The following is a 288,358-nucleotide window of genomic DNA, read 5'->3' as shown; positions in this document are numbered from 1 at the left end:
CCCATTTTACCCCTCCGGTACTACTGGCTAAGCTGACTGCCTATCCAAATGCAAAACCACAGCCTGTGACTTAATCGAACACCCTCCACAATCACCCCTCCTCGAAGTAAAACCCAAGGATGGGCAACCAGCCTGGAACAAAGTTTCACAACATTAAGTTTAATGATTTGCCAGAAACATGGCAGAAAAACAGGGAACTGTGTGTGTTAAACAACAATCGTGTTTTAAGCTGTCCTGTCACTAATACGTAAGCACACAGGCACAGATGAGACCCAAGAGATGACTTATAAAAATGACTCATGTACGTGTAGAAGACCTCTCTATCAAAGTTCAAAAACAAAGATGCAGAAATCATGAAGTAATGTTTGGTGCTCTCCTGCACATGGAGAGAATTACGAAATTAAATTAAAGTCACAAACTGTGGTTGTGCCAGGAAGGGTTTTGCCAAAGTCTGGCATCACTGTGAGATTAAAAAAATGGGATTAAAAGTGAGTTTGAGTTTACAACTTCTGGAACCTTCGACAATTTCTGACCCAGACACTATTAATAGGCACAGCATATTCAACATGGGCAGCAACATAATAAAGAGCCAATGAAATCAAAATGAAAATTTGTGAGTTTTTAGTCATCTATATGCTAGTAAACTAATAAACATTAGAAAAATTTTATATTTAAAGACAACCCTAATTCTCTTTCAAATTTGCAAAACAATGCAATGTGTCCAGCTTGAGCTCAACGGAATTCATAGCATTTTACTATGAATTCATAGCATTTTACTTGAATTAGTACGGTGAAAATGTAAAAAAATATGTAAATTTTTAGACAAAAACAATACCCTTACCACCCCTAACCCCATACAGCATAGGGGCAAAAGCTAATTTTACACAAACATACAAATGCGGTCGTTCGAATGAATATAAATTAACCGCCTTCTCAAAAAATATGGCACAGGGCTGAAAGCAAGTCGTACACAAACGTACAAATGTCGTTGTATGAATTCATACAAATTAGCTGCCAAATCATAAAATACGTCCTATGGCTGAAAGCAAATTGTACACAAACATACAAATGTGGTAAATAAAATACAGCACAGGGCCGAAAGCAAATCATACACAAATGTACAAATTAATAGGAATTTGCCGCCTCCTCATAAAATACGGCACAGGGCTGAAAGCAAATCGGATACAAGTGTAAAACTGTGGCAAATAAAAGATGGCACAGGGCTGAAAGCAAATCGTACACAAACATACAAATGTGGTCGTACAAATTAATATGAATTTGCTGCTGCCTCATAAAATACGGCACAAGGCCGAAAGCAAATCGTATACAAACGTACAAAATCTACAAATGTGGTCGTACTAATTAATATGAATTAGCTGCCTCATAAAATACGGCACAGGACCGAAAGCCAATCATATACAAACGTACAAATGTGGTTGTACGAATTAAAACTAATTTGCTGCCGCCTCAAAAAATATGGCACAGGGCCGAAAGCATATCGTATACAAACGTACAAATGTGACAAATAAAATATGGCACAGGGCCGAAAGCAAATCATATACAAACGTACAAATGTGGTTGTACGAATTAATACGAATTTTCTGCCGCCTCATAAAATACGGCACAGGGCCGAAAGCATATCGTATACAAACGTATAAATGTGACAAATAAAATATGGCACAGGGCCGAAAGCAAATCGTATACAAACGTACAAATGTGGTCGTACTAATTAATATGAATTAGCTGCCTCATATACGGCACAGGGCCGAAAGCAAATCATATACAAACGTACAAATGTGGTTGTACGAATTAATATGAATTTGCTGCCGCCTCAAAAAATATGGCACAGGGCCGAAAGCATATCGTATACAAACGTACAAATGTGACAAATAAAATATGGCACAGGGCCGAAAGCAAATCATATACAAACGTACAAATGTGGTTGTACGAATTAATACGAATTTTCTGCCGCCTCATAAAATACGGCACAGGGCCGAAAGCATATCATATACAAACGTATAAATGTGACAAATAAAATATGGCACAGGGCCGAAAGCAAATCGTATACAAACGTACAAATGTGGTCGTACTAATTAATATGAATTAGCTGCCTCATATAATATGGCACAGGGCCGAAAGCAAATCATATACAAACGTACAAATGTGGTTGTACGAATTAATACGAATTTGCTGCCGCCTCATAAAATACGGTACAGGGCTGAAAGCATATCGTATACAAACGTACAAATGTGACAAATAAAATATGGCACAGGGCCGAAAGCAAATCGTATACAAACAAACAAATGTGGTCGTACTAATAAATACGAATTAGCTGCCTCATAAAATACAGCACAGGGCCAAAGGACAAATCGTATACAAACGTACAAATTAATACGAATTTGCCGCCGCCTAAAAAAATACGGCACAGGGCCAAAAGCAAATCGTACAGAAACGTACAAATGTGGTCATACGAATTAATACGAATTTGCTGAAAAGGGCCAAAAACAAATCGTACACAAACATACAAATGTGGTCGTATGAAATAATACGAATTAGCTGCCTCCTCATAAAATACGTCACAGGGCCGAAAGCAAAACGTATACAAACGTACAAATGTGGGCGTACAAATGAATACGAATTAGCCACCTCCTCATAAAATACGGCACAGGGCCGAAAACAAATCGTACACAAACGTACAAATGTGGTCGTACAAATTAATATGAATTAGCCACCTCCTCATAAAATACGCCACAGGGCTGAAAATAATTCATATACAAACGTACAAATGTGGTTGTACGAATTAATACGAATTAGCTGCCTCCTCATAAAATACAGCACAGGGCCGAAAGCAAATCGTATACAAATGTCCAAATAAAGTTGTACGAATTAATATGAATTAGCCACCTCCTCATAAAATACGGCACAGGGCCGAAAACAAATTATATACAAACGTACAAATGTGGTCGTACAAATGAATACGAATTAGCTGCCTCCTCATAAAATACGGCAGAGTGCTGAAAACAAATCGTACACAAACGTACAAATGTGGTCGTACAAATGAATACGAATTTGCGACCGCCTCATAAAATACGGCACAGGGCCGAAAAGCAAATCGTACACAAACGTACAAATGTGGTCGTACGAATTAATAAAAATTAGCCTCCTAATAAAATACGTACGAGCTGCATTGAGATTGTTTTGGTCTCTTGTATCTCTTAATCTGCTTCAGAACTGTTACAGTGACTCTCTGAATGAATCTGTATAGGAACACATTCATCTAAATGTCTTATACTGTATAACATACTGTATACATAACTGTATAACATTTTATTTACATTTCACACAAAGTTTTATATGTATATAACTGAGACAAAATAATATATATTACTACTGGATTTGTTCCAGTACCAAGCTGCCAAACGGCTCAGTTAAAATCCAAACAGCACAACAACCTGTCAAACTGTAAAGTTTTTTTAAGTACATTTCAATTTAAAATGCCCCTCACATAAAATCAGATATATTGCCGTTCAGATAAACAGTAATGAAATGTCGGTGTGGTAATTCAGAGCTGTACTGCAGTAAATAATTGACAGAGACTGAATGTGATTTGTGGGTGAGGCCTGCTTTTCCTTTTTATACTGTGGTCTATTTCACAGCACCCACGTCCAGGAAAATCTTCAGTCCATTAGTGAGTTTTCACACTCCAGAGGCTTTTCCACAATGTGCCATCATCCGCTGTAATAATGAACAGGAATTAAGCGATGCCAGAATGTAATGGAGCAGAATGTATGATGTCACAGATATATCCTGTTAGTATTAATCTAAAATAACGAAATAGGACTACAGAGCTCTGGGTTTGTTTCAGCGACATTAAAAGGGGCACAGTCTTTTTCCATCAAATATTAAAGCTTGAAAATAGTCCCCTGCTATTGAAAGTTACCAAGGGGACTATTTTTGGTCAGTGCGTAATATCACTACGCCTGCTGCAGCCATGGTATAGCAGCAAAGTCCTTGATTATTACGCCCAAATGAGAGTATAGTTCCTCGTCATATCGGCCTAGAAAATTGCAACTTTTAATTTTCCGTCGGTCTTAGAACACGATGTACAGTAACTAAAGAAGAGTCAAGTTTTAAATAGGAAAAATATCAAAACTCTTTGGTCGATTTGAGCACGATGCTAATGGTCTAATCAGATTCAATGGATTATGCTAAGCTATGCTAAAAGTGGTACCGCCAGACCCGGAGATTGGCTGAATGCATCCCAAAATGTAAAACAGGGGAGCTGGAAAATGAGCCTACTTAAAAAAAAAAGTGGAGTGTCCCTTTAATGCATTTTAAGAGTTGTTTCATTTATTTCTATTGCTCCTAAGCAATTTTAGGTTAAACATCTGAGACTAACTCCATCAAATCTGCTGAAAGAGAAACTTCAATAAAATGTTCAGCTGGGTGGGTATTCAATTAATATTTTCTATATTGCTAAATATTGCATAATGCTCTACAGATTTTAATACTTGGAAAAACTATATGTAAATCATAAAGTGCACATACTGCATTATAAGTTTCCTTTAAAGATGCAGTGTGTAAATTTTAGAGGCATCTAGTGGTAAGGTTTCGAATTGCAACCAACGGCTTAGTCCACAGCTCACCCCTCGCTTTTGAAACACATAGAGCAGTGGCTCTCAAACTTTTTCAGCATGGGGCCCCCCTTGTGTACGGTGGATTCTTTCGCGACCCCCCGAAAGAAAATTTATGACAAAAACAGTTCTAAAATGTAATATTTTAATTAAACAAAACATATTGAATTATACCTAGTAGTGCTGTTGGTTAGTTGGCTTATTATTTTTTAGGTTTAATTACACAGAATTCATGATAAATTAATGTATTTCATAAAATGTCATAAAACTGGGGCCCCCCTGGCACCATCTCGCGGCCCCCCTGGGGGTCCCGGCCCCCAGTTTGAGAACCACTCACATAGAGAAGCTACAGTAGCCGCCACCGGACAAACATGTCATCGTCTGAGACAACTTAGTAAAAAAAATTGTCCGTTAAGGGCTTCTGTAGAAAAATGGCAGCACAAAATGGTGACTTCCGTGTAAGGGGACCCTTGGTGTATGTAGATGAAAAGGTCTTGTTCTAAGGTAATAAACACATAATGGTTCATTATGAAAGGTCTTTAATATAGTTTTGTATATTATTTTGCATTTCTGTCAAGAGATCCTTCTAAAAATTACACACTGCACCTTTAACAGTAAATAATGCAAATGAAATTTAATATTTGAACAGGGATGAGAACTGAACCTCTGGTGTGTGAAATGGTGCGTGTTAAACAGATTCCTGCAAAAGGTTCACGATAACTCTGTTACACATGTGGGTGGCCATCAGCCCTTACTGTGAGACAGTCCAGAATAAACAGAAACTGATCTCAGGTCATCTCAGAGCTACCTTAAATCAAACTACAAACTTCTGATCTCAACCTTCTTCTTACTTTTGAATCGAGCTGAGGCTATAAAATATATATATGAATGACATCCTACCACACAAACAAACATACATAATGACATGGCGTAAGCATCTGCAGAATGCACAAGTAAATAAGTATTTTCTTTGATTAACAGATACAAAGCATTTCACTGCAATAACAGCAGAAACACAGGGTTTAACTTAAAATGAAGGCCAAAAATGACTACAGATCAGATACAACCATTGTTTCCCTTTTGTTACACAAAGAAACTAAGTCATAGATTTAATGTTGTATTGTATTTTCTGCTCTTTTTAAAATGTTTCTTTTCAAACTTTTTTTTATCTTTGTAGTAGATTGGATTTGGGAAAGATACATTAAGATATCACCCGACCCTTAGGGTAAAAAGCACAAACTCCTTACTTTTTGATTTCAAAGGTCAGTTTACCAGTTAAGAAGTTCATAACTTTACTGCAAAAACAGAGCACGTGATCGTGGCATAGAATGGTAACCGATATTTATTTACATTTTGTACATTGTGGTCTTATAAATTAAAGGATATATATGTGCAAATTACAATACATTACAAACTAGATTTTTAGTTTGCTGAGCAATAGACAGACAGAGTACTGAGTGGAACAACATAATGACATTTATTTTGAGTCTGCTGGCATTATTAAAACTCCCCACCACACCCCATTAGTCCCTTTTAGGTGACGTGATGGGAACGTTTGCTCACTCTAGGCAAACGGGCAGAAGATGAATGAAAATCATGAAGGTCTATACTTTAGTGACGTCTTGCATGCCAAAAATAGTCACTGAATGCAGACGGGTGGAGTTTAAGAGCACAAAATAGAGCACAGCACAGGAACAGTGGCAATCCTGTGCTGTGAAACACCTACAGTCACTTTCCAGCTTATGTCACCACCAAGCTTATTGTAAGCAAACTTATTTTTCAGCCCGTCCTAAAGTACCCGTCATATCAGAGACCACTTTTCACAAATGAAGTAAGTTTTAGATGAAAGAAACGTCTGGCCCTACAGTTTTGCTCACAGGTTTACTCACAATTGTCACATTAATTCAATTCCATTTTGTATTACAAAGTAGCTTATAGTACATTGTGTAACAGAAATGCTATATAATATACATACTGTAATTATACAACAGTTCTTTCTGGTTCTTGAATCTGATTGGCTAAGAGCTATACGATATTGTACTGATAACGGCACAGTAACCGCCTCACCTTTCGTATCACTCTCCGTGTGTGTGTATATATATATATATATATATATATATATATATATATATATATATATATATATATATATATATATATATATATATATATATATATATATATATATATATATATATATATATATTGCATTTTTGTCAAGAGATCCTTTTAAAAATTACACACTGCACCTTTAAACTTTAAGAACTGTTACACTGTCAGAAAAAAAGGTTTAAAACTGTACCTTTTCTGTCACTGGGGTGGTACCCTCAAAGGATCAGTTTTGTACCTTTTATACAACACATTGGAATATTGTACTTTTTGGGGTACAATATTATACCTTAAGGACCTATTCTGTACCTTTAAGGACCACTTTTGTACCAGATAAATGTTAGTGGAACAAAACATTTAACTGTACCTTTAATAGGTGCTTAGGGTATAATATTGTACCCTAAAAGGTACAATATTTCAATGTGTTGTATACCCATAAAGGGAACAAAACTGATCCTTTGAGGGTACCACCCCAGTGACAGAAAAGGTACAGTTTTAAACCTTTTTTTTTTGACAGTGTATGCTATTTTAAGAAAACACCTTTTTATTATTTTCTTAAACTTAAGTACTATTATGATATAATATATTGCTTCATGTGTCCACAGTCTGTAATTCTCTCTCTCTTCTCACTTCTGGTGAGTGTAAGCATTGCCTTTGCAGTTGAGAATGCTAAAGCTCCGCCCATTTTATTCCCCAGCCACGCCTGACAAGATGCTGAGCCCCACCACGCACATGCTAACACACAAACACATGAGCACATACAGTATTTACCCCACTTTGTCTTGCTCTCTCTTTGTCTGCCTCTCGTAAAGTTTTTCAACATCACTTAGAAACCAAAATAAGTGGTTTGATAGGAACACAACAGCAATTACGTGTTAAACAGTTAGATAAAGAAAATTGGCGAAAGTAGCAATCACATCACTTTTAAAGTATGCTTTGCTGCAGAGAGGAAAGGGGGCATGGTAAACGTTGTCAGATGGAGGGCAATCGAGTATTAGCAAAGAAAACAATTACAATAACTGGAGTATTTTATTACAATCACGCACCCTTTGACCCCTCAATGTAGTCGCTGGATATGCAGGTGTAAATAATGTTTGATGCCTTGGTGTAAAAAGCTTTTATAGTAAAAAAAACTGCTTTCCTTTTCTTGATGATGGGTAGGGTAGGCTTCAAAGAAATGGCCATTACTAAGCTAGGAAGTGCAAAGATATTATTTAACACTAAAAGATATTACTTAACACAAAAATGTGTTTAGCCGAAAAGAAAGTCATATACACCTGACATTAAGGTGAGTAAATGATTTGTAATTTTAACTGTTCAGTAACTATTCATTAAAAAAAATAATGCTGGCTGTTTTTAATTCATGGTTGTGTAAAATATGGACAAACCAAATCGCTAAGTTAAATTAACTTAGAAAATGACCCAACATAGGTTAAAACAAGCCAGAATAGGTTAAATTAAACCCAACAGGTGGGTTTGTCCCAACCATAGGTTGAAACAAAGTCAGCCAATCCTCTCTGAGGCAAACAAACTGTGTGTGTATGTATTCAAAGTGTTCTTAGCTCAAAACAGCTGTTTCTTTTATCACAAGTTCAAACAGGACTATAGCTGTAGAAATTTTCGTAACAATACAAGACTTCGTGCTTGGCACTCCATTGATTTGATCATATAGCTTATATGTGTGAAATTCTGGCAAATACCTTAAAGAAGAAAATCATCTAGACATGCATCTGTTCATCATATGGAGAAGCAAACCATCTGAAATGCATATCCCAGGTAGAACAATCACAGCCTCCCTGCTTTTACAATACTACCAGCTCTATTAAAGAGAAAAACAAGCCAGGTCAAAGAAACAATTATTTGGAAGGTCTTTAAGGAGACAACACCTTGTTTCTTCCTAGAGTTCTTTATGTATAGCACAAACTGAAATGCAGCTCTTAAACTTCAGTTTAATGCTCTAACTTTCATAAATTGTTATATTTCAAAACATATATGCGTGCAATCACAACATAGCACTTCATGTTTTCTGTTTTAATATTTATAAAATATATAGGCTATAAATCGCCTTTCCACTGTACATGAAATTCAGATACATCATATGAAATTTCAATTTAAACGTAAATCCGTGCCAAAATGGGAGAGAAGCTAATTTCAGCACAAGAGCATTCAAATTTACGAATATTCAACATAGTGGAATAAATAAATTAATACAAATAAATGAAACAATAAACATCTATGCATATATGCCAAGTGTTACTAATAAAGTTAAACAAAAAAGTATTCATAATTTATCATTTTCACCTCGCACAGTGTTTTGATTGGAACACACTGAAATACATCACTGCCGTTTGGCGTGTCTCGCATGTGGTGTAGTCTAACAAGTTCATTTTAATGCGAAAAATTATGCACTCACAGATCGTTGGCACCCCACGCAGCCCCTTTGTGACTCTCTTTCCAGTTTATTGGCCATTATTTGTCATGTACAGAGGAAAGGCAGCTTTAAAATGACCACACTGATTTTAAATCAGACAAAGATGACTGGCAGCCACTATAGCCCTGCTGTAAAGAATCAACAATGCACTATTGTGAAAGGCGCTATAGAAATACATTTGAATTAAACAATTAAAACGGTATACATTTCTTTGCCATTATGTAATAAAAATGATTTATAAAAAGGTGCAAGTATCACTTATTATAAAGTGGCTATTTTCCAGCACAGATATATGGGAAAAATGGTTTGTGCGCCGAGCGCACCGTCAAAAAGGGTTGTTGAAATTCTCCTAATGAGTAATGGGTGTGTTTTGGCCGTAACGTTCAATAAACCAATAAAAGAGTCTTATCTCTCATCCCCTTTAAAAGCCAGTTGCGCTGGCACTATGTCTAATCCCTATTTAGATGACAGACTTTGTAAACTGAAAAACTAAGCGGAGGAAGAAGACCCCCAGTTTAAGAATAATGTTAAAAAAGTGTTGTTTTCATTTTTATTGTATTATGATTTTTTTAATTAAAACCTTTAAAAGCCTTTTTCTTTCAGTCATACAAATACCAGGCTTTTAATTAGTGTAAATGTATTGATATCCTACATAATCATTGTAATCTCATAAAATAATTAGCAAATCTGCAAGAAAAGGTTTGTACTTTAAAAATACAAACAAGAGATAAAGAATTTACAAATGTGCGGGAGCTGAAGCGTTTCAGCACTCGGACAGCGCCATGAGATTTTTAAAAAGCATTACTTAAAATGTTTCTCATCTCACCATATCCACAGGTACAGAGTCATCATATACAATAAATCCATAGTGTAGCATTTAAAAAACATTTAAAAGTAGATGCATTTTTTTAAAGCAAAGCAACAAGCTACAGGTAAAGCAGCTCTTTATGCTTCTTCTAGCGTCTCATAATCGGTCCTCATTTATGGCAAAGAGACTCGATAATAATCTTTTACATTTCAATCCTTTAATCTGTCATATTTAAAAGCGTTTTTGTGCTGCTGCGCATTCATGTATGTGATAAGCAAACCGTGTTCTCGGCCCGTTTATATGCACATATTACTAACGCGCTCTTTAAATAACAAAAGCAATATTGCGCCATTGACTTTAGACTTTAGACCAGGTTTTTGTTGGTCAATGACGTAGTCTATTTTAGTTGCCTCAAAATAGCAACGCACCAACAATGCGCCTGAACACACATCGTTTTCAGACCAGAAAGCCCATGGGCGCAAAATGATGTTTTATTAACGTACTTCCAGCTGTCTATATTTAGTAATCAACAAATAATCTAGTACCACCAGCTGTCTATAATCAGTAATCACCATATCTACCCAATCAGCACAAAGGCAAGCCATATATATAAGTCACAGTTTAACCCTCCAAAGATCCTCTGCAGTCTTCAGAATCCCTCCACCACCCCGTCTCCTCTCATTCACCAGGTTATTTCCTAAACCTGGGGGGGGGGCTCTGCATTCGAGCCCATTTCCGAGCTCAGAGCCCTCTCCCCGGACAGCACGCCAAATACGTTTACTAATTTAATCTATCCAACTTATTTGTAAGTGTGAACTCATGAAATTTAAACAACGTGGCTAAAACGTGAAAATGATAATTGAAACTAGCAAAAGACACTTGCGTCGCGCATTGCGCCGGGTGTATGATAGAGCCCTATATGTGTATATGCACCCTAAAAATGGCTGTTTTTTTACCCATAATGGATAAATATTGGACAAAACACACCACTGGGTTAAAATTGACTGACCAAACAACTGACAACTTATTATACCCCATGGTTGCATAACAACAACCCAACATTGGCTCATTTTTGACCCAGCATATGTTCTGTCCAATATTTACCCTTTATGGGTCAAACATAACCCAGCCATCTTTAGTGTGTTATCAATTCCATGGACATTTTAAAGGTGACATAGAATGATTGAAGGGAGTATTTATCCTTGTTCTGTGATGTGACATGTAGACAAAAAAATTTGTGTTTGGGTCTGTAATGCCTTAGAAGCTTCCTAAAAACCTCTCTCAGAAAGCTCTATTAGGGTGGGGGATTTTTAACAATTGGTTTTGCACCTATTTGGCTCCCCCTACTGGCTTAACTTGCAATCTCATTACTGATTGGCTGACTTTGCTGCCACTCAAAAAATGTAGCCAATTATTTTAAAGTGGAGGGGCAGTTAGATGCCTGTGATGTCATAAGCATCAGTTTTTCAGATTGGGCTGTTTTCTGGCTGACATTTCTAAAAGAGGAATTTCTATGAGACTGAGATGTTTAGCATGTTTAGCACTTTTTGTATGTGTGTGAATGTGGGTAGACTACCATTATTCAACAAAGACAACGTAAAAATGTTTTTTCATTCTCTGTCCCCTTTAATAAAAAAAACAACCCACAAATCCTGTATCTCTTGACTGCACAGTTCTGCATAAATCTTAAATTATTAACCGTAGATCCTATAAACAATTTGCACTTTTGGGTCTCCCTATGGCATAGTTCATGTTTTGTACACATCCGTTGAATGCTTACATCAGAGTGTAAAGTTTTGTGAGTAGATCCTTCTGCAGCGGTTTACAAATGCTGTGATTCTTAAAACACTCTGAAGCTCCTTTTACTAATATTTGTTAAAGCTGCCAAATTTAGACTGTCACTATATAGACAAGAAAGTTCTGTTTTAGTGTACAGTATGTAAACATTTATGTGTGCATGAGTATTTACATATATTTGTCTGTTTCCAGTTTGTTGTTTCATCTAAACTAATCTTAAATAAATAAACTGTACCCCTCTTTAATGTTTTGTACATATGTACAAATGTGTAAATGTATGTATATACATTATGTGCATTAAATATGCATTAAAGTCAAGGCTGTCTGGTTTGTGGTAGGTGCGAAACTTCATGTCAGGGTTTAAACACCTAGATGATGTTACTTTGCAGCTGCTGTGTCTCAAAAAAGACACTAAAGAGGTTGTTAACATCAGCCAAAGCCACTCAAAAGCGGACAGCGGTTCAGATGGGTTTATTGAGGTTATAATATAGACCCTCCGCCGGTCTTTTACTGACATATAGTCAAACTTTCCATTCCAGTCTTATATTTCCAGTAACGGAGGTGTATTTCCTTTGTGAACGTTTTAAACTACAGGTGGGAGCCACTGGTGAATTGAGCTTGACCAGTCACCCACGTCCAGGGTAATTTCTAAACAAAACATCTGAGTGCACTCAGAAGAGAAGGATGTTTTTGCACGTAAGTGTTATTTTAGTTTCACAATCCAGAGAGTAAACAACAGTCTGCTGGAAAATCCAGTTTAAACCGGTAAATGAGATGAAGATGGTTGACCATCTAATACCAGCAACAAATCAGCAGCCTTCTGGAAATGTCAGCATTAGATGGTCAAGTTTGTAGGAACTGTGACCAAAAACGAGAACCGTGATATTTTTAGTAGCTTTCTCCATTCACGAAAACACCCAAAAGGGGCACATTTCTTTGCACAGCATGAGAACGCTTGCATATTTCTGCAAGCTTACTCTGGTGCATATGTCAGTGTCATGATCCGAACTGTGGGGTTAATTGAGCCAAGGATGTTGTGGGAAAGAACCGAGCCGACAGATACACAGGGAGAGGCAAACCAACATAAAGTCAAAACCACTGTGAGGGCGGTGTGGTCGAGATCGTCTAAACCGCAGAGTGACGACAACATTTAAATCCTCCAATCTGAGCTCGACTGTTTCTGGGCCGATTTAACTTGAGGCTCAGGTCCTGTGGTCATCTCGCAAGATGAGATTTGTAAGGTCACTTCCTTTGGCAAAGGAATCACTGTCTGACCGAACCTAACCATAAATCGTCGACTTCGGCATGTGTACGCGCCTTATAAACGGTTAACCTCGGAGAAAAGTGGCTGATGTCATCGAGTGCAATCTTGAAATGCTCAACGGATGACAGAACGTGAATTTACTGCCAATTTACTTGTCCGAGCATGTTCCTAATAAACCACGACCTGCCACGGCTGCTGTCGTAAAATTTGTCATGTCGCATTGCCCCGTCTTCGGTGTGAAGAGGTTAGCGCTCCTCTATAAAACATGCCATGATCGTGTCAGTCTCGTGTTGCCTGCTGACCGGCTAGTGAAAACCAAGACCTCAGGAAACACAGATGTCACTTTTTTACAATCTTGATAAATGATTTTGCAAATGAAATGTTGATATCACTCTTACAAAGAAAAGCCAGTTTTCCGCCAAAGCTGAATTCCCACCCACAAATGGATCATTATGGTATGAGTGGTTTTCTCTATGGGTAAGCTCATATGACAACATATACACAGATCTTGATTAATCGTCCTTAAGGAGCACAGTCCTTAAGTATGTGTGTCCACTCTGTTTCACCAAAAATCGAAATGTTGTCATCATTTCTCAAATACAGTGAAGGCTCGTGACTGCTCATCTGAGGGGCGCAAATTCAAAATATGTGTTCTGAGTGTCATATGTGTTGCTTGCGTTTTCAAAATATTTGTTTGTTGCGTCATGTGAACCATGTGCATCACGTGTTGTCAAAATAAGGGCCTGCTGCCCACGCGTCAAAACCGTTTATGATAAAAGAGACGCTCACGTTCACAAAATACACGCAAGACATGCAAGAGTATCTGGCAAATGCGAGCGCCTCCTTTATCACAAACCCTTTAGACGTATCTGCAGCAGGCACATATTTGGACATGACATGTGATGGGAACACATCAAAAGATTTTTTACATCTTAAGGCTGGTTCAGACGGGACGAATTAAAAATCGTCGGCTGATTTTCCAACCCTGAAAGACCCCACACACACGGCGATAAAACATCATGGTCTAACAGTTTTGGTCGTACAGTGAGTGGTGCGCAGCCACATGGCAAAATCAACTCATCACACACGAACCGTTTTGACTCCCAAGCATTCCCAGGTCAGACGGGAATTCTCGCAAAATCTCTCGAGATCAAACGTGATTTCAGAGTAAACAATCATGGCGGACGAAGAGGATGCAGTGGCGATAGTTTGTAGTTTGTTTTTAACCGGAAAAAAACGCTATCAAAAGAAAAGGCAATGGTCATAGAATTGGAGACAATGCGAGCATGGACTATATTTGCTACATCATGATATGGAGGCGAGTTGTTGTTTTTTCTCATAGAAATGTCATTATGTACTACACAGATTTTATGGTAGCTATGCCGATCGACTTTGACGTTACTTGTATTATTATTAGGGCTGTCAAAATTAACGCGTTAACGCAAATTCGTTTTAACGACATCCACCGAACTTTCTGGTGCACCATGTCGCCGGCTGTTTTGATTTTGTTTCCCGGTGCTTCCTCGCTGCCTCGTCACCGCTCGTCGGGCTAAAATCAGCCTAATTATCCTGCTGTGTGAACCAGGATTTATAAGATTTTCAAAATGTCAAAGACAGCACACCACACACGAACAGATTTTCAACCAGAGTCTCGACTGTGATTACAGATAATCTCGCAAAATCTCGCGAGACTTCAGAATAAGCATGGGGACGATATGAAGAAATTTAATGATAGTGTTTGGAATGATTTTCATAGAGAATTCAAAGGAAAAAAGAAAAGGGTTTGGGAAAAGTCGTGGAGAAAGCAGGTCCATCATTGTCCATCTCTGCTATCTACATCAACTTCACTTTGTGCTGCGCCATGACTGCTTTCATCATCTTGCTTTCTGATTGGATATTGTTTTGTTTCACGTGATAATCTCAAGAGCGTGCGCACGTTTGTCCTCGGGGTTCCCCGCACACATCAGGATTTCTGATCGTAAATATTAAACATGTTTAAAAATCTCACGAAATTCGCGATCGGGGCGGCTCCGACGGTCTTCCGATCAGGTTCGGACACTCTTAACACATCTTACACCAAGGGAAAATCTGATAAGATAATCTGTAGAACCATCAAGATAATCGGGACGTAGCTAGGTTTGTCGGTCGACCCAAAATCAGCCCGATTATCTTTTGGTGTGTACCCAGCATAAGTAGTGTTTACATGAATAATACCATTGCTAAAAAGCCGTATCACCTGCTTTCAGATGGAGCAGCATTTATTACTTCACAGAGCTGAATTTCACAGAGAGGATCGCAAAATTGCGTTCATATCGCAGCTCTACATTGACATTCTTCTTTTTCCATGGTTTGTAGATGTTAATCATAAGTACTCTCACATTTAAATTTTACCTGACGACCAGATGAAATCTGTAGCTATCATGGTGAGATCTGTAGAGAGATAAAAACATTAATATGAAAATTATATAATAGAAAATGGCTATTCCTATTTGAAAAATTTATGTGTACTTACTTATTAGATTAACATAAAAAAGTAATATCAGTTTTTGAGAATATACACCATATTGTATTTGATCATATTATTGTTTAACATTACAAGAAGCATGCGCATAACTACATAAAGTAAAGTAGCTCAGTTGTGTTTGCATACTGATATTGTTTTTATGGTGATGCACTGTAAATCGCTTTGCATTAAAGCCTAATGTGATAATAATCTAATATTTTATCAGGTTTTGTGTAGCAGATTACCACAATGACAAACATTATTTACACTGTGACGTCTGGAGAGGACTTAACACGAATAAACAGAGATATAAATCATTTTGGCAGCTACAGCATTTTGTAGAAATGATCTCAAACCGACGGCAAACTGCTCACAACGGGATCTAACTGTTGCAAAACCTCAGTATACTACAAATCCTCTGACTGCCCTTGAAACAGTCTGTTTTCATCCCTGGTGAAAATGTACTACTCTGGGAAAATCTGGAATTGCTGCACAATGGAAGAAAGTTCAGCCAAAAGGGGAAAACTGTTTTTTCTCTTCACTTTGCTGCCCTGCAGTCAGACTCCGCTGTTAAACTCCTTTTCTGGTGATGAAATTCAAACCCTGGCACGTCCCGCTTTCCAATCCCCCACCTCGCTCTCTCCTCCACGCCCATCTGTATTCAACACCCTTACCTCATCTCCACCCTCTCTTAACCTATTTCTATACGAACATTAGTATTGTGGAAAGGGTTAACACACTGAGCGCTAATCCTGGACATGAACTCCATGACCCCAGACTCTCATTCTCCATCTGCAATAGACCCCCTTTCTTTACTGTATGTAGCCAAACGAAAATAAACGTTTTTTACTTTTTCTCCAAGGAAAGAGAAAAATGGAAAGAAAAAAGCAATCTTCCTAGATTGAATCATTTATTTAAAAAATACATATACGTGAATAGGTAATTTTCTAAAAATGTGCAAGTTAATTATTTACACACCAACTTGATAGTATCCACTATGCACCATGGTTATACAAGCCACCTAGTGTAAAAACTGTGGTATAACACCTACTGCACCTGAACTAAAAAATTTAAAAACTTGTAATGTAACACTCAATATACTTTATGGTGCTCATGTCCTTTAATAATGTAAATAATTTTTTTTGTGTGGAAAACAGCATCTCACACCTGCCACATTTGTGCTTTACAGAGCCCAAAAATAACATCGGGTTAGAATGACGCAAGTGTGGGTAAATAATAATAACATTTTGGGAAGTGCCAAGTCTTTAAATCTTAAATTAACTTATTTCTGTTTCAAACTAGGTTTATTGTTACCATCACAGATGATTAAACCATCCACATGCACCTTTTAGCTGGTGTGAAGATGATATAAACATCCCAGAATTCGTTTAAGGTACAACTACTAAGTGTTTAAATACTGAGTTCTTTGTAACGTGTGTCTGGTCTGTTAAACACAAACCAGAAGTAAAGTGACGTCCGCTGTTGCCAAATTGTCCACTTTTTACATAAGTTTGAGCAACATCTGTAATACATACTGCATACTAGACTTAAGTTTACATCCAGTGTCATATTGTCTGCTATAAAGATCTCTTCTCCAGATGTCGCTTCCTGTTTCTGCATCTGCTGAAGGACTTCATATCTCATGTATATTATAACGCCACTTATATGATTGATATGACGGGATAAAAGTGAAATATGAATAAACTATATCACCAAAATAGAATAAGAGGTTGAAAAATGGTCTGCGATATTTAAACTTCCCTTCACTAAGTCCACTTAAACGTTGGTAATAACTTTTAAAACATGATCGTATGGCTTATGTTTTCTTTAAAAGACGTACTGTGATTAAAAGTTGAACTTTTAATAAATTATTGTTTAAAATAATATGATTTTAGATCCAAATTTGTGCACATAAGTGCATACAAGCATGTGGTTGGTTCTGACGAATATACAAGCAACCAAAACAATCCAAACTTTTTTAGAGAATGGCACACAAAGAGTTAAACAAAGACTGCAAGAGGTCTTTAAAAACAATTCCCTCTACTTTCATATGCAGGCACATGTGGCCAAAGCTGCTTTTGATTAAACGGGCTGCAGTTTCACAATGTGCTGAGCCTTCCATTTATCATGACTGTGACAAAACCAATGAGTCTGACACTATGCACGGACCAAGCTGTGTTGCAAGAACAAATGTTGTAAAGAAACGATAAGCGACAACAATTTGGGATGATTCTGGTTTATTCCTAGAATCACCATTAGTTTTGCATTAAAATGTATTTAACTTGCAGGCTGAATTGTATGATGTGATTTCCTATTTAATAAAGAATGCACACTATTAAAATTTAACGCAAATAACAGATCTTGTGCTGATACGTGCTTTTAATGAATCAAAAGAATCCAGATAAAATTAACCATTTCATATCCGTTACATACTTAGTTACTTCGTCCCAGCACCACCTACACTGTTAAACCAGATAATGTCTTAAAGGGGCCATGTCACAAGACTTTTCACTAAAGGGGACATTTCACTAAACTTTTTTTAAGATGTCAAACAAATCTTTGGTGTCCCCGGAGCACATATGTGAAGTTTAAGCTCAAAATACCATATAAATAATTTATTATAACATGTTAAAATTTCCACTTTGTAGGTGTGTGCAAAAATGTGCCGTTTTGGGTGTGTCCTTTAGAATGCAAATGAGCGGATGAAGTGCAAACACTGATCACAGTGATGGTGGTTTGTTGAAATTGAAACTTAATTGTGCTGTGAATTATTTTCTCTGTCTCTTCCTCTCTGCACAAAATGGCAGTGCTGTGGTTGGATAATGCAGATTAAGGGGCAGTATTATTATAAAAAGAGCTCCTTATGACATCATAAGGAGAGCCAAATTTCAACAACCTATTTTTTCACATGCTTGCAGAGAATGGTTTACCAAAACTAAGTTACTGGGTTGATCTTTTTACATTTTCTAGGTTGACAAAAGCACTGGGGACCCAATTATAACACTTAAACATGAAAAAAGTCAGATTTTCGTGCCATGACCCCTTTAAACAATGAAGTAAACACATTATTTAATTATTTGTGTTTTGGACCTATGCTTTAAAAATTTAGTTCATTAAACTTTTAAGCGTATAAAATTCATTAAACTAAAACATTTAAGTACACTAATTGTTGTAAGGAATACCCACAAGCCTTTGCCCCTGAAAATTTAAATTATTTTTGCTTTAACACAGAATAAGAACTGATAAGAACTTTAAAGGGGACATATCATGAAAATCTGAAGTGCTATAATTCAGAGTTGTATAGTACTTAAGTATTTTTACTTTCTACATAAAAGTAAATTTTCAATTATTCGTATTTTATTAGTGTTTTTCTTTGGAAAACAAACATTCCAAAACATATTATCATAATTTTTACTCCACTACATTTCATAATTTCAAGTTTTTGGTTTATATTTAATATTTAAGTACATTAAACATCTAGTAATTTTTTGTACTTTTACTTAAGTAAAAAATGTTTTCGTACTTTTACTCAAGAAAGTAAAAGTACGCAATTTTTATGTAATTAGGCATTAAATCAATTTTAATATGCAATATATAATGAATACACAGTATGATTCTATGCTTTAGAATGTAGTGAACATTTTTTAGTAAAGAAAAGTACATTTTTTCCCAAGACAAACACTCTGATAAATCATAGATGCTTGGAAAATGTAACTAAAATACTTAAGTATTATACACCTCTGCTATAATTGGGTCCCCAATGCTTGTATCAACCTAGAAAATGTGAAAAAGATCAACCCAGTAACTTAGTTTAGGTAAACCATCTCTGCAAGCATGTGAAAAAATAGGTCATTGAAATTTGGCTCCCCTTGTGATGTCAGAAGGGGATAATACCACCCCTTAATCTGCACTTTCCAACCACGACATTGCATTTAGTGCAGAGATCAACTCATTTGCATTTTAAAGGACACACCCAAAAACGGCACATTCACATCTACAAAGTGTCAATTTTAACATGTTATAATAAATTATCTATATGGTATTTTAAGCTAAAACTTCACATACATACTCTGGGGACACAAAAGATTTATTTGACATAAAAAAGTCTTGTGAAATGTCCCCTTTAAATACTTAAATATTTGTTTATAAAATGTTATAGAGGTTTAAGGTCTTATATTATTGATGTTGTTTTGTTTTAATGATAATTTTGTGAAGTCACCATTCAGGTGATCATTGTTTACTTACATGAACCCTGTTTAGCACATTTTATTGTATTTCTCCCCACAGTACTGACAATGCATGTCAAAAATGCAGTTTTTGTATGTGTTTCTGTGGAGAATAAAGTTAATTCAGTGATCACTGACTTATAGTCAGTTATGAATTTTGTGTCATAATACCAAAAGTAATATAAATGAATAAAAAAATCTTTGAACTTAATTTGGTAAATGCAATTGATATTACAAATTAAATCAACTTAAAATTACGTTTAATAAACTAGAAATTAAAAAAAATCATAATGTGAACTAATGCTTTTAAGTAAAAAGTAGTGCTGGGCAGAGATTAATCGCATACAAAATAGTGAGTTTTTGCATAAAATATGTGTAATTATTATGTATATTTTAAAACACACATATATACATGTATTTAGGATTTTTTTAATTTATAGGCTACATCCATTGCTTTATTTATATATAATATAGAATATATAAAAATATAAATAAATATATAAACACACATGTAAATGTTTCTTAAATACATAAATGAATGTTTGTGTATTTATATATACATAATAATTACACACAGCACATACTCATATATTATGCAAAAACTCACTTTTATTTTGTATGCGATTAATCTAGATTAATCTTTGCCCAGCACTAGTAAAAATGACAACTTGATTTGTTTGCTACACTTAACCAGTTTAGTTTCTCCCTGCAAAAACTAAAATGATTTTGTGCAATGGGTATTCACGCAATTTTTAAGTTAAGTCAAACCCTAATTCGGGTTAAGATTGTACATATGGCTACCGAGAGACAAGGCATCACTCTTCGCTTTTACCGCGGGCACTGGCACGTTTTCGTGAGTGCTTTAAGCTTGAGATTATGTAGATAGTTTGGCCAGAAAGAAAATAAATATAGCTTGTCCTTTTTTTGACCTCCACCAATGGGCAGCATAGGATTTCCACCGCTCATAAACAATGAGGCAAGCATGGAGGTCTGCTGACATCATCACTCAAAACAGGAAGCGTAGAGGAAATCTTTGCCGTGCAAACAAACAATAATGGAATTATCACTTTAGATTGTTTTAGATTAAAGCATTGAGTAAGAGTGCTGCTGATAAAGTTTGATTAATGCTATATTCTACTTTCGCTTGCTTGCTGCTGCAGATATACAGCATGTTTTTTCTGTAAAGGAAGCAATTCGCCATTACTAGGTTAAGTGGCTTGCTTAAGGGTACAGCTCAGTGGTGGCAGGTCATCAATAACATGTTTGAACTTACAACCTTTGGGTCTTCAACCCACCTTTTTAACAGCTAAGCTACACTCTAAAAAATTTGCTGTAATTTTGCAGCTGGTTGCCAGTAACTTACTGTAGAAGATAAAGTAAAAAAATGTTTCATGTTCATTTAACTTTGAACAAATTGTTGCCAGTAAATAACATAAATGTAAAATCTACAGTAAGTTACTGGCAGCTACACTGTAAAAAATAATATGCCCCATCTACTCAATAAAATTGTGGCAACAGATTACAAGCAATATCATTAATTACATTCAACAAATCAAAATTGATTTAGATTTACTCTATAAACTCCTCAATATTTACATATTCAAAAAGCCAAACTGCAATTTGCAATTAAAATTTTTATTAAAATTTAAACAAAAATATTGTGTATACTAGACAAAGATCTAGCACTATACAATAAAAAATATTATTCCATATCTACTCAATAAAAGTGTGGCAACAGATTACAAGCAATATCATTAATTAAATTCAACAAATAAAAATTGAGTTAGAATCACTCCATAAACTCCTTAATAGTAACCCATTCAAAAAGGTAATCTGCAATTTGCAATTAGAAATTAATTTAAATTTAAACAAAATATTGGGTATACAGGACAAAGACCTAGCACTATACAATAAATTCTATTCAATTATACTATTTTAATTTAACATCAACCATTAATATTTTTATTAGTAATGAGTATTATATCTGATTTCAGAATGACAGACAAAGATGAATCAATTCTTATTTTATTGCAGTCAAAAGAACAGGAAAGCATCTCATTTTAATGATGTATTTGTAACAGTGTAAACTTCAAAAAGTATTTTACAGTCTTTAAAGAAAACCGTCCACATTTCCCGTCCACAAGGTTCCATGTTTGTGTTCTGTTACATTGATTCACACCCAGAAAATCAGACAGCAGTAGACTTACTGTACTGTAATCAGTTCATAAACTTTGAAGAATCCAGCTCCAAGAAAAGTTTCTGAAACACCTGAAAAGATGCCTGGGATACTGGAGATTCAATGCATAGATCCAATCCAAGGAGGATAAAGCATGCCCTGTGAACACCTTTAAGGCCTCAATAACAATTCCAGCATCCTTTGGGCTTCCACTCCTAGAAGATCCATTCTTTACAATTACAGCCATCACAAGCTGCTCAAGTCCCGCATCTTCATCTTTATCCTGCAACATTAAACAGCAAATATGTCTTAAAACCTTTATAAATGTATACAGCTTTAATATTGAAATAATCCACACATTAAACTTGTATATTAAAATGTTTTAAAGAAAACTGGAAGATATGTGCAATGGAGTTCATCTGAGTTTGTGGCTTATTAGGTGTGTTTGAAATGTGCAATAATATTGAAAACTGATAAAAAAATTATCATTGGAATTACAAATAATATCAAAAAATGTTTGAAAAGATATATAATCTATATTTATAATTAGGGCAAATCTTTTCCCTACATTTTTTTCTGTCACACGACAGTCACATATTTATTTGTTAGCCAAGTTACTCACATGTGTATATACACACACACATACACTATATACACAATATAATATGTACAATATTCATTTAATAATATTCCTCACCTTTTGTTGTGAATAAAGTTCTCCCTCAGCAATGTTTCACGTTGCCTGCAGGAAGCTGCAGTACGTTACAGGCCTTCATGAACACACAATTTAGATAATAGGTCGCGAAATTAATAATAATAATAAAATGTTCAATTTACATTATGTAGAAAGCTTAAACATTTTAAAAAGACAACTTATACATTTAATATCTTACTCACCTTTTGTGGAATTAAATGAATAATGTTATATTTCCCCTCAGTAATGATACTGTACTCGCGGGAAAATTCAACACAGGGCGTCGCAATTGAGCACACAATTAATTTACAGCGAAGAATAGTTTTACATTACCAATTTATTCGAATACTTTGTGAATATAGTTAACACAAAACACGAACCAAGCGAGCGAGCGAGCAGAATTTGTCATAATAGATACATACATGATACATATCTATGAGAGTTAGTGATAAGAGAACCCACCCATTCAGAGGAACAGTATGATTGGTCAGTTTTTCTGTCACTCAAAATGAGTTGCATCTGGACCACCAATCGCAGCATGCGAATCGACGAATGCATCCTAGATATGCGACCTCCTGGGTCCTAAAGCTGAAGTTACGTACAAACCCAGTTCATATTAATCCTTATTGTAATTAATATTTACAAATTACAAACAAATTATACAAAGAAACACTGCTTATAGACTTATAAGACTAAAGATTGCCCGTTAAATTTACCCGAAATGAATTTTATCCACAGTTTAAACACTACATTGACGTCACAGCCACCGGAGATTTTCAGAGACTGGCCGAGGTGAGGCGACGTTGACCGGTATATTTACGCGCGGAGCGCCGGCTGATTATCTGGAGCTCCCATCGCCACAAAACTCGAAGGAAATGTTTAAATAGGCGATATCTTTATGAACCTACTGCAGATTCTTGTTTAAAAAACATACATTCTCGACTGAAATGCTTTCAAAACTTTGAATGTTGGCACAATAACAGAAATATTTCCTAAATCCGTCTGCTCAGCGCTCACGACCTGCAATACAACCCGGAATGGTTTTTGATTTAAAACAGCTGATTAATATTATGTTGGATTTATTCAGTATTCGCTACATGCGCAGATACACAATAAGAATAGCTAAATCCTTCACAAAAACAATTAGTTGTTTTTATTCCAGTCATTTTTAAAGAATTTTAACACAAAAAAATAACAAACTACATGAAATTAATTTGATTAAATAAAGTTTACATATTCAATTTCATAAAATCTACAAGCCTGCAGAATGACTTTTTACAGTGTAGTTGCCAGTACACTGAAAAAATGATTCATTGAATTTAATCAATTTTTTTAAGGTAAGTGGTTGCATTCAATTTATTTAAGCTATATTTAAACAAAAAAAGATTAGTAACGTAAAATAAAATATAAAACTTTTGTTTAAATGTAGCTTAAATAAATTGAATGCAACCACTTACCTTAAAAAAATTGATTAAATTCAATGAATCATTTTTTCAGTGTACTGGCAACTACACTGTAAAAAGTCATTCTGCAGGCTTGTAGATTTTATGAAATCGTGCAAATTGTAGCCTTGTAGCCTTTTTCGTATTTGTAGTGGAGATGAGTGGTACCTGGTGGGGTCTTCTGCTGTTGTAGCCCATCTGCCTCAAGGTTGTGCGTGTTGTGGCTTCACAAATGCTTTGCTGCATACCTCGGTTGTAACGAGTGGTTATTTCAGTCAAAGTTGCTCTTTTCTTGCTTGAATCATTCGTCTCATTCTCCTCTGACCTCTAGCATCAACAGGCATTTTCGCCCACAGGATTGCTGCATACTGGATGTTTTTCCCTTTTTTCACACCATTCTTTGTAAACCCTAGAAATAGTTATGCGTGAAAATCCCAGTAACTGAGCAGACCTGGTTGGTCTGGCACCAACTACCATGCCACACTCCAAATTGCTTAAATCACCTTTCTTTCCCATTCTGACATTCAGTTTGCAGTTCAGGAGATTGTCTTGACCAGGACCACACCCCTAAATGCATTGAAGCAACTGCCATGTGATTGGTTGATTAGATTTTTTGCATTAATGAGAAATTGACAGGTGTTCCTAATAATCCTTTAGGTGAGTGTATACTATACTGTGCATATGACAGAATTTAGATGTTTGGGTAAACCATGCCTTTAACGTTCTAATGGCAACGTTTGAAATTCGCCCAACTTTACGCGTATACCCTGGTACTGACACTATATGGCACTGGTGGGCATTCCTGGTCCTGGAGGGCAGAGATTAGCTCCATAATTAAACACACCTGCATGGTATTTCCAGGTAATCCTGATGACTTCAGTTAGATATTGCAGGTGTGTTTGATTTCGGTTGGAGCTAAACTCACAGGGGCCCTCCAGGACCAGGAATGCCCACCCACATGGGATGTACTACTCCTGCAAGAACAAAGACAGCTTTTAAACAGTTAAGAAATTTCAAATCATCTGTCATTCAGGAAATGAAGACTAACATGCAATTGCAAACGTCTTTGATAAATCTGTCTGATAGCAGAATTTTTGACAGCTAAAGATGCATAATGCCGGGAAGTACGGTAAATGACACTACGCCCACAATGACTTGGAAGATAGTATTTTACTATGAATGCAATCGCATGAAATCAATTCTGGGTCATGTGAATGCTCAAAAAATGATTCCTTCCAGACAAACAGGAAGTGCTGTGCAATACCTCACACAACTTTAATTTGGTTATCGGAGCATGTTGCAAAACTGGAAGTAACCCCCAAGACTTCTGGAGGACATCCTTTGACGTTTTTCACAACCCCTGTGACTTTATATCCATTTATATCCAATGTTTTTATCCAAGGACACACTGGATCCCGAATGGGTAAACGTATGAGAGCATCTGCTGACCTGAGCATCTTTTCCCACCATAGGTGTGGTCCTGGTTCTGATTGAGGAGGATGTCTTACATTTCAGCAACTATTGTTCTCCTCCTGGCACCCTTTCCTCTGTCATTTCCACACACTTCCTAACACCGAGTTAACTTGACATGGGAATTACTGGTTGTCAGTTCACAGAGCTTTGTGCTTTCTTTTTTAGTAGATCGCAGATTTTTTATAATGATTGAGGCACTAAAGCAACCGTTCAGCTAAATAGTCATTTCAAACCAGTTTGATGTTATTTTTATGTGTTAAGGCTTGACAAATGTGAACACTATTAAGTATTGTGTTAAAGAGATGAAAAGGCCATGTAAAATTGAGGTCTTATATTAAAAGTTCCCCTTTTATGTTCACCCTCAAACATAAATGTGCCTAAAAGGCTCTTCACGGTGATGCCATGGAAGAACCATTTTGGTTCCTCAAAAACCTTTCAGTCAAAGTTTCTTATTTAGCATTTCTTGTATACCTTTTAATAATGAACCTTTTCACTACAGAGGATGATAAGGGACCATTCTGTCAAAAATGGATCTTCTATGGCATCAGGAAGCACCCTTTATTTTTTTTTTTTCAACAGGTGTTCAACAGGAAAAAAATAATGCCATACAGATCTGGGATGACATTACAGATGGAGTAAATAATGGCAATGTTGGATGAACTATTCCTTTAAGAGAATGTAGAGACACGGAGAGGCTTAAATAACTAAAACAATAACTGATCAGGATAACTACAGATAAAACTTAACCACGACCACGACTCATCCACCTTTCAATGGTTCAATGTTTGACAGATGTGTTCTGGACTACAATAATAAAATTTTTCTGCAATGGAGCCTCATGTAAAAGCAAGGAAAGCTTTGGAAACATATTCACGAATAGGTTACAATAGGGTCCAATTTTCCAGCCCTCCCTAACTGAGAAACTGCGATACGAGAAACCCTTGAGACGGTAAATGAGGGAAATCTCCATGAAAACATCTCTTTCGCTCAACTTCATTTACTGTAATGCTAAACACGAGAAGAGCAAAGCGAGGTGAGTTTGCTGTTTATCTTTTGTTAAAGTCTCACTGCAGCAGCTGCGAGGAAATTCCCTGTTATTAACAAAAGGCCGTCTCGTATAAAGTTTTCGCATTATAAATTCTCATCTCTGCCTCGCCATCTGTTGAGACGGTGTTGAGTGCTTCCTGTCTGCGATCGAGCTGAATGCTGAAGAGGTTGAGAAGGTGTTGTAATCGAGGAAGTAAAACGGGCTCTGTTGAAAGGTGTGCGGCTTCTCTTTAACACACCGTTTCCTACCCATATACTGTATCACCTGAGGTCAAAAGATTTACTGAAAGCCGCTTGTAAATATCCTGTTTGATCAAAGGTTAAGTGTATAAAGAGAATGAATTACAATTTCCTATCCTGTACATAACATGCTTGAAATAACAGAGGATACAGATACTATGCGGACGATCATAAACGTGTCATCATTACTGTCTATAACTTTATTATTTCAGATGAATATGCTAACAATACAATAAAAACTTTCAGTCAGTCATAAACCAAAATGATAAATGATTACTGGCACATGTAGACTGAATGCCAAAAGTAAAGGGGGTCGCACACCGGACGCGCCGCCCAGCGCCCTTCTAAAAAAAATCGAACACATTGTTTTCTATGAGTATACATACACCGGCGCCGACAGGTGGCGCCTGTCCGCGGCACCCAGCTTTGACTCAGGAAGTTGATCAAATTTCTGTCAGGCCACAGAGTGCCACTTACATAGTTTAACATTAAATAACATCATATTTGTCCCGAATCATTAACAATTAGGATTGGCTGATAACGTATTTTTTGCATTTTGAAGTAGACGCTATCTGACTAAGCTTGCGCTATTTAATGTGCACTTCCGGTTTATGATACCTCCAAGTTATTCTAGACGTGACCCCCTTAAAAGTGAACTTTAAATAGGAAAACACCACAGTTTTTCGATATTTTACTATGTTCTTACCTCAACAAAGACAAATTAATACATACCTATCTTTTTTAAATGCCTGCACTTAATCTTTGTACAGCGCAACGTGAATGTGTTAGCATTTAGCCTAGCCCCATTCATTCTTTAGGATCCAAACAGAGATGAATTTAGAGGCCAGCAAACACTTCCATGTTTTCCCTATTTAAAGACTGTTACATGAGTAGTTACACAAGTGACCCTCAATTTCCACCGACTGCGGAAAACGCTGCGGATCCGCTGCGGAACGGCGGCGGAGTCAATCGGTTTCCATTCAAGTCAATGTGTGTATTTCCACTGACTGTGTTCCGAATGCGTCACAGCTCCGGCCATCCGCAGCCCTCCGGCACAAATACGCAGAGCTTCTATTTTTGACGGATGCCGGACAGCTCCGCAGGGCGGAGCCATGACTTTATCGCGTGATCATACCTGAATTCGCGAGATCTCGTGTTGTGATCTGGGCTGGTTTGTAATAACGTCATAATTCAACGTCATAATAGGCGGAGACAGAACTAGATATCGCGCGATCTTCATGTGAATTTGCGAAAACTCACGGGTCCTCCTCAATTCAGCACGCAGCCGCTCTGCAACAAATACGGAACCGGTGGGTATTGGCGGACGGCGGAGTGCAGAGCCGTAACGCAGCGGAGCCGATCTGCAGCCGCTCCGCAGTCGGTGGAAATCCGGGGTAAGTATGGTGGCACAAAATAAACATGGCAATTTTTTTAACGGATAAAAAATGAGAACTATATTGTATGGCGAAAGAGCACTTAGTTTGCACTCCTTCGACCTACTTTGACAACTTCGAATGCTAACACATTCACGACGCCTGTACAAAGATTAAGTGCACGCATTGAAAAAAGATAGGTGTGTATTAATTTGTCTAAGTTGAGGTAAGAACATAGTAAAATATTGAAAAACGGTGGTGTAATAAATTAAGCGTGTAATGCAGGACACTTCATGCACTCAATGGTCGCAATTTTGGTTTTAGTTTATGGTACTTTATAGCATATTAAAAACAGTACTAGTGTACTGAACCCTACCTGATTAAAAGTAATTTCATCAGAGATCTGCAAACATGTCGATAGCTGAGTTTCCATTAAAGATTTGCGCAAAAGTTTAGCATTATTTTCTAAATGTTGACAAAGAAAGGCTACATCCAAAATTGCATACTTTGACAGTATGTACTGAATTAGATGAAGTACCTTCTCATCGACCATTAAAGCCAGGGGTGCCAAAACTCGGTCCTGAAGGCCCGGTGTTAGACATAGTTTATCAGACACACCTAAACAGGCTAAGGCAAGTTAAAGCTAAACTTTGCAGGACTCCGGCCCTCCAAGACCGAGTTTGGACACCCCTGGTTAAAACAGTAGGTACTATATAGTATGAATATGGATAGTATGAATGAATTCGGACATACTGCATCCGCCATGTTAATACATCACGTGACATACGTCGTCATAACAAGTTAGTCGTTAACTGAAATGACGTTAAACTAGTGCAATTAAGCACAGGGGACAGCTGACAGCTGCTTTTGAATAGAGCCGTGTTACCCCTTTCAGACATTTTTCTTAATAAAACAACTTCTTCTTCGTACTCTAAAAACAAACGGTGCTACAAGTGGTTCTTGGCTCGTAATCATAGAGGAACCATTTTAAGTGCCATACAGCACTCATGAAGTACCTGTGTAGCACCGGTGTAGAACCATATTGTGCTATGTAGAACCATATGTGGTGCTACAGTATATGATCCCCTTATGGTTCTTCATAGGTGCTCAATAGGTGCTATATAGCACTTAAAATTGTTCCTCTATGATTACGAGCCAAGAACCACTTTTAGTGCTATTAAGCACCATTTGTTTTTATCTTGGGGGCTCATGGGATAGTAAAGTGTCCATCAAATTAAGTAGTATGACAAACTACATAGGGTGACTTTTTCCATTGCAGTTTTGGGATGTTTTTTTTTTTCGAATAGACTGAAAAACCACCTCACCCGAGTGTAAAAACTTTTTGTGAACATTATGCGAAATTGACATGTTCCCATTGGGTGCATTTTAAATTTGCTATTTCAATGTGCGCTAATTGACGGCTAATATTACTTGTTCAAATAGTGTTACGTGTTCTCAGAACCGCTGTCAAATATCAGCAAGTTAGTGGTCCACAACAATGAAACTTATTATTTTCAAGAAGTACTTGGAAAAACTGGTATATTGTAATATATTTTACTTGACCCTTTCCATAGTCATATCATCCAGTGGATTAAGACCTTTAATGCTCTAAAAGACATTATCTTATAACTGCTTTTGAATACAAAAACTACATTTATAAATATTAATAAAGAAGGTTTCTCAAGAACTTGACACCTTATCTTCCATGAATGAGTGCCTTCCACCATTAAATAAATAATATTTTAATATTTAAATGTATTTAACCATATTGAAAGTATTATATCAAATCATACATAGCAATTACAAATTTTTTTGCTGTGATGTCTCAAAACCTCCCTACGCCATCAGATTTCATTTCAATGCATTGTTCTGTTACAGTTGCGTCTGGCTGTTAGCCGACTATGACTTCATTGCTTCCATCATTGCTGGCAAAGAAGCCGTGCTCAAAAATAAGTATGAACTTGTTTTAATACAGCATATTTAAGGTCGTAATGATGGGTGTTATCTGTACCTTCTATCGGTCTTGCCCCTCTTACGTCATTATTGGGTGATTCCCAATGAGCTAACAATTTCATCACAGCAGGAAATAATAAAACATTGTTTTTGGATGCACTTATGCTACACAATTTAATAATGTCAATCATCTGCATACAAAACAGCAGTGATATCGCATTGTAGGTGATTTTTACAAGTCAAAAGAGTCCAATGCAAGTTTCGATATTTTGGTTTTAACATTTGGTCCTTCTTTCAATGAAATATGGGATTTTTTTCTGCTTGGTGGTCCGCAAAACAGACTTAACAATAACAGTTCAATGTTCTGCATTGTTCACGTCTATATGCAGAAAATCAATAATAAAATCTGAGATTTGTTTAAAGTATAAGATCTTGTGTTAGATGCCAATGTTGTTTTTATTACCCACCTTTAACCCCACTGGTCACTAGCTGTTTGATCTCAGACTAACAGCATCTCTAAGGGACTCCTCTTGATGCTCAAAAGGTCATGATGGTTTAATCTGGTTTTGGAGACAGCGAAGGCAAACATGGTGTCCAGTGAAGAGTCTGAGGGAAAATTAAAAGCTTCTGACAGTGACCTTTAATCCAAGATCACAGAAGAATCTCAACAGGGTTCAGCTAAAGCTGACTTTATGTCAACTAAAGACATTTATCAACATGACACCTTTAAAGGAGCATTTCACCCATAGAAACATTAATCTTTATTAAAAGTGCGACATATTTGTGTAGTCGAACTAATTTGGTGCCTATTTGACCGAGAAATGGGGTGTTTGTAGTCTCACCCCCTCAACAAAGATATTGGACTTCCTTCTTTCAATGATGCAAAATTATGATTTTTACATCATTGAAAGAAGGAAGTGCAACACTGAAACTGTATTTCTCATGTCTCAGCGGCAACTGAGGAAATTATGCACGACCATTCAAAAACATGACTGGGGTTCTAACTATTCAAAGCTTAAAGGAATAGTCAACTCATTTTCAATATTAAAATATGTTATTTCCTTAACTAAGAATTGTTGATACATCTCTCTATCATCTGTGTGCGTGCACGTAAGCGCTGGAGCGCGCTGCGACGCTTCGATAGCATTTAGCTTAGCCCCATTCATTCAATGGTACCATTTAGAGATAAAGTTAGAAGTGACCAAACACATCAACGTTTTTCCTATTTAAGACGAGTAGTTATACGAGCAAGTTTGGTGGTACAAAATAAAACGTAGCACTTTTCTAAACGGATTTAAAAGAGGAACTATATTCCATGGCGCAACAGCACTTCTGGGAGTACTTCGACCCGGCGCAGTAACACCCCCCCTCTCCCATTATGAGAGTGAGAAGGGGAGCAGACTTTTCAGGCGAGTCGAAGTACTCCCAAAAGTGCTATTACGCCATACAATATAGTTACTGTTTTAAATCCGCTTAGAAAAGCGCTACGTTTTATTTTGTACCACCAAACTTGCTCGTATAATTCACAAACAACAAATCAACAAAACATCCCAGCTTCAGGTGGGCACAACTCTTCTAACAGGGATCCTCTTTCAAACTCGGCCAGAATGAATCGAAACCACATGCAGTTTGATTTTTTCCATTACTCATAGCATTACAGATGAGCCTGGATACTAGAGGGGTCTCTGAAAGGACCCATCAGTATCTATCTGTCTGTCTGTAATTGCATGCATCTGTAATGCACATGGTTGCAAATAAACTTTTCAACAAAGCAACTGAAGCACTAACTTTAAATGTGAAAATGGGTCGTTTCAAGCCATTGTTGGGAAAATATGGACATTTTATAGGTTAATTTAAATCAAGGATTGGGTTTGTCCATATTTTAGCCAACCATGGATTAAAAGTGTATTGATACTTCACCCAAAAATAAAACTTGTGTCATCGTGCTCACCCTTATGTTGTTTTAAACCTGTATGAGTTTCTTAATACAAAAGAAGATATTTTGATAAATGATGGTAAGCACACACACACAGTTGACAGTACCTATTGATTTTCTTAGTATTTGCTTGTCCTATTATGGAACTCAATGGGTACCCTCAACAGTGTGCTTACCATCATTAATCAAAACATCAAAATATTAGTTAAAACAAAATGAGGGGTAAGACTGATGATATTTTTCGGTGAACTATCCCCCTGGGAATCAAACCCATATCATCTGTACTACAGGAACATTCACATTATCTTTACAAAAATGTGTGTGTTTTCTGGGTTTCCTGACCTTTTGCAAAACAGTCAGAAAAAAATATTGTTTGCTTACATATGTTCATTTCCTTTTGAATGGTTCAAGGTAACTTTATCTGGGTGTTATGTACAGTACAATATGAGGATAGTGAACCTTATCCAATCTTTCTTCACCAAACAATGCACTTCATCTTCAAAAACAATGTACAATGAATGAAACATATCTGTTTGAGGAAGGCCATGTCATTTTTGGACAAATGCTAAATGCTGACCAATAAATACGTATGGGTTTAAAGAGAGTTTAACATTGAAACTGGTACCGAATAGATTTTTGATCTAGTATTAGCGACGAAACATCTTTGACTCGTGACAACTCTCGCTTTCGTGAAAGATGGAAAAGTAAATAATAATAACTCTGTCATCAAAAACCACCATGGAAAACCTACTAAGGAAACAGCTGGAATGTGAGTAAAGTCTGTCTGTCAGTCAATGGATGTTTAACAGAACACCTGAACTAAACACTGGAATGTGTGATTGTTATAGCTCACTTTCTGTTTTCTAGGAAGTATTTCTGTTTGGTTGGTTTCCAATTTGTTTTGCTCCACTGAAAAACCAATATGAATTCTAATGGTCTTCATTACAAATACCACCATTAAAACTATTACGGAATTCCTTTATGTAGCATGCTGGGCCTTATTCCAGTAGGATTTAATGGTGTTCTATTGGTTTCCTCCCTAACCCAATATGTTAGTAGAGACTATTACAGTTTTGATTAAACCCAATACAATTCCCATTATAACCATTCAATCCATTAGAAGTTTTGTACTAGTTTATTTTGTTTTAGCTACACTAATGGTAGTACACTTACTTTTGCATGGGAGACCATACTGTAACGTGTGCAAAAAAATACCATTGAAGGCAAAAAATGTGAAGTTGAACATTATAAGGAATTAAAATAGTTCTAAAATTTGGGCCATCCACAAACTCTCACTCACCTCATAGAAACTACATGACAACAACCCAAAACACCGCAACTAGTAGGATACTCTGATAACAACCTGACTAAAAACACCCTAACGAACGAAAAACAATGCACTTAAACGACCTATCTACGTAGCAAGCACATTATTTGTAGAAAATATAAACATTTAATTGTTTTTGTGATGTTGGTAAACATTATTTACCTGATTTTATCCGACATTCATTAGAAAACTTTGCATACTCCGGTGGCTTGTTCGAATTCGTGCCGCGCCGCAAGGCCCGACCGCCGGATTACGTTAAATACCGCGAGAACGGTTAGAGAAATAATACGAAGGGTAATTTCGTCTCGCTCTCGCGGTACTTTGACGTCATCCGGCTGTCGGTTCTTGCCGCACGTCTCATACGGCGTGGCCACGTATTGCAATGGGCGTGGTCTACGCAAAATTCTAATTTTACAATTTAAAATAAAAAACATAGTTATACATTTAATTATAATATGTTCATAAACTGACTATATATCTTACACACTTTGAGATTTGTTTATATAATATATATAAAACTAAAATGCTTTCTAAAAGTAGAATATTATCATGCCGTCACCAGAAAAAATTATTCCCAAATGTTATGCTAGTGCACAGTTTACGAAACCCTTACAAATGAATGAATTGTGATGAAGGGGCCTTGGAGCTTTTGGTATGTTTTTGGGAGGCCTAACCCCCTAAAATCTGGGGAACTCTGTGTTAAATTATACATAGACTGTGGCCCCCGAATGCAGCTCTGGTCTTTAGAAGAATGTGTAGTGTAAACCATCTGAAGGCCTTGACTGGCTGCTGTTTGCTCTCATACAATCGTTAATGGAGAACTGGCGTAAATCCTTATGGGAACAACAGAGAAACCCCAGGTTTTTGCTGATAAATACAAGATGTATAAGGGCTATACATAATAAGTGTAAATATCGTATAGCATGTTTTTATTCATTACTTATTATGTGTAAAGTCTACACAAGGTAGATGTTTAAAGTGTTTTAATATGCAATTGTCACATTAAATGTCGAACAAAAAGCACTGCTGCCATCTAACGACCATACGTATTATCACACAAAAGTCCGGATGAATGTTCACGTCGTTTTACGACAGTACAAATCGTTTGCGGCAACTGTCCGATAGTCAAAGCAGCATGGCGACTGCAGCATCAGGTAGCAGTGATGAAGCTTTACATGAAAGTGAAGATGCTGGATGTTCTCAGTCAACCTCGGGTTCATCTGAGGAACAAAATACTGATCATAAACCAGTTTGTCTCATAGTTCTTGGTATGGCGGGTTCAGGTAAAACGACATTTGTGCAGGTGAGACATTCAAAGCAGAATCCCTGTAACATAAGATTAAACTATATAATCATTTATATTTATTTATAATGTAAGTAATTATATAAATACTAATTTTAATAAAGGAATATGAAGTGTTTTTTTTTTTTGTAAAATGTGTTCAGTATAACGTCAATGTATTTTCTCCTGACTTTATTATGTAATTTAGACGCATATTGATAAATATATATAAGTTGTTAATACAGTATTGAGTTATTATTATCAGTGATAATCTATTACATTTATAAATGTTTTTCCAGAGGCTCACAGGATATCTACACACTAAGAAATCTCCTCCATATGTCATAAATCTTGATCCTGCAGTTCATGAAGTTCCATTTCCAGCAAATATTGGTAAGTTACTTCATCTCCATTAACGTTACTTATGGTTATTTCAGTGTGTTATTATGATTTTGTTAAAAAAATATGCATTTGAATGATTTTTAACAGCTTGTTGATGTTTTGTATACAAAACTCAAAGTCTGATTTCATTCTTTTTTTCTTATAGATATCAGAGACACCGTCAACTACAAGGAAGTTATGAAACAGTATCCTTTATGAATACACTCCACAACTCATGTTTATACAGGACTTTGAGTGTTGTGTTGATGTTCTTTGGTCATGCTTTCCAAAAAATAGGAATGTTTTTTTTTTTTAAACAAGCCACAACAAAAATGTTTATGTCATGCATCTCAGTATATAGTCTTTAAGTCTAAGACAGATATGGTTTAGGTCCAAATGGAGGAATTGTTACATCTTTAAACTTATTTGCCACAAGATTTGATCAGGTAGATTTTCATTTATAGGATCCACTAGATGTCACTGTGTGGCACACGCCAGAACCACTATCTTACAGTATATCATTGTATTGTATCTTTGTAGGTAATGAAGTTTATTGAGAAAAAGCAGAGTTGTCATGAGTAAGTTTGTTCTTTGTGATTTGCTATATGCAGTATGTAAGTTAAGTTTGTCAACACACCTTACACATGAAATGCTTTGTTTACAGGTATGTTTTGATTGACACCCCTGGACAGATAGAAGTGTTTACCTGGTCGGCATCTGGAACCATCATAACTGAAGCTCTGGTATGTTGCTTTTTGGACTGTTTTGGATTATTTTTGCATCTTGCTACCACTTTTTTCCAAAGCAGTTTGTGTGTTGCATCAACATTGAATGAAATGATTCATGCAATGATTATTACTTTTGCATTGAATGAGCTTAATGCGCAGTAGTACTCAAACTGGTGGGCCCTTCTTAGGAGGGGGTGCAAGATGGTGCCATTTTATAAAATACATTAATTTATCATAAATTCTGTAATTAAACCTAAGAAAATTAAGGCTACTTACCATGGGGGTGCAAAAAAATGCACCCTACATGGAGGGGGTGCGGCGCACTCCGAAAACTTTGAGACCCACTGGCTTAATGTTATAGTGGCATGACTTAATTTGTAGTATAAAACATAACAAGATTTTCTTTTTAGGCATCTTCCTTTCCATGTGTGGTGATCTATGTGATGGACACATCTCGAAGTGTTAACCCGGTCACCTTCATGTCAAACATGCTGTATGCTTGCAGGTCAGTGCTTTGGTTAGAATATTAAGATCATAATTCATCACATTATATAATACAAAATAATTGTGTGTGTAAAATACCTTGTTTTCGCCTTTTTTCTATATTATGCAATGTTAATATTAGCAGGAAGTGATGTCGTGATTTCAATATATTTTAATAAAATTCCTCATGTTCCTCCAGCATTCTTTACAAGACCAAACTGCCTTTCATAGTTGCCATGAATAAGGTATAACAAAAAAGCTCTGTAACTTTTTGCATACATATATCAGAAAATAATCACTAAAATGAACCATTCTGCATTGTTAACTTGTCCGTGATGTATTTTTTTGTGCGTCTCCATCAGACTGACATCATTGACCACAGTTTTGCAGTGGAGTGGATGCAGGACTTCGAGGTGTTTCAGGACGCTTTGAACCAGGAGACGTCATACGTTAGTAACCTCACCCGCTCGATGAGTCTCGTCCTGGATGAGTTCTACACCAACCTGCGGGTAAGTCCAAAAAGTTGATCTGAATTCACTGTCAAATGCAGTGCTGTGCATGGAGAAATCCCATTAAACTAAATTTAATTTAATTGGATTTTGGGGCTTTTATTCTATGTCTGGTAGCTTTGGAGTCATTTATATGCAAGTGCACTCCTGAAAGTTAACAAGCTTAACTTGTACCAGATATACAAAATTGAAAGTACAGTCTGTTCCAGGAAAATAGACCATAATATTAATGACTTAGAACCATCCTATTTTAGTAGGAAACTGTATATCCCGGTGATGGAATGTAATGTAGGATTTTAAGGTCACCTTTGCAATCACTTGTAAGTGGATATGCAAATGCAATAAAAATCTGTATGTTTATTCTTTTCAGGTTGTTGGGGTGTCAGCGGTCACAGGTTCTGGACTCGATGAATTGTTTGTACAAGTGGCAGATGCTGCTAAAGAATATGAAACGTATGCATCTGTAAAAAAATTAAAATCAACATTTCTTTAGAGTTTTTATTTTAGATGAATTAATCTGCTTTTTTCTGTTTTGCAGTGAGTATCGTCCAGAATATGAACGCCTGCACAGAGAGCTGGTGAGTAATTGTCAGTTGTGGGCTGATATATTTAGTCATACATGAACTAACCATGCCTTGCAAAACTCATTCATCACTAATTAAACTACATTTCTTTTATGTTTTTCTGTTTAAATGTAATTTATGTTCAAGTGTTAAAGGTATATTTGGCTGTTATTAATATTTCCATCTTACTCTTAGGCTAAAGCTCAGAGCCAGAAACAAGAGGAACAGTTGGAACGCCTTCGGAAAGACATGGGAGCAGTTTCTATGGAAACCACAGCTCCAAGCGGTACATTCATTCAGTACAGTCACGTCTCTTTTCATTCAAAAAAGATACTTGAGACTTATTAAAGTCTGTGTGAAGTCATTTCAGAGAATTGTTTCTGAAAGCATTAGAAATGTATTGCTGAAACACGTTGTAAAGACTGAATTGTGGAGTTATACTGTTAAACGGTGTTTGAGAGCTAACATCATACTAGTTTCATGTTAAATCATGTTAGCTTCATGCTATATCATGTTAGCTTCATGTTAAATCATCTTAGCATCATCTTAGCTTCAAGCTAAATAATGCTAGCTTCATGCTAAATCATGTTAATATCATATTAACTTCATGTTAATTCATGTTAAATCATGCTAGCTTCATGTTTGCTTCACTCCAACCATGGGTTCACATCAGCCGTGTTTGAGGCGTCTACTGCGTCTAGTTTGCCGCTTGAACATTTTGAGTTCACTCGCGTGTGAAATTCTAGTCATCGAGACATTCGCGCATGAAATTCGCTTCATGGGAGGGGCTTCTGCGACTCCGCTCGCTTCCTGTAATCACGTCACTACTAGAGCAAGCTCCTGGTTGGTTAACGCGGCGTGTTTTTCCGCTAACGTTCACATTTTTCATTCGCGAATTAGGCAGAATCGCGTCTACCGCACCGCACTAAACACCTCATTCGCGCGTCTTCAGATTGACCTTACATTGAAATCACTTGCGCTTGACGCCTCTATCGTGGCTGGTGTGAACGCAGCATAAATCATGCTAGCATCAAAATAGCTTTTTTGCTATGTCATGCTAGCTTTATGCTAAATTATGTTAGCTTCATGTTAACATCCTGTTAACTTCATGTTAAATCATGCTAGCTTCACTCTTAATCATACTAGCTTTATGCTAAATCACGTTACCTTCATGTTAAATCATGCTAACATCCTGGTAACGTCATGATAAATCATGTTCAGTTTAGGTTAAATCATGCTAGCTTTGTTAAATCATGCTAGCTTCGTGATAAATCATGTTAACATCATGTTTCCTGGTATTCGTCCTTAGAAGCTTCAGATCTTGGTGGTCCCAGTGACCTCATTTTTAATCGTGGCAATCCAGATGAAGAGGAAGAAGAAGACAGTGACACTGATGATATCGATCACACAGGTGAACTTAATACTTCAAATGGTACTTTGGTATTTAATCACTCTGTAGCTCGACTGGTAGAGCATGACTCTGTAAGGCCAAAGTTGTGGGTTCAGTTCCCAAGGATTGCATGTACTTGATAACACATTTCTGTAGCTTAATTTATTGTGCATTGTGTTAGCAGCACAAAAGGTCACGGGATCGATCCATGTGCAACATAAGGTTGTCAGTCTCATCTTTTGTGAATGATTTGTGCTTGTTTGATATTAATAACTTTTTCCTTTTTCTTTCTACAGTCACAGAGGAAAGTAAAGAAGCCACTTCATTTGGGAAGTTCCTAAAGGAGAGAAGAGAGATTGTGCAGGTACGCAACCGGAAGTCTGAAGGCTGAATACATTTATGTATTTGAGACGTCCCATCACGTTTGAGCTGAACTTTGAACTTTGACCTCTCCACTGTGCCAACACTGGGAAAGCTCCGGAAAAAGTTGTGACGGTCCATTTAAACAGTTCAAATCTGTTTGCATGCTACACTTGTAGCAACCCGCATGTCTACATTTTACTGCATAGGTAGTCTGCACTTAGACATTCCTTGGGATGTAATTTGGCAAATTCAGATTAGGAACTGCATTAGTGCAAAAATCTGCGCTTTTAAAAGCAATCTTCTTTATGTCAGCCAATCACTTTTGTTTATCTTAGAATATTTTATTTATCTACACTGATGTGTCTGTTTAATAAGTGTTCATAAAAACCTGCAACATAAGTTAAATGTATGCAAATGCTTTCCTGAATATGTGCTCGATGGACCTATTCAGTTCAGAATGTTATAAGGTTTCTTTAAAGGGAAGTAAAATATTTTTATATATTATATAAGATAAAGTTTCCCACAAGGTTGTTCTTTTTAAGTGTTTTTTTTACCTAATGTATGCAGTCGTGTGTGGAGATGGTCTGTGGGCACTTGTGGTATTGCAGCCATATGGCCGAGTCATCCAGTGGGTGTAGTGGGATTGGGAATTCAGATTTACCGCCTTCAGTCGCTCTGTTTCATGAATTAAGGTTGTTGTAAACCTTTACATGTGTGAAATACCACTCAATAAGATCTTCATCTTACAGTCTTTTGAATGTGAATGTTTGTGGTATGATTTTCTGAACACATATAATGATTTCGGTCTCATTTGTGACCCAGACTGTGAAGTCATTTTTAGTTATTTACTGTTTTCTGCATAAAATCATCCTACATAATGTAAACAATATTTAATTTTAATATCTTTATATTGACTGAGTGGGTGATTCTCACGAAAACTTGGTTTTAAACATGTCAAGCATGTAAAATGTAAAAATTGCTTAAATTTACTTTTTTCCCACCAGACATTGAAAAACAAAGTCTGGAGTAAATGGGAACATTAATTTAAAAACTTTTACTTATCATTTAACACTTTTTGTAACATAATTAAAAAAATTAGTCCTAAAAAATCTCATTACCGCAACAGTCAGAAAACATCAACAGACATATTTTCAAAATGACATGACAAACCTGAAAGAACATAATTTGGAGATTCTGCACATGCATTTAAAATCAAAGTATTATGCTTCTATTAATTAAATTAACATTTAATAAGCATCTGTTGCGGTAATGATAATCAAAATGTCGTGTAAGCATTCTGACAAGACAATATTTCAAATTAACTGTAAAAAAATGATCTTACCTGGTAGCCATCTTGAAGAAACTGAAAAATCAAACTTTATTAAAATTCTGTATGTGTGCTTAAACTGTTCTCAAAAATTGTTGCGGAGGATGAGAACATCAGGCATGGACACATAATTTTCCTCATTTTTCTTCATTATTATTATTATACATGAATATTCAGTAAATATGTTTTCTGTCATCTAAAGTAGTCTAGCAAAACATCCTTTTTTTTCTTAATATTTTTGTGTTAATTTGATTAAATTACAACATAACGCATGTTCAAACACAGCCGGACACATTGCGGTAATGAGAATTTCAGCAGAAAATGAGATAAAATTTACAATTATAAATTCTTATGTTGAAATCACACATTGCGCAAGGTAGAACACAGAATTGTGTTAATTCTGATGCTTTTTAATGTTACTATATTACACATTTTAAAGCTAAAATCATTAGTGCCGTGGTGTTTCAATGGTTTCGTGAGAATCACCAGAGTAAGGTCATTTTAAAGATTAAAATCAATATTAAATCAATAAATGACATTCGCACCAAACTGATCAGAAGCCCCATTGACTTTGCTTACTATGGAAGTCAATGGGGCTTCTGATTGGTTTGGTTATAAACATTCCTCAAATATCTTCCTTTGAGTTCATCAGAACAAAGACGTTTATGCAGGTTTGAAACAACATGAAGGCGAATAAATGCCAAATTTTTCATTTTTGGTTTAAACTTAAACTCCACTACATACAGCAAACAGCAATATTTACAGCATCCTGGTTTTGCAGACTCTTAACTTTAGCAATGAAGTTTCTCACTGAGACTCGAGCACATGCACACACGCTTTTAGTGTGGGTGATTCATCATTTTGAATCTGATGCGTGTAGGTCGTGTGGCGAGCCCAACAATGGCAGATGCCTTTGGATTTTCAGCGTGTGAGTCACTGTGTGGTTGAATTTACCCAGCGCTCCATTTTAAACACCCTGATCTGATGCTGGCACACATACACACACAATGCTCTTTAAATTTGAACAGGATGAGTTGAATTGAAGCGGGAAGTGTCAGAACGCCTACTATAATTGCATGTCTGGGAGGAAGAACATTGCCTGGCGAGATGCAAAAGTCAGTCATAACTGGTTGTTACTAGTTTTCTTCGGTTCATTGTGTAACTGTTTATCCTTAGATTAGGACACTATCACACAGTTGATAAATGCTTAGGAATATTAGTCTTAAAAATAAGTTTGACCTAACTGCTATAAGCATTTTCACCATTTAAATAGCAGTATTACACCCCAAACATTATGGCTTAACAAATTAATACATTTCCAGCGAGGGGGAGCATTTAGAATGGCATACTTCAATAATACCTTATTTTAGCATGCAGTGTTTATAAAATTGACATTGTACCCTGTTTTCTGTATGCAAGTAATGGCTGGCTGGCTGAGTTATTCATCTAGTACATTTAACTAATGTGCAGTACAAAACCAGACCATACTGCACTGTCCCATAATGTAGTGCAAGAAATTAGTCGTACTATATATTTACGATTAGAATACTAGCATACTGCATACTTTGTAGCTCAACTGGTGTTTACATTTTGTCAAATATTGTATTAATATGTCAGCTATTTACTGATTTAACAACAATTTTTTGTAAATTCCTAATAAAAACCTGTTAATTGGTTAACTCTAAAAAAACCTTGACATGTACAGTAAGGGGTCATGCACACCAAAGCTTTTACACCCGCGGCCAGCGTATGTTTTCAATTGGCTCCAATGGAAGCGTGCAGAGAGATCGAAAATATTCAGCTTTGGGTGGGAGGCTCAGCTTGTCAATGTCAGCTCTTCTGCTTTGTTTATCAGTTGTTGTACAATGCGCTGGTTGGTTGTTTGGATATTTGTTCCACCCCTCCTCCACTGTGATTGGACGGTCGTGTGAGAGCTGACATTGACGAGCTGAGCTTTTCATCCAAAGTTTAATATTTTTAAACTCTCGGCGCTGAGCGCAAAAAAAGCTAAGCGCCGGCTTTCAGCACGAAAAAAATTCTAGCTGCTAGCTTTTTGAAGAACGTTGCGCATCCATTGGAAACAATTGAAAACATCCGCCGGCCACCGGCGTAAAGCTTTGGTGTGCACCAGTGATGGATAAACAATATATAAACAACCCGCACCCGACAGACGTTATCAACTAAACCGCCTGCAACTCAGACAGCAAAAATATATATATACCCAACCTGCTTCCTGGCCCGCATTTTTTTAAAGTAATTATTGTTTAAAATAGTTAATTGGCATCTTTATTTCAAACAATCCGACTGACCGCGACCCAAATATCATAAAAAATATTTTTGGATGACTCAAAACCGCTGGTGACCGCAGGCACCCACTCATTTTGGATCAACCCGCGCATCACTGGTGTGCACACCCCCTTAAAAGCTGTAATAGATTTAACAAAACATTACATTTAATTTTACAGTAAAATGTATGTTTTTTCTTTAAGTTAAATGTGTAAATTATCATAAATTTTATGGTGAAAATGGATTATGCATCAGCAGAGTTATACATGTACTTTTATGGTAAAATATTGTTAAAATAGTTTAAGTAAAATTTACGGTTTTGAAAAACATGTCACCATATTTTTCACTGCTTTTAACTTCAAAGTTGTTTACATGTTTTTTGTCTTTTTTCAGAAGTTTTCTGGCAACCACAGCTGCCATTTTTTTTTACTGCGTTCTGCGTTTGAAACTCTTATCATTATATCCAGCATAAATACTTTTTACAAAAATCGCTAGTATATAACACTCTAGTACGCCATTGTCTTTGTTCACTCCAGATCTGTTTTTTGCACGTGACATAATCATCATCTTTTACTCTGCATGCTTTCAATCAGTGAGTGACCCGAATGTCTAAAGATGTTAAAAGCTCAAATGTCTAAACATGAGTCATACACCATGTGCTCCATTAGAATGATGTCATGCTCTGAGTTCTGAGTATGCAGGTTTAATCCTCTCACTTTCTCTCTCTTAAATCACATTATATCACACCTACAGTATAGATTACAGTTAGAGCTGATGCCTAATGGATCTAAACATTTGGTCTTATGCACAAACGCTTTCAGTTAGGGCTGTTTCAAATGAGGTTAAATCGTAGAACTGAACAGAATTTAAGTTGTGACTTTTGACTATTTTGCACAGAATTTTTTTCAAATTTAGATTTATACATCATCTGAAAGCGGAATAAAAACGCTTTCCAGTGATGTATAGATAATACAATGGCTGAGATACAATTATTTTAAAATGTGGAATCTGAGGGTGCAAAAAATCTTTAAAGTTGTTAAAATTAAGTCCTGAGCAACACATATTACTAATGATAAATACATTTTGATATTTTTTATTAAAATTGTAGACTTTTTAAGCACACATGCTAAACTGTTCGCTTTAAATGCTTATATCTTCTGTATGCGAATGTTGATTCATACCAAAATGCTTTTTTGCATAGTTGTGTTTGACACATGAAAACGTCTCGGGTTATGTATGTAACTGTTGTTCCCTGAGAAGGGAACGAGACGCTGCGTCTCTTTTGCCATACTTCCTGCGTCCCTGTAACGCCGTCTTTGGCAATATTTCAGACAGCGATATACTTCCTGGCGTCACCCTGTCTTTGTCGTTAAGCCTCACCATTGGTTGAATTTGATATACACATTCAGACGCCCACTTACCCCTGGAGGGTCCCCAAAGTGTCACCGGGGGACTCAAAAGGGGACTGTAACAATGTACTTTAAAAGGTAACACAATGTAACCTTGCTCTCACTTGAAATGTGTCCCCATATTTAGTCCTTGAATTTGAGGGTATTGTTCCTGGAAAGTCCTTGAAAGGTCCTTGAATTTGAAATTAACTAAGGTGTAGGAACCCCGAATATAGCTTCCTAGCAGGCCATGTTGTTTAAAAAAAAAACTAAATATTTATTTCAAGCATAAAATACTAGCTAGTAGTGTTGTAGTCAAGACCACCTAAACCAAGACCAAGTTATGACCAAGACAAACAGAGACAAGACCAAGACTTTAAAGGGTCGAGACCAAGTCAAGACCAAGACAGGCCGAGACCAAGTCAAGACCAAGACCAGTGCAAGTCACTGTATTAAAACACTTATGATGAAATTAGAAAAATTGTCATTAGGAGAAACTTAAGCAATGCTTAAACAATGCCAACATCATATGCCAAACCTGAAAAAACTGTATAAAATTAATGATAAAAAATTAATTTGTGAAGTGCCATCACTTGTGGTCTTGACCGGTCCTGAAATAAAATTTTGAGTCCTTTTTGTCTGAGACCGAGACGAGACATGACCAAGACAAGACAAGACCAAGACCTTTAAAAAGTGTCTTGAGACCGGTCTCGAGACAAAGACCGGTTTCGAGAGCTACAACACTACTAGCTAGTTCACAATACAATTTTTTAGGAGATGATAACAAAAACATAACCATCTATTATTTTGATTTTTTTTATAATTTATCCCAAACATTCCCTATTACAAATGCAATTTGTTTATGTATTGCACAGCTTGATACTGAATTGTTCATTGTATCCCATTGTATTATTCAGGAGGGGTGTGTCGGTATGAGGTCATCACAATATGTTTTACTATAATGTTTTACTAGCTTGCCTCTTAAGCAAAGTGTGCACATCAATCATTCTATCACAAGAATCACAAGCCATGATGCAGATGTTACAGAAGTAAGATTTTTATCATTGACCCACAACCATGGTTTAAATTTATGTTTATAAAGAACACAATGTACTTGACTGAAAATGAAAGACTTGGCACGATGAAATAGGTCATTTAAATAATGAATATCCAAGTTTTAGGTAATAAGTGTTGCTAATTCTTACTTTTAAGGATTTGAAGTTAAGGCCTAAGACATTTCAAAGCAAGAAAATATCAGCAAGATTTAGAGGTGTGCTCTTTTTGCATTTATTTATAGCAGATGCTTTTATCCTTAGTGACTTACAAATGAGAGAGTGTTTAACATTTTGTCTAACATTTGGATCAGTAACCACCTAGCAACCACTCAAAGCAGCCTAGCAACCGCACAGCAATGCACAAAAAAATTCCTGACCCCTTAGAAACTGCATAGGAATGTCCTAGCCCTTATATTTTTTAAAGTATAAAATATATTAAATAAAACTAAAAATATGGATTACGATGGCTGGTGCTTAAATGCGTAATCAGCCTCATCATCATTGCTGATGTCTTTTAGGTCAGATGTGGACTGGAAACCGCATCATTCTGACTAGAGAATCCAGAGTGTCGTTTCTGATTGGCTGGAAATGACATCATTGCAATGTTACCAGCGATGATCAGGCTTTCCTTGAAGGCTCATTGCCCCCCCCTTCCAATCCTTACAGGCTGTGGTTTTTACTCCGAATTGGATTTTCAACACACAATTCCCAGAATGCATCTGTTCTTTGTTATCGTATACGGGTGCCTCGCTTGCTGCATTTTCTGCTCTGTTGCCATGTGAGACCCTGTGTGCATGCACACCACTCTCCATCTCGCAGACAGCTGGATGACATCATCGGCAAAGTGCGAGTCGAATAACAGATGAGAGCCGAGTCCCGCTGTCTCCCCTCCCCCCGCAGCCCCTTTTCAACGATCACACGCAGCATACAAACCCAGTGTGGATGGGTGGGGGATCCTTTCTGTGGTCTTGCACGATTTATCTGCTTATACATCATTCGAGTGCATTACATCAGCTGCAATAGGTGTTTGGTGATCTTTTGTTTTGCATGCATCTATATATGGAGACGTGTGACAGGTATAGGGTATGTCAGAGGCTCGTTGTGCCGTCGAGAAATAAAGCGGGTACAGTATGTTCTGTTCTGCCATATTCAACTTCCATATCAGACCACTGGGAGCATTTCCATCTTTACCATACCTGAGAGAGTTCACATGCGCTTGCAGCCTACACGGCAAACAGGTGAAGATAAACACATTCGGATGCCAAAATCTACCAGAATTGCTTCTCCAGATCATTTCTCTCTATGATGTCATGGCTCACATATTTATGAATCCAATCATTTTAAATGCCATAAAATTAAGCCTTTATTTGCTTCAAATGATGAAATTGGCATAAATGTGGTAGTAAAATTAGGTTTATCCCCCAAAATGAACATTTTTGTTAAACAAACCTTCTTTTAAAATGTGAAAACTTCAATAGTTGAGTTGGCACAGAACCAAAGCAACAGATGAACTGACGGGCTGTTTAAACAGGCCCGGTCTTACTGCATCCAGACAAGCATGTTGGCAAGGTTACTGTGTCACAGTCATCAAATATCCATCCATGAGTGAGAAAATGACACACAGCTATCTGTCCTTTTCCGTTTTTAGACATGACATTTCAAACGGCTCCAAAACCAGACAGAACTGGCTTAGCGCACGATTTAATCGCTTTCTAAACTAAAATGAACCAAAAAAGAAACGCATTTGCATGCAGAAAAGCCAAATTTTAGCTTTTATATTTAGGCTGCATCTGGCAAACACTATCCGAAGCGACTTGCTTTGCATTCAAGCTATACATTTTATGTATAATTGACCTTTGCACTGCTAATGCACTGCTCTACCAACTAAGCCACAGGGACAACCTGTATTTGCTTGTTAATGTAGAAATATGAAATCATTAACGTAAATGTAATAAAATAATCTCTGTGTTAATTTAGTGGGCATTTTTAAATGCTGCATTTAACTAAATTTAAAATATAATATAGCATTACGTTTGCATAAACCTGCATAATTCCCACCCTTTGAAATCTGTATTCATTTCACAACAAAGAGTTAACCACCCCCTATCTGCACTCCCAACCATCCCAGCCCATCAGAAGCCTGCATCCCTCTCGACCAATCACAGAGCTGGAAGGTGATGTCATGCTTTATCTAGCAGAGGTGGTGCTGATGCTGCCAGGTTGAGCATCCAAACAGCAGCAGACGGTCAGACTGAACGCAGCGTAAAGACTCAAGCAGAAGATTACGACACTTAGCCGGTGAGTTATGATAAATGTCTTATAATTGTGATGAATGCTGTTTTATGCTTTTGCAGGAGACAATGGCTAACAAATGTTTGCATTTATAAAATTTGACAGTTCATTTTATTCTGTTTATGCACTTCTGTGCATCTGTTTTGCATTTAAGAATAATGCATGAATTGCAATATGTTTTTATTTGTACATACTTAAGTTGTTTTCCATGCATGATGGGCGTGCATTATTAAATTTGTTTAACTTTTAAGTATAAGCAGAACATAAAGTAGTTATTGTCAAACAAGATTGCAGTTATGCTATGCATACATTTTCTACTTATGTAAACTGCACTGCATAGTGCAAAATTAAGGTGGGAGGTGTTAGGTAAAGTTGTGCATTTGAATATATGTGGTGGTCCCGCAGTGAGCGTGCTCTGGTCGGTAATGTGGGTGGTATTGAGAGATGTAATTACATGTTGATGGTGCTAAAGGCCACAGCCCCTCATAGCGCTGCACCCCTCTGCGTTTTAAAAACAGCAAGCTCTTATTTCACCCACAAACAAGTGGGAGGTGATGAAAATGGCATGGTGTGAATCATAACCGAAAACAAAAGTGTGCATGTACACCTCTTAGTACTAATTTCATTTGGCATATCTGAGGTAAAAATCTGTAGTATTTTGAATGCTTTTTTTATTGGGTTGTATACCAAAATATTTAGTATTAATTAAACTTGCAGCAATAAAATTCACTTTTTAAATATATGCAAAATTGGTGAACATCACAGTGTGTTAGATATCCAGTGACTCTTACGAAAGTTAAAATGCTGAAGTTAAACTTACGGAATAAAATGCCCTTCATTTTAATGTCACAAGATGGTAAAGTTTCACGATGTGTAGCTGTTTCAAGCGTGGGAAATGAGGGGGCACGGGGACGCAGAGGCACAGCAGAATAGAGAAAGCCTTAAAGTAAAGGTCGCGTAGGATGATAGACAACCCTCAGCCCTTAACAAGTCAGATTATTTCCAAATCTTCTTGGGAACGACTACAATCGAGTACGTTACTCTTGGCTTCATTCGCTGGTTTTAGATCCATAAGGTTTTGAGGTTATAGCTTATTTTGTGTGCTTCAATATAGGTGTGATGTGCACTTGTTAAGTGTAATGATCCCTCTGCACCTGCTATAGGCAAAATGCTGCGATGGCTAAACTATAGTGAGACCTTTATTTGAGGACAATGGCATATCAAGAGAAATCGATTGAATGGTTTCTGATGACATCATCTTTTTTGTCTCCTTTAGGAGGTGACTTTGAAACGCTATAGCTGTGGAACGGAAAGATGACTCTGGCAGGTAAGTGTGCTGCACAGATCCACTTGTGAACTTGTGTTTTGATGTATAAGCAAATTGTATTACATCAATGGCGTTAACTCAAAATATCTCTCTTTTTCTCTGCCCTCTGGCAGCATACAGAGAGAAGATGAGAGAGCTCCCTCTGGTGTCTCTCTTCTGCTCTTGCATCCTACCAGAACCTCGAGAAAAGCCCGCCAAGAAAACACAAGGTGACTTCATCTAAAAGCATCTAAGATTTTCAATGTACATACATATTTTGCATTGACTTTTTTAGACATTATAATTTTGTGACTTATGTTATCTGTTTGCACTCTTCAGATGTTGTGGACCTCAACCTGGGCATCATTAAAGATATGGAGGTCATTGAGCTTAACAAGCGAACATCAGGCCAGGCGTTTGAGGTCATCCTCAGACCACCATCCTTCGATGGACAGAGGGAATTTCACCCGACCTTCCCACCCCGCAGGGACCCCTCACTGGAAGAGATCCAGAAGAAACTTGAAGCGGCTGAGGAGAGGAGAAAAGTGAGAAAAAGTGCCTTCTGTGGAAGATATTCTTAGCAAAGATGCATATTTAGCTTGATTTTTTTGCATTTACTTATATATTCATATCTTATATTGTTCTCCCGCCCCATCAAATCTCTCAGTGTCAAGAAGCAGAGCTTCTGAAACATCTGGCTGAGAAGAGAGAGCATGAACGCGAGGTGGCCCAGAAAGCCATCGAGGAACACAACAACTTCATCAAGATGGCCAAAGAAAAACTGGAGCAAAGGATGGAGATGAACAAAGAAAACAGGGAGGCGCACATTGCTGCCATGCTGGAGCGTCTTCAGGAGAAGGACAGCCAATATTGACATCATAACCTGATTACATTTTTAAGGGCGCAGTGTGTAATTTTTGTACATTTGGTGATATCAAATGTAATTGCAGTCTGCTTATTTGAGTATACCAACATAGCAACATTAGCCTAAACCAGTGGTTATCAAACTTTTCGGAGTGTACCCCCCTTTGTGTATCCCTTCGCGGCCCCCAAAAGAAAATAAATGAAATTAACTGAAATTAATCTCAAACTTAAAATCTGAATTAAATAGGGCTGTCAAAAGATTAATCACAATTAATTTGAATACAAAATAAAAGCTTGCTTTTGCATAAGAAACATTTACTATATATTTTTTTATTTTATATATATATATATATATATATATATATATATATATATATTAAAAATAAAAAATATATAGTAAATATTTATTTATTTATTTATTTATTTTTACAATTTTTATTTTTACACACAAATATATTATGCAAACACAAACTATATATATTTTTTAATTATTATTTATTTATTTATTTATATTTTGATATTGTTTTATATTTTATATACATTTAAAAAATATCTACGTAAATAAAAATGTCTTAAATGTATACATGTATGTATGTATTTATATATACATACATATTACACACAAATATATTAGGCAAACACCAACTTTTATTTTGTATGTGATTAATCGCGATACAATGTAGTGCTGTTGGTTGGTAGCTATATTTGATTATACAGTTTGGAACCACTGGCCTTAGTAATGGCTCAGATTTGGGGTGTTACTAGTTACACCCCAAATCTGAGCCTTTGGTAAGGCCTGTTTGTCCTAACCATGTAAGACAAAGTTTTGAAAGACTTTTTGGAAAGAAGTATGTTTGCTCCATCTAGTGGTACAGAAATTGTGCACTGTATCTTTAAATACCCAATGAAATGCAATTTATTTCTGTATCTTTGCTGGTGCGTTCATTGGTTTTGTCCAAAATGGCATCATAAGCCTTTGTGGCCTTCCTCTAAATCCACACTATAAGCACACTTATGAAACCTAAATGAAAAATTGGACATCCTAAAATCTTGTTGACTTTCTAAGTTTGTTTGTGCCATTTGGGACACGCCAACTATTTAGACTTCTTTATTAAAGTGTGCCTTTACAAAATGAGCTATTATTTAATAGTCTTTCCTCTTTTTGTTTTGTTTTAACAGGACAAGCATGCTGAGGAGGTGAGGAAAAACAAAGAACAATTGGATCTGGACTGGCAGTAGAATGACAAGAACGTTTATATTGTGCAAATACAACAGATCCTTATCATAAGCAAATCATTACAAGGCCAATCTTAAGATATTTTGCAACCCAAGCAACATTTGCTGCCACACAAAACGCTTTGTGTATCTTTGATCTCGAATTGGACATCAAGATTTTAAAGCCATCATTGATTTGTTTACCGTCAAACTGTGTTTGAAAAACCACACACTGTACTTATAGTGAGTCATTTATGTACAAGTCACCATCCTAGTAGTTTTGCATGTACTAAACAATGGTAAAAGCAAGACATGGTGAAACTAAAATGTGCATTAAGTGTTATACGATGTGTGTACTGTTGTTTCATGTATACGTACTTAGAGGTGATGTGTACTTAGCACGCTAGTTTTGCTTTGTATTTGCACAAGCGTACCCTTAGCTAAAATGATCATCGAAATGTTAGTGTATGTTTGCATGCTATTATGACACAGTTGATAAAACATATGAGAAGCCATTTGGTGTGTGACCGTGTGGTTTTTGGCCTGTCCCTAATTGCTATATCTCTGAACTTTATGTTCCAGGTGCCTTGAGGTCTTCTCACAACACACGCTGATCATACAGGAGACCTTTCGCCAAAGGACTGAATATCATGCTGAGCTTGTTAGCTTGGAACATAAGAGATTACCAGATTATGATATAATATCATTGTAAGGTACGGCGGCCGCGTTGTCAGACGAATAGTGTATCGGCCAGCTAGCAAAGACTTTAATCCGAACGATACAGAGATGTTTGTGGTCTCTGTGTTGAGCTTACACGCCAACAGTGCCAAAAATGAGTGTTTGTGAGTGATGTTTGCACAGACAGTTTTTGCTCATGTGTCTTTTGTTTTGTCCTTAAGGGTCTATTTTTGGTAAACTGCTCAAGCTTTTGCCACTGTATATATATGTTCACTTGCCTCACGATCAGCTGGCATCTGATTTGGCTATATATTGCAAATGTACAGAAATTGTGAGATATATTTTAGAGGCAGATGGAATTAAAGAACTGCTGGTACAGTTTTGTCCGTGTGACTTCCTCGGGGTCATTGAATTGTACCCGAATAATGTTTTGAAGATCAAGTCATACAAGCAAATGTTTGTAGTTTATAAATAATTTAATGCATTAGCCACAGTTTTAAAAACAAGCTAACAGCAATAAATAAATAATTTATACAAAATTATTTTAATGTCAAACTTAATGTAAAATTAAACAAAAAACAGTGATAATAAATAAATAGCCCACATATGCAAACACATTTATGATGTCATTATAAATAAATTAATTCATTTAATACTAATATTCGTGAGTAGAAAACACTAAGTCACAAACAGCACGAAATTTAGCATAAATGTAAAATAAAATAAAAGTTTAGTGATAATAAATAAATAGCCCACATATGCAAACACATTTATGATGTCATTATGAATAAATTAAGTCTTGTAATACCGATATTTGTGAGTAGAATACACAAAATCTAAGTCACAAACAGCACAAAATGTATCTCCAGGTTCAAGCATATTCAACATGCGGCCGAACACATGTGCAGCCCACCGAGACGGTTTTATACTCGGGTCTGAAGGAGTAGCTCTGCTTGTCACCATGAATTCTCCTCAGGACCAGGATTTGACTGATAATGGGTTTGGATTGATAATCGTGGACCTCGACGCCATTGATCAAACATCCGGTCAGCAAACATCTGGCCTGTGCAATGTGCTGAGGGTACAAGTTCTCATCATTCGTGAACCTAAAACAAAATGAATCATGGGATATTCTAGGTTAGTGTTGGTAACAGTCACACCATAACACTTGCAGCCTATCTGTAGACACAGTTAGTGACTTTGTGAAACATTACTAGCCTTCCAGATATTGCTGAGCTATTTTCAACCCAGCGTTGGGTCAAAAAGGGATAAACCCAACCTATTGGGTTGTAATTTGTTTAAATGCAATATAAACCTTTTCTGAGTTAATTTAACCCAATGACCAGTGCTCGAATTGATTGGGGGGTCCCCACCATGACATAGCAGCAAACCTAAAATGGCAACACATTACTACCTTTGAATGCAAATGTATGATTTATGTAACATCGATACAAGGAAAAGCAATCCAAAATTTACAGACTTAAACTAGATCAGAATTTACCTTCATAAAAAGCCCCCAGGTTTGTCAACATTATCTTTACTAAAATAAAAATATCTGAGGGGACCCCTCCCAAGTATAATTTTGACTTATAGGGGGTCGCTAATGCCTTATGGGGGGTTCCGGATCCCCCCAGCCCCTCCTCAATTCGAGCACTGCAAACGACTATCCCTTTTTGAAAACAACCAAGCATTTTGAAGAGTTCTCGAAACTTAAAGACTTACGTGTAAGTCCATGGAGAGATGGAGTCATTATTTATTGGACGAATCGGGTCGGATGAATGTCTGACATCTGGATCCAAGACCAGTCGATATGATGATGGATTTGATGGCCTAATTTTGAAAGGTGCCGCCTCGGCCCCAAATGATATTAAAAGTCCCATCATGCAAGCTACCTGTGAAACACAGACACACATTTATTTTATGATATACAGTAGTTTTAAGTAGTCCATAATCGTTTTTAGAAATACTTACTGTGAGGAACTGGATGCTGAAAGTTGTAAACATGGTTGCACTCTGTGTTGGTATTAAATATCGCCTGTACTGATGAACTTCTGATCTACATGGTAGTTGCAGGTTATATATAGGGGCCTGTTCGTGCATTCGCTGTGGTGTAGGTGCACTTCCTGTGATGAATTCTTTGATGGGACATTTTCTGCCGTGTCATATCATTGTGTCAGCAGAAATGTTTGGTGTATTGCGTCGCCACAGTACAATCCCGCACCACAATATAGCTTCTCAATCACGTTTAAATCTGATAAGATCTTGATTTATGAATTAAAGACATAACCAATATGATTTCAGCAGTTGAGTTTATTTAGATGCACTTACATACTGTACAAATAATGTTTTTGTAAAAAACAAGAAAAATGAACTTTCCATTTCTATTAACCAAACCGTCCTAAGGTCATTTATTGTATAAAAAAAAGAAAAATGTCCTTGCAAAAAAGATGGGTGTAGTTTATCATGTGTGTGAAACCCAGCTAAAGTCATTGTTTTGTCTTTTACTGTTTGAAATCCTCCTACATAATGCAATCTCATCATTAGATCATTAAAGACTTTAACCTGGATTTTGCAGACAGGATGAAATGTTTTGCATTGTGCTGTCTTTGCAATAAACAACTCTTGGTTTGAGGTTTTATTATGTATTGCAATGACATTTATACCTTTGTAAATGTTGCTGAAGTATCCAAATACTTTATAGGCCACAGTGCACCTATAAGCATGCACACTAACCTACTTTACATCTAACATGCACTCAAATCAGACGGTATGAATTAATTTCCTATTGATTGTGATTCGGTTTATTATACTCATTCGCCCTTGCTTAATTCTGGTGACCTCAATTGACGCGTTTTTCAGAAAGTCATCACGACATGGAGATTTCCGTCTCATGACTACAATTGCTTGTAACTTACAGATGCATACTTCCCCACCTGAGGTGGAGGTTTCATTACGTTAAATGCGGTGAAACTCGGTGGTCTTCCTTACTTTTCTTAATGTGAATCAGAAATTAGGGGCTTTCATAGGCAAAAATACAGTAAACGGTTTCCCCAGTGATGATGGGACAGTTTATCCTTTTTTCCAAAAAATTTAGCTCCAAACTATATGACTTCAAGTGACCTTACCATCTGTGGTCAACATTTAACTTCAATGTATGGAAAAGAGCAACATACAGTATGTCCCAAACAAGAAAAAGTGCATATTTGCACCTAAAAAGTTCATATTAGTACCTCAAAGGTTACATTTAGTACACACATCTGTACCTAAGTGAAACATACCAAAACAAATTTTCGTTTTAAAGGAAAACACCACAGTTTTTCAATATTTTACTATGTTCTTACCTCAACTTAGACGAATTAATACATACCTATCTTTTTTCAATGCGTGCACTTAATCTTTGTACAGCGCGTCTTAAATGTGTTAGCATTTAGCCTAGCCCCATTCATTCCTTAGGATCCAAACAGGGATGAATTTAGAAGCAACCAAACACTTTCATGTTTTCCCTATTTAAAAACTGTTACATGAGTAGTTACATGAGTAAGTATGGTGGCACAAAATAAAACGTGGCTATTTTTAGCGGATAAAAATGAGAACTATATTGCATGGTGGATAAGCACTACGACGTTGGCGCGCAGTCTCATCATCACTCCTGATTTCTCCCCCTCTCGCTCAAACTTTCGAGGTCCAAGTGCTGCAAACTAAGTGCTCTTCCACTTTACAATATAGTTCTCATTTTTTCCGCTTAAAAAATCACCACGTTTTGGATCCTAAGGAATGAATGGGGCTAGGCTAAATGCTAACACATTTATGACACGCTGTACAAAGTACAAAATGCATGCATTGAAAAAGGATAGGTATGTATTAATTTGTCTAAGTTGAGGTCAGTGGTGGTGTTTTCCTTTGAAGGGTGCTGCCCCAGTGACAGCTAGGGACCATGTGTGATCATAAAACCAGATTACGCCAAACACCTTTTGTAAATGTGACACATGCTAGTGACCCAGATTTGGGACTTCAAACGGTCGAGGAATCCTACGAAAAGCATTTCAGTTGGTCTAACTAACATTCAGGACCGTTCGTGGTGACCCAGATTTAACCACATATTGGGAGAATCTTGAAATAATAGAAATTACCAACCTTCGTTACTAACTTCCGTTACTAATTTCCACCCATCGTAATTGGTTACGTCATGTTCATAGTTTTACAACAATTGAAAGCACATTATGATCTTTTATACACTGTACCATATCTGTCACTGGGTGGGGTGGTACTAGGGTTGCCAACTTTTTCACTTTGAAATACGTCACAAAAGGTGACCTGTCGCAGCAGTGCGGATATGGTTTTGTGTATACATTGTATTTAAGCCATTTGTCGAAATGATAGCTAATCTCCTAACTAAATACTCATTTATAACTTTTATGCCTTGGCAACATACGGTAGGTTTATTAATAGTTTGTTAATTTAACGTTACAGCACATACTTTTAACACAGTCCTTTAATTAAACCATTACCTTTAATATCTGTCTCAAACAAAACACTTGTGACTTTCGCACTAAGTGGACATTGGATGACATCAAAGTACCGCAATAGTGGCTCTTCTGTATGACTTCTTGAATCCCTCTCGTTGGATTTTGATGTGATCTGCCTCTCGGTTGTGGTACCACATGAAGTCGAACAAGCCTGTTAGTCACTGGTTAGATCATTGTAGCAGTCGAAAAACGGCACGTGGGACGTCCTGTATGAGGAAAATTAATTAGGCTCAACATACGGGATGTCCCGGCTTATCCAGGACAGTTGGCAACCCTAGGTGTTCATGCAACAAATTAAAATAATGTACCTTTCGGGGTATAATATTATACCCTTAAGACCTATTGTGTACATATATGGACCAATTTTGTACCAGTTAAAATGTTAGGGGTACACAATAGGTCCCCAATTCACGGGCACCAATAGTAATGTACAAAAAAGGTTCAACATTGTATTATGTTTTGTATACCTGTAAAGCTCCTAACAGCAGAAAATTTCAGTTTCGTTCCTTTATTCCCTGACAGTGTATTGTTGTGTGCTAATACAGTCTCTATTCTTGCATTAGTTTTTCTACATATGACACTTCATTTTTGGAGGGGTCAATTCTTAATGTTATACTTAAGAATATAATTAAATATACTCTTAAAAATTAAGGTGTTAATCCATTCAGAACACTTTCAAGGTTCAAGTTTTTTTCTTAATTTTTTTAAGTTTCTCATTCCACAATGCAACACTGATAACAAAAACAAATAATATTTATATATAATACACTCAAAAAAAAAAAAAAATGCAACCCAGGATTGGGTCAAATTAACCCAGAAAATGTTTAGATTTGACCCAACAATGGGTTAAAGGGATAGTTTGTTTTAAAATGAAAATCCTGTCATCATTTACTCACCCTCATGTTGTTCTAAACCTGTATGAATTTATTTTTTCTGATGAACACAAAATAAGATATTTTGAGAAATGATGGTGAACACACAGCAGATAGTGACCATTGACTTCCATAGTAGGAATAAAAAAATATGATGGAATTTAATGGGTACTGTCAACTGTTACCATCATTTATCAAAATATTTTCTTCATTATTTATCACAATACTTCCAAAATATTTTTCCTATGGAAGTCAATGGTCCCCATATCTGCTGTGTGTTTACCATCATTTATCAAAATATTTATTTTATTTTTATCAGAAAAAAGAAATTCATACAGGTTTAGAACAACACTAGGATGAGTAAATAATGACAGAATTTTCATTTTTAAAACAACCCAGCATGGGTTAAATTACAAGCCACAAGGCTGGGCTCGCCCCTTTTGACCCAACGCTGGGTTGAAAATAACCTCACATATTTTTGAGTGTACAATTATGAATATAAAATGTAATAGGTATATATTAATGGGTTAAAAATAAAGGTTCAAGAACCATTTCAGCTAAATGGTTTCAATCCTTCACATCTTAAGAACCTTTCTGTTTTATTCACCACCCAGGTCAGGACTAACTAATGCTATAATAAATCTTTCTTAGAATTAATTTTCCTTTCATCTAAAAAAAAATAAATGAGGTCAGTGAGCTGCTGAGTGGCTTCCGTCGCTGACTGTGTAAATGGTTTGTCGTCAGTCATCTTGAAAGCAAACAACAAACAGTATATAAGGAGGATTCCCGGATTAAGGCCCGCCACATCAAAGACCGGCATAATGATGACATAACGCAGGGTTAAGCCATAATACACCTGTACATTAATGAAAGCCACATGCTCTTTGCAAAAATCTTTGTGTTTTTTGTTTTTGTTTTAAAAAGCCAATTTAGTTAAGCACTTATTTGAGACTCACTCATGAAGAGCTAGATAAATGCCTTTGACCATGCTGCTGAAATGTCTGGTGACATGCATGCTGCTTTTAAGATGCATTGACAAGTTTAGAGACCTACAGTACATGAATCTACAATAACGCCACTCTCATTGAATGATGTTTTGGTTTGTCTTTTTTTTTCAGATTTCTTCCAGCTATTTTTGGGTTAGGAAGAACCAATAAATATAATAATCAAACATTTTTCTTTGAACATGAAGCAGTGTCATTGTCCACGTTTGTGTACAACAGGATCTAGTTACACAGAATTAAGTATTATGGTGCAAACAACAACAAAATTTGGTGGTTAAAAATGAAATAGTAATCATTTTATAAAAAGGAAATAATCTAATTTAGTATATTGACCAAAAAAGGAGCTGATTTCTAAGCGGTCTTTGAACCAGTTATGTGGGTGGTGAAAATAGGACGACTTGCACTGTAGCGTTCATGTGCTACTGTTACCACAGAATGAGAGTATCAGTGAAACAGATCTTTCAAGAGCGCTTCTCACTATGATGTTAGGATAAGCCTCCATTCTTACCAGTCTACCACAATGCCTGTATAAGCATAATGATACAACGTTTCACCTTAGTGCCTTGTATTATATCTTGAGGTACAGTGGAATTTACCGTGAGAATCTCGAGATGGCAAACGGTTTGGAGATGGTTGTTCAGATAATCGACTTTCATTATTGATATTCAGCGTTCTAACCAGTGCATGCCTTTATTTTTTTGTTTACTCATGCAACTTATTTCATGCAATTTATTGTGGGATTTTTTTGGTCCAATTGTAGGGATGTACAGTAAGGTATGTTCAGTGTTCAGATTTACTGCTTTACTAAGATAATTATCTTACCCATCTAGCTTGTTTAATTTCTAGTGAGATGGATAAGAAATTAAATCTTGTTACATATTTCAAGCACAGGCTTTTATGTTGCTTTCTCTATTAAAAAGACGATTATAAACCAGTATGAATGACTCCAAGTTGGTTTATGCTGATTATTACTGGTTTAGCTGCTGTGCTGAACAGACATTCTGTTTAGTGAAACTTAGCAGGTAAACCTATGTCACCAGCATTGTCTTGTTGGTGAAATTGGTTGACCAAGGTGGTCTTGCTGGCTTAGAAGACCATTACTTGTGGTTAAGGTGCCTGGTGAAGATAACATCACTGGTATAGCAAAAAAATATATATGCTAAATGCTATGTTGAGAAATGTAAAAAAAAAGTTTGAAAGGTCAAAATGCATGTTTGTTGGTAAAATTGAGTAAAATCTTCAGTGTAAAATGTAAGTAGTTGACTTTACTTTTACTAGAAAAAGTGATGAATACCATAAAAGTGAAGTGACGTATTTATTTGTATTTGGCAAAACATAAGAACATTTGTAAACTTGCAACACTTTATTTCAATAGTCTACTAGACATTTTACTAACTATAACTAACTTTGCAACTTCTCAACTGCCATTCATTAGTGTAGCCTATTAGTAGACTGCTTAAAGGGGATATATCATGAAAATCTGACTTTTTTCATGTTTAAGTGTTATAATTGGGTCGCCAGTGCTTTTATCAACCTAGAAAATGTGAAAAGATTAACCCAGTAACTTAGTTTTGGTAAACCATTCTCTGCAAGCACGTGAAAAAATAGGTCATTGAACTTGTGATGTCAGAAGGGGATAATATCGCCCCCTAAATCTGCACTATCCAACCATAGCACTGTCATTTCGTGCAGAGATCAACTCATTTGCATATAAAAAGATTTTTGCTCACACCTACAAAGTGGAAATTTTAACATGTTATAATATATTATCTATATCGTATTTTGATGTAGAAGTTCACATATGTACTCTGGAGACACCAAAGATTTATTTAACATCTTAAAAAAGTCTTATGAAATGTCCCCTTTAATATCTACTAGCACATTATTGTAGTTATCCCTCAACAGCCATTCTACTGACTGAAAGTAACTTTGCAACTTCATTCAACTAACCTAACCCTGTCTCTAAGAGTGAGAGTTCAATGAGTTGGCATGTAGAGAAAGTTAGCTGATGTAGTTGCAAATTGTGAGAGTTAGTTGTCATGCTGCAGCCTAAAAGAAAATGAGGACATAAACCACCAAAGTAGGCAATACTAAGTTGCAAATCTGTAAATGTGTGCATATTGAAAGTAGACATGTATTGAGATGTACTGTATGTAGTGTAAACATAAGGGTACAGTATAAAGAGTGTATACATGTAACATGATTAGAATCTTCTACTGTAAAAAAGCTAAAGTGACATAACAAACGTATGGTAACCCATATTTGAATGTGACCTCTGCATTTAACCCATCCAGTAAGTAGTACAAACACGCACTGCAGTCATGATAGGGTGGCCATTCGTGCCAGTTCCGCCGGACACGTCCCGAACATGTTTTCGGGTTCGTTCTCCGGAAGTCGCGTTGGTCGACCGCATACGTCATCAAGGTTTAATATTTTGGGTTTCATTTCAGAAAAGTAACCTTTACATTTCAAGGTAAGAATGAAACTACAATGATTGTATGTCTTAAAAGAAATAAATCTTAATTTTCTAATGTATTTTAACTGAAAGGTGAGAACCTCGATGACGTATGCGGTCGAGCAACGCAACTTCCGGAGAACGAACCCGAAAACATGTTCGGGACGTGTCCGGCGGAACTGGCACGAATGGCCACCCTAAGTCATGAACACACACAATCCCTGCAGTGACCTTACTCTTTCCGGCAGTTTTATTGAAACTTACCCCCGGTTTCACAGACAAGGCTTGAGGCTAGTCCTAAACTAAAACACATGTTTGACCTGTCTTAACTGAAAATAACCTGCACTGCCAAACCTTAATACAGTACATGCCAGTGCCATTATTTGTCTCAACACTGTAAAAAAATTTGCTGTAATTATGCAGCTGGTTGCCAGTAACTTACTGTAGAAGATAAAGATTGAAAATGTTTCATGTTCATTTAACTTTGAACAAACTGTTTTTCTTAGATATAAATAGACAGAATTTATGATAAATTAATGTTTTTTATAAAATGTCATTAAACAGGGGGGGCTGCGAGATGGGCCCCAGTTTATAATGAATTCTGTGTAATTTAACCTAAAGAAATAAGGCTACTAACCAAAAAGCACTACTATTTTGTATAATTTAATGTTTTTTATTACTGAAATGGTGAGTTTTATAACAGTTTTTTGTCACAAATTTTATTTGGGGGGCCGCGAAGGAATGCACCGTACACAAGGGGGACCACAAGCTGAAAAAGTTTGTGAACCACTGCTCTAAGGCATGTTTAACTAAGACCTAGTCCTGGCTTTAGCTAAGCATTGACTGGGAAACCAGGCCTTAGACTTTGTATTGTAGACTTAACTTAAATGTCAAGTTCACTTACTTTGGTGTTCATATTGTGTTCTTGATGATATTATTACAAAGTTCATTAATCACATGCATTTTTATTATTGTGTAGAAAAATGAAAGGTATTAACCCTGGTCCATGCATACCAATGCAAAGTCATCACTCATCATCTGAATGGTGATTTCACAGGAAACGTTCATTTACAACCGTGGTCTTCAACATGGTGCCCGCATGGAGTCTGTGAGTTGCCCACCAAAGCATTTTCTATTAATAGCCTAAATTTTCATATTTATTTATTTCATTTTTTATGTTAGCTTGGCTTCTTTTATGTATGTCAATGATAAAACATATCAAAAAGTAAAATCAAATCAAATTACAAAAGTTACAAAAGTTGTACCTTTCACTGAGACTGTGCCTTTTAAAAAGGTCCTTATATGTACCATTTAGGCACAGATATGTACCTTTGATGTACCAGTGACAGTTTTTGTACCCTTATTTACCTTTTTTCTGAGAGTGTACTAAGAGCTTAAACCTTTAGCTTTTTTTAACTATTTGAAATCCCCATCACTTTTTATCTTTTGACCAAGCACAAATGATCTATTCAGGTGCAAAGGCTTACAGGTATTCCTCACAGCATTTTGTACTGATAATTTTAAGTTTGTTACACTTGAATTTTTAAAATTGATGGATTATGTAGGTTTAAAAGTTTTATGAAACTAGGATTTTTTTAGTTATATAAGTTATATACTTGATTGTAAACCATTAAAGACAACATTTGGGTTTGACATGAGCGTTAATTTGGCAACTGAAGTTGCCCACCCACAAAACCATCCATCCCTTAAATTCATTCTTACAAGAAAAAAACACCTAAATATATTTTTCTGACCCAAAATTTACAATAAGTGAACATTCAAGTTTGTCTAAATGATATCTGATCAAACCAGATACCACCCAAGTGATTTTCCATGACTTAAATCCAAAATGATGATAACGTACCCCCAAAAGAATCATCAATCATCATTTTTTCCAACCGAAATTTGATAAAATTAATCTGCAACACATCAAAATTAAACTGAATTTTCAGATCCGCAGATCGGATTACCGGAAGATAGATAGCAAGATGTAGGTCTTAACAAAACACCTCTCAACTATCAATTGATCTGATGAGAAAATCCAGGTCAGAGGTTGGCCATATTATCTAACAATCACGATAAAGTGTTACATAAATAGAGATCAAGTGAAAGAGAGCCATCTTCACATTGGAAGAGAATAAGAAGAGGACATTAAAGATGTTTCTGAGCTCCTTCGATGCTAAATCTATGGTGAGATGACCGAAACAAGAACAGATTTTAAATGAATCGTCTTTAAATGACCGAAACAAGAACAGATTTTAAATGAACCGTCTTTAAATGACCGAAACAAGAACAGATTTTGAATTAATCGTCTTAGCTTATAACAATCTCAGACCTTCATCTTAAACCAAGATTACATTTAAATGTAATATGTTGGGACGAACAAACGTCTCTTTTTGGAAGACAGCACAAAGTTTGTTTTCCAAATTCGGTTTAATCCTTTTCAAAGAGGGACCCATGAACTGATAGCAATCCTAAGCGATAAACTTATCATGATTTTTTTTCTCGCAGGTTTTGCTGGGCTGTATGCTGGTGAACCTTGTGTATGCCAAACAGGGACAGAAGCGAATATGTGAGACCAGTTTGACCATTTCCACTGACTTTCAAGCAATGGCAGAAAACATAGATGGGAATGGCAACATCCATAACCGCTCCCTATCGCCATGGACCTGGATGTGAGTTGCCAGTATACTTTTACCAAATCACTGAAATGAATCAAATTGTCTTTAGACAAATAAGTAAGCTAATTAGATGAATTTGATTAACATTAAACAACAGGAAGTTGTTGACGTTATACATGTAATCCATAAAAGTAAAAGTATTAGGCGCATAGCCTATGATATGTTTATATTGTCATGAAAGAAAGTGAGAGATGTATCAAGTTGTGATGTTATTGTGAAACATCAGTGATTTTTGAATTCTGTTGGTTTTGTCTTTTCTGCTTTCAGACCAAAGTTTTCCTCAAACAGAATACCACAAGTCATCTTTGAAGCCCAGTGCAATACAGAGTATTGCAAATATCCCAACAGTGATGTGGATGAGAGACTTAACTCTGTGCCCGTATATCAGGAAAGACTGGTGTTGATACAAGATACTCAAGACAGAAAATGTTTCAGGGCGACTTTTGAGAGTGTTATAGTAGGCTGTACATGTGTATGGGCCAAAACATCCTAAAATCACTCTGTTTGTTGGATTGAATTTATTTATTTGATGTGACAAAACTGAGACTACTTTGTTTCACGTATTTCTAAACAAAGAGTAAAGTTATGTGTTTTGTAATTCATTTAGCAAGCACTTGCCTTTACTAAAGTATGTATATGATTGAAATATGTAAATATGATTTTTGTCATAGTTGTATTTTAGCCAATCAAATAGCCAATTTCTATTAATGATCCTCTTTTATGTAGGCTAAGTACCCAAACACATTTGTGTTATATACATACAATACAGATAATTACAAGATATTGCAGATATACGTGCATGACAATGCTCGTGCCTTAGACAATAAAGTGTTTTAAAGTGTATAATGTTAAAGGCTTTCATTTGCACCACTCCACCTGCAGAGACAGTAGAAATTGAGTAAGCCTATCTGAAGTTTGGGGAATGTAAAAGAAACTTGCTATAATTGCATGTTGTACGACGTGCATGTAGGGATGTGGTCTTTGCAAATCATAGTGTCTGCAAAACTACCATAACAACTAAAGTTGTTGTTAAAAACAAACCGTAAAACTTGGCAAACAAAGTTTCCTGCATTCTGGAGGTCTCCTAATGAGGGCGGGAAACTCCAAAACGAGGTGGGACCTTCAAATGGGCGTGGTTTCCTCCCAATAGACGTGCATTTTCCTAACCCGCCCCTTTTGGAGGCTTGGCATCCGCTGTCATCAAAAAAGTAAATAAAAACAAATTAAACAAAATGATTATACATAGTAACAATAACTAGGAACTATCGTATTTGGTTGAAGCAATGGTAACCATGGTAAACTCATGGCAAATTCATTATTAATTTATGATAAACTGTAGCTGCAGTCAGATCGGAGATCTTCAAAAGGGCACGTGAACTCCAAAACAGGGCGTGGCTTCCTTCCAAACGACAGCCACGCCCTATTTTTGGAACTCCTGTATCTGGTTACACTTTGCAGAATAGGTTAAACTTTTCAGGAAACACCAATTCTAATTAGGCCTATGTGTGAACCTGAATGTGCACTGTAAATCGCTTTGGAAACATCTGCCAAATGCATAAATATCATTAAATATATTATATATACAGGGCTCTACAATTTTATCAGTAGTTTGGATGAGATTAGAGCAGGGCCAATAAGGTATTTGCAGCAGTGGCTCCTCATCCCCACCGAATTCTTTCACGTTTGTGTTAGCAATTCAATTTTGACATATTGTTCATAACTGACAAGCACAAATAGAAATTCTAACAATTGGTAAGTCTAATAAAAGACAGACAAATTCATCCGAATAAAATATTTGTATATAGCCTATTTAAAAAGGTATCCAAATTAAAATGAAATATGGCCCCAAACAAAACTGAACAGCGCTGCTCAATATACTGTACATACTAGCAGAACTTGCCGTGTGTATGTGTGACATCAGAGTAGCGCGAGAGCGATTTGACATCAGCTCCTCTGTATAATTTCTCACATAGTTCTCGCGGTACTTTGATGTCATAGTGTGTCTCGGTTCTTGTAGCGCTGCGTAAAGTTGAGCACATATAAAAACTCCTATATATAAAAATTAGTTATATATAGGAGGATAAGTTAGAAATACAAGGTGAGAAATACAAGGTGTGGCGTGACACTTGAGAGCCCTGTTTATATCATATGTAAACAAATTTAGATAATAATTTGACGCATTGTACATCCACACCACTAGGTGGCGACATGATATTTATATATAGAATATGATGCGGAAGTTCTGTTGATCTGTTACTGCCACCCAGTGTTGAGCAGGTAACATTACACTCAGCCACTGTTTCAGTCGACTGTTTTTAAATCTGGGAGTGGACGAAGCTGCTTAGATAAACTTTAATCCACCATTATTGTACTGCTTTATTAGTTGTGTATTAACCGCTCACCGTTAACGTTTTCAACCTACACAACGTTATTGTTTATAAACTGTTTCTTCCTTAAGGTTATTAGTAATATACTGTGTGGATTAACAGCTAGCATATCTGGCTAAGGTACAGTATTATTGCATTATTTGTCTGAACGATATACATTTCGGTTGTTATTGTGAATGCAAGATGCAGATGTTTGAATGACAGGATATTGACAATGCTGACGGATTATGTTTATTCATGCATGAGTAGTTCACTTGTTTGTTTAGCACAGAGATGATGTAATTGCCATATGGTTAAGCTTATTTACCACCCTTTTACTATGGTAACAGTAGTTGTAGACTCATACTAAATGCTTGATTAAGAGTTTATGACATTTACATGACACGAGTTTATTATGACTTATGTTTAGGTAGTGTCTGTGTTTATGTTTTTAACAAATACTAAAGGTTTAAATCAACAAGAAACCTATGGCTGTGGTTACCATGATTCATTGTACTACTAAAACTGTCACAAAACAATTTCCATGGCACAATTTTCACATTAAAAATACTGTAGTATACTTTAATATTTACTATAGTAAACTGTAGTAAAATTGGTGCATGTTATAGCTAGGGCTGTCAAAAGATTAATCGCGATAAACGTTTATTTACATAATAAAAGTTTGTTTTTCCATAATATATGTGTGTGCACTGTTGGTAATTATTTTGTAGTTATTTTGTGCATGTATGTATTTAATAAACATTAACACATCTATACATTAGATACATAAAAAAAAAAAAATATATATATATATATATATATATATATAAACTTTTATTTTGTATGTGATTAATTCCGATACATATTTTGACAGCCCTGTTGTAAGTAACGGTATAAATCTGCTAAATATAAATGTATGTTCTAATGGTATATTAAATATAGAAAGAGTTGTGTCTATAGTGAGCACCAAACACCAACTGTACCTTCATCTAATGATGTGGTTATAAGAGATCTCTTTATGTTCCTTCCAGTGTATTGCCTGATATTATATTCAACAGAAGAGCTTTGCTTCAATTCTATCCTGTAAATGGGGAACAGTGCTCTGAAAGCTCACTTAGAAACATCACAGAAGACTGGAGTCTTTCAGCTGACTGGAAAGGGTTTGACCGAGGTACTAATGGGCTTGTTGCAATCATACTCATCACTCGCATCCACTTAGCTGGAATCTTTTCATGGATTATTGACAGGCTGTATATTTTTGCTTGTATAGTTCCCAGAAGACCTACAGAAGCTCACTGGAAATCTGCGCACGGTCGATCTGTCCAACAACAAAATCGAGGTGCTTCCTGACTTCATAGGAGGCTTCCAGCAGCTCAAGAGTCTCACCATAAGCAGCAATAAGCTTAGTAGGTGTTAACAAATAGATTAACTGGTTTTTATAGGATTTGGAGGGATGGTTCACCCAAAAATGAAAATTCTGTCAACATTTACTCATTTTGAGGAATGTTCGTAATCAAACTGTTCGTAAGTCCCATTTACTTCCATAGTATTCTTTTTTCCTACTATGGGAGTGAGTAAATGATGACAGAATTTTCATTTTTGGGTGAACTATCCCTTTAACCTGATAAGGAACACTGTGCCGTACACGGTACACCCCCTCCCTTGCACGTGAGGCTGCATAAACGTCATTGTAACTTTTAAAGCATTAAATCTTCAAAAAATACGGTCATGTGGCACATCGTTGAAAAGCTTAGACTTTCGGAATTTCATTAAGCGCACACACAAAGCATAATATGATTTTAGTAGTCATAAACTGTAATCTAGTTGTTAGTTTCCTGAACCGGCGTCGCCGATTTAGGATATTTACTTACATTCAAAATCTTCCCTTTATCCGCTTCGGTGAAATTGTCCAAAACAAATCGTTCATAAATCCCCAAAAGTCCAAGGAAATGGAATATCCAAACCTTTTAATCCAAAACGATTTGTTCATCTCACAATCGTGACGTTTCTGACCGAATCACGATATAAATAGTATATACAATTAGTTCACTAACGGACATTCGTTCGAATATCACTTTTCATTCACGATTTATAATGAATATATTCGGATGTCACGTTTATTGTGCAACTTCTGAGGAACAAATACGCCCCCTTGTGGAATTTCAGCCGCTCCATAAGGGGCTACTGTCCCACACATTTTAGCATTTTATTTGTTATTACTAATGCTAATAATGTTGTAGGGTTGTTTCTGACCATTTAAACTAATTACATTGTTTATTTTTTGACCTGTACCTTTTATTCTTGACCTGTTTTGTGATTAGTTGACCTTCTTGCATGTTAAATAAGACCTCAGTTTCTAAACATTGGATAGGTTTTGATATATGGGTGGACATATGTTAAAGGTGCTGCGTGTAGATTTTAGTGCCATCTAGTGGTGAGATTGCAACCCTTTACCCTCCCTTTCGAAGCACATAGAGAAGCTACGGTAGCCACCACAGGACAAACACGTCATCGTCTGAGACAATATAGTAACGAAACACACTTCATAGAGCAGTTTGTCGGTTTAGGGCTACTGTAGAAACATGGACGTGCAAAATGGCGGCTTCCATGTAAGCGGACCCACTGTGTATGTAGATAAAAACATCTCATTCTAAGGTAAAAAACATAATAGTTCATTATGTAAGGTCTTTATAAACCACTAAAAATGGAGTTATGTATGTTGCATTTCTGTCAGAAGATCCTATTCCAATCTTAAGATTTACACACGGCACCTTTAATTTGGTAATGGTTCTGAGATGATTTAAATAAAGTGTATTTGGGGGTCCAGAAAGTGTTTTCATAGATCTGGCTGGACAGGAAAAGGGAGTTTTGCATTTGAGTTGTTAGTCAGAGATCTCTGTTTTTGGCCGTATGTTACCTTTAGCACTGTTAATTGTGTGATTTATACGTGCACAGCTAGTATACCAAATGAGATCGGAAAACTCAAGAAGCTGGAAACTCTCATTTTAAATGGGAACCAGTTGAAGCAGCTGCCTGCAGGTGTTGGTCAGCTGAAGGCCCTGCGCACCCTCAGCTTGTCGGGCAATTGCTTTAAAGAGTTTCCCAATGGACTCGGCACCCTTCGCCACCTTGATGTCCTGGACCTGTCAAAAAACAAAATCCAGATTGTTCCTGCAGAGGTGGCCGAACTGCAGGCCATTGAAATCAACCTCAACCAGAACCAGGTGAGTTTCAATTGTTCAGAGTTTATCGAGACCACCAACAACAACCTTATGTATTTATTTTTCATTCTATTTCTTAGATACAAAGAGAGAATATAGGAAATATGTACACAAAATGCCAAAAGTTTAGGTTTGAGAGATCCTGCAGTCCTGCTAGTGCTCAAGTGCGAGAGGAGGTCACACTAAATGATTGACAATGTTTTTTTTAATACTGCATATATTTTTCTGGTTGTATTTTAATAAAGAGACTGAGAAATAATTATATATGGTCATTATAGTATTGCAAAGACAACAAATCTACTGGTGGTGGCAAACCATGGCGGTCTTTTGCACAGTAACGTACTTATATATTTACTGATTTTGTAGATGCTTTTATTAACTGGATGTACTGCAGATGAATGTGCGGTTTGGGTGTTAAACTTTAAGTTGTGTTCTGCTTCAGATTTCGACCGTGTCTCCAGAGGCGTCTCGTGCTCCCAGACTGAAGGTTTTGCGTCTGGAGGAGAACTGCCTGGAGCTTTCCTCCATCCCTCTCACTATCCTCATAGACTCCCAAGTGTCCCTGCTCTCTGTTGAGGGCAACCTGTTCGAAGTTAAAATGTTGCGTGACCTGGAAGGGTATGATAAGGTAAGAATTTTATTGATGGTAAAATAGGCTAATTAAGATAATTTGCCTAAAGATAAGAAACATCATAATTTTTTATAGGGCTGTCAAAAGATTAATTGCGATTAATCACATACAAAATAAAAGTTTGTTTTTGCATAATATATGTGTGTGCACTGTGTGTTATTATTTTTATATATATAAATAATAACACACACAGTGCATATATATATTTAAGAAAAAAAATATATATATATATAGAGAGAGAGAGAGATTTTTTTATATAATCTACATTATATATAGATTAAAAAATATAAACATACGTAACATTTTTCTTAAATGTAGACATGTGTGTGTGTATTTATATATACAAAATAATTACACACTATAAACACACAAATATATCATGCAAATACAAACTTTTATGTTGTATGCGATTAATCGCGATTAATCTATTCTGATCCTTAATTTTTTATTATATCTCCACCCTCATTTTAAACCTGTTTAATGGCATTCTTTCCTGAATACAAATGTGACTCTGGACCAAAAAAAAAAAAACAGTAATGAGGGTAATCTGAAAGCTGGATAAATCAGCTTTCCATTGATGTCTGGTTGTGATAGGACAATATTTGGTCGATATACAACTATTTGAAAATCTGAAATCTGAGGGTGCCCAAAAAAATATTGAGAAAATCGCCTTTAAAGTTGTCCAAATTGTTCTTAGCAACACATATTACTAACGATGTATCAGTTTTGATATATTTATGGTAGATAATCTTTATGAAACATAATCTTTACTTAATATCCTAGTGATTTTTGATATAAATAATCATTAATTTTGACCCATACAATGTATTGTTTTCTATTGCTACAAATATACTGGTGAGACTTATGACTGGTTTTGTGGTCCAGGGTCACAAATAAGGAATTTACGATTTTTTATACACTGAAAAAAATGATTCATTGAATTTAATCAATTTTTTAAGGTAAGTGGTTGCAATCAATTTATTTAAGCTACATTTAAACAAAAGTTTTATATTTTATTTTACATTACTAATCTTTTTTTGTTTAAATGTAGCTTAAATAAATTGATTGCAACCACTTACCTTAAAAATGTATTAAATTCAATGAATCATTTTTTTTCCGTGTATGATGACAGTTTGTCACAGCCAAAATGATGAAGTTTTAGTGCTGGGCAAAGATTAATCGCGATTAATCGCATACAAAATAAAAGTGATTTTTAGCATAGTGTGTGTGTGTGTGATTATTATGTATTTATAAATACACACACATTCATGTATGTATTTAAGAAACATTTACATGTGTATATATATTTATTTATATTTTTATATATTCTATATTATATATACATTAAATATTATAAATAAAAATTTTCTGAAATGTGTATGTATGTGAGTGTGTTTAAATATACATAATAATTACACACAGCACACACACACACATATTATACAAAAATGTACTTTTATTTTGTATGCGATTAATCGCGCTTAATCTTTGCCATCTAAATATGAGAGAATCAAAGTTTAATTTAAATCTTTGACCTTATTGAGTTAATATTAAAGATATCAGCGTTATATTTTAATATAACGCTCTTTATCTATGTAGGATGATTTTTATGAAAATCATAAATCACAAAAAAATGACTTTGGTTTAGTTGTGTTTTCACAGTTAGGTTCACTTTTTGAAACACTGGCTGTCTGGGTCAGTTTCTTTTATTGAACTGTCGTAAGATTGTAGGAGTGGGGAAGTTTCAGGATTAAACCGATTTTTATACCAATGGATTTGCCTCAGTTCTCCTATGTTCATGTACATTTAACCTTTTCTTCAGTACATGGAACGTTTTACTGCAACCAAGAAGAAATTTGCCTGAAGTGTAAAAGTTTTCCTCCGGTGCCTGGGTGCCCTCTTCGTCTTCGCTGGACTCCATGGGGCGAGACAGGAATGAAAACTATGGAGGAAGAGTCTGGAAACTCAAAGCGCTGCAGAACGACAGCTCGGAGATCTTAGACCTGCTGGCAATAATGCAACCGTATGAATTATTCTGCAGACTGTGCACGGTTTCCTTTGCAAAGATTATATGAACACAAATGCAGTGCTGAAGATATTTACACTGAACAGTGGTTTATTGTATATTCAAACACACTAATACCAGGTCTATTTATAGAAGATGTTGCCTTTCGAGAGGCAAGTATTCCAACTAACACATAATTACTGAACCATTTAAAGTATGTGCTACTGCATAGTATTTCATTATCCATTTATTTTAATGCTTTCTAGTTATTTTTGACTATAGTGAACAGATGGCTTTTTATTTATTTGCACGTTCATGTTTCTGTAACTTTCTCTACATCAATGAGAAAAGAAAATATTTGTGGAGATTATTACAAGTTTAATATGTTGGGTAATCTCAAAATTTCCGTTACAAATAATTATGTGCTTTTATGTTTTAATACATGTTTGAATGCAGTTAATATATATCTATACCTATAAATAACATTTAAATTGTGTTACATGCATAATTCAAAATGCATTTTGGTGAAAGATTGTTTTCAAATTTGAGACGCCAAATTGAATTGTAGTTTCTAAAGTTGCTGGCTACAACTTTGAATGTCTGAATATATGTGGTTTTCTGTGTTACTTTCTGATTCATGCAGTCGATCTATGCAACTTTTAAACATTCAGGGGCGGGTTCTCAGACAGGGTTTAGGTTAATCCATGACTAGGCGTCTATTTATATTAGTTCATTTACAAACATACCTTACAAAAAACACTACAGGTGTGCATCTTGAGACAAAACAAGGTCATCGATATATGTTAAAATTAGTCAGGACAAAGTGTTTATAAATTAAAGTAGCTCACACAATCATTTCATTAGTCTGGGACTATGATAAGCCCTGTCCGGGAAACTGCCCCATTAAGATTTAGTATGTTTTGGTGTGTTGCGTGATCAACATCAGTAACATTTTACCCAAAAGCAGTTGTAAGCGTCTGTAACTATATCATACCAATCTGGCATTTGTAAAATACACTAATGATAAAAGTAAATGTTTTTGCTTCTCACCGCACTGTATATCTAAATTACTGTTCTGTGCTACAGCATCTATACATACAAAATAAAGCTTACTTTGTATTAAAACCGTCAGTTGTCCACAAGCACTTCGGTTTTCCTGATAATAAAGTATGTAAATGCATGCATTCCTAGTTATTAACAAACCAAGACACAAAGCAGTTTTGCATGGTGCATAAATGTAATTGCTGAACCAAGTAAACTGTTCGGTTTTACAGTAATGCTGGGCCTGTTTTGTATTGCTTTTTATGTTAATCTCCAGGGAAGGTGTTCTTCTGTGTTGTCTCTTACTGACTTAAATTGCAGAGTTCGAAATTTTTGCGATAGAAATATGCAATTTCGAAATGAAGGACTTCTCAGTCATAAAAAAACACCTGCAAGGCCTGAAAGAGATCAAACATCAGGCAAGTAAGAAAAAGTAACACACAAGTAACTTTAAAGGGGCAGTACATTTTAGCAGCATCTAGTGGTGAGGTTGCGAATTGCAACCAACAGCTTAGTCCGCTGCTCACCCCTCATTTTTAAAACGCAGAATTTAAAAGAATTATTAGAATTTATGTGTAATTTTAAAGCTGTTTTACACTTATGGACAGCACTTTGGTCCATTTTTATGGTTTTGAAAGTGCTTTATAAATAAAAGTTGAGTTGAGTTAAGTGAGACGCATAGAGAAGCTACGGTAGCCGCCACCGGAAAAACATGTCATCGTCGGACACATCTTAGTAAAAAAAGTTTGTATGTTAAGGACTTCTGTAGAAACATGGCGGCACAAAATGGCGACTTCCACGTAAGGGGACCCTCTGTGCATGTAGATAAAATCATCCTATTCTATGGTAATTAAAACATTACAGTTCATTATAAAAAGGTCTTTATACTCCCCTGATAATATATCTTTGTATATTATTTTGCATTTCTGTCAAGAGATCTTCTAAAAATTACACACTGCACCTTTAAAGTAATGTAAGCATTACTTTCCATGAAAAGTAGCGCAATTACCGTAGTTACTTTTGGGGGAGTAACTTAATATTGCAATTCATTACTTTTAAAAGTAACTTTCCCCCAACACTGCTCATGAGAATGTGTACATATTTTATGATTGGCTAATCCATATGAATTCATACAAAGTGAATCGTACAAAAACATAGGGTTATAATAATAAAAGAAGGATAATAAAATCCCACCCCCAATATTGTGGGGCAAATCTTATGAATTAATGCCAATTAGCCACCTTAAATATGCCACGATACTTTTTATAACACTTTATTATTAAAGGTGCAGTGTGTTTATTTTAGCAGCCTGTAGTGGTTTGGTTGAAAATTGCAACAAACAGCTCTGTCCACTGCTCAACCGTTGGTTTTGAAACGCATAGAGAAGCTACGGTAGCCAACACAGGACAAACATTTCATCACTGGAGACAACTTAATTAAAAAGTTTGTCCGTTAAGGGCTTCTGTAGAAACATTGCGGCACAAAATGGCGACTTCCATGTAAGGGGACCCTCTGTGTATATAGATAAAAATTTCTCATTCTAAGGTAATAAAAACATAACAGTTTGTTATGAAAGGTCTTTATTCATTCCTGATAATATAGGTTTGTATATTATTTTGCATTTCTGTCAAGAGATCCTTCTTCAAAAAAACCTACTACATAACCAATTCAATACTGTGAGTTTAAAAAATCCAAAATAAATCAAAACAAAAACATTTTTTGGTGGCAAAAATGTAGGCTAATAGTTCATAAATGTATTCAGGAATTGAATTTGTTAGTGCAAGGTTTTATTAGAAAAAGTTTAAGAGAAGGTTAAGAAAAGAGTTACCTACTGTTATAAAAAAAAAATTGTGGAGAAATTTGCAGCAGTATTTTATTTATTCTTTTTTATTTAATATATTATATTTTAATAAAAAGTGTTTAAAAAAAGTGTAAACAAATTGTTAAAAAAAAAGTTTATAGTAATACAACCTGCAGTTTAATGTTTGCATTTTCCCCTTAGTGTATCGGAAATAAACCGAACCGTGGCTTCAAAACCGAGGGATGCACCGAACCATTAATGTTGCGTACCGTCACACCCCTACTATTTACTGAAACCATTTTGGATTTTTGTGATCCATGTGGAAAACAGCACTTTCCAAGAACTTTGTTCAATGTCATTTTATAAGAAATAAAACACATACAGCACAGAATTATCAAAAATATTGAAAATCTGAGGAAAATATAAAACAATGATCACAATACAACAACAACAAAAATCTGAGGGTGGTGCTATAACTCCAATAAACAAGAACACTGAACCAGAACTGAAATGCACACTACATAATGAATTACATAAAGTATTAACCACATTAATGGCTTGTTTTAAACTGTAAACAGAGCAGCAAGATCATCTTCAAACATAGTGGACATTAATAACTAGTGTCCTGCATAACAGCTTAGATTTTTTATAAATACTGTGGTAAAGTCTTGTTTATTCGCTCCTAAAGTGTCTTGCTCCTAAAAAAATGCTGCACAAACAAGTCAGATTAATTTTGTTGTGACATCAAAATGTAATGTGTGTATGAAAACAGTAATGAGTTATGTAAAAAAAACACTGGTGGCCGGATGTTGTACAGTATTAAAGTAAACATTGAATTGAAAATTCATTCATTGATCTTGTTAACTAGCAAGATTTAAACCCTATAGCAAAATACAAAAGTATCACATTTCAGGGTAGTAACTAAGTCTGTAACCATATTACATTTTTGACATTGTTCATACAAGTAATAATCTTACAAATGGCATTTCATTGAACAAAGTACAAGACAACACATCAACTAATCTCTTTTTACACACCCAAAAAAGTATTTAAACGTGATATACTGTACAATAAATGACACTATTAAACATTCCCGACTGCCGCAGTGAAAAGCAATCAGGTCTCAGGCATGTTTTATGGTGTATTTGCCTTTTTGAAGTTGTGAGATGTAGAGTTTTGACTTGCTGCCATCGACCCGTTTAAACCAAACCTCATCCTGATTGATTGTAGTTATTACGGCGCTGTTTGAAAGAGAAGATAGCAGAGAAAAATAACTTGCCAAAATGCTGCAGAGCGATCAATACCGGCTCGGGTGTATTTTTGAGATCGTTACTTAAATCCCTCACCTCGTGGGATATTCATCTTTCTTGTCGATACATATGGCTTGACCGCGGCCAAACCACTCGCCGTCGTAAAACAGGCGTCCATCCTCCGAGCGTGCGGTGTGTTGGTGTTTATCACTCTTTGAGCATGCGACTACAAAAGCAGGGTGTTCAAACACTTATTTTCCTCACTGTATACCATATTTTTAAAGCAGCTGTACAAAAATGTAAAGTATGCACTGCCCTATAATATAAATATGATCTTACCATCAGTCTTAACTCTGTGAGGTCCTAATGTTGCCATGGCCTGTAAGACAAACATGATGCATTGCTTGTATATCAAGACAAAGCCATTTATTCTTTACATAGGAGGTATTGATTGTTTTACAGTGCTAACCTTTCTGATAGCAGTCCAGTCCTCCAGTATATCCAGGTCTTGCAGCATATATACAATATATGGGCGTGTCCATGTTAAGAAACTCACAAATTATAATGTTGTTTACATAAGCAAATATAAGATTATAGGTATATTCAGCAAGGTGTGGTAAAGGATATCTGATACAACGACAGGCTTTTTCTTCTTTTCTGGACTGAATGGATCTTTCTTCTTGTTTTTCCTTGACTGTAACTCATCATTCCAGAGCTCTGTGGATGGAATACAACAAAGACAGAATAAATAACACCACATTAGTAGTAAACAGCAGTAAGTGAGCACACTGGTTAGCCTGTGTTAACAATTCCAGCACCTGAGGTAATGTCAATGCTATGTCTGTCTTCCTCCAATCGCCTTATCTTCTCCTCTAATTCACTTTGCACTGTATCAAATAATAGCAGTTTCTCACTCTGGAAGACAAAATGGGATTTAGTGAATTTTTAAAGAAAGCATATGAATAGATGGAATTTTAAAGGGACATTCCACTTTCCTCTGAAAATATGCTCATTTTCCAGCTCCCCCAGTGTCAAACATTCGATTTTTACCGTTTTGGAATCCTTTCAGCTGATCCCCGGGTCCGGCGACAGCACCCCCAGCACAGCTCAGCACAATCCACCGAATCCGATTAGCATCGCGCTAAAAAATAACCAAAGAGTTTCAATATTTTTCCTATTTGAAACTTGACTCTTCTGTAGTTACATCGTGTACTAAGACTGACAGAAAATTAAAAGTTGCAATTTTCTAGGCAGATATGGCTTGGAACTTTTTAGCGTGATGCTAATGGTCTAATCAGATTCAATAGATTGTGCCAAGCCACGCCAAAAGTGCCAGTGCCAGACCCGTAGACAAAAAAAGAATCAAATGTTTAACTCTCGGGGAGCTGGAAAATAAGCACACTGTCAAAAAAAAGTAGAACGTCCCCCCAAAGCATCATCTTTGGCAAGCATTTGGTGATACTGGTGAAAAACACTAGGGATGCATCGATATTTCTGTGCCAAAATTTGATAACTTGACTCCTTATGTAGTTACATCGTGTACTAAGACCGACAGAAAATTAAAAGTTGCGAGTAGGGTTAGGGTTACTCTCATTCTGGCGTAATAATCAAGGGCTTTGCTGCCATAACATGGCTGCAGAAGGCGCAATATTATTACGCAATGCTTGAAAAATAGTCCCCTGCTATTGAAAGTAACCAAGGGGACTATTTACAGGCGCCGCATAAAATCATTGTGCCTCACAATGTCACTACAAAAGAGTCAAGAAAAATATCGAAACTCTTTGGTTATTTTTAAGCGCGATGCTAATGGTCTAATCAGATTCAATGGATTATGCTAAGCTATGTTAAAAGTGGTACCGCCAGACCCGGAGATCGGCTGAATGGATTCCAAAACAGTAAAAATCTAATGTTAAACTCTAGGGGAGCTGAAAAATGAGCAAATTTTTAAAAAAGTGTCCCTTAAAAGTCACAATGAATTTGAAATGAAAAACTGTAATTGTTTTGAAATATTGTGGGTTTTTCTTTTTCAAATGACTTATCTGTAAGCTTTTTAAAATGAATGTGTTCTCATAGTCTTTAATCAAAAAACGCAAATCTCCTCCCCTCCTCAAAACAATCTCTCTTCCGGTCATATGGTATAGAGATAGAGCACAGTTATCCAAATTTGAAAACCACGCCCACCGGGGGGGAAACAATCCAACCGTCTCCATTGACCATGCATTGCGAGAGGCCGCCTCCCCGTCATCTCCGGCCCAAAACAAAAACCAGAATAATGCCTAAAAGCTGCTGTGCGACAACATGCACAGCCAACAAGCCAAAAAACCCAGAAATAAGTTTTTGTAAGCTGTCGAGCCGTAAAACCCAGTCTTTAAGGAGAAAAAAGTGGGTTGCCGACTACGTTTCCCCCTAGTGGGCGCAGTTCTACTAATAGGAGCACTATGAAAAGTTGCCTGTTCTCACTTTTGTGTCTTTAAACGCTCGTTTCTTGGGGTCGACAGCTTTTAAAAACGTATTTTGGGGTTTTTTGGCTTGTTAGCTGTACATCATGTCACACAGCAGCTTATGGGCATTATTCTGTTTTTGTTACAAGCCAGAAATGACAAGGAGGGAGCATCTCACAATACAAAGTCAATGAGACGAATTGATTGCCCCCCCCCCCCCGGTGGGCGTGGTTTTTAGGTTTTCAGCTTTGTCTCTATGGCAGGTGGGCATGGTCCGGAATAAGATTGCAGCGATTAGCAATTAAGAACATGACCCAACTTCAAACGGTCCAATCAGTTCTCGATGGACAAATTAAAGTCCACCCCTACTTTTTTGCATTTCAGAAGCGGTTTCACCCGGATATACGTCACCACAGGAAAAAAATAAGACAACTGCTACTTCCGTTTCATGGCAACTTTAAGTGCTTACCTCCCAATGCTGAAAAGCTGCTTGCATTTCACAGTCATATTTATTCTTCACAGAATCCAAGCACAGCTCTCTGTAGATGCCTATAAATGCATACATTTAGGAATACGGCACATTGTTTTCTTAATCGTGCCACATTAAAATGAAATTATGTTTACCGCACATATTTGGTGTGCACATCATACTGACCTGCAACTTTTGTTCTAATTTGCATATTCTCCTGTAGTGTTGCAAGAGGCTCCAAGTACTCAGGGGCCTTTCCTGACATCACTTCCTGAAGTTTGGCATCAACTTGATTCAGACGCTCTTTGTATAACCTGATAAGGATGATGCACAAGTTACCAATTGAAAAATACATATTTTTTTAATGTAAAGTAGCTTATGTGTAAAAAATTATAATGAATAGTTAATATACACACTGGTCTTTGAGGTCAGTGAACTGTTTTTCAAGATTAGTCATTTCATCAATGCATTCAATTCTTCTCCTTTCACAGTCTTCATCGTCCATTTCTGCATTGACAAATATAATGAATGAATGAAAGGTAGCATGTTGTGACGTGTGACTTTAATTAACATTGCACATAATGCAATGTGGAAAAAAACAGCAATCCATCTGTATCTGTGTAGTTTAGGGAAGTAAATACATATTTATCAAAGTTGTGATCTGCACCTGAACTTTCTCCATCCTCTGAGACAGATGAGCTCTCGGTTTCCTCGTCATCTGAACTGCTCCCATCTTGCTCTGCGAAATCCACCTCCATCTCTTCATGATTGCTTTCTTTCTTTTCTCTCGCGTGTACTGGCATTACTTGCGCAAAAATAACGATAACCAACAAATCTATCGACCTACTTTATTCGAAAGGACTTAAAGGTGTATGTCAAATGTGTTGGTTAGCTTGATATTGCTAAAAACAAAACAAACACTGATGTCTACCTAACATGTACATTATCGTGCTAACGCACGTTCAAATCCATAACATTATGTGATATTTGTTCTCGATATTGTAAAAACAAAATAAAGCAATGCTTCTTAAATAAAGCAATCGTTTACCTGTTTTTGAATTTTGACACAAATATATCTATGGTTTACTACGTTAACCAAGGCATGCTATCCTGTGAAATGCTGGGGCTCTGGCGCGGAATGCGCGCTGTTGTATCGCTCTGGGGTTTGTAGTTTTTATTGTGACTTAGCTCCGTAAACCACAAGTGTTTCTAGCTGACAAATTAACTACATTTCCCAGTCGTCACTCGACTGCGTTTAGGGCTTTTAAAATAGGCTGTATAAATCGATCGTCGAAAGTGTGAAATGATTCTGTTATTCTCTTTGAGGCACTGAGAAAACATATTTAATTATAGTTTAAATATTTAGTTATATTTTGATTTAATTTTAATCACATGCTTATAGTTATTGTTGATCCATTCAAATATTACAAAAATGTCTGCTGCTGTTGAATAAAAGTAAAATATTTGCTGTACCATACATTTTAAAACATTTTTTAAACACTCTTTTGTCAGGTTCTTCAAACATTTTTAATATTAAATAAAAGTATTTCGCATGTATATATTTCGAACCTCGTCTTATTACATACGACAGCAACATAATTTTTAGAAATAAAAGCCCTTAATATAATTGGCCTGTAAATACAAATTTAATAATGAAATAATTAATGGTGGAATTTCATATTATTTTAACCTATTATTGTACTACATTATATAAAACATTTCAAATGTATTATTATTATTATTTTATTATGGAATAAATCATTAGGTCTATTACATGTATTATGTTGTATTCCTATTAAAGTCGAGTTTTTCTTGTTTTTACTACTTCCAATTTATTGAGAAATAGTAAGATATTTTCCCATGTACATTATATAGTACAAACATAAATAAAAAATGATATATGATATAGTGCACAATTCCTTACAGTGATTGGTCTCATATGACGTGTGAGCGTTGAATGTCTCTGGCATCGATTAAGGTGTTTTCTCATGTCGCGTCCTCCGCCATGTTTTTAGATCTTCAGAGAGGTGTGTAGTTCTTAGAGGAGGGCTGGCTGCAGTTTTTCTTTTGTCTGACCACCTCTGCAAAAATGCACCCCTCGCCACTAATTTATCACGTTTCCTCACGACCCATAACACCTTCCGCTCCTTGAATCTGTCAGAGCCGTCCATGACTGAGGGAATTAACTGAAGATTAACATTAGCTCTTCAAAACATCTCGGGATGTTCTCTAAAAAACCTCATGGAGATGTCAAGAAATCGACGCAGAAAGTGCTGGACCCTAAAAAGGACGTGCTGACAAGATTGAAACACCTGAGAATCGTTATTGGTGAGAAATTCATTTCATTGGGTTAGTGCTAACTTGTGTTAAGCTAGCATGCTAGATATGGATATATGAGATTGCAGCAGTCGTGGGGTGTCAAATTATTTTGTTGCTTTCTAGCATACTAATAATTATTTAAGAGTTGTTCTGCAAACTATGGCAAACATGCAATGATTTTACAGGGTCCCGTGTCTTGCATGTCTTGGTGTTTGTGTCTTCGCAGTGGGTGTCATGTTATGACATGCATTGGTTTTACCCCAAAGCCTTTACGATGGGAACTCTTTAGATTTCAATGTTATGCTAAATAGATTTGACAGTTTACAAACGTAGTGCATTGACATTAAACATTTGCATGAAGTCCAGATATATTTATAAGTTTGATTAATTGATGGTTGTTCTGTGTGCAAGTGATTGCCTGGATATCTTTTCTTGAAGTTTATAAAGTATTTATTTAATTGGGTGCCGTTTTTTGGGGGGTGGGGGGGGTGTCTCAATGTCAACAAGGAGTATGATCAGTTGAATCATGTAATGTATGATGTGTCATACCTAGCCAGCCACAGATGGATTTATGCAATACAAGGGGAAATACAGGTCTTTAAGTGACTAAAGATTAATTTGAGCCTTTTGTTTGGGTGGGGACAGCATTTAAAGATTTGATTCTCCAGGACTGGGTGTAACATAACTGAATACCAGAAATAAACTCAGCGCTTCCTCTGGGATTAGTATAGGAAGTCACAAGCATTGCGTCTTAGGATTGTTTCTTGACTCAGGCTCCACAGACTTCCCGGTTAATGTTGGACAAAAACATTTTATGTAACACCTCTGATTTCACTCAGTAAATGTGCAGTTGCTTTTGTCTTTGGTGTGAATTGAAAGTGTCATTTGAAATGTTGGCTTCTGCAGTTAGTGATTAATCATGACCCCTTTTCCTGTAGTGTTCTGTGCGACCATTTACTGGCTTCCTGGTACTATTGTGTTGCTCTACTTTGATGGTTGTTTTGAAACCCAACACTGTAAGCCAAGGAATCTGCAAGAAAAAGTTGAACTGGCACTGTAGGGTACAGCTCTGTCTAGGGTAGCAGGTGAAGTTGTATGCATTAATAGTTAGGGAAACTCATAACACTTCTTATTTGAAGAGTGCATAATTGTAAGTCTATTTAAAGTTGCGTAGCCATGGTGCATTTCGTTGCAGTTGGTCACTGTGCTTTGTATGATGATAGACTCATTGTTCACATAAAAGCCAATTCACTTATCTAGTTCGAGAAAAAAAACTTGTTGGGCGTGCAGAAGTGGGAAAGGTGGGAAAAATAGCAGACTTTTGAAATTTGACTTAAGAACAAGATATAATTAATATGCATTTTTAACTACAACCGTTTCATACAATTGCTTTTGATATAACAACATAAAGTTTATTATTTAGTATGCAGTATATAATGTGCATTGTTTTAGCAGTGCAAAGGTTATGGGTTCGAATCTAGGAGCACACATAATGATAAAATGTTTAGCTTGTAATGCATTAAATCGCTTTGGATAAAAGCGTCTGCCAATGCATGAATTTAAAGGTGAAGTTGATTCTAGTGTGTAACATTGCTGTTTGAGCATAAACAACATCTGCAAAGTTAGGGGGATATTTCTTTTAACAGAAATCACTTCTAAAAAACTACAGTGAATAGCTGGATTTCCTCTAACTAAAGCCTAGTTTATAGTCGCCGCGTCCGCAAGAGCGCGTTGGTGCGCGCGGCAAAAATGACGTCAACGCGGAGTGGGCGGTCGCGCGCGTTGGGTGCGCGAGACCGCATTTCGCGTGGCGCTGTGCACGGCATTTTTTGTAACTTTCCGCGCGGCTCCGCATCCGAAAATGACCGAACTCGAGGCGATTCTGCCCGAGCAGGCAAGCCTGTGACGTATCTCTTTGATAAATCCAAGCAAAACAATGTATATATTTATCTGACACTCTGGAAGTAAAGTATGGAAACTTTGCAGTTTAAAACACGAATTATTTTACATGAATCAGAATGTTTGGCTTATATTTGTATTGAATGAACCACTGGATGAGGAATAAAATATAAACCTTAAAATGTCTGTACTGTTTGTTTAGTAAAAACGTTAATGAAATGATAATGTTTAATAAAGACATATTTAAAAGATTGTTGTTTTATTCATGTTCTCATATTTATATATATCAAACTCTAATGTTAAAAGCACTAGGGTTGTTCCAGCAGACGACTTCTTCTATCCTCTTCTTTGTGTTTGTTTTTGACTTTATTGCTCGCGTCGCCGCCTGGTGGTTAAAAAAACAGTGCAACTGCGAGCGCGTTAACTATAAACGCCTCGTCCGTTTGGTGAGACGCGCGCGCGATCCGCGGAGGCTTGCGTTGCGGACCAAAGCGCGAGTATAACCAGCCCTTAAGGGTGAACTCACACCATCCAAACCAAACCACGCCCAGCTCATTTGACCCCCAAAGCCTGGTTCGTTTGACTAGTGTGATCGCTGTATACCGCGCGCCCTGGCTGGCTTGCAGAGGTGTGCTGAAGCGCGGTTCACTTGAGGAAGTAGGGCGGCATAACAACTAATTGCAACTAATCGTTTGCAGAATAAAAGTTTTTCTTTACATCATAAATGTGTGTATACTGTGTATAATAATTATGTATATATAAATTCACACACATGTATACATTTAAGAAATATTTACATGTGTATATACATTTTTATATTTATATATCATTTATATTTTAATTTATAAATTAAAAACACAGACTTGACATTACGATACTTCATGTTTTGTTCAAAACAATCGCATCTTAATGACAAAAGCGCGCCCGGGCTCGGATCGATAAAAGTACAGTGTAAGTGCGTGCTTCTGGGGGAGTATTGAGAGGGGTCAGTCACGCTGGGGCATGGTTCGGTTTGGATAGTGTGAGTGCGCCCTAAGCCTCTTCCTGGGTAAGTGACATCACAAACCCCAAAATAACATAAAATTTGCCAATGGGAACAAACCGCTAAGGGGGCTTTTTTGAAACAACACACTGGGACAACTAACCAATCTGAGCATATTGAGTATTTCTGATGGAGGGACTTCATAGACCCAGGTACTAAACAGACTGTTTTTATGGGCATGGAAACAGTGGTGCAGAATTAAGGTAAAATGTAAATGAAATGAAAAATAATGTTTTTTTAAACGAAGCATAAACACGTTACAATACAGTGTACCCCATAAACACATTTAAACCTTAGAACCCCCCCTCCCCTAAATGTTTTGAGTTCAAACTTGGTAGGATGAAGGCCTACATTACTACACTAGCATTCCTGTTGTAGTCTATCTCCATCTTTAGTATGTTACACTTGAGAAATGCTGATGTGTTTAATGGTAATATTTTCTGTGAAGTCAATTATTAAATTGGTTCTCAGGGGATTCCTACATCCTTTGTCGTAATTTATGAGATAGCCCAGATTTTAACTGAGGTTCAGATCGAAATAGTCTTTAGGCATTAGCAATAGAGATGTGTGTCTTTGTAAATTACATTTTAAGTTGAATTTGTAAATTTGACTTAGACAAGCATCACTTTGTTAGCATATTAACAAACCTAAGTAATAAACTTAGCAGAATTAGCCATACTGCACCTGCTGTTTTTGTGAATTATTAAAAACATGTCATTTTAATGTTTTGTTGGAGGAATACAAGCCATATATTTTCTTGAATACCTCAGAGGAAGTATGACAAACACACTTGGTTGATTCTCACGAAACCCAGACTTAGAAAGTGTCTAGCATCAATCAGATTTGTTTTGCACATATAAGATAAAGGTTTGAACTTACTATAACCATTATTTGTAGAGGATTTAAAAAATATTTCCTATAGAATTATTATTTTTTAGATTATTATTATCAAAAATTATCATTACCGCAACATGATATTACATTAAATATATGCATTTACAAACTCATGTTTCGGTAATGAGAACGAAAAAGTTGTCTAGGTACTATGACAAAGAAAATTTCTCCTTTTATCTGAAGAGAAAAAATAAGAACTACTTACCTGGTAGCCATCTTGAGTGTCACAGTCAATTATGTCCCTTCCAACTATTTTTTTTTAAATGTTAGTTTATTGAGGGCTTAAACAATGATTGAAAATTGTTGCGGAGGATGAGAAAAATTTTCTCGTTTATATTCCTTCCTATTGTCACTACATTTCCAATGATCACTAAATACCATGTTTCTTTACTGTAAATGTTTATAGTATTACATGCACTGAAGATTTTTATTTTGTAGATTTTTTAATTATAAATATTTCCATGTCAAAGAACCCAAATCCAGTTATTGACACGTTGCGGTAATGAAAATTTTCTCCTTTAATGTGGAAAAAACAACAAAATTGGTTTGTATGATGTCATTTGAAATCATGTGCAAAATAGTATGTGAAGAGATGTTTGTAACTGTATGCTTCTTATTTTGATACTTTGCATTTACTTTTTTTATCAAAATGTTTCATGACACCTCATAAGTCTAATTTCGCGAGAATCACCCAGTTGTATATTGGCCCCAGTCTGAGACTAGTAATGCATCTTTGAACAGTTAGAAATCAATTCCCTGTAACTGATTTAAGAGCTTTTATTTTATTCTTCTTTTTGTGGTTTTAAGTTTATTTTTAAAGATGCGGGGCGGGCCATTATCTTAATACTTTTCATTTACCCATCAAGCACAAGCAGTGTTCTATTTGAGTTTCCTATTTTATGTCACAAATATTTCTGACAGCCAATGTAAGCACCGTCCATCTGCCCGTTCTCTTCCCTGCACTGTAAAAAGTAATACCTAGATCTAACTTATAAAAAGTGAGGCAAGTGACTGCATGGGAAGTTTTAGGTTGAGTCAACTTTCAACCTTTTTTAAGTATATTGAACACACTAACATTACTTAATATGAATGCAATAAAATTGAGTTGAGTTAACTAATTGTGCTAGTATTACTCAGTTAGATAAACCTTCTTTTCTTGGTACAGGTAGCATATTTATGGTTAGTTGTTGTTTTTTATGCCGTCAGATGAGGGCTAGAAACGTTTATTCAAACAACACACCCACTCAGTTTCGTTTTGGGCAGCTGTAAAGCTCGACATACTTCAGTATGCAGTCTATGCACAAGCACCAGTCTTCTGAACAATGGTAACTACAAAACTCAAAGAAGAAACAGAAACTCTTCCAAATATCGAAGATAAATGAACACTAAACACTAACAAGTCTTTCTTTTTAGTTAAAAACAAAACAAAAAAAGTTTCAATTCAAATTTCACTCTCCAAATGCAGTCCCATGCAAAGCATGCTGGGAACTGCAAGTCCACTGCCTAGTTAGTTGTGTTTAGTCAAATAATTCATGTAGTTTTAACACAAAATTAATAAGTTAATTTCTTTCTTACAAATTTAAATCGATTATAGATAATAAAATTAAGTTGAATTTACTCAATAATGTGCTCATTTAGAATTAATCAATTTATTCCAATTTTTATTTTATTTTAACTCATATTTTGATTAAAAAAACAAGAATTAAATTTTTTTTAATACAGTTTACTCAATTTATTTTTTTAAAATCTACTAAGGCACAGAAACACTTTTTACAGTGTGCACTGTATATTCAGCCAATTTTTTCCTCGTTTTGAGTTTTGACTGTTTATAGAGATACAGCCAGTTAGTCTATGATGAAGGGCAGAGGTACCTGTTGAACAAGCAGAACTCCTCCGCTGCTTATACCATCTCTCTCGTGACAAATGTTACCCTTGGCCCAAATGTTTATCAGTGTTTATCTGAAACAGGTCTTTTATCAAGCTCAGTGTTGGCTCGCATACTACAGGCTCACAGCTCTGGTAACATACTTGGTACAGCCACTTGACTAATGTCACTAGACACCATGGGAACGTTTGATCAGGGCTGGAGATGATGAGTGCTGCTGGATCGAGTTTTGGCCAGATCTGAGCTTATGCCCAAATATTGACTTACATAAATGTTTCCATAGGTAAAAAAAAACTGACTCACATGTGTGCCCTGTATAATATTTAGTGAAATTTAATAAATACACCTGTTTGTATAAACCTCTTGCTCCTTTAATAGTTGGCTTAAAAACACCTTTAAACAAGTAATTTATTTGTGTGTTGTTGATAAAAAAATAATTATAATAGAAGTGTCAGTATTTATTTTTCATTTAGTAGATTTACGAGGCATTCTGTGCCACAGTGCTGATGAAGGGGATGGGGTTGATACCCTGTTTGCTCTCACCCTGAATGCATTTCTGTCATTGTAAAATGTAATTAGTGACTCTTTGAAAATGCGTCACACTCATGGCCACACTAACCTGTTATGGCTAACAGAACATATTTACATTTTTCGTTTAGCAGACACATCTATCTAAAGTGATTTAAAAATGAGAAAACATTTAATTTTATGTCTAAAGAGCCAAGAGTGCACTAATGCAAAAATTACTGATGAGCCGGAGGATGAATAAATGAAGAGTTTCGTTGCAAAACGAGATAAATCAATTTTTTTAACATTTTTGTCAAAACATGTTTATTATTATGTTATCATGTTATTATTTTGTTTTATGGTGCTACTTAGCTGTATTTGTTAAAGCAACACTATGTAGTTTCCATGTAAAAATGACTTACAGCTCCCCCATGTGATTGAAAAGCGCAACAGTGCCTGGTATCAGACACTCTTCTGCAGGCAGGGGGAGGGGCGGGGCTGTGTTTCCTACCCTCCACCGCCACTTTCAGAGTGTGCTTGTAGCAGCTAGGAGGCTGCTCAGGTGGCAGCAACAGTACAGTTTGTCCAGTTAAAAGTTGTTCTATCACTGAAATAATTTTAGAGACATTATTTAAAGGTTAAAAAACTACATAGTGTTGCTTTAAGTTGTGAAGGTTTAAATCGAAACAAACCAACTGCAGTTGAATTGAAATTAATAGGAATGCACAACCAAAAAACGAGATTTCTGAACAATTATAAAAACGGTGCACTGTAAAAAAATACTTTGCTGCCTTAAATTTTTTTGTTAAATCAACTCAGATTTCAACAAAAGTCATGTCAACAAAGATGAGTTGTCACAACTTATAAAATATAGTTGAGAAAAGTCAACTTAATTTTATAAGTTATAACAACTCACCTCTAGTTATAACAACTCGTCTCTAGTCAAGATAAATAATAGTAAGTTGAAATGACTTGTAAATCCGAGTTGATTCAACAAAAAATTTTAAGGCAGCAAAGTATTTTTTACAGTGTGGTTATCTCGTTTTGCAACGAAACTCTTCAAATGCATTTTTGGTTTTATATATATTAGTAGGTAAAAATAAACCTAAAACCACAAAAAGAAGAATAAAATTTATATAAATAAATATAATTAATAATATAAATAAATAAATATATAAATATTTGTTGAGTTTGGGGAGGGCGGCAGAACCAGAGCTATTAATGAAATATAAATAAAAGCATTCATATTTTAGTTGTCTAATCTTAATATTTGTAGTTTTGTAGAAGAGTAACTTGAGGCTAAAATTGTTTTAATTCATTTAAACCATATGTAAAAACCACAAAGCCTTACGTTCTCGCAAATATCAAGTATTGCAGTACCCTTGTTTCCTGGTAGGGGCCCCCCAAACACAGACGCGAAACTCCGCCTATAGTATTATTATACATTTATCAAATACTTTAGCTTCAAATCTGCTCCATCCTGGCCTCAGCTCATTCAGAATACCGGTTTATACTAGTGCTGCACAATTAATCGCATCGCAATCGTGATGTCAGCCTGTGCGATTATATGACAGCAAAATGTTGCAATTATATTAAATAAATAAATGTGTGGACTTGTTAACACAAACTTTCTGATAACAGTTTGATGATTTTCCTTGCTGTTTAAAAAAAAGAAAGAAAAACGAATAAAAAAGGCAGTGCACGTGTTGCATTCCTGTGTGTGGTGTGCGTCGTCACTTGTGTTTGCACAGCGCGGAAATACCAGAGCGGAGATGGATGCAGAAGAGGTTGACAGTGATCTGGTAGCTAAAAATACGTCTGTTGTATGGCGGTATTTTGGATTTAGGATTACTGACACTGAGCAGTTGCTACATCACGTGGCAATACGAAAACATTTCTAGATTTACAAATACACATTTTAGCATTATCACTAAACTGTGTGTGGATTTTCCTTAAAACCCATCAAGTTGACTCATGATACCATTTATTATAATCGCAATCGCACATTGCAATATTAGTATCAATAACCGCAATGGGAAAAATTACCCAAATCGTGCAGCCCTAGTTTATACCAGAGGGTTTTGCATATCTTAATATATTAATTATAATTCTTCATTAAATAGTAAATTATGATATTATGTTTTGTTATCTAATGCAGTGACACTGATGTACTTTAAGTGTGGCTTAAATGTCAAATACGTTTTGTGGGATCATGCTAAATGCTCATTCTGTGGTGCTGGCATAGTCTGGTGCTCAACTTGGTAACCAGAGGGTTGTTGGTTCAAATCCAGCAGGACTTGATTCATGAACCATTCTGCTTTTGAGCAAGACACTTAGCCTGAGGTTTTTCCAGAGAGACTTTCCCTAATTGTTCATTAAGTTGTTTTGGAAAAAAGCTTTAGCTCACTGACTAATTAGTAATCTATCTATTGTTGTGTTTTTGCAGAAAATGCAGAGCCGAATGAACTCAGGCACCTTTTCGAACAGAATTACTCACACATCTACTATGTGTTCTTTGAAAACTTTGTCACCATTGAGGTTAACCTGAAACAGAAAGGTAAGAACCTGGTATTTTCATCTCATTTCTTATCTGTTGTTGTGGAATGTCTCGATACCTTCATACCCTAATGTATGACTGTATCATTTTTGTTGCATGGCCGTGTGTATGCTGAGAGCAAACACAGAGTTAACCAGAAGTCAGAATTTTAATGAGCAAGTTTCCATGAAATGGTTTGTTATGGCAGAAATAAGGCAGCCTCCAGTCACCCGTGCCCAGTCACACAGGCTCATTATGTCTTGGAACACTGCACAGTTGCTTATTGAGTATTCAAAGAACTGCTTGCTGCTTTCGAACTGTCATTTGATCCCTAAGGGCTGTGTGTTTTAAAATATAGTATGCATTTTTGACCATTATGAATGCTCGAATGTTGCGGTATAATAGCAGATAAAGTTGAGTAAGATGAAATTGACCTTGGACCACAAACCAGTCATAAGTAGTAAAATCCAAAAATACATTATATGGGTCAAAATTATAGATTTTTCTTGAAAGATGTATGTAGTAAATTTCCTACAGTAAATATATCAAAACTTTATTTTTGTGAGTGTATTCAGTTTCTAAGGAATTTATTTGGACAACTTTAAAGGCGATGTTCTGAATTATAATTTTTTTGCACCCTCAGACTTTTAAATAGTTTCTCTGCCAAATACCGTCATATACTAACAAACCATACATCAATGGAAGGTTTATTTATTCAGCTTTCAGATGATGTATAAATCTCAATTTCAAAAAATTGACCCTTATTACTGGTCTTTCGGTCCAGGGTCACTAATTGTCACAATGATTCTGCTGCCGATATAAAATGTAAATTTGTGTATAGTCAATTATATTATATGTAGGGGCTAGAAAAAAGTATGTGAACCTTTTGGAATTTCTTACGATGTTAATGCCAGGTGTAAACGGTGTTCAAAGCGTTTTGAGCTCGTCCACTTTCGACCACTTTCAACCACATCCAGATGTGGTCAAAACCACTTTCGATCGGATCGCTTTGGAGTTGCGGAACGCACATGTGGTTGAATGCGTTCGAACAGCCACAAGCGACCGCCTTCTCTCCGCCCGTTTATCTAATCTGAGGTATTAAACACAAGTTTTACGTATTTTTTGACTTCTGGCGTGAACATTCGGTGAACAGCGCTATTTTTAGCCTTTCATTGATAAAACTAAGCGGCTGATCTCCGTAGTTTCGTTTTGAAAGCGTGTGAAAGTTGTGCGATCCTATTACATCAATTGCGCTGAAAATTCAAAGAAAGCTCTTACATACTCATGTACAAAACATTGTGCAGCATGTTTACTTGCTAAACAAGCAGTGCACTCCGACATAATATTAGTTTGCGTCCATATAAACTCATAATTACTCCCGCTCGGGTTTGAATGACAGCAGAGAGACTCGCCCACCGTCTCACAGACCACCCCCTCATAGTATTCAGCACAGAAGCGGTCGAAAGTGGACAAAAGAGACGGATTTAAATACCAGGTGTAAACGTAATGTGTCTCTCTCGTCCACTTGTGATCCGATCGATGAAAACACATCTTAATACCAAGTGTAAACAGCCCCTTAGTTTTCCGAAGAAATTTGTCATAAAATGTGATCTGAACTTCATCTATGTCAAGGGTGTTGACAAACATAATGGGGCGGTTTCCCGGACAGGGATTAGACTAGTCCTAGACTAATGTAAGGGCTGTCCAAACTGAAAACGACTTGCACTGACATATTTCAAAATATATCAGTGTGCTCTTTGTTTTGCCTCAAAATGCACACAACAGACACTTAACAGATACCTCTAATGGGAATAGCTGCGTGATGAAGTGAAACTAAAGGGTTAATAAAGACAAACTGAAGCAGATTTGTAGAACGTCTGGGGAACGATGATAGATAGCGCGATTGTAAAAACCGATTATTTCCCACTATAAATTACATTATCTTAAAGGAGTGTAACTACTGTAGCATGTAAATAATGCACATAAATAACATGAGCAAGAGCCCTCAACAATTATATTGAATCAACAGGCACGTGCAACCTATCTAGCAGGTTGCTCAAACAACAAAAATCACCAGCTAACTTGCTTTAAATTTGCAAGAACTATAGACTAATACAATAACAGGCTTAAATAAACCCAAAACTTAAGTACACTTACAGTTCTCATGGACACGCGTTTCATCAACTGGCTATCCTCCAGACAGTTGACGGACCATTTCGGCCGTATGGCGCGCGTGCACGCTCGCGGTGTGAGGCGCCTCCGCGCTATCCTATGAGATGCACTTCACAAATTTTTTTTATTTATTTTTTTAGACGGCCCAGTTAATGCGGTAGGGAGCTTTAAGAGGAGCTACGATCAAGAATTGTTGCTTTAGGAATTGAAGAATTCTGATGCAAAACTGACATGTTTTCTTGTATTCCTTATATCATACTCTTAATAGATTTAGCCAATAAAGCTGTATTTCTGAATGACTTGAATGATTAAGCTTATTTGAAGCAAAAGTATTTGATGAACGTGCCGAGAGCGTTCTGTTTATATCATAATCTCATTTTTGACAGAGGTGGCATTTAGCTGCTTTTGCATCTGAGCTCCTCAATTCTAATTCCTAATTCTTCTATTGCATCTAAACAGACGAAAAACGATACTAACAAATCTGCATGCCTAACAGACAGGAAATTGCTTCGTGCATTGTTTTTTACATCAATATAAGCAATGATGATAATCATATGTCTTTCTGTCAAAATGCCCTGAGCTTGTTTTGAAGCAACCCATGTTTCCATTTACTACAGACCAGATGCGTAATCCTTGTTTGTTGTGCTATTAATAGCAGTCCTGTGGCTTTCTGTGATCCCTTGCTGATATTCTCTGTGTTTTGTTCTTTTCCTTTTAGGTCACAAGTCACAGCGAGAGGAACTTGATTCTATTCTCTTCATTTTTGAGGTAAGCAATGTAGATAAAACACATTATCTTACACAGACATGTACAGTGCATTTCAACACTGTCATTTCTGGAATGTAAACAGCATCGGAAAGGAGATCATTCATTCAATGATGATTGATGTGCACTTGATGGATTATGAATTGTGAAACACTCAAAGACACATGGCTATTATAACACATTAATAAAACAGGTGTTTCTTGCCGCACCCAACAGTAGGCTGAACATATTGAGTCATGCATTAGCCTCATCTTACCTCATGCCCCATGAGTTTGTTTTAAAGACGGTATGGGTGCCTATTTAAATCCAGTATTAGACAAGTGTGGTGTCTGTTTGTGGGAAAACTATTGCAACATTCTAGGCTGTTGTATTGTCATATAAACGCAAGCGCATGCTCATCAGTTTTGTAAATGTTAATGCGTATTACACTCTCATTGGGTCAGCTGGGCAAGGTCTTGGGTTCAAATCCCTTGGAACACATGCAATGATAAAATGTAAAGCAAAATGTGTTCTAGGCCACTTTGGGTATAAGCATCTGCTAAATGCATGAATGTAAATGATATAACACACATTTTAATATCCACTACTAGTTTCTTATGCTGTGTTCACACCAGCCACGGTAGAGGTGTCAAGCGCCAGTGATTTCAATGTTAAAGGAATATTCCATTTTCTTAAAAGAAAAATCCAGATAATTTACTCACCACCATGTCATCAAAAATGTTGATGTCTTTCTTTGTTCAGTCGAGAAGAAATTATGTTTTTTGAGGAAAACATTGCAGGATTTTTCTCATTTTAATGGACTTTAATAGACACCAACAATTAATACTTAACTCAACACTTTGAGTTTTTTTCAACCGGATTTTCAAAGGACTATAAACGATCTCAAACGAGGCATAAGGGTCTTATCAAGCAAAACGATTGCCATTTTTGACAATAAAAATAACAAATATACACTTTTAAAGCACAACTTCTCGTCTTAATCCGGTCGTAATGCGCCAGCGTGACCCCACATAATACGTCATGACGTCACTGAGGACAAACGCGAAACTCCGCCCCAGTGTTTACAAGTGTTGAGAAAGAGGACTGTTCCTACGTTGTTGTATGTCAACTGATACTAATTAATGTCTTTGTGTCAGTTTATTGTTTGCAATGGTCCGCAAATGTGCGTTTTATACGTCACTACACATTTACGTTAGGTCGCGCTGGACCAGACCTAGACGAAACATTGTGGTTTAAAAGAGCATATTTTTTATTTTTCTTGTCAAAAATGACAATCGTTTTGCTAGATAAGACCCTTATGCCTCATTTGGGATTGTTTATAGTCCTTTGAAACTCTGTTGAAAAAAACTGTTAAGTGTTGAGTTAAGTATTAATTGTTGGTGTCTATTAAAGTCCATTAAAATGAGAAAAATCCTGCAATGTTTTCTTCAAAAAACATAATTTCTTCTCGACTGAACAAAGAAAGACATCAACATTTTGGATGACATGGTGGTGAGTAAATTATCTGGATTTTTCTTTTAAGAAAATGGAATATTCCTTTAAGTCAATGTGAAGACGCATTGACGCACGTCTGGAGGTTTTGCTGCGCGAATGAGGCATTTAGCTTGGCATTGTAGCGCGTCTAGTTCGAGTTGAAAAATTTGAACTTTGGCTAAAAACGCACCGCGTTAACCAATCAGGAGCTTGCTCTAGTAGTAACGTGATTACAGGAAGCAAGCGGAGTCGCAGAAGCCTCTCCCATGACGCGAATTTCTGTGTGAATGTCTCGATGACTAGAATTTCACGCGCGAATGAAGCAAGTAAACTCAAAATGTTCAAGCAGCAAACTAGACGCGATAGACTCGAATTTGACGCCTCAAACGCTGCTGGTGTGAGCACACCGTCATGATTCATATTACAATGATTGACATGCAGTTATCATATATGAACATGTTGCATAATGTCTGTTTCCCTTGAGAAAATCTTACAGCTGTTACCCGAGCGCATACAAGGAAGATGGCAGTTCCACAGCATAGGTAAACATTTCTGTTTCCCTTATCTATTTTTCTTATATTTTATTCAGTGTCTACTAATATGATACACAGTAGACAATGAGGCGATACTAGTCCTAGATGTGTGAGAAGTGTTTGTGCTACCAGTTGAGCAATAGAGACACATTTGGCCTGGGGAAAAAGTGGCCCATCCTTAAATATTTTCGGAAATTCCAGGACCCATGAAATTATATATTTTCCCTGGTTTGGAAAGAAACAGGGTTTTTATTGAAAGGTGGTCTTTCCTTTTCCTCTGCTCTAAAGCCTTGTAGCAGTAGGGTACACAGATCACCGAGAGAAACAGAGAATGCCAAGGACCTGGGGACCAGACATACCCAGATCTGACCGAGAACTCTGACATTACATTACAATAAAAAATATGTAGAGAGTATTTAACTTACAAACATATATTGGCAGAATATGTCATAATATGTATAATGCAATATACTTTACTATAACCATAGGCAGTAAGCTACCCCTGCTCAATTCTAGCCCTGCTAAAAAGCTAATATTTTTGTTTATTCATAGGTCTCATTTTGAAGAAACTGCTACACACTGGAAACTCCCTAAAGGTAAAAAAAAATGCATGCAAAAGTGCTAAATGTGAATTGCTGTTAGTGTAGCATTTATTACACATCCCATTGTGTTTTTCACAAACATGCAAAAGTAGATGTTTAGCCTGACGTTGTCATACTCAATTCTAGTCAGAATTTGAGTCTGATACCGCTCCATTGGGCTATAATTATGGGGCGTGTCTCAACCGAAAAATGCCTCTGCACTCAATTGGATAGACCTACGACCAATCAGAGCAACGGAGTGTGTGACGTATGTTGAAATGGCGTCTTTTGCAGCCTGACCGAACTGCTAGTTATTTCGCTACAATGACACATTGAGATTATACTAAGTCTGAGTTAGCGAACGTACATCAACACCCACTATGTTTACAACATTTCATTTATATCACAACATTAAGTATTACTAAGTCATACAGTAAGACTGTCTCTTACCATTTGTACATTAGGTAAACATCATCCACGCCGATACCCATTACGTTGGCTTGAAAAATATCGGAGCCTAACATGTCCCTCCACTTATTCAGCAGCCACGCATCCGGGCTTTCAAAAAGAAGCTGGCAACAACCGATAATTATATCCATCTCGTCGTGCACGCCGAATTGCATCACCGTGATACCCATTTCGGTTGTTTCTTTAACTTGGTGCTTCATAAGTGCGACCAAAGGAGAAACAACAATGACAATAGGGTTTTCATGTCCCGTCTTCATAACAACCATCGGAGCTAGCTGATAAATGAAACGTTTGCCGAATGCCGTAGGAAGGACGGCAAAAACATCTTTCCAATCAACAAATGCCTTGCCCCCGTTTCTCTATTCCTCTTTTAAAATCAATGCTCTGCTGATATCTATTAGAACAGACTCAATGTCAGAATCCACATACACATCTAAATTCTACAGCGGCAGCCATTTCGTTGTAAACAGATTCAACACATGCACTCTTTGGTGACGTGGTTGGTTACGTTACTGTTGATCATCTGTCCATCATCCTATAAAGCCCGCCCTGACAATTTGATTGGTTCGACCACTTTTGGGTCTAGCATAGAAGCTCCTCAACGGAAAAACCCCAGACTGATCTTCCCGTCGTCAAAATGTTGTGGGCGGGGCGAAGATCAGCTGGCACCCAGGCTAGTAGATGTTTGTAAAGTCACTGATGTTTAATTATTATCTATTGCATGGTTTTGTGTTGTATAGATTCGGAGGGAAGGAGTGCGGCTGTTCCTGCTGTGGATGCAGGCTCTACAACACAACGCTCTAAAAGAGCAGCTCTGGATCTTTGCCTGTCTGATCCCAGGATTCCCGGCACCGCAGTCCGAGTTGGGCCCTCGGACCCTGGATAATCTCATCAGTCCTCCGCTTAACCTTCAGGAGGGTTAGTGTTCATTCTGCAAGCTCTCTGCTGTTTTCAACTCCTTGTAGCTTGCTGGAAGCTATTTAGCGTACCAATCTGCAAGCCTCTTATAATTTGTATGTACAAAAAAGTAGGCATTAATTTTAAAATAAGTGTTGCATCATGTATTAAATATATTTAAGCATAGCTTTATTACACCCTATAAAAATGCAGCTCCAGAATGTTTTGCGTTTTATCCTATAGGGACACTCCACTTTTTTTGAAAATTTGCTCATTTTCCAGCTCCCATAGAGTTAAACATTTGATTTTTACCGTTTTGGAATCCATTTAGCCGATCTACGGGCCTGCTGGTTCCACTTTTAGCATAGCTTAGCATGATCCATTGAATCTGATTAGACCATTAGCATCGCGCAATAAAATAACCAAAGAGTTTCGATATTTTTCCTATTTAAAACTTGACTCTTCTGTAGTTAGATCGTGTACTAAGACGACGGAAAATTAAAAGTTGGGATTTTCTATGCAGATATGGCTAGGAACTATACTCTCATTCTGGTGTAATAATCAAGGACTTTGCTGAAATAACATGGCTGCAGGAGGCGCAATGATATTACACAGCAGCCGAAAAGTCCCCTAAGTAATGATGGCCGTTTTCGAAGCACTGCTTCATGAGGCTTCGAAACATTTAAGAATCTTTTGTTTCGAATCAGTGGTTTGGAGCTTGTTTCAAACTGGCCCAAGTCACGTGATTTTAGCAAACGAGGCTTCATTACGTCATAACTGTTTCGAAACGTTTCGAAAATCTGTTCACCACTAGGGGGAGTTGATCACATGACCAGTGTCTAGTATGTTTAGATGAACTCGGGTCAGTTTTATTATGACAGTTCATAAAACATTTATCCTTCTGACTAATAACACTGCCATTTTGTCTACTTTTTGTTTATAGACAGATTTAATGACAAAAATATGCATAATTAAAAGGGTAGTTAGTTTTATTCATTTGTTTGCCCTAAATAAAACTAAAAACACATAATACACTTTTAACTATGTCTTAAGTTAAATCATTTTTTGTTACATATTTTAATAAAAATCTTGCTATTATTTTGTAAAAAAAAAAGTAAAATGTTTGGACACATCTGCTTTTACACTATTTGACCAGCAGGGGTCGCCAGCGTGTGTGGGTTTCGAACTGCTTCGAAAAACTGAATCAATTTTCAAAGCAATTGGTTCAATTGATTTGAAGTTTCGAAAAGCTTAGTTTCTCCCATCACTACCCCTTAGTAACTTTCAATAGCAGGGGACTATTTTCGGGCACTGCGTAATATCATTGCGCCTGCTGCAGCCATGCTACGGCAGAGAAGTCCTTGATTATTACGCCAGAATGAGAGTGTAGTTCCTAGCCATATCTGCCTAGAAAATCCCAACTTTTAATTTTCCCTCGGTCTTGGTACACAATGTAACTACAGAAGAGTCAAGTTTTAAATAGGAAAAATATCAAAACTCTTTGGTCATTTTTGTGTGCAATGCTAATGGTCTAATTTGATTCAATGTATTATGCTAAGCTATGCTAAAAGTGGTAGCGCCAGACCCAGAGATCCCTGAATAGATTCCAAAACGGTAAAAATCAAATGTTTAACGCTAAATGTTTAGAGACAGCAATATTTCTTTAAAAATTTACTTTGCTTGCTACACCATTTAATAGGGATAACAATCTTGTCTTTTTTAACAATCAGTTTTGTCCTCTACTGCAGGTCAAGTGACTCCAGAGGAGATCAGCCCCCTGGTGCCACCCCAATCTGGAGATAAGTCCCAGGAGGATCTAACTGGTTACTTCCTAGAGGCTCTTCTCAAATACATGGTAAACCAGGTACTCTTCCCCTACTACTAACCCTGCTAATGCAAACATGGCTAATATTGACTTGGCGCTAATGCTGCCGAAACCTGCTGAAGGGAGCTTACGAGGCACTTACTCCAGATCTGCATGCAGCTCTTCAAAGATACCCTTTCACCGCAGAGGTCTGGACACTCGCGCGCCCTTGTGATGCTTCGGCTGCACTGCTTGAGACCTTCCTCAATGCACACAACAGTACCACGCGCTGCCTGCCTCCACCAACCCGCTTGTCTTTAACAAAACACAAACTCGCTGCTGTTTCCCGCTGCAGTGCATGTGCTCAGCTTTGTCGTTTGCTCTTTGCCCCACAGGCCAAAAGTCTGGAGTGGAAATGTAAGGAGAATCACGAAAAGGGGTTCGCTTTCCTTTTTGCCAATTTCAAAAAGTATTACCTGCCCCATATCTTCCCCAACTTCTCCAAGGAGACCAGTTTGTACAATCCTATTCTGGGTAAGACTCTTATGACAATGCCATGACCATTCATTTGAAAATATATACTTGAAGATTTTGGTTCCAAAACGCAATAAATCCATTTTGACTAATTTTGGTAAAAACTTGTTTTCTATACCAAGAAAGTGACAAGATGAAAACCACTATTTTCTGTTACATACTTTCACATAGCATCTTTAGGTTATAATAACATTCAAATCCATAATCTGATTTTCAAAGATTTATTATAAAAACTGATAATTTTTTCCACCAAATGCAATAAATCCATGTTTTTTTCTGCAAAATGTTATAAATCTATTGACTAAATATATAAATGTGCATTCATCTTTACCATGTTATATTTATTTAGTTGACTAGTGGTATACACTGATTAAAAAAATAAGCATTAATGGCATTAATCAAAACACTTTAAGAACATATTAAGAACACTGTCATTGCTGCTGTCATCCTTGGGACGTCGTCGCTGAACTTTTTTCACAGCAATCAGCTGTAAAATGTTTTGGTCCTGCTCGATTTTTGTTGGCTTCGAGTAAAATAATGGAAAGTTTTTCATAAGATCCCTGGGGTCAATGTGTTAGCATGACAGAAGCTTGATGATGTCGTGTGAGAACAAGCAACAGCCGGCATTTTCCGTCTCCCGAGTGCCTCTCGCGTAAATTATTAGATTTTGATGGCTTACGTTTCTTCTCCGTCACAGAAAACCACCACAAGTTTATCAATGCCATCAAACAATTATTTTGTTTTTGTTTGTTTGTTGATCACGAAGTACAAAGTAGATGAGGAAAACTAGGATTCTGTGTGTATTCCTCGCTGCCATTGTTGTTAACAATGCGTGGAATGGTGTGCTGTGATTTGTTGAGCAGATTTATTGCATTCTGCAAAGAAGGAGGACTGGCGTTTATTGCGTTTTGGGAAAAAAGGGAGAAAAGATGACAAAACAACACAGCGAATTTTGGATTTTGCGTAAAATTAAGAATTTACTGTTTAATACTGACCTGATACAATACTGATTTTGCCTGTAACTTGTTTTTTTTATGCCGTTTATCGCGTTTTGGAACCAAACACTTCACTTTTGTCCTAAAGATATTGATATTAAGTCGGGTAACTCGGAGGTCTAATTTGGATTTGTGTCCTGCTTTACAATAGACATCCCGCCCATGAGACCAAAGCCTTACTACATAGTTGTAAAAAGAGACCCAGAGACCAATGAAGCCCTTTACTGCACTAAAGAGAGCTTCCTCAATGCCAGAGTCATATTAATCCGTTGGCTGGTGTCCTTCTGGCTGGAGCCCAAGTCAAACACGGGAACACACATCCCTGGCATGGAAGGAGAAAATGTGCCAAAGAATATCCAGGTAACAGATCCTACAAACCTCAGTGATGTTTTAATAGGTGTAATACACATTTGAAGGTGGTGTAGCCTTAAGACCAGGAACTGGAAAGTTGTAGCATTGACCCTGCAATGATTGTTCCATAAAGAAATGGTGTCTTTTGGCGCTTTTCCATTGCGTAGTACCCCACAGGTCAGGTCGTGCCAGCTCACCTTACTTTGGCTTGGTAGCTTTTCCATTGAGTTTAGTACCATTTTAGAGTGGGAGGGATTATAGGCGTGTCGTTATGTTTGCGCTGCCTACTGCTGTGACATCATACAAAAAGTGGGAGCGAGCAACAGAGGGAGTATTGTTGGAATGCTGTGTTTCCCATACATTCATTTATTTGTCAATCCACCACAAAATCAAACTTGACCACCACAAATAGATGTTTGCACATCACGTTTATCACTACCTCTGTCTCACATGAGTTTCTGTACAAACACTTGTGGCGTCAGTCGATGTGCTGCAAGGAAAACACTGGTATGATTCTCAGCCTGTGGATGTTTTTCACTGCTAAAAGGTAAAGCTAATCTTGCTTTTAGCAAGTAATGACGCGGGTAGTGATTATTCTCTCGGACCAATCAGTGATCTACAGTGTTTTCACGTCACATTTTAGTATCAGCTCAGCTTGCTTGTAACCCTAACCGAGGTGGTAAAAAAAAGTGTTGGGTACTACCTATTGTACCCAGAGGAATAGCCCTAAAAAGTAAGCTGACCCAACCCGTGGAGTGCTATGCAATGGAAAGGCGCCATTTGATCACCTTTTAAAAAAAAAGTCAAGATACACATGGGAAGGCAATAAACACAAATGTTAGGGCTTTTCACAGTATACTTGTAACCAGCTGTAATGTAAAATAACCTGATACATTTTAAACCCTGAGAAATGACCCTAGTTATGTGGTTTCACTACCCACTTGAAATATACACTCACCTAAAGGATTATTAGGAACACCTGTCTAATTTCTCATTAATGCAATGGTGTAATGGTGTGGGGGATGTTTTCTTGGCACACTTTAGGCCCCTTGGTGCCAGTTGGGCGTCGTTTAAATGCCACGGCCTTCCTGAGCCTTGTTTCTGACCATGTCCAACCCTTTATGATGACTACTTCCAGCAGGATAATGCACCATGTTACAAAGCTCGAATCATTTCAAATTGTTTTCTTGAACATGACAATGAGTTCACTGTACTAAAATGGCCCCCACAGTAACCAGATCTCAACCCAATTGAGCATCTTTGGGATGTGGTGGAACGGGAGCTTTGTGCCCTGGATGTGCATCCCACAAATCTCCATCAACTGCAAGATGCTGTCCTATCAATATGGGCCAACATTTCTAAAGAATGCTTTCAGCACCTTGTTGAATCAATGCCACGTAGAATTAAGGCAGTTCTGAAGGCGAAAGGGGGCCAAACACTGTATTAGTATGGTGTTCCTAAAAACCCTTATGTTGAGTGTATAATCAACAAATCGGTTTGTGACTTTTTACCACAAATACGCTAATAACATACATTTTTCTAATATTCTTCCTGTTGCAGAGAGCGGCGGCAGGCTTAGCTGCCCGAGGAGAAGACGGAGGTCCGAGACAGGACTCTCTGGATGGCGGAGGGCCTGGTGAGCCGGAGCAGTCGCATTCCAACACCAGCACCCTCACCGAAAGAGAGCCCAGCACTTCCAGCCTCTGCAGCATGGATGAGGAGCATCTCACCGACATCGAGGTGGTCAGACGAGTTCTCTGCTCTTCCAGAACCAACGTCAACTTCATTACAGAGATCTTTCGACAGGTAATTCCTCTATGAGGACAAAGAGCTTTTTATAAGAGGAACCGAGAGCTTCAACAAACCTAAACGGTCAACAAAGAGAAATGAGAAGTGTAAGCTGTATTGAAGAAGTAATGATAAGAGATCTTTGTTCTTATGTAAGAAACATTGTTGAAGAGGAACCCCACAACCGTGTCTGATCATGTCATACATGAAGACTTACTGTTACAGATTATGTTTTTAATATATGAATTATCCAGGGTTAAGAATCAAGTTTCTTATTTAGGTTTAGGTAAAGAAGCATACAGTCTAATCTGTCATGTCCTTGATCTCTAAAAAAATACTAAGTTAACTGTTGAATATAAAGAGTGTTTTTATTGCACAGGCGTTTCTGCTGCCCATGTGTGAAGCCGCGGCCATGCGTAAGGTGGTACGGGTGTATCAGGAGTGGATCTCTCAGCAGGATAAGCCTGTGTTTATGAGAGAGCCAGAAGAAGACCGGTTCTCAGACCAGCTGGACTCGGTCCATGAACGAGGAGCCGATGACGAGAAAGAGGTAAGAAATGAGAGCATCTCTCAGGATGTTACTACATAGTATGCCTGCCCAACATAACGTTTCAGCATTGGCGTTGCAATGTGCGCCTCTGCAATAGTTACATCGCAGAACATTTATTTTAAAAGGAAAACTATTTTGGATGCCTTTGCCAGTGTTACACTATATAAGAACGGATTCAAAATTGTCTGTAAAAAAATCTATGAAAAATGCAATGCAGAAGTTAAACCCTTTAATGTCATCCGGTGATGTTATTTGCTCATATCGCAATTTCACACCGCAGAAAAACAAAACATTGCAATATCATGCAGACCTACTACCGGCCCAGATCAACACAACCAGATCAAGACATTTATTCTCATCTAAATACATTTTTTATGACCCCGCACCTTCTCGCGGTTTTGAGTGAGATGTTTTTATGGCGCTTTACCAATGCATGGTACCCCACGGTTTAGGTCGGGTCAGCTAACCTCACTTTGGCTTGGTTAGCTTTTCCATCGAGTTTAGTAACATTTCGGATCCTACTGCTGTGACGTCATACAAGTGAGAGCATTGTTGGAATGCTATACCTTCCCATACATTCATTTATTTCTCAGTCCACCACACAATTAAAATTGACCACCACAAATAAAAATTTGCACATCACGTTTATCACTACCTCTGTCTCACATGACAGTTTCTGTACAAACACTTGTGACGTCAGTCGAAGCGCTCCGGTGAACCTCATTTTAGTTGCATTTAAGCATATATGCGGGCTTGCGCATTGCGAATGTGCCGCCACAAACTGCAAGTCTGAAAAAAAAACTTTTATGGTGTTCCTGATTCTCAACCTGTGGATGTTTTTCATTGCTAAAAGGGAGTTTGGGAACTTACAGCAAAGCACAAATGACAACATGTTTGCCTGACACAGCACAAGCTAGCATGAAGGTAAAGCTAATCTTTTACATCACAGTGATGACGCTGGTAGTGACGATTCTCTCAGACAATCAGTGATCTACAGTGTTTTACCGTCACGTTTTGGTATCAGCTTGGGTCGCCGAGGAGATTTTTTTTATGATTGCTTATGTTAGGTGGTAGATTTTTTTGTAGCCATCAATGTGTAATGTGTTTGTTTTATAGGATATGGGGCTGCCGGTATCCGTTCACAACAGAAACTCTAATTGGTGCAGGAGTAAATCATCTGACACTGATATGCTGGAGTACAATGTTCATGCTGGCGTTCAAGCTACACTACAGGTGACCACAGTACTATCCTTGGATGTCAGGATTAACTCTGTGTAAGGATGCTGTACTGCTTTTGTCTGCTCTTCTTTACACAATCTCTCTTTTTGCAGGTTTTCGTCACCAATTCCTCTAATGTCTTCCTCCTCGAGTCCGCCAATGAGTTGAAAACTCTTCTGGAAGAACACGTTGACATGTGCAAGCGTGTGCTTAACATATACCGCAGTCTGGTCATGCATGAAACCATGAACCAAAAGACCTGGTACAAACATGCACTTATTTTAAAAGTTATTTTACTGAACCTATTAAAAATTAAAAACTAACCAGTTAGTCCTGTGTATGTTTTTTGTTTTAGGGAGCAGATTTTGTTGGTGTTGCTAAGGGTAGCTGAATGTGTAATGAAAAGGCCTCCGTCCATCATGCCTTTTGGGAAAAAGGCTAACACGTTATCAGGCCGACTGTCTGGGGCAATTTTTCAGGTACTGCCTACTAACACGCAATGGCAAACAACAAGAAATGTGTTGAATTTTTTAGGGTTTTTCACAGACAAGGCTTAAGGCTAGTCCTGGACTAATACATGTGCTGTCTCAACTGAAAATAACTTACACTGACAGATGTTAAAATATGCCTTAATTTGTCTTAAAATACAGTAACGTCTTGGTGACAGTCACAGTTTAGTGCTATTTTGATATACTTCCTACTGTTTCCGTTCAGACTCTGATTGTGGCCTGGATCAAAGCCAATCTGAACGTGTACATCTCTCGTGAGCTGTGGGACGACCTGTTATCTGTGCTCTCCTCTCTGACCTGCTGGGAGGAGCTGGTTACAGAATGGTCCCTCACCATGGAGACCCTTACAAAGGTGCTTGCACGAAATCTTTACAACCTTGACCTGAACGAGCTGCCCTTGGACAAACTCAGTGAGCAGAAACAAAAGAAACACAAAGGCAAAGGTGAGCTTGTATTTTATGTAAAATTGTATTAACGCTGCTCTCAATGTCAGATTTATACATCAATATATTTCTTTTTTGGTGACCTCTAGGTGGTGTCCACGAGGGGCATAAAATTGCAGTGGATCGCTCGTTCTCTAAAGGCTGGAGTCGAGATCCGCCGGGCCAGGCAGCTGCAATGAGACAGCGCAGCGCCACTACGGCTGGATCGCCAGGCATAGAGAAGGCCAGAAACATTGTCAGACAGAAGACAGTGGGTGAGTCTGGTTATCAAACCCCTCCTGTCTACTCTATATCAATCTGAAGCAAATTTAGGCCAGAATAGTATGACCTTTTGCTTTTTTAACTTGAATCACTTATACAGAGGACCTGTGCAAAGATTGAGAAGTTTTTATGCTTTGAAATATCTTAAAGGCTGAAGTATAGTTCGTTTTCTGCACATACACAAGCGTACCTGCACAGAAGAACACAAAGTAGGGATGTTAATTTTCCAGACCGACAACCGCAGCTTGTTTACCGAACATTAACAGTTAACTGATAAGATTTTAATTTTAAATTGTCATTTAGTAAAAATAAAGTTGATGGTTGTCTGTGACCCGGTAAAAAAAATTAGGGATGCACCGATATGGAAATTTTGGCCGATAACTCTTTAAATTTGGGGGGCGATAACCGATATCTATAGGCCGATAAATATTCATATTATTTTCGCAATGAAAAACTCGCAGACCGCGGACATCTTGTCTTTGCGCTAGACTAGCATACTCTTCTTGAGCCCGCAACACGCGTCATCTTTGTGCTATGTCACAGAAAGCATCAATCAAAACTCCACATGGCCAGCAATGAGCAAGTGAAGTGGTTCAACAAACCAAAATAATCCATCATTTATTGGCTTTCATTTATCGGCCTAATTTTGCTATAAGATGATAACCGATAATATTCAAAATAAGCAGTTATCCGCCGATAACGATATGTCGGCCTATATATCGTGCGTCGCTAAAAAAAATAAATATATAATATTTTATTTAATTTTCACGCAACATTACATTATCAAAGAGCATGCGCTAGGATTAATATCCAAAGAGGACGGATTGTCTCGTTTCATCTACCCCAGTGGCCATTTCTGAAGCAGGACACTTTTTAAAAAGTTTTGCTTATGCATCTTCTTTTTCTGCAAAAAAAGAGAAGTTTATGGTCAAGGTCTATGACAGAGGCGACCAGCGAGGGTCTGTATGTCAGCCGGAAATGTAACGCTCCTTAAAAAGATTTGCATACATCACCAATCCCAGGAAGTAAACTGTCTCCTACAATCCGTGTGTTTGTTGTAGTCCAAAAAGAGAGATTTACATTGGAGACGATAACTCGTCTCGTCGTTTACTTTGGAGTTTGTACCTTTTGCATATCGTTAACATGTATACACACTTACACACCATCGTGAATCGGACAATAGGTGCTCTTTAACTAATAATATTGATTGGTCATAAATTCTTACCTTCGTATTTAATTTTTTTAACGGTTCAGCTGGTCAATATGAACATCGCTACTGTATAGCCTTTTCAAAGTATACTTCTATTGACTTGTACACATAAACAGGTGTTCAAATTGCAATATCTCTCATGGCCTACATAGTACATACTCCTGTATATGCATGCATTACCTGCGTTACAAAAAATCCAGCGTTTCATCTACAGTGCACACTTTTCTATAATTACAATTCTGTGCATTACGCAGTATGTAAAAAATTGAAGTATACTCAGTCCTTAAGTTGCATTTGTCTAAAAAATAAAGTTTGTACTATAATGTTATATGGTAGTCCAGTGCTATCTCACAAGAATTCATACATATTTTACGAGTTGGCTAATTCGTATCATTTCATACGACCACATTCGTAAGTTTTGGTACGATTTGTCTTGACCCCTGTGCCGTTGGGCTTAGGGGTTTGGTTTCATTGTTGTTTTTTCATGAGAATCGTACGATTTTGCATGATTAACTTTGTATGAATTGATACGAATTGGCCAGCTCGTAAAATATGTACGATTTCTCGTGAGATCAGGCTGGGAAGTCTTTAGACATACAGCGGCGGAAAAAATTAAGAGACCATTTCAAGTATGTGTTTAAGTAAAATTATAATTTGTTGTTTTAATTCTGGTAACTACCTCCAACATTTCTGCCAAATTCTTAATAACGTTTTGTTTTAATTCGCATTTATTTTCTGAAAATTGAAATGGGGAAACAAGGTCAAAATAACAAAAAAAGATGCAGTTTTTCCCAATCTTCACTACTGCAGAGAAAACAAGTTTAAATTAATTTCTCAATAACAAAATACTAATGTTTTTACATGTATGTTAGGAAATATTCAAAAATGATTTTTTTTTTTGAAAAACCCAGATTTTTAGTCGCATCTTTCATGGGTCTTGTCAACAGACACTGGACTGAAATGGTCATAATACATCTACAAAAGACGATTGAAGTCAAAACTGGGGTGGTCTCTTAAGCGGCTGTATGTCATTCCAGATATGATTTTTATATAAAACATTAGCTGATATATTAGACACTGATTATGTAAAGCTGGGCTATTCAACTCCTGTCTTTTAGTTTTCATCTTATACACCTGAGTTAGCCAGTGTGTTATTAGATGAGGACACAAACTGAACTCTGGTGGTCTCTGTCCCATCAAAGTTGAATAGACCTGACTTATAAACCACAGTGCACAGGTCACTCCCTCTGTTGTTTCTAATGCTTACTGCTTTCTACCATCACTTTCTCTTTTTCTCCTCCCTTCTTCACTTGCTCCATGTCTTCTAACACATCCTGTTTTCTTCCTCCATCATTCCTTATCTCTTTCCTGTTTTCTATTTCACTCTCTTTCTGGTTGTTGTTCTCTCTCTTTTTCTCTCTCTTTCTTTCTGGGTGTGTGTGTGCGTGTGCTGTAGCTCTGCGTAGTTGCTCTACGGGGGACAGTCTATTGTCCTCGACCTTTATCCGCAGTGCTAAAAGCGCACCTGTCCTGATCCACCCCGTACACCCTCTCCTGCCTGATTCTGTGCTCACTCCCCTAGCTGATGAGCTGTCAGGTAGAGCCCGCTACACCTGTATCGACACACTCGTCTCTAAATGCATCATGACCTGCACACTTCCTGTAGATTAGCGTCTCCTTGCTTGTGTTGTGTATTTGTTGTTAATACTATATGTGATTTTAATGTTGTGGCCATGGTGCATGTAAATGTGCAGTCATCTCTTCAAAGCTGCCAAATGTACTTTAGTTACAGGATTGTTGCATGTGTGTGCGTTTTAGGGATGCAAATGAATGGATGGCTATGTTAGTTATTAACTTTTTTACATATTTGTATTGTTTTTTGGTTAATTTTGTGATCAGATGACTTTAGGGCTTTATTCTATTTGTCAATGTTGTCTATATATCAGTGCATCCCGAGTGTGTTTGTGTATGTGCCTAATTCTTTTCTCCATTCCTGTGAATCTACAATATTATTAATCTTGCTCTTTGCATCACCTTAAGACTTTTTTAGTACAAATATAAATGCTTTTCACACCCAGGTTAACCTTTCTTTACTATCATATATGTCTGAATGTTGTCCTGTTAGGGATGCATAACGATTGATTGCGATTAATCTATAGCAGAATTAAAGTTTTTGTTATATTATTATATATTATTATTATATTATATAACCCATTATTATTATATATTATATAACCCATTATTATATAACATTATATATGTGTGTGTTTGTGAACTGTGTATAATAACTTTGTATAGGGAAATGCACACACATGCATGCATATGTTTCGGAAATGTTTATATGTGTATATACATTTGTATTTATGTACAATTTATATTATATATAAATATTAATATATACATATTTTTTTCTTAAAATTATACATGCATGTGTGCATATTGATATTTACATAATTATTATACAAAGTTTACACACATATATGATGTAAACAAAAATTGAATTGAAACTTTGCCGTCTCTATATTTTGAAGAATGATCTTGGTATTAATTGGCTTATTTTGATTGCTTGTGGTCTGACATTTTTAGTTTATGTTTGAATTTTAATTTGCAGCTTATGTTGTTGTATTTGTTTTTTGTATGCATGTATTTTTTTGCATGTAAAAGTAGCCACAGTGGTATTGAATCAGTTAATGTGAAAATAGTTAATGGGAATTTGTAAAATTCGGTAGACATTTTGTATAGACGGTTTCATCGGACGTGTTTCGATTTCCAAAAGACAATGGGAGATCTGTTGCATTGTATACATTAATTTTAGAGTTTTGAATTTTAAACTAGGTAATTTACTTGTTATTTATTTTGCTTGTTATTTAAATTATCTACTCTAGAAGGACTCTGTTGTTATTGAATTTTTTTCGGAAGTCTACCGGAAGCTAAGTTTGGGCCACAAACGCTGTTTATGTTGTGGCCGCTGAAACCGTCTATACTGCATCCTTATCTTTGACTGTATTTCTATGTGCTTTTGTTTATAGTAAGACTTTTACATCATAATGCATCCTTATACTTGTTAATCCTTTCGTATTTGTTCGTGTTCAGACTTGGAGGAACCTCCCATGGCCCAGCGCGGGCCGCGGATTCGCCACTGCTCTCAGAGCGAGGAGACTCCCTCGTCAGAAGTGTTTTCCGCATCCGGCGACCTGGAGCAGCCCCCTCTCCCCCGCAGCAGCAGCACCTCTGACATCATGGAGCCCTTCATCGCAGAGCGGGTCAAAGGTGCACTTCCTGTCTCTGACAGACCCTCTCACTCCACCCACTTTACCACCACCTCGGCCCAAACCGAGTCCCCTCACTTTACCCCAACCCCACTCCAACTTCCCGACAGCCAGGGATCCTTAGAGCTGGGTGAAAGCATCTATGACCATCTCTGCCAGATGCCAGGGCAGGAACCCCCCTTTATCCCTGATTGGTCCTGTTCGGCTGTCGCTCCGGCCAGTCAGGTTGAAGGTGAGGGCGAGGAGGACGTCTTTAGTGCTTTCAGGGAGTTTTGTTGCAAGGAGAATGCGGTAGGTGAATTTGGGGTATTCGAGGAGACAGGAGAATCCGGTGCAGATGGCAGGCAGGTTCAGTTTGGGGGAAGTGGGGATTGGGTGCTTGAGTGGGATAGGGATATGGAGCAGAGCGAAAAAAGTTTGTACGAGTGCTTAGAGCAGTGCAATTGGGATTTAAGCGTCACTCAGAAAGGTAGCAGCACGGAGGAGCCGCAGATTAGTCTGCAACAAGCAGAGGGCAGCAAAGTCGCACAGTTACACCGGCAGGATGCTACAGACAGGGTGAGTGAGAGTGAGCTTAGTCCACAGCCTTCCCAGAGGACCAAGCTGTCCATTTCGGACCCCAAAAAGCGTCACAGCGGCGGGGTACACGTCAGCTTCCGCCCATCCACAGAGTCTGTTCTGTTTCACAACCCCATGGACCCCAAAGAGGCCCACTGGAAGACCCGACTTCGCCGTCTCGGCCACTTAGGCAGCCATTCGGTTGGTGGGAGCGGGGCAGCGGCGAAGGTCAAAGAGAGTATGGGGGAGGAAGTCGGCAGTTACGAATCGGCGGAGCGGGATAGAAACTCTGCCAGCGTGGCGAGGCGTGGCCGACTTGGCCGCCCAACTCTCCGCCCAAGAGGGTCCCGCTCTAGGTCTCAGGAGTCGGGTTGCAGTACCTCTCAGCAGCAGCAGGGGGCACTGTTGGGTGGGGTGTATAAGTCTATGGTCCATGCTCTCTCCAAACCCAAGGCCCAGGCGGTGTCGCCTCAGCGCCACGGCAAAGGGCCCGCTACCGAGGCACCCCTGAAGGACCTGTATGCTCACGTAATGGGCTATTTTGGAAGAAAACCATCAGGTGAGGACTTGATTGGCTCAATCAATGTGGAGGATGTTCAAAATTAATGAACAAAGCGCCTGTTCGTTTTCCCTTTTCGTTCGTTTCTTGTGACTGTTTGATTTTTGCTGAATGCAGATTGAATTCAAGCCATTTTTGTATTTTCTTTTAAAGTAGCTCAGTTTGAAAAAAATGACTCCCAAAAGATCAACGGCCCCCCACCTGTGGGACGGCTTCCCTCCTCCTCAAGCTTCTGGGACCTAATCTCTGCTGCCCCTCTTCCCCTGGATGCTGCATGCGACCTCATGCCTACCTCTCTACGCCCTCTGTCAATCTCTCTCATACAAACATATACACACAAACACACACATACACACTAACAAGTTCATAAATATATACACTGTCTGATCACAGACAAAAGTCAAGAATAGATGTTTAGCGTTGTGTTGAGCTTAGTGTTGTGTTCTTATCTTGGAGCATGAAATCCTTTAGTGTTCCTCTAGGTAGAGCATTGCATTAGATATAAAATAGTTATGGGTTTAATCCTCAGGGAACACACATGCTGATAAAAATGTATAGATTGTATACATTGTAGTTGCTTTTGCTTTTGATAGAAGTGTCTGCCAAGTGCATACATCAGGGTTCCCACGGGTCCTTGAAATCCTTGAAAGTTTGTGAATCTGGGGGGAAAATGTAAGGACCTGGGAAGTATTTGAAAATATACATACATAGATACAGGTCATTGAAAGTGCTTGAATCTATTTTATGCAAGAAGTTTTCTGAAAAACAAATATTATTCCCTGTGTAGTGTAGGATAATATTATAAAAATTCTAGACTTTTTAAGCACACATGCTAAACTGTTTGCTGTAAATGCTTATATCTTCTATATGCGAATGTTGATTCATACCAAAATGCTTTTTTGCATAGTTGTGTTTGACACATGAAAACGTCTTGGGTTACGTATGTAACTGTTGTTCCCTGAGAAGGGAACAAGACACTGAGTCTCCCTTGCTATACTTCCTGTGTCCCTGTAACGCCGTCTTTGTCATTAAGCTACATTGGTTGAATTTGATATACACATTTAGACGCACATACCCCTGGAGGCGTCCCCAAAGTGTCACCGCAGTGACGCAGCGCAAGTTCCTTCGAAAGGGAACTGTAACAATGTATCTTAAAAGGTAACCTTGCTCTCACTTGAAATGTGTCCCCACATTTACTCCTTGGACTTGAGGGTATTGGACCTGGAAAGTCATTGAAAGGTCCTTGAATTTGAAGTTAACTAAGATGTGGGAACCCTGATACGTGTAAATTAAGTCTTGTTATCATTTTAAAGGGATAGTTCTTCCAAAAAAATTAAATTCTAACATTTACTAACCCATGATGTTTTAAACCATATGATTTTCTTTCTCATACGAAACAGAAAAATATGCAGAATGTTCAATATCAGAGTTGTCAAGCTGCAAAAATGATGATAAATTACTATAGACGTTTTTAGTTCACCCAAAAATTCTGTCATCGTTTACTCACTCTCCTGTTGTTGTAGACCCGCATGCATTTCTTTGTTCTGGTGAACAGGAAGGAAGATATTTTGAGAAATGTTTGTAACCAAACCGTTCGTGGACCCCATTCACTTCCATAGCAGGAATAAAGAATACTATGGAAGTAAATGGGGTCTAGAACGGTTTGGTTGCAGGAGTTCTTGAAGTGTCTTTCTTTGTTTTCATCGGAACAGGGGGATGTATGGGTTTGTAGCAGCATGGGGGTGACTCAATGATGACAGAATTTTAATTTTTGGGTGAACTATCCCTTTAAACTCTGCGGACTTGCCAGCAATTGTGGAGCACAAAGCTTTCTGTAAAAAACATTTTTATTAATTAATTTATTAACTACAAAGTATCTGGAGTAAAAAAAATTATTGCAAAAAATGCATTATACTGCAGAGCAGTCTTCTTTAGCCGAGCGATAGATTTTGAGTAAAGAGAAAATATAGAAATGTAAGTCCTTAATTACTGAATAAGTCTATTTACAGAGTCTTTTTTAATTATAATGCAAACTTTTTTAATGCATGTCTCTGTTTACATGTGCTAAACACCAAATAACCGAGACAAACATGTATACATTACAGAAAGTCTTTTAACTATTATGCACTACTTGTGATTTTTTTTTTCTCTTCGTCTGGCATTTTTAAACTTGACAACTCCAAGCTCCATTGCTCACTTTGGGCATTCTTTAGTTTATCTTTCGAGTTTCACTGAAGATAGAAAGTCATGCAAATATTTTTTGGGTAAACTATCCTTTTAACATAGATTCATCCAGTTATTAGTATATGGCATAATTGTTTATTGCCAATAGAGGGCAGCACTATCCCTGTGCTCATAGTCAGCAGAAGCATCTTGGAGTCTTGTCTTCTGATAACTAAAATATCTCATTTGTGTGTTTAAAGTTTGTCAGCTTGCTATTAGCACAATAGCAGTTATTATGGAGGGAATGCTACCACTATGGCTAGAATGGCCCTTGTGGACTGTTTAATATGCAAAGTATTAGTTCATTAGGGCCATCATGACTTAAACACAGCTTGTAGTCTGTACTAACCAGTCCGGGAGTATTAAAATGCACAAAGTCACAGCTTCTACCATACATCTGTGTCTAGAGAACGGTCATGTTTGTTTGATTTTTAACCTGTGGCTCCCTAACCCCTTTGCTTCTTGGGATGGAGACTGATTTTCTTTGTTTTTGGGTGGCCCTTCTAACATACTCACCACTAACTTTAACCGCGGCCAATGAACAGTGTCACTAACTCTTAGGGTTGGATTTCCACGGTTCGCTCTATCTGTCTGTCTCTGTTTGGGGACTGCATGAACTGTGAGTAATTTCACTGGATGAAATCAGTTCTGGGATTGGTTTTCGTTTAAGGAATTTTTATATTTTTAGTGTTTATGATTTTAATGTCAGAGGGCTTTGTGTTTAAAGGACAGTAGTGATTTTGTTTGCTCAAGTTCTCAACCCCAATTTGTAGAAGGCATATTTTTTAAGAGTTTACATTCATGCCTGAATTTTAAATATGTGCAAAAAGGCATAAAAAAGTAAAAATCTTAGTGAAAGTCATCAAATTTTTATTGAAGTTTCTAGTGTACAATGTTTAATAAAAGCACAAGTCATTTAATAAATAAGGTTACGTTTCTACATTAACAAGTGTTTTGTAGACACTCATGGCACTATTGTCCTTTTTTTGAATTTGTATTTATTTACTCACTGTTTCCAAACTAAAATATATGTATTGTAGGATTACACTCGGTAGATAAACAAATGAGAAGACATGAATAGTCTTTATGCCCGTTTGTGTTCTTGCTTGTACCTCTGGCCTTTGCAAAGTTACTGACAAAACTGTCTGTGCCTGTTGTGTATTTAAACGTAGCCAATAAAGATGAGCTGACACCCAAGATGCGACCCATGCCCAACGACGCTGGCAACAGCAACCCAAACGTCAGTGATCTTATGGACGAGTTCATTCAGGAGAGACTGAGAGCCCGAGGCAACTCTGTACGCATACACTTTCCTTTAGAAAAGTGCCAACAGAAGCATAAAAAGACCAGAGATATTTATTTATAAATACACCGTCTCCTTGCATAAGAGTCAAACTAATCGTTTTTTTCATCAGGGCATGACGAGGCGTGGCAGTAGCCCGGGCAGTTTGGAGATCCCCAAAGATCTACCAGAGCTCCTTAACCGGCAAAATGCCACACGGCCTGCAGACGATCCCGGTGTGCCCTCTGAATGGACCTCGCCGGCCAGTGCTTGCGGCAGTGACCTCATAAGCTCTGATAGCCAATCAGATTCCTTCAATGCCTTTCAGTATGTCAACAAGTTTGAGAGTAAGTTCGACGGCGTACATATGAAAGGAAATGGGTCAGCATGGCTGTGTTTTGTGACATTTACGCTTTTGTTCAGATTTCAGCTTCCCACCCGAGACGTGCAATCTGGGCTCTGTAGATCAGGATAGTTTGGGAGGAGCAGGGCAGACAGAGGAACCAGAACTATCCAGCCTCACTACACCGCACATAGATTCAGAAAACAGCAGTCTCAGTCAGCACGCACTATCCGCTGACACAGTCACCATTACCGGTATGCCATTGACATGCATACCTTAGGGTCCTGTGGTACATTATTGCTGATGACTAAAAGGTTGAGCTTTAATGCCTTGGCCTTAAGAAAAGCAAATATGGGGGATTCTCACGAAATCCGTGTCCAGCATCAGAATTTTTAAAAAGCCCTTGAAGCCAATTTTTATTGCACATATAAGATTAAGGTCTGAACTTACTATAACCATTATTTTTAGAGGATTTAAAGCATATTTCCTATAAAATTATTTAAATTTTTTAGATTTTCATTATAAAAAATTATTATTACCTCAACATGATATTACATTAAATATATGCATTTACAAACTCATGTTTCGGTAATGAGAACTAAAAAGTTGTCTGGGTACTATGACAAACAAAATTTAAATTTTTATCTGGAGAGAAAAAATAAGAACTGCTTACCTAGCCATCTTTAGTGTCACAGTCAATTATGTCCCTTTTAACAATTTGTTTTGAAAATGTTAGTTCCTTGAGGGCTTAAACAATGATTGAAAATTGTTGCGGAGGATGAGAAAATTTTCTTGGACAAATTTATATTCCTTATTATTGTCTCTACATTTACCAATGATCACCAAATACCACATGTTTCTTTACTGTTAATGTTTGTAGTATAACATAAAGCTTTTTTTAATTTTTTATTATTAATATTTCCATGTCAGAGAACCCAAATCCAGTCATGGACACGTTGCGGTAATGAAAATTTCCCCTTAAATGTGGAAAAAAAATGGTTTTTTATGATGTCAAAATAGTACGTGAAGAGATGTTTTTAACTGTATGTTTCTTATTTTGATACTCTTACTTTGCATTTGCTTTTTTATCAAAATGTTTTCGACATCTCAAGTCTAATTTCTCGAGAATCACCCACATGCTGCTTGATTCGATTTGCTTTGTCTAAACATGGTTTTGAATCAACTCCCTCTTCACAATGTATTTGCAGCATTAGTGGTCACTAGGTAGAGAATATTATAAAAATTAAAAAAATAAAATGCTTCCATGAGCACTCTTCCCGTAGTAAGTGTACTGATCTACTACATGAATGTTAACAAGCATTCACTTTACTGAGATGATGACCATGATGTTTCCTTTGAAGGTTCTGAGAGCGCATCTCCCATGCACTCGTTGGGAGGTTCTCGATCGCAGACGCCATCCCCGGCCACGCTGACATCTGATAACGTTCAGCATAAAGACCTGCAACTGGATGAGAAAATGCATCACTCTGTCCTGCAAACCCCAGATGATCTTGGTACTGTATATACTTCTTTTACATGCGCTGTTTTTCGTAGTATGTTGGATTCTAATGACCCTCCACGGCTACAGAAACCAGCGAGTTTCCGACGGAGGACGGCAGCGTGATGGCCGGAGGTACTTTGACGGGCTGGCACGCCGATGTCGCCACTGTGATGTGGAGGAGAATGCTAGGCATTCTGGGAGATGTCAACTCCATCAAGGACCCTGAAATCCACGCACAGGTCTTTGACTACCTCTGCGAACTCTGGCAGAACTTGGCCAAGGTGAGCGCACACACAAACAAACACACTTCTGCAAAGTCCTTCAGAGTGCTCTCAAAGGATGATTTACAGTGCTGTTGCTAATCGAATTCCAGTTGAAAGAACGTCCTTGTGTCTCTGTTTTTCCATGTCTGTAGATCAGAGACAATCTCGGGATCTCCCTTGACAACCAGTCGTCTCCACCCCCGCCAGATCTGATTCCACCTCTGCGGATTCTGACTCCGTGGCTCTTCAAAGTAAGATAGGGTGCAATAAATATATTTATTTACTTGATGACAATTCGGGTTGCTCCCATCAAGATTTTTGCAGCCGATACCAAGTACCGATTTCTTGTCGTCATGATCGGCCGATACCAATGCCCGATACTGATTCTTCAAGCTGATATGTTAGCTTTTTGATGACTGTAACTGTTAACACTTTTTTTTTTTTAGATAAAGTAAAACCACAGATGTTGCCTTTGTTATATTATTTAATCAAATAAATAAGCACAACCAATTTTCATTCTATAAAGAACAATTTAATATGCCCTTTAAAAGGCTTATGTCTGTTAATAGTACTGAAAAAAACCCACTGCAATGTCTTGCAATGTTTGAATTAAATGTAGTTGCATTTTTATAAAGTAAAACAGTTCTTCAGTCATGAGCAAAGAGTGATTTTCTCTTTTTTATTATTGACAAATAAATTTGGTTACTGTAGCTTTAAGACATAAAAGAGATCTTTGCTCTGTACACGTGCTGAATGACAGGCTGTGTCTGTGCGGACAAAAGCAGCTGCAACTTTTAAACGCATGCAAATAACAAACTTTCGGCAGGAAGATGCAATGATAGGTATACATGTTGTGTACGCTGTTTGATGGGGATGTAAAGATGCATTGTGCTGCATGTTAGGATTGAAGTGCGCCCTTATAGAAAATACATATCTCTGTAAAGGCAAAGAGAGAAATCCAAATTTGCAGGTCGCACATGAGCAACGGGTTGTAAAAATGCTTGCTTGAAAATTGTCTTTAATTGCACCCGCATTCAGGAGATCAGCAAATTTAGCGACTACCAATCGAATCATTTAGTGATGATGATCGACCGATACCAATCTATGGCCGATCAATCTGAGCTTCCTTTATTACAATGCATTCTGTAGTCTGTCTGTATGTCTGTCTAACTTTTTGTTTATTTACTTTGCAACTAGCAAATGACGTATCCATTCATACGTCTGTCCAATAATTCATACATTTTTCATTTTACGGTACTTGATTTTGTTCCTTTGCTTGTTTGTTTCTTCTTCTAGATCAGTATTTCTGTCTGTCTGCATATTAGAGGTAGTCTCAGGTCCAAAGTAATATACCCAACCCAAAATGACCCAAATCACTTTTTACTCGAAACAGACGTGCATAAATATATATATTTTTAAATTATGTTTTTGGGCCTTTATTTAGACAGAAGAGTGGAGAGTAGACAGGAAAGTTTTGGGTGGAGATAGGTGAGCGGGACTGGCACAGGACCTCAGAGACGGGAATCGAACTCGGGTCGCCGTGAGCACACTGCTGCTATATGTGCAGACATAATTTTTTTAAAAAGAAAAACCAAACCGAGAAAATTAAACCCGAGTCCGACTCGACCCAGTGGCAATTTTTTGCACCTGAAAGTAAACAGCGGGGCTGCAGTCTGCATACACTAGTCAGACAGAATGAGACCCCAGTGGCCTCGAATTTAATTTTCCTTTGTTATCTGAAGACGACACCAAAGTAACCGCTACAATGTGCATTCAAAATTGATTGACAGGTCTGGCTCAACAAAAATTAACCTACCGCCAGCCATCCGATGTTGCAAGCACTTATGGCAAACAGAGGAGGGGTTAGAAAAGATGCAATAGAGTTCAGGTCTTCTCTGGTCCGTTCATTTAAAATTACCCGAGGCCGCTAATAATATACCTGACTCGTGTTCGGGGCACGCTAGATGTCAGACCTCAGGTTTTTTTGATATAAATGGACCGTTGAAAACCTCTACTGCATATCTGTCTAACCCCCTTCCACCTGTTTTACACCATGCATGTTATATAGATCTTAAAGGGCACCTATGGGCCAATTTACGATTTTACCTTTGGTGTGTAAGTGTGTATTAGGACATGTTAACGGTATGCAAAAGGTACAAACCCCAAAGTAAACGATAACGCAAGTTATTGTCTCCAACGTAATTCTCTTTTCTTGGCCTACAACAAACAGGCAGGATTGTAGGTAACAGTTTACTTCCTGGGATTGGTGATGTAGTAAAGACAGACACTAGCTGTGTCCCAATTCAAGGGCTGCAACCTTATGAGCATTCGACCTTAAAAGGTGAGCACTCGGTCTTTCAAGGTGGAAGCCTCAGAAGTTCGCGAAGAGAACTGAAATGAGACGGTCTAACCTTCGGAGGACCCATAATTAGCGTCACCTGCTGCACGCGCCCACCTGCACGTTTCTGACTTATTAAAATAAATATGACATCAGAAAAATTATTAATTTATTTTAGAAATATGTTAGAAATATGACACGTTGATGTATATTAAACTATTCAACAGTATACCAAATTAATCAACCTTATAAATATACGCAACATAAAAAGAATATTATTAACACAAAACATAACTTATAATACTAAAACAGTGACAAGAAAAAATGTTTTCTGATAAATACACTTTTATTTAATAAAGGTTTTAATTGTTTATTCTAGAATATCACCCATTATATGCAGCCATTGCAGACGCGCAATGACTCTTGGGATATCCTCGGCTGTTAAGGATCCATTCGTTCTATCCTTAACAGCGCGGAGAAATGAGGACGCATTTTGAGGCTTCATTCTAAGCATCCTTTGAAATGGGACGGCCTTACTGGCCTTAAGTCGCGCTGATGTGACGCAATCGGTCTTAAAATACGTCCTTAGAAGGTCGCAGCCTTTGAATTGGGACACAGCTACTATCATAATTCCTCCCGCTTCAGACTCACAAGCCTGTAAGTTAACTCCTGTTAGCATTGCATTGTGAGTGAATCTTTCAAACATGGTAAGGAGCGTCACATTTCTGGCTGATGTCAGAAGTAGGCCAATCACAACGTACAGATTAGCCAGCCAATCAGGGACATAGAGCTTTTCAAATCAATGAATTTTGTTCAAAATCAGTGCATTTCAGGAAGAGAGTGAAATCTGAAGCTACAAAAATATACAGTATGTGGAAAGCAATGTGTTTTTTACCATAAACCATGCGAACACATTGTATTATACCAACTACACAAAATAATGTTGTTTTAGCAATGAAATAGGTGCTCTTTAATTTGTGCATTTCATAAATCAGTAGATCTACATGATGCTGTGTCTGTTCATTGAGGCATTAATCATTCATTTTGTCTGTGTGCAGGCCACTATGCTAGGCGAACGCTATAAGCAAGGAAAACTCCACGCTTATAAGCTCATCTGCAAGATCATGAAACGAAGACAGGATGTTTCTCCCAACTCTGACTTTCTTACGCACTTCTACAACATCATGCACTGTGGGCTGCTTCACCAAGACCAGGTGAGTGTTTATGTGTGCCTAAAAATTTGACAAATTTGACGGTTTTCTTGAGGTTGGTTCTGTGTCTCAGGACATTGTGAACACCATCATCAAGCATTGTTCTCCACGCTTCTTCTCTATTGGTCTTCCTGGAGCCACGATGCTCATCCTGGACTTCATCGTGGCGGCGAGTCGCGTGACCGCTTGCTCGTCCCTCAATGTGAGTAACCGCCTTGTTCATGTTTTAAATCATATCTGTTCAGACACTTTGTGTTGCGGTCATAGTAGATGTACTTTATGTCTTCTCCTCTATCAGGCTCCACGGGTGGAGGCTCAGATATTGTTGGGGTCCCTTGTGTGTCTCCCAAACCTGTACAAAGAACTTCCTGCCCTGCATCCCACAACGGCCGACATCGTCATGACAAAATTTACAGATGTCAAGGTATCGTATCATGTTTGTAGGATTTGTGTACAACGCGATACTAAATTAGCTTTTAAATGTTTTCATCCGCAGCTCGCGTTTAACCTTTGATCTGCATCCTTCCCCGATGGCAGGTCCAAGTGGTTGAATGTATGCTTCTCGCTCGGTTGTTTAGAGTGCATGGAAATGCCCTGTAATTGTTCCTGCTGGCACTAATGTGCTAATGGGTGATCAGTAATGCAGACTGCATTGAGACGGGCTCCACGGGGCTGTTGTTATTGTGTTGCCTTGTTGTTCCGAGCGATGTTAAGGAGCTAATGCCATGCGGGGAGGTGTCCGTCACCCGCATGCAGAAATTCACATGATGGCATCTGATGACAAGGAACAGGCTATGAATGAAAAGACTGTGGTTAATGTGATCCTCTTCTGGTGTGTGTGTCTGCTCACAGATGCTTCTTTTCCAGATGGTTGGATATGTCGTGTTCAGAGTTGCCAGATTGCTGGTTTTATGTCAGATTTTGCGTCTGTTGTGAGCGGTTTGGTCTGTGTCTGATCATTATCTGTTTGTCTGTCTGCATTATCTCGCTGTGTGCATCTGTGTCTGGTGGGAGCACGTGCTTGTTCTGTGCGCGAATGTGCCGGGTGAAAGGCTCTGTGTGTGTAAGAAGTCAGTGGCTCAAAATCCACTCGCTTGATGGAACGAAATTGATCTGTATCAGGATCTTGCCAGTTACTTGAACAGGATTTTGATCTGGCCAGTAGGTGCTGAATTCGTTGTTAGGGCTCATATTGAGGAATCAAATTTTCTTTGATGTTTTGAGATGAAGGAGCTTGATGCTTTATAAAAACATACTGTATTTTTTATACTGTAACTATTCATACTAGTTTAAACAAAGCATTTGTTAAAACAAAATGACGTTTTGAAATTTCTCAAGCTTAAAGGATTAGTCCATTTTCTTAAAAAAAATCCAGATCATTTACTCACCACCATGTCATCCAAAATGTTGATGTCTTTATTTGTTCAGTCCAGAAGAAATTATGTTTTTTAAGGAAAACATTCCAGGATTTTTCTCATTTTAATGGACTTTAATGGACCTCAACCCTTAACAGTTTTAATGCAGTTTAAAATTGCAGTTTTAAAGGACTCTAAACGATCCCAAGCAAGGCGTAAGGGTCTTATCTAGCGAAACGATTGTCATTTTTGACAAGAAAAATACAAAATATGCACCTTTAAATGACAAATTCTCGTCTGTCTCCGGTCCTGTGACGCGCCAGCGCGACCTCACATAATTGCGTAATGCCGTGGAAAGGTCACACGTTTTACATATATGAAACACACATTTGCGGACCATTTTAAACAATAAACTGACACAAAGACATTAATTTGTATCATTTGACATACAAAACTTTCGCATACGTTCTCCGTGATCTCTTGACGTGATGACGTATTGCGTGAGGCCAGCGCGTCACATGACCGGAGATAGACAAGTAGTTGTGGTTTAAAAGTGCATATTTTTTATTTTTCTTGTCAAAAATGACAATCATTTCGCTAGATCAGACCCTTATGCCTCATTTGGGATAGTTTAGAGTCCTTTGAAACTGCAATTTCAAACTGCATTAAAACTGTTAAGTGTTGGGGTCCATTAAAGTCCATTGAAATGAGAAAAATCCTGGAATGTTTTCCTCAAAAAACAAAGAAAGACATCAACATTTTGGATTTGGTGGTGAGTAAATTATCTGGATTTTATTTTTTTAAGAAAATTGACTAATCCTTTAATCACATGTTTTGGACCTCAAGTGAATGAAAATAAATCTTTCCCTTTTAATGAATAGTTTGGTTTTCTTTTTCAGGAGCACATAATCAAACACATCTTAACCTCTGCCAGAGATGAACCTTCTGCACCAGCAAGGTACAAACCCTAAACACTTGTGAGGAGTAAAGCAATTACTTTATATATCATTAAATGCAGTATTGACAGTGTAATTAGTAGGGCTGAACAATATATTGAAATTATCAAAATATCACAGATGTGCATATGGATGATTTATATAATTGCAGGAACATTTCGTGTCCCAAGTCATGATTTTGTTCTGTTTTTCAAATGGTTATTTGTATTATTTTAATAATTTGATACTCATTGTCATGGATCACAAGATGTTACAGGTCATAACCATATACAATATAAAATAAAACAACTGGACCTGTGGTAACCCTGGACCACCAATTAGGGTCATAAAGGTCAATTTTTTAAAATATTGAGAAAACCGCCTTGATGAAGTCCTAAGCAACACATATTGCTAATGATAAATACATTTTTATATCTATTTACGGTAGGAAATGTACAAAATATCTTCATACATATGCTTGTAAATTAAATTGATGTTCCAGCCAAAAATCTTTCAGACAAGCACATTTGGGTAACAGGTATTTTAAGTAAATGCCCTTGTTTTTTCAAGCTTATAATGATAGTAAACGGGGATCAGGGAACAATTTTAAACCCCAAACCCTAAAGTGCATTCATCCTTCACAAAAGTAATCCACTCTGTTTCAAGGGGTTAACTCTTTCCCCGACTGCGTTCAAAAAAAGTTGCCTGCCAGCGCCATCATTTTTATGATTTTTACAAAAGTTTAATGCCTTTCAAAAAAATTCTTCTTTAAATAATATAAAGAACCAACCCTCTGCTTTCACACAAAATAAACTTTCATCCTATCTGCCTTTGTTCTCTTTTATCACCTCTCAAATATTGGTAGGTTTCTTCAAAAATGCCAAATTGTGAACAAAAAGCTCTATTTGTGTAAAGGACTTTTCAGATTCAGAGCAATGATCAAAACATACACTGTTTTTGGATCAGTGGATGCTTCAGTGTTATAAGTTTGGTAAGAGTGCCACCTAGTGGATAATAGCGGAAATTCGGATTGCCGTCAAAACTCGTCAATGGCGGGGAGAGAGTTAAAGGCGAAGTCCACGATGTTTGAAAGCCAATGTTGATATTTGAAATCACCTAAACAAACACGCCCCTACCCCAATAGAATCTGGACCTTCTGTTGATAGACCCGCCCCACACATACGCAACCCGGCAGGTCTGTCGGTTAGTAGACACGCTCCTTACTGCTGATTGGCTATAAGTGTGTTTTGGTAGTCTGCCCGCCTCCTTTTCCAAAGCGTTTTTCAAACATCGTGGACTCCGCCTTTAATAAAGGTCTTCTTTGGGTAATTGATGCGATTTTGTAAGAAAAATATCCATATTTTAAACTTTATAAAATGCCTTTTGGACTTATGGTTCACAAGCACCTTAATGAGCATTTGTGGTCATAGGTACGTTGTGCAAGTCTCTCATGAATCGCGTGAGTCCATGATGGCATTGTTGCTGGAAGCTAGCTATTATAGTTTATGAAGTTTAAAATATGGATATTTTTCTTACAAAATCACATGAATTACCCGGAGAAGATCTTTATTTTAACCCCTTGGAGCAGTGTGGATTACTTCTGTTTACTTATGCTTTTGTGATCCAAGTTTACATATTGTATAACTTACCCAATGTATATGTAGCATGATTGGGAGCCTGCTCCAAGAAACCATTGTTTAAACCACCAAAATTTTGCTAATTAATTAATTATTTATCGTTATCATTTTCATTTTTCAAGGTCAGTACATGCACCTATTTTCTGACAAAGCAAGGAAGCCATATTCCAGACAGATTAATAACTCTGTACATTATGTTATTCAAATCAATACAGATCTATGTGTCTGGTCATATCTGGACAGATTAGGACCATTTAAAGTAATCCAGCACTCAAGTCCCATTAGAATCAACTTTAATCCTCCAATGTCCTTAGAAGCCCCCCTAACTCAATGTGGAAAAAGTTTGGTGTTTTCGGAGAAAAGCTAAGGTCATAGAAGGGGCAGACAAGAGGAAGGAGTTAATAAAAGTATAGAAACTAAGAGCTGTGACCTAATGGTTCAGTTCATAAAAAGCATAATGTAATGAACGTTACCTGTTTTCATTGTGTTTCAGATGTGTGGCTCTCTGTAGTCTGGGGATTTGGCTTTGTGAAGAGCTGGTTCATGGCACTCAACATCCACAAATCAAAGAAGCACTTAATGTCATCTGTGTCACTCTCAAGGTATTGTAGATGGATCCATTAATAATATTCGATCTTTAATTAACAGCTTTAATAACATCTACATACACCTAAATCTTGGAGTCATAAAATTTGCGGGTTTTTTTCTTGCACCTAAGAAATCTTACAACAACTAAGCAGTTGTTATTTATTAACATTTTCCTCATTCACCCTGACAATACAGAATTAAACCGATTTTTAATTAATGGAGATGCTAAATAAATGTAATTACAGTAAATGCAATTTTTATATGCAAAGAACAGGAATTTTGGTTTTCCATTCTTGCTTTCCATAGAAGCAAGAATGTGTTTGTGTGTTGTAAAATAACCTTCACTTGCAATGTGAGTGAACACATCAGAGCAATGATGGCATTGCTTTTGGCTTCAGTACTGTGTAGCCGTTCCTGACGCCTGGGCTCACTACACTGGCACAAGTACATTCTCTTCATCCAGAAGAAGATTACTCCATATTCCCTGCACTCATCCCTACCAGCCTTCCTAAATCTGGACTGTCAACGTATTTGGCTTCTTCGCTCTTCGCAGACAGAAGGCTAATCCACTGAAGAATGCACGGTTCAGAGACTTTGAGGAATTATTGTGTTTCTGTCTGAAATAAATACTAGGGAAGGCACGCGTGCACAAAGTCTTATTCAAGTGGAATGAGTCAGCTAGTGTTGAGGGTCAGAGTTTTTATGGATCTGATATCAGTGTGGCAATGGATGGTTAGACATAAGGGTCTTATTTTTATTTTGGCAACGATCCATGAAGCAGAATAAGGCTGTATAAATACTCATCCCTCGATTTATAATCGGCTCAGATTAGGCCCATGATTAGCTGTTATTGTTCTGCACAAGCCTGAGCATGTTAATATTTGCTGACAGGTCTGATTTTAACAGCTAACTTTTTTTTGACAGTTCTCGAATAAAACCGTCGCCCTGGTGGCCTCGGATATCCTGCACCTGCTTATAAACTACGTGGATGATCTGCAGAAGTTCCCACCCAACACTCCAAAGAAAATTGTGGAGGTAATTTCAAATCCACATAGAGACAGAGCGCAGCGCGTCATAACCTTAAAAACCACGCCCACCGGGGGGGGAAACAATCCAACCGTCTCCATTGACTTTGTATTGCGAGAGGCCGCCTCCTTGGCATTTTTGGCTTATAACAAAAACAGAATAATGCCTAAAAGCTGCTGTGTGACAATATGTACAGCTAACAAGCCAAAAAAAACAGAAATACGTTTTTGTAAGCTCTCGACCTCAAAAAACGAGCATTTAAAGACACAAAAGTGGATACAGGCAACTTTTCATAGTACTCATATTAGTTGAACTGCGTCCACTAGGGGGAAACGTAGTCGGCGATCCACTTTTTTCTCCTTAAAGGCTGGGTTTTACGGCTCGACAGCTTATAAAAACTTATTTCTGGGTTCTTTGGCTTGTTAGCTGTACATATTGTCACACAGCAGCTTTTAGGCATTATTCTGTTTTTTGTTATAAGCCAGAAATGACAAGGAGGCGGTCTCTCGCCATACAAAGTCAATGGAGACGGTTGGATTATTTCCCCCCCGGTAGGCGTGTTTTTCAAATTTGCATAACTGCGCTCTGTCTCAATTGACACCCAGTGGGAAACTGAATAGTTTAATCTTGCATGTTTTCAATTGATAACCATGCTGAAGTCATATTATTTTCCTGCTCATTTTAGGTCCTTATTGCAACCATCACTTACCTTCTGCCGGCCACAGAGTCCTCCCCTCATGAGCTAGACAAGAGGGTACTGTATCTAGACACAAGTGCACCACAAAACTCAACATAATGATGTAAAAATAATCATTTAAATAATTATACATTAAATGGATGTTTCTATATGTATACTTTGTCTCCAGCTGGTTGTTTCTTTGCTGCTGTGCTTGCTGGACTGGGTGATGGCTCTACCTCCAAAAACTCTGCTGCAGCAGGTTGAAAAAGCCTCAGATAAGGAGAAAACCGACAAGTCTGTGTTGAGCTGCATCTATAAGGTCCTCCATGGTTGTGTATATGGGGCTCAGAGCTTCAGTAACGCCAATTACTTCCCCATTCACCTGTCAGACTTGAGTAGCCCAGACTATGACCCTTTCCTACAATTGGAGAGCTTGAAGGAACCAGAGCCTCTCCACTCGCCCGACTCTGAACGCTCCTCCAAACTGCAACCCGTCACTGAAGGTGCTTTTCTCCATTACTTGTCCTTTCCTTTTAATAATGTATGTTGTATTGATGTATTATACAGTACTGTGCAAGTCCTAGGCCACCATGCTACCATTAGATTTGTTGTTTTTGCGATTGTATAGTGATCATAATTATTTCTCAGTCTCTTTATTAGAATACAACCAGAAAATACAGGAAATGTGTATGTAGTATTAAAAACAGTAATGTAATAATGCAGTATTTAAAAAATGTTCCCTCATAAGCTTCTATTAAAATGTGAAAATGTACTTGGGTGATTCTCACGAAATCCAGATTTAGGAGATGTCCAGCATCAGAATTTTTAAAATGCCAATTTTTTTTACACATATAAGATTAAGGTCAGAACTTACTATAACCATTATTTTTAGAGGATTTAAAAAAATCTTTCTTATAGAATTATTTACATTTTTTAGATTATCATTATCAAAAATTATCATTACCGCAACATTAAATATATGTATTTACAAACTCAAGTTTCGGTAATGAGAACTAAAAAGTTGACAAACAAAATTTCAACTTTTATCTAGAGAGAAAAAATAAGAACTGCTTACCTGGTAGCCATCTTGAGTGTCACAGTCAATTATGTCCCTTCCAACAATAAAAAAAAAAAAGTTAGTTCATTAAGGGCTTAAACAATGCTTGAAAATTGTTGCGGAGGATGAGAAAATTGGTCTTTGACACATTTATATTCCTTATTATTGTCTCTACATTTACCAATGATCACCAAATACCACATGTTTCTCTACTGTAAATGTTTATAGTATAACATGAAGCTTTTTATTTTTTAGATTTTTTAATTATAAATATTTCCATGTCAAAGAACCCAAATCCAGTCATGGACACGTTGCGGTAATGAAAATTTTCCCCTTAAATGTGAAAAAAAAATTTGGTTTGTATGATATCATTTGAAATCATGTGCAAAATTGTACATGAAGAGATGTTTGTAACTGTACCCTTCTTATTTTGATGCTCTTACTTTGCATTTACTTTTTTTATTAATATGTTTCATGACACCCTTATATGTCTAATTTCGCGAGAATCACCCACTTACGAAATGTATTTACGCTCTTGAAGACCTCATTTTCTGATGACGTCAGCAAGACAGCTTGAGCGGAAGCCTCCGTTAACTCCGCCCCTAATGCCAGTTCCATTTCGGAATGAAACGCCTACTTTTCTATATCCAATCAAAGCACAGTGGAAAACTATTTTTCTCACACGATATTCTGTTTCACTTTGGAAATACGTCACAACACGGAAGTCGATTGCGACTTCTGGTTCACGTGGATTTTAATGCCTGCTATGTAATACTATGAGTATTATTGTTTGCACGATGTTTCTCATCTTTAGGTCGCCTTAGATAGTGTCTTAAAAATGACTAGTTGTTAATGTTGTCTCTCTTTACCTCTATATTTTTAATTGTGTCCTAACCAATCCCAAAATGATACATTTCAAGTCATTTTTAAAGTCAGTTAAAGCAGATTGCAGCACAAAATTATGTTCAATTTAAACATATTTTATGTTTTTTATACAGGTACATTGAGCAACATTTTGGACAAAAAAATTGTACATTGGCTTTTAACAAAAACCCCTAATAGCATAACTTTATTTCATTGCTGCTTTTGGTTAAGACACCACTTCTGTTTTCCCTATCATAATCGCCTTCTGGAATTCAAACCAGAGATACACACTGATAGAAGAAATACAAGGAGTGGGAATGATTGAATGAACCAACTAAATGTCTTCATCACCGAACCTGTCTTCATCACCAAGCTCTCATGCTGGTTTCACCGTGTGTGTCCATGATAAAGGAGGGGTTTGAGTTTGACAGCAGGGGGCTGGTTACCCCTTCTGCCGGAGCTGTGTGTCTCTCCATCAGGAGAAAATAACTAATCATTACAAGCCTGAGCGAGATATGTGTCCACCAGTTTCCTACCTCCATTACTCTTGAAATTACTCCCTGCACTGGATTCGTACTGGATCAGGCTTAAATCATCAGGTTAAAATCCCACCCTCTTAATCTCTCCACCCCCTGAGAGCCCAGGACTTTGAATTTTCTGTCTCATTAAGTGTAGCTGAATGTGATTGGTGTCATGTGTTGATAAGGGGGATCGAGTCTCCGGCACGTTGAGTGTGCTGGTATTGGGCTGCCCTCTGCATGGGTTCTTTACAAGTTCTGGGACTGGAAGAACATAATTTTCTCCAATGGGAGTGACCTACTAGTACAGAGGCATCTGCACCTCTCCCCAAGTTTCCTGCAGCTTCAGTATAACGTAACATCCTTGACTGACATCTGGATCTTCTCTCATCCCAGTGCTAAAGTTTAACACTGCTAGATCTGAATATTACTACACTCCCTAATCGAGTGTCTAATCGAGTGCCCCCATACCCGGGTACAGATGTAGTTTCTTTGCATTTTTGTATTGGTTTAAATGGATATGTGGGATGCATGTTTAAAGAAGCTAATGTGGCGTTCACACCAGCCGCGGTAGAGGCAGCAAAAACGTGCTATTGGCGCGTAGTTGGACGCTTGAACATTATGGGGTGGTTTCCCAGACAGGGATTAGCTTAAGACAGGACTAGGCCTTAGTTTAATCAGGAAATAGTTTTAACAAACATGTCTTACTAAAAACATTACCCTTGAGTTTACTCGCTTCATTCGTGCGTGAAAATTCTAGTCATTCGAGACATTCCAGCGGAAATTCGCGTTATGGGATGGGCTTCTGTAACTATGCTCGCTCCCCGTAAACACTACTGGAGCAAGCTCCTGATTGGTTACTGCGGCGCGAGTATCCTCCAAAGTTCAGATTTTTCAACTCGCGCGTTTCCCGCAGAGCTTTCTGTTGAATTCTGCAGGTACAGATTCTGTGTTTTGCACTGCTTATATCCTGTCTTACATCTTTTTTTGTCTGCTTGCAGTGAGAAACCGAATTCAGCAAGGTCTGATTTCAGTTGCAGCACGCACAGTCATATCTCACCTGGTAAACCACTTAGGTCACTATCCAATGAGTGGTGGCCCGGCCACTCTGACAAGCCAGGTCTGCGAGAACCAGGATAATCCATACAGCGAGAGCGCAGACCTGACGCCCGAACTGTTTGACGCACCCAACTTGCAGTTCTTTGTGCTTAATGGAACCACACTGCTGTCCTACCTTCAGATCCGGGCGGAGGGTGGCCTGCCCGGAGGCGGTATGTCGGCTGGCCTCACCACCACCAATGCCTGTGTACGTGTGATTGTGAGGGACATTTCTGGAAAACACTCCTGGGACTCAGCTGTACTGTATGGCCCACCACATTGCATCAGTCCCAGTCAACCTTTGCACCTTTATACATCCTCCAATGCAGCAGGTGGAGAACGTGGCTGTGATGAGGACAGTCTAGAAAGAGGCAGTCAAGACGATCCAGAGAATGGAGCATTTCACGAGAATGAGGAGAACCTGGAGGAGGATGAAGAGGAGGTGAAAGAGGACATGGAGGAGAAAGATCTTGAGGAACAGGATGAAGATGCAGGATTGGAACTCATGGCCCCGCAGGCGAAACGGCAGTGCCGAGAGGTTGTGCCAAGCTGGGACTCCCTGCAGGATGGTGAAGACGCCCTTGACGAGATGCTGCAGTATCTGGGATACTCCAGCCCAGAGTGCCTGCAGCGTACCAGCGCACCGCTCAATATCCCAGCCCCGCAACCCACCTGCGTGTCCGAGAAGCAGGAGAATGATGTCATTAATGCCGTACTGAAGCAATGTGCCGAAGAGCGGGACTTCACGCTGCATCGTGGCAATGATCTGAACATGAGAGCAGCGGTACAACAAGAGCCAAACCCACAGAGACCCCAGTCCGCCTTTTACTACTGCAAACTGCTCCTTAATATACTGGGCATGAACTCCTGGGAAAAGAGGTAAGATGCCATTAATGATTCTGAGAACTGACAAAAAAATATTAAGATGAAACACTTAACCAAGGGTTAACTGTAGGTTAAGACTGTCCTTGATCTTGAGGCACGTTTTCTTAAAAAATGCGAAGGAATATGCAGGATACTTATGCAATTTTATGCTATGAAATTGCGGGATCTTGCAAAAATTGCGGGAACTTGCAAAAACTGTGGTGAATTTGCAAAAACTCTTTGCAGCTTTTCAATGATGATCATGTCACATAATTACGTCACTTCATAACGTTCCCATGGCAACAGGGGATATGGCTGCGCATGTCAGGGCTCCAGACTGCCACCAAATGGTGGAATTTTGTCACCAAAATTTGAGAGTGTGCCACCGAATTTTTCATCCAGTCGCACATGTGCGACCAGTAAATTAGACTTTTTTTGGTGATGTGACACTGAATTTGAAAACAGTACATTGTACTTTCTGCATCTTTCATCAAAGTATTTATTAATAATACAGTGGAAATTAGTAGAAATGTGAATATTTGGTTAGCATGTTGATTTACGGTGTGTGCCCCTAAATTTTCTGGTTGCGCCCCTAAAATTTTCAGTTGGGACCACTGTGCTCCTAGTGAAAAAAGTTAGTCTGGAGCCCTGCATGTGTGAAGTAAATGCAAAATGTTTCAACTTTCTGCTAAGATATATGTGATTTTTTTACAAAAAGGCGGGGATTATGAAATCAGCGGCATATTTGAAAAATGCGGCCCCCGCATAAATATGCAGACTTTGGCTGATTATGTTTTGAATCATGCGATCGCATAATCGCGTTTTTCTGGAGGGACTGATAAAGAGTTAGTTCTTTCTACTTTCGTAGTTTTATTCAGTGAGCTGTTTCATTTTGAATCCAAATTAAAAAATGGTGATCAAACTGTCTTGCCATTGTTTTCCAATCTAGAGAATGACGGCATTTTTTTTAGCATAAATCCAGGTCTTGCTGTTGTTAAAGTCCGATAATGCATGTAAACATCCTGTTGTGCAAAGCTGCTGTAATCTGCTTAAAACTGTCAACATCTTTTTAAAGAGCTCATCCACCAAAAGACCCTATAGTCCTGTCCACTCAATGCCCACCATAACCCCCCACACGACAATCTCCCTCAATGCATTTCTCTCTTCAATCCAAATCCATTTTGTGCTGTTACGGACAATAGTTAAACACTTCCAGATGACAAATAATTGGAAAATTGGGGTTATTATTCACAGTGAATGTAATGGCATTAATTTTAATGATGTACATATTCTGTGTTATGAGATTAATGAAAGAAAATTGTTTTTCGCCATTCCCTCATAGAGCCATCAGAAAAAAACCTTTTCTTTAACGCACCGGGAGCGCGTTTATGTGTATGTGCACGCATGCAGCTTTTATGGAGGGATTAATTCTTGAGGGGTCTGTTATCTGCCGAGCAGCCGTGGTACTTTTCATTCTTGCCTGATATGCGGGGCGAAAATAAAAGGCTGCTACCTTTCGAATGTGGCCGCCGGGTTATTATGAGTTGAAGAGCTGGGAGAAAATGCATAGGGGCTGTTTAATGAGGAATTGTCCTGCTGTCGCTCTCCAGGCATTCATGTATCATTTATCCATGGTCAGAGACTAAGGCATTGCAATCCGCCGGGCCATTGTGTGTGTGAGCGCGCGTCTAATGTCGGCCTTTTATGCCGTTCGCGTGTTCGCCTCGTGAAATGGCTCACTTTCAATGGAGAAAATGAAGACCATTACATTGCAACAAGCTAATAAAGAGACCCCTGCTCAAAGAAAAGGGAACAAAACAAAAGTCCTTTTAGAGAGCATCGTGTGGCTTTCCGCACGACTCACACGGCCACTTGGAGGGATTGAGAGAGGGAGTAAATGAAGGTTGCTGAATCTATAAAAGCGTCAGACAAGAAATATCGCAATATCTGATTATAAATTTTTCTTTTTTTTTTTTTATTTTATTTGTCACTTTGTAAGTTGTGTTCCTCTTTTGTCTATTTTTGTGTGTTTTTGCCTCAAGAGTCAGAATATCCTGGAGTATGTGAGAAAAACAAGGAGGTGGATAATTAAGTAAACAGGGTTTTAATGAAAGAAAGAGATCTGACACACAGTGCACAGTGACTGCCTATATGTCTTTCCATCCCTATTTTTGCTTGTTTGTTTGTTTGTTTGCTTGTTCATCTTTCTTTCCTATTTCCCTTTATCAATTTTTCACTTTTTTCCTCTTTAATTTCCTAAATATGTGAGCAACATAATAACATGTCAAGGCAGCACTAGTCCTGTACAGATTTCCTAATAGAAGGAAGAATTGGGTCCTTTTGTATCCACAGTTATTGATTGTTAAGTAAATCAATCAGAAGTGATCAGTCAGCTCACACGTGTAAATATATTTTGTCCACAGGAACAGTTTTCACCTGCTGAAGAAAAACGAAAAACTACTGAGAGAGCTGAAGAATCTGGATTCCAGACAGTGGTATGCTGCTTTGCCTTTCATCCTTCATTATTTTTCACGTGATATTGGTAATTTCCTACTTCCCACTTCAGAAGTCGTAATAACATAGTCGTCATTTCATAAAGAAAGATGTGTTATTATAAAGAATTAGCATCTTGTCTGTTGTTAACCATGTATCATCCAATTTCCTCTATACTTTTACCATTCTTTCTAGATAGACGATTTTTGAGCTGACGATTTTTTTTCTCGATCAAATACATGCATGTTTACGTATACAAATAACCATTTGACGCATTAGTGTGTTTTTTATGCAAATAAAAAATAGCTAAAACATTAATGATAAGTTCTCCTTTCACCATGTTCAAAGTTTAAGGGGGACATATCATGAAAATCTGACTTTTTCCATGCTTAAGTGCTATAATTGTCCCCAGTGCTTGTATCAACTTAGTCAATGTTTAAAAAAACAACCCAGTAACTTATTTTTAGTAAATCATTCTCTGCAAGCATGTGAAAAAATATGTAATTAAAATTTGGCTCCCCTTGTGATGTCAAAAGGGGACAATACCGCCCCTTAATCTGCACTTTCCATCCACAGCACTGCCATTTAGTGCAGAGATCAGCTCATTTGCATTTAAAAGGACATCCAAAAATGGCAAATTTTTGCTCACACCTACAAATTGGCAATTTTAACATGCTAAAATAAATTATCTATATGGTATTTTGAGCTAGAATTTGTACTCTGGGGACACCAAAGATTTATTTGACAACCTAAAGTCTTGGGAAATGGCCCCTCTAAGGTCACCCCAACTCAGAAAGTCAGATATCAAAATTATCTTGGGGTGCGTTGTGTGCATATCATACTTCACCAGACCGAACCGTACCCGATTACAATTGTCTCCGCTGTACTCCACCGCTCATCTGCACTCACACATTATGATCCATGTTTTGAAGAATAACTGGAAAATATGAGTATATGTGATATGGCTGATGTGCAAATCCTTTGCTGAATGACAAGAGATTTTAAAGCATATTAGGAGCAGTCTGCTCTCCAATCACTCTTATGCCGCTTTAATGGCATAAACCGATTGGTCTGCGCAGCAGGCATGATTTCAAATACACACCTGTTATCTGGGGTTGTTTGGGATGCAGTGACACGCGGCTGTATGTGTTTGTACTGCGCATATCAGAGGGTTTTACAGTATCTGCTGAAGTTTCACATTCCGGCACGCATGCCCTGCCCTGAATCAAAGCAAACTGTACCCGAGACCACCTCTGTACCCTGGTACAGGACACAGAAAACTTTAATTGGTTTCCGCCTTGCGTTTGGTTGCCACCGAATCACCTCATATAGCTAATTTCCATAGGGTTAAGCTGGTTACAACTCTCCACAATGCTCACACCGTCCAAGACGCACAGTGTCTTGAAAATGAATGACTTCCGGCCACTTTGACGCTCTCGCCGGCGGCGGTGTGGACGCACAGTTAAGGTACATTCACATTATAAGCAACTTTGTCGCTGTGTGTCGCTCGTCTCTTTCCAAAGAGGCGTGTCTATATCTAGTTGTCATAAACAAATGAGTAACGTCCACTCCAGTAACTGACGAGAGGGATGCCGTGAAATCCCTTGCTTCGTTCTCATTGGTAGTCGCTCCCGAATGTCGCTCATAATTTGCATTAAGTTAAACATTTCTCAACTTTGTCGCATGACTGAACACGCCCATCCAGCTGTCAACGGTCACTGTCGTCGGATGACGCCGAGCTTCCATTGAAATCAATGAGATCTCATCGCTCTGCTACTGCTAGTCGCTTATAATGTGTGAATGTACCTTTAGAATCTTCCGGTGTACGACTTGAGAGGCCGCTCATGTCTAATTACCGACTAGAAAACTCGTATTTACAATAAATCTCATAGCATGTAAAGGGACTGTAAGTCTACTGTTGTAAGATAGTTAAATGCATCTTTTCTCTATTTTTTATCTGTGTGGCTACCTAATGCATCTCTTCTCTGACTCATAAATGTACCTCTGTTTTGGTTGTCCAGTCGTGAAACGCACAAGATTGCAGTATTTTATGTGGCAGAAGGCCAAGAAGACAAGCACTCCATTTTGTCCAACACAGCTGGAAGTCAGGCGTACGAGGACTTTGTGTCAGGCCTGGGTTGGGAGGTACATCATCATTTTTCAAATTAACCCATAAGTCATTAATACTGTGTCCCCGGCCTTATTTAGGTTAACCAAAATGCTTAAATATGGAGTAGCTGTTAATTTTTTTTGGTATGTTTGTGAATAATGAGAATGAGATTTGACAACGAAACCCAATCAGACTTTTTTCTCTTATTTTTAGGTAAACCTCACTAGTCACTGTGGGTTCATGGGTGGCCTTCAGCGTAACAAAAGTACAGGTTTGACCATGCCCTACTTTGCCACTTCTACGGTAGAGGCGATGTTTCACGTCTCCACACGCATGCCCCCAGATTCAGACGACTCGCTTACTAAAAAGGTGAGAGGATTTTTGCAAAAGACATGTCATATTTTACACCTTGGAGCTTTCTTTTAAATGGTTGCTCTTTAGTTTTGCACTACGTGACCATCTTCCATTGTTTCTCTGACCTTAAAAAGCATGCTGTCTTTTATGTACAATGTACAAGATATCTACAGGGAAAATAAGTATTTGATACATCAGCATTTTTATCAGTAAGGGAATTTTAAAGTGGGCTATTGACACAAAATTTCCACCATCAAGCCAAATGTTGAATTCATACAAAGAAATCAGAACATTTAAGTATACAAGTTGAGTCATAATAAAGTGAAATGACACAGGGAATAAGAATTGAACACACTTTATTTAATACTTTGTAGAAAAGCCTTTGTTGGTGATTACAGTTTCTAGATGCGTCTTGAGAGACCAGTCGTCTGCATTGCTCAGGATTGATTCTGGCCCATTCTTCCACAAAAATGGTCTTTAAATCTTGAAGGTTGTGAATGACCTCAGTTAGGATTGCTAACTTCTTTATACCGGGTATTTCAATTCAAGTTACCAAATACTGTACTGCTGTACTTCTGTTTATGCAGCTTAGTTTTGATAATTTTTGAAAAGACTGAGTAAAGGAGTTTTGCGTTGTGAATGTTAGTGAAGGTCTTATTTCAACATTTTTCAATATCCAAAAGCAGTCCACTAAAGAGTTAAACTTTCCCTCTGGCCGATCACCTCCGAAAGACCTTTAAGCTTGTAGACAGTGTTGTTCTCCTCACAGCTCTCCTTTGTCTCGAGATCTCCTGTAGCGCTCCTCTTGTGCTTTAGGTGAAGTGATGTACAGAACCTCACTGACCCGACCATTCACACCTCATCATTAAATCTAACCCAGGCTAATCTATGGGGTGGGACACTTATACCTGCCGAGAGCTGCACTTTTGTGTTGCCGGGTTCCCCGTGGAGACTAAAGGTCCTCTTTTGCTATCAGAGCAGAGAAAAAGAGATAGTAATGACTCCTAACAGCCGTACTTTATTCTGCCTCTCCCACTGGCTTTGATCTCCATCTCTCTTTTATTTGAAAAGGATGTCGCAGCCTTTCTATATTTTTTTATTTTTTCGTCTCGTCCCTACAGTCATAGTGACCTCACTGAGAAGCATTGGCTCTGTTGCAAAATCTAGTGAGCTGTCTATGTAGGTTGCATTTTGGGACATCATAGGCACACAAAGGGTTGGTGCAAAAGCTAAGTAGCATAATGCTCCTTTGAAATTATCGTCTTTTGACAAATTGTAAGGCAGCACTGCATAACCTTAATGGAAACAGCAATAATGCATTGCAATGAACAACCAAGTGAACCAAGGAATTTAAATTAACGTTAATATAAATGTAATTTATTTAATGTTAAAAAAGTAAAACTACTATTTGCTATGCTAATATCATGCATTAAACAGCATGTTAACGTCAACCTTCAAAATCAGTTGAAAGTCAAATCTCCCACAGCACTAGGTTTTTAAACACAGACATTTTTCTTGGTTTTTCCCTTTGTACAAATGTCTGTCTGCATGGGTATTTTTTTCCGTTCACATGGGCAGCACAAATCTAATAATGTGCAGCATTAGCCGTAATGAGCTTGGCTGGGAGGCTGTGATATGGGGCTGTTTGTGGAGCGAGCGACCCATGCTGAATGACCAATCGCTTGTCATTAGAGCTGTCCCCTTACATCCTCACTCATACGTCTTCTGGGGCAGAGAGGGGGCGATAAGGTGCTAATGCGCCCTAAAGACATATTAATGAACGCTGATAGAAATGTGATATTGCGGTGAGTGACACTAGGGAGGGGGGAATACAGTGGACCCTGAGAAGGGCATTTTATGGGGCGTTTATTGGGGTGAGAGAGGGGGGCCCTAATTAGATTACCACCTTTAGTATGAAATGGTCTCGCCTACAGCCTTGTGACTTCGGTTTTTATGAGACCGAGCAGAGGGTTGTGGGATATTGTAGAGTTAGATTGTGATTGTCTTTATTTTTATTATATTCAGGGATGTAAGAAGAGGATGAATGTTTTTAAAGAAATGTTCTATTTTAACACAATAATTCTTTCGCCGCCAACATTTTTTTTTTAAGTTGCCATCCAGCTCCAGCATTTTTCATGATTTTCACAAAAGTTAAAGCCTTCCAGAAAGTGTTCTTCTTCAAATATATAAACATATACAATATATCAAATGAAAGAACAGACCCTCTGCTTTAAAAAAAACTGTTTCATCCTACCTTCATTAGTTCTCTTTTATCACCTCTCAACTATGGGTAGGTTTCTTCAAAAACTCACAATTTTGAGCAAAAAGTTGAGATAATTAAATTTTTCCCTTTTTTTGATCCTCAAAACGTAGACAGATATGCAGCTGCTTGCTCTAGGGCGATACTTCCGGGTTTTATAAGTTGCGGAAATACTCGTCATTGGCAAGGAAGCTTTTTCTCTTAATTGACGAGATAACTCTGTCTAGTTCACACGAATGGCGCAAATTGAGTGTTGAAAGTTGAAAAATTTGAACTTTGGCTGAAAAACGCGCCGCGTTAACCAATCAGGAGCTTGCTCTAGTAGTGACGTCACGTGATTACAGGAAGCTAGCAGAGTCGCAGAAGCCCCTCCCATTACGTGAATTTCCACGTGAATGTCTCGATGACTAGAATTTCACACGCTGCTTTCACGCACGAATGAAGCGAGTAAACTCAAAATGTTCAAGCGGCAAACTAGACGCGGTAGACGCGAATTTGATGCCTCGAACGCGGCTGGTGTGAACCCACGGTAATAAAGGTCATACATAAAGTTGTCTTAAAGGTATAGCAGCCTGTTTTGACTTTAAAAAGTCTGAAGAAAACGGAATCATGACTGGTTTTGGTGTAAGAAAATGCCATTGAAAAAACAATATTCTAACCGTTATGAGGTTAAAAATCGATTTAAATAAAAATAATAATAAAAAATTATGAAGTAAAAACTAAAAAGCTTCAAATGTAGGCAAGATTTTACAGTGTTTCATTTGTTAACATTGGTTAACTTACATTAGTTGCAATGAACTGTGACTAACATTTACATAGGTAACACTTTACAGTAATGTTATATTTGTTAACAACAAGTTAATGCATTAGTTAGCATAACAATGAACAAAAAATGAAGAAAATTTATTAATCTTAGTTCATATTAATTTTGGCATTTACGCAAACATTTATAAAATCAAATGTTGTAACTGTTAACTTAGTTATTGCACCTTGAACTAACATGAATAACTATATTTACATCATCTAACATTATATACGGAATAAATGGCGATTTGCCGTTTAATTATTCGAAAAAATTGCACACACAATGTGGCACAACGCGAAGTGGGTATGTCAAAAGATTAATCGAGATTAATCACATTCAAAATAAAAGTATATGTTTGCAAACTGTGTGTGTGTGTGTGTGTGTGTGTGTGTGTGTATATTATGTATAAATACACACATACACGTATGAATTTTAAAAAAATGTTGCTTAGGTACATTTTTATTTATGTTTATAATATAAAATATATATAAATATACATGTAAATGTTTCTTAAATACAAACATTAACGTGTGTGTATTTATATATATAAAATTATTACACACAGTTCACACACATAAATTATGCAATAAACTTTTATTTCGTATGTGATTAATTGCGATTTCTATCTTTAGACAGCCCTAATTATTTTCAAATTATTCAAAGGATCAGAGTCAGTTTACTAATGTAAATACAGATTACAACCTTATTGTAAACAAATACATTAAACTTTATTGTAAAGTATTACCAATATTTCTTCTACATTTATCTTAATGTTAATTTCAACATTTATGTATACTGAAAATATTTAATGGATCTGTTCACCTTTGTAATTACATAATAAACTAACATGAGTGAACAATAAACAATTGTATTTGTAATAACCAAGATTAGTAAATGCATTAAAAATAATGAACTATTATTACTGAATTAAACCTTACTGTAAATGTGTGAATATTGCTTGTTTAAAATCCTGATGGCCTCTGAACCTTTATCATAACCATCATAACACATTTCTCTTCTGCATTTGTGTAGAAAAGATCCTCTGTTGTTTTCTTTGTGGTGACTGGTAAAACATCTGATCCTTTATTAAGTGCGATCTAACGCAGATCTATCGCTCCTCCTCAGGAGGACAGAATTTCTGCCGATGCGTGTGGCATTTCTAAGATATTGCTTGATTTAAACAAAGATTGCTGAGATGAAAGAAAATCTCTCAGTCCAGACCACCTTAACGTCCAATAAAAGTCTTAATCGCTTTGTCACACAGACGCACACCCTCGAACGAAATGGCAGCCCTGGTTTGTGGCCGGCAGCTTGAGAGCTGGATGTAATTCATGGCTGTAATTTGAGCGTAAGGCGCGAGGTGAAGTGACGTGCGAGGCTGGTTTGGTCCAGCGGAGGGGTCTTGGACTGCCGTTCCTATCCCACAGGGGAGCTCAGAGGACATCCACACCACACGCGCCTATATTTCGCCCAAATTAAATTGGGTCCGTCTCTGCGCCGCATCGCCTATCATAACTCCTCGGAGGCAAATTAGATTTGCAAGGGCTGCTGGAGAGGCTATCCAGAGCACGATCTTCCGATAGCCGCTCTAAACCATGTTAACTAGACACTAAAGCGTGTCAGCACGGCCAGCGGTGCTACAACACATACACAGGTTGGTTGCTTCATGGCCATGATCCGATTGGCTAACTGTGTAACTTTTGTAAGGCCACGCAGGTGGTTTTCAAACGTAGTGTTTTGTCTACACCTGAATGTGACCATTCATTTTAATGGTCATCAAAGATACAGTCATTTTAAAAACTTTGCGGTAGCTGCAATCAGAATTTTTAGATAAGAGAAACAAATGTTGTCTGTTAGATGAAAGGAGACTGTGATTGGCTGCGGAAAGATCACAACTTTCGCTCTGGAGAGTTGACGGGTCGCTGCGTCCGTGAAGGCGGCAGTGATTGAGCGAGTCCCAGGAAGATGGAGTGATCTGGGGAAGATGGATGATAGGTGGAGAGCGGGACCGAGCCGGCCCGCTCACGACTGTCACACAGTACAAGGTTAACATTGCTGTAGTGGATACCTAGATTCCAGCTCAGACAAATTTAATTCGGATCAGTTAAAGTTTTTGTTACAGGAACGTGAACAGAAAATATGACTTGTACTGAATTTCAATGATGCTCACATGAGCCTGGTGTTCTTTCATCTTGTCACCCAAATTGTAAACGTACAATCCCATCTGTGGGGTCATTTACTCTCCTTCATTGCAATGTTTATCTTTTTCTCTCATGTGGAGCTCAAAAATGCATAATTTATAGTATGTACCGTGTACTCCTAACATGTGTCTCATATTTCTCCTGTTTCTCTGTATAGTTACGACACCTGGGCAACGATGAAGTTCACATCGTGTGGTCAGAGCACTCACGGGACTACAGGAGGGGCATCATTCCTACTGAGTTTGGAGATGTCCTGATCATCATCTACCCCATGAAGAACCACATGTACAGCATCCAAATTATCAAGAAGCCCGAGGTGAGAATGACCTGAGACACAGCAGTGAATTGTTATGCTGCGTTCACACCAGCCGCGGTAGAGGCGTCAAGCGCAAGTGATTTCAATGTTAAGTCAATGTAAAGATGCGTTGACGCGCGTCTGGAGGTCTCGCGGAGCAAATGAGGCATTTAGCGCGGCGTGGTAGATGCGATTCCGCCTCTGCGCGAATTGAGCGTTGCCGCGGAAAACGCGCGAGTTGAAAAATCTGAACTTTGCCGGAAAAAAGCGCAATGTAAACCAATCAAGAGCTTGCTCTAGTAGTGACGTGATTACAGGAAGCGAGCGGAGTCGCAGAAGCCCCTCCCATGATGCGAATTTCCTCGTGAATGTCTCGATAACTAGAAAATTCACCCGTGAATGAAGCGAGTACACTCAAAATGTTCAAGCGTCCAACAACGCGCCTCAAATGCATCTGGTGTGAACCCACAGTTACTCATGTTTGTAAATCCATAGTGCTGGGTTTCCCGCAGCGTATTTCAGTTAAGGCGGCCCGCCTAAGCTTGGAAACCCTACCGCCTTAACTAGCTCGTCCGGAAAAAAAAATGCTGCACAAGAGGCCGTCAAGTGCATCTCGGAGAATAGCGCATACGCGCATCACACCGCATGCGGGGACGCGCGCCACACGACCGCAATGAGAAAGACGTGGTTCGGACCGTCACTGTCTGGAGGATAACTAGCCAGTTTATAAAACATCTCGGAGAATAGCGCAGACGCGCTTCACACCGCTAGCGTGCACGCGCACCACACCGCCGAAATGAGATAATGACATGGTCCGTCATGTCCGGAGGATAGCCAGTTGATAAAACGCGTGTTCGTGAGAACTGTAAGTGGATTTATGTTTTGGGGTTATTTAAGCCTGTTATTGTATTAGTCTATAGGTCTTGCCAATTTAAAGGAAGTTAGCTGGTGTTTTTTGTTGTTTGAGCAACCTGCCAGGGTTTCACGTGCCTGTTGATTAGATATAATTGTTGAGCGCTCTTGCTCGCTTTATTTATGTGCATTATTTACATGCTACAATAGTTACACTCCTTTGAGATAATGTCATTAATAGTGGGAAATAATTAGTTTTTACTATTTTTGCGCTATCTATCATCGTTCGCCAGACGTTCTACAACATCTGCTTCAGTTTGTCTTTATTAACCCTTTAGTTTCACTTCATCACGCAGCTATTCCCGTTAGAGGTAAAAACATTTAATTCATTAATAATCTAGTATGTGTTCATTTTTTGTCATAGTTTCTTCAACATTAAGTTTTATTTGAGTGTTTTAGAAATAAATATTTTATCTATTTATTTTATTAAAATATTTAAATTTTCATCATGACACATCATGCCCCGCCCCTTTGATTGCCACGCCCTCGATTGTATTTTTTTGTCATATCTCAGTATAATGCCTGATAAAGCGCTGTTTATAAGTGCACATGACTGCTATGTTTACAGGGTTAATCTGGTAACCGCTATACAAGGGGGCGTGCACACCAAGGTGTTTTCAATGGAAGCGCCACTCTTTTCAAAAACGGCAGCAGCTGGTGGGTTTTGTCGACACTAAGCACCGAGAGTTGGAAGATTTTAACTGGGTGAAATGCTCAGCTCGTCAATGTCACTTCTCAAGCGGCCGTCCAATCATAATGGAGGAGGGGCAGGGCAAATATTACAACAACCAACTGGTGCACTGTTCAAGCGCCTACAGTTGGCGTCTTTCTGACGTTTTCAGCCACGTTCAAATGCTTTGGTGTACACACACCCCTTGAGCGCTTGTCTCTTGCACCCTCTCTCTCCCTCATCACCGTGATGAGACGCACCGCTCGCTCAATACAAACATGACAAGACGAGAAAGACCACAGCAGCCATAAAAAAAACGTGCATGTTTTATCGTTACCATAAGGCTTCAAAGAAACTTAAAGGAATAGTCTACTTATTTTCAATATTAAACTATGTTATTACCTTAACTAAGAATTGTTGATACATCCCTCTATCATCTGTGTGCGTGCACATAAGCGCTGGAGCGCGCTGCGACACTTCGATAGCATTTAGCTTAGCCCCATTCATTCAATGGTATCAAACAGAGATAAAGTTAGAAGTGACCAAACACATCAACGTTTTTCCTATTTAAGACGAGTAGTTATACGAGCAAGTTTGGTGGTACAAAATAAAATGTAGCGCTTTTCTAAGCGAATTTAAAAGAGGAACTATATTTTATGGCATAATAGCACTTTTGGGAGTACTTCGACTCGCCTGAAAAGATCGCTTCCACACCCTCCCTCTCATAATGGGAGAGGGAGGGTGTTACTGCGCCGAGTCGAAGTACTCCCAAAAGTGCTATTACGCCATACAATATAGTTCCTCTTTTAAATCCGCTTAAAAAAGCGCTACGTTTTATTTTGTACCACCAAACTTGCTCGTATAACTACTACTCGTCTTAAATAGGAAAAACGTTGATGTGTTTGGTCACTTCTAACTTTATCTCTGTTTGATACCATTGAATGAATGGGGCTAAGCTAAATGCTATCGAAGTGTCGCAGCGCGCTCCAGCGCTTACGTGCACGCACACAGATGATAGAGGGATGTATCAACAATTCTTAGTTAAGGTAATAAAATAGTTTAATATTGAAAATGAGTAGACTATTCCTTTAATATGCGAAAACACAAAAGCCTATTTTAATGATTTATATTACAAGTCAAGTTGATTATACTTATAATTTCAAAACAATATAGACACCGCATGCTTTATGTCTGTATGGTATTTGAGGACATCAAGCTGTCAATAATTTTTTCCCTCCTCTCTAAAGTGGTAAATTGTTTCATTCCATTTCATTAATTTTTTATAATCAATTCATTTACAGACCAATTTACTATTATCATGTAAAATATGTTTCACTCTACAGCCTCGTCTTTAGCCCTGTAGGCAGATTGTTCACTTAAATCAGTTTTTATTGTAAATTTAATCATTTACTCGAGAATCATTAATAAAAACTTTAGATTACTTGATTAACTAAATGATTGTAAATAAGTAAATGATGACAGAATTGTCAACTGTCCCTTTAAGCCTGCTAACAAGCAAATAAACATCTTGCTCGTGTACTATTTCAGTCTTTCTTGTCTCTTGCTTAAAGGTGCAGTGTGTAAATTTTAGTAGCATCTAGTGGTGAGGTTGCGAATTGCAACCAACGTCTCAGTCCACTGTTCACCCCTCTCTTTTGAAACGCATAGAGAAGCTACGGTAGCTGCCACAGAAAAACATGTTATCGTCGGAGACAACTTAGTAAAAAAAAGTTTGTCCATTTAGGGCTTCTGTAGAAACATGGCGGCACAAAATGGCGACTTCCACATAAGGGGACCCTCTGTGTATATAGATAAAAACGTCTCATTCTAAGGTAATAAAACACAATGGTTCATTACAAAAATGTCTTTATACACCCCTGATAATATAGTTTTGTATATTATTTTGCATTTCTGTCTAGAGATCCTTCTAAAAATTACACACTGCACCTTTAAAGGAAAAATTGGTAACATCCGATTTGCTTGTAAAGGAATCGGCAATGAAAAATCATGATCGGTGCATCACTATCCAAAATGTTTTTAGAGAAGAAAAATTGTGGTGGGGGATATAAATGATTAATAAAATAAAGAATAGTTGGAATTATAGAAGCATATATAAACTATGCTATATAAACATTGATGTAAACAGCGTGATGAAAAAGCAGGAAGGCGTAGAGCCAGACACGGGTCCAAATCCAGGGTTTTTCCTGGTTCAAAATTTGTTCAACCTATGCAGGAGAAAACCTTAAAAAATCAAGTGACTGAATAAACAGTACGTAGATCCAAACATAGCTCAAACAAAAGAAAAAAAGACTTGCGCACGAAAAACGACATGACATTGATGAAGTGTTAAACGTGAAAATGGTTTGCACACCTCGCACAACTTTATTTGTGGCCTCTGGAATACATTTATCCAAAGCGACTGAATCTGTGTTGTCGTAAGTATGTGTGTGTATTCGAACCCATGACCTTTGTGCTGTTAAAGCAATGTCCTCCTGACAGCCACAGGAACTTTGTTTCAGCATTCATTAACCAAAAAAAAATTTGACTCTCTTCAGCATGGACTACATCATGTTTTTAATAATCTTGCACCCCAATAATTTAGGATCGTCCCTGCACCCCGGAGGATGTAAGATGAAGCAGAGCTGTTTGTTTGTTTTACATCCAGTTATTTATCTGTAAATCAGCTCAATACTCTGTACAGGAGACAGTGGAAAAGTATCTGTCTTTGGGCACTAGCATCCTTTGTTTCCTGCTCAGTTATGTCAGGACTAATTGAATGAATGAGATTCTCAGAATCGAATTCCGCTGTGAAGCTGCATCCGAGACGAGAGGAGAGGTTTCAGTCTTTCATGCAGTCTGAGGAAATCTAGAATGATGAAAAGATAAAGAAAGAAGAGGCCTGGCTTTCATGAAAGTCCATTTATGGGCCATTTTAGTGCACGAGAGCTATTCACTGGATCTTTTCAGGCTTTTACAGACAGGCCAAAATATGTATTTCAAAAAATCCATAATACTGTTTATGTATAAAAAAAAAATTTAATTACATTATTGTTATGTTAATTGATTGTCATGCACATTTTCTATTTCCAAAAGTGTGTTTTGGTCATGTCGATCTCATCATGTCTATCTATATATCCACAGGTGCCGTTTTTTGGTCCCCTGTTTGATGGAGCTATAGTGGATGAAAAGATCTTACCCACAGTCGTACGAGCCACAGCCATCAACGCCAGCAGAGCTTTGAAATCCTTGATTCCTCTCTACCAAAATTTGTATCCTTTTAATCAGAAATGTTTACGTTTTTTAAGTTGGTAGAAGTGAGTATCATTTGCAAATCAGTTTGTTTTGTTTTTGCTCCCTTTCTCTTTGCAGCACAGAGCTGGCTCTTGTATGTACTGATTGACTGGCTAGCGGTCAGGTTGGGCTCCGGGTCAAAGTGGGATCAGGTAGAGCCGCTCGATAATTATTGATGTCTTATTTTTCGGCTGTGCACATGTAGAGCGCTCTGCCCACCCAGCCGGGCAGGTGATGGAATCAGACTGATCATCCTTCAGTGCCTGCTGCACAACCATTTGCTTCTAAAATGGTCCCCTGACAATTTGCCGCTGTTTTTCTCTCTCGCACCTCTGTTGTGGTAACCTGGTCCAACCAGACTCTCGTACATTTATTTCATTTGTACAAAGAGTCTGGCCACGCTCCATTCCAAAGCGTTACTTCCGTTTAGAAGGTTCCTCTGTTGAAGTTTAAAACTGTTGGATCTGCCCAGAGTCACTCTGAATCTGCCATAACCAATCGCTAACGTGTGGTCGCCATTTTTTAGGGTTTCTAATGTTCAGCAAGTCCAACTGCAGTGGCTCATTCACACTATACATTTGTGTAACCGCTCCAGCTGCGGACTTTAACCTTTCTTTAAAAGTGCTCTGTTCTCATCTGAGAGATGCTACTTCCAGAAAACAAAACGATGGCAGAAAGGAGGGGGAAAATGAGTGAGAGAAAAGGGGGGGAAAGCGATTCTCATCTGCCATGTCTTCCAAGCCGGAGAGATTGTTTGGCTCAGCTTGAGTCTCTCGCTCGCAGCAATCTCGCCCATCTGTGTGCCTGCGCGGAGCTCGATAGTGGACTGAGCTATTGATTGGCGTGAGCCGCACAGGTCGATGCTCCTGACAGCCTGAATTACAGTAATCTGTCATTATCGACGGATGTCTCTCCAAACCTTTTCTCTCTCTCTCTGTTTTTCTTTCAATCCGATCCCTTTTATTTTGAAACCATTCCTCTGTTCTTTCGCCGAGAGCTTGCGCACCCATTTTTCTTTCAGTCCTGTGCGAATAATTGATGACTTTGGGGGTTGGATGGCAGGCTAGCAGTGATTAGAAGATCTGTGTGTCAGACGAGCTGGTCTGCTCGCAGAGAACCCAGGGATGTGAGGATAGAAGTTACTCTATCTCCTGCTTACCTGTTGATGGGCCGCCACATGTAGTCATTGCAGGGGAAAAGAAAGTGATGTAACCATATTGTTCCTTTAAAGAGCCCCTTTCATGGATTTCCACTTTTTAACTCTAGTTACAGTATAATTTAGCCGTTTGAACATACAAGGGATGTGCAGAGTTACAAAGCTCACAGTCCAATTTAAAGGAAGATATTCCCTTTAACAGAAGGCACTTTTAATGGCCTACAGTAAACGCATGAGATGTAGTTGTACATTTATTTTTGTGATCTGATTACGTGAACGTGGTCATCTGAAAAATGCACGCGCACTAGCTGCTTATACCCGCCCAAATGCTGTTGCCAAGAACACCTGTTTTGTTACTATCCCAAGTCTGTTTGTTAACGGTATTGCAGAGTTATTGATTTCAATATGTCTAGGAGGCGCTGTTTTTTTTTTTTAGATGTGAGGGCAAAATAATATTGTACAGTATGTAGAGAAAGTAAAAAAAATTGTGATTACAGTTAAGTTAAAGCAATAAACCGTTGCAATGCAATTCGTCATTTTTGTAATGACTGCTTCCTTAAACCATGCATGAAGAGGTCCAGGCTAGATTTGTGCAACGTTTGTTCCTACTTTGTTGAAACCTAGCGCTTCAGGATCACATCCAGTATACATTATTATGTGTAGGTTTATAGAGTTTTGTACGATCATAAAATCACGATACTGTGGAAAACATAACAAATAGATTAAAAAAGATAAATAAACTGACGTAATTTTTGCAAGTTTTGTCGCGCTTATTTACACCTTGTTATATTACGCAGTGCCCGAAAATACTCCCCTGCTATTGAAAGTTACTAAGGGGAATATATTCAGCTGCTGCGTTAAATCATTGCGCCTCCTGCAGCCATGTTACGGCAGCAAAGTCCTTGATTATTACGGCAGAATGAGAGTATAATTCCTAGCTATATCTGCCTAGAAAATCGCAACTTTTAATTTTCTGTCGGTCTTAGTACACAATGTAACTACAGAAGAGTCAAGTTTTAAATAGGAAAATTTTTGAACCTCTTTGTTCATTTTTTAGCGAGATGCTAATGGTCTAATCAGATTCAATGGATTATGCTAAGCTATGCTAAAAGTGGTACAGCCAGACATGGAGATCGGCTGAATGGATTCCGAAACGGTTAAAATCAAATATTTAACTCTAGGAGAGCTGAAAAATGAGAATATTATCAAAAAAGTGGAGTGTCCCTTTAAGTCTTAAAGTTTTGCGTAATTAAGGGCGTAGCCACTTGAGTGAAAGGTGGATTGCTGCCGCTGTCACTACCATCACGCATGGTTTCAGCAAGCAGGCACCTCAGGCCCACCCACATCCTTCCTCTTTGCCCATTTGTGGTTATACGGGGGCGACGCATGCTGCCAAGATGGCGACAGCCGGCTCTGCCCACTTTGGGCTTTAAGTATGCTCTTTTACAAAGTTTATGGTTCGAACTTTATAAGAATCAAGATCTCAGACATCACTATTTGATCGTTTGATTGTTTGCCCTGATTGTTTGACCTTCTCATTGTTTTTGGACATTATATGAAATCCTCACCTCCGAATACTCAAATCTGCCTTATGTTTGTTTATAAGACATGCAAAAACTTTTTTGCACTTTGCCAGCAGCTGTGTTTTTGTTCATTTGTGTAATTGAAGAGAAGAAAATACTTGTGTTAGAGACAGAGGAAGAGAATTTAGTAGTTTGAAAGAACTCCACTGTGCCAAGCAGGTTATAATCGAGCCTATTACCTACTGCCTCTGGTGCGTTACTGCTGAGACTCGGTTTATCACCTTTAGTTTAGCAAAACAGAGACAATTAGATTCGACTTGGGTTGCGTGTGTGAAGTGCTGCTTTTGTCAAAACGATTCTTATTTGAAAACCTTTGAATGATAAACCACCAGCTAACGTCACAATCGACTGACACACAAGCACATGCATCGTAAAGTAAGTGATCTAGATTTCCCAGCGTTTATTCTTTTGTACAGAGTCCACGGTTTATCTTTGTCATGGCACATTAAAAGAACAGTCATTTTTCATTTTTGCCTTAAAAATACGGGAACATCAAGGGACCGTGATCGTTTTTGTTCATTTACTTTTATTTTCTCCCTTTTATCCTTTTGCTCTATAAGCCAACATACCCGTCTCTCTTGTGCCTGACTCCAAGTTCCAGTTCCTTCTCTTGGCCTGGGGCAGCGTCCATCTGCCTCCCTGCACCCTGATCCCTCATTCGGCATGACTGTGAAATTAGGGCCTGGAATGGAGAGAAAGGAGCCTCTTTGGTTTTAATGTCTGATGGATGGGAAAGAAAACAGCACAGATAGCAGGTAGCTGGCGTGGTCAGCGTTATGAATGCTGGGCAAGCAGAATAACAGGGTTAAACTGCAGATAGCAAGAGTAATCCAAGGGCCATGTGTGTGAAAAAGAGCCCAAGCTCGGGGCCTTCCAACCAGCCTTGGTCTCTGAGGGCATCATGTTGGATCTGAGTGATAAAATGTTCTGCTTGTGTTTGACCGAGCTGGGCTGCCATATGTGTCGGGTTTGTTTTAAACTATCCAGACCTCGTTGAGGTCTCGTGGCGCCCTTTAACATAGCCGGCGGCCTTTTTGTAACGAATCTTGCAGTGAAGCGAACCACTACAACCCCACACACCAATAGAAACCCGCATTATTTGATCTGTCTGGCTCAAGTCGGTCGGGGGGAGATTGGGCTTGGAGTCTATGGCGGAATAAAAAAAAATGTAACTCAAAGTCACAGCCATCTTCCATCTGTCGGTGGTCGATTGTAAAGCTGGGGACGCAGTGCTAGAGGAAGGAGGGTGGGATTGGGGGTGCTAAGCGGCTTCCCCATTGGCCGTGCCAGTCCAGTGGTGTATGTGTGGGATCCCGCCAGCTCTGGCGTGACAGCGGAGGCAAGCCCGCTGGCTGCTGATTGGCAGTGATAAGTGCCGGGCTGCCGGGGTCAGCATATGGCAGGGCGTGATAGTGGAGAGAGTGGAAGAGCTTTGGGTCACAGCCTTGCTCCTTCTGACACTGGCTTGTCCAAAGGCAACCGAGCTGATGGAAACGGCAGGCAAGCTCTGCCCCTTTTGTCCCCGTGCTTGAACAGCCTGAGCGCACAACCAAAGCCAAACGCCTAACGGGCAGCGTTGCCACAAACTGCCAGCTCTCACAATAGGCCCTATTGTGTCCCAATAGCTATGCTGGTGTGTGAGGGGGGATGGAAGGTTGCGTTATTCACTAATTGTCCCTTCATAGCCGAAAAGGAGGGGGTCTTGATGGGGTCATTCGTAATTGCTTTTTTTATTCTTTTTGTATCTTTATTTAGTAATTGTTTTGGCTCTCTCTCCGAGCTTCTACCCTTGCTGATGTCCGTCAGCTTGTGTCACTGTCTTTCCAACACAGTTCACCTCAGCGCTCGCCAATGCCATCAATGTCACTCAATCACTGAGCCACACCTTCACTCCTATTTTGACCTGTTGGCTTCAACAGTTTCATCCTGGACTTTCCGGTCAGTCAAACCAGGCCTTGTGTGAATGAGCGATGTGGAGGGTGTGTTAAAAATATCTGTTGTTGTGTCGGCCCCCTCCTGTTCGGGATAGATTGGAAAACAACAAGCTCCCCGGGGGCGCATGGCGATGGGGAATGTGGGCCTGACTCTTACGAGTCGTTTAGGATGCGCTGCAGGCTTTCCACATGGAGGTTCAGGTGAGTAGCAGACACCGAGACTGAAGTTTGCTTTTAACTGGATGCATGGTGCTATCGATAGATGGATATAAAAGGAAAGATTCACAGGATAAACCCTAAATTAAAAACCGAAATTATCTTCAGTATATCAGTTTTGACCTGTGCTGCTCAATACAGAAGAAAAATATGCGATAACTTGCTAAATAATGCAGTACAAAATATGCAATATGATAATGCTTACAAAATGTGTTTGAATTATAATAAAATGTATTGCAAAACGTTATATAACGAACATAGATATTTCATATTCTTTCTATGAATTAAAGCATCACCATCTCTGTCTCGCAAGTCTCTCTGCTATCTGCATCAACGTAAAACTTAAAATTAAAGGGATAGTTCACCCAAAAATGAAAATAACGTCATTGGATGACGTGTTATCCTCAGACATGTTGGCAAAGTTTTTTTTTCAAACTTACAGTGTGCGTCTCCCTCCGACTGTAAACGAAGCCCGAGAGCACAAAAAAAACAGCTGGGGCGCACCAGATAACACGTCAGCCACGTCACTGCAGTCACGTGGCTTTGGTCTTGCGCATGCGCTTCACGGCAGATGTGGAGGAGAGGACAATGCTGAATATAGTCATAATTTTTTTTGGACCAAAATGTATTTTCGATGCTTCAATACATTCTCACTGACCCACTGATGTCACATGGACTATTTTGACAATGTTTTTATTACCTTTCTGGACATGGACAGTATACCGTACATACATTTTCAATGGAGGGTCAGACTAAATCTAAAACATATTAAACTGTGTTACGAAGATAAACGGCTGTCTTACGGGTTTGGAATGACATGAGGGTCATTAATGACATTTATTTTCATTTTTGGGTGAACTATCCCTTTAAAGTAAAAAAATGTAGTTTTGTAGTTGCAAACCATTGCGATATGCGCATTTCCAATATTTCTTCAATTTCGATATATCTTGCGCCCCTAGTTTGGACTCGTATCGCTGTGAAGATAATCCACTGAACTTCATTTTCAGAAATAAAAATAAAATCATCATTTGTAGGACCCGCAGTGCAGAACATCATTAAATCCTGTTAAAACGCATTAGATGATAAACACTCTTTACGCACTTTCCGACCTCAGCTGTTTCCGCTAAACTAAATGCGATTTAAAGAATGAATAGCCGTGGCATTTGAAAGCAATGGTGAAAAATCTCGTCTCTTTCTAGAGCCACAAAATCAAGTTACCGTTTAAAAAAAGACATTCGTGGAGGCAGATGGCAAGCCCACCTTCACTCGTTCATGCTAATCAAGACCACCACGTACGTGTAGCCCGACGTGAGTGTGCCTTTCTCTGATAGCATTAGAGCTGACTCGGGCCTCGTGAATATTAAATAAATGTTGCATTTGCGACGGCAGCACGCACATCACCTTCCCCCTGGGGCGCTGAGACGGGACGCACGGCGATAAATCGGGCCGGACCGTATTTCACGAGCCCTCCAATTTGGTTTCGGTGGAGATTAATAGGAAAGGCTGTGATGCTGGAGCCCAGGCCCAGATCAGTGTCCTAGAGCCCCAGGCAACGGTGCATTAGCCTGGGCTATCTTTCCTCTCATCTGCTTGCGCCACGCAGAGTCATTGGCCATAATGACGGGGCCATGGCAGCCAGCCGCAGCACCGTGTCTCGCTAATAAAATCACTGTTAGGGCCACGATATCAGCGGGCATCAGATGGAAAAATAAACCGATTAGCCTGCACTTCAGGGCACACATAGATTTCTGTAATTATACTCTGTAAAACTCCTCAAATTTGATTATTTGTGTGATGTTTTTCTCTGTCACTTTTCTCTCTCGCTCTCTGTCTCTTGTTAAAGGGACAGATATATTTGCATGGAGGGAAATGGTGGATTCGGGTTGCTTGTGTGGGTATCAGCTTTTTTGCTGTCATAGGATTGTATTCCTGAATTTATTTGGTCAACACTTTATTTTGATCAAGTTTTCATCGTATTTATGTTGTTTAGATCAGGTTTTTTCAAACTGTGGGGTGAAACCCATTTGTGGGTCACACAGTGGGATAAGGTGGGTCATGCAAAGTCACACAAAAATACATTTTAGTCTAATTAATGACTAGCAATGAAAATAATTTTTGATATGATAACCATAAATTAATTCAATGTTTCAATTAAACCCTCTGCGCACCCGCCAGCTGGTCCAAAACTGCATCAAATTTTAAATATATATATATCAATTTTCTCCAAATTATGTGACTAGATGAGTCTTTTAACTCTTTCCCTGCCAATGACGAGAATATCCGGCTTTCCGCAATACCGCTATTATCCACCAGGTGGCACTGCCGCAACCTATACAACCCGGAAGTAACACCTTGCGTGAAAGAGAAAGAACTTTGTGTATGTTTTAAACATCGCTTTGCATTTGATCTCTATCAAAAGTCCTTTGCAAAAATTGAATTATCTCAGCTTTTTGCTCAAAACCTACCCATATTTGATAGGTGATAAAAAGTGAACCTAGGAAGGTAGGATGAAACAGGTTTTTTTTGTTTGAAAGCAGAGGGTCTGTTCTTTCATTTAATATATATTGTATGCTTATATATTTAAAGAATATATTTTCTGTAAGGCATTAAACCTTTGTGAAAATCATGAAAAATGCTGCCGCTGGCTGGCAACTTAAAAGAAAAAACTGGTGGGGAAAGAGTTAAATTCAGGCATGCCTAATTCTGCAAAAATTCAAATTGTATTGCAGAGCATTATTAGTAAAATGACAAGGAAAATAAAAACTACAAAAACATTTTCATAGTTCCTTTTAAAAATATGTTGGGAATAGATGCTACCTATTTAGGTGGGTGGCAAAATGAAAAGTTTGTGAACCACTGGTTTAGACCATCTCCTATCTTAACAAGGCTAAGTTTAAAGTGCATGTGGGCTTTAAAACGCCCCAGTAAAGAGGTGTCTGGTGTTATGAAAAGTACAGTTCTCTCATAGGGTTTGATAGACATGTCTCGACAAAAGCACCTGCGGAGACCCTGTGGTTTGCGGTTTGGACCCCTCCGTGCACATCCCGCCGGGTTGCGCGTCAGGATACGAGAGTCAGTCGGCAGCCGGGCAGTGTCTCTCTCTGTGGGGCTGCAGATATTGCTCTGGGTTTCTTTAAAAAGGTGCCAATGATGTCCTATGGAGGAATTCTCAGCACAGATAATAACAACCGCACCATGTGGAGAAAATGACTGAGCATGTGTGTAATTAAAACGAGCCGCGTGTGTGTGCGATTTGGGACCGCGTTCTCGCCATTCACGTCGGCTTCTGCTCCGTGTTAATTTGCAAGGGGAATAGCTGTGCTCTTGGAAAGTGCAGATATTGGCCGCGGTTGACTGTGTGTCACGCTGGTGCAGTCACACATCCGATCGTCCCAAAAATCTCAGCTCGGCTGACGTTTCAGACGCACGAGACGGTCTGTATTATACTCGCTGTATTTCATGATTCATTTAGATTTAAGCATAATGTAGTGTATACTCGCTCGGGAATGTCAACTAATTTTTTATGATAATTTTGATGGCGTTGCCATGGTGATTGTATCTATCATTGTTGTGAGACAGCAGTAGATATGAGGGGGTCAGTGGTTATTGCCGTCTGCCTAAAAGGACACGTTCAGACACCCCTTTTGTGATTGTCACCACAGTTTAAAAGTTTAGGGTTAGTTATTTGTTGGTGTTTTTCCACATCTCAAATCTGTGGAGGAACACAAATATAGTTATGGGATTTATCTTGTCACCAACAATCCAAAATTAATCAAATTTTTAAAATATTTTCGGGCTATTCTGGGCCCTTATTTGGTCACTTTTCTTTATTTGAGACCATTTAAAAAAATTGTAATAAAAGAAATTAAAGGTGCAGTGTGTAATTTTTAGAAGGATCTTTTGACAGAAATGCAAAATAATATACACAACTATATTATCAGGGGTGTATAAAGATCTTTCATAATGAACCGTTATGTGTTTATTAACTTAGAACGAGACCTTTTTATCTTTTACATACACCGAGTCGCCATTTTGTGCTGCCATTTTTCTACAGAAGCCCTTAAAGGACATTTTTTTACTACGTTTGTCCGGTGGCGGCTACCGTAGCTTCTCTATATGTTTCAAAAGCGAGGGGTGAGCAGTGGACTAAGCCGTTGGTTTCAATTGCAACCTCACCACTAGATGCCGGTAAAATTTACACACTGCACCTTTAAATTGTTGGCACAATTATATTAGTCTCAACTTTTAAACATATGACTTCAGACCAGAACGTTTTCATAAAAGTGACCTAAACTTTTGAATGTTAATGTAAATTTGGGTGACGTGATTTTGACCTCGGCATTCTCCACCCTTCTGGATGCCTGACTCTTTCCCGAACGTTCCCCACCAGTGACACTCGCCGGAGGAATAAATGGGGGAGGGTTAAAAAAATACATGGGAAGCAGGAGTGATCAATTTGGAGGCTATCAGCACCAGCATGCTCAGAGTGGCGAATTAACACACCACCAGGGACTGTTCCTGGAGCCCACCACGAGCCCTTCGCTCCTAATGTGCTAACAAGCTCACTTTTGCTGTCTCTTCAGTGGCAATTTCTCTCTTTCCTTCCAGAACCCGGGAGTTCAGCGCGGTGACAATGAAATGCTCCATAGGAGGGGGGAAGAGGCCAGGAGTGTCTCCCCCCCACCTTCTGCCTTTCATCCGCAGGAAAATGAGTTTCTGGTAATGCACAAAAGGCTCTTTTTTATCCTCCGCTCCTCTTCTAGCGTGTGATGCTAGAGAGGGCGCAAGAACCCGGTACGCACTCTCTTAAAAGGACTTTCTCCTTTTTAACAAGCCATCATAAAAAACACCACCCATCAAAAATTCAATTACACTGGATGCAGAGCCCGGGTTATTTGGGTGAATACATGGTGCAAAAGAAGAGAAGGAAAAAAGACGAACTGTTTTTCCCTTTACCTCTCTTTTTATGGCACACAAAGACCGTCTGAAGTCAACAGCGTAGAGGATTTGTCGTCTTGGTGACAGGATGGAATTAGTGGCTCATCTCAGGTTCACGATGGTGGCCACATGTCGGTGGCTCTGAGAGCGCCATTAAGACGCACAGCGGGTCTTTTCTCTTTTTCGATGTTTCCCTGTACCCAAAGGTGTGGGAATGGTTGCCCTGGTCTAACCAAGCTAGTGCAGACCGAGTCTAGCAAAACTAGACTTCTGACCATTAACTTGTAATGTGATCCACTTTGCAGTTCGTTCTAACGGAGAACTGCCCGTTTAGCAGCGTTCGTGGCCAAAATTCTCTAATAATTTACCTACCCTCATGTCATCCCGGATGTGTACAACTTCATTTCTTCAGTTGAACATTAAAATATCTCTTTACCGTATTTTCCGGACTATATAAGTCATTTTTTTCATAGTTTGGCTGGTGTTGCGTCTTATCATCAGGTGCGCCTTGTGATATGAACTAATTTTTAGCAAATATGAGGCAAGAGATTACCGTCTACAGCCGCGAGAGTCCCCTATATGCTGCTCCCAGGGTTCTCGCAGGTCCTTGAAATCCTTGGAAGTTTGTGAATCTGGGGAATAAATTCAAGGCCCTGGAAGTTTTTGAAAATATACATACATAGATACAGATCATTGAAAGTGCTTGAATCTATTTTATACAAGACGTTTTTTGGAAAAAAATCCATATTATTCCATTTGTAGTGCAGGATAATATCATAAAAATTCTAGACTTTTAAGCACACGTGCTAAACTGTTCACTTTAAATGCTTATATCTTCTGTATGCGAATGTTGATTCATACCAAAATTCTTTTTTGCATAGATGTGTTTGACACATAAAAACTTATCGAGTTACTTATGAAACAGTTGTTCCCTGAAAAGGGAACGAGACGCTGCTTCTCCCTTTCCATACTTAATGCGTCCCTTTACCGCCGTCTTTGGCAATATTTCAGATAGCGATATACTTCCTGGCTCTCGCGTCACCCTGTCTTTGTCGTTAAGCCTCACCATTGGTTGAATTTGATATACACATTCAGATGCACTTACCCCTGGAGGCGTCCCCAAAGTGTCACCGCAGTGATGCAGCGCGAGTTCCCTCGAAAGGGAACTGTAACAATGTATCTTAAAAAACACGATGTGACTTTTTCTCCATATAGTGGACTTTATTGGACCTCAACAGTTTACAGTTTCAATGCAGTTTAAAGTCGCAGTTTCAATGCAGCATCAAAGGTCTCTAAACGATCCCAACCGAGGCATATAAGGGTCTTATCTAGCATAACGATCGTCAAAGAAAGACATAAACATCTTTGACGACATGGGGGGTGAATAAATTATCGGGATGATTTTTTATGGAGTAAAAGTGGAATAATCCTTTAAAACTTTATAAGTGCTATTCTGAGCCCCATGTTAACACAGCTGTCAGGTGCCTTTGAGCTTTCAATCTTAACTTCATGTTCTGGTTATAATACGGCGTGTAGTCACACTCGCTTTTGCTAGCTTTCTCTTCACCTCTGTGGGAAACTCTCACTCATCCCAGGGTTTGCTGTCAAACAGCGTGACCCGACGGCAGGAAACGGGCCTGCTGGAGACAGGAAAAGGCAAACGACAGATCCACACGAGTGTCACGTTTCCTGGTGGGGCCACTCGCTGCGTGTACATCTTCACCCCCAAAAAACAGAGCCCAGAATATCTTCCCCCACTTCATCCCAGCAGGACCTCTCTGTCTGTCTGTATCACAAGCGCTTTTCTTGTTATCCAAACCTTGTGCTCCTAGCTTACTGAGTTATGAATGCGGCAAAAGACCATATGCCATTGGACTGCTTAATCAAATCGTCCCCATTAACAGAATCCCTTCGTTTTTAAACCCATACACAGCGACATAATCCAATCCCTTCCATTTACTCAAAACCATCATTTTTCTTAACCGAATAATGCAGACAGTAAGATGTCCATTGATACACGATGTCACCATGCATAAAGCAATGACAGCTTTGTAATACAGTTTACAGAATGATGAGGGAATTGTTATTGTTGCGTTTTTGGTATCTTTCTAACCCCTTGTTTCTTTATTCTTTGCACCAAATCTTAATTGACCTTAACTCTCAAATAATCAGTTATGAAGAAAGAGCGAGGTATTTGGAAACGATAGTCAAGCACCACTCCGAACCCACAACGTTTGAGGACTACGCGGCCCGTGTTTTCTGCCCTGCGCCTTTCAACTATCTCCCTTCTGAAGCAGGTGAGCATCATTGACTCTGAATATCTGTTCTTCTGTCATTTTACACAGCATTCACCTTCACGATTTCATCCGACACTGGCATTTGCATGGCTTTGTTAATACAGGCCCATTCATTTGTGTAGCCTATTATCTAAAATGCTGATTCCCAAACTTGTTACTGGATAAACCTCAAGGCCTCGACAGTGCACAACCAAGTCTTGGTAGTTAAGATATGACTTATTAAATCAGATGCATTCTAGCTCAAAGGCTATACAGATCAATAGATTTGTATCAATGAAAGCAGGCAAATACAATTAATCATAGAGTTGACAAAAAAACATCTTCTGTCCAATCATCTCTTCCTGTTCAGAAACCTGTGGGTTAGTTTGTGTTTGGCATATGTGGCATGTACACTTAAACATACAAAAATCTTTCAAAGGCTGTTTACACTTGGTATTAAAGAGGACATATCATGAAAATGAGTATACGCAGATATTTAATAAATAATGTGCTTGATAACTTGTTCTCAAAGTAATAAAAAGTTTTGCTTGAGTATTAATATGAAATTGCTACGTTTTAAAGTAGGGATGCACCGAATATTCGGCCACCGAAAATTTTTGGCCGAAAATGGCCCAAAAGAGCATTTTCGGTTTTCGTCTGAAAGACTTTTATCATCGAAACAATACGGCCGAAATGTTGTGATGACGCAAACAGAAACCGCAACCTGCACGTGCTTGTCTGAAGCAACATGTATGCGTTGTGGATGTATTTAACCACAAAAAGGCACTAAAGTGAGCAGCTTTCTTTACGCACAGAGGCACATGCGGTTGAATGTGTCTGGTTCAGACATGATCATTACAGTATGCCCCTCAAAGATAAAAACTCTTGATGTGTAAACTTTAGAGAAAGTCGCGCTAATGTGTCTCATACTGTAGGCCATTAACATACATTTGGCGAATAAAGCAATGAAAAACAACGTAACCTTTTTATGTGGAGCGACTGTTTATGCTGTGCTGTTTGGGATTCGCCCTCGGTCTCTGTGTGCGTGCGCATTTAAGTGCCCTCAACAGTGCACACACGAGAGACGCGTTTTAAAAAAACAAGCGAACATAAAATCTTTCTGTTCTTGACACAGAGCACATATAAACAAAATGATCTCCACAGTACTTTTTTCTAATAAAAACATTTGTTTATGTCTTAAGTGTATGTATAGATTACAGTCAGAAACCAGTCTGTGCTTATTTGGTCTTAAAGAGACAGTAACCTTAATTAACCTACTTAAGTCCGTTTCATTAATGGAAATCAAACAACCAAAGACAAAGAGAAAATCACTTCTGTAGCTTTAAAAATAATAATATATTTAATTTATACAATAAAGACAGTGTTAAGATTCATTTAATTTGATTTCTGTACCTAATGCTAATTTCAGACCTTATTAATGTACAACTTTGTTCTTTTTTATAAATGTTTGGGATTTCTTTATTTGTTATTAGATTTTTCCCACCCCCTTTTTGCTGATCTGAAAAATAATAATCCGATCTGTGCCTCAAAAACTGTAATGTGAGTTTTGTGATCCGTCACACCCCTATTAAAGTTAGTACACAGTGATAGACATAAAGGCAATGGTACTTATAATTGGTATAATAATTTATTTCGGTGTTTCGGTTTTCGGCCTTGTTTTCCTTTTTTCGGTTTCGGCCTACAATTTTCATTTCGGTGCATCCCTATTTTAAAGGTATTAAAGATTAAGAACCAGTTGTATTTATAAAAAGTACAATATTATGCATTGCAAGAAAGTAAAACTTTGCCAAAGAAAACATTCTGATAAAGTAAAGATACTTGAAAAAAAGTCATGGGTTTGAACCCAGGGAACACACATACTGATAGAAATACCTTGTAATACACTGCCAAATGCTTAAATGTAAATGTAAAAACTTATACTTGAGTAGTTTACACCTCTGGGTTTAAGAACGCAAATGCACTCAGAAAAAATGTGCACCTTTTTTTTAGTCGCTGGAGTGGTACTATCAAAGGTTCATTTTTGTACCTTTGTGGGTATAAAACACATTTAAATGTTGTATCTTTTCGGGTACAATATCCTAAGAGCTTGTACCTTTTTAAAGACCAATTTTGTACCAGTTAAATGTTAGGGGTACCAAACTTTTAACTGTACCTTTAAAGGTACACAATATATTCTTAATATATAGTAAAGGTACAACATTATGTTTAGTACACCTGTAAAGGTACAAAACGGAACCTTAAGGGGATCGCACACCGGCCACGCAGCTCAGCGCTAGGACAACTCGGAGGTATTGTAAACCGGAAGTGCACATTAAATAGCGCGAACTTCGTCAGATAGCGTCTACTTCAAAATGTAAAATATACGTTAGCAGCCAATGTTAATCGTTAATGATTTGGGACATATATGATGTTATTTAATGTTAAACTATGTGAGTGGCGCTCTGTGATGCGACAGAGATTTGAACAACTTCCTGAGTCACAGCTGGGCGGTGCGGACAGGCGCCACCTGGCGGCGCCGGTGTGCGTATACTCATAGAAAACAATGGGTTCGATTTTTTTTTTTAGAACGGCGCTGCGCGGCCGGTGTGCAGTCCCCTTTAGGGTACCACCCCGTGACAGAAAAGGTAAAATTTTAACCCTTTTTTCTGACAGTGTGAAATGAATCTGTCATTAGCTGACCCTTTCATTTAAATTCGAATGCCTGTGCAGAAATTCTTTCAATATTACATATTTTTTGTTTATTCACTTTATTTGAATTTAAAGTGAAAAATGACTGTCTGTGTGCTGGTTTGGTCATTTTTCAAACCCAAAGCTTTTATTCTTGCTTTTGTGTTCATATGAGTTCTCTGTAACCTTCTGGTTCCTTTAGAACCCAAATGATCATTTTTCTTTATTTTCTTTTGCATATTTTCCATTTTACTTTTTATTTTTATCTTATTTTTCCCCTTCAGATCGTAATCTATCACTTGTGTATATCTAAAGGTAAGAGTCCTGCAGATACCGTACACTTGAGGCTGCTTTCTTTCTCTTTGTTTTGCTTGTAACAAGATTATGAGCTCCTTCTATTTTCGCTTTGTTTCCATTTTAGACCAAAATGTTGTTCCCTTTATTTTCTCCATTCTCTGTATTTTGTTTAGCGGGAATCTGCATGGCATGATCACATCAGATTCCTAACTTCTACTAACCAACATTTACACTCTTTCTCAATGTCTCATGTGTTTGGCATGATATCACCATCATTCGTATCTATCATATCTCCTGTTTTTTATATTACATGTGTGTTTGTTCTTGTGTGTAATCGTTAATGGGATGCCAGATTGGTCCAATATCACAGCAATAGTGAAAAGATCACAGCAGTAATAACTCTATAGTGACAGTTTCAAACATATATGTTTATATTATTATCTTTTAACTCATTCCCTGCCAGCCTTTTTTGTGATTTTCACAAAAGTTTGACAAAATGCCTTCCAGGAATTTTTTCTTCTAAAAATATATAAACATACAAATATATTAAATGAAAAAACAGACCCTTTGCTTTCAAACAAACGATAAACAAACAAAACGGGGGGAAACATTTCATCCTATCTAGATAGGTTTTTTCTTTGTTTATAAACTCTTAAATATGGGTATTTCTCTTCTAAAATACAAAATGATTAGCAGAAAGCTGAAATAATTGCATTTTTGTGAAGGATTTTTGTTAGAGATCAGATTCAGAATGATTATCAAAACATACAAAATTACAAAAAATTTTATAAATTGGGTAATGGGTAATTAAGTTTGCTTGGAAGGCTTTGTAATATGTGACCCTGGACCACAAACCAGTCATAGGGGTCAATATTTTTGAATTTGAGATTTATGCATAATCTGTATATGGTTTGTTAGGATAGCACATTATTTGGTCAAGGTATATTGTGGTATTACAGATTACCATAAAAACTCATCAGGGACACGTTTTTTCATGCAAAGGTTTTCTCTTAATTGACCAGATAACTCGTAAATGGTGGGGAATGAGTTTAAAATATTGCTGTTAATATTTAATATAGTAATTTTTTTAAACTTTACTGTTGAGCCCAGTTGCTTAACAGCAGTCATTTGATCGAACCCCGCATATTATTATTTGTATTTTTTTTACCAAAGACAGTATTGCATGAGACGGTTGCATTATCTTTTTCAATATTGTATTTAGTGCTGGGCAAAGATGTCTCGCGATTAATCGCATACAAAATAAAAGTGATTTTTGGCATAATATATGAGTGTGTGCTGCGTGTAATTATTATGTATATATAAATACACACACATTCATGTATGTATTTAAGAAACATTTATGTGTGTGTATATATATATTTATTTATATTTTTATACATTCTATATTATAGTTAAATTTAAAAAAAATAATATATAAATAAAAAAACTGAAATTAATATATGAAGAGTTTTGTTGCAAAACGAGATAACTTTAGGGTCTCGTTTTGCAACGAAACTCTTCATATGTATGTGGGTGTGGTTAGATGTACATAATAATTAGAAACAGTACTACATACACGTGTATTGTGCAGAAAATCACTTTTGTTTTGAATGCGATTAATCGCGATTAATCTTTGCCCAGCACTAATAACAATGTCAATTTTGTTTTTAATTTTTTATTACTAAGTCAAGTCTGGCATAGATTATAAGCGTTTCAAAATACTAAATAGGTTTGACGGAAAATAGTTTGCTTGGAAGACTTTGTGATTTGTAACCCTCGAACACAAAACCAGTCATTGGGGTCAATATTTTTGTAATTGAGATTTATACATCATCTGTATATGGCTTGTTAGGATGGGACATTATTTGGTCTAGGTATACAGTGGGGCAAAAAAGTATTTAGTCAACCACCAATTGTGCAAGTTCTCCCACTTAAAAAGATGAGAGAGGCCTGTCATTTTCATCACAGGTACACTTCAACTATGAGAGACAAAATGAGGAAAAAAATCCGGAAAATCACATTGTCTGATTTTTTAAGAATTCACTTGCAATTTATGGTGGAAAATAAGTATTTGGTCAACAACAAAAAAGCAAGATTTCTTTCTCTCACAGACCTGTAACTTTTTCTTTAAGAGGATCCTCTGTCTTCCACTTGTTACCTGTATTAATGGCACCTGTTTGAACTTGTTAGCAGTATAAAAGACACCTGTCCACAACCTAAAACAGTCAGAATGCAAACTCAACTATGGCCAAGACCAAAGAGCTGTCAAAGGACACCAGAAACAAAATTGTAGACCTGCACTAGGCTGGGAAGACTGAATCTGCAATAGGTAAGCAGCTTGGTGTGAAGAAATAAATTGTGAGAGCAATTATTAGAAAATGTAAGACATACAAGAACACTGATAAACTCCCTCGATCTGGGGCTCAACGCAAGATCTCATCCCGTAGGGTAAAAATTATCACCAGAATGGTGAGCAAAAATCCCAGAACCACATGGGGGAACCTAGTGAATGACCTGCAGAGAGCTGGGACCAAAGTAACAAAGGCTACCATCAGTAACACACTATGCAGCCAGGGACTCAATTCCTGCAGTGCCAGATGTGTCCACCTGCTTAAGCCAGTACATGGTCGGACCCGTCTGAAGTTTGCTAGAGAGCATTTGGATGATCCAGAAGAAGAGTGGGAGAATGTCATATGGTCAGATGAAACCAAAACATAACTTTTTGGTAGAAACTCAACTTCTTGTGTTTGGAGGAGAAAGATGCTGAGTTGCATCCAAATAACTCCATACCTACTGTGAAGCATGGGGGTGGAAACCTCATGCTTTGGGTCTGTTTTTCTGCAAAGGGACCAGGACAACTGATCCGAGTTAAGGAAAGAATGAATGGGTCCATGTATCGTGAGATTTTGACTCAAAACCTCCTTTCGTCAGCAAGGGCATTGAAGATGAAACGTGGCTGGATCTTTCAGTATGGCAGTGATCCCAAACATACCGCCCGGGCAAAGAAGGAGTGGTTTCGTAAGAATAATTTCAAGGTCCTGGAGTGGCCTAGCCAGTCTCCAGATCTCAACCCTATAGAAAATCTTTGGAGGGAGTTGAAAATCTGAGTTGCCCAGCGACAGCCCTAAAACATCACTGCTCTAGAGGAGATCTGCATGGAGGAATGGGCCAAAATACCAGTAACAATGTGTAAAAACCTTGTGAAGACTTACAGAAAACGTTTGATCTCTGTCATTGCCAACAAAGGGTATATAACAAAGTATTGACATAAACTTTTGTTATTGACCAAATACTTATTTTTCACCATAATTTGCGAATGGATTCTTGGAAGGTCAGACAATGTGATTTTCTGGATTTTTTTTTTCTCATTTTGTCTCTCATAGTTGACGTGTACCTTTGACAAAAATTACAGGCCTCTCTCATCTTTTTGGGTGTGAGGGCTTGAGCAATTGGTGGCTGACTGGATGCTTTTTTGCCCCACTGTACATTACATACATGCACACAATTAGTAGCCAAGCCATTTAAACTTTTAATTTATTTAAAAAATAAACGTAGCTTGGTGAAAACGTTATAAGAAACCTTACACTTAATAGAAATATAGGGGAAACAGACTTCTACAGAACACCGGATCCATAAAAATCACAGTTTAACGCTAAAACACTTCACACAGCTATTGAGAAGCATTCACTTTCTGCCACCAGTTGGGCTCCGCCCACCAAAAAATCTCTGTTTGCAAACACGCAAAAGGTCTATACCCATTCTACTTATGACTGATTTTGTGGTCCAGGCAGGGTCACACGTTTTCTGAAATTCTGAACTTGACTTACTTTACCTAACCTAAAGATAATAAATAATAAAGTTAAAGGTCAAAGCGTACACACCACAATTTGTGAGATTGGTATAGTTTGTGAGTTTAAGCTTATATTGAAATCTTAAGTTGTGTTTTTATGAGTGTAAGAGGAGGAGTTTGCATGTGTGTAACAGCAATGTGAATAATAAGTGTTTATGAGTGAGCTCTTGCTTTTGTTGTCTTATATTTTGTGTGCACCTGCTACTGATATTCCTCTCGGCCTGCTCTTTGATCTTCTCTTTTTCTTCCTTCTGTCTTTTATATATTGTTTTTCCACTTCCTCTTACATCCCACATCACTTCCACATTCCCACTGTTTTATCATTTTCCTGTCCTCTTTCCCATTCCTCCTTCTCTCCCCCCATAAGAAAGAAATGCTGTGATTTTTCTCCTCCTACCCAAACCTCCACTAGAAAACATCAAGGTAAAGGGCAAAGGCTTGAAAAGGAAGGTCTTTCACGCTAGCTGCGAATGGTACGCTGAAACCGAAAAACGGCAAAGTACTTTCTCTTTCATTCCTCCCCCCCGTTCCTCCATTACATTGTAGTTTGTGTTGCGATATTGTAACTTGCACCCCTGTTGGTCTCATCTTTAAAGCCGAGGTGTCAGATCTCAGCGTTGATTAGCCTTAGCATCCCCTGTGAAATTCACCCACAATGCACTGGTACATTAACCTCTCACTCCCTTCACAGCGAAGGGGTTTTCACACTTTTTTACGATTTGGAAGAGCACAATTGGTTACATGCATTTTAGTCATAGCTGCCCATTACGTACGATCGTGTGTTCGACAGCTGGAAAGATTTTTCCTGTTCCAGTTTGAGTGAAATTCACAATGAAATTAAAAAAGAATCCTTTTTTAGTACTATACGTTTTAAATTTACACACCCAGCCATTTAAAGCTACAATTAACCCTTTATAGTGATGCCACATTTAGATGTTAAAATCAAGGGAGGCTCTGATATCTCTCTTTTTTTCTGCTGTTTTGTCTCCATAGGCTCATGCATCGAGAGTCAACCGGTCGAAAATCCAGCAATGCAGATAGACGGGGGAGATTTAGCCTCGCCAATGTCGCCTCGTGCTAGCAAGAGCCGCATGTCCATGAAGCTACGCCGTTCTTCCGGTTCTGCTAACAAGACTTGACCCTTTCCGCAACACGACATCGTTTCTACTGGACACTCTAAGCCGTTCGCTCTCACTCCATGACTCCGCCCATTGCAGGGTCAGATACAAACCACACCTTTTTGCCTGCTGCAGCCACGCCCCCATTCTATCGACTCCTCCCACACATGACTGAGAGCCAGAAGGATCAAAGACAGATTTGCAGTTGTTAATGTACGGTGGGGGAAAAGACGATGGATATTGCTTTTTGTTTTACTTCGTCTGCTGTCTAGTGAGCTGCCAAATACTTGGAGTGCCAGTAAAATGAGAACAAATGAAAAGTTAATAAATTATAACGTCGCCAAAAGCATAACTTTTTATATTTGTACAAAAGACTCTAGAGCGCTGAGGTTGTGTTTATATGCTGAAAATTTGATAACGCGCTGGTTATGGCCGGAGACGGTTTTTGTGGATGTACATTTAAACTCGAGCACTTCTGGCTGTTACATTTACTTTATAGTTTGTTTCACTCCGAATGTGAAACAGGTTTTTATGTAACATTCACACTCGACGGTTTATTTTTGTTTATTCGTTTGCCATTTTTCTTTATGGATCACACGTTATTATGGTTGTAAATCACTTGATTTGAATGATACTGCTTGTTTTTATCGGTGATGTTATACCGAATCGCCCCATTTGTAACGGTTATTTGTGTGTATATATCTATAAATATAAAATATATACATATTTAATGTATGTGTATAGTGTATGAACAGTATCTGATCTGTGTACATATTTAACAGTATTTAAATCAACCAAAAAAGGGTCATTAAAACTCAAGCCACATAGATCATACAAGTGCGGAAAAGTCTCTACAGCTTGAATGTTTGTATGGCTTAGTCCTGCTATAGTATTGTTCTCATTTATGTCATAAATCCTTTGTTTGATTCATCTTTGCTGAGATTTTTAAGGAAAAGTTTCATTACCAGGTCTGCGCAGGGAGTGGGCAATGTTGCCAAATTGAGCGGAAATGCACATTGGTCTCCGTTAAGATTTCACTCTTGCTTGGACGGACTTAAATGTATCCTGAAAGTGCACGATGACATCTCCGACACACATCTTATATTGACGGCACTCAATGTTCATCACAAAGTTTCTTTTTGAACATTTAATAGATTAAATGCCATTGAGTACGGATGCAAGAGGTAAGGTTAAATCACACTTGTATAGTTTCCAGGTATAAATGTTATGAAGTTTTTTTAATGTTTCGTTTTTTATTTAGAAGTTTATTTGATATTTGTTCATGTTCATACAATTATGCGTTTGAAATTGTGCAGCACTCCTGGATTCAAACTATCACATGTATATTAAAGCCCCGCACACATGTGACTGACATGTGCGTCATTTTAAGGAAGAAACTATCGTGGGTAGATTTTATGTATGTTACTACTGAACAAATGCTGCATGATACCAGTAATAACTGCATGTGTTGATATAACAGCTGCACAACACACAAGCACGCATACAAAAGTCCACAATAATGTCATGTGGTAGGATCTACACATTTGTATCAGATGTTGACGAAAGAGTGTGGATGTGCAATTACACTTAAGAATAAAATGATTCTTACAACATGACAAGTGCAGTTTAATTCATTCTGTTGAGTCAATCTTAGTGTTTCTTTAAAGATGGATGCTTTTTCTTTATATCTTACATGCATTTAAAGCTAAAATACAGTGAAAAAAATTATTCATTCAATTTACTCCATTTTTAAAGGTAAGTGGTTGCAATCAATTTATTTAAGCTACATTTAAACAAAAAAAGTAAAATAAAATAAAAAAACTTTTGTTTAAATGTAGCTTAAATAAATTGATTGCAACCACTTACCTTAAAAAATTTAGTAAATTGAATGAATCAATTTTTTCAGTGTAAAAGTGTTTTAGTGTTCATCATTGCATTAAGATTACATAATGTGTTTAATGCAAATAACAAATAGGTCACGTTCGAAAGAGTCTTCAAAGACGTATTTATCTCTTTATTTTCCCCTCAACAGTTAAAAAAATATCAAAACTATTGAGGGAATTATAAATATGACACTTAAAGTTTTTCATTGTATACACTGAACAAAATTATTCATTGAATTTAAATAATTTTTTAAAGGTAAGTGGTTGCAATCGATTTATTTTAGCTACATTTAAACAAAAAAGATTAGTAACATGAAATAAAATAAAATATAAAACTTTTGTTTGAATGTAGCTTAAATAAATTGATTGCAACCACTTACCTTAAAAAAATTGATTAAAATCAGTCTTACCAGCCTATTGATTATCATATATATTTTTCAACTTATATGTAAATATACATTTAAATCCAAATGTAATGAAAACAGTTGTTAATTCATGGTCTAGAAATAAATGACAAGCAAAACTACACTAAACAAAAATGCTTCATTCAATTTACTCAATTTTTTAAGGTAAGTGGTTGCAATCAATTTATTTAAGCTACATTTAAACAAAAGTTTTTTATTTTATTATTATTTTTTTATTAAATGTAGCTTAAATAAATTGATTGCAACCACTTCCCTTAAAAATTGAGTTAATTGAGTTAACCATTTTTTTCAGTGTAAAGCAAGCTTTATAATGAGACGCATTGTATAGTAATTTCCATGTTGTAATATCTTATGTAAAAAAATAACCATACAGTGAGCTTTATGACTTAATGCAACTCTTTAATAACTTTTATTGATAGCATTAAAATATATACAATGCTTAACAGATCATTAAATAGTTAAAAATGGTGAATCAAACAAACATTGATTCACTCATATGCATGAACTACCAAGTTAAGCATTATATACAGTAACGTTTGTCAAAGGATTTATATAAATATGTCTCTATAAATGTAATATTCCCACACAAAGATACTGGATGTAGTCTATTAATAAGCCAAGAGGAGTAATAACAACAACACGCGCGCCATTAAAGGGATAGTTCACCCAAAAAAAATCATCATTTCAAGGCAATGTTCTTAATCAAATCGTTCGTGTTCTTATCTTCCTTCGTGTTGATCAGAACAAAGAAATGTATACAGGTTTGAAACAACATAAGAGTGAGTAATTGTTGACAGAATTTTCATTTTTGGGTGAACTATCCCTTTAAACATGTTTTTCAGCATCCCGGCCTGACCGCCATCTGCAGCAGCATCACCTGTCTGTTCTCTGTTGGGTGACTCTTGTTGATGTGTCTGGTCAAACCTGGAGAACTAAAGAAAGTGGAGGGACAGTGCTTGCACGAGTATATCTGTTGCTCAGCGGGGCTCAGATCAGGTCTCAGTAATAAATCGTCTCTGACTGCGTGCCAGAGTCTGTGTTTCTCCCTTATCTCGGCGGAGGGGAAATGCGCACCACAGAGGTGGCACGGAAAAGTGATCTGTCCGCTCTCTATATGATTAAAAGAAGATTTGATTGTCTCGTGCGCAGCAAGGTGTTTTCTCAGATAGGCTTGTCTGCGAAACTTCTTGCCGCAGTAGTGGCATTCGTACACGTCTTCTGGCCCAGGTGAGGGTAGGTAAGGGGTGGTGGAACTGTCGGATTCTTCTGGGCAGTGATCGAACAACCTGGAGTTGTCAGCGTGCAGATCATAGCACTTGTCAGTGGTTGGGTACCTTTGGTCCAGAGGAGGATTTTGGGACAATCCGTGTGGCATATTGCTGTCCGGTGCTGATCTGGGATGTTGGGAGCTGTCCGGATTTAAGTGGTGCTGATTGTTGATTCTGATCTTACTGGCGTTTTCCTTCCCCTCCACTGATGTCTTCTCGTTGTTACGCACCTCCATCTGAGACTTTTTCTGGGTGTCTCCGCTGCTGAGGTTGCGAGGTTTGTGCCACCTACGGTGCGAGGCGAGGTTGGCGGGACAGCTGAAAACTTTATCGCACTCCGGACAGCGGTACTCAACGCGCACGATCCTGGAACACTTGTGCTGCGCCAAAGAGAACGGATCGGGGTATTCTTCCTTACAAAGCTGGCATATAAACTCACCCAAAGGCTTGTTTCTTCCACTGGATGAAGGTGCCAGTTTCGTTTCAGGGCTTTCCTTTTTTATTTTGAGCCCGAGGACGGGTGACGTGGTGACTTCGTCTTCAAAGTTGAGTTTTCTGATGACTTTAGGCTTTTTGCTGGGCGCTTTGCTCTTGCGCTCTGACTGGTCGACGAATGCGCGCTTTACGCACTGGTGAAATGAGGGGTAGGGGGGCAACGAAGTGGACACGGGTGTGCCAAACTTCATGTCGGCGTGGCTCATAAGGAGACGCTCGATTGAAGACACCGGGGTGGCCAATGGAAACGACTCTGCCGTGGCGGGTGAACTGAAGCACCTGTCCAAAAACGACTGTTTTGTCTCTGTGCTGACGGGCTTGATCGGGCTGCTTGAGTCGGTTATGTGGTGGAGAGATGGTGCGGTCTGTTCCAAGTAACTTTGTGCGTAATCGACAGTGCTTTCTTCAACAGCTCCTCCAGACTCGTTTTTAGATGCTATACCACTTGTCCATGTTTCTCTGATAGGTTCCACCACGTCTGTGCATTCAGATGGGACACTAGTAGGTCCGCGCGTGGTTTGGATAGGCAGGTCCGCTTTGCGCAACTCTTTTTCTTCAACGCGCACTTTGTAGGATGCTGAGGAGGCGCGTTTACTCCGTTTCACTAAAAATCCTCGTGGCATCTTCCCGTCTGATTCACCCACAGCCTGATCTTGGGTGGGATCAGATAAAAGTGCTATAGAGAGGATGGAGACACTGTCACTGTGATGCGCATGGCGCATGTTTTATCCTTTGGGTCGCCTTCAGGTTTTTTATGAGATGTCTGTCAGTGGCCCAATCGGCGGTGACATTACAATAACGGGGCGGGGCGAACATTAATAAGGAGATATGGTTACAGATTTATTTCTAATAGGCAGCAGATTATTATTTATGATCGATGCGCTGTTTAACCTTCCCTGTTTGCTTTCATTGACTCTGTATTATCCGTTTCCTGTCCTGTAATTTGAGAACATCCATTAAACTTGATTCATTTGTTTATTGTTATTAAGTTTAATCTCTTTTTTTTACTTTACAGTCAGTATTTAATCCTGAAAAAAATTCTTAAACATTAGAACGCAGTTACTCATATGATTATATAAAATTATTGGTTTTTATTTTCCAGGCTGTATTTTGCAATGTACCAAAGAGGTTTTAAATTGTTTGATGTGAGTTTTGTGATTATTGGGGATATGATAGGGCTGTGTACCTATCCCTTTACCTTTCCAATTTATTTGTGTGTTTTAATTTAATTTTCCCAGTGCGAAATAAATAAATAAAGGTTATGTATTTGTGAATTTCAGCTTCTTTTATTTTTCATTCACTTAAATTTTTTGTAAAAGGGTAAAATAGAAAGTCTTTGGGTGTCATTCTTACTTATTTCTTTACCTCTACCATGTTTACCTTTAACTTTGCATATTAATTCAGTTAGCAATGCTTTAATATTTCTTAAATATTTTCTAGTATCTCCATTTCGAGAAATTAGTTTGTCAAGACTCGTATCTTGTTCTGTAACTCAGAATGCAGTGATATTTTTATTTAAATAATAATAATGCCTTAGTTATACTAAAAACAAATCTTTATTGATATCAGAAGCCAATTCTAATCATGATAGATAATCCTCCCTAAATCAAATTAAAATAATTTGTATTCATGCCTTTTCTCGTTGATACTGAAAGGTCAATGCACAGAAACGAATCTGTTAGCTTCAGGCGACTGTTTTATGAACACATCTGTGCTCATGAATGTATACTTTATAAGCCAAAGTCTAACAGAATTCGTATCCACATAATTGCATTTACAAAGCAATCCAACAATACAATAAATTAGGCTGTAAATGGGTAGACAACACACACATCTGCACTGAATGCTGCTGGGAATATCCCTAGCTGTTTTTCCCATGTGAGAGCATCATTATGTTATCTGAGTGTGGTTGAGATGATGTGAGGATGCTGAGGTCCAGGCTGTGGATAACCTGACAGATAAGCGCACAGTGAGGCTGTAGACGCAGATAAGAGATCTCATCTCCTTTATGGCGCATGGAGGGGGTGGACGCTGATCCTACAAACCATTTAGGATCCCATTATGTTCATCTGGCACTTGCTTCCCTGGACAATCATCTGTGCGCCAAATGAGCGTGAGAAACAGCTATAAGGACGCTTGGCCAGTTTGTGTTAGTGGAAGGTATCGCGCATGGACATCTGGAGGGTCCAGAGGGTACATTTTCTCAAAAAAAAAAAAAAAAATTCAACATTGCGTAAAATGTGTCACAAAGCAGGGCTAAAAATTTGTAAAAATTGAACCACACAAAATATACACTTTCTTATCACATTCACATTTTACCAAAAATATCATTAATTTTAAATTACTGAGCCAATATTTAATTTGCATGTGTTCATGTTAAATTACTTCATTAATATAAAATTATATAAATGTGCTCATAAATAATACTTAAAAATATATAATGCAATAATAGATTCATTATAGGGAGATAGAAAAGAGAAAGTGCGCTTTCTTTTTATTTTTTATTTGTTTTTAAACATACATTACAAGGTCTTCTTCAGCTTTGGTTGTTTTAATCGGCTCTTCCGATCCTATTGAAAATAATCTCCAGATTTTTTCTTCTCTGGGTATCCAAATGAACACTTCACAGACTGAGGACTTCACAGGAATGTTTTCTATAGAGAGATAATGAGTCTGTCCTGACTCTGTTGGAGTTGAGGAGTGATGAAGCATCACTTGATGTTTTTTTTTTTTGGCTCTTGATTCAGCCCTGCAGGAGGTGAACAGCTTCAGCATCAGGACCTGGCAGCATTACATGGACAGATTGTTAAATAATTCATCTTTAATCGTCTTTAATTACTGCTTGTGTTCTATTAGGCCTACTCACGAACACTGATACGTCTTTCATTAGCTCTGAATTAACTAACTGTAAATAAAGATAATCATTAGAAATATTTCTGTTAGCTTGTTTTAGCATATGCAGCTGTCTTTACAATACCCTTTAACTTTAAATACTATTTTTTATTTAATGTAAAATGGCATTAATGCTGAATGATCTGTTGTTGTTTATTTAGATAAACCATCTTCTTTATTTATTAATTTGGTTTAGCCTACCTGGTTTAATAAAAATAATAGAAATTCATCGTATAATATTTACCGCCACTGTAATTTAGTCCAGGATAAGAGTTATTCTGCCGATACCATTAAGATGGAGCTGTAGGCTATATTCTTCCCAAATATATATTTTTTCAGAGGTCACTGGAGATTTTGTAATAATCATCAGATGTAACGAGAATAAATGTGTGGCTGTGTGATCACTGAATGGATTATAATGCGTGAGAAATGTGCATTTGTTGTTTATTGCACGTTGGCTCTCTCTAGTGGACAAATAGAGTTAATGCAGTACAAACATAAATACATAAATATTCTTTCTTTCTTTCTTTCTTTCTTTCTTTCTTTCTTTCTTTCTTTCTTTCTTTCTTTCTTTCTTTCTTTCTTTCTTTCTTTCTTTCTTTCACTTTAACTTGTAAACTCTAAAAAAATACTGGGTTACTTTAACCCATGGTTTAGTAAAATATGGACAAACCCAACTGTTGGATTTAATGAAAATGGGTTTTTTTTGTCATTTTGTCACACTTTTAGTGGTTTTATACGGAAGAGGATTAGGGCTAGGGCCACTGGTGAAAAAAATATTTGAATTCTGACTTTAATCTCAGAATTCTGACTTTAAACTCAGAATTCAGAATTCTGACTTTAAACTCAGAATTCAGAATTCTGACTTTAATCTCAGAATTCTGACTTTAATCTCAGAATTCTGACTTTAATCTCAGAATTCTGACTTTAATCTCAGAATTCTGAGATTAAAGTCAGAATTCAAATATTTTTTCACAAGTCGCCCTAATCCTCTTCCGTAGTTTTACCAACTTTTTGTATTTTTAATTAATTTAATTTAATTTAATTTAATTTAATTTAATTTAATTTAATTTAATTTAATTTAATTTAACTTAATTTAATTTAATTTAATTTAATTTAATTTAATTTAATTTAATTTAATTTAATTTAATTTAATTTTTATTTTATTTTATTTTATTTTATTTTATTTTATTTTATTTTATTTTATTTTATTTTATTTATTTATTTATTCATTTATTCATTTATTCATTTATTCATTATTTTATTTTATTTTATTTTATTTTATTTTATTTTATTTTATTTTATTTTATTTATTTTTGTATTATTTTATTTTATTTATTTTTTTATTATTATTTTATTTTATTTTATTTTATTTTATTTTATTTTATTTTATTTTATTTTATTTTATTTATTTATTTATTTATTAATTTATTTATTATTTTTTTTATTTAATTTAATTTAATTTTTTTTTATTTTTTATTTTATTTTTTTTTATTTTATTTTATTTTATTTTATTTTATTTTATTTATTTATTTATTTATTAATTTATTTATTATTTTTTTTATTTAATTTAATTTAATTTTTTTTTATTATTTTATTTTATTTTATTTTATTTTATTTTATTTTATTTTATTTTATTTTATTTTATTTTATTTTATTTTATTTTATTTTATTTTATTTTATTTTATTTTATTTTATTTTATTTTATTTTATTTATTTTATTTTATTTTATTTTATTTTATTTTAGCTGAGAACCTTTAATGTATACCAGCAAAGGCCACTAGTTGTCAACGGTTTGCTGCATATTCACAAATCACAAAATAATAAATTACTGTCACTGCATCATTATTAATGAAAAAAAAAGGTTTTGAAATATGAAAACTACATTCTTAGAGCTTTCCAATATAGGTTGTCAAGATTTTTGAAGATTTATAATAGAATAAATTATAATTATATATTAAAATTACGGGGTGAGTGACATTTAAAAAATGACTGTCACTACTAAATTTCTATTATCAAATGGCCTTGAAATATCAAAAATACATTCTTACATCTTTCCAACCATATATATTTCGTCAAGACTATTTCAGGTTTATAGGTTATCTAATAAATATGGGCCCACATTTGGCCAGTGATATTTTAGAAAATTACTCGTACTATATCATTATTTTTGCAAAATGATGATGAAATATAAAAATCTCAATCTGAAAGCTTTCCAATGGTATATAGTTTGTCAAGATTAGTGATTGATAAGAAATTATTATTTTAAATATGTAATGCAGCCACCTGTGGGACAGTGACAGTTAAAAAACAACCCTGTGTAGATTCATTTAAACCCAACATTTGGGTTTGTCCACCAAGCTGTTGTACAACTTCAGCATTTTTGTTTCGAATTTGTGCCAATTTTATTTTGACAACTAGTTATCACCATTTTGAACCATTTTATTTTTTGTTTAATAGCCTAATTTAAAAATTAATAAAAAAAAAATCAAAACCAACAGAAATTGTATCTACAATGTGTTTAGTACTTTGCATAGCACTTATTTTTGCCTCACTAAGATTAATCCCTTTTCGTTATCATTAACACTGTTGAACGTCACAAATGTAAATCTAAATATAATTACACATTTTTATTCAAATGTTTAGTTATATATTTAAATACATATCTTAATAATTGTTTTAATTTTAGGGTGCAGACTAATACGGTCAAAAACAAAACCAGCAGAAAAAGCAGAACTCAACACCAAAATCGCACGGTCACTCTGAAGAGGTCAAAATGACGAAATTATAAATATTTTTATATTTTTAAACTCTAGAGGGCGGTAAGGGGAAGAAACCTACCAGCCAAATGTGTGACTTATATAAACTGCACGCGAGAACTATGACAAAACACATTGCTATTCACACTATTGTGACAAATGTACTCTAGTACTTTACGTTGTATTTTAACATTCCTCACTTCTAAGTCACTTTGAGTGAATGCCTATATGTGTATAGATGTATTATGTAACTTATTAGCCTTCTCTGTCTACAATTGAAGTAATGCATACATAGATACAGACAGACCTCTAAAAAATGCTGGGTTATTTTTAACCCAACCCAGCGTTGGGTCAAAAAAATGAGCCTAGCCCGTTGGGTTGTAATTTAACCTATGCTGGGTTGTTTTATCCCAAGATGCTTGGTTTTTATAAGCTCATGTTGGGTCAAATATAAACATTTCCTGGGTTAATTTAACCCAGAAACTGGGCTGGTTCCTTTTCGACCCAACACTGGGTCGAAAATAACCCAGCATAGAGTATATAGATATAGATAGATGTCTGGATGGCTTTGCGTGAGAATGAAAGACAAAAGGCTGTTGGGTAAATATGCAAGGAATGTGCTACCCCTTTACAATCAATGCAGTCCATTATCTCACATTCAACAGTTCTCTTACATAACATTTAGGACTACCGCACCCTTTCAGGTGAGATTGGCGTGGAGTCACGTTCCTGTTTGATTCATGGGCCACGAGTCTCAGGATTCCCCACTGTGAGGAACACCCACTTGTTAAAAGCCCTCAAACGCAGCACTAATGTATGGGCTGAGGAACATGACACATTCATGACTGTAATTGGAAATATGGGGGAAATCTAAAACAATGTAAACAGGTCATTAACTCATTTTCAGTTTTGAAACTCATGACCTGTACCTTAGATGTATATAAGAACGGTTAGTGACCCCAGGGTAGGCTGAAGAAAATGGAAATTCCGGTGGAGTTTGGACAGGGCGGATCACATATCCGTCCACTGAGTCTAAACAATCCGTATGATTCCCCATGAGTCAGTGAATCGTCTGATGTGTCAGAACATTATGTTCCTATATGACTTTATAGTTTTTTCTATTTTTTGCCTGAAAACGTGGTAAAGTCATCATGTATCATAAGATACTTTTTTTTTAAAGTAACATCTATAGCGTTGGCCCTGCATATATGAACTTATATATAAATGTATGTTTTCAGCATTTAAGGAAGTGTATGTTTATGCATATGTACACACAAATGTTTCAGTAAAGGAGGAAGAGGTTAACTGGGTAGCCCACTGTTCTCCCACCAAAGATTCCCGGTCATAAACACGCTGACGAGAGACTACGCATCAGCTGGGGTCAAACAGGACGTCCTATCCACACTGATGATCACATGACCGTGGAAAGGAACATTTAAGAAAGTTTCCAGTATTTGATCAGATGAAATAGAGGGGCTTCCTGCAAAGCAACAATATCAAATTGCATTATTGTACATTTCAGGTCACGTTCTTGATTTTATCTGTGCTTTTTCTTTAGTGCCATACACAAAACACTCCAATATGTTTCTAGGCCACACTGATATCATTTTACCACCATAAAAACATTTCCCAATGGAAGTACACTTTTTGTTGTGCTACTGCACAATACACATTGCAAAATCGGTTGCATTTTAGTGGAACACCCTGTGCCCTCGGGGTTTACATGCTTGGCTACTGTTACTATGGTATTTGGGTGTTTGAGGGCTTGCTGTTGGAGTGTACACGCGGAAGTTGTGTAAAGTTAATGTATTTTTTTGCTTTCTTCGAGTAAATGCCTTTGTGGGCAAACTTGCACAGTAAAACAACATAAAGGAGTTTCCTATTCTTCAGATTATGAGGAAACACTTAAACATTGGCACCATGCAGTCTACACTTCCTTGACTATAACTTATTAAACCTTTTATTGTTGCATTTATCTATCATTTCCTTATTTCAATATGCACTTTTTATGATCTCTCTTTAAAAAAAATTTGCATTAAAACGTGCATTTTTATCCAATACTCTGACAATATTCAATATATGAGATTTTAATTTTGGAAATAAATGCAAAACATAGAAACAAAGAAAGATTATGATGTAAAATGTTGGATTTTTCACTGTTTCACTAATCCAATAACCATGTAAAAAGATCAAGTTTCCCTGCTTTTATTGAGATTCACTGGAACATACTCGGATCTGGGAATAAACACGGATGCACAAACTTGCCAATCATGTAGCCCAATTGTAAGTGCATTGCAGTAGCACCACAAATGTTATGGGTTTGTATCCTATGAAAGACACATAGTAATGATAATAATAATGTAAAGGTTGAAATGCACCATGTCATTATGGATAAAAGCATCTGTTATTTGCATTTTTTTTATTATAAAGCGGAGTCCAATACTCTGACAATATTCAATATATGAGATTTTAATTTTGGAAATGAACGCAAAACATAAAAAAAGAAAGATTATGATGTAAAATGTTGGAATTTTCACTGTTTGTAGGTCACTTATCCAGTATAACCATGTAAAAGATCAGGTTTCCCTGCTTTCATAGAGACTCACTGGAACATACTCGGATCTGGGAATATACATGGATGCACAAACTTGCAGCTTTGTAATGAACAATAATGTAGCTCAATTGTAAGAGCACTGCAGTAGCACCATAATTGTTATGGGTTTGTATCCTATGAAAGACACATAGTGATGATAATAATATAAAGGTTGAAATGCACCATGACATTATGGATAAAAGCATCTGTTGAATGCATAAATATAAATTGCATTTTAAACATCACTGCATATTTATATTTATTTCATGAGGCTGTATTGCAAATCAAAACACTTGATTTAGTATTTTTCTGCAAATATATATATATATATATATATATATATATATATATATATATATATATATATATATATATATATATATATATATATATATATATATTTTTTTTTAAACACCGTGTATTTTGTGCATTGAATGCATATTTTTGTGCAGAAGCAATAAAAATTCTTCAGATTTTTCTTATCAAATTCTCAAAAATTGTACTGGAATGAACCAGTCTACTGAAGCAGTGAAAATTTCCCCAAACTCCTGGCTCGAATAATTCCCAGTCGACACCATTCAGGCGTCAATCACTGTGGAAATCCCCCACCCTGCGAGAAGCTCCGCCTACTTTTTTGCTCCGCTCTTTTAATCTCTTCTCAAAGTCTGGCACAGCACAGTTCAGAAGCGCAATTGACTCGATACGCGGTGTGTGGAACTTTATTGTAGCAGCAAACCAAATCAAACCAAATGGATTTTTATGCAGATGGCCGTGATCCCAAAGCTGGGAAGCTGCTCGGAAACACCGACGAACGTCTCGACAGCGGTTTGGATTCGCTGAGGGAGGATGAATATACGTCTGTGGAGTGTGAATTTAGGCGGATGGATTTGTCTCGCGATGGGCAGGAGGAATACGAAGAACCATGGAAGAAATATCTCACCGAGGACGGAGACACGTAAGCGCTTTTATTTTAATTAAACACTACGATGCCCATATAAGGGCATTGCTCTGCTTTGGTGGATAGTGCGTGTTTTGTGCACGAAAAAGAAAACGTTGTAGGTCGCAGATATTGATTATTTTTTTAGGCCTTGTTTGGTTTCCAAAGGACGAAATTTAATGCAAATCAATCGTATGTTTGGTCGCTTTTGGACAACGTTTATGCGTTTTTATTATAAAGAAATTAGTTTTTTTGTTTGCATCTTTAATATGGCTCGATTATGTTAATATTTTTTTGGTATTCACTTTGTAAAAAAATTCGCTTAATGCAGATTTTGCAGTTAAAGCTCGTTCCATTCGCAGACGGTTTTGCGCATGCGCAGCCCCGTTTTACAGTCATAATGGCTTTATGTAAACAGAAGCGCTGTTTCAGTACGGACTGTTCTCTGGCCCTGCGTCAATGTGGGCGGGGCTGCGTGAACTCGGAAAGTCCCGGGCCGCGTGCCAGACGCTGGTGTTGCGCATGTCTCTACTAGGAAGAAAGTTTCTGCAAACTGAAAGTGTTACTGTTGCAAGAAACTTTAAACTACATGGCTGTTTCTTACAAGTCTTCTCTTTATTTTTTTTTAAAGGTATCTGCATCTTAGTATAATACACGAGGCCCAAGATGCTGCATTGAAGATCATTAATTTGTCCAATGGCGAAGCCTTCCTCAACATACAGAACAACCAAAGACAGGTACAAACACTGAAATGCATCAATACAAGTAGATCATATAGGACCATTATGTCTGATGTACTAAAATTTCTCTTTTGTTTCAGACCGCCTTGCATTTGGCAGTGATCACAGAGCAAACTATTATAGTGGACCGATTACTTAAAGCCGGGTGCGATGCGACCCTGGTTGATGACCGGGGTAACACAGCCCTTCACATTGCTTGCAGAACGGGATCTTTGGCCTGCTTCAGTCTCCTGACGCAAGGCTGCCCACAGCAACTACCAGCCATCTTTCAAACACCCAACTATAGCGGTACGCAGGCATTTCAAGTATACGTTCCACTATTTTGACTTACCTTGGGTTGGTATTTTTGATCTAATGTGATTTTTACCCCCACAGGTCAGAAATGCATCCACGTGGTCGCCACCCAAGGTTATCTGTCGTTACTAGAAAACCTCATTCAGCTTGGCGCAGACATCAACGCACAGGTATAAATATGAATTTTAATCTAGTAATTGATTTGTGTATGCATTAATCTTAAGAATAAAAAAAAAAACGATGGCTAAACATGATTCTGTATTTCCTCAATCAGGAACAGTGTAATGGCCGAACTGCTCTTCACTTAGCGGTCGACCTGCAGAACTTGGAGCTCGTTCGGCTTTTAATCAGCAAAGGTGCTGATGTTAACAGCTTAACGTATGGGGGTCACACACCTTATCACCTGACCTACGGCCGGCCGAATAAAGACATCGAGAAAGCCCTGTTTGAAGTCACCGCACCGCACCTCTGGGAACTTCCAGATAGTGAGTCGGACGACTCAGATGAATATTCTGAAGACTCGGAAAACGAGGTGAGAATTACTCATGTACGCATACACCTATTCCTTATTGTCGCTATTATGAGCCATACTTAATCGTCTCATCCTTTGTTCACAGATATATGATGATATTGTAGTAGCCGGGCAGTAGGAAAGTGCAAAAGGACTTTCGGAATTCTGTGGAATGGAGAGATACAGAACTGTTCTCATTCGAGGAGCCCAGGGACAAGTCCACAAAGGGGCTTGCGGTGGGACAAGACGGCCCTTGGCTCGTTCAAGTAAAAGACCGATCCAGAAGAAGGAGCCCAAGAAAAGAAGGTTATTTGTGGATGTTTTACCAGACCATCTTAAGAGGAACACTGGACTGAGGCCAGCAAATGTACCTTTGGCCGTCTGTGTTGGAATATATCCAGCTCAAATCAGCAGCTGTATATCTATTGTACTGTGATGTGTAAATTATTGTGTATACAGACAGATTTATTTTTATAACAACATGTAAATGTGTATATGAGAAGTTTTCTTGTAGAAATACATGAGATGCTTTAAATTAAAACCTTTGACAACTTTACTTTGTGTCGTTCCTTGGAAAAGCATTAGCACTATTAAGAACCAGAAAGGGGAAGTTAAATATCCCTTTGTCACTGAGCGAAGAGTTTGTACTTTGTTTTCTTTCATCACAGCTGAGTACAGTGGAATTTCCTGTGTTGGAAAGACCGCTCAGATAAAAAAAGGCAATGTTGAAAGTCCCCCGACTTCCTGAATTTCTTAAATAAGGAACATTGTGGAATTGCACAATGCTGTATTTACAAGGAATTCAGCATGATTGAAAACCGGTAAACAGTTTTCCCAAATACAATTCCTTGAAAGCAACTCCCAGTATTTGCTTTCTAGGAAAAGGGTGTAGGGTCATTATGTTTCTTGCTCTCAAAATCTTTTATCTTCAAAATTTCCATCTTTTTTCCACTATCAGCACTATGCCCCCAAAGTTGACACCTAATCATTTCATATTTCAGATCATGCTGACCCTATGCCAACAGCGTGTTGTGAAACTCCTTCAAAATTTCCACAAACTTTCATATTCGCAAATGAACCTACCAGTCATTCGGTTCAATTCAGTGTCACAGTCTGTGAACACCCTGCTTTGCCGTCTCGCCTTTTACTGTAAAGTCAAGACGTGTGTGTGGTTTTCCTGATTTGAATACAAACCTGAGAACTCTAAAGGGGCTCCACCTTCAGCTTAACCCTGTTTATTTCCGAACGTGAATCCGTACCGCGTGCCTTCTTAATTTCGAGATAGCATCTTTAGTCCTCAAGGCACATCTTAACGAAATATGGCATGCAAATGATTTAGTCATAACGGTCTCTTTTTGAGCGCTGTGGAGTGTTGGAGTCTGTTTAGGACATACAGGGGCCTTCACAGGTCTTGTAACTTTAGGGCTCACGAGAGCCTCATATGATTCAGATAGATCCGAGAAATGACGGGAGGCAGGCAATTGGAAAATCTGGCTCGTTTTGCCATCTCAGAAAGGGAAGAGGGCTGTGGTGAAGCACATCTATGCAAACCCAACTTCTGGAGGGGAGTCCAAAGTGAGAGTTTAGGAAGTCATTTACAACTCAAGGGAGTGAGAAAAACAGATTTGATCGGCTTACCATCAGTGATGGTAATCGAGAGGTCTTCCTGCTAAAATCACTTTATATTTAAATGACAAAAGTCTCAAGTTACAACATGTATCTTCATATCACACTCGTAAACACAGTAGGATGACACAATAAGAATAAATAAGTTCTGATATTGCACAAAAGCATTAGTGTGGAACTGCCAAACTTTATCAAACATATTACAAAAGTAGACCATGTGACTTAAGTGCTATATATATATATATATGGGTGATTCTCACGAAACCATTGAAACACCACGGCACTAATGATTTTAGCTTTAAAATGTGTAATATAGTAACATTAAAAAGCATCAGAATTAACACAATACTATGTTCTACCTTGCACAATGTGTGATTTCAACATAAGAATTTATAATTGTAAATTTTATCTGATTTTCTGCTGAAATTCTCATTACCGCAATGTGTCCGGCTGTGTTTGAACATGCGTTATGTTGTAATTTAATCAAATTAACACAAAAATATTAAGAAAAAAAATAAATGGATGTTTTGCTAGACTACTTTAGATGACAGAAAAAATATTTACTGAATATTCATGTATAATAATAATGAAGAAAAATTAGGAAAATGATGTGTCCATGCCTGATGTTCTCATCCTCCGCAACACTTTTTGAGAACAGTTTAAGCACACATACAGAATTTTAATAAAGTTTGATTTTGAGTGACCAAGCACATGGACCAGTTACTTCAAGATGGCTACCAGGTAAGATCATTTTTTTACAGTTAATTTGAAATATTGTCTTGTCAGAATGCTTACACGACATTTTGATTATCATTACCGCAACAGATGCTTTTTAAATGTTAATTTGATTAATAGAAGGATAATACTTTGATTTTAAATGCATGTGCAGAATCTCCTAATTATGTTCTTTCAGGTTTGTCATGTCAATTTGAAAATATGTCAGTGTTGATGTTTTCTGACTGTTGCGGTAATGAGATTTTTTTCGGACTAATTTTTTAAATTATGTTACAAAAAGTGTTAAATGATAAGTAAAAGTTTTTAAATTAATGTTCCCATTTACTCCAGACTTTGTTTTTCAATGTCTGGTGGGAAAAAAAGTAAATTTAAGCCATTTTTACATTTTCATGCTTGACATTTTTAAAACCATGTTTTCGTGAGAATCACCCATATACTAAGTTACATGAAGCCATTGGACAGCTTTAAAAGAGGAACAGGTCAAAATGTATATTATTTCTATTTTAAGTCATGGTGCTTTCACAAACACTCTTCAGAACATCAATAGATGGCCTGAAAAGAGTTTTTGTTAATAGAGGAAATGACCCATTTTTTATTTTGGGGCAAAATAACACTTTAAAATGCACCTATTATGCCATTTTTACAAGATGTGATATAAATCTAAAGTGTGCCTAGAATGTGTGTGTGAAGTTGCAGCTCAAAATACCCCAGATCATTTGTTATAGCATGTCCAAAATGCTCCTATTTGGGTGTACCTTTACATGCAAATGAGTTAATGCCCCAAACACCTTTTTCAAGAGACAGCGAGCACTTTCAGTTAAAGGTCACATTTCTTTCTGACCCTATGTTTGAAACCCTAGTTAGTCTGTAATGTTGCTATAATAGCATAAATAATCCCTGTAAAATGATAAAGCTATATCAATGTGATGTCACAATAACAAGAAAATCAAAATGGCATGTCTAATGAGACTGGTTTAGTTTAATAGGGATTAAAACATTTTTTTTTTAAAGTTTTTTCTTGTAGAGTGGTTGTGTTCACAGACCGCAAACACATTTTTGTGAATTTAGCATAATAGGTAGAGATGCACCAAAAGGAAAATTCTTGGCCGAAGTTGAATAAAATGAAACAGACTGAATAATTTTATTTTTCCTAATTATTTTGACAATTTTCCCCCTATTGCACAAGTAAAGTTTTCAGAATTTCCTTTTTACTATATTTATTTCACTATTTAACAATTTTTTTTAAAACATTCCAGCAGTCATTATAGGGCATTTTTGCACATGGTCACTTCTCTGATCGAATAGATATCTGACTTAAAAAATTGTTCCATTTACATTCGACCACATAAATGAGTCTTGGCTAAACGGATATTAATCCAATCTTCTATTCCCACGCAAAATGCAAATAATCTATTCATTACTCTGCCTTAAGAACCTTGCAATGCTTATATATCACTGTATGCAGTGGCGGCCGGTGACTTTTTCGAGGATGCTCGATGCGAAGTATTTTGCAAGTTCTCCCACTTAGAAATCACAGAGGGGTCTGAAATTGTCATCGTAGGTGTCCAACGTGAGAGACATAATCTAAAAAAAAAAAATCCAGAAATCACAATGTATAATTTTTTAACTATTTATTTGTATGATACAGCTGCAAATAAGTATTTGAACACCTGTCTATCAGCTAGAGTTCTGACCCTCAAAGACCTGTACGTCTGCCTTTAAAATGTCCACCTTCACTCCATTTATTATCCTAAATAATATGCACCTGTTTGAGGTCGTTAGCTGCATAAAGACACCTGTCCACCCCATACAATCAGTAAGAATCCAACTACTAACATGGCCAAGACCAAAGAGCTGTCCAAAGATACTAGAGACAAAATTGTACACCTCCACAAGGCTGGAAAGGGCTACGGGGAAATTGCCAAGCAGCTTGGTGAAAAAATGAGCAATCATTAGAAAATGGAAGAAGCTAAACATAACTGTCAATCTCCCTCGGACTGGGGCTCCATGCAAGATCTCACCTCGTGGCGTCTCAATGATCCTTAAAGAGGTGAGAAATCATCCCAAAACTACATGGGAGGAGCTGGTCAATGACCTGAAAAAAAGCAGGGACCACCGTTTCCAAAGTTACTGTTGGTAATACACTAAGAAGTCATGGTTTGAAATCATGCATGGCACGGAAGGTTCCCCTGCTTAAACCAGCACATGTCCAGGACCGTCTTAAGTTTGCCAATGACCATTTCGATGAACCAGAGTAGTCATGGGAGAAAGTCATGTGGTCAGATGAGACCAAAATAGAACTTTTTGGTCATAATTCCACTAAACGTGTTTGGAGGAAGAAGAATGATGAGTACCATCCCAAGAACACCATCCCTACTAAGCATGGGGGTGGTAGCTTTGGGGGTGTTTTTCTGCACAAGGGACAGGGCGACTGCACTGTATTAAGAAGAGGATGACCGGGGCCATGTATTGTGAGATGTTGGGGAACAACCTCCTTCCCTCAGTTAGAGCATTGAAGATGGGTTGAGGTTGGGTCTTCCAACATGACAATGACCCAAAGCACAAAGCCAGGATAACAAAGGAGCGGCTCTGTAAGAAGCATATCAATGTCTCCAGACCTAAACCCAATAGAGAATCTTTGGGGGAAGCTCAAACTGTGTTTCTTAGCAATAGGCCAGAAACCTGACTAATCTAGAGAAAATCTGTGTCTTGATTTTAAATGATAAATGTAAGTTGTAGTGCTGTATGTTTTCGAATATTTCTTGGACAATTTAAAATGCTTTCACCAACATGTTTGTCGTATTTACGCTGCTTTCGTTTTTGCATTTTTACGTCGCTCTGCTTTTTAGCTATTTTCGGCCGAATAATCCTAATAATAGGGCCACCAGCCGTTTAATAGATCATTAGATTTATCTGCAACAAATGAAAAACATAACAATGCTTTATATGTACACATTTGACCAAGAATTGACAGCTTTCAAAAACTTTTTTTTATTGTTCTGTTACAACAAAAAGCTAAATAAACAGCAAAAACATCCAATGACCTGAACACTGAGAGCATGTGGTACTAACTCTCAAACATGCGTCACAAGACTCGTGTACATATTCTCAGTCTCGTTCAGTGAGGGACACAAGGTGGGTGTCAATCTCAGCCTCTGACAAGATTCTGGAACAAAAAAAATACATATATACATATGCAAAATGAAAATCAAAACCTCACGTGCATTCAACCTTATCATGAAACAGGACAACTCATTGTAAATGTCCTTGTGATTTGAATAATCACGACTACTAAGTTGATAACCATATATAGTATATGAAAGTACAGAGTTACCTGTCTAGTGCTGGTAACTGGCAGTGGGGATTTTTTAGGGTATGGTTTGGTGGTTACTCTACAGCGGTATGTAAACGCTGTATCCTGTTCTATTTAAAATGTCTAAACTCACCTAAACTTGGGATCTTCTGTAGTCACAACCCCGATTTCAAGCTCTGATGGTTTGAAGTCGATGGACAAAACTGTAGACAGGCAACTGATGGCAGTCTGCAAACATTAAAAAACATAAAATAGTTTAATGCACACATACATTATTATTAATGGAAAGTATTTAAATGTTAAGTTCGTAATACCTCTACTGTTTGGTCAAAGGTCCAATCCAATTTCTTCTTCGCTTTTTTCTCCAGAAAGCTTGTGGCTTCTGTTTGTTTCACCCCGGCAGACGTGGCTTTGAAGCCACAGTAGTAGCCTGCAGGGTCGCATTTGTACACCTGTGGTCCCAGCTCCTCATCCACCCCGACCACGATCATACCTGAGAGGCAACATTAAAGTACACTTGTCAGTATACTTTATTGATGGCTTTTAAATCAAGTAAATCAAGTATGTTCGGAATGGCATACTACTATTGGATTTTTACTGAAACCTTTTTACAGTTTGGCGTTGTAGTTGATGTAAACATGGAGCGAAGGCAGGTTATGTGACAATGTTTATCATTGCATACTACTGTACACTTAAAAATAGCATGCAGTATATAATGTTGCCTACACATATATCCCTATATATAATCTGTACACTTACAGCATCCCAGCGGCCTCATCTCTGCGTTCTGCGTGTACACCTGTGAGATGTCAGCGATACGTTTACACAGCATGTCTACCGGGATCTCGTAGCCGTATTTATATTTCCAGTTAGCCGCCTCGTAGCGCGCTCTCTGCACCTGTGACCTGCTGTCGGCTACAGAGAGATACACAATACATCTCATGTGGTGTAAAACAATATTTAGTTTGACATTTCAGCATACAGAAGAGATCAAGCAGAAATTTGAAACCGAATCTAAGCTGGAGAATTGCGCATCAATTGAACTTACCTGTCATCCCCGACATCACACAGCCAATATTTTCGGTTATTCTGAATAAATGTGTGACGGTGGATTCATCGAGAAGCTTATCCTGAAGGGTAAAGAAAGTAATAAAGAGATATTATTTCAGGGTAATTTAAATGACATGTATTAACATAAATGTGTTTATCTGTATCTTGCAAAAACTTTATCTCTTTTTTCCTTTTAAGATGTAAAATAAATCGTTTGTGTCCCCAGATGAAGTTCCAGCTCAAAATATCATATAGATAATTTATTATAGCATATTAAAATTGCCACTTTGTAGGTGTGAGCTAAAATGCAAAGGAGCTGGTCTCTTTACTAAATGGCAGTGCCATGGTTGGATAGTGCAGATAAAGGGGCAGTATTATCCCCTTCTGACATCACAGGGGGAGCCAAATTTCAATGAACTATTTTTTCACATACTGGGTTGATCTTTTTCACATTTTATAGGTTGATAGAAGCTATGGGGACCTAATTATAGCACTTAAACATGTCAGATTTTCATGATATGTCCCCTTTAATCTCTCCAGCATTTACTGGCTTATATTATCTGAATGCTTTACTGGCACTTCATGTTTATTGCCTTCTTAAGATGAATAACAGTATTGTATTCATCAACTGTAAGTGTCTGCTTAATAAAGAAATGTAAAAGTAATGTTAGGATCTGTAGAGCATGAAATGTCTTGACTTTAAAGGCTTTGAAATGCACAACTTTTTTTGTCCGATGTGCTGATGTAATTTCCACTAAAACAGGAAGTTAGGGACATAATGCGTGGGTTGCCCATTTGATTGGGGAGAGAAGTCTGATGAGAAGCTGAAGTGCAGAATGATGTCATAAAAATCGTTCATTCATATTGGCCGAAACGAGACACTGCACGTTTTGAGTGCTTATATATTCCAGATGCAGTTTAATAAATCCAGACATTGCAAGATGACTGTGTGCCATGAGATCTGGTACAAGTAAATGAAGCAGGCTTACTGGAACTTTCTTTTGAGTAATAACAACAGCACAGTCTTTCCCACGAACAGCTACTGATGTAAGACCTCCTTGATTAATAGCTTTAAATGCATATTCTGTATAAAACACACACACAATAAGACATTATTAGATGAGACAAACACTTATCAGTGGGCCGCGCATGCGCATACACAATGCAACCAACATATTTAGGTACAGAGAATCACATTGAGATGAAAATTACACAATCAACCCATAAAATAAATCTGTGTATCAATACACATAACTGTAAACATTATCAAACCGAAAGTGAAGTTAACTGCATGCGTTTTGTTGTAAACACTTTGACACTGAACTCAGCTGAGTGCAGGTATCATGCAAATTAAACGAAACCCATCTTAAACCCACAAACTAATGTTAAAATGTGATTTACAAAAAGCGTCCACTTAAGAATTGCTTTAGGTTATTTTTAATTAACGTAACATTTTGCTATATCGCAACTGCATGGAATCACAGATGCTGATGGTGTAAAATGACTGAGCATTTATTCTTTCGCTTTAGTAAAGACACACTTCATTGAACCCACCGACTTGGTAAAGTCTCCCCTCAGGAGAAAAGATGGTGATGTGGCGATCGAAGCCTGCAGTCGATCCTCGGGACATAGTGTAAGAGATTTAATGCTGAAATATGAAGTTTGTAAACAGATCCAAGCACCTCTCTGATTGACAGCGGAAGTGATAACCCCGGCGTCAACATTCACATCCGGGGGAGATGATGAGTTGCGCGCGTGCTCTCTCTCTCTCTCTCTCTCTTTTTCTCTCTCTGTGTCATCAAAGAACTTATTGGTGTCATCATTACACAGACAGTATTTTTTATTATTACATATTGATTATGTAATATTGACTATTGAATATATTAAATACTGAATATTACAGCATTAAACATAAAACAAGATACAATTATTTTTTTATTTAAATGCATTAAAAGATAAAATAGTACATCTCTTTCTTATAGATGCTGCTTTTGAATCATAATGTCAAACTTTTTTTTTTTTTTTTACAAAATTCCTTTATAAAAATGTTTTGGCTATTCTTACATGACACAATTGCTGTCAATGATTTTGTGATTGTTATAAAATCAATCACATAAATGTCGCACACCTGTGTGCGATAGGTGCGTAGGAAAAAAGAACTCGAAAGTCCAAATATAGACAAATAGAAAAAACCCGCACACTATCCACTTGCAAAAATAGAAAAATTTATTGCAACGTTTCGATCTTTCGATCTTCTTCAGGCATCAAACATCTATTCTGTGATTGTTATAAACCCATTTGTTCTTAAAGGAAAACATTTTTTTTCATGAAGTCTACATGATTGTGTTATTTGATTACCTTAAAGAGAACCAATGGTCCGATTCAGGATTTTACATTTCTTTTGGTGTGTAAGTGTGTATTATGTTAATGATAAGGTACATAACCGAAAGTAAATGATGACGCCACTTATCGTCTCCAACGTAAATCTCTTTTCTTGGACTACAAACACACTGATTGTAGGCAACAGTTTACTGGGATTGGTGATGTGGACAAGACTGACATTATCATAATTCCTCCCACTTTGGACTCACAGCCTGTAAGTTAACTCCTGTTAGCATTGCATTGTGTCCAAATCTTTCAAACATGGTAAGGAGCGTCACATTTCCAGCTCACGTCAGAGGTATTCAGATCAATCACAATGTACAGGTTAGCTGGCCAATCAGGGACAGTTTTGTACAAAATCAATGCGTTTCAGAAAGAAGGGGAAATCTGAATCTACAAAATGTATGGTATGTGGAAAATAATGTGTTTTTTAAACCATAAACCAAGAGAACATATTGTATTATACCAAATACACAAAATAACGTTGTTTTCTAGCCATGAAATAGGTCTTCTTTAAACCATTGTTTAGCAAGCAATACATTTTAATGTTCATTGGTTCATTCCTGCGTATGACTACAGAATGAAATGTTAACTCTTAAACTTTACTGTACGCTAAGCTTAAAAATAGAAATATATATATTTAGGACCTACTGAGGGCGGTGGAAGGAAGTGGGGAGTTGTATCAGTTTTAAAAAACATGATAAGAGCATGAGCGTGGGTCGACTTTAAATTTATCAAGATAATGAATGACTGCAATTCGCTCAGTTGCAGATGGATTGTAGATGTGTTATGATTTTCACCAATGAAATTTGTGCTATTGTGTTTACTTTAGTATCAAAATTTATTTGAAAAAAAAAAGAAATTAAATAAATTCTCAATTCCTATGTCTCTCTGTAAAACCCACTTAAGTTTGTATTTGTTTATAAAGATTTAAAGTTCAAATTCTTTATTACACCGTGTTTCAACAAAACAAAATACTCTTAAAGAGTTCACCCAAATCCACAAACTTGGTCATTTACTTGGTCATGTCCGTCCTTGTTCTTCATAACCCAAATGGAGATTTTTTTAAAAGTGCTATTTTGGGTTTTCTGGTTACTATGGGAGTGGATGTTGACCGAGAACCAGAAAACAGTTTAAACTTCAAAGGATGCAAAAGTGTTAAAAAAATAACATCAAAAATAATTTTTTTAAAGGTTTTAATTAAACAAAATAAAAAATAATCCATTTTTTTATTAAAGTCTTGACCTGTGCCCAATGCCCATTCTCTTTTGTTTCAGGATGTTTACTTTAAAATAATGTGTATAAGAACTGGAAAAAACCTGTGATATCCAAAACAAGAAAGTAGAGGAGTAAATGTCTTTAGGACACTTCAAATATATGACACAAGTCGAGTGGGTTTATTTAGCTTTTGAAGCTTTGAAGGGTTTTCTGGTTACTATAGGTGGGTCAGATGGGACATGGGTCAAATACCAGTTATTTCATATTACTACACACACCCTTTAATACTTATTAGATCCTCCGTTTACGTGACTATACTTTATAACTGTGGCATTTGGGCCATATGAATAATAGTAATACAGTGAATAGAAAAAATAGTTAATAGTAAAAAAAGTAGTGCTGGGCAAAGATTAATCACATACAAAATAAAAGTGATTTTTAGCATAGTATATGAGTTTGTGCTGTGTATTTATTATGTATATTTAACCACACACACATACATATATTTCAGAATGTTTTATTTATATATAATATAAAAAAATATAGAGAAATATATATACACATGTAAATTTTTCTTAAATACATACATGAATGTGTGTGTATTTATGTATACATAATATTTACACACAGCACACAATCACATATTATGCCAAAAATCACTTTTATTTTGTATGCGATTAATCGCGATTAATCTTTGCCCAGCACTAGTAAAAAGCCTAAATAGATTTAGAAACAGCATTAAAATTAAGTACATTTTATCAATCCTGTAATGGACTATTTAGTATAAAAAATATACCAGTGTTACTTAATAGCACATACAGTATCTGTGGTAAATGTTCAGGAGGGAGTGTTTAGTTAATCCCCAGACACATAATTAGTTTCGAGTCACAGTCCTCTAATTGTTATGCCAAATAAATATTTGCTTAGAATTGTAAATGAAGAACATAATGCAAATATGTTCCTTTTAAAACTTTGGGAAATTCCTCATGCGAGTGTTTCTATTGTACAGTATATTCCTGGAGGAATTTTGGGGATTATTTTCGGCAAATGTTATACAATTAAATGCTACAATATAAAACCACAGCTTAAATTACACCTGTATAATAAAACAACAAATCAGGCAACTAATAAAGAAGAAACAAAAATATATATTTATAATATTATTTTTATTTTACATTTTACAATCCAAAGCCTGAGTCCCTGAGTGCTCCTGAGTAAGACATAGCCAATTTTGAGGCACTTCATACGTGGCTCTATCCCTTCCGTTCTCATCGAATGGAATGTGCCAGGAGCTGCCAGCCGTCTGGACGATGGTGTCATAAGTGGCGATCCTCTGTAAAACATGACATCATTATCTGACCTCAGTTCTGTACTTTAAAACACACATCATCTACTTAACATCCCTTCATTTATAAACCTACCTGAAACCGAACCCTTTTTCCTGGGGTGTAATGACTGATTACTAACTGATGACCACGTTGCCACTTGAAAAAGAGGCGTCTGGTGGGGCTGTCTGGAAAGCAGGCCTTGTGATCTCTCATCAGATCACGACTGAGAAAATTACAGTGAATGCCCGAGTGCAAAGCAGCATACAGCAGAAACGGGTCATCTTCAGATCTGTGACAGTTATCCAAGATAAGAAATAGGACACTATTAAAATACCCTTAAAGGGACACTCCACTTTTGAATGTCCCTTTAATGCATGAAGTCATTACATTTTATATTGGCTCAAGCAGAGGGTGAAGCTATCCATACGTGCGTCTCCATTCCAGAACCAACTGTTATGTAACCTCATAGTGATTTTAAAAACTGCAGTTTGCAGTCCTAAAGTAAAACTCAACATTTAAAACTGTTTGTGTTTTGCTTGTTGCAATGCATTCTGGGCTTGCTATCTCTGATTTATGCTGGCCAAAAAAAGGCATCTTGGAGCTTCATTATGCTTTGTCTATAATGCCCTAAAATGCAACACTGTCACATAAAATGGTCAATAAATGGTCCCAAGCTGTGACTGGGTCCGTACCCTTTAAAATGGTCCTAATATGTGCCAGTTAGGCACAGATATTTAAACATTTGGTATCAATGATGTACCTCTGATGTAATAATATGAACTGACAGTGTGGATGGGTGTAATGTGTGAAGTAAATGGCAACACTAACATGTTTTCTGTGAAGAAGCAGTGGGCTTTCTGCTTGATCTTGTTCATGTTTTGTCTGTCCCAGTTCCAGGAAGGTCGTAGCATGTGCTTCCTACCAAGCACCAGGATGTTCAGACCCTGCTGTTCCAGCTCTGAGATAACTGCCAGCAACTGTAGAGATAAATCAGACTATCTGTGACCTTTAACCGTTTCCATCTGATCGTTAGAGATAAATGGGGTCATTCATGAAAGAATTTTTTTTAATGAATGAAAGAAGTCATTGCATTCACGTTCTCCACGTACTGAGTCCGTTCTGACTTTTTGGGAGGAATTTCCCTTGGCATTACAGATGAATTTGAGACCATGAGCAAGTCAGCTGTAGGGAAATGATTTCAATCACATTGTTATAACCTACTTTTGTGTCGCCCACTGACGCAGAGACCATGAGAGGGGGAGTTTCCTGATTACGCAGGAAGTTGTTTTTCCTATACCCCCTGTTTACAAAGGCAGTAAAGCATGCAAGAGTTGCTTAAAGGTTACAACCGTGTGCTTAAAATATCTTCTGTATGTAGATGAGCAGAACTTTGTGTGCATTGACTATTCATGAGATAACGTGCACATTTTCCTGTTTTCTTGAAAATACAAAAGCATGTTAACACTACAAAAAACATTAGTTAATGCATTTGCTAACATGTACTAACAATTTATTAACAGCATTTATTAATATATTTTCTTTAAATCGTTGTATTGACATTAACAAAGATAAATAAATGCAAAAAACTATAATGCTTATTGTTAGTTCATTAGTTAATCTCTCCATCCATGCAAAAATAAGTAAAACAGGTCAAATTACTTCGGAGAAAAAACGTCTAGCATTGCTTGTATTATTAAGTGTTACCAAAAGCATCTATCTATCTATCTATGAAACTACAGTGAGGAAAATAAGTATTTGAACACTGTGCTATTTTGGAAGTTCTCCCACTTAAAAATTATGGAGGGGTCTGAAATTGTCATTGTAGGTGCATGTCCACTCCTTGGTTATCCTGGCTGTGTGCTTCGGGTCATTGTCATGTTGGAAGACCCAGCCTCAACCCATCTTCAATGCTCTAACTGAGGGAAGGAGGTTGTTCCCCAAAATCTCGCAATACAGTGCAGTCGCCCTGTCCCATGTGCAGAAAAACACCCCCAAAGCATAATGCTACCACCCCTTGCTTCACAGTATGGATGGTGTTCTTGGAATGGTCCTCATAATTTTTCTTCCTCCAAACACGTTTAGTGGAATTAAGACCAAAAAGTTCTGACCACATGACTTTCTCCCATGACTTCTCTGGATCATCCAAATGATCATTGGCAAACTTAAGACGGGCCTGGACATGTGCTGGTTTAAGCAGGGGAACCTTCCATGACGTCTTAGTGTGTTACCAACAGTAACCTTGGAAACGGTGGTCCCAGCTCTTTACAGGTCATTGACCAGCTCCTCCTGTGTAGTTCTGGGCTGATTTCTCACCTTTCTTAGGATCATTGAGACCCCACGAGATGAGATCTTGCATGGAGCCCCAGTCCAAAAGAAGATTGACAGTCATGTTTAGCTTCTTCCATTTTCTAATGATTGCTCCAACAGTGGACCTTTTTTCACCAAGCTGCTTGGCAATTTCCCTGTAGCCTTTTCCAGCCTTGTGGAGGTGTACAATTTTGTCTCTAGTGTTTATGGACAGCTCTTTGGTCTTGGCCATGGCAGTAGTTGGATTCTTACTGATTGTATGGGGTGGACAGGTGTCTTTATGCAGCTAACGACCTCAAACAGTTGCATCTAATTTAGGATAATAAATGGAGTGGAGGTGGACATTTTAAAGGCAGACTAACAGGTCTTTGAGGGTCAGAATTCTAGCTGATAGACAGGTGTTCAAATACTTATTTGTGATTTCTGGATTTTTTTTAGATTATGTCTCTCACAGTGAACATGCACCTACGATGACAATTTCAGACCCCTCCATGATTTCTAAGTGGGAGAACTTGCAAAATAGCAGGGTGTTCAAATACTTATTTTCCTCACTGTATCTATCTATCCGTCCATCTGACTTTGTATATAATATAAATAAATAATAATATAACTGCAAAAATGAGTAATAAGACAGGTGAGATTACATCTGAGATAAAATGTCTAGCATTGCTTGTTAGCAGAAGTGTCTGGGTTTGCTATTTAGTTAATTTTTTTGTTCATGTTGTACATTCGCATAACATTCAATATCTAATTTTACATCCGTCAACCTTCTAAATATAGTTTCTACCTTGCGTTTAAATTACCGTAATCGCACACTAATGGTTTGAATATGCAAACATCATCCGTGTTACTTCCAGTTTATCACGTATCCACTCTTTTATTCTTTCATTTCAGACATGAGGAAGTGCTGACGGCAGTAATACAGGTGTAAATTTTCTGCTTATTCATGATAAGGAAGTGGACAGTCAGTGACACGTGCTGTTTTACTCTGGAAAGCACCGCACTCAATACTGTCCTCTTTCACAATCGTACCTCATGCCCTGCCAGCAGTAACCTTTACATAAACGTTTCTAGATCAAGAGAAGATCTTCCTTGTTAATCTGAATTTACAGCCATTGTTATTTTCCTGTCCAACTTGCATGCATTTTGGTTACCTCAACTTGCATAAACTTTGTATACATTTTGATCTCTTAAGAGCGAGTTCGTATGTGCAGAAAAAAGGCAGTTAATACTTAGCCATCGAATGCACCAGTTAGCGAGGAAGTAGGGTAAATGTTAACACTAAATATACATTTGACCACACATAAGGCGCATGTTAGACTTAAACTAGTAGGGTTAGTCATAACAAAATAAGTGTAAATCCCCGTCTCTCGGTTGAAGCGCTACTGTGTTAAAAATGTGTGACTGTGACAAGAGGGTAGGTTAAAACCATGGATGAGTGGGCAGAAAGCAAAGGGATTTAACTGGAGGTCAAGTTAATGGTTAAGTTAACATTTATTTATTTAGCATACACTTTTATACAAAGTGACTTGCAAATGAGAGAGTATAATTTTTTTTCAAAGAAGTCAACATGCGAAGTCTGCAAAGCTATGCTTTTGTAATAGGAATAGACAATGCATGGTTACATGTACAATTAATTAATTCATTTTCATTAAAAATGCCAATTGGCATTTGAGAGTGTGTAGGTTGGGTGTAGGTGACTATCTATAAATTAATTGTTTGAAAAAATCCCTCATAAAAAAAAATCGCCAAATCTTGTGTGTGCTTCTGGGTTGACATCTTTTACAAATTTTATTTTAATTGTTGATTTCACACATTGATTTTAATCGTTGACATGACCTTACTCAGTCAATATTAAATATATCAAGGTTATATTTTCAAAGAATGTTTTTTACACTATGTAGGATGAGAAAATTGACTTTAGCTGGGTTTTCATGCCCTTTAAGATAACACACGTTTAAATTATTCTTTTAAAGAAAGAACTGACAACTTTTTACAATGTGTAGGAGGGCTGACGTCTGACAGAGACATAAATCTTTTATGCAATATTACATTGATATTAAACTTTCCCCAGTTTTGTATGAGTAACTGTGGGTTTCATAGGTTTGGGGGTCTTCGCTAGGTTGATGGAAACTATCAGAGATGGGGCTCGTCCCTCAAACCTGTTCATCTACATCAAAAGTAAACCATGGCACGCTCAACCTCGCCTCCTGGTGGAACTGGTGGCACCAGCATCAGGTTTTGCTCAATGACTTTCCACTGTAGTGTGATCTCCAAAGGTCAACTACCGAATGTGTTCACTGGCATAAAAGTAAACAAACTGAAATTTTTTGCTTCCCACATTTAGGCTGAATTTACTAGGCGCTATATCGAGTTTTAAATCAGTGTGGGTTACTGTCTAGCCAGTTAACAGATTTCAAAGGTCACCAAAAACCCACCCTTTTTGGAACGTCCAAATGGCTGAATGTCACTCACCGTTTCGGAGTGGGCAGCTTTGGGTGTAGTGTTAGCCACATTAAGGCCATCAATTACGATGTCAAAGGGGGGTCTTCGTTTCACAAAGCTCTTGAAGTTTTCAAGCTCCTGTACAGAATACAAACATCTGGTTATTCCTGTATTTGTGGGCACATACAGCAGACATCCTATTGTAATACTGGTATTATACTGTATATTCAGCATGTGATTGAGATTTGATTGTGAGTCATTCTGTTCCACTGCTGGCAGTAAAAAAGTTTCGTAATTTGAAATAATAAGGTTGCTTTGCAATACGGAAATAAATTATCAGCTGTTTTTTATATTCATTATAAACAATGTCAATGTAAATGAGAGATTGCTCACGGCGATGGAATTTAACATAGTAACTGCAATTACACAAGAAAACACGCCAAGTAAACTGTGGTGGTCACAGGAATTGTTGTACATCTTTATTAGTGATGCACCAATATATCGGCGTATAATCATTGGCACATAAAAACTTTCTCCACTATCGGACAGTGTTCAATTGTTTAAGAACAGTTGATTATCAGGGAAAATTATATCCTGCCAATGAAAAAAAAATAGTTTAAATTTATTGGTTTAAGTTTATTAAACTTAAAGGTTATCAACGAGTTCACCACAAACTAAAATAAAATGAGTCAAAGAACTTTTACAATTTTAGTTATTACTTCCAACCATCATTTCAATACCACAGCCTCATTTGAACAAACACTGCAAATAATTGCAAACTTTTGGTGGTTATGTCGTGATGAGTTTTTTGGCATTCAGTTTGCCAGGTAAGCTAAAAAAAGAGAGTCTGGCACTGCAAATTTACTTCAGTTGAAAGTTAAATCAACACGATTGGTTGAGGAGGCTTTCCAGTTCCCAGCATGCCTTGCATGAGCCCGCATTACGGAAGCATTTTTGAAATTATGTGAATTTTATGTGGTTTTACTGAATTTACTTAAAAATATAGTGTATCATTTTTGCATCCACTTTTAAATTGCTTAAAAATGGATGTAAAAATGATGCACTACACTGTAAAAACTGTTAATTAGATCTAACTCAATAAAGACAACATTTTCCAACTAATTTTTGTAAGTTTATTGAACTAACTGATATTTTGAGTAAGGACAACTTAATAATATGCACTGAAAAAAATGATTCATTGAATTTAATCATTTTTTTTAAGGTAAGTGGTTGCAACCAATTTATTTAAACTACATTTAAACAAATGTTTTATATTTTATTTTACTTTACTAATCTTTTTTGTTTAAATGTAGCTTAAATAAATTGATTGCAACCACTTACCTTAAAAAATTATTAAATTCAATGAATCATTTTTTTTCAGTGTGCATTAATATGCATTTCAATGAATGCAAAAATATTAAGTAGCATTAAAAGAAAAAGCAAATAAATTAAGTAAAACCAATGTCAAAAATATCAGCATATTATACACAGACTTAATTAAAATAGGTACATTTTAAATGAAAAAAATACTAGTTCTGTCTTCTGATTTATTAATTAAGTTTATTATTACATTATTTATGTTTTCTTGTTGTTCTTTTACTCCGTGAAACGTTTATTCAATCAACGCACCCACTCAGTTTCGTTTGGGCAGCTTTAAAGCGCAACATACTTACAAGCACCAGTCTTCTGAACAATGGTAACTACAAAACTCAAAAGAAGAAACTAATTGAACATTTAACACTAACAAGTCTTTCTTTTTAGTTAAAAACACATAAAATAGAGTTTAAATTCAAATTATACATGCCAAATGCAGTCCCGTGCAAAGCATGCTGGGAGTCCACTGCCTAGTTAGTTATGTTTAATAATAAAATCACATAGTTTCAACACAAAATTAATAAGTTAATGTCCTTCTTACAAATTTAAGTGGATTATACATGATAAAATGAAGTTGAATTTACTCAATGATGTGTTCATTTAGAATTACTCAAATTATTTAAATTATTCTGTAATTTTAACTCATATTTTGATTAAAAAAAATTGTAACACAGTTTACTCATTTTATTTAGTTAAACCTACTAAGGCACAGAAACACTTTTTACATATTTTTAAGTAAATCCAGCCTTTTTTTCCAGTGTAGGTTGTAGGTCATATACGTGTTGTTTTATCATATAAACAATAACTGTGTGAAAGTTAGCGGTGAGCTCAATCTCTTCACACTTACAGTGGTCTTAAATTTTTATGAGTCACAAAATCTGTTTCTGTGACTTGTGAACAAATATTAAATGTTGAAAAGTAGTTTTAAGTACAGTATACAAAACATACAGTGACAAGAAAAAGTATGTGAACCTTTTGGAATTTTTATGGTTTTCTGTATAATTGGTCATAAAATGTGATCTGATCTTCATCTAAGTCAAGGGTATTGACAAACATTATGTTTATTAAAAATAATGACTCAAAAAATTCTGATCGTTCATGTCTTTATTGAACACACTCATTCAACATTCAAAATGCCAGTGGAAAAAGTAAGTGAACCCTTAGATTTAATAACTGGCAGCAATAACCTCAACCAGTCGCTTCCTGTAGCTGTGGATCAGACCTTCACATCGTCGAGGAGGAATTTTATCCCATTCTTCCTGGCAGAACTGCTTTAGCTCTCTCATATTCTTTGGATGTCTTGTGTCTGATCCTCTTCAAGTCATTCCATAGCATCTCTATTGGGTTGAGGTCTGGGCTCTGACTTGGCCACACCAAAAGGCGGATTTAGTTTTTCTGAAGCCATTCTGTTGTATACTTGCTCTGGTGTTTTGGGTCGTTGTCCTGTTGCATCACCCACCTTTTACACAGTTTCAGCTGACGTACAGACATTCTCACATTATACACTAAAGAATTGTCTGATATACTTGGGAATTCATCTTCCCCTCAATGATTGCAAGCTGGCCAGGTCCTGATGCAGCGAAGCATGCCCAAATCATGATGTTTCCTCCACCATACTTTACAGTTGGGATGATGTTTTTATGATGATATGCGGTGCCGTTTTTACGCCATATGTAGTGTTGTGTGTTTTTTTCCAAATAGTTCAATGTTAGTTTAATCAGTCCACAAAATCTTTTGCCAGTACCGCTGTGGAGTGTCAATGTGCTCCTTTGCAAACTTCAGGCGTGCAGCAATGATCTTTTAGTAAGCACTGGCGTCCTTCGTGGTGTCCTGCCGTGGATACCTTGCTTTTTCACCTATTGCAGACTCATGAACAGAGATGTTAGCAAGTTCCAATGATGCCTTCAAATTTTTGGCTGTCATTCAGGATTGTTTTTTACCTCATTGGTGAATCTTTGTTGTGCTCTTGGGGTCATTTTGACGGGGTGCCCACTTCTTGGTAGAGTAGCAACAGTCCCAAAGCGTCTCCATTTTTAGATTGTTTGCCTAACTGTAGACTGGGGAATTTCTAAAGTCTTTGAAAAAACTTTGTAACCCTTTCCAGCTTTATATAAAGCAACAATTCTTGATCGTATAGCTCCTGTGAAAGTTCATTTTGGCGAGGCACGGCTCACATAAGCGTGGTGTTCTTGTGCAGAGCAAACTTCAAAAGTTTAAGGGGTTTTTTTTAGCTGTAGTCCACACCTTCAAATGTATTATCTTAACGAGACTCACGGTGTGCTAAAACCCGACTCAAATGAGCTTTTTGGAGGTCAGTAAGTGAGTTTACAGCCATTATGCTTAATAAACTGATAACACGTGGGGTCATGTAAACGTGTAAAACATTGGGGAAAGACCATAAATGGCGTAAGAAATTTTTTTGCATGGCATTTAAAGACCTTAATCGGCTTTCTCACAGTTTTCTTCATGTCTCCACGTGTGAAAGATAAACATCACACGCTGAAGCGCAAAGTAACGCATAAAAGTCTCCGCTCGACTAAAGCAGTTGGCAGAGAAACTGTGAAAATATAGGCTCATGTTAAATTTACATGTCCTGCAGACATGAGAAGAGATACAGCAGTATAGCTTAAGACAGATTTCCAGTTGGCTGACAAATCTCCAAATCCCATGTAAACACAGTTTTCTGCATAGCCGGTTTATTGATTTGCATGTAAACACTTGAAAAACATACTTTTTCCACAAGCATGAAGTTTTTTGGTTGTTCTCAATAAAGTCATGAAAGATCAAAATTTCTTGTGGTTTGTCATGTTTGTCAATACTAGGGCTGTCACAATTATGAAACTTGGCTGATGGTTAATTGACTAATAAATTGTGGCGATTATGACGATTAATTGCCTGTTTTAGGGTTTTGACATTTACTTCTCATATATTTTTTGTTTGTTCATGAAATAATTTTAACACATTGTTGTGATTAGTTAAATGAAATATTTTAACTGGCAGTAAATATTAATACAAATAAAATACAAATTAAAATTATTTATTTAATGAATTCAAAAACTGAAAATAAACACAATAAAGTCTCTGAAAAATAACTGAAATGGAAATGGAATCAAAATAATCTGACTATACCAGAACAGGCCTTAAATAGTAGCCAATCCTACTAAGGTCATATTAGTACTGGACAACATGTCTGTAGTGACTGCAAAAAAAATAAATTCCTTACAGATCCTTAAGAATAGCATCCTTCACTTCCCCAAATTTGGAATTACTGTTTTGGAAATGTATGTTCATACTGCTAATCAAAGTTTTGCAGCATTTCTTTGCAATATATCGCGTTACACTGTCGGTTAAGGCAGTGGTTGTCAAACTGGGGTTCCGGGCCCCCAGGGGGGCCGCGAGATGGTACCAGGGGGGCCCCAGTTTTATGACATTTTATGAAATACATAAATTTATCATGAATTCTGTGTAATTAAACGTAAAAAATAAGGCTACTAACCAACAGCACTACTTTGTATAATTTAATGTTTTGTTTAATTAAAATGTTAAGTTTTATAACTGTTTTTTGCCATAAATTTTCTTTTGGGGGGCCGCGAAGGAATGCACAGTACACAAGGGGGGCCGCACACTGAAAAAGTTTGAGAACCACTGGGTTAAGGAACGCCATTACATACTGTCTTGTTTATACAGGCTATATGCAGCTCCCCCTTTTGTTTTTAAAGAGATGTGCAATCATTGCGGTGAGCTGAAATTATCGCAGTCAAACAATCGCGATTTAATAATTGTGGCAGTCAATAACGTTGACATAGATGAAGATCAGATCTCATTTTATGACAAATTTATTCAGAAAACTATGTAATTCCAAAAGGTTCACATACTTTTTCTTGCCACTGTATATATGGTAAACAGTAGTTTTATGTATATGGAGAGTTCACTTAAATATTAAATAAAATGAAATGTAAACTTTTAAGTTTGGATTAATTATAATTTATAAATATTCTTTACTTGAAAATTTTGTTTAAAAAAAGTTTGTTTACTCAAAAATGTACTAAAAATAAACAACAACAAAAGTTTTGAGTACTCCGAACATGTCAGGTTTTACAGTGTTACGGTAGGAAATGTACAAAATATCTTAATGAAACATGATCTTTACTTAATATTAGGGATGCACCAATATGGAAATTTTGGCCAATACCGATAACTCTTTAAATTTGGGGGCCGATAACCGATATCTATAGGCCGATAAATATATTCATATTATTTTCACAATGAAAAACTCGCAGACCGCGGACATCTTGTCTTTACGCTAGACTAGCATACTCTTCTTAAGCCCGCAACACGTGTCATCTTCGTGCTATGTCACAGAAAGCACCAATCAAAACTCTACATGGCCAGCAATGAGCAAGTGAAGTGGTTCAACAAACCAAAATAATCCATAATTTATCGGCTTTCATTTATCGATATAACGATATGTCGGGCGATATATCGTGCATCCCTACTTAATATCCTAATGATTTTTGGCATACAAAATCTATAATTTTGACCCATACAATGTATTGTTGGCTACTGCTACAAATACACCCATGCTACTTATGACTGGTTTTGTGGTCCGGGTCAAATTTATGCATTCGGCAAATGCTTTATCCAAAGTGACAGTGCATTCAATCCATTCATTTTATATTAGTATTTGTGCTCAAAACATTGAATAATATATAACGTATAATACATCTAATGCAAACTTAACACCAAATGTAAACAGGGCCAGACACGCGTCTATCTTTTCAACAGTTTATGGGGTTATTGATATGAGTGAATTGCAAACACTCTTCTGTATTGAGAATAGATGGTTTTAAGATATTAAGTACAAGAGGACTTTTGTAAGAGATTGTTGCATATAAAGTGGTGATCTCTGTATTTCTTCACTTTGGTGTTGTGTGCCACGTTGCACAAAAAAAAATCAACCAGTGTTGCACAAGGCACAACAGACAGACAGGGTTAAAAACAATGTAGCTAAGCTAACTGCTGAGTTGACAATTCGCTGCAGACTCCGAGAAAGGACAAAGGTACAAACAAACCTACTGCACCCAAAGGTAAATAATGAGTTGTGTTTATATAAATAACACAATGAAGGCTGCAATGCAGGTTTAAAAAAAACCCTAAAACTTCCTTCACCCTTTGTTGTTGTTGTAAAACAAGTGTCCTCGCCAGATTTTGTAAACATCTCATGGGAATTTCCAGCTGGACCCGAGCCACTCACCTTTCTGTCCTTAGGGTGTTATTAAAGAGACACAATGCTGCTGAGCAGCTTTTACAGTACATAACACTAGCTGATTACTGAGGTGTAACCCAAAAACGCTCATTACTTTCAGGGAACTGCAAACTGCAAAGTTCTTCCTCAAAGTTAAGGACAAAACAATGTGGTTAAGTTACACATAGCAAACAAACAAGTCTGCACACAGTGCTGGTTTTTAAAAGCGCACGCTATCCCGAGCACGAAGCTTTCAGTTCTGCCCAGAGCATGAGAAAATTCCAAAAAAATTCCCAACCATTTTAACTCCCACCTTTTCAGGACATATCCGTGCTAAATCCTTACACCAAGCAACTCCAGAAAAAATCGAAAGCACTTAATAAGAAACAATGAGCGATTGCAGCTGCATAAATTATAGCTACTTTGTAAGCTTGTAAGAAGCGCAAAAGATCATGGGTTCGAATTAGTACTGCCTCATGATTAGTCACAACTATATGTGTGTACTGTGTATAATAATTATGTTTATATAAAAACACATACATGTATAATTTTAAGAAAAAAATATATTTATATAATAAATATTTATTAGTGCTGCCTCACGTTTAGTCGCAACTAATTGTTTGCAGATTAAAAGTTTTTGTTTACATAATATATGTGTGTGTACTGTGTATAATAATTATGTTTATATAAAGACACATACATACATGTATAATTTTAAGAAAAAAATATATATTTATATAATAAATATTTATTAGTGCTGCCTCATGATTAGTCGCAACTAATCGTTTGCAGAATAAAAGTTTTTGTTTACGATATATATGTGTATGTACTGTGTATAATAATTATGTTTATATAAATACACACACATATATGTATAATTTTAAGAAAAAATATATTTATATAATAAATATTTATTAGTGCTGCCTCATGATAAGTCGGAACTAATCGTTTGCAGAATAAACGTTTTTGTTTACATAATATATGTGTGTGTACTGTACTGTGTATAATAGTTATGTTTATATAAATACACACACATATATGTATAATTTTAAGAAAAAATATATTTATATAATAAATATTGATTAGTGCTGCCTCACAATTAGTCGCGACTAATCATTTGCAGAATAAAAGTTTTTGTTTACATAATATATGTGTGTGTACTGTACTGTGTATAATAATTATGTTTAAATAAATACACACACATACATGTATCATTTTAAGAAAAAAATATATTTATATAATAAATATTTATTAGTGCTGCCTCACGATTAGTCGCGACTATTCGTTTGCAGAATAAAAGTTTTTGTTTACATAATATATGTTTGTGTACTGTACTGTGTATAATAATTATGTTTAAATAAATACACACACATACATGTATCATTTTAAGAAAAAAATATATTTATATAATAAATATTTCTTAGTGCTGCCCCACGATTAGTTGCAACGAATTGTTTGCAGAATAAAAGTTTTTGTTTACATAATATATGTGTGTACTGTGTATAATAATTATTTTTATATAAATACACACACATATATGTATAATTGTAAGAAAAAATATATTTATATAATGAATATTTATTAGTGCTGCCTCACGATTAGTCGCGACTAATCATTTGCAGAATAAAAGTTTTTGTTTACATAATATATGTGTGTGTACTGTACTGTGTATAATAATTATGTTTAAATAAATACACACACATACATGTATCATTTTAAGAAAAAAATATATTTATATAATAAATATTTATTAGTGCTGCCTCACGATTAGTTGCAACGAATTGTTTGCAGAATAAAAGTTTTTGTTTACATAATATATGTGTGTACTGTGTATAATAATTATTTTTATATAAATACACACACATACATGTATAATTTTAAGAAAAAAATATATTTATATAAAAAATGTTTATATTTATTATATATTTATATTATGTTAACCAAAACTTTTATTCTGCAAACGATAAGTCACGATTAATCGTGAGGCAGCACTAGTTCGAATCCAGGGAACATAAATGCGATAAAAAATGTATACACACTAAGTCGCTTAGAGGCATCTGACAAATGCGTAATATAAATTAATAAGAAATCTATTTAAAGGCACTGTTCACCCAAAAATTACAAAAATTTGCATTACTAGGATGAGTACAGGGTGAGCAACTTTTGTTATTGCAAACACGTATGACTTTATTTTGTGAGATACAGCACAACCAAAAAAGGTTGTTGTTGACTAACAGCCTCAGTCCTCATTCAGTTTCATTATATAGAAAACGATAGGGTTAACATTCTTTCAAATGTGTTCGCTTTCGGATCACATGAAAAGTCAGATTGAATTCAATGACGTTTACTTGTTGTCTGTAACTCTTAAAAGTTAATTTTACGTCTGTGTGCTAGCGAGTGGGGGAGAAATGAAAGCCAAGAATGGCCGCTGGAAGGGGGAGGGAAGGGGCCTGAATATTTGGGGAATTCCTTCTTGGTTTTAGTGGGGGTTAGCGGCTGGATTGTACAACTTCAAGCCCTGGATAAGATTAGCAATCCCAGCATGAGATGAAATAAATCGAAACAACATGCTTTATTTATGATACCTTGCTTTAACAATGCAGAAAAATACATTTACGAAGCGAGTTTATCTTTACTGTGTTTTTGTTATGATCGGCCTCCACTCGTAGCCAAGATTGAATTGAATGGGAACAGCAGCCTTGGGAATTCCCCAATGGTGTCAAGAGGTCACGTGTACGCAGTGCCAGTTTATCATGCAGAACTTTGTGTACCTACGATGGGTGTGCGCACGTTTAAAACAGGTTTCGTCTAGATCTGATAGTGACTACAGTACTGTGTACTTTGTACATAATGGCTTTGTACATCAAAACACACTGAAGTGATTTTAAATGTGTAATACACTTGAACTGTACATTAAACTAAAACGATTTCTTAAATTCCAAAGGTGCTTGCATTTATTTGAAGTGTAAAATTCCAATTTAATACAGGTAGACAAAAATAGACAGAGAAAAAAGCGTTGGAGTTTGTGGAAACCACACCGTGCCCCACAGGAGATTTTACTGAAAAGGCATCTGGCAGGTACTATAGCCTATACTTTTCCTTGTTAGGATGAATTTAGATGTTCCAAAACGGGAAAAACAGGCTTCCTTAAGTTCAAGCAGCAAATGAATGAAATGAATGTAAAAAACTAAAAAAGAAGGGACTTTTGATGCGGTGACCTGCACGATGTTAACATAGATATCGTGCATGAAAAGTCTGAGCACATTAAAAAAATCCCCTGACCGCTTCCATGCTCAATAAGTCTAAAAGAGTCATTGATAAAAATAATGCAAATATATTTAGATGCATTTGCATATGCATTTAAATTTGTTCCTTTAGGGGCTTCACAGACTTAGGCTTAGATTAAGCCAGGATAAGTCTTAGTTAAATTATGACATTTAAATAATGTGATTTTGCATCACTAGTGCGTGTGCATCTTAAGACAAAACAACAGCAATTATATATTTTAAAGGAAAACACCACCATTTTTCAATATTTTACTATGTTCTTACCGCAACTGAGATGAATTAATACACATCTATCTTTTTTCAATGTATGCACTTTAATCTCTGTACAGCGCTTCGTGAATGTGTTAGCATTTAGCCTAGCCCCATTCATTCCTATGGCTCAAAACTAAAGTTTTATTTTGTGCCACCATACTTACTTGTGTAACTACTCATGTATAAATGAATACATACCTATCTTTTTTTCAATGCGTGCACTTTTAATCTTTGTACAGCGCTTCGTGAATGTGTTAGCATTTAGCCTAGCCCTATTCATTCCTATGGCTCAAAACTAAAGTTTTATTTTGTGCCACCATACTTACTTGTGTAACTACTCATGTATAAATGAATACATACCTATCTTTTTTTCAATGCGTGCACTTTTAATCTTTGTACAGCGCTTCGTGAATGTGTTAGCATTTAGCCTAGCCCTATTCATTCCTACGGCTCAAAAAAAAAAAGATTTATTTTGTGCCACCATACTTGTGTAACTACTCATGTATGAATTAATACATACCTATTTTTTTCAATACATGCACTTTTAATCTTTGTACAGCACTTGGTGAATGTGTTAGCATTTAGCCTAGCCCCATTCATTCCTATGGCTCCAAACAAAAGTTTTATTTTGTGCCACCATACTTACTTGTGTAACTACTCATGTTTAAATTAATACATACCTTTCTTTTTTCAATGCATGTACTTTTAATCTTTGTACATCGCTTCGTGAACGTGTTAGCATTTAACCTAGTCCCATTCATTCCTATGGCTCCAAACTAAAGTTTTATTTAGTGCCACCATACTTACTCGTGTAACTACTCATGTAACGGTCTTTAAATAGGGAAAACATGGAAGTGTTTGGTGGCTTCTAAATTCATCCCTGTTTGGATCCTAAGGAATGAATGGGGCTAGGCTGAATGATAACACATTCACAACGCGATGTACAAAGATTAAGTGCAAGTATTGTAAAAAGATAGGTATGTATTCATTCGTCTAAGTTGAGGTAAGAACATAGTAAAATATTAAAAAATGGTGGTGTTTTCCTTTAAGATGTTACGTCAATGCAAGTTGTTGACAGCTCATGCATTTTAGTCTGGGACTAGAGTACTATGTAAGTGAATGTCTTGTTTAAAAAAAAAGAACTGTATACAGGTTTATAACAACATGAGAGTGAGAAAATGATGAGTCTTTAAGCCTTGTCTGTGCAACCGTGCACAAACGCCCCATAAATAGTTTAGCTGTGACAAAACACTTATCAAAAAACAAAGTTTGCCACTTGGATCTCACTACGTGGCATTTATGTCATGCACCCTAAAGTGCCACATTTTATGTGCTTTGAAGTGCAACCTGATCGCATATAAAGCCAGGGGCTGTTAAACACTTCTGCAGAGCGTTGAGCGCGGGTGTTTATCTGGCCTGCGTTGGTTTCACTTCATAAAGCGTTGCTGCATTGATGGTGGTGAGCTGAAGTCCATGCAGAGCTGCAGACAGAAGCAAGCAGGGACTTTCCAGGGTCACTCATGTGAACGACATCTGAGGTTTAAAATGTAAAAGCCCATTGTGCCGTTTTACGACAGCACACATGCGCACCAGAAATAGCTGCGCCTCAGAATCAATCATGTGCAAGACCAAATCAGAGACTGTTTATGGCTATGCTGAGTACTTTATTATTCCAAGAGGTATAATTGAATGCATTTCCAGTGCGTTCGCGGACAGACGTGACTGTTCTCTCTGGTAAATGGAAATTCAGGGGAGCTGATCGCCTTGTGACCTTCTGCCGTTGGTTGGAGAGCATGCGTGAGCTTTCTAAACTGGGGGACCCGCAGACACATGAAGAAGAAACATGTGTTGGAAAGCCCCTACATCATATCTAAATGTGGAACTGGACAGGATCACATGCTTTTGACATCTATAGACCCCACGGCCAGAAAAAGCAGCTCTCCAGACAACAACATCATCCAATTCAGGGGTAGACTCCAAATATAAGGGAACTCAAAACTGCATGGAACATCTAATTTTGGATGGCTACCCAACCATGCGTTTGTAGTTGCAGCTTGCTGCCAGTTTGGTCGTACACAGAAACAGATCACACAAATCATTTTAATGTTCATGTAATTCAATTATTTTACATTTCCAGTTGGAAAATGTATTAAAGTATTTTTAAAATAGCTTATTCAGGTCGGCATGTATTACGCGTTCAAATATTGTTATTCTCCACATATTTGATTTTGTGCAAAATAAACTACTCCATGTTTTAATAAAAATTTAATCATTTATGTTAATCAAGTATGATACAGTGTATATGGTAATAATAAATATGTGCAGTTGAATATATGGTGTTTAAGACACTATCGCCATCTAGTGGAGCCAAAAAGAAAAATCAATTGCCATGTTTAAAGGGATAGTTCACCCAAAAATAAAATTTCTGTTATAATTTTTTGTTCTAAACCTGTATGAATTTACTTTCTCTGATGAACACAAAGAAGATATTTTGATAAATGATGGTAAGCATACAACTGCTTGTAACCATTGACTTCCATAGTAGGAAAACAAATATTTTTGAAGTATTGTATTAAATGATAAAAAATATATTTTGATAAATGATGGCAAGCACATAGTTGACGGTACCCATTGAATTCCATCGTATTTGTTTTTCCTACTATGGAAGTCAATGGTAAAATCAGCTGTGACAGAATTTAAATTTTTGGGTGAACTATCCCTTTAAGGTATAAAGTGTGACATGCTTGTAGTAAACCCAAAACTGAAAATTAGCTCATATTTTACTCATCTTTAAGCCATTACAGGTGTATATGGCTTTCTTCTTTCAGCCAAACACAATCTGAGTTATATTAAATAATTTCCTGACTTTTCAGCTTTAATAGCACTGGATAGTGCCCCATTTTTAAAGTTCCACAAAGTGCATCCATCCATCCATTTAAAACTAATTCATATACAGTTATTAAATATTTTCTGAGATGAAACTGCCTGACCTCAACTCTCCTGGGAGCATGCGTTGTTTAATCATAGATTGTAAACAGGGTTCCCATTCTAAGTCAAATGTCAAATTCCCTGAATAAAAAGCGGAATTTTCATGACCTATGTCCGGAATGCCTTGAGCCTTGATAATGTAGTGTACACCATAAAAATTTTGCTTAAATTCCTAAAATGAATAAAAAAGTGCCAGTAAACAGCTGTTTAAATTGTAGTCACCGAAGGCTTGGACCCGGAAATGGTATTCCTTACATCACAAGTTAACAAGCGGATTACATTTTGATAAATGGAAATTAAAATTTAAAGCAACAAACAAAAAACCCTGATATTTCATGACATAAAAATAGAAAATTTCCTGACTCTCAATGTCTGGAAAGACCTTCAAAAATTCCATGAGATTCCAGAAATTCCATGACCCATAGGAACCCTGTGTAAAGTTTGAAATATAAATGTTTCCTTGCAAAAACCCATCGTTTCACCTCAAAGACATTTAATAACTGTATGGATTCGTTTTTGATGGATGAATGATCTTTTTGGATCTTCGACGATAAATCACTATCAAATGCGATTATAAAGCTAAAAAAGAGCCAGGATATTATTTGATATAACTTTGACTGTGTTTGGATGATTAAAGAAAGTCATATATACATGGGAAGGCTTGAGTGAGTAAAATATGAGCTTATGTTCATTTTGCGCTGAATTATTCTTAAAGAGACACTTTAGAGACGCTTTTTGAAAATATGCTCATTTACCAGCTCCCCTAGAGTAAAACATTTGATTTTAACCTTTTTAAAATCCATTCAGACGATCTCCGGGTCTGGCGCTAGCACCTCCAGCATAGCTCAGCACAATCCACTGAATCCGATTAGACCACCAGCATCGCTCTCAAAAATAACCCAAAGAGTTTGGATATTTTTCCTATTTAAAACTTGACTCTTCTGTAGTTACATCGTGTACTAAGACCGACGGAAAAATAAAGTTGCAATTTTCTAGGCAGATATGGCTAGGAACTAAACTCTCATTCTGGCGTAATAATCAAGGACTTTGCTGCCGTAACATGGCTGCCGGAGGTGCAATGATATTATGCAGTGCCCAAAAATAATAACATGAATGTTACCAAGGGGACTATTTTCGGCTGCTGCGTAATGTCCTTGATTATTACGTCAGAATGAGAGTATAGTTCATAGCCATATGTGCCTAGAAAATTGCAACTTTTAATTTTCTGTCGGTCTTAGTACACAATGTAACTACAGTGTCAAGTTGTGCTAAGCTATCCTAAAAGTGTTACAGCCAGACCCGAGATCAGCTGAATGGATTCCAAAAAGGTAAAAATCAAATATTTAACTCTAGGGGAGCTGAAAAATTAGATATTTTCAAAAAAAAAGTGGAGTGTCCCTTTAATATTCTTTAAAGAGATGTAAGAGACAGACCTCTGGAGTGGTCTTGTTGAAGATGTCCCTTCCCTCGATCACATCCTTCATTACTCTGTCCTTCAACTGTGCATACTCTTCCTCAGTCAGCTGAATAGATTCCAGCGATGTCTTGCAATGTTGGCATTCTCCACTGAAACGCAAGACATTTCGATCAAAAAATAATTTAACATCTAAATAAATAAACTAACTAACTAACAAGAGTTGTAAAGAGACCGGATTCTTTTCACCCACTCCTAGCTTCCCTCATTCCAAGATCCACATTAGGGCCGTTATTAACCCCACTCCTGTACTGTGGCATCATACAGATTTTTCCTTGCCACTGGGAGGCAGAATTTTATTCGGAAACATCATGCATCTTAAAAAATATAAATGCATACCTGGTGGTCACGGATGAGAATCTTCCACTCCATTTTTGATCCGGTAAACTGTGCAGATGGATATAAAAGACTGTTAAAATAAAGATCTAAAAAACAGAAAACCATGATAAAAAAAACAAAAGCCTACCTCTCAAACCATGCTTTGATAGTTTTAACCAATGGTTCCTCTGGGTAGATCTGATTATCTCTCATATATGTCAGGATAGAAAAGAGCTTGTCTTCCTGTCCACGATGACTGACACCGCTCTGAAATAAGCACTGCCAGGTATCTTGATGTGGAACGAGACCTTGCTCCAGAAGCTCAGTGTATAGCATCCAGCTTGTGTCAATGTCACCGTGAAGAGCCGCCCCAGCGATGGCATCACCATAGTTACCTGGAGACGGCAAGAGGGCCTTTTTCATACCCTCCAACACGACAAGCGCCTCCCTCCAGCGTTCTGTTTGACTGAAACCTTTAATAAACAGAGAGGAGGCTCCGGTGTCGAGCGTCTTAAAGCAAGACCTCATGATGTCATAAGTGTCAAATACCTCTGATTGATGCCCACCCATGACACACAGCGTGAGGTACCTCAAAAGGAGTTCGTAGGGCAGGGTGCCTTTATCTTGGGCCTCGTAGGACAAGAGAGATTTGGCAATGTTGACATCTGCTCTGGCTGCTAGAAGGCCCTCCATCATTTGTTTTGCGAAACGCTCAGGTTTAGTGGAGGTCTCTTTCAGTTTTGCCCATTCAGATGTGGTCAGTGGATGATCAGGGAGGGTGACCTTTAAAGACCCTCTGCCTCTCACAGATGTATTATTCGACAGTTCCTCGGGATCCTCCCCAGCTCGCTTTTTCAGATATTCAGCTGTTCTTTTGGCTGTGCCAGCTGTGAATACTGAATTGGGGAATGCAGGTCTTGCTCTAGCAGTGAAACCTCTCTCTTTAGGTATTCTGCTGTACGATTGTGCTTGTTTATCTCCTTTTGTGCAGTAAAACTTTGGCTCAGTGATAAATCGGACAGAATGCAGGATGTTATATTTTGGAGAACAAGCAAAAGCAGGTCGGATGAATATAGGGCTGCCAACCCATGTGCAAAAATGCTTCACACAAGTCCCTGATTTTAACATAGCAAGAGACCCCATTGCCCTGGTTGATTTTTACACACCCACTAAATCCTTATTAAACCTTCATATAAATAATTATTTGTATAATAAGCAATAAGTGACTGAATGGCTTACAAAAACACAAGCCACTAGCAGAATAGTGCAGTTAGTTATTGGGACATTATACAAGTTTTTTTCCACAAAACTAACAAATATGAAGAAACATTTTCAGTTACTTATTTGATAAATAAATGTCATTATGTACTTTAATCAGACATTATAATAGATTATATACAGATATCATTTAATTATCGTTATTCTGTTTAAACCTTCAATTTGTAAATAAACGTATCGACAATTTAAACAAAGACAAATAACTTACACGATCGTATAAAAGTTATTAACGTTAGATCTAAAATGTCAGTGTGAGCAGCCATTCAAGCTCCTGCGGTCGCTTCCTGATGACGTCACCGCGCCTGCACGTCACTCTCTTGCTAGGAAACGTAAACACAACGCTAACTAAACCATATTTTTGAGTGCATTATCCTAAATACATTTAATTTAAAATAAATAGTATAATGAAATAAAGTTATGGCCAACGACAAGACTGCACATTGGAAGGATTTACTAAAACGACGACTCGACTCGAACAAAGGTAACGTTAAAGTTATAACGTGCTGACTAACGTTCGCTGTTTTAGTGAAATGTAACCGTGGATTGTCAGTTAGTGGACACGATTAAGTCAAAAAGACTGAATTGATCATTTAAGATTTAATCAATGAATTTACGGTGGTTAGTTAGGCTAACTGAAGTAAATCAAATTTAGTAGGACAGTCAGGGCAGAAGTCTTATTTATGTCTGTGTTAAACTGCCATGAACCAAACTATGGTTACTTACTACAAATAAAACAGTTAAATAGGGCATACCATGAAAATCTGATTTTTTCATGTTTAAGTGCTATAATTGGGTCCCCAGCACTTCTATATCAACCTAGAAAATGTGAAAAAGAACAACCCAGTAACTTAGTTTTGGTCAACCATTCTCTTTAAGCATGTGAAAAATTAGGGAATTGAAATTTGGCTCCCCTTGTGATGTCAGAAGGGGATCTTATTATAATAATACCGCCCCTTAATCTGCACTATCCATTCACGGCACTGCCGTTTAGTGCAGACAGAAAGAAAATAAATAATTGACAGCACAATTGAGTTTCAATTTCAACAAACCGCCATCATTGTGATTAGTGTTTGCATTTCATCAGCTCATTTGCATTTAAAGGACACACCCAAAAAGGCACATTTTGCCCACACCTACAAAGTGGCAATTTTAACATGCTATAATAAATTATCTACATGGTATTTTGAGCTAAGACTTCACATACGTACCCCTTTTACAAATGCCTGCTGCAAAAATTATTTAAAAAATTCATTATAAAAATTGCTGACCACGGATGCACCAATAGGATTTTGACAAATTATTATAGGAAACTATTGGCTTATACCGATATCACTGACATGATTTACAGCATTTTAAAGCATGTGTTCTACTCAGGGCTGGGCAAAAAAATAGATTTTTTGATTAATCGTTTTTTTTTTAAACCTGGTGTAATAATGTACCCAAGTGTACCTAAAATAAAAGAGTTTAATAAAATTCGAACCGAGAATCGGAATCGGATCGATTTGATAGCTTGTGAATCGAAATCGAATCGATCTGGAACATCTGAATCGATACCCAGCCCCAGTTCTACTATTTATTAATTTCACCCAGAGAAAAACGTTAGTAATAGAACTTAAATTAGTAAAATATCGGTTTATTATATCAGGTTTTTTTTTACGATACATGGGCCATGATACAGTGTATCACGATACAATACAATACGTTGCATGTTGTGATACATTGGAATACTTTTTCTTTTTTTATCAAAAATGTATAAAAATAGAGCTGAACACCTGCAGCTCTTTGAAAGCTGCAGGTGTTTTTAAATATTCTGCCATTTCTCACTCCCTCTAACTTCTGAGACATTGGCCGAATGGCCGTATATGGCAGACAACTAGACAGTGACAACTACAGCAGCGGCGGAGGGGATCGTTTGACGCACACAGAGGGATTTGATGAGTTTTAAAATATCGATAGTCGAGATCGAAATACCGATACACTATCGATACAGCTAACTATCACGATAGTTAGCTGTATCGATATTTTTGCACAGCCCTAGTGGCGATACATCTGTGCATATCTACAGATAGTATATAATATGTGGGGAGATGACAGTAAGCTTTCTTAGTGTTTGCTTTCTGGTAAAAAAACATAAATAAAACCAGTTTAAGTATATGTTACTACCAACCAAGTCATTACGGTTGAGACTATAATGAATATAAATAAAAGAGGCTTGTGTATGATGTGTGTAAAAATCACTCTTGATGTCGGATCAGATAACAGGACAAACGAAGAGAAGACAGCGGAGGAAACCAAACTTTTTACCAAGTATTACACAGAATGGAAAGGGGGTCAAAGTGAAGGCAATTCGTTAAGACACATCCCACGCTTCTACTACAGAGTGAGTTGTTTCAGATCTCTTTAGTAATAAGAATGTACAGTGTAGTGTCAGTGGTTGCTGTTTATTAAATTGTATAACAAATTATACATTCACATTTATTGATCATAACCTGTCCAAAAGACATCATAAAAAGAGTTTTTTTTTTTTTTACAATATTTCATGGCAGCTTCCTGCAGAAGATGAAGTCCTGCTGCAGAAGCTCAGAGAAGAGTCGAGGGCCGTGTTTCTTCAGAGGAAGAGCCGTGAGCTTCTCGACAATGAGGAGTTACAAGTAAGAGAGATTTTACTAAACATGTGTTATAGTTTTAAAAAGCTGCTTTGGTTTACTAGCTTGTCTTTGTTGAAGTGGTATTTTTTCGTAATGCAATGTTATCCCTTTTGCAGAACCTTTGGTTTCTGCTTGATAAACATCAAGTGCCACCTACGGCCGGCGATGAGGCCATGATCAGTTATGAGAGTTTTCTCAAGGTTGGAGAAAAAGCAGGTGCAAAATGCAAGTAAGTGCATTATTTAAAAAAATATGTAGATCAAATATTTTAAATCAGTCTAATGCGTAAATATATAAATATATTCTAACTTGCTTAAAAATTAGTGAGATCTTTCTTTCTCAATCTTCATTCCCTTTAGGCTTTTTTTCACAGCCAGAGTCTACGCCAAACTGCTTCATAATGATCCATATGGGCGAATATCTATAATGCAGTTCTTCAACTATGTCATGAGAAAAGGTAGTTATAGCTTTGTCAATGCTGATCTCACTGCATTTTCATTGTATGAGGTCGGGTAATTATTATAGAAAGTCTTTTGTTAAAACTGAACACAGTAATTCGGTTGTACTGTATAGATGATTCAATAATTAATCTGCTTTTCTTCTGGTAGTGTGGCTGCACCAGACCAGGATTGGTTTGAGCCTCTATGATGTAGCTGGTCAGGGTTATCTCCGTGAATCTGTAAGTAATCATATTCTAACATCAGAAATCCGCAAAGGCACATATCAGTAGCTGTATTATTTAAAATGTAAACACTGTATGCCTGTGTTTTTGTGCAGGATTTGGAAAACTACATTCTAGAGTTGATTCCTACTCTACCACAACTGGATGGCTTGGAAAAATCCTTCTATTCGTTTTATGTTTGCACGGCTGTCCGCAAGTTCTTCTTCTTTCTTGATCCACTGCACACTGGTAAGTATCATGTAGTAATATTAAATAAATAATAGTTATAGCAGTTTAATTGATTTTTAATAAATAAAATAATCCAATTAAGTATATATTTTATAGAATTATAGAAAAAAAATGCCCAAAAGTTTCCAAATTTTAAATTTAAATCACAAAAAAATTTTTTCACACTTTCAGTGGTTTTACCAACAAAAGCCACTAGGTGTCATTGGTTTGCTGTTAATACAATACTGTCACTGAATTATTATTACTGCAAAAAAGTTTTGAATTATGTAAATAATGAGCTTTTCAATGATATATAGGTTGTCAAGATGTTTAATAAGATATTAAGGATTAAGGATTAGTCCATTTTCTTAAAAAAAATCCAGATAATTTACTCACCACCATGTCATCCAAAATGTTGATGTCTTTCTTTGTTCAGTGGTGAAAAAAATATGTTTTTTGAGGAAAACGTTCCAGGATTTTTCTCATTTTAATGGACCCCAACAGTTTTAATGCAGTTTAAAATTGCAGTTCCAAAGGACTCTAAACAATCCCAAACGAGGAATAAGGGTCTTATCTAGTGAAACAATTGTCATTTTCGGCAAGAAAAATAAAAATATGCACTTTTAAACCACAACTTCTTATCTTCCTCCGGATGTGTGACGAGCCAGTGCGACCTCACGTAATTGCGTAATGATGTCGCAAGGTCATGTGGTGCATATATGAAACGCACATTTGCGGACCATTTTAAACAATAAACTGACACAAAGACATTAATTAGTATCATTTCTCAAAATGGTGATGAAATATAAAAAATACATTCTTAGAGATTTCCAAAGATAAATTTTGTCAAGATAATTTTAGTTTTTGAATTGGCTATTATCGGTTTAAGTTACATAAACAATTTGGGCCCACATGTGGGCCTGTGACAGGGGTTAAAATGTCAGCATTTGAAAAAAAGTGTAATGACAAAGATAATTTACATGCTTAAGTTTAAATTCTTATGTCTGGTTTGTAGGAAAAATAAAAATTCAGGACATCCTGGCTTGCAGTTTCTTGGATGATCTACTTGAGGTAGTTTATACATTTTGGCTCAAGTAAACCTGCATAGTCTAGTTTTGATGTCTGATGAGCGTGCAAGATCAAGCTAATATTATGTTTTAATTTTCAGCTTAGAGATGAGGAGCTTTCAAAGGAGAGTCAGGAGTCCAATTGGTTTTCTGCGCCTTCCGCCCTTCGAGTTTATGGTATTCCTACGAAATTCTCTCATTACTGATCAATGTTATGTACAGGTTTGATATGGCAGATGACATTGAAATATGATTTTGTAAATTTATTGTAACATATTCTATTACTAATTAAAAAATCCATCTAGCCCACAACTTAAAAGAATTATGTTTCTATCTTCCTTCACCTAAATTTCGCATAGCAATAAAATAATTATCATGCCATCTGCAGGGTTCCCACGGGTCCTTAAAATTTTTAAAAGTTTGTGAATCTGGGGGGGGGAATTCAAGGCCCTGGGATATTTTGAAAATATAAATACATAGTTACAGGTTATTGAGAGTGCTTGAATCTATTTTATGCAAGTGTTATGGAAAAAAATCCATATTATTCCCTGTGTAGTGTAGGATCATAAAAATTCTAGACTTTTTAAGCACACATGCTAAACTGTTCACTTTAAATGCTTATATATTCTGCATGCGAATGTTGATTGATACCAAAATGCTTTTTTGCATAGTTGTGTTTGACACATGAAAATGTCTCTGGTTACGTATGTAAGGGAACGAGGAACTGCATCTCCCTTGCCATACTTTCTGCATCTCTGTAACGCTGTCTTTGGCGATATTTCAGATAGCGATATACTTCCTGGCTCCCGCGTCAACCTGTCTTTGTTGTTAAGCCTCCCCATTAGTTGAATTTGATATACACATTCAGACGCACTTACACCCGGAGACGTCCCCAAAGTGTCACCCCAGTAATGCAGTGCAAGTTCCCTCGAAAGGGAACTGTAACAATATATCTTTAAAAGTAACACAATGTAACCTTGCTCTCACTTGAAATGTGTCCCCACATTTAGTCCTTAAATTTAAGGGTATTGGACCTGGAAAGTCCTTGAATTTAAAGTTAACTAAGGTGTGGGAACCCTGTATCTGTTAGTTGATGGTACAGGTAACCTGATTTTCCTGTTTATAGGTCAGTACCTTAACCTGGATAAGGATCATAATGGAATGCTCAGTAAGGAAGAGCTGTCTCGGTACGGCACAGGAACTCTTACTGGCGTTTTCCTAGACCGTGTCTACCAGGAGTGCTTAACCTATGATGGCGAAATGGTAAAAGCATCAGACTTAATCACATGATTTTTCGTAGAGTCAATTATTTCTAATCTAAAAACATTTCTCACATTTCATTTAGGACTATAAGACCTATCTAGACTTTGTGCTGGCTCTAGAGAACAGAAAAGAGCCTGCAGCGCTTCAGTATATTTTCAAACTGCTGGACATGGAAAACAAAGGATACCTCAATGTTTTTGCCCTCAATTTCTTTTTCAGGGTAAGGAAAATGTTTGGAAAGGATTTAAGATATGGGGTGATTATGTAATTGCAGGTACATTTGACGGCCATTTTTTAAATAGTTTTTTTTTAAATAATCATTAAATCACAAGATGTAACAGTGGTCTATAGCTGAAAATTATGATTTTCTGTTTTAGTCCGTATCAATTCTGTTACTTTTTTATTATAATCACTCATAGGCCGTGTATGCTAGATAAAATCACATTAAATATTTTGAAGTTTGAATGCAAGTTTTTATGCAACTCAGGCTATTCAGGAACAGATGAAAATCCATGGACAGGAGCCAGTTTCCTTTCAGGATGTTAAGGTACAAAGCTTTTTGCTCTTATATAAGACTGTATGTTACATGCCATCACTTGGAGAATTCAGAATTATAAGCAAGAAGTTGGTGCAATCATGATTTGTGTTTTTATGCCTACAGGATGAAATCTTTGATATGGTAAAGCCCAAGGATCCATATAAAATCACTCTACAGGACCTAGTGAATAGTGGACAGGGTGATACAGTCTCGAGTATTCTTATTGATCTCAATGGATTTTGGACTTATGAGAACAGAGAGGTGCTGGTGGCCAATGACAGTGACAGCAACACAGCTGATTTAGATGACACATGACATCATTTCTTACATTGAAGTAATTGTACTTCGGGACCAACCGTGCTGCTCTGGACATGAAAACATTCTCACAAGAGGATTATACAGAATAGCTTGGTTGTAAATTGAAATGTTTATTAAGTATTATTATGTACAAAAAGAATTGTATTTTATTTGACCTACGATATATAAAAGTAGGTATATTTTCACTTGTGTAATAAAAAATATTGATGACAAATAAATTATACAATTTTTCAAAATAAAATGCTTTTGTGTTTTCAAGAGAGAGATTTAACTCCTCAATGTGCACAACACAAAAATATCGTGTCCATAATAACAGGGGTATTTTGTTAGAAAAATAACAATTATATGACCTAATAAAGAGAAAGTGGTTCACGTATGACCACTTAAACTACTTTCAGCAACTCAAAACATCAAAACAAACACAGAAAAATGTTAAATATAATAACTAATTCCTAGTATCGACAGCACCTTGGAGATCGGTGATCCATGCAGCTGATATAGTGTTTTGAATTGCAAAATGTACAAAGAATCATTGTAGTGATTACTTATGTATTGAAAGATCGGTGTATGGCTTTATGAAATGTTAAATAAGGTTTGCATTCAAGCAAGACCTTCTGTCAGCAAAGCATAAACAACATGTTACCTTCATATTCAAACGCCAACTTCAGGTACGCTGAAAAAAGCAAAACGTGTACCTACATATGGTAAAACTGTAAAAAAGTTTGAAATGCTCAAACAATTATACAGTATTTTAGGAGGGAATAGGGGCAGGCAATTTGTTGGCATCAGATTGTGTATGAGATTCTTGTTCGAGTTCAAAGGTCACATTCACAAAAGAAGCAGTTGCTTCTGGTTGCTCAATTTTTGGCTGTTGGTTCTCCTGACCGAGATGCTCATCAAAACGACGCTCCGCCTCCTCAGAGAGATGGTTTTCCTCCTCCTCTTCTTCTTCCTATCAACGTAAGTTTGTTAGCTGCACCAACAGTAATTTGTCTAGCATTCGTAAAAATAAATATTAACTTGTATAGTGCATGTACCTCCTTCCTCATCCTGTAGTATTCATCAATTGCATATTGATATTTTGGTGAGGTGATTCCCAGCAGTGATGCCATTCTTTCACCAAGATAGTCACAAACTGAGAGATTGAAAAACACAATCATAAGGACAATCAAAGTTCTCACTGAAAATGTATGTTATAACATAAATCCCATATGATTGTATAGTATTGAATACTATAGATTTGACAGAGTTTAAATTCTTTATCTCAATATTGAATTACCTGAGATAGTAGAGGTGGCCACCCTCCACATTTGGAACCAGAAATAAGGACCCCAAGTCAATTTTGACTAAAATGAGAGAAGCATACTCACTAAATGCTTGATTGTTTAAAAAATGCAAATGAATAATGAACAAATTATAATTTATAGCTACTTACAGTATCAACTGGACTCAACTGAGTGCTCTTTTGGCTTGTCTCCTCCTCTTCTTCCTCATCTGTACTGTATTCCTCCATGGTTTCACCACTGGCAAAGTAGATTGTTCTGCGAGGAACCTTTGTCCGCTTCTTTCCAAGATCTCCAAGTTCCACATTTTCGAAATCCTTTACCACAGTAGCGCTCTAAACCAATAACAGGCAAGGCATGTTTATTTATTTAAAACATAAACAAAGGTAATTCAAAGTGCTTTATAATGGAGAGACATTACCATGACATGTTTTCGTTTTACAATCAACTTGTTATTTTATACATAAATTACCATTTCATTAAGAATGAATGCAATTGTCATACAAACACACATTACAGATGGAATCATTAATAAAATAACAAACGTAAAGCATACAAACCATAATTACGTGATATTTGGCATTATATGCAATTTAATAGGCGAATTTATAAGGAAATGTTAATATAATGCAATTGGATTACATTACTCATTACAGTCAAACATGAAATACGTCACATGTATGTATCAACAAACTAACTAGTGACTAGCTTCTCGCTATGCAACAATAAAACAAACAAGGAAGTAGAATGGTGTATCTCGACTGTACTACAGGATCAAAACAACGTTTGTTTCCATGGTAACTCAATCATTATCCTAAACTTTACCTTCTCTGTGTCCATAGTTTGTCCCAGAGACACATTGACGTTTGTGAGGTACAGTGACAACTCAGACATGTCGTATCTTCAAACCTTTCTGTTTCCTTCTTCAAGCTTGCTCGTGCATTTCCGCTTAGCGGGGTGTTGCACAGGAAGTGACGTCACATACAAACACATTCGATTCAGAGTTTTTTTTTATTATATGTATGTAGCTTATTCACACGCACAATAGACCAGGTTTATCAAATATTTTAAAAAAATTTAATTATTAGTAAAATAATTACATAACTAAAATTATTTTAATCAAGACTCCAACCTGAACCTGTTGAATATGTTTTGATACTTGCGAATGTGTATTTTTTTTACAGTCTATGGTTTTAGTGTGCAAATGTAACTCATAGATGTACTTTTTTATGCATCGGAGAAGAGCTCGTTTACAATATATTTAATTTAAAAATGTATTTACTATACTAATAACGTGCCTGAAGTTATTTGGAGTGTACCATTTTAACCCAATGGTATAATAACTTTGTGACCATTTATTTAAAGGAATTCGTTATAATTTTAATATGATGACAGGAAAGATGATAAAATGTCTTTACCTATGTTTACCAATCACACGTGATTACACTGAAGTGACCTATACGAATCTGTTTAAGGCATCATCATAGATCCAGTCACTGTTTTTAACCTTTAAGTACCTAAGAAAATAACACATAATTATAATAATTAATATCTCCTTAAAAACATTAGCTGTTAATCAGATTGTGTGCAAATGTGAATCACATTTTATTAAGCATGATTAATAATTTAAAGATTGTAACTGCACACCCAAATCAAGTTTAATATACAATAATATGCATGTATCCCAAAGTTTCTCTGTACTCCAATTCAGCACGGCTGTAATCTACTTGTTTTGGAAATAATTTATAAATTGCAGAAAGTGCTATTTGTGATATTTTTATTTACTTAGCCACTGGTTAACTGAAAAGATCTATAAGCATTTAACTTTATCTATATAAAATGTAAGTTAATAAAATGTGTTGTGCCCTCTTTCGGTCATTCGGTGTATGGCAAAAATAAGGCATTTTTGGAAGAAACCATTAAAACCCCTTTAATCGCTGAATTTGCAACACACGAAAAACACAGTTAAATGATTCACAGTACGATACATATTTGTTATAATGCTATATACACTTAAACATAACATCTTCAACCTTCATCTTAGCTCTCTTACGTACACATTTTGTCTCAAAAAACATTCCTCGCCCCCTGTTATGAAATGAAAATGGAGTGATCCAATAGTATTGAAAGCAAAGCTCATCACGCAGTTGTTTGTTTTCACCAAAGCAGCCGCAACGCGCAGCGGAGGTTTATACGGACGAGCACGGAGACTCACGGAATCGTATAACGGTTACGTTTTTAACCTTCATCGCATCTTAATAGCTTTCCGCCATGGCTCTGTGCAGTAGCATCGGAGCCTTGGCGTTACCCAGCGAGCTCATCGTGCACATATTTTCCTTCCTATCGGACCGAGATAAGCTCCGGGCCTCGACTGTGTGCTCCCGCTGGAGGGAGTGTCTCTTCTACCCCGCGCTGTGGACCGAGCTCAAGCTGCGGGTCGGCGGAGGAACCAACGGAGGCGGCTCCGGATCGGAACAGACCCCGCGGTTAGAGTTCCTCATGCGAAAATTTGGTTCGTTTGTGCGAGAGCTGCGGCTGGAGTTCGCCCCGGTGGACAGGTATTTGAGTCCGCTGCACGGCGGAACGCAGCCCGTCGAGAGCGACCCGCAGTTCGCGGAGCGCTGGAAGGATGCGATGGTGACATATTTGGACCAGGTGTTGTGTGTGCTCAGTGGTCTGCGTAATAACAGGTAACGTTAACAGTTAAGCTCAATTGTGCGTGCTTTGACATTGACGTTATTGTTGCACCAGCGATAAAAATTCTGGCTGGTTTGTTTTGCGTATATTTGCTCGACAGGCGCTTATAAACAAACCCTGCGCGTTACGTAACGCTCTCGTGTCTTTCCTCTCGATGTCATACGCTGATCGGTCTGCGCATGCTGCGATGCATGAAAAACACAGCTGAAGCATCACATGGCTGCGTGCTTTGTGCTAACAGCATTGACATTAATCATGAATAATGTCTTGATTATATTGCAAAACGGTGTTTAAACAAGACTTTGAATATGCGTTTAATGCTCGTCTTAAAAGCAGGGAATCAAAACTCACAACTGTTTGACATCTACACAACAGGCTTTTTTTGTGAATGCATTTGCTGTAAATGTATTGTGAAACTTCAGTCTGGTGTTTTCCTCTCAGATGGTATTGATTGGCTAGTTTTTCTTTGTATTGGCCTGCTGCATATATTATCTAATGTGACTTATGTGATATTATTTAATAATATTCATAAGTAGGGGTTAATTTTTTTTGACATCTTTTTCCAGAAACCTCCAGACTTTGAGTCTTTATGGTGACACGTGCATTCTGCAGGATGATGGTGTTTTGGACAGCTCTTACCTTAACCAGGTTGACCAAGGCGGCAAGAAAATTAAAGAGTAAGTTAACACGGTTCAGTTTGGTAATATACTAGAGATGCATCACGCATCAAGGCCTTTATTATAAAATTGGCAAATATTATGACCATGGCCATAGCCATTGTTTGAAAATTGGTAAGGTCTAGGGATGTTAAGAGTTAATAGCTATCTCAGGGGCAAAAGTGCACCAAAAATTAACGAAGTACACTTAGTAACTGTACTATTCTGTGCATTGATCTATTATATTTTTCATGGCTAATGTTTACATATTTTGCATATTTCATTTAAACCTAATTGCTCTACATCTTTCGGTGTTATTTTTTTTTTTACAGATTTTTAGTGTTCAAAGTGTTTCTTGCATACATAATCATGATGAATATTATAATCCGAATGTAATATCATGTCAGCAATAACCTGCCCACGCTGAATGATGTGTCATTTGATAACTGCTTAGGTGTTGGACACCCCGTGTTGCCAGATATTAGTGTGAAAACAAACCAAAAGTCATAAAGAAAAATAATTCTTTCAGAAATACATAAGACATCGATAACAGTAACCTACACATTCTCACTTTATACATTTTTATAGTGTCACATTAATTGCTAAAACATTAAACACTATGTCTAAAGAGGAGTTTTTACAATGGGATCTGGCAACACTGCACCCGTGGCTGCCAGCGTCTCACAGCTGCATCATTTTACGCTAAACTATACAGTAAACTTACAAAACTTAATTATATACAAGGATGCCAATGTGAGTCATTTTAAATGACTAATTCATTTTAATTAAAAAAAATTTTAATAGTAAAGGTCCGGACCTCATACCTGGCTACGGCCGTGATTATGACCGATTTTGGTGGAAGTTATGGCATTGTTGGCTCTAGCGAAAAAGAAACTTGCATTATTTCCATTGTCGGACACTAACGTGTGCTGTGCTTTTCTGTCTTTTAGAATCCAGCAGCTCTTTGAAGAGATCCTGTCCAACAGCAGGCAGATGAAGTGGTTATCGTCTGCGTTCATGCTCGGTGTGGTGACCCCTCGCTCTCTGGCTTCTTTATCGAACGCCAGCACCAGCTCTCTCGAGCACCTCAGCCTGCTAGATAACCAGCTGGCCAGCCTCGTGTCCACAGTTGAAGTGGAGAGGCTCGTTCACCTTCGCTCTTTGTCGCTGGACTTCTGCGACTTCACCTCCGACATGTGCCGTCTCCTCGCCTCCGCTGACCGTGCGCCGCTTCATCGCCTTTCCCTCCTACTCAACGGCGCTGCTTCAGACGTCAAGCCTTTGAATGGTACGGCAACCGAGGACGATTGGAAAGGCCTGGTGCGCTGCAGCACAAACCTGCGTGTCTACATCATGGCTATGGACGTTTGCAGTCAGGATCTTCTGCGTGTTCTGAAACCCAGCGTGCCCCTTGAGAGGATCCACCTGGACGGCTACAGCACGCTGGTGACGGATGGTGTGGTGGAGCTCATCTCCCAACAGTACCACAAAACCCTCACCCACTTCATCTTGATGAGAGATGACGCCACATTCCCAGACCTCAGCGTGAACCGTAATGAAGACCCGCTGGTTCTGCTCGCCTGGCGCTGTGTGCACCTTGCTGTCTTGATCATTCATGGTAATTACAGTTAAACTGTTAAAATACCAAAATGCTTTTTTGCATAGTTAGTTGTGTTTGACACATGAAAACATCTCGGGTTACGTATGTAACTGTTGTTCCTTGAGAAGGGAACGAGATGCTGCGTCTCCCTTGCCATACTTCCTGCGTCCCTGTAACGCCGTCTTTGGCAGTATTTCAGATAGCGATATACTTCCTGGTTGCTGCGTCACCTTTTCTGTCGTTAAGCCTCACCATTGGTTGAATTTGTTATACACATTCAGACACACTTACCCCTGGAGGCGTCCATAGTGTCACCGCAGTGACGCAGCGCGAGTTCCCTCGAAAGGGAACTGTAACACGATGTATTTTAAAAGGTATCACGATGTAACCTTGCTCTCACTTGAAATGTGTCCCCACATTTAGTCCTTGAATTTGAGGGTTTTGGACCTGGAAAGTCCTTGAAAGGTCCTTGAAGTTAACTAAGGTGTAGGGACCCGGTATATTAAATCCTTAAACTGTACTCTTTACCTTGCTTCGCAGGCTACACTGTGTGGTCCCACAACCTCGTGGCCATTTCTCGCTTGCGTGGCTCCAACCTCAATGTCTTGGAGGTGTCAGAAGAAAGCATCGACTTTGACCCGGACCAGTTGGTGTACATCGAGGGTGACCCCGTCCATAATCTGGTGAAGGAGGTGTCCCTGGGCCTGGACCGTGTCTGGCAACCCTCCATGGATGGCAGCATGGTCCTGAATGAACCCACTCAGCATTTCCACCGCGAGATGCAAAGCTTCAGCGCGGGCATGTAGACGTTACCCAACCCCTGTGCTTGGTGATCGTTCACTAAATGGGCCCTTTCTTATTTTACATATTCTGTTTTTCATTGCTTTTTGTTTTCCTTGTAGTGTGAATTAATCCTTTACATGTGCTGTGTTTAATCAGTATTAGCTCTATATTTAAATCTATATCTTATCTATATCTATAAATATATATATCCTGCTTATTACTAGGGAAGTATAGTTGGGTATTGGTTTAGTAGCTTATCGAGTGAATGTTCGAGAGGGGCTTTTATACAGCTTAGCTTAAAAGTTGTACAGTGAGTCGTTTATCCTCTCGCTTTTGTCCGTTCCCCCTAGAAAGCGTGGAGTTACCTCAATCAGTTGATCCTTCTTGGCTTTCGAAAACGACGAAATCCCACGTTCTCGTTGACCTTTTTATAGGGAGATTAGTCTTCCGGCCGAGGGACGGACGGGGCTGATCCACAGCAGTTCGAACCCCTTCCTCTCTGTATGTAATCGTGTTTCGCAAGTGAGGATTGGTGGAAACGACACATTCGGGACGTAGTTCCCGCTGGTTTTTCTCGACATGGAAGTAGACGCACCTCTGCTGGTGAAACCAATCGTAGAGGTTTACTGTCTGGTGTGTGACACCTGCATGCTGACCGCCCTCCAGCACAATATCTGGGCCCAGCCATAGGTGTGTGTGTGTGTGTGTGTTTCTCTTTTCTGTGTTTTTGTTTTAATGAAGTTTTTTCGTCTGTCTCAGGTAGGCAAAAATTATGACAAGGAAAATGAAGATTATGGTTACGGCGAGAGTGAAAACAATCAACTGTTCTGTCAGTTTTAATTGTTCTTCTGGAGTCACAGTTGCCTTCAAACTCCCCCTTATTTTTTCACGCCCGACTCTGATTCAATCTATTCAACGTCAACACGGAGCGTCATTTATTTAGCACGTAATTCTCAACGGAAATGTGTTGACGAGAGTGATTGGATAAAATCCAGACCACAGTATTTCATCTGTAAAACATTAGATAGAGGGAGGCAGATGTTTGCTTGTTCCATATCTCAGGATTCCTGCACTTGCGGTACTTTTCCAGTCAAAAGCTTTTGTTAAAGCTCCGTTCAGAGGGTCGACGCGCTCAAATGGGCAAGATTTTGTAGATTTTTGGAGGTGGGAAAGCTCTTCCAACAGAATGCGCTTTAAAAGCTGGCTTTTATTTTGATTTCTCTAGTTTACTCTTCTTTACGATTTGAAATTCTTGGTGTGTCGTTTGCTTTTACGTATGTTGTTCGTACACATTTTTAAAAATCTAAGTTAAGAGAAGCTGTGGTTGCTTGCGTAGTTCTAATAAGTGAATGTCAAACTCGAGCCTTCCTGAAAGTGGTATAATCCCCCTCTTTCGAGAACATATCTATTTTTTTGCATGCTTGGATAAATGAAGTGATCCGTCGAAGAGCAGAGTACTTTTTTAAACCATTAAGTTGCCTCGCTAACTCTGTAAGACCTCGAATCGTCCTATATTTTGGTGGCACGGATTATCAAAGCCAAACCAAGTTTGAAACGAAAGCCATCGCCCAATCATCCTTGATAGATGCGCTTAATACAAACCTACAGCCAAAGTGGCAGCTTAAGAAAGATCTCTATATGCAAGTGTTTTTTTCGAGGGTAACCAAGCAGTGATCTTGTTAAGATTTGTTATTAGTGATCCAAAGAAAGTTTTAAAGCAGTTACCCAATGAGATCCAACAGCTCTTGGCACATGAAGGAGTAGGAGTTTATCTGTGTATAAATGTTACTATACATTTTGTAAATGCGAAACAACACGGAGATTCAGCTTGAATAAACGGCGACAGGTTTACAACCTATTATGGTACCTGTGTCAACATTGAAGAAAACGCTTTCTGCAGTTTGCGGCACAGAAAGCGAAAGGGTTTGAGAATTGATGATGTGAGATTTTAAAATAATCGAAATTTTGCTCATTTTGAATAAACCATGGTCTTAAAAAAAGAAAAGGTAGTTTTCAGGTGCGTTGACATAGATGCCAGAAGTGCTTGAATGAATGTGAATCTCAATATGAGAGTGCCAGTAGTGAGATTCTGTATTTTTACTTCAGTAGAGCACCAAAAATAAGCATTTTATTTATCTAGAGCTTGTTGTATATTGAATTTGCTCCATGTTGGATAAGGACTGGAGTTGATTGAGAACAACAGTGTTGGTCAGTCTTCTTTCGAACCGCTAAAACGCTCATACCGTGCCTATAAAGCCAGAATAGGTTTCATTTCTGACAAGCAAGACATGGCACATTTAATCCGTCATTTCTTTTTGTTCGTGCGTGTATATGTAAAGTGTAAACTTTCAGAAAAGTGCATACGTTAGAAGAAGGGTACGTTCGTTACAAAGCGCACCGCTTTTTCTGCAGTAAACAGGAAACGGCCTTTCTCAGGGTTTCCGTTAGATGTACGGAGGATAGTCCAATTGCTCAGGCCTCGCACCATGAGAGTTTCCATAAAGAAATGATCTTCTCAACAGTCACTGGATTTAACTTCTGTCGGCGCCCGCTGCCAAAGATCACGGTGATACGCGTTTCGAAGTGCCCACATGCTGGCAGAGGGCAGGGCCGACGCTTGATCGGCCGAGATGTACTACTACTACTACTTGTATTACGTCAACTACTATTAGATAAATGTACTAACGGAAGGGAGGTTGGACTTGAGCGGTGGTCCACAGCTGTGCTGTGGCTTAGGTCAACATGCGTTAGATCTCTCTTACAATGCACCTGTTTCACTGTGAAAAGTGAATGTAATTTAACTATTGATAAAATCAAGGTTGGTTCTATCAGACCTTTAAGCTGCTATGAGACGTGTTAGGAACATTCCACTGGGGAGATAAAAACGAAAATGGCCAAATGTCTGCATGAAATGATTATTTTTTTACTCTTATTTCGTTTATGTTTTGGTTAGGGCTTGGACGGGATCTGGAATCGGCATACGACTGGTGAAGTCATTTGAGACGGGCGCATGTTTAATTTATCACACGTGAATGTTTAGACCAGTCGGTGGTTGGATCCCAAAGTTTTTGCTTTTCGTTATATGCATTTCACAATCTCACGTAGTACGGAGAAAGCTGTACGTACAGAGGCTGCTATGAATCCCACCTTGGAAAAGAATCGCCTGTTAAAGCTTTTCCGATCAACCTTGTGGGTAAAAAGTGGAGTTTGTGGTTGACAACTTTTTACAATTAAACCAACAATCCAACATTCCCACTGTAAGCCGGTTACAAAGCTCGACGATCTTTATTTTTGGCCGGCTCGTGGAAAGGCGGAGACAAAAACTATGCAAATGAAATGCATATGATCCAGTGGCTCTTGTTTTTATTTTATTTCATTTTTTTTCTGTCACTCAAATAGAAACAACCTAACTCGCAACAATACTTGGCCTTATTATTGTTATTAATATTGTTTTAAGATCTAGATTCTTCGGAAGCCAACTCAGATTCAGGGGCGACCGTGGGTTTCAGACATGGTCTCTGTGAGACTGGCCAGCAGGCCCCAGTTATAAGTGGTACGAATGTTGTGCATTTGTTTAAAATCAGGACAGTTTGCAATAAAAAAGTGGCCATCATGGGGCACGAGCAGTGCTAAGACCACGCTGCTACCTTATAAACTTAAACGGGAAGTTAAATAAGATAACATGCATACGCGTATATATACACGTATATCAACGTATATACTTTTATGCAACACATGTCCGGGTTCTATTTATGAACATGATAAACAAAGTTTATAAGCGTTGTTGTTTAGCAAAAATGGTTTTACCATCTTAAATGTTTAATATTTGGGCAGGTGTGTTCTGTCTAACTTTTTGTCTCCGGTGAGCACACATAGCATTGGATTTTATATGTACATCTGCAAACAAGCAAGTACTCTGGCACAGGTGTGAACATGCCAGGTGGGAAGATTTTTAATGAGAAATGTGATCTTTGAGGTTCCACGATAAAGAAGAAAAAAATCTATGAAAAACTTAACTGACAGATATTGGGTAAACCAGCCGAATGTTGATTTGACTTAATGTTGAACGAATGCATTTTCTTTTAATCGGTAAATAAAAGCATTAAAAATCAACAGCGTTGACTCTGTTTTTTCATACAGTTTATATGTAGAAATTCCTTTTTTATTTGGTTAAATGAAATATTTAAAAGGATAGTTCACCCCCCCTCGCAAAAAACTTATCTTAGTTGTTACAAACCTGTATCAATTTCTTTGTTCTGCTAAACACAGATATTTTGAGCACTTGACTTCTATAGTATTCTGTTTTTCTACTATTGAAGTTAAATTTGCTTTTGATTGATAAATAAAATTTATAGTTTATAAAGGTGCAATGTGTAAATTTGACCAGCATCTAGGGGTGAGATTGCGAATTGAAGACAGTGGCTCATTCCACTGCTCATAGATATACATAATAAAGTCTAGATGCCTCGTCCACGCTGCTGGCCAATGGAGGTCAACGTCCGCACCTGGCGGCCATCTTGTCACAGTCAGCTCGCTTATTCGTAATATTATGTTTTGATGGTGCATGCACTTTTTAAATAACCACAACTTGCTTAATTTTGTACAGATTTGGTTTGTTATAAACGTCAGAGATGTATTTATGACACTGCATAGCTATGAATAATGTTCATGAAATCCAGAATCATAGCCACGTTAGTAACGTTTGTAAGAAACCAAACCATTTGTAAATCCGTCAAGATTTCAACGAGATAAGAGTATTTGTGTTCGTGCAGATCACTCACCTTACATCAGGTACCTCAGAGCTCCCCAGAAAGCTTGCCTGTGACAAGATGGCCGCCGGTGATGACGTTAGAGACTCCGCTGTAAGACATTTAGCCTTTATTTTGAATATCTATGCTCACCCCTACTTTCGAAGCACAGAGAAGCTACCGTGGCCAACACAGGACTAAGATGATGTCGTCAGAGACAGCAGAGAGTAGCCAGTCAAGCAATGGGGTTAACCACTCTCTGCAGAACAGTTTGTCTGTTTAGGGCTACTGTAGAAACATGGTGATGCAAAATGACCATGTAAAGGGACATGTGGTGTATGTTAATAGAAACGGCTCATTCTAAGGTGGTAAAAAACAGTGGCGGCCGGTGACTTCTTTTTTCAAGGGCGCAAGATGCGAAGTTCGTCACAACATGTATGTAGCTCGTATGTAGTGTGTGTGGTTCGTAATTTCCAAATATATGTTCGGCACGTCGAGTGAACCCATTTTCATCACGCGTCTTGTCAAAATAAGTGCCTGCTGCAAACGTGTCTAAAGGGTTTATGATAAGAGACGCTCGCGCTTGCCAGAAACTCACATAATCTCATGCATAGTTTACTGTTAAGGGAGGGTTTTGCGTCTATTTTGTGACCAAGAGCGTCTCTTTTATCATAAACTGTTTTGACGTGTGTGCAGCAGGCACTTATTTTGGTTCACATGACGCAATAAAACACATATTTTGAAAACATGAGCAACACACGCCACTCCGAATACATATTATGAATTTGCGCCCCTCGGAAGAGCAGTCACGAGTCGTCATTTAAAAAAATTATAAAATGTAAATAATTTTCATTAAAAAGAAAATCTGAATAAAACATGTACTAACAAAAAATTAATTGTATTTGCATGTCATGTGAACATTACACAATACTATATCAAAATCCAATGCAAACTCATGTAAAATGGATAGATACATTTTATGTATAAATAAAGCAAAATTACCAGTTGAAGTCCAATAAAACTGATGGAAACGTGTTTTTTTTTAAGTTAAACATGCAAATGTGCTATTGGATTATTGAAATATTTACTTAAAATCTCAGGGGTACTTCAAGTAAATAATTGTGTCAAAGGGGTTCAGCTGACAAAAAAAGTTTGAAAACCTCTACCTTAAATATACTAGTCAACATTTGAAGTGGATCAAAAAAGTTTATCAAAGTTGTCCTAAGGCAAGAATGGGTATTAGGAATTGATTTTATGTAAACTTTTATTAAAGGTTTTGATCCACTTCAAATGTTGACTAGTGTATTTAGTTCCTTAACATTACAGCAAGAATATAGGGGGAAATTAATAGCAAAAATGAATTCAGTGTTATAAAAATAGGCTGAAATGCATGTATTGCAGATTTGATTTAAGACTAAAATGCAACCTTGACATTTTCTTGACAAATTCTTCAATGTCCTTGCAAAAAAAAACTGCAACAAGTGTTTTTTATTCAATGACATCTTTAATGTACACATTTATTTTGTCCAATCACTTTTAAGGCATAAATGGTTATAGGAAACTATAAATACCATTAACTACATGGACGGTTCTTTGAACTTTTGTGTTGTCAAGTAAGTCACCAATGGTGCTTGAAAACAACAGCTTCCTATTCACAATATATACTTGTTACAATTTCTATATGTACAGGTTGACAAATATGTGGACCTTTCATCAGCTACCTTTACTTAAAAAAACATTGCAATCCTTAGCATCTATAATCTTGTTTAAAAGCAGTCCAATTGACTTTTCAAAATGTACCTACAGGTTCACAATGTCACACACACTCACGCTGTACCTGAAATACAGAACTGAGATTTTACGAAAGATTAGTGCTGTGTGCTATCTCATTTTTCAGGCTTTACACTTTTAAATAAGTTTAATCTCAAACAAAAGATAACCACATAGCTACTGTGGTTATATATCGGAGGAAACACGCCTGAGCACAACAACAGGATGTTGCAAACATTACGGTGGGGAGGAACAGAAAGTGACACGGAGATCAAATGGCATTGTGAGGTGAATGCGACTGTTCGGGGGGTTGCTCGCTTCCTGGTGGAGAAGGTCTAGGAGGCGGTCCAGGAGGGAAACTATCAGATAGGGGTCTTGGTGGAAGATAACCCATATGTTGAGGGAGTGGCATTGGACCTCTGGGAAACACTCCAGGTGGAAGGGGCCCTCGCACTAAATGGAAATGGTGTTAAAGGATATCAACTTTTACAGTGTCACACAATCAAACGAAAATAATGAAATTATATCTGGCAACCCTAATTTCATATGAAGACTATACTACTCTACATGTGTAAATAATAATACCGCTGTTAGTAGTCACATAACTGTTCACTAAGTAGAAATACATTTTAATATAAAAAAGATTGATTGGGGAGTACATACTGTTTATAGGGAGACCACCCGGTCCACGGGGTGCAAAGAACTCTGGGGGTCCGTAAGGGCCCCTAAGTGGAAAGCGATCTCTGGGGTCTATCAGTGGAGGCATTCCCATTAACGGGGGACCGGGAAGAGGTCCCATTCTTGAATCTGGATCAGGGGGCATTCTCATGTCACCAGGCATAGATTGAGGACCCTAAGGGAGATGTAGTTAATTTATGCGTACTGTATATACAGCGGTCACACATTTTTTATACAAATCAAACTTTTACTCACCTCTCTGTTTTCATTGTCACTAACACCTGAGCTGTTTCTCAAAAAAGATGAATCTGCAAAATAAAAAACAAAAAGGAAATGAAGAGACACATAGACATAAAAAGTATCCTTCTAACTGTGCGTTCACACCAGACGCGGAACAGGCGGCAAAAACGTGCTATTTGCGCGTAGTTGGATACTCACTTCATTCGCACGTGAAATTCGAGTCATTCAAGACATTCACGAGTAAATTTGCGTCATGGGAGGGGCTTAAACAGCCCAAATTGAGTAAACTTACCACATTGTTCGACCTCCTCACTCACTTTCTTCCAAAAAAAGATTCTTTTAATTCCAATAAAAGTACGAAGATGTCTCATGTAGCGATGATGATTGTTGCTTTGTTTTTCTGCCTCTGCTCGCTCCCTGTAATCACGTCACTGCTAGAGCAAGCTCCTAAATTGGTTAACACGGCGTGAAAATCCGGCAAAGTTCCGATTTTTTAAAGCTCAATTCACATCCCCGCCGTGCAATTCGCGCTTACTGTGCCGCATGATTTCTATTCGCATCTTTGCACTGACTTAATGTAAAGCTCTTCCGGTCTTGTGTGAATGCACCATAAGGATCTCTGTGCCAAATCTCCATTCTTACATTTTAATTTATTCTCTAAGTGAAAAGAGAGGTCATTTATGCCTTGTTTATACTCTTATGCCGAGTTCAGACTGCATGATTTTCAAACTAGTTGGCTCACCGAAGTTTTCACACTGCGTGATTATCTGGGGAAGCGTTCAGTCACTGCTGTTTCAGACTGCATGATGGAGTGGTGACAGGAGTTTTCATACTGCATGACTTTACCGTAAGAAGAATCGCCGATAACTTTGTCCCGGTCCGCAAACTACGTCTCACAACCAAACGCATGCGAGAAGTGAGGCGACGGAAACAACGCGAGGTCACGCGTGCAAGACCGGAGTTCTCAAGTGAGACTGGAATTATTATTAAAAATGGTAGCTGGCAAGAAGCTTACCATACAAATTGCATGTGTGCTCATTTGCAGCAGAAAGAAGAAGAATAAAGATTATGAAGGAGGAAACGTTTGGAGAGACTCCTCCCCGAACTTCCAGCTGTCCTGTATGTTGCTCTCTTATTGGCTGTAGGTCATCGTGATGTTGTTGTCAGTCAAAACACATTTCACACGGCATGATTCTCTCAGAACGCGTCTTTTATAATTCACACTCGGCGATTTCTCAAAACCTGTTGGCGAGTCAAAATTAGGGCTAAAGTCGTGCAGTCTGAACTCGGCATTACCCTAACTACATTAAAACAAGTCAGCAGGGAATTTCTGCCAATAGAAATTTAGCATAAATGAATTTCCCCATGTCCCTTTCTATATTACTCACTCAAACCATTAGGCGTTCGTAACACGAGTATGTTAATAATGTAATATAACTCCACATGAGATCAAATGACCTTTAAGTGGTTAAATACATTATACATGGGAGCATAAAATAAAGACTTGCCTGATTTGTCACCAAAGTACGGCTCAGGATGAATTGGTGGTCTAGGAGGCAAAGGGCCCATAGCGTACGGCCCTGGAGGAGGCCTCCTAAAAGGCAAACCTGGATCTGGGAGCTGGTGACCTTCCATAACAAACGGTAAATATCAGTATATATTAATAATCAATCAGTTACACACACACACACACACAGTAAAAAAAATCTTTGCTGCCTTAAATTTTTTGTTGCATAAAGTTGAAATGACTTGTAAATCTGAGTTGATTAAACAAAAAATAAAAATAGGGCAGCAAATAATTTTTTAAAGTGCATTTGTCCTTAAAAATTATTTTATGTCAAATCAGACACAAAACTAAATTTGTATACAAATATTTAAAACAGAAATGAATGAAAGTGATGCACTACGTACAACTAGAACTAGTGCTGATATGGGTATGATTATGATAATGACACTTAGTAATACAGCAATGTCCTGTGTCATTTATGCCCTTGGAGTGAAACGCTGAAATCTACATTGAATATTCAGTCTGAGGCATTTGGAGGAAACGAGAAACAACAAGGGGCAGTGGAACAAAGCCTGACACATCGAGCAACAAACAGAAAATGTCTAAAACAAAGACGGCTCAGTTCTGTGGCTCTTTAATGAGCGGCTTAGCTGAGTCAGCCATTCTCAATGGGTTTTAGCTTTTACAACGTCCCTTTATGTTATGTCCCTTTACATTTTTTTCACCGTATATACACTATATTTTACAAGTTTAAACCAAAAATTTTATCATTTAGTGTCATGTGACCATAAAAGACACATTTAAAGAATTATTCCTATTTCATAAAAATTATGATAATTTAGGTATGTAAATGACATACCCCCATGTTTAGGTCTGTCATTGTTCAGTCAAAGTTTTTTGAGGAAAACATTCCAGGATTTTTCTCCATATAGTGGACTTTAGTGGACCTCAACAGTTCACAGTTTCAATGCAGATCCAAAGGGCCCCAAACAATCCCAATCGAGGCATAAAGGCCTTATCTAGCTAAGCGAGGTCATTTTCACAACCCCCCTCCCCAAAAAAAGTACTTTTTAACCATCCTTCCATCTTGCACTACTCTTATAATGCGCAAGAATGCGCAAGCGTGACCTTGCTTATTATGTTATCATGTCGAAAGGTCACGCTTGACGTATGCAAAAATACCGCTCCAGTAGTTACAAGTGTGGAGAAAGAGGAGCGTTCAGACGTTGTTGTATGTGGAATGATACAAATTAATGTCTTTGTGTCACTTTAATGTCTAGTGTGTGCACAGGCTTGTACAAGACGTGAAGTTGTGGTTTAAAAGTACATATTTTTTGCCGAAAACGACGATCGTTTCACTAGAATGGCTGACTCCTATGCCTCGGTTGGAATTCTCCAGAGCCCTTTGAAGCTGCATTAAAACTGTAAACCTCTAAACTCTTTGGTTATTTGTTAGACGCAATGCTAATGGTCTAATTAGATTCAATGGATTGTGCTAAACTATGCTAAAAGTGCTAGCTCCAGACCCGGAGATCAGCTGAATGAATTCCAGAAAGATAAGAATCCAATGTTTAACTAGGGGAGCTGGAAAATGAGCATATTTTCAAAAAAAGGGGAGTGTCCCTTTAAGCCCAGTCCAGACGCTTAACTGTTGCATCGTCAGTTTGTCTGATGATACCATCTATATGGAGAAAAATCCTGGAATGTTTTCCTCATAAAAATGAATTTCTTCTTGACTGAACAAAGAAAGACATAAACATCCTTTGATATAAAAACTAAATTTAGCCTATTTATAGAATTTTGGAGAGATGACCTCCAGAGGTAAGAAAAATAACCGGCTCAGGGGCCAGAGTCATAGCATTGGGAACATTACTGTACCTGGCGGGCCAGGAGGGCCCCTGCGTTCCCTGTCCCAGGAGGGAGACAGTGAGCCGCTATCAGAGTGAGGGCCACTCCGCTCAAAGTCTGGCCCACCACTAGGGGGCTCTATCATGCCACGAGACACTGATTACATGATAGTTAAGAGTCAGAAAATGAATGAGGGCGAGTATAAGAGGGCAAACAAAAGTGTTGGAGGAAGTTTAGAAAATGAGGAATGGAAAGGAGATAACCAACAAAAAAGTTAATGAAACATGAACTTGCAAAAAAATGAACTAAATCTTATGGGAACTGAACAGGATACAGAATAAATTAATTTATGGCATGTGTATACACTACCTCTACCAAACTGAGGTGAAAGTCGAGGTGGACCATCCATTAGTGTCGGTGGGGAGAGAAAGGGCCGGGTTTCTGAGGATGGACGACCATGAGGAGAGGGCCCATAAGGAGATCTCTCACCTGCAAGAAGGTAAATATCAAGATCAACATCATAGGCAGAAGATATGTTACCCAATCAAGCTAATGTAATTGTAATTTTACATAAGTAAATAACATTCTGTGAAAATATACCCTTGATATCTTTAACTATTTCCATGCCATTGACAAGTTATCTATTAGAGAAAACATTTCCCATGCAATAACACTTTCCTGACGAGTTTTTACGGTAATCTGTAATTCCGCTATTATCCACTTACCCAATTTATAAAAAACTGAAGCAAAAACTAATTTAACCACATTTGAAACTCCATGTATGTTTTGATCATCATTCTGAAGCTGATCTCTAATGAAATTCCTTTACAAACATGCAATTATTTCAGTTTTTGCTCAAAATTTGGTCTTTTAGAAGAAACCTACCCATATTTAAGAAGTAATAAAAAGAGAACAAATGAAGATAGGATGAAACTTTTTTCTTATTTTGCTTGTTTAAAACCAGAGGGTCTGTTCTTTCATTTGATATATTTGTATGTTTATATATTTGTAAAATAATTTTTTTTCTGGAAGGCATTTTGTGAAACTTTTGTGAAAACCACAAAAAAGGCTGGCGGACAACTTTTTTAAAAAAGTCTGGCAGGGAAAATGATAATATAGACTGAATAAGGTCATGTCACAAATAAAAAAAAATTGGAAATTCTAAGTTAAATCAAACTTTGATGCTCCTAATCACAAAATTAGATAGGGACTTTAACTTGGACTTTACAGACAGGGTCACATATGTTAAACTCAGGGCCATAGATAATAATTCTGTTTTTACAGTTTCAGTGTAAATGTTGTTTAACATCAATATTATCTGAATTGTTTTCGGCACCCTTGCTCCCATGGGTCCCTATAATTGCTCTTAAAGGCAGGGTGCACGATCTCTGAAAGCTAATGTTGACATTTGAAATCACCTAAACAAACACGCCTCTACACCAATAGAATCTGACCCTTCTTTTGATAGACCCGCCCTTACACATGCGCAACCCAGGCAAATGTGTCGGTTAGTAGACATGCCCCTTACTGCTGATTGGCTACAAGTGTGTTTTGGTACTTGGCCCGACTCCCTTTTCCAAAGCGTTTCTCAAAAATCGTGCACCCCGCCTTTAACTTTCTTCCTTATAGCTATAGCTGCCCTGTATGAAGTAGAGAGTTTTAAATAATAAAAAGATTGACATATTTAAGGACAATATCTGACCTCTGAATATAGGTCTGCCCTCTCGTACATATGGATCCTTTTCAAGAATCTCCAACTTGAATTGGGAATCAGTAAGCCTGTTAATTTAAACACACACACAGATATATTGAGATACACAGCGCAAATGGTAATACAAATGCACTCCTTTGTATGTCAACGACTGAAAAGTGAGTCAGATTACAACATATCTCACCTCTGACGGAGACTGGAATTTTCTCTCTTGACATCTGTTAGATCTCTATCTGCAGCTCTTGCAGCCAGCTAAGACAGTAATTGCGAAATAAAAACGATCTTAAACATTTGTAACCTGCTGTCAACTGATATGAACGGTACTAGGGTGGTATGAAATCAACTTACCCAGTTATCATGAGCCTTTTTCTCTTGTGAAGCAATCTGAGGGCAACAAATAAAACATATAAAATAAATACTGAAATATGTGATATAAGTCTTAAGTCGCATGGCCAACAATACATTTTATGGGTCAAATGTTATTTTATGCCAAAATCATAAGGATATTAAATAAAATCATGTTTCATGAAGATATTTTGGAAATTTCCTATATAAAAACTTTATCATTAGTAATGTGTGTTACTAATACTGCATTCAGACCAGCCGCAGTAGAGGCGTCAAGCGCGAGTGATTTCAATGTTAAGTCAATGTAAAGACGCGTTGATGTGCATCTGAAGGTCCCGCTGCGCGAATGAGGCGTTAAAGGAATAGTTCACTTTAAAATGAAAATTCTGTCATCATTTAGTCATCCTCATGTTGTTCTAAACTTGTATGAATTAATTTTTTCTGATGAACACAAAAGAAGATATTTTGAGAAATGATGGTAAACACACCGCTGATAGTGACGATTGACTTCCATAGTAGAAAAAAAATATTTTGGAAGTATTATGATAAATGATGAAATAAATATTTTGATAAATGATGGTACGCACACAGTTGACAGTACCCATTGAATTCCATCATTTTTTTTTATTCCTACTATGGTCACTATCTGCTGTGTGTTTACCATCATTTCTCAAAATATCTTCTTTTGTGTTCATCAGAAAAAAGAAATTCATACAAGTTTAGAACAACATGAGGATGAATAAATGATGACAGAATTTTCATTTTAAAGTGAACTATCCCTTTAGCGCCTCATTCGCGCCGCTAGACCTTCAGAAGCACATCAGCGCAATAGACGCGATTCCGCCTCATTCGTGCATCTAGTTTGCGCGAATTGAGCGTTGCCACGGGAAACGCGCGGGGTGAATAAGTTGAACATTTTTACGGAAAAACGTGCCGCGTTAACCAATCAGGAGCTTGCTCTAGTAGTGACGTGATTACAGAAAGCGAGCGGAGTCGCAGAAGCCCTTCCCATGACGCGCATTTCCACGTGAATTCCTCGATAACTAGAATTTTACGTGCGTCTTTCACGTGTGAATGAAGCGAGTAAACTCAAAATGTTCAAGCGGCAAACTAGACACGGTAGACACGAATTTGACGCCTCAAACGTGGCTGGTGTGAACCCATGGTAAGTACTTCATTTGGACAACTTTAAAGGCAAATTTTTGCACCCTTAGATTCCATATTTTCAAATAGTTGTATTTCATCCAAATATGATCATATCCAAACAATACATCAATGGTCAAAGCTTATTTATTCAACTTTCAGATAATGTATGAATCTCAATAAATAAATAAAAATGACCCTGATGACTAGAAGTTTTGTGGTCCAGTGTCACATATTGTCGATATTTGACAGTCACGTCTATTTGTAATCCAATCATTTTTGTGATTTACTGTTTTCTACATAAATTCATCTTACATAATGTAAAGAACATTCTGTGTAAGTATAACCTTGATATTTTTAATATTGACTGAGCCACAACAAAATTTAAAAATCAGTGAATAAAATCAAACTTTGACTCTCTGATCCTCATAATCAGATTATGAGACTTTAGTCTGGATTTTATAGACAGGGTCACATTGCTCCACCATGTGAAATACAAAATTGTGCATACAAAATTATGTTAAAGGCAGGGTGCATGATCTCTAAAAGCCAATGTTGACATTTGAAATCACCTAAATAAACACGCCCCCTACCCCAATAGAATCTGGGCTTTTTTTTTGATAGACCCGCCCCAAACATACGCATCCCAGGCAACGATGTCGATTAGTAGACACGCCCCTAACTGCTGATTGGCTACAAGTGTGTTTTGGTACTCGGCCCGACTCCCTTTTCCAAAGTGTTTTTTTTTTAAATCATGCACCCCGCCTTTAAATGAACTACACAAAAAATTCTGGGATGCAAAATGTGGAGAATTTTTTTTTTTTATCAAATTCAAAGCATTCTAAGCAAGCTCTTATTGTTACTCCAGGTTTGAACAACAGTATGAGAGTTGTCTCACTTGATTCTTGTAAGCCTGTGAAGTCCTTTCCAGCTCATCCTCCAGGTCTTTGGCTCGTTGCCTGTGTAAACACAGTGAAAGAACATCAAATGTAAACTTCCTGTTTTGAACGTTCCTCTCACATCACACTTCCTGTCCATCATATAGGGTGCTTCCTTTGTTGCAATGACATGTTACAAATGGTGAATTTCCTTGCATTTGCTGCACAATCTGCTCTTACCTGTAAGTGATGAGCTCCTCGGCAGCGAGATTAATCTTTTTGTCTGCTTTGTTGAGCTTCTCTTCTTTGTGTAAGCGTTCCTTCTCCTCCACCGTCAACATTCTAAAAAACAAAGGGTTACAAGCACATTAGCCCATTTCATTTAGCATATAAAGCATATAAAGTAAAAAGAGAAGCTGTCTTCTACCTGTGAAGTTTAAGTTCGTTCTCCTGGTACATCTCTGTCATGATCTGTAGTTTCTGCTGGAGTTTCTGGCTTTCGCTGGAGAATTTGTCACTCTCTGACTTTAACACTTTCTTATTTTCCTCCAGTTCTGTGATGCCCTCTGAGTCAATTAAAAACCAAGTGGACAGTTACACAACAATATTTTTCAGTCTATAGGCATGCCAAAGTATAACCAAAACAGCAATGAAGGCCTTCAGGACTGTGTTTGTCCTCCTCGAAATACAACAACGTTTACACATCTTTGGCACTTCGGGGGGTGTGTACACCAAAGGGTTTATGCGTTGTAGTCATAGCAAACAAAGTGCTTAGCTGAAAAAACACTGGTAAGCGTCCCGAGTTGGCGTTTCTAGCTGCATTTAAACACCTTATCATCCAGGGTCACTAAACCTACCTCATCGCCTGTCTAAACAAAACTGCTTAATGCTTTTGCTGTCTTTATTGTTTGTTTTTATGGCTCTGTAGAAGAATGTGTATGTGCACAGGTGGGCAATGTTTCTTTACAAAGTAACATCGCCATCTACAGGCCTGGCTTGTGTAAAACAGCTTTTTTGTCGTTTTTGTGGATCCGTGTATATGCAGATGTTTTTGACAGTGTGTACGTGAATTTTTTCAAAAAAACGCAAAGGAAAAATTCTACTTGGTTGTCATGTAAACGTAGCCTAAGAAAACCCTTGAAAAGCATCTTTAAGCAAGACATCTCCATGTTTGACAAATCAGCTCCTTAATTTTTTAAAGAATATATCATGCAAATTTTAAATACTTATTTTGAACATGCTTAAAACATTGTACTGATGTTTAATGAAATTAAGCATTTAACAAATTCACATCATCTCCTATAGTTTAGTCAAATCTGTCTACCTTGGAGATCTTCTTTGGCTTTAATCTCATCTGTGAGTTTGGCGAACACTCTGTTCTTTTCTTCCTCCATGGACTTTAAATCTGCACTTATCTGTAATAGAGAGAAGATTTCACTTATACATTTTTTATTAATAGCATAACGATTGATAGTATTTTGTAAACATTACTCATTAAATCTTAAACTGAAAGCTGTGGCTCAAAACCAAGTAACTGCCTACCCAGACAGCTAAAAGGAATATTTCACTTTCATAAAAAAATTCTGATAATTTACTCACCCCCATGTCATCCAATATGTTTATGTCTTTCTTTGTTCAGTCGAGAAAAAAAATTAAGTTTTGAGGAAAACATTTGAGGACTTTTCTCCAAATGGTGGACCTCAACGGTTTGCAGTTTTAATTTAGCTTCAAAGGGCTCTAAACGATCCCAACCGAGGCATAAGGGTCTTATCTAGCAAAATGATTGTGAATTTCACACACACACAAAAAAAAACTTGTGCCTTGTGATGCGAAAGCCTTATGCTGCGTTCAGATCAGTCGCGGTAGAGGCGTCAAGTGCGAGTGATATTAATGTTAAGTCAATGTGAAGATGCGTTGACGTGCGTCTGGAGGTCTCGCAGCGCAAATGAGGCGTTTAGTACATCGCGGTAGACGCGATTCTGCCTCATTCGCGCGTCTAGTTTGCGCGAATAGGGCGAATTGAGCGTTGCCGCGGAATTTGAACTTTGGCGGAAAAACGTGCCGCGTTAACCAATCAGGAGCTTGCTCTAGTAGTGACGTGATTACAGAAAGCGAGTGGAGTCGCAAAAGCCCCTCCCATGACGTGAATTTCCGCGTGAATGTCTCAATGACTAGAATTTCACGTGTGGATGAAGCGAGTAAACTCAAAATGTTCAAGCGGCAAACTTGACGCGGTAGACGCGATTTTGACGCCTCAAACGCGGCTGGTGTGAACCCACGATAAGGTATAACATAATCACGTCGATAGGTCATGCATGACATCCGCACCAGTGTTTACAAGTGGGAACAAAGACGACCCGTATGTGGAATGATACAAATTGATGTCAGTTTATTGTTTAAAATGGTTTGCAAGTGTGCGTTTCACAGACGTAACTCGTGATCTTTTGACGTGATAACGAGATACGTACGGTCACGCTGGCGTGTCACATGGCTGAACAAAGACAGACCTAAACATCTTGGATGAGTAAATTATCAGAATATTTTATGAAAGTTGAGTAATTCTTTAATATATGCTGTCTATGAAGAGAAGTAGCAAGATTTTAGGAACACCCATAACTCATATAAAGTGTAAGAATACCTTGGCCGCTTCAATAAGTTTCTGTACTTTTTGCTTTTGATGGAAATCTGCAAAAAAAAAAGAAAATTCATGATTTGACTAGCACAGAACGCCTCCTGAAAAGCAGAGAACATTTAAAGGCTGGGTGCACAATCTCTGAAAGCCAATGTTGACATGTGAAATCACCTACCTAAATAAACACGCCCCTACCCCAATAGAATCTGGACCTTCTTTTGATTGACCCGCCCCACACATAAGCAACCCAGGCAACGATGTTGGTTGGTGGACATGCCCCTTTCTGCTAATTGGCTACAAGTGTTTATTGATACTCAGCCTGATTCCCTTTTACAAAGCGTTTCACAAAAATCGTGCACCCGCCTTTAACTGAAAAAAAAAAGGCGTTTAAACCTGAACTGTCTCCATTTTCAGTTGCGGCTGTATTGTTACTGCTGGTCTCGTCTTCAGAATCCCAGTCTCTCATCTTCAAAAGGCATTCTGTCAGAGACTGAAACAGGAAGAAAAGAAATAATCAGATAAATAATACACTTCTGTCAGGTTGGTTGCCGGTATTGATGAGTTGTTACCTTGATACGTTCGTCTTTGTTAGCACAGTCCTCCATCATGCCAGCATGAGAACTTTCACACAGCTTCATCTCCTCCTCTAACTCAACGAGACGTTCGGTCCAGCCTTCTGCCTCCTGAACCAGCTGTACGGGTAAAGATGACACATGCAGTCACAGATAGCGCACACATAGTTTCTTTACAACCATTACACTGTTAGACATATGGTCCCAAGCAATACAACAGCTGATCATGCAATTTAATAATTTTATATTCAAACAATGTGCAATTACAACTGTGTGTATATACTTGGTATAAATTTGGTCCCATCAGATTTTAAAGGTGAAATAATTATTTTAAAAACTTTTTCTTGCATCATTATGATCTCACCTGGCCTTTACTCTCCAGCAGCATAGCTTGCTCCTCTTTGGCTGCCTGCAGGTTCTTCTGCAGTCGCTCTGTGTTGATCGCATAAATCTTGAGAGTCGTGTTGTCCTACAATGCAAATAAAATGAAACGTATCATCATGTAGCACGTTTGCTTTGGCTTGACTGCAACATGTGAATCTTATACATAATTCATACCTGTTCTAACTGGGACTTTCGCTCTTTGGCTTCTTCTTCCAAATTCCTTAAAATCTGCTCGAGCTCAGCAAGCTGGATGACAAGAGGTAGAAATTCAGTTTGTTATTTAGATAAATGGACTTACAGTAAAGGGATATAAACAAGCGTATGGTGATTGGCTGAATGAAATTAAAAACAGTACAGATGTCATAGTTTTAATAAACTTTTAAAAAATATTTTCACCAGGAGGCCGCCATGCTATTTACGTCACAATACATGACCTCAAATGGTTGCAATCGAAACCAGTTCTATTAACGTTACAGTGAAGTAAACATGGTAACAAGTCTACAATCAGTAGATTGTAAAATGATGTGAAACAGGAGACAGTAGGTGACGGTAAGTGGTCTAAACACCTGCTTGACATTAACAACACAAGAACAGCCATAGTTTTCTGTTCTGCCATTTCGATTCGAACCGGAGAGTAACATAAATGATGAATAGTACAGAAAACATACAAATAAAAGACGATCAAAATAAAGACGATCTGAGATGTAAGAAGGTGGGAATGTAAACATCCTAACATTAAAAACTATAGTAGATACTATAATAAATACTATAGGAAACTGTAATATTTTGTGACAAACATTACATGTCATCGACCCCGAGTGCACTATGTATGAAACACAATGGCGGCCTCCATAGGTTAAAATGAGTATTACGTGTTGCAATTTTTTGAAGAGATAAAAATAGGTGTATTTTAGTAGTAGAAGGCAAATATAAAGTATTAAAGCATACAAGGAGCTGAGGTACCCTTTAAGAGTTCAGAACCCAGCTAAACACGTCAGAATTCATAAACATTTATGTGTTTGGTAGACATGTTTTTCAAAAAGCACTTAAGGTGCAATATATGATGAATATTAATAGGTTCCCTTAAATTTTAGTGTGTTGTTACTGTCATGGAGTCTATAAAGGACAATATCACAACAATACCTGATCTTCTTGCTGTTTTCTTGCTTTGTTTTCTTGGGACAGTTCCTCCTCTAGCCGTTCAATTTCCTTTTTCATTTGGGAGTTTGACTGCTCAAGCTTTTGTGATGCCAACTCTAAATAAAGTGTGATTGGATAGTGCCAAGAAAGAGGGGGCAAAGTAACACATAGGTGAGAATTGGGTTTAAACATAAATGTGTTATACATTCTCTAAAAACTAAATGTAATAACCATATTAACCAGTTGTAATTAAATATTTATTTAGGGACAACTAGACACGTTTTCATTTATTAGTGATCCCTTGCGTAATTTTTTAATAAAAATATTTCAAAATACATATTGTTTCAAATCTGCTTCAATTAAATATTTCGTGAAAATCATTTGGAAATCTACACAAAGCAAGTTGTTACCTCTAAATCTCCCTTTTCTGCAGATCGAGCAGATATGCCGCTGTTCTGAAGTGTGGACTCCAGTTTCTCATACTGTTAAAGCAGACAGACAGTATTGTTATAGGAGAGTTCATTACATGAGCATTGACATGTATTAAGTAACTAGTAAATATAACACTGTCACCTTTTGTTTGACCTCACTGAACGTCTCCAGCACTTTGCACTTTTCATCCAACAGTTCTGCAACTTTCTGTGCCATTTGTTTCTCTTTACCTAAAAACCAACCCAAGAACAGTATGAATCAGTTAAAACAGTAAATAACAGTTCAGAGCAAATGACTGATCACATAATCTATCATTAATGTCATTAACACCGATAAAGGCACGATGTGTCCTTTTCATCGCCGATTGGAAATCAGTCTAACTTGGCACTCAAAAATCATGCGCATAGATGATGCAGTGAAATAAAGTTTTATAACCGTTATGTTATATCGTAAGCCAACAGATTGGCTTCTGCATATACGTCTGCATATTGCACTGCGCAGATCGATTGGCAAATGGGAAATACACACCAAATGCGAATTCAACGATTTGCAAGAGTAGATTACAAATAAAGTTAATGCAAAGACAAATTGAAAAATTCTAATTGAGCAAAAATTCGCCTGCCCCAACGTTAAATCGAGCGAGTAATATTGTGGTAGTAACGCGATGCAAATACACGCTCCGCGTTTGGTGTGTACGCCCCATAATGCTGCATTATGCATGCCATTCCTCGCTCTAGATTACTTATGGGATTTACCTTCGTGCTATGCAAATTTTTCACTAGAGTTAAATATTTTCAACTTGTGCGAAGACGCATTTGAGGTTAGTAGCGCGTGTTTTCGTGGCAATTGTGCAGGCTGGTTCATGGCATTCGCATCGGCACACGCGAGTTTGCATCTTTGCATTGAAGTTATATGTAATTTACTAGTGAAAATCGTTGAATTTGCGTTTGGTGTGTACGCCCCATATTACATCTCGCGAGAGCAAAACGATAGTACTGCTTTGAGTTGTTTTAGGAAATGTAGGGCGGGACCTGATTAAAGGATTAGTTCATTTTCTTAAAAAAAAATCCAGATAATTTACTAACCACCATGTCATCCAAAATGTTGATGTATTTCTTTGTTCAGTCGAGAAGAAATTATGTTTTTTGAGGAAAACATTCCAGGATTTTTCTTATTTTAATGGACTATAACGGACCCCAACACTTAACACTTTGCATTTTCAAAGGACTCTAAACGATCTCAAAGGAGGAATAAGGAGCTTATCAAGCGAAACGATTGTCAATTTTAGCAAGAAAAAAAAAATTTGCTCTTTTACACTACAACTTTTCTTCTTCCTCTGGCTGTGTGGCGAGCCAGCACGACCTCACGTAATTGTGTAATGACGTGGAAAGGTCACGTGTTACATATATGAAACGCACTTTTGCAGACCATTTTAAACAATAAACTGACAGAAAGACATTAATTAGTATCATTCCACATACAACAACGTCGGAACGGTCTTCTTTGTTCACACTTGTAAACACTGGAGCGTAGTTTCGCATACGTCATCCGTGACCTCTTGACGTGATGAGGTTTTGCATGAGGTCGCGCTGGCGTGTCACACAACAGGAGGAAGACGACAAGTTATGGTTTAAAAGTGCATATTTTTTAGTTTTCGTGCCAAAAATGACAATCGTTTCGCTAGATAAGACCCTTATGCCTCGTTTGAGATCGTTTGGAGTCCTTTGAAAATGCAAAATGTTAAGTGTTGGGGTCCATTAAGATGAGAAAAATCCTGGAATGTTTTCCTCAAGGGACGTGGTTTCTTCTTGACTGAGCGAAGAAAGAAATCGGCATTTTGGATGACATGGTGGTGAATAAATGGTCTGGATTTTATTTTTTTAAGAAAATGGACTAATCCTTTTAGTCCTTTGGGAATTGAGTAGATCATTGGAGGTTGGAAGCCTGGCTAATAAACAATCAATAGTCCCACCATCGCACCAAGCCATATGTCATACAGAAATGTAATTTCGAGGGGGAGGTGAGGTTACAGATATTAAGTAAAGATTATGAGGGCAGATGAATTAAAAAACAATATTGTTGCGCACATATTAATCATTTACAATAGCAGTATTTCACAAAAAATATAACAATTGTTATTTCTGATTTTATGATGACTTAATAAAACATACTCACTTGCATAAAGTCTGCTTTTGATCTGTGAAACAAAACAGACAAACATTATCAATACTTGTAGATGTTACTAGTTTGATGAAGTGGTAATGCATGAATAATTTGTATGTACTGGGCAGATATGGATGGCTTACAGAATGGATAAACCTGCAGCTGAATAAAAGCAATGTGCATAAACCAAAAAAGCCAGTGAAAACCACAGCTTCCCATGGAAGTCCATATAAGTCAGGACCAGGCCGGATGTCATCAGGAAGTGATGATACAACCTAAAACACATAATGAAAAATTATACCAATGTTTCAAATCATCAATATGAGATGAATTCTTTCACATTCAGATTCAAACAGATGTTTTGTTATGTTATCCACATATTTACATTCATGAACAGACAAATACATGCCATTATTTGTTGTTCACACAGTCACACAAACAACCAGATACGTACACGATAAAATTAATAAAGGCAATATACACCTACACTAATGCTAAGCAGACATAAATAAATTGTAAATAAAGACAGTAAGGACAGCTAAAGTCATAAACAAACACACAAATCAATCAGTTTAATGCTACACACAGCAAAAACGTCAAAGCAACCTTACTAACGTTATAATCTTTGGAGCAACATGTACCTGATGCACCAATGCTAACCAGCCATATGCTGGTACATACAAAGTACCAATGTTATTAAACATCTAATCAAAAACAAGTAAACAATAAACTAAACTAAAACAAGTTTGACTGACACGAAATAATAATGTTTCATCATTTGACAGCTGCCACACACACATAATATCAACACCGTTTCATCATACACACTGCCCCATACATCTTTAATCTTCTCTACGGCGAGCGTGTAATAAATCGTTGCTGCTCCTTTCATGTCAGTCGCTTCCGTAACGAGCGACTCGGCCTTGAACTCATCTGCCATGGTTTTAGTCAAATTCGGCGACTTTTTTCCTTTAATCTGTTGATTTGTCTGTTGTTATGCCATGGTGCCGGATACTAGCTCCACTCTCACTGCCAGTGCGCACTGCGCTGAGAGGATCAGCGCACTCTCGTGGTTTAGGGGGATTCATAGTTGATTTTATTGTTGCTGTTTTTAAATTAAATCAAATATTGTAATATTCACTTTTAAAATAATTAAATAATTGAATGTATTTATTTAGTTTGAATTAGTACTTAAAAATTATATTTTCTTTAATAAATTTCAGAATAACACAAAAGGAACACCCCTTACAGAGTTATGGTTTCTTCCAAACGTCACCAATTGCAGAACGCCACCACGTCCCACTTGATTTTTAAAGTGACAGCAGCGCAAAGGAAATGAACTTGAGGTGGAAATGTTTGTCTTGAGCAGGTTATGAAACGTGTTTAAAAATAAATTGTTTCACTTGTGGGTGTGTTAAATATGCTTTAATACGCTTACTGAACTGGTTGGGCAGCTTAACTAGAATTCATAATTAATCATTTAGACTGCCTGCATTAATATGCTTGGATTTCCTAGTCATCATTAGTATAGTTTTAAATGGACGATTAAGTGCCTGATATTAAATATTTTTAAATAGCATCAATTTAGGCAAAATATTACATTTTATGTAAATATAGAAAATAGTTTTAAAAAATCTTACTTTTTCTATGTTTAAGTGCTATTATTGGGTCCCCATTGCTTGTAAAAACCTAGTAAAGTTTAAGAGAACAACCCAACCCAACTTTAAGTTTTGGTAAACCATTCTCTGCAAGCATGTGAAAAATAATTGAAATTTAGCTCCCCTTGTGATGTCAGAAGGAGATAACGCCTCCCCTTAAACTGCACTATCCAACCACGGCACTGCCATTTAATGCAGAGATCAGCTCATTTGCATTTAAAGTCTTGTGAAATGTCTCATTTAATTGAAATTCTCATTACTTGAACCAAGGCCCTTGTACTACACTTGATGTATGCCAAGTCTCACCTTGCGTACTACAGATGAAAGTTCATTAATTGTGACTTCACCAACAAAAACAGCCAGCTGATAAAATTGCTTAGCACCTGTCAAAGAAGACCAAACAAAACAATTAATGTCAAAAAGACAGTTTTATGTGCCAAAGTCATGCATTGTTACTAAAATTGCACACGTAATTGCATGGCTTTAGACTTGGATATGTCCATTTACATTAAATATCTAAACAACAGTCAGGATATTATTCAAAGATTTATCATACAGGGCTACAATAACAACAGGAAGCCGTTAATTGCCTTAATTTCAAGTTCAAAAAAATAAACCCTTACCATTCTGTATTAATTCTGTGCCAATGCCATGGTTTAACTGGAAAGTAGTTTTCTTTGTTTCAACCTCTGTCCAATCCTCATGCTTTCTTGTTTCCTCATTAACAGTCTTTAAATCTTCTACCGTTTGATCCTCATTATTTGTATTCTTTGAAAGGTATTTATCCTCAGACACAGGATCATCTGTGGGATGGCTAAAGTCATTGATATGAGATCTATCTTCAGTAATTTGATTATTTTCAGTCTCTTGATTGACGATAAGTGTATTCTCATTTAGACAGGCTCCATTGGAACACTCCTCCTGATTGATCCCTGTGTGGACAAAGATGGGATATTATGGATAACTGCTGAAAAGTTAATCATTATCATTTCCCATTAATCACATTTTTAACGTTAAGATTCCCATGCAGAATCCACCAAAATTACAGATGTCATGCTGTTAATTTCAAAACGTGAACATCATCTGTACCTGGGCTTTCATCTAGGCCTACTTTCACTTTTGTTTCCCCTGAAGTATATTTCTCTCTTAATGCATATAAGATGATAGACAATTTTTGTAATGCTGGATATTCATTAGTGTTATCCTGGTCAGGAAAACCATCATTTGGAATGTTTTTTGTCTTTATTTGGTGTTCCAATAGCTGTTCAAGGTCATTGAGTTCAGCAAGATCATCTGTATCAGTGTTCGAAGCGTTTCCAATTCTGGAATCCAGCCATGATAACTTGTGGTCTCCGACTATATCTAAAAGATCTTTAATATTCTGTTCGCTCAGATGAGAATATAGGTTAGGAAATGCTTTAGAGGGATTTTGTGCCTGTTTAATCTCTGCAAAAGAAACCAAAGTGTCTTTGTCTAGAGCGTGAGAACGTTCAGATAACTCCTTACCACCTTCTGACTCCATCATCTCAAGGTCATGAGCTTGATCTTGGATGGCACCTGTGACACTTTCAATGTTGGTTTGAAGATCCTCATTATCAGTCTCTATACCAGTAGTTTCTTTCTGTCCAGTGCTCTGAATTGACTTTGGGTCATTTTCTACAAATTCATCGATAGTTAATTTTGTTTCGCTAGAAGAAGTGTGGTCATCGGGATCCTCTGCAGTGTTAGCTTTATTAACTGAATTCTGTATATTTAGATGATCAACATGAGAATATTCGTCATCTAGCCCACGTTTTGTAGATGCTTCCTGTGCCAAATGTTCATTTTGTATTTTTGTGTCATTTTGCATGGATGCATCAAGTTCAGACTCAGTTTTGGAGGAGACATTTGTGTTTAATTCTTTTCTTTCAAGATCATTCTCTGTAGATGTGAAAAAATTACCGGGTTCCTTTTGCTCTTCCATGACCTCATCTGAACGTCCAACTTCTGAATTTGTTTGGCTTTCCACTGTTGATATAGCATCACTAATACTAACATCAGTCTTATCTCCCTCAAATAATCCATCATGTGGTCCACTTGTGTTTTCCGTCTTTTGATCTACAATTGATAGATCTGAAAGGTCTGAGTGTATATTTTCCTCACTTGTTACATCCAATGCATCTGTTTGGGTGGTGCTGTGGGAATATCCATTTTCATCTTCATCGGGAGAAATCATGCATTTATTTTCATTGCTTTCTGTTGCTGTTTTAAGCATTTCCTCATTTTTCACGATATCTTCAGATGCATCATCTGATGCCATCCCATTTACTTCTGTAACATTAAGTATGTCTAAACCATCTTCCTTCATCTTTGTGCCTGTGTCCTTATCAGCTAATATTTGATTATCATTATGTTCTGCTAAATTGTCCACAATGGATGGCATCTCATTTACTTCTGTAACATCAAGTATACCTAAACTATCTTCCTTTATATTTGTGCCTGTGTCCTTGTCAGCTAATATTTGATTATCATTATGTTCTGCTAAATTGTCCACAATGGATGGCATCTCATTTACTTCTGTAACATCAAGTATACCTAAACTATCTTCCTTTATCTTTGTGCCTGTGTCCTTGCCAGCTAAAATTTGATCATCGTTATGCTCCGCTAAGATGTCCACAATTGTTTTAGACTCTGAAGTTTTGCTTTGAATTGTTGTGATAGTCTCACTGTTGGAGTCAGCGTCTGACTGTTGTTTTTCTTTATCATCTAATTCATTTCCTGTCTGAAGGACTGGTGGTTCAGATGTGTGAATATCATCTGGGTCAGTGTGTTTGTGCTAATGGAAGTGTTATTTTCATTCTGCTTTAAAGTGTCTGAAGCATTGTCTTGATCAGACAGACTTTGTTTTAACTCCTCTAAAACGTCTCCCTTTGAATTAGTTTTTTCGCTTGGTATGACATCTTCAGTTAAATGATCGTCTGACTTCATTTCAGAGACTTTTAAATCTACGCCGTCTTGTGTATCATCATGTTGGATGTTAAATTCTTGAGAGGAGTCTCCGTCATCATTTATTTCTCTGGCATCGGTGTCTTTTAATGTCATTTCTTCATAAGGCCGTTCTTGTGTTTCATGATTTAAACCCATTAGGGTTATGTTTTGTTCATTAATGTCTTTCGTACCAGAATCTACCTTATCCGCTGTCTTTGTCTGCTCACTTTGAAGATGTCTATCTTTATCTAAAATGTCAGTATTGTTTTCACTTTGAATTACATTACCTGCGGACTTTATTTCTGGGATTTCTGAAGCTGTGCTCTCAGGTGCGTCATCATTTTGGTTACTAGATTCTTGAGATGAATCATCTACTTTTACAATAACATCAGATGCTGCACTGTCTTTTAAAGTCATTGTTTTATCAGTCTCTGTCTGAGTTTCACTAATCACATCAGCATCTATTATGGTTGAGTTCTGTTGCTCATCTAATTCTTTCTTACCTGTATCTTCTTCTATTGTTGTAGGTTCATTATCTCCTTCCTTGTCACTCTTTTCTACAGTGTCTGACTTGAAGGGAAACTTAACGTTATCAAGTACAGACGACAAGCCATTGACTGAAAATATGGACTGTGAGCTTGATTCAGAGTCTTTGTTTGGAGCCAAATCAGGACTTTCTTCATCTTTATCATCCTCATCACTTTCAGATCGCTCTTTACTGTAAATGTCCGCGATTCCATTGTAGATGGTTCCATACCACCCCGTCTGTTCCTTCTCCATGGTACCAACTTTGATCTCCTTACTGTGGTCACTGTGGTCTGGGTTATTTTCATCATCATGTATGTTCTCAACCGAATCCGAGGGTTGATCTGGGTTTGAAATGCTCTGGTCCTCCATGTCTTTGTTTTCGTCTATGGTATCAGTTTCAGGTTTGCTTGCATCTGGAGTGTTGTCCTTGCCAAAGCCCAAAACATTTATACCCCTACTCAGCCAGGAGCGTGACTCCTCAGATGAAGGTTTCTTATCTTCTTTTGGGTCCTCAATGTTAGTATCAAGTTTGGCATCCTTAAATCCAAATCCATTGGTCAGTTTACCCCCAATCCAACCAAACGTTCCAGGGTTTGTCTTCTCATCTACGTGGTCCTCCTCAATATTCATTGCTATCTTTCTGCTGTTGAAGGATACTTGGTCACTGCCCTCATCTTGCGGTTCATCCATGTGGTTGCTTTGTTCATCCCTGCCAAACAGTCCACTAACAGCAGAGTTTATCCAGGAAGACCCACCTTGTTCTGTTGACGCGGGGTTGTTTTGTTTAGTGACACCTTGAACCGAAATCTGGGCGGGGTCACTGTTTTCTGTATTAATAACTTCATCGTTAGCTTTTGGGATTTCTGCATCCTGATTCACATCGCCAAACTCAACGTTGCTTTCAATGACTGACCCATTTTCATCAAAGCAAAAGAAGTCATATTCCTGAGGAGAGAATTTGCAGGAATTATTGCTATGTTCTTGCAGATGTTTCTCTAACCAAATATTAATGACTTGCTTTATATTATATGCATTTTAAGGGATTATTTTTATGAAATAAATCTTTAAATATTGCTTTACAAGGTCCCAAGCTCATCCTTAGACATTTTGAAAGTTATCAAAATACAAAAAAATTAAATACAAATTTGTTCTTCCCAGCTAGTCAGGTGTGCATTTTATTTATAAAGTCCATGCTTTAATTTAATTATAAGTTAGTAGACTGTTTATATGTGTCTTTAAAATACTTTTTTTTAAACATATTTGTAGTTTCCGAAATTGAAATTATGTCTTATACAGCAAATTATTGTGTCTTAAAGAGTCAGTAATGTTTATTCGATCTGAATGGAGACTAAACATCAACAAACTTCTAGTCCTTATAATTTCTTCAGGTAACATTGTTTATTGTTGAAATACAGTTTAAATAAAAAAATGGTAAAAACAAGGTCAAATAAAATATGGTTTGCATTTGTTTTTATGCACAATATTACATCTGATTTATAAAGCAGATTGTAGCTACAAAGAATTATTTTAAATGTAGCTAAAACTGACATGAAAATGTGAGGGGAAACACAAGTCTAAATAATTCGTTTTACAAGATTATGTACGTCAGATAATAAACATTACCTGGGTGGGCACCTGGATTTCTTTTTTCTCATCAATAAAACTTTCATCAACTTTGACAGCATCTTTTTGGAACAATCCAAACAGTTTGTCTATCTAGAAAATAATACAAAAAATATGATTACTAATAAAACAAAAAAAGTAGAAAAAAAGTTAGATTTTGATAATTGGTATATCAGGAAAATGAATTAGCTTTAAGAACATTAAACCCATGTATTCATAATTAAACTGATACACTTTCAAAAGTAAAAGTTGGACCACCTAAAAATTTTTTTTCAATTAAAGTGAAAGCTTAAATTTGTTACCAAATGAAGTAATTTTTAAAAATCTTTTAACATTAAATTTTCTCACTTTAGGTGAAAAAAAATTGTCAAAACATTTTTGAGTGCTACCAATTGAAGTAGCCTAATTTGTTTAAATAGATTCAACTTTTACTTTTTACAATGTAATAAACGCAACATAATGTAAAAGATGTAAAATATTTTAGCTCACTCACACTCCCAGCCCAAAGATCACTTCTTTTTCCAGCGAGTTTGTAATAAACTGTTATCATATCCCCTTTTCTAAAGTTCAGAAACCGGCAGTCTTGAGCAATATGGTCTCTTTGGGCCTGCACACGACTCATCATGCCTGAAACATTGGACATTAATTTAGATATCAAAAAGCTTAACAATGTTATGGGCATGAAATGATGTGCACATTAGGCCATGACTTCTATGCAATCAAGGTAAACAAACAACATATTCGGTTCTCAGTTATTAGAAAAGTTGACTGCATTCACAATAAAGGCTATTACAAAATATAATCACCACCTAAAATCTGATGATAATAATAGAAGAGAAATTCTTACTTGCACACTCAGGGTCTCCACATACTTTGTAGTCTGATAATAAACCCAAGCCTTGGTGTAACAAACCGAGTGCAACAGAAAACAGAATAAATTCATGTACAACTGCCATGTTTGGATTTATCCAGCAATTCTTTTTATCTCACTAGATCTATTCCTTCATGTTCATTTCCAAATTCAACAATCAAAGTGAAAGACAGAATAAATCCAAGCTGGGTCACATTTCTTTCGCCTTCTCAGAGAATGAACCAATCTGTAGAAATCACAGTCTGACAGGCAGAGATTGGATTAGAGGTTACAGAGTAGTAAATGATTAACATCACCACACGCCACATCAAAGACACGTGTTAGATTTAAATCACTGACCGAAGACATATTTAAACAGAAGGTTTCAAGAAGTTAGACACAAAGCATTATTATTTTGCCTAGGATTGAACTTTACTCAATCTTCAACAGGTCGATACGTTTTTGTTATCATTCTGAACAATATGTTTTAAATGCTTTGGTAAAAGAGTACACAAGTAGGCTAATAGTATTGGGGCTATATCTCGGCGCAGTCATTGCTGATGCGGTAACCTGATGTGAATATGCTGATAGAAAAGACACACAATGAGCAAAGGTCCACACAATCTGAAGTCCTTCCAGCAGGGGCAACATAAAACATTGTTTTGTTCCTGTGTAGCAGTATGCAGTGTCAGTTTGGGCCTTACACATAGGCTACTGATAAAATATACTTATGCATTTATATTTGGCAGATAATAAAAAATGTAAATAAATAAATAAACCAAAATCAACGAATTTTAATCTAAAGCAATTTACAGTATACTATACCTTTTATCAGGATGTTTTGTTGAACCTGTGGCCTTTGCATTGCAAGCACAATGCTCTACCAGTTACACAGACATCCAGGGAACACCCAATATAAAACGAACCCTAAAATGGGTTTAAAAGTGGCCCCCAAAAGCATAAATGTAAATGCATATATGTATATATTATTCTTCACATGCACAAGCTTCAGTTCATAAGCAAAGCAGTAAGAAGTGTGAAAGTATATAAAAAGTATATAAAAAAAGAGTTGAACAATTGTCTGAAATAAACTCTTATTTGTAATCATGTCTACACAACAAAAGCAAACAAGCAAAACAAACAAACGAATACATTTGTACTGGTTAATTTTTATGCATACTGTACGTATGCTATAATTTACTTTTCTCTATTTTCCTTTATCTTCCTCCTAAACAGCAGGTGGCGCTAAGTATCTGCGTTGTAGCGAGCCAAGAAAATATCACCATGGTTACCGTCGACTCTATTAGTCGTCATCATCTCCAATATTTTCAAAATGGAGAGGTTGACAAGCACGGTTACAGTGAAACATGTATAGCCCCTCGTGCAATGTTGTTTTAGTTTGATGTGGGTAAGAAAATAAAGCGGAGATATGAAATCGGACGTGGAGGAGTTAATGCCCAAACTTCTGCCCGTGGATTCATATGATAAAGAAGATGTGGATCCCAGCGAACCTCCCAGAAACCCTCAAGAATATCTCAAACAAGTCCAGTAAGTCATTCCTCATACATATACATGTTTTAAAAGTAGAAATAAGGAAAATATTTTTTTATTGCAGCTTGTTAATGGCTAGTTTGCAAATTGACGTTTACATAAATGCCCACATGCAACAGAGTAGCGAATGAAAATACTAAAAAACCATAACGTTAACAGTTTGCAAAGTGTTTACATGCATGCATATGTGTAAAAGAAGATACACAAAATTAAAGTGGGTAAAAGTGTGGTATATATTATGTCATTTTACAGAAAGGAAGCATCCATGTGCCCAGATGTTGTTGTTGCACAAATTGATCCAAAGAAGCTAAAGAAGAAGCAATCTGTAAATGCTTCAGTAAGTGTGACAAATGAACAATAACTTTATTTTGTTGCTTGTAATCTGATCTTTATTTTTAATCATTATAATAATGTTATGTTACAGATCTCGGGTTGTTTGGCTGCACCCCAGGGGTTTTCTCCCAGTCTGAAATGGCAGCAACAACAAATTGGCAAATTTTCTGAAGTCAGACAGGTATCAGATTTAAATGTTTTTTTTTAATATGTCGTACCTAGCATTTGATCATTGTATATACTATAAAATTCCTTGTTTCAGAGTGTCCACAAGCATCGTCAGCATTGGAAAGCTCAGTTTTTAGATGATAATGTTGTCATGGTAAGACATTTTGAAATTCCAGACTGCAGTTAAACATAAAAAATGTGAAGTTCTTCAAAAGAAAAAAATTGTCTTCCCCATGCCAAAAACTGAGGATGAGGATGGATGGAAAAGGTTCTGCTTGGGTGAGAATGTTTTTCTTGGCACCCAGCAGAAAGAAGACGACAATGTTAATCCAGGTCTTGATTACGTCAAGGTTTGAATCCCATCTTCTACTTCACGCTATAAGACAATGCAACACAGTCTTCTCAGACAACATTAAAAGCTTTAAAAAATGTATAGATAACTCACTATTTGAGAAATCTGACATTATTTGATTCTTTGATCCGTTTCATTAGACTGGCTTTCCACCTTTCCTAAGCATTGTCAGCAAATTAAACCAGGTGACTGTTTGAAATTGAATAGAAGTTATTATGTGTTGCTTTTTCTGATGTTTAATTGTACTTAAATTGTATTATCTGATCAGTCGACAGTCTCTGCTGTGCTTGAGTATTTAATCAGTTGGTTTGAGGAGAGAGACTTTGAACCACAATTGGTAAGTTCAGCTGTTTCAGTATGATATATATACAGTATGGTCTAATATATGTATTAGGACTTGATTTTTCGATTGTTCATGATTTGCCAGTCAAGTCATACCAAATGCAGCAGGCATTATGGATGTGACATTTTCAGTAAAAATTAAAATACAATTCCTCAGATAATGTTTTTCTTATTAGTATATTGAACCATTTGTTTATATGTCCATAAACCCATGATGAGTGAGTCCAAACATTAGAAATATAGGACTGAATAAGGACACCCATGTTTTTGGGAGATGATGACATACTTCATAGGAATTCTGTGAATTAAAATGCACACATCAGAAGCAATAAAACCCAACAAATTGAGAAGGAACGGCTTTTCAAAGAACAAAGCATTTTTTTTTTTATTTTTGTGTGCACATTTATGAGGAAGAAACAACGTTATGAATGTGACATTTCTCTGTTATTCCTCTGTTTTTTATTTGAAAAGCTTGAAACCATTACATTTATCTTCTCAGGGCAGATGGCTATATGCATTGCTAGCATGCCTTGAGAAACCGCTGCTTCCTGAAGCCCATTCCCTTATCAGACAGCTGGCAAGGCGGTGCTCTGCAGTGCGTGCCAATCTGGTAAACACTTTTTTTTGGTTGTTTTGGCTCAGCTGAAGCATCTATTTTGTCCCTCTGCATCTGTCGAGGTTGCACGAGTGAGTGTTTGTTTGTTGACAACCTAAAAAGGTGGCCTAAAATAGACGGCATTTTATTCTCTTCCAGGAGAGCAAAGATGACGATCGGTTGTCAGCTCTTAACTTGATGATTTGTATTGTTGCCAGGTACCTGACATAGCACTCATTAAGCTGGATTTAGCAATTTTCTAAAAACACATGCAGGTGTTGTTTTGATGTATAATCATTGTTTTCTCTGTTGAAGGTATTTTGAACAAGGCGATTTGGCTGACAAAGACTGAGAAGAGCTTTGGAAACGGATGGAGCCTTTTGAAGAATATTCACAAAAATTATGTTCAACACTTTGTTCTAATGTTTGAGTAGATTGATACGGTTCTTTATCATGTAATGTTAATGTACATCTGTTACAACTGCAATTACTGTTATTTGGAGGACTGCTATTTTCGAATAAATCCACATGTGTTTCATAAAAATGTCTGTCATATTCATTTCTTGTGTTAATGATTTTTTATGTTTTATTGTTAATTATGGTTTATTGTTTCTGTGGCATTAAAGTAAAACATATTAGATTCAACTCATGTAACTAAAAAGTTATTTTCTGTTTATAATATTTCTTTAAAAAATGAATGATAAACAGTTCCATTAAAGTACAGAAAATACCATAAACTGTTTTTTAGAAACTTTGACATTTTAATTTATTTTGTAATGTTGGCGAATACCAAGTTACAAACAGAGTAATGATGAAGATATTTTTTAAGTAAACTAGGGATACCATGGTAAAGTGTACTAAGTGTTTATATTGCAATTTGGAGAACGGATCATTGAACAAGCACATGAAAACAAGTTTGCTTTGCAGATTGCAATTATGATGCAATTATGAAAATACATTGATAATATAAAGTATGATATAATGGCGATACTCTAATAACAGATTTACACATTGTGTTCAAATATAATCTTGAATCTTTTAAGTAACAAAATACTTTATTATTATTGTTTAAAGTAACTTTAATATGCATACATTAATTAAAAATGTATAACATTTATTTAAATTGATAAATTAATTACATTTCTGTATTAAATTAACATTTTAAAGCGCTCAAATCGCTGTCAACCTGTCAAGCACAGGAGCGGGCGGGGCTTATACTCGTGTGCGCCGATATCGGGTTCACGCGCCTTCTTTGAGCCACGAGCGCGCAGGAAGGTCCACGCGCAGTTGGAAGACGAAGAGCAAGATGGCGGTGGTCGTGCGAAGTTTGCAGGACCAGCTAGAAAAAGCCAAGGAGGGCTTGAAGAGCGTGGACGAAAATATCCGAAAACTAACCGGCAGAGATCCCGGTGAATTAAGGTATCGTTTGATTAAGCGTTTTAGTCAGTAAGGTACCTACTGTGAAAGAAATTTGACCAAGGCCTGCTAGCAAGCTAATTAGCGGTTAGCATACAGGCTAAAAAGAATCACATGTTCACGTTGAGCAATTAAAACAACGCTGTTGTGCAAATATATGTTTGTTTATGTGCTAACATTTTAAGTATTGTACGCTGTTAAAGTTAAACATGTAGTCTTAAGTCAGCTTGTAATAGAGCTAAAATCAGGTCTGTGTTAAAAACCACCATGACGCCCCATGAACCCACTTTTAATTAGGTCTAGAGTTTTTTTGCATAATGAATGCTTATGTTTTAAGTTTTACAAAGATGTTGTTCAGTGTAATAAATAAAAACCAAGGAGCTGCGTTATTTGTAAATTGTAAGGTTATGTACTGCAGGTACTTCCTGCTTTGTTTGAATGGGAGACGAGGGGTTACTATGGTGAGTGACGTCTAGATTTTCCTCAGGACCTCAAATGTTGAATAACGTGGTTACTGAATACGATAACGCATTTTTTATTCATAAAGTTAGTAGCCTATGTTCAGTGTATCAAATACAAACTTTATACAATGCATTTCCAACTTTGTGTTTTCCATTTGTGAAAGATGGAGTAGAATGATATGGGAAACAAATAACAATGAAAATAAAATGTAAATAAATGTATAATAAAGGATGCAGTGAAAATAAACCAATAGAAGTTGTTCATGGGATGCCAGGAAGTTGCATAAAGCAGTGGTTCCCTACCATTAGCCCTTGCCTCCCACCCCACATACATATTGCAGGGCTCAAAATTAACTTTTTTATTTGGTAGCACTGGTGCTCCCAACTTTAAAGAGTTAGGAGCACCAGCAAAATTTTAGGCGCATCCATCAAAAAATTTAAAAGCACCACAACTACAATGTATATGTTAATAGATTTATTTTATTAAAAATAAAACACCACTACCGGGCTTTACACATCCTATGGCCAGCATTTGAAAGTTGGTCTTCTATTTTATTATTTTTTTATTTTTTTGCTGCATAAATTCCTAAATTAATACCCAAATGCTGTTGAAATAGTATTGCAGCAATAATAATTTAACAATTACAGGTAACATGATTAAGATTACATAGAAAATCTAGCAAACACGTAAAAAACTGATTAATTGTGACATTACAAAAGTGACCCTAATATAGAAGGCTAATATATATTGGTATTGATAACTGCATTACCAGGATGCTTTTACTACTAAATAGGCAATGTACGGATATGAAAAAACATTATTTGTGGAATATTTTGTGCATTTTTATTTGACCTATATCAGATTCAGTGCCCCCTTTTAAAAATTGACGATAATAATGCTTACCTTTGAATATATGATTCATATTTGCATTCAGCATTGTCTCTTCCCTGCTCTCTGCAATTCTGTTAAAACAGATTTGTTGCCCACAAGCTAAAAACACTTATCTAAACTATGAATATGATTGAGAACTTAGTTTAAATTGTTGTACGAGATGTCATGTAGTCAAAGCTGGAACCAACTAGATTTAAAAATGAGATTAATAACTGTCCATCTTTTACCTTTTTACTTTTTCAGACCGGGTCAAAACAGGAGAATGACCATCCCAGGCCCAGGTGGAGGTAGGGGGCGTGGAATCAACTTGTTGAGGTGAGATTTTGTTTCATTGGCTACAGTTACACTTTGGATTTGTTGGTTTCTTACCACTCTTGACCTTCTCTCTATCAGGCGTGGTCTCTCAGATAGCGGTGGAGGACCCCCAGCCAAACAGAGGGACATTGAAGGGGCACTCTTGAGGTGAGGTTTATTTACCATTTTGTCAATTTCTAGTTATAAAATAGCTGTTTAACTTTGTGATGTTTGAGTGTATTAACAGTGGTGTTTGTCAAACTAGGCTGGCAGGGGATCAGCGAGCCAGGAGAGATTCACGCCATGACAGTGACGCTGAGGATGAGGACGATGTCGAAAAAGTATGCACGTTCTCCTGTTGTCCATGTACATTTTTCCACTTATTTTCATTTTTTTAATGTAACTATGGTGTGTTGTTCGCCTACAGCCAGCGTTGCAGTCATCAGTGGTAGCTACCTCCAAAGAACGTACGCGTCGAGATCTTATTCAAGATCAGACTATGGATGAGAAAGGAAAACAAAGGTTGCATTTCAGTTTTTGACCACATACACATTTTTTGATTAATCTGTTTCTTTGGATAACTGCGTAAGCCTAAAATTGAAAATGATTTTCTCATTTTAGAAATCGGCGCATGTTTGGTCTGTTGATGGGAACCTTGCAGAAGTTTAAACAGGAGTCTACTGTGTCCACAGACAGGGTAGGCTTATAACACTTATTAATTCACTGTGTGTGCTGTACTGCTTAAAATGCTGTGTCCTATTTTCCGAAGCTTTTCTTGTTCTGGCATGGTCACGAATAAAAAGTTTTTGAGCTGGTACTTCCAACCTGCTTTATTTTGTATTCAGTTCAGTTGCCATGAAGTTTGTGAACAGCACATCACAAACTAAAACCACATCTAAGGCTTTCATTTTAATAAACCCTTGCGTTTTTCTCCAGCTTAAAAAGCGACAAGAAATTGAGCAGAAATTGGAAGTGCAGGCAGAACAGGAGCGTAAAAAAGTGGAGAGCGAAAGGCGAGAACTCTTTGAAGAAAGACGTGCCAAACAAACAGAGCTACGACTTTTGGAGCAGAAAGTGGAGCTCGCTGAACTGGTATGTCTCTTGCTGCAGAAATACAATTAATTTTTTATAAAATATGATTGTTTGTCTGTGCTGTCCTTGGTCTGGCTTTTTAATGCATGCATTATATTTCAGCAAGAGGAGTGGAATGTACACAATTCAAAGCTCATCAATTTCATTCGCACGAAGACCAAGCCCCCAATCTTTTACCTGCCAGGCAGAATGTGCTCGGCCACTCAAAAGCTCCTGGAGGAGTCTCAGAAAAAACTAAATGGTAAACCTCTCTGACTCTTCTACACAATCTTTTTTGTTTTACCATCTTCGTTTTAGATGCTGTTTAATACTTTAACTTTGGGTGGTCAAGTTATAAATTGACAAACAACATGGAGTATTCTTTTCACTTAAAATGTATGTGCTAAAATGTTTTTCTTCAATTACCCAGGCACATTTGATGAGAGACGTGAAGCCTTTGCCGAGCAACTGAACAAAATGGAAGCTCGGCCAAGGCGTCAGTCCCAGAAGACAGGTGACAGGGAAATGGAGGATAGCCGTCGGGCTGAAGAGACGAAGAAAGAAGATCAAAAGGAGGGTAAGGCTGGAATAGGGCCGTCAGGTAACCGACATGATGTAGAGATGGAGGATGAGGAGGCAAATGATGTAGTGGTGGAGGAAGCAGTAGTGGAGGAAGGAGAGGAAAGCTCAGAGGTGAGGGAGAAGGAGATAGATCAAGAGCAGGAGCAAGGGGAGGAGAAGGAGAAACAAGAGGAGAGTCAGAAGGCGGCAGAGGTGGAAGATGAGGAGGAGGATGAGGAAGATATGGGTGCAGTTGAGGGTAAAGAAGAAGAAGAAAAAGAAGTGGAGGAGCAGATGGAGGTCACAGAAGTTGCGAGGGAGGTTGAGGGACAGGGTAAGTTGCAGGTTGAGAGTCCAGAGGCTACAGTTGAAGAGGTAGGTAATGATCAAAGGGAGGAAGTGCAGGAGATGAAGGAAGAGACTCAGGAGGACATCATGACAGACTCTCAGAAATCCCCTGAAAGCCACATGGAAACGAAGATTGAGGAGTCTAATAAAGAGCCTCCGTTGGAGAGCCCAGCCCCTGATCCAGTAGAACATGGCACCAAACAGGACGATCAGGCTCTTGAGACCGAACAACAGCCACACATTGAACCCGATCCGGAAGTACCTACTCAAGAGCAGACGGAAGAACCACCAGTCCTGCCAGAAGCAGCCAAAGCAGACAAAAAGGAGGCTGATGAGGAGGTAGATAATACTCGGGGTCGGACCAAAGTCAAGGCTAAGAAGAGCAAGAGTCGTAGCAGTAGCTCCTCTTCGAGTTCTTCCTCAAGCTCTTCATCCAGTGGGTCCAGCTCCTCCTCCAGTGGTTCTAGCAGCAGTTCCTCTGGTTCTTCCTCTTCTTCATCTAGTTCGCGCTCTCGCAGTCGCGGCAGGGATAGAGACGGCCGAGACCGCAAACACCGCCACAGGCCGTCTGACGTGGAGCGTAGGAAAAGTGGCAGCGAGAGGGGACACAAGTCCTCCAAAAGCAGTGGCCACGAGAGCAAGAGTTCCAAAGACAAGAGCTCCAAATCCGACAGAAAACGGACAAGTCCAGAAGGGAGCAGGTCAGGGAGACGGCCCCCCAGGAGTGAGAGGGATCGCAAGTCGGATAGAAAGGATCGACGTTAAATAAACATGCTGCCGTAGTTTCCTCTCCGAGGCCGTGTTTTTGTCAGACTTGTGAGGTTACCATAGGTTTTTGAGGTGTGGTTGCCTTGCGGTTTTTCTTGAATGACTTTTAGATTTAAAATCTGGGATTTTTTTTTGTTTTCTGGTTTTGTCTGGCAGTTGCTTACATGGACTTCAGTGTATGTTGGATTTTTTAACATTTCTAAAGTCTACTTTTAAGATCCCAGTTTAAATGTATTGGATTCAGTATCCGACTCCAACACTATTGACAAGAAACATTTAACAGTTTCAAGACTTGAAATGATCTTAATGTGCTTCTTGTGTTGAAAAGTCATCTGTTCAGTCACACCAATTTCAATATGTCTGTCATATAGTACCTTAGTCACTGACTTTTTTTAGTTATGTGATGCCATAAAGTGATTTCTAACTTTCATTAAATACTTAATTCTGACAGTATCTTGCAGTGGTGATTTTTTTTTTAGCTTCAACAAAAAAACAAAGGGACCTTCATAGATGTGTTCATTTTAAATTATTGTAATTTTATATACACAGGGTTCCCACGGGTCCTTGAAATCCTTGAAATTTTGTGAATCTGGCGGAAGTTTTTGAAAATATACATGTATAGATACAGGTCATTGAAAATGCTTGAATCTATTTTATGCAAGAAGTTTTCTAGAAAAAAATCCATATTCCCTGTGTAGTGTAGGATAATATTAAAATTTTAGACTTTTTAAGCACACGTGCTAAACTGTTTGCTTTTAAAGGCATTCCATGCAGTTTGAAGTTTTTGTCAAACAGCGACCCCTAGAGTCACTGGGGAAAACTTGCAACTGTCGTAATTTCGCACCCCCACTCTGTACGTACCTGTAAGGATAGTGTTGGGCGTGAATATGCAGAGATGGACTCCGAAGATAATGACCAGGGAATGTTTCACAATTCCATACAAATATTAGGCTACTGCATGTCTACTAAACTACAGATGATGGTAATAGGAATAAGAAGTTTATGCCAAGTGTAGAGTAGGCATATAATAATAAAGTAGCCTACCACGTTTGCTGGCTTATTACGTTTTTACAAGATTGCAGCTTAATCACAAGTAAACAGTCTATAGTCTAACGTTATGTCTACTGTATAATTTCATTTGTTATTTAATTGTAAACATTACAAAATGCATTGACAAAGTTAATTGTATACGTTGCATTATTTCATAACATTGGCCGTTATTCGTTGGCCATAAGAAATCGAAATTAGACAAATGACTACGTACACATCACAACACAACACTTGAGTTTAGATGGCAAAAAAAACATGTAAGAGAAACAAGTGTTTGTTAGCAAGTCTGCTAAATGCTCTTATGATTGTAAGCTAGCTAGACCCTTGTTGAAGTTATTTTACTGGTCTAATTATCAACACTGGATGAATGAACAGCAAAAAAATACGCAAGCAAGCCAACCACATACAACATAGACCGCAAACAAATTTACAAATAAGAGATTTACTTACTTGTCCATCAACAAGATCGCCAGATCAGCATCCCTTTTGCATCAAGTGCTGTCTATTAGCTCACGCCAACGAGTAAAAACCTGACCGAGTGGGACTCTTGTCCGGTTCCTAACTTGGTCAGATTCTCTTTTTCGCTTTCTACTCTCTTCCAAACAGGTTTTCTTAGCTGTTTCCCTCATCGACCATCACGTCTCAAATGTGCGCGTGCAGTTGTTGTTATAGGCTTGTTTGACTTCATGCAGCGCTGCAGGAACCGACAGCCGGATGACGTCAAAGTGCCGTCTCGGATCATTCTCGCGGTACTTTTACGTCATCCGACTGCCGATTCTTGCAGCGCTGCACGAAGTCGAACAAGCCTAACGTGTGTGACGTCGTTGCCGTAAAGCAAGTCGTGATTCTCGCGAGATTTGTCAGGGGCGGTTCTCTCAAGCTTGCATTGGTGGTTTTGCTAGTGGCGTCCTCCCCGAGCTTCAACAGAAGGATGATTCGCCATACTATGACTTCGTTTACCATCGAAATGACTTTGAAGCTGTTATATTAAGGTAAAATAACTGCATAGTGTGTCTTTAATGCTTATATCTATCTGTATGCAAATGTTAATTCATACCAAAATGCTTTTTTGCATAATTGTGTTTGACACATGAAAATGTCTCAGGTTATGCATGTAACTGTTGTCCCCTGAGAAGGGAACGAGGCGCTCCCTCAAAAGGGAACTGTAACAATGTAACCTTGCTCTCACTTGAAATGTGTTCCCACATTTAGTCCTTGTATTTGAGGGTATTGGACCTGGAAAGTCCTTGAAAGCTCCTTGAATTTTAATTTAACCAAGATGTGGGAACCCTGTATACATGAACTTCGTGAGTTTAAGGGCCCATATTCCACACATTACTTTGTATTTTACACATACTGTACCTTATTGTACCTCCTAAGTCCCGCTCTTCTGTAACGCGTGGATTTGTACAAAGCTCATTGTTCTGAGAAAGCACTGGCCAGCTATCCAGTGCATTGTGATTGGCCGAATACCTCAATTACATAAACGGAAATGTGACGCTCCTTACCATGTTTGAAAGATGAGCTCCTAAAGCAATAGTGAACACCAAGAGATACTATTATATTTACTACTTAATCAATACGAGCCTGAATCTGACCCAGATAATGCAGACGACTAAGCTGATCGATCAACTTCACCATTATGACGAAAAATCGGTAAGGAAACATAAAACAATATCTGCATTTGTGATTGTAGAAACGACAAACAACATGCACAACTCTACATAGCTCAAAACTCGCTTTTGAATCGTCGGTATGAATTTCTTAAAATGTGAAAACGTTGGTTACTTAAAGGGAAACTTCACCCATTTGCATTAAGCTTTGTACCGTTAGAACCCCAGTCATGTTTTTGAATGGTCGTGCACCATTCCCTCAGTTTCCCCTGAGAGGGGAGAAATACTGATTTCAGTGAGGCACTTCCTTCTTTCAATGATGTAAAAATCGTCATTTTGCGTCATTGAAAGAAGGAAATCCTGTATCTCTATTGAGTGTGAAAGACTACAGACACTCATTCCTCATTTTTCCAAGGTGGGGGCTATGGGTGGGACCCACTCACGCTTCAGACCAATTACAGATAAGTGGGTGGGACTTACGAAAATATACGAACACAGACCGAAAAAAAACGACCAGCCGCCATCTTTATGCTAAGCTAAGCTAAACAGAAGTTGTGGAGCGAGCCAGAATTCATGTTACAATAACAGTGGAAGTTAATCAATATTACATGGAAGAGGGTGATTTTACAAGCGCGATGCTCTAATCCGCTGTTCATTGCACCTTTATGAGCCACAATACTGCAAAGAGCTGAGGCAGATGTAGGAACAGAAGCCCGAGGAGTAGGCCGGAGCCTGGGCGTCGGCTGGGTAGAGGAGCCCGGTGAAGAAGCAGCAACCATCGGCCTCTGCTGCGTAGAGAAGCTTGCCTGTTCTCTCGCTGTGTGGCTTCTTTATAACATTTCTGCATCAGATAAGGATATGGACGTTTGTTTGGTGAAGGTTTCTATGCAAGAGAGGAAGTTTGCGCGCGTTTGGAACGTTTATTTCACGGACATGTTTCGGTTTACGAGCAGACGCGCTGCGGAGTATATAAGCTTGGACGGACTCGCGCCGTTTGCTTTCGGTTTAACATTTCTGGATCAGATAAGGATATGGACGTTTGTTTTGTGAATGTTTCTGGTCGCGTGCTTATTTCAAAGACGTGTTTCGGTTTACGAGCACAAGCTCCAAGAGCTGAGGCAGCGCGTCTGTGGAGATATTATGCAGGGGACGCGTTTGTGTGGAGGATGCAGGGACAAACGGACGTCTGACTAAAGTGAGTGTTTATATTTTCGTTGTTATACTAACGTGGCATTTATGTACACAATAGCATATCTGAGCGGTGTTTTATATGTCTATATTGTGAGAGCAGTGAGGCCAATAATAACACAAATGTAATTACAGTAAACGAGAGACAAAAAGAAAATTGGTAAAACTAAATAAACATTTAAATTGCATACACTTTTTTTAAGTACTTGGAAAGACATTTGTACTGCGGATCTGAAACCGCACGTTACTGTTTGAATAAGACTTTGCTACACACCAGGCCAGAGTGTTATTGTGTGTACCACAATGTAACATCACGTTTAAAAGTAAATCATGATTGGTGTCAGTCAGACACAGTGGTGGTGGCTATTTTCTTTGTTTTACTAACGTGGCATTTATGTACATAATAGCATGTCTGAGCCGTGTTCCGAGTAATGGGAGTGGCTTGCAGAGCTGTGCATTGTGGTGCATAGTGGCAGTTGTAGTTTTTCATACAAATGTGCTCTAAAGTCACATTTTGTCTTTTCTCTGTCAAATAGGCACAAAATTCTACATTTATGTTACATTTTGACTACAAATATGACTCACTTTCCATAAAGATTAATGTTCCTATCGGTGAAATGGCCCTTTAAAGGATGTGAATCAGAAGAACCAAAGTGTAGTTGTAAAGTTGGAATTGCTTCACTTTTTAGATGAAGCAATTGTATACACATACAGCCTTGTAACTCCCCCATGTTTAGAAAGTAATCCTTGATAAAATGTGCATCACACAATCAAACATTTGGGCTAAACCAATCTGGAACCGTGTTGTAAATTAAACCTAACCCCTGGGGTCTCATTTATAAAACTGTGCGTAGGAAACTTACTTAAAGTCTACATACGCACAAAAGCCAAAAATGGCGTACTCCAACAAATGTTAAAACTTATTAAACAAAACAATGTTCCCGTTATAAATCACAGATCACCTGCAAGTGTGCGTACATGAATCATCCTCAGATCACACCCTGCAAGTCCATTCTCCTGTGAAGTTCGTTTTTTATAGATCACAACCTTTGCGTGGGAACTGACAGACACACGTTTCCAGCCCTGTTTTGTGTGTACACATGCTTTATAAATGTTTCTTAATGTTTATTGAAAGGCAAAACAAAGTAGTTTGCGTTTTGCAAGGGAAAAACAGCGTCTCCATGACATGGCGGCAGCAACAACACTTGTGTGAATGAAGTTACACCCTCTATCTTTGCATATTTATTAGGGCGGTGTTATGCAAATGTTCTTTTCAGTATGACGTCCAACAGCAGGGGTATGGCAAGCCATTTTAACTTTTATTCGTTGAGTTCTTGATATCAACAATTCAATTTTCACTAGTTAAAATTTTTATTCTTGACATCAGAAATTACATTTCTACTAGTAACAATGTTAATTCTTGATATCAGCAATTTAATTATTGATATCAACAATTCAATTCTTGATATCTGTAATTGTATTTTCACAAGTGAAATATCACCATAGGCTGCCATTCAAATTCAATTCTTGATATTAAGAATTACATTTCAACTAGGAACAATGTTAATTCTTGATATCAACGATTCAATTATTGATATCAACACTTAACATTGTTACTATAGTGGAAATGTAATTCTTGATATCAAGAATTGAATTGTTGATATCAAGAATTGAATTGTTGATATCAAGAATTAACATTGTTACTAGTGGAAATGTAATTTTTGATATCAACAATTGAATTTGAATGGCAACCTATGGTGACATTTCACTAGTGAAAATACAATTACAGATATCAATAACTTAATTGTTGATATCAAGAATTGAATTGTTGATATCTAGAATTGAATTGTTGATATCAAGAATTAAATTGTTGATATCAAGAAGTAAAGGCAGAGTCCACGATGTTTGAAAGCCAATGTTGATATTTGAAATCACCCAAACAAACACGCCCCTACCCCAATAGAATCTGGACCTTCTGTTGACAGACCCCCCTCACACATACGCAACCCGGCATTTGATTTGATTTGATTGGCTATAAGTGTGTTTTGGTAGTCGGCCCGTCTCCTTTTCCAACGCGTTCAAACATCGTGGACTCCGCCTTTAAATTGTTGATATCAAGAATTAACATTGTTACTAGTGGGAATGTAATTGTTGATATCAAGAATTGCCATTGATACTAGTAGAAATGTAATATCTGATATCAAGAATTAAAATTTTAACTAGTGAAAATTGAATTGTTGATATCAAGAACTCAACGAATAAAAGTTAAAATGGCTTGCCATAGTAGGGGTGTGTTTGATCGAGTCGTTTTTGGAAAACGTGAATGAGGCTTCTCTTTTAAAAAGAGCTCTTTGGGTTTGAAACTTTAATTTTTGCTTAATTCTTTTTAATTCATTCTACTGTATGCACAAACATCTTTAAACACTAAAAACTAAGGAAAACATGAAATCTGGTCATATGACTCCTTTAAATGCTTTAGAAGAACAGATTACATCTGTTAAATCAGTTATACATTTTTGAGGTCTCATTTTCATCTGCTAATGTGTTCGTACAAGAATGTCTGTAATTCGAGAAAATGGCAAATGCATTTAGTATTGATGAAAGCTAACAACCTTGCTGTGTACAGTGATTTAAAAAAAACTAGTGTGAAAATATATCCTTGATGGCTTCAATATTGACCGAGTAAGGTCAAGTCAAAGATTAATAAAGTGAAATCAATAATTTAAATCAAACTTCGATGCTCCAAATCTCATAATTAGACTGTGAGGGTCATATTTTGAGAAAAGTATGTGCTCATGATACAAGGTTTATCTATATTTAAACTACAGAATGAATTTTGTGGCCATAAATGCTTTGCAGTTTTTTCTTAGTTGTATGTTCCATTCTCCACCTCATGGTGGCAGTAGTGCGTTGTAAAACAAAATGAGGATAAACTGTAGGTGGGATGGTCTTCTGCAGTGTTTTGTCAGATGAATGCATTTGCATTGCGTCTCCACAGTTACATACCAGGTCTAAGAAATAATGCATGCATAAAGTTGATCTCATATTTAATATGCCAGTTTTGGCTATAGAAATATCTGCTGTTTATGAGTACATACTGACTCACACTCAAACCATTTCTCATTTGTAAAGAATTTTAAGTGCCACTTCCCTGTTTCCAGCTCATCTGCTGAACTATTATCAGTGGTTTTGAGCTATCTAAATCTTGGTATTTTTGGACAACGTTAACTAAAAGAGACTCAACAGAGGTTTTGACACAGGTCTGTATTTTTGTGGCTTAATGTCTGGCAGTCTGATATCACCTTTTCCCAGCGTAATCCATGTGCCGTGAGATGGTTTCATTATACCTCTGTGGATCTTCATTTGTCTTCCACGTGTAACCTCCTCTCTGCCCCCTGTGGTTCTTCCCGCTCGGTGGAAAGTAAGGAGTCAGCTTTTTTGTGCCTCATTAGTGGTATCCGTCTCTGATGAGCAGTATGATGAAGCCTTGCTATTGATCTGTCTCCAGAGGAAAAACTGCTGGGTAAACAGGACTGATAAAGCTCAGACGGGCCAGATCGGGCACGTTTGCAAAAGAGAAAAAAAAGTTTACCATGAGGTCTACACCATTTTTGACTTCAAATGTCTTTACAAAGTTATGCGGCCATGCGTTTGCCATCTGTAATGCTTAGAGAGACTTCAGACAATTTATTAGTGGTTTATAGGACATCAGAATTAAATTGTTGAGAGTTAAAATATTTGATGTTTACAGTATGTAAGGAATAATTGACGACGGGCCGTTGAATTATTAGAAAATAATGATTTATTTATTTATTAATAAGGTTACACTGCGTGTGTGCATTATTATCAAATAATTCAAAGGACCACATTCAATTATTCCGCTTATACCACGGTTACCACAAAAATGACTCTGGTGCCTATTTTTAAGACATTTGACAGGTCAGGTGTGCGGTTTACAGAAAAATAATCAACACCCATGGAACATTTCTCAGCCAACCAGAATAAAGCATTCAACAGGCCCGTGGTATACATAACAACAACACCCCTTACTTTAATAATAGTTTCAAAACTTTTTACAGGGACTTCACAGATCCATACATTGTAGGATGTTAACAGAAATGAATTGTTCAGAAGGTAAAGGTACCTTGATTTTAGGTTTCACATTGAACTTTTTCTGTACTATGTAAAATCACAAATGTACTGGTGTATAAAAAACTAAATAAATGCCACCATTTTTTTTCTGATACTTAATTCAAGAAAAATAATATTACACTCTAAAAAGCTGGGTTATTTTCAACCCGACATTGGGTCAAAAAGGGATCTTGTTTCAACCAAGATGCTGGGTTATTTTAACCCATTGTTGTGTCAAACATAATAATTTAATATAATATAATTATATAATTTTTTTGGTTAACTTTAACCCTGCTGCTGGGATCGTCCCTTTTTGACTCAATGCTGGGTTGAAAATAAGTGTAGAATAGGGGGACATCTAGAAGAATTTCTTCTACCTTTATTTAATCTACAATAAACATATAGCCAGCTCAAAATCCCTATAAACAAATGGTTAATTATTTGTAGTACAAAACCTGTAACAATAAAAAAAAATAAAATTATATATATATATATATATATATATATATATATATATATATATATATATATATATATATGATATATATATGATATATTAAAAATTAAGGAATAACTTAAAATTATTCCTTTTAATTATTTTTTTTTATATTTTTAAGTTTATTATTGTATTACATCCTTCTTTTATTATTTTCTGTATTTTAAATTTTTCAAATTGAATTTATTTTTTATAAAAATAAATTTCCCCTTATGGATTTATTGCCTTTCATTTTCCAGATTTTTTAATTGATTACTGTATGTGACATGCAAATGAGAGAGGTGGTCCTTGTTTATTTGTGGCTAACCATTGGTGAGAGAGAATGTTAAACACATTTGGTCAAAATATTTTGTAGATTTTTATGATTTTCTTTTGTGTTTATAAGAGTAATAAATAAATGTAAAAATAAAAATATTAATGAAAGAAAAAAAGTATAATTTTAGGATTAAATTTATATCTAAATTGAATTATTTGATCAAGATATTTACTTTTTTTGCATTTATTTATTTATTTATTTTTAATTATTGCAGGTTTGGTCCTCCATATAATGCTCCTATAGGTCATAAATGATTTTGCTTTACAGTTTGTATTCAGGTGGTCAAGCAGTGTTCGTGTCCTGTCAGTGGTCACGTGGGATCAGTTAGATTTTTTTTAGATCAATATCAAGATTCTTTCCTCTAAGCTTCAAAGGCAGAATGATTGAGCACAGCTCAATAAAAACAGGGTCTTTTAATAAGTGGGTGCGGGTGTTCCTTTCAAATGATTTAACCGGCTGTTCACTGACACTTGAGTGTGTCGTTTAATCTAGTTAAACATTTTGTTATGTGTGAGCTTCAGACTGTGTACTCAGGAGTGTGTCTGTCCGTGACTGTTGTGGTGATGCAGACGTTAAGCTGACCTTATTGGTGTTAACTTGGATTTGGAGCTCAGTCAGCTGGTGACTTTTAATTCGACTTCTGCATTAAAGAAGAACTTTTTACTCAACGCTTTAAAGCAGCATGTATTGTACACAGAAAGAAAAGATGTAAAATGTGAATGATATTTTTACATTGAATTTTTTTTAGTTTGCTTTTATGAATATTTAAATAGTGAACTCTCACATTGTCGTGCAGAACACCATATCTAAATGCAGAAAGTGTCAGGATTGCCTGAGGTGACAACAGTTGAGATGTCAGATCTTCGATCCAGTTACTGTTGGAGCTGTAGCCTAGCAGATAGAAAGTGTGCTCTGACATTGAGCTGTGGTTCCCATATGTAAGCAATATGAGTTAGGATCTGATGTCCTGTTTACTATTTTTCCTCTCTAAAATAATCCACTAGTCATACTTGTGCAACTGGGGCTGGGTCTGCTTAAGGTATTGGACTTAAAACTTTGTACCTTTTTTCTGAGAGTGCAGTGTTGGGTATCAACAAGCTATAGGTTGTTGGCATATTTATGACCCAACAGTTGGGTTCAGGGCTTAAAGCCATTTTTTTCCCAATTGGTTCGTTCCGAACAGAAACAGTATTTTAACATTTCCGTCAACCTTTAAATTGATGTTCCTGAACGATTAGAACAAGAAAATAAAGTTCCCGAACCGGTTAATAACGTTCAATGTCAGCTGGGGGACATACAAATAAGTAGGCTGATCATTAGGTCATTAATTATTAGTCTACATATGTTAACTGAGGTTACTGTCTCTTTAAGATAAGCACGGACCTGGTTTCTGCCTCTAATCTATACGCTTAAGACATAAATGTTTTTATTAGAAAAAGAATACTGTGGTATTTCAAGATCATTTTGTTTGTGTGTGTCCTGTCAAGAACAGAAAGATTGTCCCCTTGCTTTTTGAAACGCGTCTCTCCGTGTATGCACTTTTGAGTGCACTTAAACACCCTCACACACACAGAAGGAGGACAAATTCCAAACGGAGCTTCGGGAAGAAGATGCAGCAAAACAGTTGCTCCACATAAGGTGAAAATTATGTTGTTTTTTAGTGCTTTATTCGCCAAATGTATTTTAATGGACTACAGTATGAGATACAGGAGCGCAACTCTCTCTCAAGTTTATGCATCAAGAGTTCTGATCTTTGAAGGGCGTAGGGATAATCACGTTTGATTGAAGTTGGACCAGATACATTCATCCGCATGTGCGTCTGTGCGTACAGAAAATTGCTCACTTTAGGGCCTTTTTGCGGTTAAATTGTTTAAAATCACTTAAAGGAATAGTCTACTCATTTTCAATATTAAAATATGTTATTACCTTAACTAAGAATTGTTGATACATTCCTCTATCATCTGTGTGCGTGCACGTAATCGCTGGAGCGCGCTGCGACACTTCGATAGCATTTAGCTTAGCCCCATTCATTCAATGGTAACATTCAGAGATAAAGTTAGAAGTGACCAAACACATCAACGTTTTTCCTTTTTAAGACGAGTAGTTATACGAGCAAGTTTGGTGGTACAAAATAAAACGTAGCGCTTTTCTAAGCGGATTTAAAAGAGGAACTATATTTTATGGCGTAATAGCACTTATGGGAGTACTTCGACTCGGCGCAGTAACACCCTCCCTCTCCCATTATGAGAGGGAGAAGGGAAGCGGACTTTTCAGGCGAGTTGAAGTACTCCCAAACGGGCTATTACGCCATAAAATATAGTTCCTCTTTTAAATCCGCTTAGAAAAGTGCTACGTTTTATTTTGTACCACCAAACTTGCTCGTATAACTACTCGTCTTAAATAGGAATAACGTTGATGTGTTTGGTCAAGTCTAACTTTATCTCTGAATGGTACCATTGAATGAATGGGGCCAAGCCAAACGCCATCGAAGCGTCACCGCGCGCTCCAGCGCCCACGCGCACGCACACAGATGATAGAGGGATGCATCAACAATTCTTAGTTAAGGTAATAACATATTTTAATATTGAAAATGAGTAGACTATTCCTTCAACTGTTAACATTTGCAAGGCTTTGAAACGCGTGCAAACTATCAACTTTCAGCCTATTTAAATGTGCGTATTAATCCGCAAATCACATGCGAGCCGAACCGTGGGTCGTGATCTGTAGGGACATGAATCAACTGCAATCCGTTACACCACTAATTAGTATTCTGTTCCGGAACATATATATTTTTTTAAGTTTTTAGTTTTGTTTCTGTTCCTTGCAAAACATCAAAGTTTTTGGTTTTCATTTTTCTTCCGTGAACCGTTCAAAGCCTTGATTGGGTTTGTCCATATTTGACCCAACCATTGGTTAAAACAACTCAACATTGTTTAGATTGTAAAGCCATATAACAGGAAGCGCAAGGTGTGACATTTTATTGAAACCTGTGAGGTTATGGATAAATCAACCAAAAACATAGGAAAATAAATATGGCCATTTGTCATTTGATACTGAGTTTAATATTTAATTTTTGGAGTTCGAGGTGTCTCAGTGACTGCTATTCAATCTTTTATTTTAACGCATCTCTTTAACGCATTTGGAAATCCCTACGGCCCGGCGCAGAAATCTACACCGTGTTTGTAGCACCGCTCTGCTTTGCTTTGGTTTCTGATGTCAGCCTTCTTGACTTAAAGGCTCTGAAAGATCTGGCAGTTCTCCTCGAAAAAGAAAACAAAACAATATTTCATCTTAAATGTGAAACTAAAGTTGCTCAGTTTCCTCCTAATTGCTGTTCAGTAGTCTTTGTTTGATTCCTGCTTTACATTTCTGTCAGACGTTTGCCTGGCCTGGGCGAGTTTGCTGAATTGTTAAACGCTCGAGATCCTTGAACGGGTTTAGAATGCAGCACACGGACTTCTGTCATGTGAAGTGCCATGGCAACAGCAAGTCTGGCAAATGTGCACGTTACACTTTCAGATACTTAACAGAGAAAGTGCGCAGAATTTTGAATTGTGTCTTGGCTGATCATCTATCAACATCCTGCATTTTGTTCAAGCGAGACATTGAAGGTTGTCGGGCAAATGATCTAAGAATATATCTATTTGTGCAATGTTAAAAGGAATAAAAGGGACAAAGAAAGCATTTGCATTGAGATATTAAGCTTTAGAAAGGTTTCTGTAGCTGGTAAAGCATTGCATTAGCAGTGGAAAAGGTCATAGGTTCAACCCCATGGATTACACATACTAATAAATTATGTACTTTGTAATGCACTCTTGCATAAACACATAAATGCAAATCTTAGCTTCCAAGAATTTCTTTGTTTTTATTAAATGCTATTTAATGGAGCATTCAGATTATTTTGCAAATTACTGAATCACATTACATTCTAATAATACACAAGTATTTCTGTTTTTATTATGATACATACATCCTCAAGGACTGTGCACACCTACATAATGCCCAAAAATAAGTGTATGACCTTAAAGGGACACTCCACTTTTTTTGAAAATATAATTTTCCAGCTTCTCTAGAGTTAAACATTTGATTTTTACCGTTTTGGAATGCATTCAGCTGATCTCCGGGTCTGGCGCTAGCACTTTTAGCATAGCTTAGCACAATCCATTGAATCTGATTGGACCATTGGCATCGCGCTAGGAAATGGCCGAGGAGTTTGGATATCGTTTCTGTTTGGGGCTTGACTCTTCTGTAGTTGCATCGTGTAATAAAGAATGACGGAAAATTAAAAGTTGCGATTTTCTAGAATGTCCCTTTAACTCTTTCGCCGCCATTGACGAGATATCTCGTCAATCAAGAGAAAACGCTTCCCTGCCAATGACGAGATTTTCCGTCTTTCCGCAATACCGCTATTATCCATAAGGTGGTGCCCTTCCGCAACTTTTTAAATCCGGAAGTATTGTCCTATGGCAAGTGGTTGCATGTCCGTGTCTGTTTTAAAGATCGCTCTGAATGGGATCTCTATGAAAAGTCTGTCACAAAAATGGAATTATCTCTGCTTTTTGCTCAAAATGTGGTGTTTTTGCAGAAACCTACCCATATTCAAAAGCTGATTACAAAAGAACTACTGAAGGTAGGATGAAACGTTTTTTTTTTGTTTAAAAGCAGATGGTCTGTTCTTTCATTTGGTATATTGTTTGTTTATATATTTAAAGAAGAACATTTTCTGGAAGGCATTAAACTTTGGTGAAAATCATGAAAAACGCCTGCGCTGGCTGGCAATTTTTTTTTTAAATGCGGGCGGTGAAAGAGTTAAAGCAACACTAAAGAACTCTGGCTCTTTGCTCCCCCTACAGGTTAGAAGCGTAATTGTTCATTACCATTGTCGTAAATACTGCAGCATAGCTGGCTCTGATTGGATTGTAGGTCTGCCGTAAAGCAAGTTTTTGTAGTTTTCACTCGAACTACAGGACCGCTACCCGACGGTTGGAAACTTCTTTAGTGCGGTTTTAGCCGATAGAGGGCTGCAAAGCGAATGTGAAAGTGCCATTCACCCTGTTTTGTGTTGATGAACCACTGAAACTTTTTTGGAAACGTTATTTTAAGGTAAAAAAAAACTCTTTGGTGTTGCTTTAAGTATAACAGCAGATGTTCATCACACCTTGAGACATATCACAATCTTTTTTTAACCCCGTCCAGATGAAATGGCTCTAAAACACTTTTCCATTTCCATACGTATCTTTGCTTTAACCAGGCCTTCTGAACGCAAAGGACTAACTCATGCTTATATTGTTCTTCTGACAAATCCTACTACAATACTATGGCCTCCTCTCTGTGTTACCCCAAGTCTTAATCTTTGGATTTTCCTTTATAGCCACAGGCTCAAGTAACCGGTGCAGGTCGCCGGGTGTCCAAAACTATGTGCGCACGTACTAGTAAAATGGCAATTCTTTTACCCTGTCTTGTACTGACCACCCCTACATAGCCCCTCGAGCCAAAAAGCACATGCACTAGCCCATCATTTGTTCTGAAGTACTGCAATCTCTGTAAAGGGTCAGAGCAATTGTGCTCCAGTTGTTCACTCTTGGACGAGATCCCAAGTGGACTGCTCGTATCTTTCGGGCGGAGGGGAAAAGCACTCAGAAGGTATTTTTTATTGTTTCATAGGAGCACTCAGGTGAACATCCTCACGATCAAGTGAAAATGGACCTGCACTGGTAGTTTTACCCTTCTTGACCGTCAGAGCGGTATATCGCCATTAGTATGTGATTTTAAATGAAAGATATTGCGGTCCATTACGGTGTTAAATGGATAGATCACCTAAAAATGAAACTACATAAGATACATGAAAGATTTATTATTTCGAACAAAAAAGAAGGAATAGGTTCATTTATGGAAGACCTCCAGAAGAGTCTTTACACAAAATGATCATAGTTGGCAAAGGTACACTGTAAAAATTTAAAGTTGGATCTACTTAAACAGATTACTACTTAAAAAAATAGGTTTTGTCAAATAAAACTTTTACTTAAAGAAAATGTAAGTTTAAAAAAGGTTATATTTTTCATTGGTAACACCTAAAAAATTAATCTTTTTCAACTTAAATTTTCCCCTTAAAGCGACACTCCACCTTTTTGAAAATATGCTAAAATATTAGATTTTTACTGTTTTGGAATCCATTCAGCTGATCTCTGGGTCTGGCGGTACCATTTTTTGCATAGCTTAGCATAATCCATTGAATCTGATTAGACCATTAGCACTGCGCTAAAAAATAACCAAATAGTTTAGATATTTCATAACTACACTTTAAAAATAGCTGTAATTTTGCAGCTGGTTGCCAGTAACTTACTGTAGAAGATAAAGTCCTAAGAAGATAAAATGTTTCATGTTCATTTAACTTTAAAATGTTAAATAACATAAATGTAAAATCTACATTAAGTTACTGGCAGCTAGTTGCCAATAATACCCATTAATACTGTAATTTCTACAGAAATTTTTTACAATGTACAGAAGAGTCAAGTTTTAAATAGGAAAAATATCGAAACTCTTTGGTTATTTTTTAGCGAGATGCTAATGGTCTAATCAGATTCAATGGATTATGCTATATGCTAAAATTGGTACTGCCAGACCCGGAGATCAGCTGAATGGAATCCAAAATGGTAAAAATCAAATGTTTAACTCTAGAAGAGCTGGAAAATGATAATTTCAAAAAAGTGTTCCTTTAAAGTAAAAAAAAAAATATGTGGATAAAAGTACTTTTTGCTGTTACAAATTAAGTTTTTTTAAAGTTAATCCAACTTTCACTTTTGTGCAGTGTATAATCATAGTTGCTACTGTAAAATGATAATTATTTAACATGAGATCCGCTTCAAACCGTGTATGAACTTTCATCAATTTTATTTTCCTTTCAGGTGACAGCGCTGCTAACGATAATAACTGTTACTATGGTATTGAGGCAGAAAATATGGTTACCATGGTACATTTTTGTAGGGGGAACGCTATATTTATCTGAAACTAATGTTCATCTTTTTGTAAATAACACCTTTGAGTCATAGCAGTAAATATAAGTTAGAGCAGGCTGATTGAAAAAACATGAAAAATTACATTTTTGGGTCGTTTTAACCCATGGTTGGGTAAAATATGGACAAACCCAACTGCAGGGTTAAAGTTATTGTAGAAATGTCTATATTTGACCAACCATAGGTTGAAACAACCCAACATAATTTTTTTTGAATAATTGTTTAATGTTTAAAATAAATTTAAAATTATAATGATAATCATTTTTCTAAGATAGCTTTGCAGGATGACATCTGATTATTACTTTATGACAAACCCCTATAATTTAGAATTTATCTTTTAACCAGAAACAACACTGGCATTCAAATCAGATCACCAACCTCAGCCCTTGTTGTTTGCCGTGCGACACAGAGTGTTTCATACACACACTAATTCGCCAGTTTCTAATTTTAAATGTCTCAGAGCCTCAGGTGAGGTTTATTTCTGTACACAGAGGTTCCAGTCAACCAACTCCTATCAAAGAGATAACGCCAGTTGCCATGGAAACCCGTTCTCCGAACAGGTTTTAAATCACAGACACGCGTATACATACTTGCACGTATCTCTTTGGAGTGTAGGTTCCACAAAGCACTCCCAGTAGATCTGTATTTTGGAAAGCGCGCTTCTTTGTCATCATCATATCTGTAGCCACCGTAAAACTTTCCAAACTCACCGTTGGAGATGGCTTTGTGGTCCTGTGTGGAGTCAGAAAAAACGGGGGCTTGTTTACAAGCGTGGGTTTTCTTTGGTTATAACTCAACAAAACTAGCTTTGCTTTTCTGTTTACACTATGTTCCTTTGGTTCCCCATCCAATAAATCAAGCTCTCCATCGCCGCAGAGCGAGAGATAGAGGGAATGCTCTGTGTGACACGATTGCAATTCAAACCCCTAATCACATTATTCTTCCTATTCTTTGCCGCCTCCTTTCCTGGGTTGTCATTACAGATACTGCCGGGAGGGCACAGCACTGGCTAAGGCTGTTGGCTTTAATTGCTTGCTTGTCAGAAGGTGAAAAATCTCCACGATGGATGCGGGCAGTTGGAGTGAAGATCTAATGCTGAATCAGTGGGTAGCAGTTGCCCCTGCCTTACTGTATAAAGAAGAGATCTTATAGTGTTGCACGTTTTTTCCCTAGTAACTGGGGAAGTCCTTTTTAGGTAAATCAATAATCGGTCAGAACGTGGTCTGTCGTCGTACTTGTGTACAGAGCATGCCCTCTTGGATCACTTTTATTAAAATTAATGAATTTTACTTTAATTTTAATGTATTTAGTTTTACTTTTAAAATAACTTTTAGCTTAAAGACCCAGTAAGTTGAGTTGACATGCACAGCTTTGTTTTTTATGCATTGACGTCATTTCCACTGAACCAGAAAGTTTCCTTTCTAAAATAGCCAATAGTGTTTTGTTTACCTAACATACTGTATATTAATATATTCAGCCTGATCTCAGAGGAGTTTGTAGATATTTTACGAGTTGGCTAATTCCTATGAATTTGTACAAAGTAAATTCCACAAATATGTACGATTATTATAAAAACAATAATGAAACCTCGCCTCTAACCCCAACGGCACATGGGCGAAAACAAATTGTACAAAAACTTACATGGAAATTTTTACGTATTTTACGAGTTGGCTAATCCGTATGAATTTGTACGAAGTGATCTGCACACATATGTACAATATTATAAAAACAATAATAAAACCCTGACCCTAACCTGATGGGCGAAAGAAAATCATACAAAAACGTATATGGGAATTCGTATGTATTTTCAGTTGGCTAATTCGTATGAATTTGTAAAAAGTAAAATGCACAAATATGTATGAATATTATGAAAACGATAATGAAACCCCGCCCCTAACCCCATGGGCGAAAGCAAATCGTACAAAAACATATATTGGAATTTGTACGTATTTTATGAGTTGGCTAATTCGTATGAATTTATACAAAGTAGATTGCAAAAATATGTACAATTATTATGAAAACAATAATGAAACCACGCCCCTAACCCCATGGGCGAAAGCAAATCATACAAAAATGTATATATGGGAATTCGTACGTATTTTACTAGTTAGCTAATTCATATGAGTTTGTACGAAGTGAATTGCACAAATATGTACGATTATTATGAAAACAATAATAAAACCCCGCCCCTAACCCCATAGGCGAAAGCAAATCCTACAAAAACGTATATATGGGAATTCGTACGTATTTTACGAGTTGGCTAATTCGTATGAATTTGTACTAAGTAAATTGCACAAATATGTCCGATTATTATAAAAACAATAATAAAACCCTGCTCCTAACACCAGAGGCAAAAGCAAATCCTACAAAAACTTATATATGGGAATTCGTACTTATTTAACAAGTTGGCTAATTTGTATGAATTTGTACAAAGTAAATTGCACAAATATGTATGATTGTTATAAAAACAATAATGAAACCCCGCCCCTAACCCAATGGGTGTGAACAAATCCCACAAAAGTATATGGGAATTTGTACGTATTTTACGAGTTGGCTAATTCGTACGAATTTGTACGAAATGAATTGCACACATATGTATGATTATTTTAAAAACAATAATGAAACCCTGACCCTAACCCAATGGGCGAAAGAAAATCATACAAAAATGTATATGGGAATTCATATGTATTTTCAGTTGGCTAATTCGTATGAATTTGTACAAAGTAAATTGCACAAATATGTACGAATATTATGAAAACGATAATGAAACCCCGCCCCTAACCCCATGGGCGAAAGCAAATCGTACAAAAACATATATTGGAATTTGTACGTATTTTATGAGTTGGCTAATTCGTATGAATTTGTTCAAAGTAGATTGCAAAAATATGTACAATTATTATGAAAACAATAATGAAACCACGCCCCTAACCCCATGGGCGAAAGCAAATCGTACAAAAATGTATATATGGGAATTCGTACGTATTTTACTAGTTAGCTAATTCATATGAGTTTGTACGAAGTGAATTGCACAAATATGTACGATTATTATAACAACAATAATGAAACCCCGCCCCTAACCCCATGGGCGAAAGCAAATCGTAGAAAAACTTATATGGGAATTTTTACAAATTTTACGAGTTGGCTATTTTGTATGAATTTGTATGAAGTGAATTGCACACATATGTACGATTATTATAAAAACAATAATAAAACCCTGACCCTAACCCGATGGGGGAAAGCAAATCATACAAAAACGTATATGGGAATTCGTACGTATTTTACGAGTTGGCTAATTCGATTGAATTTGTACGAAGTGAATTGCACACATATGTACAATATTATAAAAACAATAATGAAACCCTGACCCTAACCCGATGGGCGAAAGCAAATCATACAAAAACGTATATGGGAATTCGTACGTATTTTCAGTTGGCTAATTCGTATGAATTTGTACAAAATAAATTGCACAAAAATTTACGATTATTATGAAAACAATAATGAAACCCCGCCCCAACCCATGGGCATAAGCAAATTGTACAAAAACGTATATGGGAATTTGTACGTATTTTATGAGTTGGCTAATTTGTATGAATTTGTACAAAGTAAATTGCACAAATATGTATGATTGTTATAAAAACAATAATGAAACCCCGCCCCTAACCCAATGGGCGTGAACAAATCCCACAAAAGTATATGGGAATTTGTACGTATTTTACGAGTTGGCTAATTCGTACGAATTTGTACGAAATGAATTGCACACATATGTATGATTATTTTAAAAACAATAATGAAACCCTGACCCTAACCCAATGGGCGAAAGCAAATCATACAAAAACGTATATAGGAATTCGTACATTTTTACGAGTTGGCTAATTTGTATGAATTTGTACAAAGTAAATTGCACAAATATGTATGATTATTATTGAAACAATAATGAAATCCTGCCCCTAACCCCATGGGCGAAAGCCAATCGTACAAAAACGTATATTGGAATTTGTACGTATTTTATGAGTTGGCTAATTCGTATGAATTTGTACAAAGTAGATTGCAAAAATATGTACGATTATTATGAAAACAATAATGAAATCCTGCCCCTAATCCCATGGGCGAAAGCAAATAGTACAAAAACTTATATATGGGAATTCTTATGTATTTTACTAGTTAGCTAATTCATATGAGTTTGTACAAAGTGAATTGCACAAATATGTACGATTACTATAAAAACAATAATGAAACCCTAACCCAATGGGCGAAAGCAAATCCTACATAAACGTATATGGAAATTCTGTAGGTATTTTACGAGTTGGCTAATTCGTATGAATTTGTACGAAGTGAATTGCACAAATATGTACGATTATTATAAAAACAATAATGAAACCCCGCCTCTAACCCAATGGGCGAAATCAAATCTTACATAAATGTATTTGTGTAAGTTGCACAAATATGAGAATTATTATAAAAAACAATATTGAAACACCAACCCCAACGTCACATGGGCGAAAACAAATTGTACAAAATCGTGCATATTTTATGAGTCGGCTAATTCGTATGAAATGGTACGAAGTGAATTGCACAAATATGTACGATTATTATAAAAACAATGAAACCCTTACCCTAACCCCATGGGCGAAAGCAAATCATACAAAAACGTATATATGGAATTTCGTACGTATTTTACGAGTTGGCTGATTTATATGAGTTTGTATGAAGTGAATTGCACCAATATGTACGATTATTATAAAAACAATAATGAAACCCCGCCTCTAACCCAATGGGCGAAATCAAATCTTACATAAATGTATTTGTGTAAGTTGCACAAATATGAGAATTATTATAAAAAACAATATTGAAACACCAACCCCAACGTCACATGGGCGAAAACAAATTGTACAAAATCGTGCATATTTTATGAGTCGGCTAATTCGTATGAATTTGTACGAAGTGAATTGCACAAATATGTACGATTATTATAAAAACAATGAAACCCTTACCCTAACCCCATGGGCGAAAGCAAATCATACAAAAACGTATATATGGAATTTCGTACGTATTTTACGAGTTGGCTGATTTATATGAGTTTGTATGAAGTGAATTGCACCAATATGTACGATTATTATAAAAACAATAATGAAACCCCGCCTCTAACCCCATGGGCGAAATCAAATCTTACATAAATGTATTTGTGTAAGTTGCACAAATATGAGAATTATTATAAAAAACAATATTGAAACACCAACCCCAACGTCACATGGGCGAAAACAAATTGTACAAAATCGTGCATATTTTATGAGTCGGCTAATTCGTATGAAATGGTACGAAGTGAATTGCACAAATATGTATGATTATTATAAAAAACAATAATGACGCCCCACCCCTAACCCCAACACCACATGGGCGAAAGCAAATCACACAAAAAAGTAAAAATGTGGTCGATTGAATTAATACGAATTAGCTACCTTGTAAAATACATACGAATTGCTATAAGATAGTGTTAATATTTTTTAATGTTCCACAGAGGTATATGGAGTTAGATCGACATGAGAGTAAATAATTTAGGAATTTTGTGTGAAACAAGAAATGCATTAATGCCCAGGTGCTGTCCAGTGCCAGTTTAAAAGGTATCTAAGTTTGTACCCTAGTTCTGAATTGCCTGTCTCTGGATTGTGACAGGTTAGAAAGCGTTCAGGTTTTGGAGACACGTGGGAACAGAATAATGTAAAGTGAGGCCTGCTGTGCACTGTATAATGAGGTGTGAAACTACAGCCTGTGTAGTAAAGATAATTAGTATCAGGAACCTTGTTCTCACTTTCACTCTTAACTTCACACGCTTGTCATTCCCTCTGGGCGATTACCATGTCACATTGCGTTCAGCGCTTTTTGCTGTTCATTTTTTCCAAGGCCGATCATCAATCACTCAGTTCCCCAATTTAATCCATCCCTCTCTCACATGTCAATTAAAGTGTTCGTTTACGCAAAATGACATTTTCGTGTCACTCTCATATCTTTCAAATCTGTATGACTTTTTTCTGTGCGGCAGAAAATGACATATTTTGAAGGATGTTTCGACTCTGATTTCCAGGACTGGGAAATTATTTTCTGAATATGATAATACTATTCTTCGCCATTAGACGACTTAAAGCATTAATCACTACTTTTATTGAATGTCATTATTATGTTACTTTTCCCTTTTTTGAATGGCAGTAAAAATCACTCTTTATTTTCATTACATTGCAAACGACGAATTTAATGGCCTTACGTTTCCTTTTACGTTTAATGATAGAAAAGTCAGGTTCGGAATGAGATGGGGATGATGACAGAGTTTTCATTTGTGGTAGGATAATTTTTTAAACCTGATTTAAATGTATACTGTATAATAATGAGGTAATAATATCATGTTTTATTGTTTCCTTTAGGTACTAAAAATGTGCCTACAGCACGAGATATCATTACAATATGATCGAAGTCTGTACCAACCAGCTTAGGCATCCCATAATCCTTTGCACTGATTGACATGCTCCAATAGGACTTCAAGTCTGAGGGGGATCATTTACCTCTTTATCTTGTGAATATCTTTTTATGCCTTGAGGAAAAATTATGATCACTCTTTTTGAAACCATATATTAAATTACTTTGTGTATACGGACCACGATTAAGTCACAACAGAATGAACTGCTTATGGATGGACGCCATGACAATCATATATAGTCACAAGAGCGGTTTCGTTTTCCATTTGACCAACAGCAGTTCAACGAGGGCAAATTTAATGGTTTATTGTAACCATGCAATTTTTCTTGCGGCGGCAAGGTATTGATCGACCCCATTTCTGCAGCTGTATTAATCTTTGCAGCTAGAGGTCATGTGATCTGCA

General features: G+C 37.3%; 19 protein-coding genes and 1 long non-coding RNA gene across 34 annotated transcripts; 10 read left to right on the top strand and 10 right to left on the bottom strand.

The window, feature by feature from the left end:
- Positions 1–21,781: 21,781 nt before the first annotated feature.
- Positions 21,782–23,010, bottom strand: LOC141365225 (uncharacterized). The gene is made up of 2 exons (XR_012370391.1): positions 22,646–23,010; positions 21,782–22,231 (listed from the first exon to the last, which is right to left on the bottom strand). It is a non-coding gene; the product is annotated as an uncharacterized lncRNA (long non-coding RNA).
- Positions 23,011–34,529: 11,519 nt separating this feature from the next.
- gpn1 (GPN-loop GTPase 1) lies at positions 34,530–39,531 on the top strand. The gene is made up of 14 exons (XM_055172927.2): positions 34,530–34,736; positions 35,015–35,108; positions 35,263–35,302; positions 35,476–35,542; positions 35,637–35,674; positions 35,761–35,839; positions 36,235–36,329; positions 36,507–36,552; positions 36,670–36,816; positions 37,187–37,269; positions 37,355–37,394; positions 37,575–37,665; positions 38,689–38,790; positions 39,066–39,531. The coding sequence occupies exons 1-14, from the start codon at positions 34,569–34,571 to the stop codon at positions 39,158–39,160; spliced, it is 1,185 nt and encodes a 394-aa protein (XP_055028902.2). The 5' UTR covers positions 34,530–34,568; the 3' UTR covers positions 39,161–39,531.
- Positions 39,532–47,359: 7,828 nt separating this feature from the next.
- stmn4l (stathmin-like 4, like) lies at positions 47,360–51,919 on the top strand. Of its 2 annotated transcripts, XM_073869208.1 has the most exons (7): positions 47,362–47,486; positions 48,757–48,807; positions 48,921–49,016; positions 49,126–49,331; positions 49,454–49,649; positions 50,834–50,847; positions 51,448–51,919. In XM_073869208.1, the coding sequence occupies exons 2-7, from the start codon at positions 48,795–48,797 to the stop codon at positions 51,454–51,456; spliced, it is 534 nt and encodes a 177-aa protein (XP_073725309.1). In that variant the 5' UTR covers positions 47,362–47,486; positions 48,757–48,794; the 3' UTR covers positions 51,457–51,919. The 2 variants fall into 2 exon arrangements, with proteins under 2 accessions (XP_073725308.1, XP_073725309.1); XM_073869207.1 differs by lacking the exon at positions 51,448–51,919 and having other exon boundaries at positions 47,360–47,486; positions 50,834–51,380.
- A 206-nt stretch (positions 51,920–52,125) lies between these two features.
- Positions 52,126–54,340, bottom strand: il17a/f1 (interleukin 17a/f1). Its single transcript, XM_055173134.2, has 3 exons — positions 53,515–54,340; positions 53,266–53,435; positions 52,126–52,649 (listed from the first exon to the last, which is right to left on the bottom strand). Exons 1-3 carry the CDS (start codon positions 53,641–53,643, stop codon positions 52,415–52,417), a joined length of 534 nt encoding a protein of 177 aa, XP_055029109.2. The 5' UTR covers positions 53,644–54,340; the 3' UTR covers positions 52,126–52,414.
- Positions 54,341–61,264: 6,924 nt separating this feature from the next.
- Positions 61,265–63,943, top strand: il17a/f2 (interleukin 17a/f2). Its single transcript, XM_055173238.2, has 3 exons — positions 61,265–61,508; positions 62,912–63,075; positions 63,349–63,943. Exons 1-3 carry the CDS (start codon positions 61,443–61,445, stop codon positions 63,572–63,574), a joined length of 456 nt encoding a protein of 151 aa, XP_055029213.2. The 5' UTR covers positions 61,265–61,442; the 3' UTR covers positions 63,575–63,943.
- Positions 63,944–65,352: 1,409 nt separating this feature from the next.
- Positions 65,353–72,429, top strand: lrrc57 (leucine rich repeat containing 57). Its single transcript, XM_055172928.2, has 6 exons — positions 65,353–65,588; positions 66,479–66,618; positions 66,718–66,853; positions 68,403–68,671; positions 69,111–69,296; positions 71,122–72,429. Exons 2-6 carry the CDS (start codon positions 66,535–66,537, stop codon positions 71,161–71,163), a joined length of 717 nt encoding a protein of 238 aa, XP_055028903.1. The 5' UTR covers positions 65,353–65,588; positions 66,479–66,534; the 3' UTR covers positions 71,164–72,429.
- Positions 72,430–74,490: 2,061 nt separating this feature from the next.
- On the bottom strand, positions 74,491–79,462 carry brms1la (BRMS1 like transcriptional repressor a). The gene is made up of 10 exons (XM_055172920.2): positions 78,974–79,462; positions 78,723–78,813; positions 78,493–78,620; positions 78,307–78,386; positions 76,215–76,311; positions 76,024–76,113; positions 75,866–75,930; positions 75,736–75,775; positions 75,493–75,622; positions 74,491–75,387 (listed from the first exon to the last, which is right to left on the bottom strand). The coding sequence occupies exons 1-10, from the start codon at positions 79,107–79,109 to the stop codon at positions 75,270–75,272; spliced, it is 975 nt and encodes a 324-aa protein (XP_055028895.1). The 5' UTR covers positions 79,110–79,462; the 3' UTR covers positions 74,491–75,269.
- An 812-nt stretch (positions 79,463–80,274) lies between these two features.
- ralgapa1 (Ral GTPase activating protein catalytic subunit alpha 1) lies at positions 80,275–167,168 on the top strand. 12 transcript variants are annotated; one of them, XR_012370390.1, is made up of 42 exons: positions 80,276–80,634; positions 89,299–89,409; positions 92,279–92,328; positions 94,283–94,340; positions 94,884–94,927; positions 96,121–96,298; positions 98,026–98,141; positions 98,477–98,615; positions 99,762–99,970; positions 101,522–101,767; positions 102,129–102,299; positions 103,416–103,532; positions 103,631–103,779; positions 103,873–103,996; positions 104,232–104,469; positions 104,559–104,723; positions 107,397–107,537; positions 109,034–110,326; positions 113,722–113,846; positions 113,965–114,178; positions 114,255–114,428; positions 115,536–115,688; positions 115,763–115,956; positions 116,091–116,189; positions 119,335–119,490; positions 119,561–119,689; positions 119,786–119,911; positions 121,742–121,800; positions 123,908–124,016; positions 124,927–125,037; positions 125,714–125,782; positions 125,895–126,210; positions 129,148–130,123; positions 132,532–132,603; positions 134,623–134,746; positions 134,925–135,080; positions 140,489–140,647; positions 145,350–145,477; positions 157,499–157,623; positions 160,575–160,605; positions 164,850–164,910; positions 165,431–165,571. XR_012370390.1 is itself a non-coding variant. In XM_073869205.1 (41 exons), the coding sequence occupies exons 1-41, from the start codon at positions 80,529–80,531 to the stop codon at positions 165,516–165,518; spliced, it is 7,623 nt and encodes a 2,540-aa protein (XP_073725306.1). In that variant the 5' UTR covers positions 80,275–80,528; the 3' UTR covers positions 165,519–167,168. The 12 variants fall into 12 exon arrangements, 10 of the variants coding, with proteins under 10 accessions (XP_073725306.1, XP_073725300.1, XP_073725299.1 ...); XR_012370389.1 differs by having other exon boundaries at positions 164,805–164,910; XM_073869205.1 differs by lacking the exon at positions 160,575–160,605 and having other exon boundaries at positions 80,275–80,634; positions 164,805–164,910; positions 165,431–167,168.
- Positions 167,169–168,589: 1,421 nt separating this feature from the next.
- insm2 (insulinoma-associated 2) lies at positions 168,590–170,311 on the bottom strand. Its single transcript, XM_055171345.2, has one exon. The coding sequence runs from the start codon at positions 170,247–170,249 to the stop codon at positions 168,702–168,704; it is 1,548 nt and encodes a 515-aa protein (XP_055027320.2). The 5' UTR covers positions 170,250–170,311; the 3' UTR covers positions 168,590–168,701.
- Positions 170,312–178,533: 8,222 nt separating this feature from the next.
- nfkbiab (nuclear factor of kappa light polypeptide gene enhancer in B-cells inhibitor, alpha b) lies at positions 178,534–180,908 on the top strand. Its single transcript, XM_055172881.2, has 6 exons — positions 178,534–178,825; positions 179,439–179,544; positions 179,628–179,835; positions 179,923–180,011; positions 180,116–180,373; positions 180,459–180,908. The coding sequence occupies exons 1-6, from the start codon at positions 178,620–178,622 to the stop codon at positions 180,489–180,491; spliced, it is 900 nt and encodes a 299-aa protein (XP_055028856.2). The 5' UTR covers positions 178,534–178,619; the 3' UTR covers positions 180,492–180,908.
- A 4,772-nt stretch (positions 180,909–185,680) lies between these two features.
- Positions 185,681–188,811, bottom strand: psma6a (proteasome 20S subunit alpha 6a). The gene is made up of 7 exons (XM_055173123.2): positions 188,631–188,811; positions 188,066–188,160; positions 187,075–187,156; positions 186,786–186,941; positions 186,341–186,519; positions 186,160–186,254; positions 185,681–185,879 (listed from the first exon to the last, which is right to left on the bottom strand). The coding sequence occupies exons 1-7, from the start codon at positions 188,704–188,706 to the stop codon at positions 185,822–185,824; spliced, it is 741 nt and encodes a 246-aa protein (XP_055029098.1). The 5' UTR covers positions 188,707–188,811; the 3' UTR covers positions 185,681–185,821.
- A 3,012-nt stretch (positions 188,812–191,823) lies between these two features.
- Positions 191,824–213,245, bottom strand: prorp (protein only RNase P catalytic subunit). Its single transcript, XM_055172172.2, has 7 exons — positions 211,843–213,245; positions 211,716–211,763; positions 211,336–211,468; positions 196,787–196,894; positions 192,833–192,981; positions 192,098–192,293; positions 191,824–192,009 (listed from the first exon to the last, which is right to left on the bottom strand). The coding sequence occupies exons 1-7, from the start codon at positions 212,835–212,837 to the stop codon at positions 191,848–191,850; spliced, it is 1,791 nt and encodes a 596-aa protein (XP_055028147.2). The 5' UTR covers positions 212,838–213,245; the 3' UTR covers positions 191,824–191,847.
- On the top strand, positions 213,246–219,936 carry ppp2r3c (protein phosphatase 2, regulatory subunit B'', gamma). Its single transcript, XM_055172173.2, has 13 exons — positions 213,246–213,453; positions 215,228–215,352; positions 215,519–215,623; positions 215,737–215,849; positions 215,980–216,077; positions 216,229–216,299; positions 216,398–216,530; positions 217,525–217,580; positions 217,678–217,753; positions 218,703–218,839; positions 218,922–219,059; positions 219,327–219,386; positions 219,501–219,936. The coding sequence occupies exons 1-13, from the start codon at positions 213,390–213,392 to the stop codon at positions 219,690–219,692; spliced, it is 1,368 nt and encodes a 455-aa protein (XP_055028148.2). The 5' UTR covers positions 213,246–213,389; the 3' UTR covers positions 219,693–219,936.
- Positions 219,786–221,961, bottom strand: fam177a1 (family with sequence similarity 177 member A1). Its single transcript, XM_055172174.2, has 5 exons — positions 221,804–221,961; positions 221,131–221,313; positions 220,975–221,041; positions 220,733–220,830; positions 219,786–220,647 (listed from the first exon to the last, which is right to left on the bottom strand). The coding sequence occupies exons 1-5, from the start codon at positions 221,870–221,872 to the stop codon at positions 220,447–220,449; spliced, it is 618 nt and encodes a 205-aa protein (XP_055028149.2). The 5' UTR covers positions 221,873–221,961; the 3' UTR covers positions 219,786–220,446.
- Positions 221,962–223,118: 1,157 nt separating this feature from the next.
- Positions 223,119–230,827, top strand: fbxo33 (F-box protein 33). The gene is made up of 4 exons (XM_055171927.2): positions 223,119–223,668; positions 224,242–224,352; positions 225,282–225,949; positions 226,472–230,827. Exons 1-4 carry the CDS (start codon positions 223,250–223,252, stop codon positions 226,735–226,737), a joined length of 1,464 nt encoding a protein of 487 aa, XP_055027902.2. The 5' UTR covers positions 223,119–223,249; the 3' UTR covers positions 226,738–230,827.
- A 2,119-nt stretch (positions 230,828–232,946) lies between these two features.
- On the bottom strand, positions 232,947–251,199 carry mia2 (MIA SH3 domain ER export factor 2). Of its 3 annotated transcripts, XM_073869194.1 has the most exons (25): positions 251,187–251,199; positions 250,870–250,946; positions 249,049–249,180; positions 248,918–248,939; positions 246,884–246,972; positions 246,721–246,792; positions 246,314–246,424; positions 245,345–245,416; positions 245,151–245,255; positions 244,784–244,906; positions 244,608–244,704; positions 244,221–244,267; positions 242,907–242,997; positions 242,010–242,148; positions 241,823–241,924; positions 241,603–241,663; positions 239,565–239,600; positions 239,401–239,468; positions 239,208–239,284; positions 237,875–237,994; positions 237,536–237,661; positions 235,659–235,778; positions 234,166–234,218; positions 233,896–234,085; positions 232,947–233,685 (listed from the first exon to the last, which is right to left on the bottom strand). In XM_073869194.1, the coding sequence occupies exons 5-25, from the start codon at positions 246,956–246,958 to the stop codon at positions 233,504–233,506; spliced, it is 2,067 nt and encodes a 688-aa protein (XP_073725295.1). In that variant the 5' UTR covers positions 246,959–246,972; positions 248,918–248,939; positions 249,049–249,180; positions 250,870–250,946; positions 251,187–251,199; the 3' UTR covers positions 232,947–233,503. The 3 variants fall into 3 exon arrangements, with proteins under 3 accessions (XP_073725295.1, XP_073725293.1, XP_073725294.1); XM_073869192.1 differs by lacking the exons at positions 250,870–250,946; positions 251,187–251,199 and adding an exon at positions 249,744–249,956; XM_073869193.1 differs by lacking the exons at positions 237,536–237,661; positions 250,870–250,946; positions 251,187–251,199 and adding an exon at positions 249,744–249,956.
- Positions 250,843–253,305, bottom strand: LOC141365414 (uncharacterized). Its single transcript, XM_073870019.1, has 3 exons — positions 251,653–253,305; positions 251,187–251,495; positions 250,843–250,946 (listed from the first exon to the last, which is right to left on the bottom strand). Exons 1-3 carry the CDS (start codon positions 253,106–253,108, stop codon positions 250,843–250,845), a joined length of 1,869 nt encoding a protein of 622 aa, XP_073726120.1. The 5' UTR covers positions 253,109–253,305.
- LOC141365224 (uncharacterized) lies at positions 253,305–256,829 on the bottom strand. The gene is made up of 4 exons (XM_073869195.1): positions 256,529–256,829; positions 256,175–256,308; positions 255,682–255,774; positions 253,305–255,003 (listed from the first exon to the last, which is right to left on the bottom strand). The coding sequence occupies exons 1-4, from the start codon at positions 256,635–256,637 to the stop codon at positions 253,309–253,311; spliced, it is 2,031 nt and encodes a 676-aa protein (XP_073725296.1). The 5' UTR covers positions 256,638–256,829; the 3' UTR covers positions 253,305–253,308.
- A 1,007-nt stretch (positions 256,830–257,836) lies between these two features.
- Positions 257,837–260,416, top strand: gemin2 (gem (nuclear organelle) associated protein 2). Its single transcript, XM_055172290.2, has 10 exons — positions 257,837–258,079; positions 258,335–258,419; positions 258,507–258,596; positions 258,678–258,737; positions 258,820–258,933; positions 259,076–259,120; positions 259,204–259,272; positions 259,777–259,887; positions 260,032–260,090; positions 260,188–260,416. Exons 1-10 carry the CDS (start codon positions 257,961–257,963, stop codon positions 260,222–260,224), a joined length of 789 nt encoding a protein of 262 aa, XP_055028265.2. The 5' UTR covers positions 257,837–257,960; the 3' UTR covers positions 260,225–260,416.
- A 711-nt stretch (positions 260,417–261,127) lies between these two features.
- pnn (pinin, desmosome associated protein) lies at positions 261,128–266,136 on the top strand. The gene is made up of 9 exons (XM_055172623.2): positions 261,128–261,291; positions 262,885–262,956; positions 263,035–263,103; positions 263,201–263,276; positions 263,363–263,457; positions 263,557–263,632; positions 263,872–264,027; positions 264,130–264,268; positions 264,437–266,136. The coding sequence occupies exons 1-9, from the start codon at positions 261,179–261,181 to the stop codon at positions 265,678–265,680; spliced, it is 2,040 nt and encodes a 679-aa protein (XP_055028598.2). The 5' UTR covers positions 261,128–261,178; the 3' UTR covers positions 265,681–266,136.
- Positions 266,137–288,358: the final 22,222 nt, after the last annotated feature.

This window comes from Misgurnus anguillicaudatus, chromosome 7 (genome assembly GCF_027580225.2).
Source record: "Misgurnus anguillicaudatus chromosome 7, ASM2758022v2, whole genome shotgun sequence".
Classification (NCBI taxonomy): domain Eukaryota; kingdom Metazoa; phylum Chordata; class Actinopteri; order Cypriniformes; family Cobitidae; genus Misgurnus; species Misgurnus anguillicaudatus.
Note: the sequence above shows the minus strand (reverse complement) of the source record. Positions and strands in the feature narration are given on the sequence as shown.

What these genes read in the sequence shown, in the direction of transcription:
- il17a/f2 (XM_055173238.2), top strand. Translation starts at nt 61,443, where the DNA reads ATGGTGATTTCACAGGAAACGTTCATTTACAACCGTGGTCTTCAACAT. An exon ending in ATGGTGCCCGCATGGAGTCT is followed by an intron (nt 61,509 to 62,911) that starts GTGAGTTGCCCA and finishes TTTTTCTCGCAG; the next exon opens with GTTTTGCTGGGCTGTATGCT. An exon ending in CTATCGCCATGGACCTGGAT is followed by an intron (nt 63,076 to 63,348) that starts GTGAGTTGCCAG and finishes TTCTGCTTTCAG; the next exon opens with ACCAAAGTTTTCCTCAAACA.
- il17a/f1 (XM_055173134.2), bottom strand. Translation starts at nt 53,643, where the DNA reads ATGCACGAACAGGCCCCTATATATAACCTGCAACTACCATGTAGATCA. An exon ending in TCAGCATCCAGTTCCTCACA is followed by an intron (nt 53,436 to 53,514) that starts GTAAGTATTTCT and finishes TGTGTTTCACAG; the next exon opens with GTAGCTTGCATGATGGGACT. An exon ending in ATCTCTCCATGGACTTACAC is followed by an intron (nt 52,650 to 53,265) that starts GTAAGTCTTTAA and finishes ATTTTGTTTTAG; the next exon opens with GTTCACGAATGATGAGAACT.
- pnn (XM_055172623.2), top strand. Translation starts at nt 261,179, where the DNA reads ATGGCGGTGGTCGTGCGAAGTTTGCAGGACCAGCTAGAAAAAGCCAAG. An exon ending in CTACTGTGTCCACAGACAGG is followed by an intron (nt 263,633 to 263,871) that starts GTAGGCTTATAA and finishes GTTTTTCTCCAG; the next exon opens with CTTAAAAAGCGACAAGAAAT. An exon ending in AAGTGGAGCTCGCTGAACTG is followed by an intron (nt 264,028 to 264,129) that starts GTATGTCTCTTG and finishes ATTATATTTCAG; the next exon opens with CAAGAGGAGTGGAATGTACA.
- prorp (XM_055172172.2), bottom strand. Translation starts at nt 212,837, where the DNA reads ATGGGGTCTCTTGCTATGTTAAAATCAGGGACTTGTGTGAAGCATTTT. An exon ending in TTCTCATCCGTGACCACCAG is followed by an intron (nt 211,469 to 211,715) that starts GTATGCATTTAT and finishes CTTGCGTTTCAG; the next exon opens with TGGAGAATGCCAACATTGCA. An exon ending in GAAAAAGGGTTCGGTTTCAG is followed by an intron (nt 192,010 to 192,097) that starts GTAGGTTTATAA and finishes CATGTTTTACAG; the next exon opens with AGGATCGCCACTTATGACAC.
- LOC141365414 (XM_073870019.1), bottom strand. Translation starts at nt 253,108, where the DNA reads ATGCCATCCATTGTGGACAATTTAGCAGAACATAATGATAATCAAATA. An exon ending in AGGCCTAGATGAAAGCCCAG is followed by an intron (nt 251,496 to 251,652) that starts GTACAGATGATG and finishes TTGTCCACACAG; the next exon opens with GGATCAATCAGGAGGAGTGT. An exon ending in CACAGAATTAATACAGAATG is followed by an intron (nt 250,947 to 251,186) that starts GTAAGGGTTTAT and finishes CTTCTTTGACAG; the next exon opens with GTGCTAAGCAATTTTATCAG.
- lrrc57 (XM_055172928.2), top strand. Translation starts at nt 66,535, where the DNA reads ATGGGGAACAGTGCTCTGAAAGCTCACTTAGAAACATCACAGAAGACT. An exon ending in CTGGAAAGGGTTTGACCGAG is followed by an intron (nt 66,619 to 66,717) that starts GTACTAATGGGC and finishes TTGCTTGTATAG; the next exon opens with TTCCCAGAAGACCTACAGAA. An exon ending in ACCTGGAAGGGTATGATAAG is followed by an intron (nt 69,297 to 71,121) that starts GTAAGAATTTTA and finishes CCTTTTCTTCAG; the next exon opens with TACATGGAACGTTTTACTGC.
- stmn4l (XM_073869207.1), top strand. An exon ending in GCCCGCCAAGAAAACACAAG is followed by an intron (nt 49,017 to 49,125) that starts GTGACTTCATCT and finishes TGCACTCTTCAG; the next exon opens with ATGTTGTGGACCTCAACCTG. An exon ending in GCGTCTTCAGGAGAAGGACA is followed by an intron (nt 49,650 to 50,833) that starts GCCAATATTGAC and finishes TTTAACAGGACA; the next exon opens with AGCATGCTGAGGAGGTGAGG.
- gemin2 (XM_055172290.2), top strand. Translation starts at nt 257,961, where the DNA reads ATGAAATCGGACGTGGAGGAGTTAATGCCCAAACTTCTGCCCGTGGAT. An exon ending in TAGATGATAATGTTGTCATG is followed by an intron (nt 258,738 to 258,819) that starts GTAAGACATTTT and finishes GTCTTCCCCATG; the next exon opens with CCAAAAACTGAGGATGAGGA. An exon ending in GAGACTTTGAACCACAATTG is followed by an intron (nt 259,273 to 259,776) that starts GTAAGTTCAGCT and finishes TTATCTTCTCAG; the next exon opens with GGCAGATGGCTATATGCATT.
- ppp2r3c (XM_055172173.2), top strand. Translation starts at nt 213,390, where the DNA reads ATGGCCAACGACAAGACTGCACATTGGAAGGATTTACTAAAACGACGA. An exon ending in TCGACAATGAGGAGTTACAA is followed by an intron (nt 215,624 to 215,736) that starts GTAAGAGAGATT and finishes TCCCTTTTGCAG; the next exon opens with AACCTTTGGTTTCTGCTTGA. An exon ending in TTCCGCCCTTCGAGTTTATG is followed by an intron (nt 217,754 to 218,702) that starts GTATTCCTACGA and finishes TCCTGTTTATAG; the next exon opens with GTCAGTACCTTAACCTGGAT.
- LOC141365224 (XM_073869195.1), bottom strand. Translation starts at nt 256,637, where the DNA reads ATGGCAGTTGTACATGAATTTATTCTGTTTTCTGTTGCACTCGGTTTG. An exon ending in TGGAGACCCTGAGTGTGCAA is followed by an intron (nt 256,309 to 256,528) that starts GTAAGAATTTCT and finishes CCAATGTTTCAG; the next exon opens with GCATGATGAGTCGTGTGCAG. An exon ending in AAATCCAGGTGCCCACCCAG is followed by an intron (nt 255,004 to 255,681) that starts GTAATGTTTATT and finishes TTCTCTCCTCAG; the next exon opens with GAATATGACTTCTTTTGCTT.
- ralgapa1 (XM_073869205.1), top strand. Translation starts at nt 80,529, where the DNA reads ATGTTCTCTAAAAAACCTCATGGAGATGTCAAGAAATCGACGCAGAAA. An exon ending in ACACTGGAAACTCCCTAAAG is followed by an intron (nt 94,928 to 96,120) that starts GTAAAAAAAAAT and finishes TGTGTTGTATAG; the next exon opens with ATTCGGAGGGAAGGAGTGCG. An exon ending in TGAGAGCCCGAGGCAACTCT is followed by an intron (nt 113,847 to 113,964) that starts GTACGCATACAC and finishes TTTTTTCATCAG; the next exon opens with GGCATGACGAGGCGTGGCAG.
- gpn1 (XM_055172927.2), top strand. Translation starts at nt 34,569, where the DNA reads ATGGCGACTGCAGCATCAGGTAGCAGTGATGAAGCTTTACATGAAAGT. An exon ending in CCATCATAACTGAAGCTCTG is followed by an intron (nt 35,840 to 36,234) that starts GTATGTTGCTTT and finishes TTTTCTTTTTAG; the next exon opens with GCATCTTCCTTTCCATGTGT. An exon ending in AACATGCTGTATGCTTGCAG is followed by an intron (nt 36,330 to 36,506) that starts GTCAGTGCTTTG and finishes ATGTTCCTCCAG; the next exon opens with CATTCTTTACAAGACCAAAC.
- fbxo33 (XM_055171927.2), top strand. Translation starts at nt 223,250, where the DNA reads ATGGCTCTGTGCAGTAGCATCGGAGCCTTGGCGTTACCCAGCGAGCTC. An exon ending in AGTGGTCTGCGTAATAACAG is followed by an intron (nt 223,669 to 224,241) that starts GTAACGTTAACA and finishes ATCTTTTTCCAG; the next exon opens with AAACCTCCAGACTTTGAGTC. An exon ending in TGCTGTCTTGATCATTCATG is followed by an intron (nt 225,950 to 226,471) that starts GTAATTACAGTT and finishes CTTGCTTCGCAG; the next exon opens with GCTACACTGTGTGGTCCCAC.
- insm2 (XM_055171345.2), bottom strand. Translation starts at nt 170,249, where the DNA reads ATGCCACGAGGATTTTTAGTGAAACGGAGTAAACGCGCCTCCTCAGCA.
- brms1la (XM_055172920.2), bottom strand. Translation starts at nt 79,109, where the DNA reads ATGCCAGTACACGCGAGAGAAAAGAAAGAAAGCAATCATGAAGAGATG. An exon ending in CAGCTTTTCAGCATTGGGAG is followed by an intron (nt 76,312 to 78,306) that starts GTAAGCACTTAA and finishes TTTGTCTTCCAG; the next exon opens with AGTGAGAAACTGCTATTATT. An exon ending in TAGCATTGACATTACCTCAG is followed by an intron (nt 76,114 to 76,214) that starts GTGCTGGAATTG and finishes TTCCATCCACAG; the next exon opens with AGCTCTGGAATGATGAGTTA.
- mia2 (XM_073869192.1), bottom strand. Translation starts at nt 249,845, where the DNA reads ATGGCAGATGAGTTCAAGGCCGAGTCGCTCGTTACGGAAGCGACTGAC. An exon ending in TCAGTGAGGTCAAACAAAAG is followed by an intron (nt 246,793 to 246,883) that starts GTGACAGTGTTA and finishes CTGCTTTAACAG; the next exon opens with TATGAGAAACTGGAGTCCAC. An exon ending in GAGGAGCTCATCACTTACAG is followed by an intron (nt 241,664 to 241,822) that starts GTAAGAGCAGAT and finishes GTGTTTACACAG; the next exon opens with GCAACGAGCCAAAGACCTGG.
- psma6a (XM_055173123.2), bottom strand. Translation starts at nt 188,706, where the DNA reads ATGTCCCGAGGATCGACTGCAGGCTTCGATCGCCACATCACCATCTTT. An exon ending in TTACTCAAAAGAAAGTTCCA is followed by an intron (nt 187,157 to 188,065) that starts GTAAGCCTGCTT and finishes TTTACCCTTCAG; the next exon opens with GATAAGCTTCTCGATGAATC. An exon ending in ACAGAAGATCCCAAGTTTAG is followed by an intron (nt 185,880 to 186,159) that starts GTGAGTTTAGAC and finishes TTTTTGTTCCAG; the next exon opens with AATCTTGTCAGAGGCTGAGA.
- fam177a1 (XM_055172174.2), bottom strand. Translation starts at nt 221,872, where the DNA reads ATGTCTGAGTTGTCACTGTACCTCACAAACGTCAATGTGTCTCTGGGA. An exon ending in AGTTGAGTCCAGTTGATACT is followed by an intron (nt 221,042 to 221,130) that starts GTAAGTAGCTAT and finishes CTCTCATTTTAG; the next exon opens with TCAAAATTGACTTGGGGTCC. An exon ending in GGCCACCTCTACTATCTCAG is followed by an intron (nt 220,831 to 220,974) that starts GTAATTCAATAT and finishes TCAATCTCTCAG; the next exon opens with TTTGTGACTATCTTGGTGAA.
- nfkbiab (XM_055172881.2), top strand. Translation starts at nt 178,620, where the DNA reads ATGGATTTTTATGCAGATGGCCGTGATCCCAAAGCTGGGAAGCTGCTC. An exon ending in TACAGAACAACCAAAGACAG is followed by an intron (nt 179,545 to 179,627) that starts GTACAAACACTG and finishes CTTTTGTTTCAG; the next exon opens with ACCGCCTTGCATTTGGCAGT. An exon ending in TCAAACACCCAACTATAGCG is followed by an intron (nt 179,836 to 179,922) that starts GTACGCAGGCAT and finishes TTACCCCCACAG; the next exon opens with GTCAGAAATGCATCCACGTG.